General features: G+C 46.6%; 3 protein-coding genes across 3 annotated transcripts; all 3 read right to left on the bottom strand.

Moving 5' to 3' along the window:
- Positions 1–6,209: 6,209 nt before the first annotated feature.
- Positions 6,210–25,480, bottom strand: Reg4 (regenerating family member 4). The gene is made up of 6 exons (XM_042280274.2): positions 24,101–25,480; positions 21,432–21,594; positions 14,305–14,399; positions 12,877–13,014; positions 10,398–10,503; positions 6,210–6,610 (listed from the first exon to the last, which is right to left on the bottom strand). Exons 2-6 carry the CDS (start codon positions 21,496–21,498, stop codon positions 6,543–6,545), a joined length of 474 nt encoding a protein of 157 aa, XP_042136208.1. The 5' UTR covers positions 21,499–21,594; positions 24,101–25,480; the 3' UTR covers positions 6,210–6,542.
- A 64,264-nt stretch (positions 25,481–89,744) lies between these two features.
- On the bottom strand, positions 89,745–92,246 carry Adam30 (ADAM metallopeptidase domain 30). Its single transcript, XM_042279583.2, has one exon. It carries the CDS (start codon positions 92,108–92,110, stop codon positions 89,897–89,899), a length of 2,214 nt encoding a protein of 737 aa, XP_042135517.1. The 5' UTR covers positions 92,111–92,246; the 3' UTR covers positions 89,745–89,896.
- An 8,878-nt stretch (positions 92,247–101,124) lies between these two features.
- On the bottom strand, positions 101,125–245,455 carry Notch2 (notch receptor 2). The gene is made up of 34 exons (XM_076574653.1): positions 245,161–245,455; positions 204,677–204,758; positions 181,271–181,530; positions 179,347–179,685; positions 169,461–169,583; positions 153,929–154,162; positions 152,576–152,731; positions 151,684–151,872; positions 150,411–150,524; positions 149,564–149,677; positions 147,319–147,552; positions 144,290–144,400; positions 139,942–140,134; positions 138,386–138,531; positions 136,224–136,337; positions 134,752–134,871; positions 134,183–134,335; positions 130,381–130,609; positions 129,432–129,633; positions 127,478–127,631; positions 126,924–127,108; positions 125,412–125,544; positions 120,028–120,264; positions 117,281–117,393; positions 116,031–116,536; positions 114,254–114,601; positions 113,273–113,415; positions 112,945–113,155; positions 111,994–112,090; positions 109,927–110,092; positions 108,381–108,682; positions 107,035–107,182; positions 106,288–106,385; positions 101,125–105,513 (listed from the first exon to the last, which is right to left on the bottom strand). Exons 1-34 carry the CDS (start codon positions 245,231–245,233, stop codon positions 104,122–104,124), a joined length of 7,419 nt encoding a protein of 2,472 aa, XP_076430768.1. The 5' UTR covers positions 245,234–245,455; the 3' UTR covers positions 101,125–104,121.
- Positions 245,456–288,358: the final 42,903 nt, after the last annotated feature.

Below are 288,358 nucleotides of genomic sequence, written 5' to 3'. Positions count from 1 at the left end.
GCTCGGACTTAGTTGAAAGGCATGAATTTGAGGCTAAAGTCCTAATTGCCTTTCATGGAAGCACTTTACTTGTCCACATTAAACCAGACCTTGAAGTATTAGTTCAAGGCTCTCATCATATAGAGAAAATGAAGCCTGGAAGACAAACAGACATTGAGATAACACATATTTAAAATGGTAACGAGGCTTGGGCAGAGGCCACCACATGCTCCAGAAGCTAGGAGAAAAGGGTTAGCAGGCACAGAACAGGCCCCTGGGGGAAGGGTAGTCACCTCACTGGAACTCTTCTACAACAAGCGAGAGAGTTCTGGGGGGTGATGGAGAAAATGCTCAGCAGTTTAGAGCACACACTGCTCTTGCAGAGGACCCAAGTCCGCCTCCCAACACCCAAGTCAGGCTGCTTACAATGAACTACCTTCTACACTAGCTCCAGAGGATCTGACGCCCTCTGCTGGATTCTGCCAGAATTTGCAGCGACGTGTGCCCCGACACATACATACTCAGCATTAAAAATAAGAAATAAATCTTAAAAATGTTTTTCTAGGAATATGTGTTAGAAGCCATGATGAGTTTGAGGACAGGGGAGGTGATTGGTCTACTCACTTTATTTTGTGGAGGTCTGAAACACTGAAAAGGTTAAGTGCCCTCATAATTTATCTTAAAAAAAAAAAAGGATTTGTAATTATAAAAAAAAGAGTAGATGGTGATGGATAGGGTGGGAATGGGAAAACCTTCTGGCATAGTTAAAGGTGAGGGGTACTGAACACAAATGTAATCAGTTTGACATTCACATGTTTCCCCATTCTTCAGCATATCTTTTAGATTTTTTCAACAGTCTATTTTAAAAGCAAAGTATTAAATTTGATGGCAACAGCCCAGGCAGTAAAATGCCTACTGTGCAAATGTAAGAAGCTAAATTTGATCCTCAGCATCCACGTGAAGAAAAGGTGTGATGGCATAAACCTGTGAGGAGGCAGAGAGAGCTGGATGCCTGGGCCATGGTGGCCTGTCAACCCAGCCTAATCAGTGAGCTCCAGATTTCAGTGAGAAAGTCTGCCATAAAAACCGAGGCCTGGCATAGTGACACATCCTTTTAATCCTAGAACTTGGGAGACAAAGACAGGTGAATCTCTATGAGTTTAGGTCCAGCCTGGTCTACATAGTGAGTTTCAGGCCAGCCAAGGCTACACAGTGAGACACTGCCTCAAAAAACCAAGACAACAAAAACAGTAATAACAACATTATAAGGTGGACCTCTGGCCTCCACATCTGTGTATACATATGTATGTGTGTGTGTGAACATGCATAAATGTACATGCATACACATGAGTGTACACACCTACACACATACACACAAAAATATTAAAATTCGAAGCCAAATCAATCAATGTTTCTCTTAGATGGCATATGCCTTCTGAATCCTAAGAAATCTAACCTGAGATCACTGATATTCATTCACTTTTAACATGGATACACATGACTTCTGGGAGAGTCCTCAAGCTTATCTCAGTCTCCTTTGTACATACATATTAGCTCAGTGACTGCAAACGCCTCTCACATACTAAGTACACACTGATGTTTCTGAATGAACATTCAGCGTGCACCTGTTAGGATTTGAACCATACCCACAAGCAGTCACATAGTGGAAGCCTTAGTCCCTAGTGCAGCTGGGCTCTGAAAGGGGGCCTCTGGGCTGTGGGCCACGAGGGCTCTGACTTCATGAATGAACCAATCCACTTATGGATTTATAGGGTGTTAGTCCGTTTCCTGTTTTGTTTTTAAGTCACTATATATATATATGAAAGAAATCATCTTAAAAGGTTCCCTTCTGTTGCCTCACATGTGTGGTTGGTTGTCTGGCTCTCTGCTTCTGAGCTGAGATGGGGCAGAGCATCACGGTGGAAAGTGATGGGAAGCAGATTGCTCACTTCATGGTGGCGAGAAGCAGAGGTTGGGGACAAGGGACAAGACACTCCAAAGCATTCCTCCGGGCACTGACTTCCAGCTAATCCTCACTTCCCCATGTTGCTGTCAAATATCAAGGGATTACCCTTCAGGATCCAATTACCTCTCGGTTACTAAGTCTGCCAGCTGGGAGCCAGGCTTCTAGCACATGAGTCTTTGATGAGATGTTTTATATCAAAACCACTGAACAGAACATCTGGGTCTCAAGCCCTTTCCAGCCAGCATGTGGCAGCTTCATTTTGCCACATGCTCTGGACATGATGTCCTGCCTTGTGACAGGCCCACAGCCACAGGGCCAAGTGACCATAGACCAAAGCTGTAGCTGGAGAATTTCTCTCCAGCTCCTGCCAAGCCATGCCAGTCCCAGAGCCCACTTATAAAATAAACACACAGACTCATATTATTTAAACTGCTTGGCCATTAGCTCAGGCCTATTATTGTCTAGCTCTTACTCTTATACTAAGTCCATTTCTGTTAATCTATATGTTGCCATGTTTTCCGTGGCTTTACCTGTTGCCTCTACATAATGTTCCCTGAAGGGTAGCTGGTGTCTCCTCTCTCTGCCTTCCTCTCCTTTTCCTCTCTCCTCTGTTAGTCCCGCCTATTTACTTCCTGTCTGGCTACTGGCCAATCAGTGTTTTATTTATACAGAGCGATATCCACAGCACAAAGCCATGGTCCAATTAGATCTTTCTGTATTTTAAGTTGATTTTCTTAGGGATTTCTGTCACTGCAGTGAAACACTGGTGTACAGTATCTCCTTCATTGTCTTGTGTCTGGATTTTCTCCTACAAGCCAGGCAGGCTCACGCACAGAGCTCTCTATAGACCAAGACTCCTCTGCTTCTGTGTTCCCATGCTCCGTAGAGTCTGTGAGATGACAATTTGCCATGGTATTTGAGCGCCTAATTGTGACAACTAGTGGGACTTCCATAGATGACGATAGCATTTGTTAAGAATTGGCCGGCCCCCACTCCAAACACTTCATATCCCTTAACTTAATCCTCGAATCCCTGAGAAGAGATGACAGCTCTCTTGGACCAATCAGTCAGCTCCAGGGCCACGTGAGTCCATAGTCATTGTTCTCACTGTGATAAACTGCCGCAGCTATGGCTGAACTTGTAGACCAAGGGCATGTTTCACGAAATAATACCACGTTGAATGCTTTCTTTCTTGCATCGAGTACTTCTCCAGTCTCAGCTCAGACTCCTGACTCTGAGGCCTTCCGAGTGGGGCCTTAGGACAGAATTATTCCAAGGAAGCCTCTTGGCCACCTGGGTTGGGGAGCAATCTGCCCCTCTCGGCGCATGTAAGGCTACAGGGCAGGGCCCCGCAGTTTGTGGGCGGCAGAGGAGCACAGAGCTGAGGGGACAAACTAACATCCAGCCCACTCTGTTTCCAGGAGCCTTGAGGCCGTGTCTCCCATGATAAAGGAGCAACCTTGTGCTGTGGGACGGTCTGTATGTCAAATTGCTCTGATTGGTCAATAAATAAAACACTGGTTGGCCAGTGGCCAGGCAGGAAGTAGGTGGGACAAGGAGAGAGGAGAATTCTGGGAAGCGGAAGGCTGAGGCAGAGAGACACTGCAGCTGCCGCCGCCATGACCAGCAGCATGTGAAGATGCCGGTAAGCCACCAGCCACGTGGCAAGGTATAGATTTATGGAAATGGATTAATTTAAGCTATAAGAACAGTTAGCAAGAAGCCTGCCACGGCCATACAGTTTGTAAGCAATATAAGTCTCTGTGTTTACTTGGCTGGGTCTGAGCGGCTGTGGGACTGGCGGGTGACAAAGATTTGTCCTGACTGTGGGCAAGGCGGAAAACTCTAGCTACAGCCTTGTTTCAGTTTCGATGAAGGCACCATATATGGTAGCAAAGGTCCTCTCCGAGCCTCGCTCCCATCTCTAGGAGAACTACATGCAGTGTGACTTAGCCAAGCTAATCATCACATTCTGTCCCCTTGGCCCTACTGGCTGGTTGGAGCCCTGAGTACATAGCTCACGCCAGGCTATTTTGGGCCAGTCAGGCTTCATTTGGAAGCTTTTGTGTGTGGTCTGTGGACCTTTTTCTGGGTTGGTGAAAGCCGGAGTCGTTACTTCTATCTTATTAGATGAAGCCGAATAGTGAGGCTAAATTCCCAGCAAAACAGCCATAAAATGAAGAAGAGAGAAAACCCCATCCCAGGACTATCTTTAGCCATTGGTCCAGTTATACGTCAATCTAATTATTTTATGAATTGTTGCATATCATAAATCAATAAATTCTCATTTTTATTTGGGAGAGTCTGGCTATCAGTTGTAATGGATAAGAAATACACGATGCCCTGCACACGGAGGCATCCCCCTGCCTCTGCTCCTGATCAGTTTTGCCCTTCCCCCACAGCCTTTGTCCCCTCTTCATGCCTGTTGATTTCATTTGGTTTATTTTTCTGTCTTCTTCCACCCCCACCCCCAACCCCCAACCCCCCCATCCCCCACCCCCACCCCCCCGGGCCTTGCTAAAAGATACAATCCATGATGGCAAAGATGATCATCCACTTTGCTTATCAATGGCCTCCCAGACTCCAAGCATTGGCTCTTGGCACCCAGCACGGACTCCTGGAGATTTGCAAAATGCCACGCCCAGGTGAATTCCTAAGGATTACTGAAACTTTGTATGCATACGGGAAGGTCACACAGCTCTAGAGTTAACTGTGGGCCAGCCTCCCTTCGAACAAGATGGCGGAGCCATTTGTCTACGTGGAAGGGCGCCCACCATGTGCCCGTGAGGGTGGGCCGGTTCCCAGTGTTGCAGCAGTTTCAGGGAGGGCGCTTTGTCATCCGCAAAGACTGTCCCCAAATGGCAGTGATCCCCACACAGAACTACTTCCAACCCACTTTAGAGCTTCCCGAGTGTTTATGAAATATACTTCTATCAGTTACTGTCTGGGTTTTTATTTTCTCTCTCCTTTGCAGTCAATGAATGAGGAGGGAAGGTGGGCCCGGGGTTCTTTTCTTTCTCCTGCATCTTATTCCATAAACATCAAGGCCTTCTCTCTCCCGAGGGGATTTTCTCCCTGTGGCTTATGTTGCAATTCTCACTGCAGCGCTGCAGGCTCTGGTTTGGGTTCTACGTGGCTCCCATCGGCTGCACTCTCAATCTATTGATCGTCTCTACCCAGGAATCTGATGCTTTTACTTTCTGGGCAGTGATCTGTCCAGGTCCCTCTTGAGAGTGGGTGGCTGCCGTTTCAGTGAAAAGGACCCTTCTGTACCTGCCTGTCACCTCCTCTGAAATCTCACTGTTAGGATTTATTTAGGGGTCAACAGGCCCCATTTGGGGTAATACATTGCTGCTGATGCTTTCCTCTCCGACATCAAAAAGAAGGGTTCCATCCGTTACCCCTTTCCTCATTGACCATTTTCTTCAGTGGTCCTTCAGCCAGCCCTTGGATGGCTCTGGGGGCAAAGGAGAATACTTAGAACAGGGCGGCACACTGTGTTCACTGCTTGGCCATGTCAAAAGGATAAAGTGTGTGGCCTGGCCGTGTAGCCAGGTTAGATGGACACTTTCCTTCTAATGGACCTGGTCAGAAGCACCACACTTCCCAGCATCCAGTAAGTCCTACGTTGTTCTCCTACTGCCCTGCAGACTCCTGACCTAGGGTGTGGGGTGCATCTGTTTGACGCTTCGATTACTGCATTAGAGAGGCAAACAAGCTCTAAGGAAGCTCAAACTCTGAGCGCAGAGAAAGGAGCAAGGCCACACACAGAGCTTGACAGTGGCAGAGAAGAGGTGAGTCCCAGGGCCTCCCGGTCAGTCCACTGCACCACTTGTGACTGTCACCTCCCAGCCTAGGTCCAGAAGAACTCAGAATTAAGCACCACCTCCACTCAATCAACCTTGCTCCATTTACCTCTCTGCTCAAACCAAGTGCTGCTGGAGACCTAGGGGGCAGGGACGAGGAGGAGGGGGATGGACAGACATTCGGGAGTGTTTCTGGGTCTTACTTTGCCTTTCCCTTGCCATCAGTGCCACCCTGGCACTCAGCAGGCTCCTACACACACATACACCACTATCTAATGAAAGAATGTATGGTCCACTTCAGACTGGCAGGGACTCCACCGATGAACTTTCATTCCGTGGCAAGAGGATGAACAGCAGGGAAGTCGGGGGGTGGGGGTGGGGTGGCGTATGGGCAACAGAGGGAGGTCGCAGGTTGCAGGGGCCCAAGGGGACAGAAGCTCACTCTTGGCTATTTGTTTCTTGGCTCCAAAACTTTACTGGTATGACAAAGACCCAGTGGTCAGGAAGCACATTTCTACTTGTTGGAGACAGCCCAAGGGAAGAGGAATATTAGCAAGGATTGTAGAGTGAACACTGAGACCGGAAGTCACTGTCCCACCATGCTAAGATCTCTGAGACCAGAAGTCACTGTCCCACCATGTTAAACCCTCTGAGCCTGACAGTCAGTGCACTGGAGGCCTCATCAGTGTTCGCTGCTGCGTTTACTCTCGGGGATAATGATTATATCAGCCACCAGGTGAGAGGGAGGACGAAGGAGCTTGCGCAAGGCTGGCAGACGCTTGATTCCTGCTCTATGGCTTGTACTTGCATAGGAAGTGCTGTCGCTCGTCACATCTGTTTTTGTTCCACTTTGAAAATTCTGTAAGAAAATAAACAGACACTTAAACCAAGCAAGTTCAGTACTGAATTTACCAGAATTATCTGTGTTATTCTTGGAGTCTCGGACAAGGGCCGGCCGCGGTTATTTCAGGAGCCAACGTGGGTAGGATATGGTATTGTTTAGTCCAAACGGCCAGCAGTTGCTAGCTGCCTAGCTGCCTAGATGTTGCTCTGTGGGTATTTTGTAGATATTCTTGATACTCAGATCAAAAGATATTGAATAAAGCAGGCCAGATGAAGGGCTTCCTGCAGCAGAAGATTTTTCCCTTTAATTGCTTTGGACTCAGTCTTTCCACTGACTGCAGTAATTTCCAGCTCGCCCCCCGGCCCAACAAATCTCCACTTCCCATTACTGGTTCTCTGGGGATCTCTGACTAACGCACACACCCACTTTCTCAAATCACGGTAGATGGTACAAGCTCTGCCTCAGCACTCGGGAGGAAGCAGCATCTGACATAGACTGAGGGGAGGCTCCATTTGTGTGGTGCTTGGTTTATTTGTTGTTGTTTATTAAGATTTATTTTTCAGTTTTATTTATGTGTGTGTGCATGTGTGTGTGTGACACAAAAGGGCATCAGGTCCCCTGGAGCTGGAGTTACAAGAGGTTGTGAACTGCCCAATGTGAGTGCTGGACACCGAACTCCCACTCTGTATAAGAGCAGCGGTTGCTCATAACTGCTGAACTCACTCGTTTTATGTCAACATGACCCATGCTAGAGTCATCAGAGAAGAGGGAGCCTCAACTGAAAAAATGTCTCCATAAGATCAGGCTGTAGGCAAGCCTATAGGACATTCTCTTAATTAGTGATTCATGGGGAAGGGCCCAGCCCGTTGTAGATGGAGCCCATCCCTGGGCTGGTGGTCCTGGCTTCTGTAAGAGGACAGGCTAAGCAAGTTATGATGAGCAAGCCAGTAAGCAGCACCCCTCCATGGCCTCTGCATCAATTTCTACCTCCAGGTTTTTGCCCTGCTTGAGTTCCTGTCCTGACTTCCTTTGATGATGAACTGGGATATGGAAGCATAAGCTGGATAAACCCTTCCTTCCCCAACTTGCTATTGGTCATGGTGTTTCATCATAGCAGTAGAAACCCTAAGACAACTGCTGAGCCAGCCCTCCAGCTCATTCTTTGTGTTTGACATGGTTGCATCAAGGACCTGGGGGTGGCTTTCCTAGACTCCACAGGCAAGCTCTGAGATGCTCCAAGTTTCTGAGAAGCTCCTTCAAAGACCTGCAAGCCTTTGTAGCCAGTCATGTCCCAACAATGGGTTACTCACCTTAGAAAGAAGGACTGAGCCAGAAACCAGGGACCTTTGGGGGGACTGAAATATATATTTGTAGGAGATGTCCAACTATTTCTGTCCTCAAAATGGAATTCCTCAGTCCTTGTCATCCTGGAGAGGTTGTGGCAGAATGCTGAGTTTCCCCCTAGCTGGTGTCTGCTTGGGTCTTAGCCTGCAGGTCTGAGCCTGTCACCTGCTCTTATTCCCCATACTCCAGAGACACAAAGGGTAGTCGTGCATATGTCCTAATTCAAGGGGCCTGTAGTTGGAGCACCAGAACATGATGGATTGGGGACCATAGGCTTATTGAGCAATTCCTAGCATGGAACCAAGAGTGTGGCGCAAGCCTGCTATCCTGGAACCTGCCCTGCGGAACTCAGGTTGGCCGGCTGGACACGTGCTGTGTAGGGTCCTTTGGTACATCCACTGAGCCCAGAGAAGAGTTGGAAGAACAGCTTCAGGTGACCACGAGTGGCTTACCCCTGGGTGGCCACCTAGACGGGTACCCATTCTAATCTCCTCCTGCCTGCCTCCCTCCCACAACACTAAAGAGGGAAGTGTTGTGAATGGCGGGGGGCAGTGTGGGCACACCAAACCCAGGCAGTGAGCTCAGCCCATAGATGAAGGCACTGTGTAAACATTAAGGTGACAAGGGTTCTGTCTTCTCCCTCCCATAAGGAGACATCTGGGGCACAGAGAAGGAAGAAGTCTGCGCCAGGACAGGCAGTTCAGCAAGATGGAGATGCCGTATTTCTACAAGGTCACACAGAACACAGAGCGCCTGCCCTTGACCCCGAGCCAGACTGAACAGAGCTTGTCTTTTTTCCTTCTTTCTTTTTCCTTGCAGCACTGAAGATTGAACCCAGGCCCTCAAAGACACTCGGCAATTGCTCTACTGATGAGCTATAGCCTCCGCTCTCTTCTCGCTTTTTTTTTTTTTTTTTTTAAATTATAACGCAGGGTCTCATTACATTGCCCGGGCTAGCCTTGAACTCGCTCGGTAGTCCAGTCTGGCCTTGAACTTGATGAGGCTCCTGCCTCAACCTTCCAAGGACTGGGATTACAGGCCTGTGCTAGTGTGCAGTCCCCAAGTAAATAGTGGGTCACAAAACAGATGATGATACCGAGTGGAGAGCCCCAAGGGAATGACAAAGGGGCACAAGGGACGAAATACCCAGCAGTCCTTCCTAAATAGCAAGGAAACGGGAACGGGTCCTGTCACAGAGAGCAGAGTTCATGCATGACTGTGCATAGACAAAAATTCATTCTACCGATACAAGATAGCACTGGGGTGGGGCGGGGGTGTCTCATGAAGATTCTCTCTTTAAGCTCTACCCTTCTCCAGCTTTTCACTAGCTCTGTACCTTTCCCTGGGCTTTTAATTAATTACCTAATTTGATGTCCCCCCCCACACACACACACACGTGTGTGTGTGTGTGTGTGTGTGTGTGTGTGTGTGTGTGTGTGTGACCGACCTGTGAGCTTCCAGGGAATCTCCGCCTCCCATCTTCCGAGATCACACACGCACACTACCTTGTCCAGCCTTATGTGGGTTCTGGAGATTCAGTCTCATATCTTCGCGCCTGCGCAGCAAGCTTACTGCCCCTGAGCCACCTCCCCGACCCCCTGCTTTGGGTCTCCTTGTGTCTGAAGCCTGTGTTCTGATTGCCCGGAGCCGAAGCGAAGCCAAGCGAAGGGGAAGGGTGAGATAAAAAGACTCAGCCTCCCACTTCTCACGGTTGTGCCACAGGCTCCTTCAGGGTGGGATTCTGCTGACAGGACAGGACTTGAGGACTTCGTCCAGCGAGAAGCCCAGGACCATGGGGATGCCAGAGGCCTAGGGGAAATTGGTCAACTGCTTCCCCAAAACTGGTCTGGCTAAAAGGTAGATATGGAGGGCCTCACGCCATGGGTCGGAGCGTCCCTGGAAGGTGTTCTGTTGGAACGTTCTTCAGTTATCTTTGTGGCTTCCAGTCTCTTTTCTAACATAGTTTCTACTACAATGCAAACAAAATGTCCACCTTTTCCCCGGTTGACTCTGGTGGTAGTCTTCTCACTGCCTCCTGAGGCAGCTCACTGTGGTTTGCACGGTGCTAACTGTTCACAGCCGCCTTGTTTTAGTAGTTCAAACCTATGGCTTTGCCTGTGCTCTGCCTAACTTGCCTTTCAGAGCAGCAGTGTGGGCTCTGCTGGCCTGAGAGATTCCCCTCTCCAGCTGTTTGCCTCTGATGCCTCTGTCATAGTCTGGTGCCTCATGCCCCCTTCCATTGCTGTTAAAAAGTTCCTTCCATTGATTTGGCAAAGACTGCTGAATGGGTGCAGATGGATGAAGGTTCATAGACTGTGTGTCAAGGTCACCGTCCTGTAAGCAGTGTTGCTGAGTGAAAGCGGCGTTGGGAAGCAGGACAAGGATGCCCCTTTTGCTCTTAATGGGTTAAAGGACAGATCTGCAGCTTGGAGGGAGGGAAGGGGTACAGGGAACTTACTATTCTTGGGGTTCAGCTCAGCACAGTGCCTGGCTTCACTCTTCGTCGTGGGATTCCAGGCATTGTACAGCTGTGTAGACCCATCAATCCATTGCCAAAGCTGATTCTGCAATGACAGGAAACGGAGGGAATGTGCAACTCAGCCAGACCACCCTCCCACAGCCACATCAGGCCCGTAGTCCAGTGAAATGGGCTTTCATGGGGCAAAGCATATAATGTCTGAAGAATCAAAATTAGGAAAGTCACCCCACTCAGTGACAGAGGAAAACGTCACTAATGTTTTAGCATATTTACTTCTGATGGAACCACGATTGTCAATGTACTAAAAATACTGTACTCTTTAGAATACATATGTTCAAGTCTTTCATGTTGTTTTCTAAACCCTTATTTAACACAAGGATGTACCATAATCTGCTGTGGGGTGGTCTATATGTCAAATTACTCTGATTGGTCAATAAATAAAACACTGATTGGCCTGTGGCTAGGCAGGAGGTATAGGCAGGACTAACAGAGAGGAGAAAAGAAAGAACAGGAAGGCAGAGGGAATCACTGCCAGCTGCCGCTATGACAAGCAGCATGTGAAGATGCCGGTACCACATGGCAAGGTATAGATTTATGGAAATGGATTAATTTAAGTTGTAAGAACAGTTAGCAAGAAGCCTGCCATGGCCATACAGTTTGTAAGCAATATAAGTCTCTGTGTTTACTTGGTTGGGTCTGAGCGGCTGTGGGACTGGCGAGTGACAAAGATTTGTCCTGACTGTGGGCCAGGCAGGAAAACTCTAGTTACAATAGTCTATCTTAATAATCTTCTATTGACTATTTTGAGTATTTTGTTCCCAATTATCAATTACTATGAAAGACACTGCTGTGACTAATTTTGTTGAAAATCATTCTGTATTCTCAAAATTATCTCCTTTAATATATTCCAGAATCAGAATTGTGAGTCAAACAATGTGACTGTTTTGAGGTTATCAATATCCATTAACAAAGTACTTTCCAAAAACTGCCCACTTGTACAAATTTACATGCTCACTGACTAGGTACAAGGACCATTTTTCTACATCCTCAAGATATTATTCATGATATAAGGAAAAATGTTGATAATCTAGGTCAAATGATATCATTTTAGTTTGCATTTCCTTGATTATTAGCGATAGAGTACAGTTTTAGAATATCTGTTTGTCGTTTGTGTCTCCTAGTCACACATGTAAAAAAAAAAATCAAAGTATAAAAGCATCTCACAGAAATAGATGTAAATATATAGCATGTCTCTGAAAGCAGAGCTTTAATTGGCAACAAAGTAAATACATAAAAAAATGAAACAGTTGGCCAGATGTGGTTGGCACAGGCCTTTAATCCCAGCACTGGGGAGGCAGAGGCAGGAAGATCTCTGTGATTTCGAGGCCAGCCTGGTTCATGTAGGGAGTTCCAGGTCAGCCAAAGCTGTGACACTCTTGTCTCAAAAAGTAGAGGAGCTGGAGAGACGGCTCAGCTATTAAAAGTATTTGTTGCTTTTACTGAGGACCAGGCTTGGTTCCCAGCATCCACATGGCAGTTCACAACCATGTTACCCCAGTTCCAGGGTACCTGATTCCTTCTTGTAGCCTCCCCAGGTACCAGGCACACTCATACATGCGGGTGCATACTCATACATAGACAGTAAAAATATAAAAAATATTTTAAAAGTAAAAATTGTGCAAGTCAAATAAATACCACTTAAAACAGATAACTGAGTATCTGGTATATATTATATAGCGAAACAAAAACAAAAAGCAATCACTTGGTTTTCTGCAATATTCAAAAGACAAAGTGTGATTTGATTCCTAGGCAAGTGCTGAAGGGTGACTCCATGTTCATGGAATAAGATATCTAAGCTTTGGTGTCTCCAGCTACATCATCGGGATCAGAAAGCAGGCCTTTCCCTCCTGTGACCCCATTTCCGTTAGGTAGAGACACCCCACCCCAAATCCATAAATCCCGACGTGCCGTGGTACTTCTCATCGTCCAGTGCTGAGGGAGAGGACAGCAAGGATCCAGAGGAAAGAATTATGAACGATTTAAAAAAAAAGTGACAGAATCTCAGAAAAAGGTGAGCTGGAAGTTTTCATCTTCAATCAAGACCTAAAGGCAATAAAATCACTCTGAATCTTCTAGAAGACCACCTTGCATGCTTTCTCTCTCCCACTCTGTCTCTCTCTCCTTTTTGGGGAGGGTTCTAAAACATTGGTGATTTTTGTGTCTGAAGATCTAGGAGGACATTAACTCAAAGTTCCACAAAACAGAGCTGTTTAAATTATTTCTTCTACCGAGGGAAAGAATGGGGTCCCTGACCTTCAGGCCTTGGTTTTGATCATTGGAGGTGTTTGGCTGAAGGACTACTACTTTCGTCCTGTTTGTAGGCCAAGAGGCCACTTCTGAGGAAAGGGTTAGCATCTTGGGTTTTCCAAGAGGCTCTATGAGATAAACATGGGCTTACCTTCTTTGGGTCATGCAGGCCAATCCACACAGGCAGGTTTCTTTGATAGCCAAATATGAACCTTGCTATGACTTGGCCTTCCTTTTTATTCAAGACGGATGCCAGATGGGATCCATGTCCATATGACTGACACTTCAGCTGCAAGGAGAGGTCCCATTATTGATGCCATGAGTATACAGCTCTCTCCTTGAAGCCCTGGTGTGCCAAGCAGGATGGATTGTCTGCCCTCCGCCCCCCACCCCCCCAACAGGGATCTAAACCCCACAGTGTCAGGTCTCAGGAAGCAAACGCTCAAGGCCAGGGCAGGAGATTTAGGGCCAGAGGAAGTAGACGGAGTCCCAGGGACCTCCACAAGTCACTTCACCTCTCTGAGGCACAATTTCCTAGTAATTACAGAATCCGGGGTTATCTCGCTCCCTCCTCTCCCCCACCTCTCGTTCACTCCATCTTTCTTCTCGCTCTCTGTCTGACCCCAGTTATTCCGGTCTCCACTCAACAAGGCATTTCATTCCCTGAATTTTCTTGGCTACTTCTCTTGGTCTAATCAAAAGGAAATCACTTTTGCTTGCACTGAAATGAAATCTTCTGTTTAGCTGTTACAACCACACAGGTCTTCCATGTGTCACTTGTTTGTTGAGGGCAAGTATCCCCATGTTGCCAAGGCTGGCCTCAAACTAGTCATGACCTCCTATCTCAGCTCCCAAGAGATAGGGTTGCAGGAATAGTCCACCATGCCCCATTCTCACGGTTTTGGAAGTCAGGGAACACAGCCCGATACTCATTAGGTGTCACATGGTGAGTTCGCCACCCTCGTTCCTTCCCTTCCTTTGTGAGTAACACACAGGACACTTGAGACCACTCTAGGCTTGGATCATGCCACATTGCATCTCTATGCGCTAATCTGTCACAAGCTGGAGAGACAACATCAATTCTCCACTTACTTGGACTGGCTATTTAGATATTTGGAAATGTCCTACACATAGCTGGAAAGAATAAAATCCAGGCATGTGCATGTTGTGTCAAGCGAGGACACCTCCCATTTCTATTTCTTGGCTTTTTGCCTAGTGTTCCTGAGACCCATTTCAGGCATTTCCACGTCATGCTCTCTGGTAAGTCTCATAGGGGAATTCAGTTATTCTTTGTACAAGTCTCTCAACTCTTCATGCTCCTTTCATATGTGTATTTCTGGCTTTCTGAGGGCCATGGCTACTTCCTACTCCATGAAGCCCACTGAGAGTCTGAACTCACAGCATCTACATCATCAATGTTCACAAAATTGAAGGGGTCGAGCACATTCCCCCCTCCATTTTAACCACAAGGCTTCTTCTCCTTGGGTCCCAGGAAGAACCCTTGACTTTAAGTCAAATATGATCTGCAGCTCTAGCTGACCCCTTTCTCTTAAAGAAACCAACAGCTCCAACTTCTCACCTCAGCCTGAGACCAGCTTCTCAGCTTCCGGAAGTATCCATAGCAATGGGACTTGTAGAGAAACCATCCTGGACGACAGCTGGGTCTCAAGACAGCTGTACAGAAACAAAAGGCGGTTACAGATTGTGTTGTCACAAAACTCGATGTGATGATAAGACACATCATACTTGTTTTTAATTTAGAATACCTTAAAGCAAAGGAAGAGTCCATTTCAGAAGGACCTTGCTGCACTACTAAAAATATATATACTGTGTGGGGCTAGGGATCTAGGTAAATTGGTGGAATGCCTGTCTTGCACACACAAATCCCTGAGTTCGAGTCCCAGCACTGCGTACGACAGGTGTGGTGTGCATGTCTGTAATCCTAACACTCAGATGATGAAGTAGTAGAAGAATCAGGAATTCAAAGCCATCCTTGGCTATATAGTGAGTTTGAGGATAGCCAGGGTTATATGAGACTCATCTCAAAACACAGAGAGAGAGAGAGAGAGAGAGAGAGAGAGAGAGAAGACAGAGAAACAGAAAAACAGAAAGAGAGAACAAAATTAAACCCCAAATTTTTATTATTACTCTTCTCCCAGCCTTCATCAAAGGACCTTTTACCAGGGGACCATTTACTGGGACGGGGGAATCAAGCTTTCTGGGAGTACTGAGCACACACTCTGAACCAACAGTAATTCCAAGAAACCCAAATATGACCGTGGCCCAGCTGTCAGAGAAGGAATGAAGGAGCCCGTGGAGCCATTGGAGTTTTGGGTCACAATGTGTGTTCTGGAGGGTCAACGCCACTCAACCGTTCCATTCCCCTAGATCTGGGTGCGTAACTGCAGTAGACAAATTCAGCAACCGGCAGAAGGACACAGCAGGGCTTCGAGGAGTGGACAGATGTAGACTGGGAGTCGGGGGCATTGTTAGGAGAAAGAGCCTCTTTGGAAAAGAGTGGGATACACAGCAACCAGGCTGAAATGTGATCACGGGTGGGCTGTGCATGAGCAGCGAGGAGAGAGGACTATTAATATTTCAGAGAAAAGGAATGGGCTGGGCAGAGGCATGAAGGCGGGACTGTGCCTGGTGTGTGCAGAAATAGCAAGCCCCCAAGTTTGTCTTGAGTACAGGGGATCTGTAAGACAACATGGCCAACAGGAACGGGAGAGGCCTGCGGCAAAGGAGGCTGTGACTCAGGGAGGCTCGGGCTGGCTGCTGGCCAGCTGGCAAGTGCCTCTGTACGGGAGCTGGAAGCTGAGAAAGCAGAGATGAGTGGAAGAGCAGAGGGACTGGTGACCCGGGGGACGCCAGGCTAGCAGCCTGAGCCCTGGGACAATGTGGCTGCACACCTGCACTCTAGCCCAGTGCTAAGGTCTCTCCGGGGTCAGATGGCTGTGTGTCACTTATTTACTTCACTCCTTGTACTGTTTCATCTACTGCCTCTAACTCTCCAGAGCTTCCACACTGATTTCAGATAAGCTCCCTGCTCCTTAGTGGTCCCTCCCCCTCCCTTCCTCTTCCTTCCTCTGCCTCCCCCCCCCCTCCCCGAGACCTCATATATCCCAGACTGGCCTTAAACTCACTATGTAGGGAAGGATGACTGAGCTTCTGATTCTCCTGCCTCTGAGATCACAGGCACGCATGGCCATCATTCTTGGTTTTACAAAGCAGTGGGGGATCAAACCCAGAGTTTCATGCATGTTAGATGCACCCTCTGCCAACTGGGCCATGCTGCCAGCCCTTACGCCTTTCTCAGCTCCATCTCCTTGCCCCGTCTAGCCACATCCTCCCAGGCACCAGTCCCAGCTGATTTGGAACACAGTGCTTCTTACAGATCTAGATCTATTGCACGTATGATTGACTCTGTGAATGATGGTTAATCACTAACTGAGCTAAGAAATGGAAGGGAAACATATTAATTATTTTCCTTATTGTTGTGAAAAAAAAACCAACTGGAGGAGGAAAGGGTTTGCTCTGGCTTGTAGTTTGAGGGGATACAGTCCTTCAAAGCAGGAAAGGCCAGGCATCAGGAACACGATGTAAGTGGTTATGCTACATCTCCAAGCAGGAACCAGAGTGAGGTGGGCACTAGTACTCAGCTGATTTTCTTGTTTTGTATTCAGTCCAGGACCCCAGCTCACAGGATGGTGCTGTCCACGTTTAGGCTAAATCTCCCTTCTGAAGTTAACCCTCTCTGGATAAATCCAAAGGTGTGTCTCCTAGGTGACTCCAAGTTTAGTTGACAATGTAGAATAACCGTCACAAAAAGGCTCTGAGGATGACCTGAAACAGACTGATACCAAGCAGCAAAGATCCTCATTTATTTCTACTGTTAGAAGAAGAAACACACTTTTACATTAAGTAAAAGGAAAATGTTTATTCCACTGAGACCCTGGCTGTAGCCACCATTGCCAGCCTGGCCCGTGCTGGGCATCAGGCTAAGCAGTTTACTCGGCCTTTATTTTTATCAAAATAATTCAGGAAGATGAAACAGGATGAAATGGTTACCTGGCAAAAAGTCTCACACCGGAAAATAGAAAAGCTACACTTTAGATTCAGTTTTACGACCTAAAAAACCCATGTTTCTACCTTTCAGGAACCCTTCTGACCTTTGATTTATGAATATGCAAAAGTGAGAAATTAGAAACTTAGTAGCAAATGATTACAGAGTTAAAAAGCAAAGGAAATCTTAATTTTTGAATCTGACACTAAATATTTTTCTTTTCCTTTAAAAAAAAAAAGTTATTGAAAAAGTGTCTTGCTATGTAGCCCAGGCTGGATTCCAACAGATGTTCCCGATTCAACTTTCTGTGTGCTAAGATTATAGGAAGGCACTAAATCCTGAGAAACCAAAGCTTTGTTGTTGTTGTTTTGTTTTAGATCATAGAAATTGAATTGTGAACACGATGACTTTGGAAACCAAAGCTTTTTAAGGAGCTTTGTGCTTTGTGTTGGCTAGTTTTATGTCAACTTCCTAGTTTTATGTCAACTTTATGACACAAGCTAGAGTCATCAGAGAAGAAGGAGGGAGCCTCAGTTGAGAAACTGCCTCCATAAGATTAGGCTATAGGCAAACATTTTCTTTTCTCTCTTTCTTTCTTTTTTTCTTTTGGTTTTTCGAGACAGGGTTTCTCTGTAGCTTTGGAGGCTGTCCTGGACTAGCTCTGTAGACCAGTCTGGCCTCGAACTCACAGAGATCCGCCTGGCTCTGCCTCCCAAGTGCTGGGATTAAAGGTGTGCGCCACCACCGCCTGGCTTGCAAACGTTTTTCTTAATTAGTGATTGATGTGAGAGGACCCAGCCCATTATGGGTGGTGCCATCCCTGGGCTGATGATGGTCCTGGGTTCTGTTAGAAAGCAGGCTGAGAAAGTCATGTGGAGCAAGCCAGTGAGCAGCACCCCTCCATGGCCTCTGCATCAGCTCCTGCCTCCAGGATCCTGCCCTGCTTGAGTTCCTGCCCTGACCTCCTTCAGTGACGGACCACGATGTGAAAGTGTGAGCCAAATAAACCCTTTCCTCCCCATCTTGCCTTTGGTCATGGTGTTTTGTCACAGCAATAGTGAACCCCAACTAGGGCCAGGCTGATCATCAGTTACTGTTCTGAAAAAGCTGAGTAGTGAAATGGGCCCATATTGGGAAGGATCGTCAACACAGCATTGGGAAGGGGTATAGTTTCCAAACCAATGAAATGTCCCCGTAGGCTCCTGTGTCTGAGCGCTTGCTCCCCAGCTGGTGGCGTTGTTTTAAAAGCCTGTAGAACTTTTAGGAGGTGGCACTTCACTGGAGGAAGTGGATCCCTAGGGGCGGGCCTGGGGTGGCCCAGCCTCACGACTTGTCAACTCTCTTCTTCCTGGCCATCTGACCACTTCGCCCTCCTGCCACCACACCTTCCCCATGGCGGGGGACGGTATCTTTCAAACTGTATGCCCAAAGAAACGCTTCCTTCCCCCGAGCTGTGATGAGAAAAGTAACTAACACAGGTGGCATACCTTTTAACCCAATGCTGCTGCTGAGAATGTTCAGGAAGAGAGGCAGCAGAAGCCAAAAATCTCCAACCCTAAGTGTGAGGACCTGGGGGCTGGATACACCACTGGACACACCACTGGATAATCGTGTAAAGGCACCTGCAACTGAGTGTAAGTACCAGAGTCCTGAGGACACTGCTCCCGCACAATTCACTCGGTTCTCTCGTGTGACCTGTAGCGAATCGGCCTGATATTCTGTGGGCAAACACACGGGGAAGATTCTCTTCCACCACGGCATTCGCTTCCCCTGGCGTGAGGTCACAAAAACAGCCATCTTGGGGCACAAGAGAGGATCCAGTGGGGACAGAGTGTAGAGACCTAAGATCAGGATGCCTCCAGCCAGGCAGTCCACACTGCCTCTCCCACCAGGTTCTCTGCTCCTCCGCGTCTGCGTCTGCGTCGATCTCTCTGTCTTTCCGATTCCTCTTTCTCTCTTTTGCTTTTCTCCCTGCCTTTGTCTGCCACTCTTGGCCCCTCTGCCTCGCATTCTCCCCTCCCCTCCGCCCCTCCCCGTCCTTTCTCACCTTAGCCCAGGCTTCTCGCAGGTACCGACATGCGCCCCCTGGTGGCAACATCTCAGCCGCTGGAAATGCTTCTGAGGTCCTGAGCTGTAATGCTTTCTACCCCACATTTAGTCCTCACTCCTTGGTACCAGGTCCTGCTCCGGGCAGTTTTACTAATACCCTAGAACCCACCCCACCCCTCATTAAGTAGTTCCTGATATTACCACCACGTCACAGACGTGGGGGAAAAAAAGGCAGAAAGAAGTTTCTGTGCCTCACACTCCCACGGCAAACAAGAAAGAGCTAAGATGTGACCTAGACAGTGTGGCTCCAGCCATGTTAGCCATGGTCAAGTTACACTGAAAACAAACAAACACATAAATAAAAGCACCACCAACCACTCACATTTACTCATATTTAACAGCCAGACTCTCCCGGAGAGATGGGTATGGTCACTGGAGAGAAGAGAATGGTTACTAGCCAGGAGTGTAGTGGGACCTGGGGCAAGGCCCTGTTGTCTCGGCAGCCCAGAATCTTTCACATCTCTACCCAAAGTGCCAACATTCCTCATTGCTGCGCATGGGGTGGCAAGAAGGGACAGGTCCTAGCATCCAGCCTCCATGGCTCTCTAGTGGTCCCTCCCAATCTCTTCTAACTCTGGTTCCGTGTCTGCACAATGAACTAGCAGCACATACTTCCCCACAGGGTTGCTTGGAGGGTTAGTGGGATAACGAGTACATACTGCATACACAGTGGTGAGCACGCTGCCTACACATAGCAATGGTTGAATGGACTACAGTTTTCTTCTATGATACGGGGTTGGTATGTCGAGCTACACCCTAACTCGTGCCTTTTTTTCTTTTTTAAACCCAAGACAGGGTCTGTTTTATTGGTCAAATAAGCTTCTAAGACTGGCCTTGAACTCTGTGTTGGAGGCAGGTCAGGGCTCTGAGATCATTCTGCCCCGTTCTCCTGAGTAGCCAGGATTCCAGGCATGCATGCATCATCAGACTCAGGTAGAATTATAACTTCTAAAAACCATCGCCATTATTACGATAACGAGGTGGAATATCACTGAAAACACTAACCAGATGTAGTTCCCATTGTCTCTAAATGTTTCCCTGTTTCTCCTCATTGAGTCACAGGCAGCCACAGCCAGGGCAAGAAACCATTGAGGGGACAACAGAGTTATGATCTTGGCCATCAGCCTCTGTTGTAAGAGAAAATCAATTTCTAATTCTCTGAATCCCCTCTAAATTCAGGATTAGACTTTTTCCATAAGCTGTTGTGTAAAGAATATATGGGATCTGTCTTAAGCATGGTTCTCAGGAATGTAACAATCAACAGAAAGCTTTTCTACAGCTGGGAAGAAGATCTGTCTGGAAAAGAGCCATGGAAGGACCCATGGTATATGTTTTGGCTCTGTCTACTCCTGGGGAGAGAACCAAAGAGATTAGTGAAGTCCTGGGAAACAGTTGAAGAGTCTTATCTTATTCTTCAGAACATAGTCAGGGTAAATGCCAAGCCCTTAAGGGACACCAGAGGTCAGGGCAGCACCAAAGCTGCATATAGAACAGCTGGAAGGCAGCTCAGCAGGGGCTGGGGACAGCTCCTGGCATTCTGTACATTCTTGCAGGGTGCAGAAATGGTTGAATTCCTGGGTCCTGAGCAACCATAAATGGTGAGAGAACTGGTGGCTAGAGGCAGATGAGGAGTTGGGGGCAGTGAGTACCATACAAAGCCATGTCAAGAGCAGGCTATGGCCAGGACCACAGCCTTCAATGCATGACCCCAAAGCACTATTTCTCCTGACTCCTCACCTTGGCCAAGCCCATTCAAGAAGTTTTAGGCCTCAATGGATCTTTTGGTGGCCTCTTTTCTCAAGAGAGGTGATGCTCAAGCAAGCAATTCTTACACTGCCACCTCCACCTCCCAGTGAGGCTATGAAGGACTATGGGAGATGTCCAAGACTCGGAGCTGGCCAGAGCACCACATAGGCTGGCGGTGTGACATTTGGCAAATCTGTCTTTCTCTGCGCTCATTTTCCTCATTGATTCAACAGAGCAGTTATGTCAGAGGAGCCCACATTTCATCTCCTTCCAGTCCTAATATTCCACGGTATTTTTTTTCTCAGCATCCTTAATCTTTCCTTGTCCTGTTTCCTCTACTGTAGATCCTATACTGTCACTGGCCCGCTCCCTGTCCTTGGTGATTATTCTATGAGTGTGCAATGGCCATCTCTGCAACTAGGTTTGCAGGTCCCCGGTAAACTAGACCTTGTAATATGCTCAACTAAGAAAACAGTGCATAAATGTTTGGACATTATGATTATAGATCTCAGCTCCAGACAGTCTGATGCCTGTCAGGCTCTTTAAACAGTCTCTCCATCACTCACAACAAACTTGCAAAATGTATTCCACGATCCACAATTTAAGTATGGCTTACAACCATCTTGGGGTGGCTTTATTTGACCGTAGAGCCTTTGACAAGTCACAAGATTTTTCCTTCTTTGATATTTCCTTCCTGAAACGCCTGAGGGGGTGAGTGGGTGGGGTGATGTGTGCACTCCGTGTTTGTTGGCTGTGACTGCCTTCCCATAAGTGACTGAACTCACCACTCAGGACTTCAGGTCCAGTTACACAGCTCATCAGGAGGAACAGCCAAACACCTTTGGGAGCCATTTTGTCTTTCCCTGGAGATGACACTTCGATGCTTTAATTCCAAGGCCCTCAGAGCTCTTTCCAGTTTGCCCTTAAAGTCTCTGGTATCTTTTAGATCTGCAATTTGGACCAGAGAGAAGGATGCTGGAATTGAGATATCACAAATCTAAAGTAGATTTCCAAGTAGATGCAACTTTTACAATGAAGATAATCTCAAGGTTAACATAGAGATGTTGAGCATTTAATTTATGAGGTTTTATTCTAACCTTCAAGCTCCCCCCTGCCCCCCCAGAACCAATGTCAGAGCCCTCCCTAACTCAGCAGGCAGAAGTGCTTAGCAGTCTGAGTAGATAGTTTGGGAACCACGAAGATTTTCTGTTATCTCCAGGAGAGTCAGCAGAGGGCGACCTGGGCACATTTCCTCCCCGGTGATAACGGGCCTTCTGAAGTCCCAGAAATGTAACAAAGTGGTTCCAGTACTGAGATTTCTTTTAAGGTTGAAGGTAAAGTAAACAGATGGCCCACATACAGTTAGAGAGAAGAAGCCTGGGGTTTTCAAGGCCTGGGTCATTTGCTCTGTGTCACTGGCTGCAACTAGATCTGAGTCTTTAACCCTGCTGATATCACTTTAAATAAAAAGCTTTGCTAGTCTCCCCCTTCATTGTCGAAAAACCCACGAATCATTAAAATATCAACATAGACCAAGAACTAGGAAGTGAGCCCATGTCCCAGAGATAAGCCGTTCAGACCCCTTCCTAGGCCCCGAGTATAGTTTTACGTCAATTAAAGTCAATTAAATCACACTGCCTTGTAACCTGGCTGCTCCTCAGACACAGACCAGCCACAGAGGACGTTCTTGCAGTCACGGTTTTTTGTCCGTTTTCTCTTCTCTGTTTGGTATGAACTCACTCATTCTGCTAAGTCCGTCGTCATTTTGAACCCCCCGGCTGCTGAAAGGCTCGCCTACCCATCCTATTGGTAGAACTCAAGGCTGTTGCCCTTGTATCTCATGAAGATAAGTTTGTCAAAAAATACTGTTTACTAAGTTTGGTATTTCAAAAGAAATAGTTGCTCGTCCCTAAAGGCTGCCAATGAAGTGGGGCATCTTTTTATATATGATGTTTACAATTTCTTATGTGAATTATCAGTTTATAGCTTTGGACATTTTTCTATTTTGTTGTTCTCTTTTAATGACTGGTCAGACTGTTTGTGTGTATTTATGCCTCCCATTGGGGTACTAAAAGTACTTCTGAGTTCATATTTTTCTCTCATCTCTTTCTCTCTATTTTTTTAACCATTCTGAAGGACTTCAACTGTAGGGGCCAACATAACGCCCCAAAACTCCCCTTGTTTTTGCTTCCTCACAGGAATCCCTACCCCTCTGCCTACCACATTCAACAAGTGCTGAGCTTTGGGCCTCACTGGATCGATCTTTCAGTGGCCTCTTGACAGGAGTGATGTTCAAGTTTTAAAAACGCCTTTGTCGTGTGCAAGGTCGTCTCCTTTATAATCTTTGGAATGTCTACGACAAACAGTAGCCACCGCCATGGCATGAGGTTAAAACAGGCATCCACATGCATTTTCATTCTTACCTAAGCTTTATGGCAATTCTAAACCCTAGTAGCTTTTCGGAAATAACAGGAAAATGAAGGCCCTGCCTCCCGAGTGCTGGGATTAAAGGCGCGCGCCACCACTGCCCGGCATCATTGAATTCTTATTTAACCATGCTTTCTGATCAGAACACAAACAATGAAATCTCAAATAATCGATGGCCCAGGAGGGCTGATGCAATAGGATATCTACATTGGAGACTTCTGGAAACTCTAATTTGCAGCCCCCATGAGCACTTGGGTCTGGCATCATCCCTCCTGTTCTATTTGCTTTTATTTTTTTTAAATTATCGCACAAACCCTGCGCTTCTTTGCTGAATGTTCCTTTCAAAAAGAATGTCAAGGTCCTGAAACCCTTTGAAATGCAAATGGCTGACGCTCAACAGTCGGACTGACTGGCTGGAGGAGTGGAGGCCAGCATTTCTTTCCTTGCTCTAAATGGATTTGAGACGTCTGGTGAGGCCCTATCATCTCATTTGACTACCTCTCCATAACTACACTGCACTGCAAGTGTCAGTGACGTGTTTTGCTGATAAACTGACGCTCACTGTATTCTGTAACCTTCCCTAAGTTTCACGGCTACCAGTCCACAGAGCCACCACGGAACCCAGCACGCCTGGCTGCCGAAGCCAACTCTCTTTCAGCAAGAGCAGAGAGAAAACAACCCAGGGCTCAGGCGAGGGCTCGCTTGCTGTGCAAGCCTGTCGACCCGAGTTCCATCCCGGAGACCCATGTAAAGATGGAAGGCGAGAACTCCGCAGAGATGTTCCCTAACATCCGCTTGCCACGCACGCATGCGCTCATGCCACGCACGCATGCGCAAACACCCACACAGCAATTCATGTTGGCGATGAGGATGCTCAAAATAAACAATTTAAATCGAACGTCACTCCAACAAAGACCCCAGCCGAAGCAACAGAGCTGTGACTTGTAATTTCTGACCCACTGGGGAGCTGGCAGAGAATAACAGGTGTTCACAGAAAGCCCTCTGTCCCCGCCGCAGGGAGGATTACCTGGTTGGAACCAACACTCTGAGAACTCTGCCTTCTTCAGCCTGAGTGGTCCCAGGCTCCTGCGGCTTTATACCTTCTTGCCTCAGGATGTAATGACCTGTTGAAGTCACGAGTTATTTACCAAATAATCACGCTTATCTACAGTCAAAAAATGAGCTGGTCGAGTGATAGCTTTAGAATGGACACAGAGTGAGCTTTGTCTAGCCAAGAGCAGAACCTCTCCCTGTGTGCAAACAAAATCTTTTATGTCCACGTTATTAAAATTAACAGTATCCTGTAGTCTGAGAACTGCCCTTTTCCTCTCCCATCTCTTCACTTAGCTGTGCTCGGCTCTGTTTTGTAGTTTTCCTTTCCTTTCTGTCTCTTTGTGTTGTAGGTGACCTTTATCTACCTTCCGTTCTTTTTCTGGAAAGATGTTCTGCTTTGAAGAGTTAGATTTCTATCCTTGCAGAAAAGATTTGACTTTAGGTTCTGACTGAAGACCACATAGGCGCTTCTCCCCAAGTGCCTGTTTCCACCTCCCAGCATGCATCACGGTCCTTAGAAACATCCCCCCCTCCACCCTCCCCAATCCCTCCACCCCCTCCCACCCCTACTCCCACTCCCCACCCCCCACCCCTGTTTGCCTTTCTCCTGCGGAACGGAAGGCACTAAAATCTTGTTTTAATGCACACAAATTATGGAAAATAGCTTACACTGATAGAATATTTTATAGCAAATTCCTTCTCACATCACCAAATGCCCTATGGGCAGCTAGGACAGGCTTCTCCCATGCACAGTTAAGAAGCCCAGTTGTGGGGGCCCAGAGAGCTGGCTCAGTGGTTAAGAGCACTCGCTGTTTTTCCAGGGGCCTAGAACAGTTCTTTGCACCCATGTGAGGCAGCTCCCGACCATCTGAAACCACAGTGCCGGAGGATCTGAGGCCTCTGGTCTCCGCAGGCACCTGCACTCATGAGCACACACCCACATGCAGACACACATACCTACATGTAATTAAAAATAATAAAAATAAACCTTAGGGAAAAAAAATAAAAGAAACGTAATACCAAGAAAGCAGTGATCTGCCGGGTTCTCAAGGCTTATCTGTGGTGTGTGGAGAACTCTGGCTTCCTCACTCCAATCTAGATTTCTTTGCTAAATTCACAATTGTTTTTTGGGGAAAAAAAGAGCTATGTATAAATGACATTAGGTTTGTTTTTTTCTGTGAAGAGGATAAGGAATTGATTTGTGTTGTGGGTGCCAGAGATGGCTCACCTCAAATTACAGAGTCAGCTCTGTAAAGGCCCGTGGGTCTGCAAAGGGCCACAGTGATGCTCAACTCTTACTGCAGAGAAGGGCTGTGGCTAGTGTAGTTGAGTGGTAGTCGTAGGGAAGTCAGGGCTCTCTGCCCCAAGCCTAGGTTGCTTTCTAGATGCTGCTCTGCCTCTCATTGGGTTTCCCCAGCCTGTGTGTAAATCCACCAAGGTTTCCCCAGCTCACCTCCTCCAGTGACTGGTCCCCTCTGAGGGTGCTCAAGGGGAAGGGCATCGGGTCTGGCTGATTTGGGGTTTGAGTTCTGGTCCCCTCTCACTATAAGGCACTGGTCATTAGCCGGGCGGTGCTGGCCCACACCTTTAATCCCAGCACTCAGGAGGTAGAGCTCTGTGAGTTAGAGGCCAGCCTGGTCTACAGATCAAGTTCCAGGACAGCCAGGACTTCACAGAGAAACCTGCCTTGAAAAAAATTCAAAATAAATAAATAATAAAGTGCTGGTCATGTGTTGAACCTCTGGGAGCCATGCTCTCCTAATCCCAATATGAAGGGGTTATTACCAGGTGTGCTTACCTGTTTAATACACAATGCTTTGCCCCTTGAGAAAGCCGGATAGGAAAGGCGCTGCTACACTGTACAATGGGGAGCACAGATGCCAACTCCCAGCCTTTAAGTCCCAAAGGCCCGATACAGAAGGAACACATTGCAAAACAGTGTGTAGGTCTTCTCCACCCCAGACTCTGCCTGGACTCCTGCTCTGACGGGTATGCCACTGTTTTTAAGACTTCTGATGACAAAAGGAAGGTCAGAACATGTGAGTTACTGTGTCTGGACTGTGAGAGGTCTCTCACCGGAACCTCCGTTGGTCAGCGCCAAACCAAGGCACCAACAGAACGCACACACAACTGTGAGACGTAAGAGTAAAAGGGAACTTCATCTGACATGGAGGCTAGCACGCACTCAATCCCGGAACTCGGAGGCTGAGGCAGGACTCCATAATGAATTTGCAGATAGGCTGGGCTCCATAATGACTCCTAGGTCAACCTGAGCTACATGGCAGTGGGGTGAGGGATGAAGTTCAACGATAGAGTGCTTGGTTAGCATGCACCAAGGCCTGGATTTGATCGCCCAGAAACACATTAAAAAAAGAAGCAGTGTCATGGACTTGTGAGCCCTACAATCAGGAGACTGAGGCAGAAGAGTCAGAAGCTCAGGGCTATCCTTGACTACATGGCAGAGTTCTAGACTGGTTTGTGCTACATGAGACTCTGTTCCAAAAACAGAGACTATAAGGGGTCAGGAAGACATCTGAATTAAAAAGTTTCATTGGCCACGAAGGAGTGATTTAAAAGAAATTCTGCTTATAAATATACCATACATGAAATTTAGAAAGTGAGAAACCTAAAATGTTACAGCTCAGTCACAATTACTTACCAAGAATCAGGAATCAGAATGGAACACTAGAGAGATGGCTCGGCTATTAAAAGCACCGACTGCTCCTGCAGAGGACCTGGGTTCAATTCCCAGCACTCACACAGAGACCCACAGCTGCCTGCAACTTCAATTCAAGCGATCTGATACCTTCTAGTGACCGCTTTGTGCACTGCACACATGTAGTACATAGACATACATGCAGGCAGAACACCCATCTATAAAGCAAAATAATAAAAATTTAACGCTGAGAGAGGGAGAAACAGTCCTCCCCGGGGATGAGGCTGCCAATTGGTTACCCAATACCAAATAGTCAGTCGTGATTATCTGTACAAATACATACAAATAACACTAGATAGACTGAGCAGGTTTTGTACACACACACACACACACACACACACACACACACACACACGTGTGCACGCACTCATAATAGCAACCTCAGATAAAGGAAAAAGAAGCCATGATTTCCAGAGGGCATAAGGGGAGGCACATGGGAGTGGTTGGTGGATGGAAAGGGAAGGGGGGAAATGATGTAATTCTATTTTATTTAAAAGAAAAAACATACAAAAGAAAAGAAGATAAGAGTCAAAATGGCACCAAGATGGAGAAATAAAATGAAGACAGCTTTAGGAAGTGATTTTCAAAGTGTGAAGGGAATTGGCTTTCCATTTAGAACTCTGTGCCTGGCCAGGCAGTCATAGGGTGAGCACAAAATAGTGAAATTTAAATTATAACAACTTAAAAGTAATCAATTGAATCATCCAAATTACTGTTAAAGTGCGTCTTTGGGGGGAAGCTTCCAGAAGCAAAGAATTTGATATGCTAGAGGAATAAATGTAAGGAGTGTTGAGTGTGATGAGTAATTGTGATGTTTGGAAAGATTAGCAGCGCTTTCTTTTCAATGTGAATAGAAGCCAAAGTATCAGTCAGTATCCACCAGGGGCATAGAGAGCTGACAGAGGCTGAAGCTGCCAAGGCCTAGTGTTGATTAAAATTAGGCTTTATTAGAAAACAGTCATTTCGAGCTCGTGGCAATGGGTCAATGGGTAAAGTGTAGGCTGCACAGCATGAAAACCAAGCCCAGTTCACCCTAAAAGCAAGGTGTGGGGCCAGGTGTCTGTCATCCCAGAGGGAGGTGAGGACAGGTGGATCGCAGGGCCTCACTGGCCAGCAAGGGCTCAAAGAGGGAGCCCGTCTCAGGAAAATCAGGTAACGAGTCACTGAGAAGAACAGTTGACATGGATCTCTGGCCGCCACATCAGCATGTGCCCCACCCCCCAATCACAAACACACAAACATTTGAGTGTGGTGTATTCTCAGAATTCTTGACTCTGAAAACCTGTTGAACATTACAGCTGAGCTGGAGAGGTGGCTCAGCTGCTAAGAGCACTGGCTGCTCTTGTCGAGGACCTGAGTTGGATTCCCAGCACCCATATAGAGCTTCACTACTATCCGTGACTCCAGTCCTAGGGGACCTGACACCTCACTTCTGACCTCCACAAGCAACAGGCACACACATGGTGCACATACATACATACATATAAGCAGGCAAAAACACTCATATGTAAAATTAAAAATTTTAAATTAAAAAAATGTTTCAAGAAAAAGAAAATTGCCATTGAGCCCCATATTTACCCAGACTTTGTGCATGAGTGATCAAGTCCTCCATGTCTTAGCCCCTGGCACTCATGCTTCCTGCACTGGGACACTGCTCCATCAACACCACATGCCCGCTTGCCCACAAGCTGCCATGCCAGTTTTCAGGTCTTTCTTGTTTGCAGCATCCTTCTTCTCTCTCCTTATTTGGTCATGTTTAAACATGAACTACTTAGTTAATTCAATAAACATTGAATGTGACCAAGTGCAAGGATCTGGATGTGTAGATGTAGGTACCAGGTGAAAGGGGACAGGAAGATACTTCCGTGTGTGCACAAGTGCATGTACAGAGACCAGAGGTCAAACCCCTCCCCAAAACACCTTTATTTTTTTAAGCTCCACAGAGAAAAGTGTCACTTAATAATTTCTTTTGGAAACATTTACTTTCTAACAAGAGCTGTTTCTTTCCTCTGCTGGGAGATCTTACACTTGAAGCCCACTGGAAGCCTCTTACCCTTGTCAATGTCGTGATTCAATTTGGCTTCCCCAAAGTCTCCTCCAAATAGAAACACACTCATTGCTACATCACTATCATGATGGGCACGCTTCTGAAAAGAGGCAGCTGATTAATTGTGCTTATATAGGCTAGCTCAGTGGCAGAACAGGTGCTGAGCTGGTGAGAGAGAGCCTGGTTCAATCGCGACACCAAAAGAAGAAAAGGAAAAGGGATTAGATCAAAGTGCGTTTTTGATGAAACAATATAATCTTTCCCCCTTTGCCCCAAAGACTCGGTGACTCTCACCAGTTCATGTATCAGTCTGACCGTCAGACAGACTTTGCTATGCTCATGGGCACACTTCAATCTGTGCTGTCCACAAGGAGCCTCTACCACGGGCGCTTATCAGTCAAACTGGAAAGTGACTAGTGAGAATAAGAAATTGAATATTAAACTTTGAAATAGTGAAGGGTTTTGTTTTGTTTTGTTTTTTTTGAGCAGGAGCTCATGTATCCCAAGCTGGCCTCAAACTCATTTTGTAGCTGAGGATGACTTTGAACTTCTGGTTCTTCTGACTTCATCTCCCAAGTGCATTCTGGGATTGAACCCAGAGCCTCACGCACGCTAGGCAAGTACTCTACCAACTAAGCTACATGCCCAGCCCATGAAATTTCATTTTTAAAATCTATGTGTCTCTAGGGGCTACTATGCTAAACAGACCAAGAAGGTGGTAGGAAGTTTCCTATAGAACAAAAGAAAGTGTTTCTGTTCATGGCAAGATTGGAGACAGAGACACTATTCAAGTAAGTCCTGAGGAGTCACAGGAACCATGCAGAGGTTTGGGGCAAAGCGGTTGAACTTGGATTTGAGCTGAATTTACTTATATCTCCAAGCATCGGGGTCTCAGCTAACAGCTGCGGTACACTGTGGAAATAAGGCTGTCATCCAGGGGCTCTCTCATCATATCTACGGCATGATTTCCTGACTCCGTTTTTCCTGGCTGATGTTGGAACGGCGGTGACCTCCTCATCTTCCAACTTGCGTGACCAACAAACTCCCATTTTGAGACCAGTGGTGGCTCTTGCTTCTTCATTCGAAGTCAAGGACAAACTGTAGCCAGCTTTGGAGTGACAGGGACTCACTTGGTACCTACTTTAACTGCTGAAGCATTTCTGCTTCACTGCCTGCTCCGCTAGAAGCGTTTCGGGAGTGCTGTTGCCATTGTGGTTCATATGTAAAAATTACATCAGCAAGAACCTCAGCCAAGCAGAAGCGAGGGTGCAGGCAATACATAAGGAGCAACAAATGAGAGAAAACGATCAAAGAATGTTGCATTTTAAGAGAATGAAAAAATGAAACCGGGTGGAAAGATGGCAGGGCTGAAGTGGTCATATGAAGGGGGGGGGGGGGTGTCCTTGATTATTTTCCAGTTCTAAATCCTAAGAAAACAGCATGATTTTTTGTTTTGTTTTTCAAGACTGGTTTTTTTCTGTGTAGTCCTGGCTGTCCTGGAAGTCACTTTGTAGGGCAGGCTGGCCTCGAACTCAGAGATCCACCTGCCCCTGTCTCCCAAGTGCTGGGATTAAGGGCACCCACCCCCACCGCCCGACTTACTCATTACTTTTTGAACAGTGACCATACTGGAGATCTAGCTTTGTCTGTAGATGCTCGCCTAGTGTGCACGAAGTCCGGGGTTTAATCCTCAGCATGGTGTGGAGGTGTTAAGTGGTCACAGTGGTGCATGCTGAAAACTCCAGCACTGAGAGGTAGAAGCAGGGAGGTCAGAAGTTCAAGGTTAACTTTGGATACATAGAGAGTTTGAGGCCCACCTGGGCTACATGAGACCCTGTCTCAAACCAAAATAAAACAATCATTCCCTCCCACACACACCCACCTTTATAGGATGCAAATTTTTATGGTCTTAGACTTTGTTCTTTGTATTTGACAGAGATAGTGACCATGAACATTGATGCAAGCAAGATGTACAACATCCATCTATCAGCTGATATTAAAGCAAATCCTACCACCAGGAGAGAGGAAGTGAGTCACCATGAAAGAGTTCATTAACTTTTACAGCCAGCCTGAAGAAGCCTGGGGACCACAGGACTCCTACCCCCTCGCTGTGATCCCAAGTAAGGGTCAGGGGGCATAGTGACAGCCCTCTCCCCCTCCACTCACAGGCAATCTGCTGTCTATAGTCATGGAAAGCTCTACCTAGTCAGAAAGCATCAAGTGGCTTGTAGAAAGAGGCACAGCAGAAAACCCGTCACCATGATGGGAGCTGCAAGCCTTCATCAGCTCCCCTTCCTCTCCAATAACATTTCTCAGAGGGGAGGTGAATTATTTATAGGCCTGTGGCCATGAACAGGCTATCTCTTCTCAAGTACATCTTTATCTGTAGGTCTGTCTTTTAGGTGGTGCTCCATATGTGTCTGTTGGACCAGTCTCAATATATTGAGATGCCTGGGACAGTGCACAACACTTAGAGTGCCCACAAAACCCACTAGCTTCCAGTTTCTGTGTTTTTATCTAAATGACTTTTGTCTTACTAATGTACATTTACATTTGCATATAAACAGATGTAAAAGATTGTCAGAAAAGAAGGAATCATAATGCATTTCAAAGTGGTTTTTAAATGATGAAACTGGGGTAGAAAGGTCCTAAAACGGGAAAATGTAATGTAGTTAGATGTTTGCCTAAATTACTCTTTCTTAGCAGTACCCTTGAAACAGGTGGATAGGGAGGGAAAGGAAATGGGGGGGGGGGACTTTTGCATCACTTTCCCTCTTTTCCAAACTTCTCTGTGTTTTCAGAAGTGCTTTGTGAGTTCTGTCACAGCCCTAGAAGCCTGGTGAGGATGGGATGGGAGTATGAGTATTGCATTTTTAGATTATAATTTCACAGTATCATGTTGATCAGAAATCATAATGATATATAAAGAGTGCCATTCCTCTGTTATGAGAGAAAGTAATAACATCCAGATCTCTATGTGTGGCTGTTTATGTGCACGTTAAACATGTGAATCATATTCTTCCTGTGTGTGGCTGTTCAGTGCATATTAAACATGCAGATCATATTCACTATTCCCAGCCAGCTCAAGATGGGAAGAACTCCTACTCTTACATGTATATAAATCTATGTTCTTAGAAGATAGCCAATACTACATCTTACCTCAGTAATTAGGAAACAGATAATTTCATTTTGTTTATCCATTTCCTACTCATCTCACCAGGCTGCTTGGAAAATGTGCATGAATTGCAGGATAATGTATATGAATACCATCTTCAACTGTAAAATATTCTATAACTACTACATATATATAATAAATTATGATACTGAGCAAAATAAATCTTGACTTTGGCTTTTTATTTCTTTAGTTAAAATGGAGGAGTTTTGTTTTGCCTAAAGGTTCGGATCCTTCATGATTTGCTTCTGTCTCCAGTCTCTAAGCACTGGCACCAGTTCCGGGAATCTTATTCCTGGCTCTAGGTGTGGCCTCTGCAGCCCACCTGTTTTGCTGCATTGGTGCCTGTGAGCAATGGAGGATTATTTAGTCTGGGATCAAGCAGGGCTGTGCTCCAGCACTGCATGTACAGGATGTCTCTCCTGTTTGCTGGCCTCTCTGGGTTGCTGTACAGCTGGAGTACATGTCTATAAACATCTTTAGTGACCGAATTATATGAGAACCAGCCGGTATTCATATAATCCTTCTCGGAGAAGCCTGTTTGACCAGAGGCCATAACCTGTGACACTTCTTTCTCTCACTCCTCATTTTGTTTTCCTCTGGATTCTGATGGCCTTGAAATTCCTCACTGCCCCAAACCTTCATTCTCCCTCCTCAGTTTGCCCTTAAAAGTCATTTTCTTTATATTTCTAACACCCCCTTGTGTCTTATCTGTCCCTCAAAATGCCTAGATGAAGAAGATGTGTTTTCCCTGGCTTTTTTTTCTTTGCATTTAAAATATTTTTTTAGGTTTAATTTGTCTAGAAATGTATTCCTAGCTATATACTCTTTTCTTTTCTTTCTTTCTTTCTTTTTTCTTTTTCTTTTTTTTCTTTCTTTTCTTTTCTTTTTTTGGTTTTTTCGAGACAGGGTTTCTCTGTGTAGCTTTGCGCCTTTCCTGGAACTCACTTGGTAGACCAGACTGACCTTGAACTCACAGAGATCCGCCTGTGTCTGCCTCCCCAGTGCTGGGATTAAAGGCATGTGCCACCACCATCCTCCCAGCCTATATACTCATTTAATGATGAACTAGATCAGCATTTCTTAACCTGTGGATCGTGACCCCCTTAGGGTCACTTAAGACCATTGGAAAACATAGATATTTACACTATGATTTATAACAGTAGCAAAATTACAGTTATGGAGTAGCAATGAAAATAATTTTATGGTTGGGGTCACCACAAAACATGGAGCTGTATTAAAGGGCCACAACATTAGGAAGGTTGAGAACCACTGCTCTAGATCAAGATAGAGAGCATTTCCTTTGCCATGGAACATATTCCTTCCTGGTTCTTCCCTGTGTTACCATTATTTTATCCTTACCACTAGAAAGTAGTTTTTCTACTTTTTGTATTTTATATGAATGAAAAAATTTGCTTTATACCTGGATCACTCACTCAGTATGATTCATTTAGCTTGCACTGATACAGCAGTTTATTCTTTCATGTTGTGGAGTAGTATTTCATTACATGAATACAGTACAGGCTATTGGTTGTTATTATTAATTCTTACTTGATGGATGAATGAAGAAAAGAAGTGAAAAGGAGGACATGACTGCTCCTAAGTATGGGGGAGGAGGTTTATTGTAGACGAGAGGGAGACAACGGCCAGAGGCAGAGACGGAGACATCTAGGAGAGTCCAGAGTGAGCATGCCCAAACTGAGCTGGACTATGTGAGAAAAGAGGTGGAGGGAGCTGGGAGAACCAGGAGACCAAGAAGCCAGGAGGGAGACCAAAAGGGGCCAAAAAAAACCGAGAGGGTAAATAGGACCACGTAGCCAAAATGCTGGATTATATAGGGAAGAGCCTCTGGGGGAAGGGCAGCCCAGCCCCTGGCTGGAGAGTTCCGTGTGGGAAGTGGGATATGCCAGCCAGAAGGACCCTGTAATGGGTAGGGACTGAGGGATGCTGGGAGAACCTCATGGCCAGAGTCCCCTTAGATATGTTAATAGGCACCTGAGCTGCTTGTCCTGGGTTTGAGACCTAACAGTGGACACTTCAGCTATGTCCAGTTTCTGACTAAAACTGCTCTGAACTGTCTTTTACAAGCTTTTGGGGGGGAATGCTTTTCATTCAGGTATAGTGAGACTTTCTTTCCTATGGAATACAGGTATATTTAGATATTTTAGAAAATGACAAGTTTGTGTTCTAGAAATTTTAATCATTTTCCATACCCACTAGCGATGAAAGAGGGCTGAGAGTACCCCACACACACACACATTGGCTGTGTCAAGAGGGTTGAGAGTACACACACACACACACACACACATACACACACACATGCATACACACACACTCACACACACATACACACACACTCTCACACACACATACACACACACACTCTCACACACACACACACATACACACACACTCTCACACACACACATACATACACACACACACACACACACTCACACACACACATACACACACACACTCACACACTGGCTTTGTCAAGAGGGCTGAGAGTGCCCCCACCACACACACACACACACACACACACACACACTGGCTTTGTCAAAAAGGCTGAGAGTGCCCACCCCCACACACTGGCTGTGTCAAGAGGGCTGAGAGTGCCCACACACACACATTGGCTGTGTCAAGAGGGTTGTGAGTGTACACACACACACACTCACACATACACACACACACACACACACACACACACACACACACATTGGCTTTGTCAAAAAGGCTGAGAGTGCCCCCACACACACACTGGCTGTGTCAAGAGGGCTGAGAGTGTCCCTGCCTACACACACACACATACACACACACACACACACACACACACACACACACACACACACTGGCTGTGTCAAGAGGGCTGAGTGTCACACACACACACACACACATACACACACACACACACACACACACACACTGGCTGTGTCAAGAGGGCTGAGTGTCACACACACACACACACATACACACACACACACACACACACACACACACACACACACACACACACACTGGCTGTGTCAAGAGGGCTGAGACTGCCCCCCCACCACACACGCACACTGGCTGTGTCTGTCTCTAATGCTTCTTGTGGTGATTCAAAAGGAATATATTCATTTCATGAATACAGAGACTGAAAAGTGCCCAAGTTTCAACAGAGGTAACCCCTAAAATGGGATAAAATATTTGAAAACCATGGATCTGATGAGAGATTAACATCTGGCCACATAGCTAGATTAAGTCCTAAAACTCAACAATAAAACCCACCTGCCATGTGGAAGGGATCTCTCCATGGGAAGCGGTAACTCCATCTTTGGCCCCATTCACAGTAGATAAGACTCAGAGTCAAGCCAAGAGCCCATCCGTGAATGAAAAGATAAAGGAAATGTGGTATTTAATGAAAGAACTACAGTGTCCCTTGGGACCCACAGGGATTTCATTCCAGGGCTCCACCCCAAATCTTGTGCACCATTGACGGGACTGCAAAATGGCAGAGTCACTATGTAAAACAATATGACGGCTCCTCAGAGTTAAAAATAGAACTGCGGTATGTGTTGGTCAGCTCGAAACAATGTGACAAAATACTTAAGATAAAGAACTTAAAAAAAAAAAAAAAAAGGACATTTAGTTAGGCTCCCGTGAACAGGACTTTCAGCCGATGGTTACTTTGCCCAGACTCTCAGGTCTGTGGCAGCACAGCATGATGATGGGAACACATGTTAGAGGAGGTCTGTTCACCTCGTAAGAGGAAACACAGTCTCGGGATCCCCTCAAGGCCACACTCCCAATAACTTAACATCCTTCTAGTAACTGCTCCTCACGAAGGAGTCTACCTCCTAATCACGTAACAGGCAGGTGAACATGTCTGTAGATAGGGGTCTTTAGGGGAAATTAGTATCCAAACCATAACACCCTATAATCTAGCAGTTTACTTCTGGGTAGATATACAAATGAGTAGAAGTCAAGCATGGTGGATCATGTCCATCATCCCAGTACTTAGAAGGCTAAGCTGGAGGACTGATTGCCTTGGCGACATACTGAGTTCCAGCCAGAGTTAACTCGGAAGTAAGACCTCACAAATAAGCAAAATTAAAAGCAAGATATTCAAGAGATATTTGTTCATTCATAATAGCTGAAATTGCCTAGCAACAGATTCAAGTATCTACCAACAGATGACTAGATAAACACAATACAGTGTATCCATACACTGAGATACTATTTGGTCTTCAAAAGGAAAAACCTTCTGCAATACACAGCGTGGATGAGTGGGAGGGGGGGATAAATGTAAATGAAATAATCGACTCACAGACAAAACTGTGTAGTGTCACTTACTCAAGGCAACTTAGAAAATGAAGTTGATAGTTTGCAGTGGTGGACAGAGGGAGGAAAGGAATCCTAAAGGATTGTGTTTCTGTTTTACAGGATGAAGGATGTGTGGAGATAGATGGTTGCACATTTTACATATGTTTAATACCACCAAACTGCATGCTTTAAACAATTAAAGATGGTTCATTTTGTGCTTATAGATATAAGCACAAAATTATTTTTTCAATTTGGGGGAAATTACCCAAATCAAAATTCCCAGGCCTTCTTAGGAAACTAATTCATGTGCAGAGAACCAGCATCCTTTTCTGGGCCTCAGTTTCCTTACCTTTAGAAAAATGGGGCAGGAGTGTATGACTGCTGGGGTCATTTCTAACTCAGTGGACTTGGAAGGAAACAGATGAGTCCAGGAGATGGGTTCTTACCTATGCATCTGATGCGGGGGTCTCCAGTATTCACCTAATAAAATCAACACCAATTGTGTAACCCTAGACAGTTTCACCTCTCCTTCCATATACACATGCATGACTCCACATATACACTCGACGACTTCATGTATGTATAGAAAAATCGAGGAGCCACACATGAGAGATGACATACGATATTTGTCTTTCTGAGACTGGCTCAAGTCACTTAATGTGATTGTCTTTGGTTGTATTCGGTGGCAATGTCCCCACCAGTCGTGTATAAGGGCTCCTCTTGGTCCACATCCTTATCATCATTTGTTAATGCTTTCTTGATGACTGTCTAAATATTAGGTTTTTAAAAAAGTAGATGTTTTCGGAAGTATCAAGTTTCTTTCTGCACCCACACAAGCTGGGGACAGAGTGGAAAAGCTTCAGCTCCCTAGAGTCTAGTCAAAGCCCTGCTTGGGTGGAACAGGAAGACAATTTCGTGCAGAGGTTCTACGTGGAATAAGAGAAAGGCTTGGGTAAACTGTAAGCCTTCAGTGCCTCCACCTCCCTTTGATTTATGAGCAAGCCCTCCCCCAAAGTCCCCACCAAGCATACAGTTTGTTCTGCTTCCTAACTTCTTCAAGACGAACAGTAAAGATAAGAAAGAGATTGTTATCATTTGCCTTCAAGTCTGGGGGATATTTATGTCCTTCGATGCTCCTAGACCTTTTAATTTTGAAGTTCAAAACATGTCTTATCTCTTGAATAAATAGTAAGATAAATTTTCTTTTAAAATGGGAAATGAACATTAGCCATTTATTTTGAGAGATTGATTTATAGGATTTTTTTTCTTTGCTTTCATGTGTGTATAAATATTAAAAGGAAAGGTCAAGCCACGAGTAGACTTTTTTGGTTTGTCTGAGACAGGGTCTCATGTATCCCAGGCTGGTTTGGAACTCATTATATAGTGAATGATGACCTTGGACTCCTGGTCTTCCCTCCTCATCCCCCCACCCCCCAGTGCTGGCCCTACAGGCTAGTATCATTCATTCACCTGCTTTATGTGGTGCTGAGGGTGGAACCTGCATAGGGAAGGAGCGGGCCAGGCTGGAAGGAGGAGTTCCCGGGACATGACTTCCCAGCAGCAACAGCTGTGGTCCTTGATCAGAGGCTTCAGAAGGGTGGTCTTTGTGAGGAGGGTCCTATGTATCTGTCAGTCATCATAGCTCTCTTAGACTTAGGTTGTTCTAGAAGGTGTGCTTATGCAGAGCTCGAAAGTCAAACCCCAGGAAAGTCCTACATGAAGACGTGGCAGGAAGGATTAATTATGGGGTGCAGAAATGCTGGCATTGTGACCCAGTGACAGGGAGGCTCTTTGCTCAGTTCCAACACCTGCCATGTGGAAAAGGTTTGATCTATGTTTACTGAACACACCAGGGGAAAGTGATGAGGATCAGTGTGTTTACAAATTAGCTTCCCCAGAATCACTCGTGGCACCACACACACACAACCCCCCACACCCCAACACTCCAAGGCAGAGTCTTGCTGGGTAGTCCTGAAGGCTTCAGACTTTCAATTCTCCTACATTAGTCTCCAAAGCACTAAGATTAAAGACATGGCACCACCATGCCTAGTTCCAGAGATGCCCAGAAACACCCAGAACGTGGGTTAGAGCAATTTTATGTAAAAAATGGGCAACTGTGATTTGGGTAGCACAAGTGATGCTTTTGTCCTGCCCCACCCTGATGCCAAGAGAGATGGAGGCCAGAACTGGCTTTGGCAATTTATTTGCAAATGAATTACAAAGGATGGTTTTATCCTGGCTGAGTTGTTCCAGTGAAAAACCCTTGGTGTGGTTGATAGACGATGTAGATGGCAATGATGTAGGTTCTCCAGATGTTTTCAGGGTCTCATTGTTACCTGCCTTTTCCAACACAGAGCAAAACTGAAGACTTACAGCAGTGAGATGCTTTTACCTGCATCCCCAGACCCTGGATCTATTCTGAAGATTCCATCTCCTCGCTTATCAGAGTCTGAAGTGAGCCATCTGCCAATCCATCCAGGAATCCAATTCAGTTTCTTGATGTATTTCAAAAGTAAGTCACAGTCATACTAAGAACTGACGCAATGTTCCTTCTAAATACTCCAGCATTCCCACTCTCTGCCAAGCCAGTATTTCTAGGCTTTTTGAGGTAAACTCTGCACACAACGAGATGCATAAATCATCCATATTCACAAGTTGATACCTGACAAATGCACAAATGCCTGTGGGCGTGTGTTGTGAAGATACAGCACATCACTCTGAAAAGTGTCTCATCTCCGTCCCCTGGAGATCCCTACCCTATGTCCATAGCAACTGCCCTTCTGATTTTTCACTGTAATTTTTCTTCATTTAACCCAGGATTTCTGTCCATGTAAATAGAGTATGCTAAGGAGTAAGCACAGCTCATTTCACTTATGGGATCTTCCTGAGGGTCACCCAAAGCAAACAAAAATGGTTTGGGGTTTTTAAGAGCCGTGTGTGTGTGTGTGTGTGTGTGTGTGTGTGTGTGTGTGTGTGTGTGTGTGCAGGTGCCCTTAGACATGAGAAGAGGGCATTGGGTTCCACTGCAGCTTCCGCTACAGGTGGTGGACTGCCCAACATGGTGGGAAATACACTTGAGTTCTTTGCAAGAGCAATAGGTGCTTTGAACTGCTGAGCCATCTGTTCACTCCACTGTGAACTGTGGACCAGGAGCTGCGCCATCTCTTCATCCCAATGCCACTGGTGGACCAGGAGCTGCGCCATCTCCTTACCCCAGTGTTACCTTATGTACAGGTCTTGCTGCTTTCTACCCCACTGAACAAGTATATCATGGATTAGTAGCCCATTCTCCCACTGAGAGATACTTGAAGGCTTTCAGATTTTGTTCTTATGGATAAAACATTCTTGTACAAATTATTTTGTGGGCGTATGTTTTCATTTCTGTTGGAGTAATACTTTAAGGGGTCATACAAAGGATAGTAGTTTGTTTTATAGAAATCAGCCATGTATTTTTCCAAAGTATTCAAAGCATTGTATACTCCCACCATTACTGTATGAAGGAAGAGGGTGTTTTTGCTGTTTCCACAGGGCCTCTCCGCATGTGTGCATTTTTTTTTTTCTAACTGGAGATGTAGGTGAATTTAGAAGCATGGGCATGTGATACAGGGGACCCTCTACCTACCACCACTGCCACAACCTTGAGATTCTGAAAGGCTCTTAACTGTGTAAGGAATGAGTGAGATGCTGTGAGACCACAGGGTACTCAAGGCATGGCAAACCTTCGTGATCACCCATAGGGACAAAGGGATGTGCTTTGTCGGGTGGGGACAAACAAATCCTTCTGCCTTTACCTTTGAAGCTATGCATAGCCAAACCAAATGTCATCTCTGAAGAAACACAAGCCCTGGTCAGAGTTAATAGCTATAAATGGAGAGATAATGCTATAAAGAAGAAAGTTAGCATCAAATTTGGGGCCAAGGTGTAGAATCAAATATATTTTTTTGATGTCCACTTATCTCTTAGAATGATGTCTCTCATTCTCAGAAAGCAACCTTTTCCCCCTCTGAGTGTGTGTGTGTGTGTGTGTGTGTGTGTGTGTGTGTGTGTGTGTGAATGGATGCATGTATGTGAATCACATACATGTAAATGTCAGACACCTTACAGAAGTCACTTTTCTCTTTCCACAATCTGGACTGTGGGGATTGAACTCAGGCCATGGGGAATGAACTCAGGCCATCAAATTTGGCAGCAAGTGTCCTTACCTGAGAGGATCTCATCAACCTCACTATGTTGTTCAGGCTGGTCTCAAACTCCTGGGCTTAAGGGATTCTTCTGCCTTAGTCTTCTGATTAGCTAGAACTCCAGGCAAGTGCCACCACGCCAAGCTTTGAAGCAGCTTTAGATAAGGATTTATTGTCATCTTTTATTGGGTTAGGCTTAAAGCTAATCCATCTTATGGCGCTATTACAAAGTCTTGCGTCCTCTGTGTTCTCTTTATGACAATTTGGTTTATAAAACACACGCTTGTTGCCTGTGTCCTCCCTTTATGTACATACCACATGGGCAAACATTTGGCCAGGAAACAGATGGTCTTAGAATTGGTCCAGTGTTCATGTGTGTAGCAACCCAAGAGTCTCTTATCTGAAATAGCCCTAGGAATGCAGGAGATGGTAGGCAAAGGTCGGCCAGCCGGCTGCTTTAGGGTTTGTGCTTCCATAAGCACACTAGTTGAAAGGGAACCAGAGTTAGAGGATGTCCAAGCCAGAGAATTTGGAGGTAACCCAGTACCTTCTCCCAGAGAGACGGCAGAGCTGGATCCAGGGCAGGTGTGACTGTAGTATCCCCAGTTTCTGACAAGTTGTTGCAGTTAGAATTTTAGTTGTGAGGGAGAAATACACTTCAGCCAGCTCAAACTCAAGTGCCTTAACTGAGAAGAGGAAGAGTTGCTTTCGGTTCCCACAGACTCAATCCCCCAGCCTCATCCTAAGCGCTGCAACAGAACTCCAGCTGTAGCCACCCCCACACCCGGCTCTCCTGTGGATCCCACAGCCCACCCCCTCCTAACCTCCCTCCTCCCACTCATCACAGAATCCCAGCCTCCAAAACCAGCAGGGACTCCCTATGAGCACACAAGCTGAGCAGGCCAGTAAAAAACAGGCAACACACAACCTTCACACACATGCTCTGAAAATCCAGAGAGGAAACAGAAACCAAGGAACAATACACCCATCCAACAAAGACAAACACAGAAATCAGCACCTAGACCTAGAATCACCCCAAAGCCAGATGCCCAGGTACCAGCTGACATCGGAGCCCCATTGCCAGGAACAACATCCACACAACTCACTGGACATGGAGAAGTCGAGCTAGTGCCTACATGGAGCCTTTACCCTTATGTTCCAGTCTCCTTGTTTCAGGAAGGTACGCTGCACATTACCAAAATAGGAACATGGACATCAACCCAGCCACAAAACCTTTGACCTGCAATCTGTGCTGCCTGCAAAATATGCGAGGGCAACGGTGGCACAGAATGTGTGGGAGTGGCCAACCGATGTCTGCTTTGATTTAAGGCCCTCTCCACCAATAACCAGAGACTAGATATGCCAGAGACCTAAGGGGAAAAACTCTTAATGATATTCTGTTATACTCATAGATCAGTGCCTTACCCAGTCATCATCAGAGAGGCTTCCTCCCACAGCAGATGGGAACAGATGAAGAGACCCACAGCCAAACATTATGTAAAGAGAGAATCAAAATGGGAGGTCTCCATCAAATCCCACCCCTCAGAGCTCAGGGAATCCCATGGAAGAGGAGGCAGAAAGAGCCAGAGGGGGTGGAGGACACCAGGCGAACAAGGCCCTCTGAATCAACTAAGCAAAGCACATAGAAGCTCACAGAGAGAGAAGCAGCAAGTGCAGGGCCTGCATGGGTCTGCACCAGGTCCTGTATGTATAAATCATAGCTATTAGCTTAGTAATTTTCATGGGCCTCTGGACTGTGAGAATGAGCGGGTCTCTGACTCATGTGCTGCTCTTGGGACTCCTTTCCTCCTGTTGGGCTGCTGTGTCCAACTTCAATACGATGGTTTTTGCTTTGTGTTATTTTATTTTGTCATATTTGGTTGTTATCTCTTGGAAGCCTGTTCTTTTCTAATGAGAGAAAGAAAGGGAGTGGATCTGGAGAGGAGGTGGGGAGGAACTGGGAGGAGTGGAGGGAGGGGACACTATACTCAGGATATATTGTATTCTCAAAGACTCTATTTTCAATTAAAAGAAAAGCTTCCTTTATATCAACTTACAATGTTTGTCTTACAAATAAATATTGTTTGGGAGTTAGTGAGAAACAAACAACAACCTACAAATACCAAACCCTCGAGAGTCCATATAATCTGAAGGAAAACTTACTATCAGACGATAATTCAAGAAAAAGTCACAGTTGCCAAGGCCTTGTGGCCATCCTAGAAAAACTAAATAAGGCCAGCAATGCCAGGATCACCATCCGCCAGAGCTTTGGTAGGCTTCCTTGTTCAGACACGCAGCTGACCCAGTTTCTCCCGTGGCTGAGAAAGACTGCCTCAGGGTTTCATGTTCAGACTCCCCTCTACCAAAACAGAGACTGAGTGTTTATAATCTGTTTAAAAGAACTGCTCTGTACAGTTTCCATCAAAGGAGAATCGTTGTTGTCCAACCACAACAGAATTTTTATTACTGTGTTCAGTACAAGTTTCAGCGCTGTCTACTCAATACTTACATGCCAATCAAACCAGAAAATGTGAAAAGAAAAATCTCACGGAATATCAGAAGTCTGAAAAAGAACCGCCTCATCTATTAAAACAAGGTTTTATTTTATCTATGTAAAATAAAAATATGCTGTCTTAGCTTGTTCAGTGATTCTGTAACAAAATCACGAAATATGAGAGAGTAATAGAGATCGCCTTGCCTTACAACCTGTACAGACAACAAAGGTACTGATTTCTCTTGGCCCAATCCTTTTTTTCCTTTGCTTAACTTATTTTTTTAACTAATATACAAACTAATTTTTAAATGTACATACTAGTGGGGTATTCTATAATATAGTGGTTTGATATATTTGTGCATCATTAAAAGTCTGAGTCAATCAAGTTAAACATCTTTTTAAATAAAGATTTTATTCGTTTTAAAAAGAAGAAGAAGAAGCATCACCCTGTGGGAAGACAGTATGGCTGGGACTCGTGGGCTCTCGCTGGGGAAATGAGCAGCCATGTGTGGCTAATGCAGCCCGCCGTTCTGGGCCTCGTGCCTGTGGCTCCATTCAGACATTTCCTGTCTTGATTCTTCCCTTAGCTCAGCATTCTCCGGGCATTCAACACACACTTGAGCCTGACTGCTCTGCTCTCAATGCTACTTGACATGTCTAATCCATGTAATCCCTTCTGCCCCAGGATCCATCTTGTGACCTCCCCCAGCAGCTGAAACTTTCCATCTCTTCAGCAGCCCCTCTCCCACAGTCCCGGTTCTCATCAAGTCTCCTTATCGCCATTTCTGACTTTGTTTCTTTGGATCCAACTTAGGAAGGTCCAGAGACATTCCCTTCACCATAACACTAAGAAATACATAGCTGCTGAGTTGTGGAGCTCAGTCCCAGTGGATACATCCACAAAACATACCCCACCTAAGGCTTAGGGAATTGCCCAAGAGGGCTGGGGGAACATCAGGAAGAGTGGTTAGAAAGACTAAGTGCTGGAAGATGTGCTACACAAGGTCATCTTCTGGACAGGACATGGCCACTGCAGGCAGGGAATAACTGCAGCTCTGGTCACCCACGCAGGATCGCGCGCTATCAATATTTCCTCACTGATGGAGGAGGAACTCTTGAGGTTCCACACTCCCTGGGGCAATTAACAGTTGCTGGGAAAGAAGGTGTAATTTTCTTCAATCTGAGAACCACTGAAAAGTTGTTACTTATTCAGTAATTAAATCCCTACTCAGGCTTATGCTCAAAACCCCAACCAGACTCAGTGGGTCACAAACAAAAGTGACAGGGAAGGAGAGCCACTGCTTAGGAAGAAGTGTTTCCGTGGGAGTGGGTGCAGAGATGAGAGAGAGTAATGGGGTGAGAGCACTAACATTTAGTATATGTATGTACAATTGTCAAATGATAAATAGAAGAAAGGAAGTGAAGAAGGAAGAAATGGAAGGAGGGAGGGAGAAAAGAGAGAAGGAAGAAATGGAGGGAAGGAGGGAGAGAGGAAAGGAAGGAAGAAGGGAGGGAGGGAAGGAGAGAGGGGAAAGCATACTCCAAGGGAACATTAGGAAATGAAAGGTCTCTGCTGCTGGAGATGCTGTGAATGTGTTGCTCTGATTGACTGATAATTAAAATGCTGACTGGCCAGTTGCCAGGCAGGAAGTATAGTGTAGGTGGGATAAGGAGAGAGGAGAATGCTGGGAACAAGAAGGCTGAGTCAGGAGACACTGCCAGCTGCCACCATGAGGAGCAGGATGTAAAGGATTGGTAAGCCACAAGCCACGTGGCAAGGTATAGATTTATAGAAATGGGTTAATTTAAGACATAAGAACTAGATAGCAAGAAGCCTGAGCCACACAGCCATACAGTTTATAAATAATATAAGCATCTGTGTGTTTATTTGGGTCTGAGAAGCTGTGGGATTGGCGAGTGAGAGAGATTTGTCCTGACTGTGGGCCAGGCAGGGACAGGAGATCACCCCAGCAACAGTCTGCTGCGCCTGCCTGGTGTGGCTGGAAGCAATGGAGGGAGACTTGCATTCCCCATGGCAGTGAGAAAGAGGGGGTGCTGGAGGAGAGGGCAGACAATTACCCTTCAGAGTAGACAGAGGTGGGGTACTGACCTCGAGAAGGGACCCTGATGATGGGGATGAAATAGGAGAGAAGTGTAGTCATTACAAAGACCCTGGCTTTGTGACATTCCCTTCAGCTCTCTGAGTGGCTCTCTTAGTGGAGGCTGGGTTTCTGAGGAAGATGGAGCCCTACAAAACTATCATGTGTGCACCATGCATTTTCTTCCAGGCCTTTCCCAGAGGGATTTGGAGCCATGTACTAGGTGACCAAATATTTGAGAAACCCTCAGCCAGCCCTTCTGGGACTTGTGAGATTCTGGCTCTGGGTAATGCTGACCTACGGGTATCTGAGTAGCCATGGACACGCACCGCTGGCATCTCCCACCATAGGAAGTCGGACAAGCCAACGACTGCTCTGCTCGGGGTCCAGTATTCCCTGATATTTCCTCTAAGGGCTGGTGCTCAGCCGCGCACTGTTTGCTTAGTCTGCGCAGGGCCCTGAATTCCACCCCAGAACTGTTAGGAAAACAAAGCGGAATCAAACACAACCCGAAACTGCTCATCTGTCATTTTCCCAGGTTCTGTTCTGGCCCACGAGGAAAGCCTCATTAATTCCTCGCCACGGGACACCACACTGAGGATGTAGGGGCTGTCTTCCTGCCCTGGCTCTCTTTCTCCACAGTTTGTTTTCTTTTGGAATGCAAATATATTTATGCAAAAGAAGAGAATGAACCCTCCTGGTTCCAGGCATCTGTCTTTCCCTGAACCCTGTGGCATGTGATACAGAGACCACAAATTCAGTTTTCTGTTGCTGCAGGCCAAAGCACCACACACTGCAGAGGTCTAAAGCAAAACCCATTCACCCTCCTACAATTCCCAGAGACCAGAATGTCAGGCATGTGTTAGCCTGACCAAGGCATTACAAGCTGAATCAGGCATCAGCAAGCTGAGTTTCCTCCTGATGACTCTGGGAAAGAATTCACTCCCAGTCTGTTTAGGTGGTAGAGTGAATTCAGTCCTTTGTGATTGTGGGACTGAGATTGTTCTTGTCTGTCTATCTGTCTTTCTGTCTGTCTACTGGAGGCTCTTCTCAGCTCTTCCTGGTCTCTGACTCTTTGCTACATGCATACCTCCTCCTGTATCCCACAGAGGTGAATCCTTCCAGCATGGAAATCCTCTGTCTCATGTCTTTCTTCAGGAAAAACTCTGTCCCTCTTAAGAGGTACCTTTACTAGGTCCATTGACTTGGGATCCTAATCCCTCCATGAAATCTTAAGTTTTCTACAAAACTTAAAATAATACCAGCATGAGATCTCATCACTGAGTTTGTCCCCACTAAAAAACATTATCATTATATAAGGTTAAGGATCACTAAAGGTCATCTTAGGGTTCTATGTATCACAATGTCACGAAAACATATAGAGGCTGGAGAGATGTTTCTTTAGTTAATAGTACTTGCTGTTCTTCTAGAGGACCAAGATTCAAATCCCAGCACCCACATCTGGTGGCTCATAGCAGTCTATAACTCCAGTTCCAGAGGATCTGATTCTTCTGTCCTACACTCACATGCAGATACACATATCTACATATAATTAAAACTAATAAAAATCAATCTTTTTGCCAAAACCCTACTTCAAGTTTTTTTTTTTAAAGGATGACAGACCTCTGCTCTTTTAGAATAAATAATATCAAATTAATCCTCCTTCCATAAGCAATTATATCATTATTTTCAGGCATTGGAGGAAAACTCTACAAGGCTTCAGTTTGCTACGGCATAGAAAGCTATGACCCCCAGCTGCTCCAGTTCTTCTTGGGGACAGTTTCTTGTCAACTTCACAATGACCTGTAGTTCAGGTTGAATATAACCATTACATTTAACCAAGGAAGTAGGAATCTGTGCTCAAGATCACTGAAGCAATTGAATTATGCAGGGAAGATCCCCAGCACCAAAGAGCCAGCTCTGTAGATGGGTGGCCCCAGAAGTCCTTGTAAGAGTCTTGTATACCTAATCAATGACTGGTCTGCACCTGCATAAGAAAAAGGCTAGCAAACTGAACAGAGAGTATATACCAAAGGATTGAGTATGGGCAACAGATGCTTAAGATAGAGAAACATTGGAAAATAGATGATGGAGTTATCCAGGGTGGTAAACCTTGGAGATAATACATGAGCACCCACAGACCCAGCCAAGATACCAGAAGGCTGTCTTAGGGACCAGGGCCAGGTTTTATAATAAGAATGTCTCTAGACCAGCCCTGCTAAATTTTAAAAGCAACATTGGCAAATTCCACAGGGGAGCTGGATTGTGATTGAGTCCTAGCCAATCAGAGGGTCCTGAGAAATCCTGTGGACTTCTCCATTGATCACCCTATTGAAGCATACATAACTCCAAAGTGATTGGAAAGTAATCCAGTTGTCCACTAGACCAAAATCCGTTTATAGCTTGATGACAATGAATTAACCTTATAGTGGGTAGCCATTCCAGCTTTGACCTGGAAATTCCAACCCCCAATGAGGCTTCGGTAATGGTCACGCCTACAAGGCGGGGCTGAGAGAGGATGCTGAAGACCCGAGTTCCAGATGCAGGGGCTCTCTTGGTTCCTGGACCCTGGATGCTGGAGGTAAACTGAACAGAGTTCTCCAGAAAACACCGCCAGACTGGGATACACCTTTCCCAGACCCTGCAACCTACCTATCCCTTCACTTGTAAGTTACGCCATTAATAAACCTCCCTTTTAACTACGTGGAGTGGCCTTAATAATTTCACCAACATACAATCTAACTACAAAAAAACTAAGATGTTTTACTAGGACCTGTACAGTCTTCAAATAAATATAGAATATACATCAAGACAGACTACATTTGGTGAACCATAAAATAAGTCCCAATAAAATCTTTAATTACTAATTATATTTGTTGACCATAAACCTATATTAGAATTAATAATGGTAAGACATCTATGAAAACCAAATATTTGAAATTTAAATAATATCCTGTTAAATAACATGAGTCAAAATAGAAAAGATAAAAGCAAACCAACAAAAAACCTGGAAAGTGTTTGAAACATCAGGACAATCACAATACTGCACAGTGAAGTTGGCAGGCTGTACAGCTGAGCAGGCAATCGGAGGGAAAAACACAAGTTCATGACTGGACTAGAGTAGGGAATCTTAAAAATAACCATCTTGATTTCTTTTTTTAATATTTTAACATAATTTTTTATTGATTCTTTGGGACCATCACATCATGCACCCCAATTCTGATCACTGCTCAGTACCCCCACATCTGCTTCTCATCCTTGCAATGTCCCCCCAAAAGAAAAATTTTTAGAAGCTAAAAACGAAACAAACAAACAAAAATCCTCGCTCCTCTGTCTTTCCTGCCTCTCCGCCCATCTCGGATATACTGTGACTACCCCGAGTCATGGAGATCCTGCTGGTATCATTCCACAGGACCAGTCCCTTTACAGACTCTAGCAGGTCATAGATGGGGTAGATGTTAGAGTGAGCCAACCCAAGGCCCTGGATGTGGGCCTGGGTGGCAGCTGAGCTGATCCGGGCCACTGGGGCCACCTGCTCAGGCCAGGGGTAGGGCCAGCTCACCTACACTCATGCCATCAAGGCCAGCTCTCCCACACCTGTGGTGAGGGGTAGGGCCGTCTCTCCCAAGTGTGTGTGGGCAGAGGACTGTAGCACGAATCTTAACAGGTCTTATTAATAAAAACAAACCTGAGCCAGGTATTGGGGTAAACACTGAATGATCAGAGAAACAGAACAAGCCACAGCCACCTCACCTTGCCAGTTCCTCAGCTGATCCTGTTTCCTCAGACTGGAAGCCTCTGAGTCCTCATCCAAATGGATCTCAGCTGAACTGCTGATCAAAAACCTAAAAGCTTAACCAGGCTTTAGTTCCTGATTTTCATGCCTTATATATCTTTCTTCTTCTTGCCATCATTTCCTGGGATTAAAGGTGTGTGTTACCACACCTGGCTGTTTCCAGTGTGGCTTTGAACTCACAGAGGTCCAGATGGATCTCTGCCTCCAGAATGCTAGGATTAAAGGTATGAGTGCCACCATTTTCTGACCTCTATGTCTATCTAGTGGCTGTTCTGTTCTCTAACCCCAGATAAGTTTATTAAGGTGAACAATATATTGGAGGACACAGTATCACCACAGAGAACTTCCCTCATGAGGGTCTAGGGCCAGTGAAGGTCAGGGCTGGCTCATCATGGCCCTCTGATTTCATCACGAATGGTTCCTATGGCCCCCTGTGGTAACACGGCAACAGGCATCAACACAGACCTCAAATGCAGCAGGACCCATGGACCCAGATATGGCCGTTGGCAGCAGCTCTGGCCTAGATGACACCATGGCACCAGGTAGCAGTTCAGGTCACTCAGATCCGTATGGCCCCAGCTGCAGCACAGCCCTTGGACACCATCATGGCCTCAGATGGTTGACCAGACTCCAGGCATTTACACGGCCCTCGGTGGCAACAGGAGCCATGGATGTCAACTCAGACCCTGGCTGCTGTAGGGCTATGGACCCAGACATGGCCCTTAGCTTGCAGTTCTGGTCTGGTCATCACCATGGCACCGGGGAGCAGCACAGGTCACTCAGATTGGTATGGCCCCTGCAGCGGCAGAGCCCTCGGACACCTACATGGCCACAGGCGGCAGACCAGACACTGGGCATCCTTGTGGCCTTTGGTGTCATAGGTCATGGTTGTCAACACAGACCCTGGCTGTGATAGGACCATGGATCCAGACATGGCCCTTGGCAGCAGCCCAGGCCTCAATGTTACCGTGACCCCGGGTGGCAAGCAGGCTGCCAGCATCAGCCTACTCCCCGCCACATTCACTTCTTCCCTTCCGCCTCTTTCCACAGCGAGTGAGCCACGCTGCTTCTCTTTCTTTCCCATGATTCCACCACATAATTGTCCATCATCATGGTACCCAAGGCGCTGGGTGGGCCTGTGGGTGTCTTCTCGCCAGTCTGGGGGCCTTAAGGACCCAGGCTGGCCTGTGAGTGGCTAGCACGCATGCGAGCTGAGTGGCATCAGGTGGGTTGTGGATCCCATCTTAATTTCTAACCTAGACGAGCAACTTGAATCCGAAGGAACTAGAACAAAGGGAATCCCGAGGAGCAGAAGTCAGTACAATAATGGAAAATCCAAGCAAAAATCTGTTTTTAAAAAAATTAATAACATTGATTAGATATGTAGAAAGGCTAATAGAGAAGCGACAGAAAATATAAACATTCTAATTATGATCCGTTACATTGATTGAGACAGGGATGTGAGTGTGGGTGCACAAATGCCCTCATGCACACGTGGTGGTCAGAGGACCCTTCACAGAGCTGGTTCTCCCCTTTTACTCTTATGTGGGTACCTGTAGCCGGAGTTTTCTTGGTCCCGTCCGACCCACACAGCCGCTTGGTTCCAAATAAACACACAGAGGCTTATATTATTTTCAGCTATATGGCCTAATGGCTTAGGCTTCTTGCGAGCCAGCTCTTACATCTTAAATTAACCCATTTCTATAAATCTATGTTTTGCCGCCGATTCCGTGGCTTTGCCTGTCTGTGGGCATCTTGCTTCCCCTTTGACAACTGCTGGCGTCTGTTCCGCCTCTGCCTTTCCTCTTCCTGTCTATCTGCTTGGATTTCCTGCATGCCTCTAAGCTGCCATGCCATAGGCCAATACAGCTTTATTTATTAACCAACCAGAGCAACACATGTTCACAGCGCACAGAAAGACATCCCACAGCACTTACTTACTGAGCTATCTTCTTAATCAACATTAAAACATAACATCTGCAGATACTGAAGACATTGAAAACAATACAGTGAAAGTCTAATCAATGACTTCACACCCATAAATGGGATGTTAGGTGAGATGACCAAATCTCTTGGTGAGCTGGGCCCCAGCAGCCCAGTTTCTAAAGCCGGTCACGGTGGAGCATGTCTGTAACTCTAGCACTGTGCAGGGGATGGCAGAGGAATCCTCGCAGCTCTCTGAACAGCTAGTCTTGCTGAATCCGTGAGCTCCAGGTTAGTGACTCAAAAAACCAAGATGGCAAAAGACAGAGGAAGACATGAAAATATGCAATGCACACTTGTGCACACACACACATATACCACATGTGTGAACACACACACATGCACCTATTGCTAAGCTCATGATTAGTAATGAAACACAAAACATTCATACACATAAAACATTAAATTTTTTTTTAAAATGTGTGCATTAGAAAATCTCAAGGAATACTTTTAATATGTAATTTTGAGAGAGTCACAGTATTCAAAGTCAATGAACAAACCCAAAGTCTCAACACAGAAAGCCATGACATGCAGAAAAAATCACAGTTCTAATGCCATCAAATGCCAATTTTTTCTTAAATCTCTGCTGCTGTGGGATGTTCTGTATGTCCTGTGGGAGCCCTTCTTGGGTTCTTTGTGGCGTTACCCAGCAGGTCCGCATAGAGGATGATTAGGACCATGGGCCTGAGTGCAGGTGTCTGAGATGGTCTGCACTTGGCTGTGCTGGGGGATGGTCTGTATGTCAAGTTGTTCTGATTGATCAATAAATAAAACCTGATCGGCTGTGGCTAGGCAGGAAGGATAGGCGGGACTAACAGAGAGGAGAAATAAAAGGATAGGAAGGCAGAAGGACTGGCTGCAGCCGCCGCCATGACCAGCAGCATGTGAAGTCGCCGGGAAGCCACCAGCCACGTGGCAAGGTATAGATTTATGGAAATGGATTAATTTAAGATAAAAGAACAGTTAGCAAGAAGCCTGCCACGGCCATACAGTTTATAAGCAATATAAGTCTCTGTGTTTACTTGGTTGGGTCTGAGCGGCTGTGGGACTGGCGGGTGACAGAGATTTGTCCTGACTGTGGGCCAGGCAGGAAAACTCTAGCAACACTCTGCTGTAAGAAAACGTCCTCTTAACTACAGACCCATCTCTCCAGCCCTGCAATTATATTTTTATAAAACAAACTAGTAAACAAACATCTATTTAGAGACTGGGGAGGTGGCTCAGTGGATAAAGCACCTGCTGTGCAAATGTGAGGACCAGTGTTCGGACCTCCGGCACCCAGCTAAGGCCAGACACACTACTCCATGTCTGTAATTCCAGAGCTCCTATGGAGAGATGGGTGACTGAGACAAGAGAATCCTTGGAAGCTCACAGGCTAGCTAGCCTTATGGATGCAGCAGCAAGACAACAAAAATCCATCTCAGACAGGGTAAGGAGAGGACTGATACATGTGTCATGGCACTTGGGTGAATGCACATGCACTCGTGTGCATGAACGTGCATGCACACACACTTGCACATTCTATCTGTTCATGCATTATCTCTATTCTACTAATACCATAAAATTGTTCCTAATCAGTCTCGCATGACGTACCTTCCAAGTACATCATTTGATGCTCCTTGACAAACGCCTACACTAACATAATTATTACTTGGTCAAGAGCCAGACATTTACAAGATCCAGAAATTTCCCTCGGTCTTGGCAGGCGCTTCTTCACCTCACTCAGCTGGCTTCTGTAATTGTAGATTAACTTAACTTGTTCTTAATGTCACCTAAATTGGACCATTGGTCACACATTTTTGCTGTCTGGCTTCTTTTGCCCCACATGACATTAGAGTACTAGGAGATGCTGCTATATTATTAGTGATGCCAGATGTTTATTCTTCTTATTGCTGAGTGCTGTGGACAGATCTACCCTGGGCATTGCAGCTCTGAGTTCTTGTGTGTGTTCCGTTTCAGATCTGTTTTCCTGCCTCTTCAGTATCCCCAACGGGTCACACAACTTCGTATGCAACTTCCAGCCTGTTTTCTGAAGCAATTGCAGTACTTAGCCCTCTCCAACAACTGACGGAGATGTACCTGGTCTGAACTCTCTCAACACTTGGTGCTGTCAGCCATTTAAGTTTGGCCATTAATAGATGTGAACTGAGAATTCACTGTGCTGTTCACCTTCATCTTCCTGATAACTGATGATTTTGAGTATCTGTAATGCTGATACACCTTCTTTTGCATAGTATTGAAATATTTGCTGCATCTTGGAGTTACCGTACCTGTATGGTAACCTTCATGTTAAAAGACTCTGAATGGTCATAAGTCCTTTGTCATATATCTAGATTGTAAGTACTGTTGGTGGCTTCATTTTTGAGATAGAATATTGCAAACAGCAGAAACTGATTATTCTGCTGCTGCTTAACTTGTCCTTTTTTAGTTTTCCCTTAATAGTTTGTTTTGTATGTGAAACATAGGAAATCACCACCCAACTTAGGGTCATAAAGATTTTCTTCATAGCTTCTTTTCTAGAATTTAGAGCTTAGCTTTTTATATATGTTTGTGTGTGCACATGTGCATGTCAGAGTCAAGGTTGGGTGTCTTCCTCACTCGTACTCATCTTTTGTGACAGGGTCTGTCATAGAATCTGGACTGATTTGGCTGGCCAGCAAGCACCAGGGATCCATCTGTCCAAACCTCTACCAACCTCAGGTCCCCAAGGCAGACTGAACCATCTCCCCACCTGCAGTGTTTATATTTAATACAGAATAGAGTTGTAGCTAGAGAATTTTCTCCCCAGGTCCCACCAAGCTCTGGCAGTCTGACAGCCCACAGCATCTTCACATGCTGCTTGTCATGGCGGCGGCAGGCAGTGACTCCCTCCGCCTTCCTGTTCTCTCAGCTTTCCTCTCTGTTAGTCCCGCCTATACTTCCTGCCTGACCACTGGCCAACCAGTGTTTTATTTATGGACCAATCAGAGCAACACATTTGACAAACAGACCATCCCACAGCATTTCCCCTTTTCTTTTTTTCTTTTAAAGGAAGGTTTTAACTTTTCCACATCTCCAAAGCCAGCTTGGTATATTTGGGAATTTGGGCGTAGCTTCTCTTACTACTTCCTGCTGGAGGGGGGAGCTGTATCTTATGGGGATACAAAGAAAATTTTAGGATTATGGAGTAGTCCGTGAGGGTGTATCATCTGAGACAGTTGCCTGGAAACGGTTCTGGATGTTGGATCATCTGGGCCTTGGAGTCATCGGAGACCTTTCAGGGGGTCTTGGCTGGTCAAACCTGAAGTATATTAATCTGGAACAAATCTATAGCCTCTGGCTTTCTGTATAAACAAAAGCAGAGCCTCCTTTCCAAAGCAACATATCCTTATATCCAAATTTTGAAGTCAAGGTACCTTTAAAATATACATTTTGGCATAACTCAACAGCTTTTGCAATCAAATGTTTTTCTTCAGTTATGAATATCAAAGAGAACATAATCCAGATTCTCTGTGTGGTAGCCATCTTTATGTGGCTTATTTTTTATATTACCTTGAGCCTATTGCTTTAAACTGCAGCATTCTAAGACTGAAACAGCACTGTGGCTGCTGTTTCCACCCACTTCAGCTTCCCAACATGGCAGTGGTACATTTTCTGCCAGCTCTGGGAGCCATCAACTCTCAGAAATAGTGGGTCTATGCTTCTATCAAAGCAGCATGTAGCCCAGAAACCTCTTTTTTTTTTTTTTTTTTTTTTTGTGCTAACAAAGGCTAAATCCACGACGCAGCTTAATGTGCTACTTGCAGAGGCCTCATTCCCGCCATACTGCAGGTTGAGCATGCACACCAGGAACCCACCATAGTAGCTCAAATACACAGGCTGCCACTAACTTGAGAGAAACAACTAGGAACTATTTTTAGCTCCGTTTTAGAATCTTTTTTCTCAGGTTTCAGGTGGAAACTCTTGCTAACATGTTGGGCGCCATAGAGTGGGCCATTTAAAAGTTAGCTTAACTGTAGACAAAAGGTTTCTCCGGTCCCACCAGGCCCCTGCAGTCCCGTGGCCCACTTTTAAAATAATCACTCAGAAGCTTATATTAATTATAATTGCTTGGCCATTAGCTCAGGCTTATTACTGACTAGCTCTTACACTTGAATTAACCCATAATTCTTATTTATGTTTAGCCAGGTGTCTTGGTACCTTTTCTCAGTTCTGCCTTGTCATCTTGCTTCCTCTGTGTCTAGTTGGTGACTCCTGAATCTGCCCTTCCTCTTCCCAGAATTCTCCTCGTCTGCTTTCCCCACCTATACTTCCTGCCTGGCTACTGGCTAATCGGTGTCTTATTTGTCAACCAATCAGACAAACACATATTCACAGCTTACAGAATGACATCCCACAGCACTCAACTACTCTGTCCTTCTGGAGACTTAAGAAGTGACGCCACCGATCCAACAATAGGCTGCTGTGAAAAGAAACAATCAAGGGCAAAACGTGGTCATTAAAATAAAGTTCAGAGATGTCTGTAAAGTTCAGTGGTTGAGCGCGTCAGTAACATGCACAAGACCGTGGGTTTAGTCCTCAGCACTGTAAAAGTAAGGGAAGTTAAAAGAGCACCAGTAGTATGGAACGGTCAAGCACTAACAGAACATTGGCCGAATACCTACTACGTTCTGTTCCCAATGCTTGACAACTGTTGGCTCGTTTTCATTTCACAATCATCTTTGAAAAATGTATCGCTATCACCTGCGTTTGCAGATGACAAAACTGAGTCATGGAAATGCTGAAGAACTTCCCTAGGTCCCCAGATCGCCAGCCACGGTGAGACCTGGCTGGCAGAACAGGCCTGTCTGAACCACAGCCTGGGAGAGCAAGTGGACCTTTGTCTAAGCACAGTGGAAAAGACAACAGCTTCCACTCTGAGAAGATTAAGATGAAAGGGAAAGCTAGCAGAATGTGGTTCCTGCTGGGAGTTCTAGAAGAAAAGACAATGGAAGAACAGAAAATTTAAAAATTAACATAAACATTAGAAAGATGTTCTGGTTTGTCTACAGTTATAAAGAATTTATCAAAAACTTCACACACACACACCACACACTTGTGGAATATTAGTTAAAGATATGTTACATTCTTTTATGGTGCATTTGTTTAACTCTGTGAAGTTGTGTTACTTTGTCTGCCTAAAACACCTCATTGGTCTAATAAAGAGCTGAACAGCCAATAGTGAGGCAGGAGAAAGGATGGGCGGGGTTGGTATGCAGAGAGAATAAATAGGAGGAGAGAAGAAGAGGGAGGAGAAGAGGAGGAAATCAGGGGTCAGCCACCCAGCTACACAGTATGCCACAGAGTAGTGGGGAATATTATTTAAAGGTGTGTTACTTTTGTTTATGTTGCATTTGTTTAACTCTGTGAAACTGTGTTACTTTGCCTGTCTAAAATACCTGATGGTCTAATAAAGAACTGAATGGCCAATAGCAAGGCAGGAGAGAGAGATAGTCAGGGCCTGTGGTCAGAAAGAAGATATAGAAGGAAAAATCTGGAAGGAGGGAGAAGAAAAGAGATGGAGGAGTGAAAGGAAGTAGTAGCCAGAGAAGGAGGAGGATTCCAGGGGCCAGCCACCCAGCCACCCAGCCATCCAGCCACCCAGCCACCCAGCTACCTAGCCACCCAGCTACACAGCAAGCCATGGAGTTAGAGTAAGATTTACAGAAGTAAGAGAACAAGAAAAGCCCAGAGGTAAAAGGTAGATGAGATCATTTAAGTTAAGAAAAGCTGGCTAGAAACTAAGCCAAGCTAAGGCTGGGCACTCATAATTATGAATAAGCCTCCTTGGGGCTGGAGAGAAGGCTCAGAGGTTAAGAGCACTGACTGTTCTTCCAGAGGTCCTGAGTTCAATTCCCAGCACCCACATGGTGGCTCACAACCATCTGTAATGAGATCTGGTGCTCTCTTCTGGCCTGCAAGGATGCATGCAGGCAGAACACTGTATACATAATAAATAAATAAATCTTAAAAAAAAAAAGAAAGAAAGAAAGAATAAGCCTCCATGTATGATTTATTTGGGACCTGTGTGGCAGGGCTCCCGAAGATTGAAAAACAAACAACAATGGAGTGAGAAGTAAAGAAAGGTAAAAGCTCAGAGGCAAAAGATAGACAGGATAATTTAAGAAAAGCTGGCTAGAAATAAGCCAAGGCTGGGCATTCATAAATAAGAATAAGCCTTTGTGAATTTATTTGGGAACTGGGTGGCAGGCCCCCTAAAGAGAAATGAGTAAAAAAAAAAATAGCCAGCTACACACCCCTAGGCATATCTTGACAAAAATGTATAATTTTATACTATGAGGAGGGAGGGGAAGAGGACAGGAGGAAGAGCGGGGATTCTACCAGTGTAAATTGAAACAGGAATGAACAAGGGAAGCGAGATGAGGGCTGAGACGCAGAGAGCAGGAGCCTGCTCCTCTGAAGAGCTAACTGTGGCTCATCGCAGATTGACCGCGGTGGTTCAGAGTCGGGAAGTAAAAGAAGCACGGGGCAGAGTGTGTGGTTGGTCGTCACTTACAAAAGTCGCATGCAATGCCAAAAAAAAGTTGGAAGACTTTGGGGGAAATGTAAACAAAGAACAGACTGTGAGAGAGAGCTGCTCTGTCCCCAGGCAATTTCCGCAGCCCCCAGAGCATTCCAGAATCTTGTCGGAGGGGAGGCGGAGAGGGCCAAACTGAAGATCTTCGCTTTAGCTGGTTCCAATAGCTGAGAAATTATCCACTGAATTGTCACCATTTATTAATGTCATCGTCTTTAAGATCTGAGATGACATACGTAGACCACACACATACCTCGGGAAGATATGGGGGAACCCAGGGCTTTTCCTCTTCTCTCATAGGCAACACAGAATACCTTCAGTTTCTGAAATCGAATATGGGGCTTTGCCCCACATTAGCCCATCAGTTCTCTAGGGGACCCAGTTGCCGCCCTCTATTTTGACTCAGTTCTGACACTACCTGGAGACAGCATCGAGCTCAGAATTTGAAAACTTGGTGGGTGAAGCCACCCCCACTTCATACACCGAGGGCAAACGCAGGCTGTGAGCTCAGCTTCTGACCTATAGTTCCCCACCCACCCACCCACCCCCCACCCCCCACCCCCCACCCCCCCGGGAGTCCCACTGCCCTCTCCTCCACTTTGATTAAGTTGCTGGAGCAGAACTCAGGAGAACACTCTATCTTTATTAGTTTATTGGCCTATTAATTAATAAAGGATATGACAAAGGAACCAGATACAGAGCCAGATGAAAGTCAGCAGAGGAAAAGGCATGGGGAGGGCTGTGGGCTATGGCTTCTACACCTTCTTCTCTAGGTACACCACCCTCCAGATGCTCCATGTGTTCAACTACCTAAAAGTTCACACAAGCTCTGCCCTGTGGGCTTTTTTTTTTTTATGGTAGCTTCACTATGTAGTCATGACTGATTAAATAACTGACTATTAGTGATCAACTAACCCTTACATCACAATCATGTCTTTTATCAGGTATCTGTGCTGTAGGTGGGGCATAAGTCTTCTACTCATGCTTTGCTCTCTTTGGAGAACAGATTCTACTCTGAGGTTATTTTTTAGGACCTGGTTACCAATCACCTTAGCGCACACAAAAGATCCCCATCATTGTAGAGATTTGAAGGATTTTAGGAGCTGTTTTCTAAGAAAAGGAGCTGGGGCTACCGAGATGGCTCAGAGGTTAAGAGCACTGGCTGTTCTTCCTGAGTACCAGGGTTCCAGCACCCACACAGCAGCTCACAATGATCTCTAACTCCAGTCCCAGGGGGTCTGATGCTCACTTATGGCCTCCAGACATGCACTACCCATGATAAACAGACACACATGCAGGCAAAACACTCATGCACACAATCGAAAATAAAAAACTAAAAGGAGTGTACTGTCTGCAGAGGACCTGAGTTCAATTCCAAGCACCCACACCAAGTGTCTCCCAACCACTGGAACTTCAGATTTAATGTCTCTAGATCTCAGAGACACCGACACTCACATGAACTTATCTACCCGGAAACATACACACACACACAAAATTAAAAATAATAAAATGAATCTTTTAAACAAGAGAAGGGGATAAAGACCAAACTAACATCAGCCTAGCCTAACACTGCCTGGCACTGTCTGAAAGCACAGATATACTGGCTGCAACAGAGAGAGAGAGAGAGAGAGAGAGAGAGAGAGAGAGAGAGAGAGAGAGAGAGAGAGAGAGAGGAGAGAGAGAGAGAGAGAGAGAGAGAGAGGTGGGGGGAGAGAACACACATGAGGACCTCGAGGACCTGGGTTGGAACAATCTTATACTCAGCATGCCATTTTTTCTCACCACAGACTCAGACCTCTCCCGGGAACAGAAGAGGCAGAGGGAGGCAGTACAGTTGGTGGCAGTGCTCCCAGGAAAACACCGGCAAAGAAGAGCCACTGTGCTTGCTCAGAGTGATGTGGTTTGAACTAAGGCCCATATGTCGAAGGTTTGGCTCCCAGCTTGTGGCACTAGCTGTTAGGGAGTTGGGACACTTATAAGGGGTGGAGTCTAGCAGATGCTTTTCTGGCCCCTGGAGGGGTTACTGGGGCCTGTGTCTTCCACGTTCTGGCCATGAGTAGACTATTTCCATCATGTGCTCTCGCCATAATGTTCTGCCTCACCACAAGCCCAGAGCAGTGTGACCAGTGGATCCTGAGCTGAAACCTCTGAGCTCATGAGCCAAAATAGAACCTTCCCCTTTAAAGTTGATTTTCTCTGTTTGGGGTCTTTGTTTATATTTGCTTTCGTTTTTTTTTTTTTTTTTTTTTTTTTTTTGGTTTTTCGAGACAGGGTTTCTCTGTGTAGCTTTGTGCCTTTCCTGGAACTCACTTGGTAGCCCAGGCTGGCCTCGAACTCACAGAGATCCGCCTGCCTCTGCCTCCCGAGTGCTGGGATTAAAGGCGTGCGCCACCACCGCCCGGCTTGCTTTCGTTTTTTTAGAGCAACGGGAAGCTAACAGACAGGCAGAAATGCCCCGACTGAACTACAATGGATGTTTCTTTTTAAAAGAGCGATATAACTTGAGGGTCAGCTGCAAAAGATGATTATACACTCTCACAGGCCACTGAGCAGCTTATTCAAACAGAGAGCTTCTGGGAAAGGAATGATAAATACAGCATTTACAGGACCTTTAAAAGGTAATGCATCTAGGACCCCAAATTCTAGATAAAAACCTTAATCCTGGTTTTCAAAGAAGCAATACCAAAGTAGAACCTGACAGCACAGAGGGCAGACACCTCAGTGTGTTCCTCCACGCTTTCTGCTCCAAGCTCCTGGCCCTCTTGCTTCTCTCAATGATATACTGCAACCTGGAAGCACAAGGCAAATACGCCCTTTCCTCCCTTGGTTACTTTTGGTCAGAGTGTTGTGTCATAGCAACAGAAAGTAGGTATAGCCGTCTGATTCTAATAGAATTTAGCCATGGATTCATCTGGTCTTGGGAGTACAGAGGACCAGAGACCTTGGTTGTTGTCTTAATCAGGGTTAGTCTTGCCATAATGAAACACCATGAACAAAGCAAGTTGGGAAAGAAAGAGCTTGTTTGGCTTACTCTTCCACATCACTATTCATCCTTGAAGGGAGTCAGGGCAGGAACTCAAACAGGGCAGGAATCTGGAGGCAGGAGCTGATGCAGAGGCCATGGAGTAAGTACTCCTTACTGGCCTGCTGCTCATGCCTTGCTCAGCCTGTTTTCTTATAGAACCCAGAACCACCAGCCCAGGAATGGCCCCACCCACAATGGGCTGGGCCCTCCCCCATCAATCACTAATTAAGAAAATGCCCTACAGGCTTGCCTACAGCCCAGTCTTCTGGAGGCATTTTCTCACTTGAGGATCCCTCCTCTCTGATGACCCTAGCTTGTATCAAGTTGACATAAAACTAACCAGGACAGGTGTAAAACTCTATTATAGCTTCACTCTCACATTGTAAATATGCTCAATCTGTTCACATTTTCTTGATTTATCTTTTGTAGGTTATATGTATCTAAGAATCTATCCATTTCTTCTCACTCTGACCCTTAACTCTTTGCAGATCCAGGCCCATCTTCCTATCCCTCCCAGTTCTGTGTCTTCCTTTAAAATTTTTAAGATTTATTTAAAAAAATTATAGGGGGCTCAGCAGTTAAGAGGACTGGCTGCTCTTCAAGAGGACCTGAGTTCAATTCCCAGCACCCACATGGCAGCTTACAACTGTCTATAACTCCAGTTCCAAGGGATTAGACACCTTCACACCAATGCACATAAAATAAAGTTAAATAAATTATTTTAAATATACATATGTATATGTATATGTATGTGTGTATGAACATATGTATGTGGGTGCCTGAGGAGACTAAAGAAGACATCAGGTCCCCCAGAGCTGGAGTTATAGCCAGTTCCGAGCTGCACAACATGGTGCTGGAAACAAAACTCTGGTCCTCTGCAAAAGCAGAACATGCTCTTGACAACCGAGTCATCTCTCCAGCCCCGCTGAGTCCAATTTGTGCAGATCATATATTCCTGGAGATGGGGTCATCCACTAGAGTGTAGTTGATGTACCAGGGGCCACAGCCTCAAAGAAACCTGGCTCTCCTTCCTCTGGAAGTCATCAACTCTCAGTTACTCATCAGAGGTGGGAGCCCATGAGTATCTTCATCCTCCATGCCAGGGTGGTGACTGGCTTGATCTTGTGTAAGTCTTGCACAGATAACCACAGCTGCTGCAGCATGACCGTGAGTGCAGCTGTCCTGCCGTGTTTAGAAGACACTGCTTCACTCTGGTCCCCCCCTGACTTCTGGCTCTTATCTTTCTGTCCCTTCTTCTGGGATGGTCCATGAGCTTTGGGGGAAGGAGGTGATGCAGACGTCCCATTTGGAGCTGAGCACTGACACTCTGTGTACTTTCATCAATTGAGAGTTCTTGTGTCAGTCACCATCCACTGCACAATGAAACTTCTCTGATGAGGTCTGAGAGCTGCGCTAATCTAGAGGTAGAGGGATCTGAATTTAGAGAGCAGTTTGATACTGTATCAGTTTAGCAGAGTAACAGTAGCAATTTCACCCCTGTGGCCCGTGAGCTCCACAGCCATGGATTCTTGGCCATATTTACCGTACAAGACATGAATTTCCTCCCCTGGAGTGAGCCTCAAATCCGACAAGGAAGTGGTGGGCTACACCTACAACATTCATGGCACTATTGCACCCATGGGCGTATCTTGCCTTGCCAGTCATTATGGTAATTCACAGAGGTAATGGCTGAGTAAGACTGTTGATTACATTTTTTTCTCCCAGCAGCCACCAAAGTGCCTTCCAGTGCCATGAAAGCTAAACTCGTAGGGAGGAATCTCCCCAGTCAATAACAACTTGATTTCTCCATGTCCTGTGAAAAGGAAATGGGGACTAACAGGGATGAGGGTTTTTAAGTGTGGAGAGAGATGAGGGTAGGGCAAAAGAGAGCTGGAGGAATACCAATACCAAGAAAAATCCATATAAAAAAACCTATTATAATATACATGTATGTATAAATACACACACACATATATATAATCAGTGGTTTGAATGAGCATGTTCCCCATAGGCCCGTATGTTTAAATGCTTACTTCCCAGTTGGCGGAACTGTTTGGTAAGGATTAAGAGGTGTGGCTTAATTGGAGGAAGTGTATCACTGGGAGCAGGCTTTGAGGTTTCAACAGACCATGTCATTCCTAGTTCTCTCTCTCTCTCTCTCTCTCTCTCTCTCTCTCTCTCTCTCTCCCTCCCTCCTTTCTTCCCTCCCTCCCACCTGTGGATCAGATGTAAGCTCTTAGCTACTGCTCCAGTGCCATGCCTACCTGTCTGCTGTCCTGCTTCCTGCCATGATGGTCATGAACTCTAACACTCTGCAACCATAAGTCTCAAATTAAGTGTTTCCTTTCATAAATTACCTTGGTCATGGGGTCTCTTCACAGCAATATAAAAGTAACACACACACACACACACACACACACACACACACACACACACATATATATATATATATATATATATATATATATATATATATATATATGTTGAATTGGTGTTACCCTACAGGGGATAATATTTTTCCCAGAATCTTTAAATAAAAGCCCAGTGCCAGGTATGGAACACTGCTACCTTGAGTAACTGGTCAGAGGTATTTGGAGACTCCTAAAATAGTGCAAACCATTTGTACTGCCTTTGTATGACCCCAGAATTTGATAAGACTATTGCTGAAACCACCACACATTTTGGTCATAGGATTTGAATCTTCTTTTTTTCTTTTTCCCTAAGCTTTAAAAATTTGTATTTATTTAAAGTTATGTATGTATATTTTCCCTGCATGTATGTATGGGCACCATGTGTGTCCCTGGTGCCTGCAGGAGTCAGAAGAGGGCATTGGTTCCCCTGGGACTGGAGTTACAGAGGGTTGGGAGCTGCCATATGAGTGCTGGGAACCAAACCCGGGTCCTCTGCAAGAGCAGCAAACACATTTAACTGCTGAGCCATCTCTCTAGCTCCAGATCTCATTGTTTTGTTTGGTTTTTGTTTTGAATCTAAGCAGCTATACTGCATCTTTATGTTGTTGTTTATTTTTCAAGACATGGTTTCTTGGCTGTCCTGGAACTAGCTCTGTAGCCCAGGCTGGCCTCAAATTCCCAGAGATCCACCTGCCTCTGCCTCCCGAGTGCTGGGATCAAAGATGAGCGCTACGCCTTTTAACTGAAGAGTTAAGGGCATTTCTATCCAGGATTGTTGCTGAGATGCATTACTTTTTCTCACTGGTTTGAGTATTGTTTGCCCTTTGCTTTATTCATTGCGCTAAACTGGGTGTGTTTGCTTCTTTCTTAAATCTCATTCCCTCATCTCATTCTTTCGTGAGGTTTATCCTTTCCTGAGTTTTCATTTTTGTGACCTTCTACATCGCCAGTGTATAGGATGCCTTTGACTGTTTCACACAGTGCAGGCTGGGTAGCCATTCATTGCTCTCCTCCTTCCTACCTCAGAAGGCATTTGATTCCCCCGTTCATGTTCAAAGATAACCTTGCCATGCAGATTCATCTTAGTCACCAGACACGGACTCTCAGAACTTCCGATCTACCATTCTAGTCTTTGCCAGCTTTAAGAGTCTCTGCTGAGAAAGCTGATGTTATCCTGATGGGTTTGCCTTTGTGAGCTGGGTGATTTCAATGCTGTTTCTTTTCTTTGCGATGTTAACTTCTTAACTATAATGTGACATGGCAGGCCTTATTTCTGGGTATGTTTCTTTAAAGGTTCTAAATGACTTTCATTCTTGGACATCATGTTTCTCCCCTAGATTTGGGGAAATTTCACCTATAATTTCATGAAACCTTTAGTTTGTAGCCAGCTCCTTCCACCCCATGCATTCTTAGGATTTTGTCTCGGTCCTGTTTCAGAGACATTAAAGGTTGTGATCCTGTTGGTTTACTTTCCTTTACTAATGTACAGCATTTCCGCAGCATCCTTTTCAATCTGATAGTCTTTCTGCACCTTGTCTGTTCTTCTAGTGATGATTCCCACTGTGCTTTTTATCTATTGAGCTTTTCATTTCCAGCATTTCTGGGTTTTGTTTGTTTATTGTTTCAGAAGCTCAGCTTCCCTGCTGTATTTCCCATCTATGCTGCCAAGTTTCTTGTCCAGGTCCTGAACGGACTTCTTCACTTCATCCATCTGCTTGTTTGGATTCTCTTTGAAGTCAACGCTCATTTTCAAAGCAAGATTTTTAAATTCTTTGTCTGGAATTTCAGTATTTTTGGACCTGCTTGCTAATGAGTTGTGATCTTCTGTAGGACCCACTCGGCCTTGTTTTTTCATGTTTCTTGTGTTTCTCAGTTGCAATTTGGGCATCTGTCAGGATATCTTATTAATGAGTAGATTTCTTTTAAGGGTTCATTCAATCTAGTACCACTCAGAGAGGAGAAAACAAATGGATGAAATGGTAATAGCACCAAACCAAGCTAAAATAGAAGTACACTTAAAACCAATAAAAATGGATGAAATGGTAATAGCACCAAACCAAGCTAAAATAGAAGTACTCTTAAAACCAATAAAAACACTAAGGCCAAGTACCACACAACCAATGACCACAGAAAGGAAAATGGTGTACCATAAGATAGTTAAAACTAACTTTAGTAAAGCATAATAAATGGATGAAATCAAGGAAGGGGTCCTGAAGGGGGAGAAGGAAAGAAGAACCAAGGATAAAGTAGAGGAAGGAAAGAGAAAGAAGGCAAAAGATGTGAGGAGAAAAGAGAGAAAAGAGCAAAAGATTTAAGAAAAACAAATCACAAAGAGAAAAATATACAAACAAAAGCTAGAAAAGAAATAAAAAATAAGGAGCTTTAGAAATGAATAAAGCAAGCCAGTGGTGGTAGCACGTGCCTTTAATCCCAACACTCAAGAGGCAGAGGCAGGCAGATCTCTGAGTTTAAGGCCAGCCTGGTCTACAGAATGAGTTCCAGGACAGCCAGGGATACCCAGTGAAGCCCTGTCTCGAAAAACAAACAAACAAATGAAATTAAAAATTAAATGAGGCAAAACCGATATGAACATACAGTTCAAGAAGGGGAAGAAAGGTTTAAAGAATGGTAAAGCTTTGGAGCGGCAGTTTCCTGGGTCCCTAATGCTGGAATCTGTGGCCGGTCATCAGTCAAAGCTGGTCTCCCTGCCTCTCTAAACACTCAGGCTGGTGCCGGTCCCAGGCCAGGTGAGCAGCAGCTGTCCATCAGGGCTGGCTGGGCTCAGTGAAAAGCTCCCTTCTTTGCATGCCAGCAGCGGTTGCTGGCTGTTTTCAGCCCTGTAAAGCTAACCAGGTTCTAGGTCCCTCCAGACACAGCCCAAGTGTGCGGTCCACTGGGCCTGAGCTCTGAGCTCTCAGCTCTCCTGGCAGCAAACCACACAGGTCAGGGAGGCAGCTGCAGAGGTGAGCCATCTGGGGCCTGTCATGTTCTGCCATTATCCTTAGGAGATGGAGTTTGTCCTTCACAACCCGAGCCTCCTGCTAACTACACTCTGCACGTCCATGTCCATGCCTCCCCACCGTGGCTGCCTGACACCTCCCACACTAATAACTGTGGCAGGATGTCCCCGGGCTCCCTGATGAGTGGCTGTTTCTTGTGTTCAGATCCCCAGAGAAACCCAACCTCAGGCAATAGACCCCACCTCAAGGTGCCTGGCCACAGCACTGTGCCATGTGTGGGGTGCCCGCAGCGCAGGAAGAGTGACTGTCACCCCGAGCCCCCGCACTTGATTTAAGGCCTGTCGGAACCGTGAGCTTGTCCTGACTGTGAGCTTGTCCTGACTGTGAGCTTGTCCTGACTGTGAGCTTGTCCTGACTGTGAGCTTGTCCTAGCTGTGAGCTTGTCCTTTGTGGTTAGGCCTGTTTTAACCAAGGCCATCTGGTTTAGCACGTGGCCATGGCTTCTCTCCCTGCACTACAAGTCATGCTTCCCGCTTCTCATGGCCCAGCCTCTCTGCTCGGCTCCTCCGCTCCCTGTCAACCGCTGTGTGACTCCTGCTATTCCTCCTGATTTTCTCTTGGAAACAGAACCATAGAATCGTAAAGCCCCCCTCCCCCCTTCGTGTGTGTGTGTGTGTGTGTGTGTGTGTGTGTGTGTGTGTGTGTGTGTCTGTCTGTCTGTCTGTCTGTCTGTGTTTGTGTGTCCATGTGTGTATGCATGCACGTGTTGTACTGGGGATCAAACCCATGACCTCACCCATGCTAAGCCAACATTCTTCCGCTGAACTACACCCCACTCCCTTAGAAATACACTGTGGCCTTTGTTGTCCTCTTTCAGTCACACAGAGGCAACGTCTAATCTCAGAAGCCCCGCTTACCTGATGTTTGTACTGTTATTCTGTTCTTCCTTCGATTGTTATTAGAGAATATAGGGGCTTTTTATGCTTCCCTTATGGCCTGTATTTTTCTTTTAGTATATTTCTGGAAAATAACTTTTTGGCTAGCAGATAAATAAAATATGGCTTTCTTTGTTCTTTCCGTCTCTCTCCCCTTCTTGCTCACCCCTATTCCCCCCTTCTTTCATGACATCTAGATTCTGTTACCTTCTCTTACTCCCCACTCCCCTCCCTTTAGACCTCATTCTCCCCCTTCATGGTTGCCTTTCTAGTTTTGCTATTTTTCATGTCCTTTGTACATGTGTGTACATGTATGTACCTCCAGAGACACCACAGTTATGCACCAGAGTGTGACTAATATTCAAGCCGAAGGGTATCTAGATTCTGCACATAAGGGCAAACAGGCAATACACACTGCCTGTGACCATGGCAGGGGAGCAGCGGGCGACACTTGAGCTTTGGGAGTTTGGCCCACCAGAATGCAAGGCACTGATGGGTGAAACTCCGGTAGGCAAGGCCCCAAGGGCTTCGGCTCCAGAATGTCTCTTGCTACTGCTGTACCTTTACATGTTTGCCGTTGCCATTTTTCTCTGGCGTGGTGTGAACGGGGGTGGGGGTGGGGATCCTCACTGCCTTTAATGCAGTGTGATTATCTCATGGAAATATCCCATTCTACTAGACATTTTTACCTTGGATTATTTTGAAGACGATTTCCTCTTAAGCTGTACAGGCAATGATTTTATACAACAGTGTTAGTTTAAATAGAATTTTGATGATGAAGGGTTTTTAACAAATATAGTAAGGGATTATGACAGAGGTTAGTTTTGTGGGAAAACTAATAGAGGTGAAGGCAGGATATAGTGTTGCCCCCTTCCCTGATAGAGCAGAGGTTGCAGGGGGTAGAAAATAGGAACAAGGAAGCGTCAGGCAGCTAGGACTTACGAGCTTCTCTTAAGTCCCAGGTGTTAGGCTAGCTCAAGTTCTTCTTGATGTTGGGAAATGTATTCACAGGTTTTAGTGTGTCTCGTAGTTAAAGTTTTAAATAATGACTTCATGTACATGCAGCTAAAAAACAAAGAATTGGACAGTTAAGATAATTAGACAGGGCTCTAAAATATCAAAAGTGAAACTAGGAACCTGTTTTTCTGGCAATTATAAAAACTACTGTCTATGTAAATAGTTATGGCTGAAAGGCTCCTGATCTATGAGAAGTCTAAAAGATAAATGTTTAACTGTATGTGGGTTCTTGGGGATAATCTGTTTTTCACGTGTAATACGTAAAATATTTAACCATGTAAAGGAAATGAGAAACACGTTGTTTTTTACTTGTATGCATTGTAATCATTCACTTAAAAATACAGTGTAACCACACTGTGATTTTTATATTGCTTGAAAGACTTTGCAGGGGTGTATGAGCTGTGAGGGGGAAGGGAAGACATATTAAAAAGGGGGAAACGTCGGGGTAGAAGAAAAAGAACAGAATAAAACAAGCAACAGAAAGAATAATAAAAGAAGAACTAAGCTTTGGCCCTCGGGAAAGTCCATGTGTCTGTCTGTCTGTCTGTCTAGTAGTTGGCCTGCTCTGCATCTCCTCTGCATTTTCTCTGACCTGCTGAAGGCTTGCCATTCATCAGCACCCTAGGGGAGATTTGGACATGTTGGAGATTGTGTGTGTGTGTGTGTGTGTGTGTGTGTGTGTGTGTGTGTGTGTGTGTTTCCCTTTTTGGCAGGCCCTAGAGAATTGAGTTTCATTCCCTCAGATATTAAAGTCTGCCGACTCCGAGGCCCCCCTTCAGTTCCCGAGCTGCCGAGGGCTGGTCCTTCCAGCAGCAATATATCTTTTTAAGTCTGGCTTATTTTTGTTTATTTTTCCAATCCTACCCTTTTGACTGTGAATGTTGTCTTTTCATTTTTCTTTGCAGGTGAATACAGTTTCACAGTGTGTCTGTCACCCTTCCTTTATTCAGTCTTTGCTTGATGATCCCCTAGGCTGGTTCCATATCTTGGCTACGGTGACCCATGCAACAATAAGCGCAATGTGTAGGTATCTCTGCAGAACACTGGCTTAGGGTCCTTCGGGAGTATTCTCAGGAGTATATAGTGGGGTTCACATGGTGGTTAGCTCTTCAGGTTTTTAAGAACCTCCACATGGACATGCATGGTGGCTGCAACAGCTTAAATTTCTGGCAGTGAGTAAGGCTCTTTCCCCTCATAATTAGACAGGACTCTAAAATATCAAAAGTGAAACTAGGAACCTGTTTTTCTGGCAATTATAAAAACTTGGTGGCCTTTGTTGACACTGAGGGTCTGGATGACAGCCATTCTGACCAGGATGAGATGGAATATTGAAGCAGTTTTAGTGTGGTATTTCCTGGAAGCTAACAACACTGACCACTTTTTTTTTTTTTTTTTTGAAATATTTGTTGGCTGTTTGTATTTTTTCCCATGGAAGGAGTCTTTTCAATTCATTAGTCCACTTCCTAACTGGATGATCTGGGTTTGGGAATTTAATTGGAGGGGGGTTAGATGTTAATTTCCTGTCAAGACAGATCTGCCTCAGGCTGCAGACACTACCCACTCAACATGGCTGCAAACCAAGCACAAGCCAGTACAGCACAGAGCAGAAACGTTAAATCATAAAAACGCAACTTTTTGAGGATATTTATTTCTTCATCAGACAAGATGCTTCATCAATAAGATTATTAGTGGATCAATTGATTAGTGGATACATTTGATCTTATCACTAAAACAAAAAAAAATTACCGTTCCATCTGTCATTTCCCTGTCAGAATTTAATGGGCAGGGGGGACTGCCATAGTTCTAAGTCAGCCTGGATTGTATAGCAATTACCAGGTCAGCCAGGACGACATAAAACAATATATTAATGAACTCTAATAACCTGTGCGGGTGCGTACTTAAACCAGGTATGTTTTCTGGGCTCTGCCTCTCTTCCCACAGCCTCAGGCGAAGGCTCTCACACAGCTGTTGTCTTCTGGTCGCCACTTTCCCCCATTCATGTCGGTGGTTCAGAAATGCTCAGACTAACTGCCAGCTGCCTCCCCAAGTTTCTTGTTCCAATTCTTTTAAAGCGGTGGTAAGATCTCTGGGTCCAGGGCTATGTTAAGGCCAAAGGGCTTTTCAGGGCCTGGAAGAAGGTGATTAGAAGCCCGATTCAGGAATCTGCTCTTGGTGCCCAACACTTAATCATTCCGGAAGTGCCTCCTTCTCCTTGATAATGGGAGCAGCAGAGTCGAAGCTCTGAGGAAAATGAAGATACTTCAAATGCTCTTTTCACAAAGACTGCTTACTCCCAGAAACGTGTTGAGAGGACCATGAGATTTTACACAGGGCTAATTAGTCAAGTTCCCAAAGACAGCACAGGCAGACCTTTATTCTAGTGTTCAATTTTCAATAGAAAGACCATGAGGCACGCGAAGAAACAGGAAGAAATGCCCCATTTGAAGGACCCAAATCAAGCTGCAAAAAAAAATCAACCCTAAAGAAACACAGATTTCCCATTTACTTGTAAATGTAAGCTAAAAGACCGCGCAAAAAAATGAAATGCAATTAGAAAAACGGCATGCTAACAAAATGAGAACACAAATTCTTTGGTTTAAATACAGTGGCCCCCAAAGTCTGTGTATTGAAAGCTTGATCCCTAGGTTGGCGCTACAGTGAGGGGTGGAACCTCTGAGAGCGGGACCTGGTGCAAGGTGCTTAGGCCTTGGGAAGCTGTGCCTTTAAAGGGACATGCTGCTGAGCTTGCTGGCTCATGAGGTGAGTGGTTTGCTACTGAGTCCCTTTTCTGACGAGGCATAAAGGCGTCTTCTCGGAACAGCACGGACGCCTAAAAAAGGACTGCGGGAAGGAGTTTATTAGGAGTTACTCAGAAAGCAGTGAGCCACAGCGGCGTCGGGGAGGGCTGCTGCATTCACCCAGTCACCACCAACCCTGCCTACCTACCAAAAGCCTATTTGGTAAGGCTAGCTGCGGCAGAATTAATGAGAACTTGGGCTTACAGCGCCACCTATTGGTAACACGCCAGCAGCGACTAGGCTCGCCAAACTGGGTAAGTTGGTTCAGGCGCCCACCCATCCTTGCTCTTAACTGTGGTCAGCTGGTCTTGTCAGGACACGGAGAACGGCATGCCGAAGAGTGAACTGGAAGATCTTTGCCAGATGGATTATTCTGCTAGGATTCGGAGGCGAGGGGGTCTGACTCGCTCCCTTTGCTCTGAGACCAGACCCTAATGGTGCTGTTATGAAGCCTCAGTAGGGAGACCCAAAGGGGCGTTACTTCTTCATCCCGGACTGGAACGTACAGAAACACCAAAGCTGTCCATTTCTCTAAGTTGTGTCAGGCATTTCATTGTAAGAAAAAGCTGACTAACATACAAACACAGGCAAAGATTATGAATAAAGGAATGAGATGTAATTACTGAGCTGAGAATGTTTCCATTACCAGCACAAAAACTAACTAGATGGTTGTATTGATGTAGTTTACGTTACTATAACAAATACTTACACTTTTAGAGGCTGGAAGCCAAAACAGCGTGGAAGAGCTCCAGCGAGGGAACCCCCTGACTGCACCACATTACAGCAGATGGCATCACCGAGGATGTACAAAGAAAAAGAAAGCATCAGACCCTGAAACAGGAAGCCAGCATACAAAGGAGGCCCTAACATGACCTCCCCTAAGCTCCATCTCTTAAAGGTCTCCGTGCCTCTTCCACACCACACTGCAGAATCCCAGCACATTTGCCCTTCAAAGGACAAACCATGCCATAGTACGCGTCCTCTGACCCCTCAGGTCTATCTCTCAACGCAAATGCATCTATTTCATCCTCTTGAGCCCAGAGTTTTGCAGAACTGCTCAAAGGTTTCATCTGAGACATGATGCAAACTCAGCTGTAAAATAAAAACCAGAACACCTGCCTCCACGATGGAGGAATGGGACAGAGAGAGGGTGGATACTCATGTTTCAAAGGGGAGAAATAGGAAGGGAGAGGGGGGGCGGGGGGGGGGGATGACCAAGAGCAAGATGGAAACCCAACAGGAAGGGACTGAAATTTAAAGCTGGAAGGCCCATGTTCTGTGTACATGGGATGGAGAGAACCCTAGGTTATAGGTGACGCCGCCTTGAGGCCTCAATGTTCACACTGTTGCTCTTTTCGGCTGCATTCCAACATCGGTGGCTTTCCCAAGTACATACTGCTGGCCATTCTCCCTTTCTAGGCCTTCCAGTGAAGGTCCATTTTTTTTTTTAAGATTTATTTATTTATTTATTTATTTATTTATTTATTTATTTATTTATTTATTTATTATGTATACAGTGCTCTGTTTGCATGTTTGCTTGCAGGCCAGAAGAGGGCACCAGATCTCATTACAGGTGGTTGTGAGCCACCATATGGGTGCTGGGAATTGAATTCAGGACCTCTGGAAGAACAGCCAGTGTTCTTAACCTCTGAACCATCTCTCCAGCCCGAAGGTCCATTCTTAGAGCTTCCTTCAGCACTGAGAGATCTCTGCAGGGATTCTGACCCTGAAGCCCACTTCTTCCTGACTTTGAGTTGAAGCCCCAGTGGAAGCCACCATGAAGCCATAACTCGTGGACTCCGCACGCCTGCCTGGATTCCATCACTCTCTGCCCACATGCTGGCTGCCAGCATGAGCAGCCTGCTTGAACAATGGTGAGAATGAGCACAGAGCCCTTTCCTGCTGAAGATGGAGAGATGCGTGCCAAGGCAGCTCAGAGTAGAGAGTTCTAGGGCCTTATTGAAACAATGCCAGCCTACGAGAACTCTGAGCCTGTCACAGGAATGGTAGCCTCAAAGATTCTAAGATACCCTCAGATCGCCATCCTGCCGTCCTGGTACAAAGCAATGGGTTCCCTTTGTCCACGCCAATCTCCTTAGCAAGCAAGCTCTCTGCCACCTTGCTTGGTTTTCTAGCACACGCTCTTTTTCTGTTTTCCTTGGCTAGGCTGAGATTTTTCCAAAGCTTTCCTCTGTGCTTCTCTTTGCTCTTAAACTCATGCTAAATTCAGCCAAAACCATCCACACAGCCTATTGCATAACGGTGTTTTGCAATTTCTGCCAGAAGAAACTTTAGTTAGTCCATCACTTTAGTTCAGCCTTCTAACTAAAGGAGGTATAAGGAGACACAGATTCTTTGCCATGGTATAACAAGGGAGCCATTTTTCTCCAGTAGAAACCAGTTCCTTATTCTTCACAACTGAGTCCTCACTGGAACTACCTGCAGGGCTCTGTACTTGTGAGAGTGTACGTCTTTGCTAGTTTGTTCCACCACACTCCGCCAACATTTCCCAGTGACCAGTTCCAAAACCAATCACAGAGGGAACCAGGGAGCAGCTGGAACCAGAGAATACCGAGTACACAGGTCTCTGACTCCAAGAGCTGAGGCATTCCCAAGAAGAGTGAGGATGAGGGGCCAATGGCTCCCATTCTCTCTTCTGCTACGTACCACCACATGGAGCCTGTTAGAGCCAAAGTGATCTGGGGAGAATGTCACCTCTCAGCTTAGCCCCCCTGTGCTACGATCCAGTCCAAATGTGATCTTCTCAACTTAGCCCACCTGTGCTAGGATCCAGTCCATATGAAATCTTTTCATCTCTTATTTTCTACATTTTCCCATCTACGCTTACATATGTGTCTCATGATGGTGCTATTTGTGTTTGTATACTGCCCAGTTGGGTTTTCTGTTTCTCTCCCCAGTCCCCCCTGAGGCATTCTTCACCCTTCTCTTAGCCACGCCTCCCTCATGGATCCTCCCTCCCACATGTCTTTCCCTCTTTCTCTTACCCTTATCCCCTCCTCCTGTTACTTCTTAATCACAACCTCCCATCACTTTGACACTCGCTAAGATCTGCAGACCCCAACAGTATCCCACCTTTCTGCCTATAGCCACCTTACCTGCCTTGATTTTTAAATGTTTTTTTTCTTTTCTTAAGACTTACCTAGTACTTAATCCTTATCCTTTACCCACTCAACTCCCCACCCCACTGCCAATCTTACTAACTAAAATCCAAGTTTATTCCATACCATCCTTGGTTGTTTTTTACTCTCCTGCACACCCCTTAAAAACTATTAACCCTGCAGCAACGGCATCTAGCAAGAGGGAATGGAATCCGAGGGAACTCAGTGGTAGTGTGTTCAAAGACACAGACAGCTGAGTGAAGTAAGGAAGGCAATGGGTGATGCGAAAGAGGAATCCAACACAGAGAAATACTAGAGAAAAAAACAGTCTGCCAGCCCTGCCTACCCTTTCTCCTGCCTCACTATTGGCCATTCAGCTCTTTAGTAGACCATCAGGTGTTTTAAACAGGCACAGTAACACAGCTTCACGGAGTTCAACAAATGTAACATAAACAAAAGTAACATGCCTTAAAATAATATTCCCCAAAAGCTATCTTATTGGCTGATTCAAATGTAGACACTTTAGAAAAAAATCTTTGAAGAAATGAAGTTTTGTCCTGCTGGAGATTATGAATTGCTACTGAAAAAAATACAAAGAGGATATTCTATTAATTATTTAGAGTATAAAATAGGTCTACAAAGACATTCAACCCCAAAAAGTACAAATTAGGAAAGATCAATTGCAGACTCTTAATGACTTTCAAAGATTGCAGGAAGACATTATTCATCTATGGCACACTATTGAAGTAACAGCCTAAGAACTGAGTAATCTATATTTCAAACCTTAAGAGGTGACAAGGACTTAAATAGTCCCAGAGAATTATCAGAAGAAGCTGAGTGAGAATTGGCTTTGGTGGAAAAGAAATTACAGGATGCATATGTGGATCATTTAGCTCCAGAGCTTGCTTGCATTCTGGTTATATTACCCTCTATACATTCCCCTACAGGGATTTTAATGCAGAAGAAAGATATTATCATAGAACGGATATTTCTGCCACACAGACACAGTAAAAAAATTAAAGACATATGTGGAAAAGGTTTTTGAGTTGATTCTAAAAGGAAAATTAAGACTTTGTCAATTGACAGGGATGGACCCCAACCAAAATTGTAGTACCTTTTACTAATGCTGAAATTTCCTCTTTGTGGGCAGAAAATGAACATTGACAAAGAGCTTGCAGTAATTTTTGGGGAGAAGTTAACAACAGGTATCCCCCAAACAAGAGAGTTTTGTTTCCACAAGAGAAGAAAGGCTATGGATACCATCAAAATTAATAAAGATTCCATTCAAACAGGAGAGACCTCTTGATTAGGAGAAGTGATTGTTCATCAACCGATGTGGTGATTCATATTGAAAGGAAAAGCTTACCAAATTAGGGTCATGGCAGGGTTCTGTTTTTGTATTTACAGGAGAATAAAAATATCCATCTTAAGGATGACATGGACTTTTGGACAGACAGACATCTAAAGAGAGGAGAACTGTCTGGAAAAAGTTTACCAAGGAAAGAAAAAAACTGCCTTGATGGTATAATTACTTCTACAGAGTAAAATCTCTTTACTTCTCAAAATATTTACTGTCTTGACTCAATTAAAAACTAAAGCTGGCTCTGGAGTTGGAGTGTGGCTCTCTCCTCTAAACCCAATCATGTTGTTAAAAGAAAATCCAGAGTCTCTGTCTCATATCAGAAAAGCCACCTGGTATGGACAGAAGAAAACCAAAATCTAGGAACTATTGTCACAAATCTCTTTCTCCTCAAATTTAATTTGACTCTTTAAAGTTTTTCTTTAGGTATATTACTATCTTAAAAATTAAACTTTCCATTTTGATATTAATGATGTTTAAGTTCCCCACAGTGAACAATAAATTTTCCTAACAGTGATCTCTGAAGTCTCCAAAAGGATGATGGGGCCCCACAACAATGATTCTTCGTGGATCACTATAATGCCATTAAGGTGATAAACGCCATCCAAAGATCAGTTGTGTACTACAGACTGCTCAAGGCAATTCGAAGGTGGCTGGCTGAGATGGTCCACCCTCTTGCACCACTCCAGCCAGAACATCAGATAAGCTTTACCCATTACTCAGAGACTGGCTACCAATGTTACAGCCAGTTCTACTAAGACTTAAGCATTGTTTCAGTCCTTACAGGGTCCCATAGAGACACCGTTGTCCCCCCAGACAGCAGGAAGTAATTCTAAGAACATGATGCCCACTTTCCCTATAGATGGGGTGAGTGGTTTTGGGGTTTTCCTCAGGTTTATGGATAATTGTCATCTGCAGGGGGTTGGTAATAAGTTATTATAGGGTTGGAGGCAGAACAATAGAGATTAAACTCAGTGATCTCATTGAAAAAAAGGGGGATAGGCATGATAGGATTAAAAGGTAGACTATAAGTTTTAAATAATTTACATTGGTATGATTCTTGTATATTGATAAAAGTTCAAAGTTATTTTTGTTACACTGTATATATGTTTCTAAGATACTTTTGTATACAGATATAATTCAAAATTATTTTTGTTATAGTGTACATATGTTCCTTCTTCTGTTCAAGATATTTTTGTATATTGAGAAAAATGTAAAATTAAGTTTGTCATACTGTATATATGTTTCTACTTCTGTTTAGGATATTTTTGTATATTGATGTAAATTAAGGTTATTTTGTCATATTGCATTATACATTTCTATCTCTGGTTAAGATATTTTTGTATATTGTCACAATTTCTAGGTTATTGTCCTTATACTGTACATCTGTTTCTATTTTTACATAAAGTATTACCTCTATAGCTTGTTTATTTTTATACTGTGAAGCTTTAGTTCTTAAGCTACACAGGTTAATAAGAATTACACTTTAATAGTCACCCATGTTTGTCAAAATTATAGTCATATTAGTTAGGTTTTCAAGGTCATACAGAGATATATTTCAGATAGATAGGCTATCTTCAAACACTTCAAAGACCTACAAAATATGCCATTTAAAATGTTTTAATAACATAGAATCCTTTTGAAGTGAGATACATCTGCTCCTGGCAGCACTGATCTACTCCAGAGATGACAGGCATCGAAGAAACTCCTTATGGAGTTTGCTTTCAATGTGGCAAGGCTAACCATTTGGGCAAGAAACTGCTCTTGCCTGGATTTCTTGACAGTATGTTGTATAACTGCACATGCAGAACCCCATAGGAAAGTGACCGCTAACCTTTGCCAAAACAAGGAGGGATGGTCCTTCAGGTTCCTGCTTCACAGAAGAAACTGCCAGACATTCTGCAGGACATAGAGGAAGGCAAATGATAAGCTTTGCCAATATAGGCAGGACAGTCCTTCAAATTGCTTGCTTCACTAAGAAGTCTGCCAGATATCCTAGGCCTATAGGCTGAAGACGGATGCCCAACGTTACAGAAGAACTTTGGGACTGTCCAGGCAACCAGATGTCTCTGTCATTTCTAGAGTTTTGGAAGTTGCTTTCAATGCACTTTCTGTTTACTCAGGTAATATTATTTTCTTTCTCACATCTTTGATGGGGTTGAAGATCAGATAGTTATAATTACAGATTTCCTTAGTTATGGTAAAAGGTAAATTTGATCTGAAACCTTAGACTCAAAAAGATAGGATAGATGATAGAGTAAGAGTATTTTCTTTAATTTTGCCAAATACGAACAGACTAGATATTGTCATTGATTCTTACTTAATGACTGTTTTTGTTATATATTATTTTACTATGTTAAAGTTAAAACCTTCCTTTTTGATAAGACAGAAAGGGAGAAATGCTATGGGATCCTATACGCTGTGAATAGGTGTTGTTCTCATTGGTTGATAATGAAGCTGTTTGGCCAATGGCAAGGCAGAATAAGGTTAGATAGTACAATCAAACCGAAGACAGAGATGAAGAAGGGCGGAGTCAAGCAGATGCCAGTCAGCCACTGAGGAAGCAAAATGTGTAGAAAATGAGGTAAGAAGCCACTAACCTTGTGGAAAAGCACAGATAAGAAATCTGGGTTAATTTAAACATAAGCGCTCGCTAGGAACAAGCCTGAGCCATCAGCCACGCATTTATAATTAATATAAGCTGTTGAGTGATTATTTGGAAGTGGCTGCAGAATGGGGTGGGACAGAGAAAAGCCTTGGTTTACAGATGCCACAGATGAAACCAGAACAGTCGTAGTGGGTGACTTTAATACCACATTCTCACCAATTGACAGGTCATTCCCAATAAAAGTAATGTAGAAATAGCTGAATTAAGTAATATCACAGATCAAATGAACTTAACAGACATCTACAGAACATTCTATATAAACACTATAAGAACATACCTTCTTCTCAGCACAAGGGACTTTCTCCAAAATAGACATTTAAAGCCACAAGGCCAGTTGGTAGATAAAGAAATTAATATTAATGTAGGAATTGATGAGATAGAAATAAAAATTACAAATAATCAATAAAACTAAGAGTTATTTTTTTTATGAAAAGAAACCTTAATCGAACTACCTTGATCAACCCTTAATTGAACTACCTGAAAGGAAGAATAACCAAGTTAATAAAATTGGAGATGAAAAGGACCTTACAATAGATAACAATGAAATCCAAGCTATCATCAGGTCTTGTTTTAAAAATATTCCACTAAATTGAAAAGTATAAAAGAAATGGATTAATCTCTAGGTGTATATGACCTACCAAAAAAAGCCAAGAGGGGATAAATAGCTTAAACAGACTGATAACAAGCAGTAAGATTAAAACAGTAATTTAAAAACCTCCTGTTTAAAAATGTCCAGGCCTAGATGGAGTTAGTGTTGAATTTTACTAGACCCTCAAAGAAGAACGAGCATCAATGCTTCTCAAACTGTTCCACAAGCTAGGAAAGGAACACTGCCATTCTCTTTCTATGAAACTGGTATCATCAGTATACAGCCACCTGGGTTTTGACAAAGATGACCAAAAGCTGCATGGAGAAAAGAAAACATCTTCAACAAATAGTACTGTGAAAACTGGAAGTCAACATGCAGAAAAACAAAAATAAATCCTTGTCTTTTGTTCTGTACAAAAATCAACTCCAAATGGGTCAAGGACCCCAACATAGACCTGAGACTATGAAGCATCTAGAGGGAAAAGCAAAGAGCACACTTTGGCATAGGTAAGGACTTTCTTTCTTTCTTTCTTTCTTTTTTTTTTTTTTTTTTTTTTTTTTTTTTTTTTTGCAGGGGTATGGGTTTCGAGACAGGGTTTGGAGCCTTTCCTGATCTCACTCTGTAGACCAGGCTGGTCTCGAACTCACAAAGATCCACCTGCCTCTGCCTCCCAAGTGCTGGGATTAAAGGCATGCACCACCACCACCCAGCTAGGACTTTCTAAATAGGATTCTGATCATCAAGGAAATAAGGTCAATAATCAACAGATGGGATCTCATGAAACTTAAACATCAACAAGATAAAACATCTTTATACAGCAAAAGAAAGTGTCAGTCAAATTAAGAAACACACCCGACAAAATGGGAGAAAATCTTTGCCAGCTATAAATCTGACAGAGGATTAGTATCTCAAATACACAAAGAAGTCATGAAAAACATCACAAAAACAATAAGAAAAAAAGAATAAAAACAAATGACTAATAATCAGTTTTTAAAATTAAACTTAGGCTGGGTGTAGTGGTGTACACCTTTAATCCCAGGACATACATGGGAAAGAGAGGAAAGAGGATCTCTGTGAATGTGAGGCCAGCCTGAAAATAGAGAGTTCCAGGCCAGTCAGGACCACATAATTAAGATCCTGTCTCAAAAAAAAAAAAAAAAAAAAAAAAAAAAAAAAAAAAAAGTGGCTGGAGAGATGACTTACTGCTCTTCCAAAGGGCAGGTTCAATTCCCAGCCCAATATGATGGCTCACAACTCTCTGTAAGAACAGTTCCAGGAGATCTGACACCCTTACACAAGTGTGTGTGTGTGTGTGTGTGTGTGTGTGTGTGTGTGTGCAGGCAAAACACCAATGAATATGAAATAAAAATAAGTAATTTTTAGTCAGGCGGTGGTGGCGCATGCCTTTAATCCTAGCATTCAGGAGGCAGCAGCTGCTGAGTTTGAGGCCAACCTGGTCTACAGAGTGAGTTCCAGGACAGCCTCCAAAAGCTACACAGAAAAACCCTGTCTAAAAAAAAAATGTTTTAAAGAAAAGGGATATAAAGTTAGGAAGGATATCTTAAGAAGATGGAAATTTGATGGAGGAAATGGCAGCTTGATATGACCATATTACATTGTATACATGAATGAACTTACTTACCAAAGATAAAAATGTTCAACATAATCGACCATCAGGGAAACACAAATTAAAATGTGACATTCCATCTAACCTCAGTTATGGCTATTGTCAAGAAAATGAGACAACAGATTCTGGGAAGGATGTGGGAAAAGAGGAACTTATCCATTGTTGGTGGTGAAGTAAATTGGTGCAAAAACTAAGGAAGTCAATGTGGAAGTTTTTCAAAGAACTAGAAATAGAACTACTGTATGACCCAGCTATACCACTGCTGGGCGTACATCCAAAGGACTGTGTTTCCTATGACAGGGCTATCTGATTACTCCTGTTCATTGCTGCTCTACTCACAGTCTGTAGGAAATGGAATCAGCCTAGGTGTCCATCAGTTGTTGAAAGAATATTAAAGAAATGGTATCTGTACACAGTGGAATTTTATTCAGCTCCAAAGAAAAATGAAATTTGCAAGAAAATGGATATAACTGCAAAATACTACACTAAGTAAAGTTACCCAGGCCCAGAAAGACAAATGCTTCATGTTCTTTCTCACTTGTGGATCCTAGTATCGAATTTCTAGATTTAGAGTAGTGGTTCTCAATCTGTGGGTCACAATCCTTTGGGGGTCGCATATCAGATAGTCAGTATATCAGATATTTACATTAAAATTCATAATAGTAGCAAAATTACAGTTATGAAGTAGCAATGAAGTAATTGTGTGGTTGGGGTCAGCAAAGCATGAGGAACTGTATCAAAGGGTCTCAGCATTAGGGAGGCTGAGAACCATTGATTTAGAGTATCAGTAGCACCTATGAAGCTAGAAAGGGCCATGAGCTGCGGGGGGGGGGGGAGAGAAGAAACCTTAAGGTGTGAAAGATTAGCAGTGTACATGATATAAAGGTATAGGGACAGGAATGTACAATTAAACAGAATTGATTGGTACTGGGCCTGACCCGAGGTTACCTGTCCACTCAGTCCAGTTTTTATATCCTGGAACAAAACTTAGTGTTGGTTTTTGAAGGAGCCCAGGGCCACACAGAAGCATTAGAGCATCTGTTCTCTCCTTACATGGCCCCAGGATTCAATCATCAGCTCACACCAGGTTAGGACATTAACTGAGCCAGTGTTAGTTCCAAACATAAAGGTGTTCAGTCTGAGTCTTGACAGGATCCTCTGTTTTGAACATTTTAAACACTGTATTTGGGTAACTTCCAGTTGCCACCCCTTGTGATTTGTGACTTTTATAAGGGTATAGGAGGAAAAACATTACTTACTATATTGCCAAATGCTTTTAAAAAATATTGCACACTCTATAGGCAATAAGGTGGATTCAGGTTTAGAAAGTCATAATGCTGATACCTTTTGCTGGTACATCATCCTGTGCCATAACTGCACGTAGATCAAAAAAAAATACTGCACGCAATGCCTTGACACAATTAGAACTGTGCTCAGCACAGCCTAAGCACCATGGCCTTTGAAGACTTCATTGTCATTTATCCATCTTCAACATTGTATTTTAAGTAACAGTAGTAAATGAGAAGAAAAACAAACAATTCATAAAGAAGATAAACAATTATAAGCACTTATGTACCAAACAGACAGAATGAGAAGGAGAAATGGATTAGCTTTACAGCAATAATGATAAGTTCCGATGCTGTGCTTTCAACAATGGACATAATACCCAGATAGGATATCAAAACATAACACAGGACTTCAGCATCACTACAGACTTATTGGCCTCAACAAACGCACACAATATCCCATTCACTTATAAAGCTAAGTGAAGATGAATATTCTTTAGCACAAACTGTACATTCTGCCACAAAACAAGTCTTAACAGATTTTAAATGACTGAAATCACATGACATCTGTTTTAGGAATCTTAGCCCTTCTGACAGGTGTAAAATGAAATCTGAGTAGTTTTGATTTGCACTTCCATGGTGACTAAGGATGTTGACCATTTCTTTAAGTTTTTCTCAGCCATTTGAGATTCCTCTATTAAGAATTCTCTGTTTAGATATGTACCCTGTTTTTAATTGGGTTATTTGTTTTCTTGATAGCTAGGTTTTTGAGTTCTTTATACATTTTGGATATTAGTCCTCTGTCAAATGTGGAGTTGATAAAAATCTTTTCCCATTCTGCAGACTGCCATTTTGTCCAAATGAGTGTCCTTTGCTGTGCAGAAGCTTCTCAGTTTCATGATGTCCATTTATTAATGGTTGATCTTAGTGCCTGCACTATGAGTGTTCTGTTCAGAAAGCCAGAAGAGGCAGAGTCCCAGGTAGCTATCTCTTGCTAGCAAATGCAGCTTCCTGTACTGGGTTTGGGTTGCATCTAATTGAGTTATTGGCCAATGGGATCCCATTAGAATGCCCCAAACAACCCAGGCTGCTAATAAGACTGTAAGTTGCTCTCCACAAACAGACAGCACATCCCCATTGCTGAAGACAACACCCACACAACTGGTTGAACATGGGGCGGCTGAGCTGGTGTCTCCATAGAGTCTTCACCCCGGCTTGCTAGTATCTTTTGTACTCTGCACACTACCAAAAGAGAAATGTAAACACCAAGCCAGCCACAAACCCCTTCATCCACAGGGGTATTCTTCCTGCAAGATAGGCTAGAGTAAAATGCTGGCACAGAGCTTGTAAGAGTAAACAACCAATACCTGATTGACTTACGGCCCACTCCACAAGATGGAACCCATACCCAACAATGCTTGGGTACCAAGTGTTAGTTATTATTATGCAGTGCTGTCCTGTTCATTAAGTGCCACTGTTAACCGTGCGAGAAAAGCCACAAGGCACATAATACCCACTATGAGTTTATGAAGAGAAGGAACAGAGGGGAATGTGCTTAGACATGGAAGATTGTGCAGGAGAGAGAGGAAGAAGAGGGGGAAGGAGTCTGTGACCTGCTTTTTATGGATTCCCCCCCACATATGCATATGGACTTATGTAGCTATGCCACGCATGCACATAGACTATGTGATCATGCTGTGTGCAAATTATGTGACCACACAGTGCATAGATTATGTAGGACATCAGGCCCTGGGATGACTAAGCCTCTTGCTTGGCTACTGGACAGTTCATGTGTGGTCATGTAGCAACCCCAGGAACCAGAGACTAGATATCCCAGGGACCTGGGGTAAAACCAACTACTCCTGGTCAAAAATAAAAGTAACAATAAAATAAAAGGGATACTCTGCTATACTCATAGATCAGTATCTTGCTCAGCCATCATCAAGAGAAGCTTCCCCCTGCAGCAGATAGAAACTAATACAGAGACCTACAGCCATTATTATGCAGAGTGGGAGACCTTGGAATATTCACCCCTAACTGGCATGTCTCCATCAAATATCTCCCCCTCAGAGCTCAGGAAACCCCACAGAAGAGGAGGTGGGAAAGTGTAAGGGTGACAGGGGACGCAGGACACCAGAAAAACAAGGCCCTCTAAATCTACATGAAGAAAGCTCATATGAACTCACAGGACTAAAGCAGCATGCCCAGGGCCTGCATGGGTCTGCACCCGGTCTTCTGTATATATATTACGTCTTCCAGTTCAGTGTTTTTATGGGATTCCTGAGTGAACAATTTTATGGGATTCCTGAGTGGGTCTCTGATTCCTGTCTGTGGCTGCGCTCCCACTGGGCTACACCTGGCCTGGGCTCCAGAGAGCAGCACCTGGCCCCACCTAATCCATCTTCTGTTTAGCAGACACCTCTTGTTTCTCTTGTCTCCCTATGTGAATTGTCTCAGAGTCTCCCAAGGATACAAAAGCCTATGCAAGACTTGGGTCAGGAAACTGGGAAAACCGTGGTACCTGACAAATCGAGGAATTTGCACTTGGCATTGTAGTTTGGGGAGCTTCTTTCAGGTTGTTTCGACCATGTGGAAATCAACTGGCTGAAGTGTATTATATTGAGAAAAATAAAAATGCCGTGGGTGAAGGGTAAGTGTTGTAGTCCTGCAGCCGAGAAGGCTAGAGTCATTCTTAAGGTACCTCTGAGTCTTCTTTCCACAGATCCGTGTGAACCCACACACCTGTGCCTGGACAACTCACAGGACTAAAGCAGCATGCCCAGGACCTGCATGGATATGCACCCGGTCTTCTGTATATATGTCTTCCAGTTCAGTGTTTTTATGGGGTTCCTGGGTGTACAGCTTTATGGGATTCCTGAGTGGGTCTCTGATTCCTGTCTCTTCTCAGGCTCTTTTCCTTCTGTTGGCTTGTCTTGTCCAACCTTGATGTGGTGGTTTTTGTTTTATCTTATATTTTATTTTGTTAGATTTTATCATTATCTCTTAGATGCCTGTTCTTTTCTGATGAGACAGAAAGGGACTGGATCCAAATGGAAGGGGAGGTGGGGAAGAACTGGAAGGAGTAGAAGGAGGGAAAACTGTAATCAGGATATATTATGTGAGAAAAGAATCTATTCTCAATAAAAGGGAAAAAAAGAAATTCATATGACATGTCTTTTCCAATCACAATGTCATAAAACTAGAAATGAATAGCCGAATGGAAACTGGAAAATTCACAGGTCAATGGAAGTTAAGCAACCAATGTTCTAAGGGGTGAATTACTAGGACAATTAAAGTATCTTATAATAAATGGAAACGTAAATATCAGATGTCAAATTTATTAAGACAGGTACTTAGAGGGATGGCTTAGTGGTTAAAAGTACAAGATTGTCTTGCAGAAGACCAAGGTTCAATACCCAGCACCCACATAGCAGCTCACAACCATCTGTAACTCCAGTTCCAAGGGATCTGATGCCCTCCCTCTTCTGCCCACCCCCCCCCATGGGCACCAGGTAAGCATGTGGTTCACAGGCATATGTTCAGGCAGAACACCCATATACATAGCATTTTTTAAAACCCAACTTATTAATATACTATAAACAGTCTTAACAGGGAAATGTTAGTTCTAAACACACTAAATGAAATAAAATCTTAAATAAATCACATGGTAAGGTAATAGAAACAAGAACTAGATCAATAGTAGATGAAAGGACACAATAAAGATGTGAGCAGAGATATGTGAATAGTAGAAAATGGAAAAGCAATAGAGAGAAGTCAATGAAACCAGTAAGTGGTTCTTGGAAAACAGCAATTAAAAACCCAAACAAGCAATTAAAAAAAAATGAGCAAGAGATTTTTTTGTTGTATTTTTGGGTTTTTTTGTTTGTTTGTTTGTTTTTTTCTGAGACAGGGTTTCTCTGTGTAGTTTTGGAGCCTGTCCTGGAACTCACTTAGTAGCCCAGGCTGCCTCGAACTCCAGAGATCCACCTGCCTCTGACTCCCGAGTGCTGGGATAAAAGGCGAGCGCCACCGCCACCAACACCAGCACAAGAGATTTTAATACATATTCACCAGTGAAAATACACAAAGACCCAATAAATTATGAAAAGATGTTTAACATCTGTTAATCCTTAGGAGATATGAAAATCAAAACTGTAAGACAGTACCTCACATGCATAGAAAGACCATTGCTGAGGGCCAGAAATTCCCTGTGAAGGGGAGAATGGGCAGAAATTGGAATCCTTGGGGGAGATGCCTCAGTAGCTCAAGCATTTGCCATGCAAGCATCAGGACCTGAATTTAGATCCTTAGATACCACATTAAAGCTGGGCATGGTGGCACACACCTGCAATCCCAGCACTCCTGGGGCAAGACGGGAGACAAAGACAGGAGAACTCTGGAAACTCGCAGGTCAGCTAGCCTGGCACACGCAGCAGCGAAAAAGAGAGACGCTGTCTCAAACAAGGTGGAAGGTTAGGATCAACACCTAACATTGTCCTCTGACTTCCACATGTACGCCATGGCTCCACAGTCTGCGTGCGCGCGCGCGCTCGCGTGTGTGTGTGTGTGTGTGTGTGTGTGTGTGTGTGTGTGTGTGTGAGAGAGAGAGAGAGAGAGAGAGAGAGAGACAGAGACAGAGACAGAGACAGAGAGAGACAGAGACAGAGACAAAGACAGAGATGTGTGGTGTGTGAATGTGTAATATGGAAAGGGGATTTAAAAAAGAAACTGGAACTCTTGGGCAATGTTAATCAGGATGTGAAAAGCTACCCACATGTTGTGAGAATAGCAAGCCATCTAAAAAAAAATGTAATTACCAAAATATCTAACAATTACACTTTCAAACATATGCCCCAAAGAATTGGACACATAGAAAAATATTCCCCTGCCAAGGTGTTTAGTAGCGTCACTCAGACTAGAATAAAGGCAGAAACAACGTGAGTTGATGGTGGAAAGGAATACAGATCTTAACGATATGATCATGGAAACAAGACACCACCATTTGACATGCCAAAGTGAAGGGACCAATGTCACAGGGCCGCATCCACTAGATGAAGAGCTACAGCAAGCAATGGGTGCCGAGGGAAGGAGAATCAGCCTTCTCTGGGGATGAGCCCCCTGATAGGTTATCCATTCCTAAGTGATCAGCCCCAACACAAGGACATATGAGCAACACTAAATGAACTCAGTATGCTTAACTCAGAGGGTACAGGTTAGAAAGAAAACTGAGAAATGCAGGTGAGTTGGAGGGGCAAGAGGGAGGTGTGGACATGATGTAAGTACAGTACTTGTATGGGTATACAAATCTCAAAAGGAAATAAGACTTTAAATTTAAAAAAAAGCCTGTAAAGCATAACTGACAGCCAAATTTTTAAAAAGAAAATGTAGTACATAGTAACATTGAAATATTATCCAACCTTATGAAGGAAAAAATGTCTGACACAGAGTTGAATCAAAACTGTTGAGACTGAGCTAGCTCTGAAGGAAAAGGCTTTGTTGAACCACTACTGATGGTAGCCAGAAATGAACCAGGGCCCCGGGAGCATTTCTGTAACGTCCAGCAACTGAGCTACATAGCACCTGGAAAAAAAATGCCTTTCATGCCCATAAGGCAAGATCATTTTAATAGCAAATGTGTGGAGAAGGAACGCATAAGCTATTTATGTGGGAGCTATGTTGACTATAGATAGGAAGAACAGGATGACAAAAAAAAAGCATAGAAGTGTGGGAACAGGGTAGTTTTGTTGATTTGGCTTGGTTAAGATTGCAACAGGATGCAGGGGCACCTGTCAGTCAGCCATGTGGGAGGGTCTGAGTCATAGTTTTAGCACAGGTGGGAAAATGTGGACTGATCTGCTGCTGCGGCCCATAGCTGTTAACTAATCAGCTCTCCTTCCCTTCATCCTCCAGCCTTTGTAATTAGATGTTGGACATTTAAGGTCTCTCTCTTAACAACATACTACAATCAGATTAACTCTGAAGACACTGTGCTAAGAGAAGCCAGTCACAAAAAGAAAAGTACCACGTGAACGTGCTTCTGGGAGGGATTTAGCTTACTTATTCACAGAGACAGAAAGGGCACTATGAGGAGATGGGGTAGACAGAACGGTGCATGATTAAATGAATCTACAATATTAGTTTTGGAAGGTGAAGAGAGTCTTGCTGGGCACACCTTTAATCTCAACAGCCAGGAGACCAAGGCAGGTGGATTGCAGTGCGTTTGAGGCCAGCCCGGTCTACATAAAGAATATAAAGAGTCCCTGGCCAATGAGGGGTGAAGCAACATAGTAAGACCCTGTCTTAAAAAAAGAAGAGTTCTCTAGAACATCTGCCCAAAGTGAAATATATTAATTACCACCAAAATGGTTCCGATGGCAAATATTATATATGTATGTATGTGTATATATATATGTATATATATATATTCACTGAAATGTTAAAAACCTGTTTCCTAAATATGCTAATAACTTCAAGATTTCTCAATAAGTCATTGTCTCTAAACTTGACCTTTATTAATATATGAAGTTTTCCCCTCAAGTAATGTTGTTTTTATTGGTGTAGAAACCTATGTAGGTGTTTTAACATTTCTGTGACTTGTTTTCTATTGAAAAATAAGCACCATGACTAGAGAAGTGACTCAGAAGTTAAGAACCATTGCTTTTGCAGAGGACCTGAGTTCAGTTCTCAGCACCCATATGGTGGTTTGATTCATAACTATGCATAATCCCAGCAACAGGGTATCCAATGTCCTCTTCTGGGTACCAAAGCATGTAGCATACATATATACATACCTTAAAGCAAACACTCATATACATAAAATACAATTTAAAAATCTAAAAACACCTAGAGCAGAATCTAAAAACACCTAGGAATTTTAACAGTATATACAGCAACACACATGAAATTCTTTAGACCATGGCTTGGCACACAGTGAGCTCTCTGTAATGTTGTCCATCATTATCAGTACTCAGCTCTGACTCAGTGTCCTTATATTTCAGGACATTGCGTGGCCGGCAGGCTTAATAAATGTTTAGAATTATGATCATCACAAAACTAAAGTTGTTTACATTTTTTTCCTCTGAGTGAAAACAAACCCAAAGTAGTCTAGACAGGCCAGATTCTGAGCTGTGTCTGCCCTGTTTTTGGCTTTGATTATAACTTCGTGGCTAAGGCACAGCAAACTGGGATATGGTACAGAAGGCTGTCATGCTGTCTCAGTGGGAACATCAGGAAGATCTGGTCTTGAACAGGATGCAACAACTTGGGATGGCCCAAGTATGGAGAGGGACGAGCTTCTCCTTGGAGGTAGAAGTGGCAATGACGCCTTGTGGGAAATCCTTCAGCTTCCCTCCCCACACCATGCCAGCACTGTGCACAGGGAGAGATTTAGAGACATTTAGAGACAACATTGAAGGATGTTGGGAATAAAAGGCATTCTTCATGTTCTTCAGTTGTTCTTAGGGGTGCAATAAACCTGGAGCCACTCAAAAAGATCTCCCAGTGAATGCAGACACATCGCCCTGGTGTGCTTTCTACCGCTGTGATAAACACCAGGACCAAAAGCAACTTGGGAAGGAAAGGGTTTATTTCGGCTTACACTTTACAGTCCATCATGAAGGAAAGTCAGGACAGGAACTCAAACAAGGCAGGAACCTGGAGGCAGGAGCTGAAACAGAGGCCGTGGAGGGTGATGCTTACTGGCTTCCTCCTCATGACTTGCTCAGTCTGCTTTTTTTATGCCACCCAGGACCACCTGCCCAGGGGTGGCACCACCCACGGTGGGCTGGGTCCTTCCACAACAACTATGAATCAAGAAAATGCTCCACAGACTTGCCTACAGGCCAGTCTGATGGAGGCAGTTTCTCAATTGAGGCTCAAGTTAACCAACAAACAAAAAACACAGCAAACATTAAATTTTGTTAATAGCCATGCTCCCAACACTGCTAAGGACTGTCATCTTCTCTAGGCTGTACAGAAATGCAGGTGTCATGACAGTTCAGGATAGCGGTCCCACTGGAGATCACCTCAAACAGCAAGTCAGAAACCACACAGCAACAGACAGAGCTGTATCCACCAGAAGAAATATGACAGAAAGTCTCGCTGAAGAGATCAACCCTTGTAACACATGGGCTGTTTTTTTTTGTTTTTGTTTTTTTTTTCATTTATAAAATGTGATATCACCAAGTATCCTGCAGCAGGTGCCCAGATGCATGCAGCCCAGGTGCATGCAGCGGGTGCCCAGGTGCATGCAGCCCAGGTGCATGTGCACAGGTGTAGATGCTAGCCCTGAAGAAGCTGAAACACACAGGGGAGAAGTCAGCATACTTCACCAGGATGCTAAGACAGGACTATACTCTGAACATGAGTCGTTCCCTGACTGCATTCAGATAGGCCATTAATAGTCTTTTCAGGTAATCCAACGCCTGATCCCAAACTGAATTGAAAATGAATCCTAGGGGGAAAAAATGCACTGATTTGTTTCCAAACAAGAATATCATTTATTTTTGCTGATTTTAAAGGCATGGTAAATTTGTGTGAAATCATTCTAGGAAAAGAATGAAGAGTCATGTGAATAAATGATAAGCTTGTTAAGTAGCCAAATGTGTTAGGTGACAGGGCTGCCTGATTACATTTCTGACATGTCATCATCTGTTTCAGATTGAACCTGCTCTGGTTCTTTTTGCTGGTTTTTATGAAACAAATTTTTAACCAGCTGCTTAAAAACCACAAAGATCACTGAGATGACGAATAAAAAAACACGTATCAACATAATATACTTAACTCGAAATGATGGGAACATTTCCTCTGCCATGGGTCCAGGGGGTCCACTGTCAATGCTCCCACCAAATCCTACATCTTCACAGAACGGGGGTTCCCAGCCATACATGCAGTGGCAGTTCCTTCTGTTGTTGCAGACACCTCGGCTATTGCACTTGTTAGGAAAACAGTCAAACTTCAAGTTGACAACATCAACACAAGTTCTGTTAATACACACCTGGTCATGACCACAGGAGGTGCCATCATTAACATCACCTACATCAGGTATCCCATGGGGTATCATGGCTCCATGATAGCCTGTGCCCCAGCATAGGAGATTATCTGTCTTCAGATAGGTGGACAGTATAGTATAGTGATCTGGCAAATTGGAGATGGCTTTAACATTCATACACTGTAGCCTGCCACAGATTGCGTTGTCCCTATTACACCTTTGATATCGAGTAGCATTTAAGATGCCACAGTTACCATACTGATCGCCTATCATATTAACTGCATCATAACATTGGTGAGGAGCCTCCTTGGCAGTGGTTCCAAAAATGCCCTGGCATTGCATGTACCTGGATCTGCATCCCTTATTGAAACAAAGTCCTTCGTGTTTGCAGGGAGTTCCATCCTGCTTGTAAACGTCCTCTGGACAGACGGCCGAGAACCCGTCGCAGTACTCAGGAAGGTCACATTCGTTCTCTTCCCCCCTGCACACATGGCCTGCTGGAAGAAAGTCACACTTATGACAACAGAGCCCCGTGGAGCAGTTGACACCTTCTTTCCATTTACAGTCTGGCCTGCAGCACAGGTCTTCCTTGCAGTCTTCTGTGGAACCACAGTCACATTCCTCCTGGTCTTCAACAATTTTGTTTCCACATCTCTCAACCACATAGCCTCGTCCTGGGATGTCAGATAGACAATGCGACATTTTATAACCTACATGTTTAAAATACTGATGATAACTACAGTTACTAAACCCTGTACGTCCTGTACCCATGACGCAGCTCTTCCTACCTCTGCATTGACAGTACTCCTCGTCATGTCTCATTCCCACACAGTGGCCCACTTCATGAGCAGTCCAGGTAGCAGGTCCTAGGATATTTACATCAAGTAAGCTGCTTGCTGATCCAGCATGGTACTCTTCACATGCTCTTCCCCAGGACCATGCAACAGCATCTGAATAATGTATTCCAAGATACAGATGTGCCCAGTCTGAGGGAAGCCGGAAATGCAACGCTATTCTTTTGTACAGTACGAACTGACCTAACACTTCAGCCAGAGTGGGAAAGTGAGTAAAAATTTTGTCATTATTCGACCAAACTTCAAGTGCTTTTAGCTGGATCTTCATCCCGACGTCCTGAAAGTAGGTATCCACAATTGCAGCTAGAAGAATAGCATCATCAACGACTCTAGAAAAATTCTTTTGTAAAAACACAAATCTCTCCCAATTAAAGACCATGACCAGTTCCAAGATCTTTTGGTGATGGTAGGATTGATGAAAGCTTTCTATTCTAGCCATTTCCTCTTGCTGGGCGGTTTCCTCCTTGGTTTCTTCATCAACCACACCACAGCTCTGATTGCTAAATTCTTCCTTATTTAGGAGATACACAACGTGTTCAAAACTGGAAGATGCCCTGAGGGGCTCGATTTGGTAATAACTGGAGTCTATGTTCAAGATGCCTCGCAGACCCCCCATGCATGTATTCAGAGTAGCTCCAGATTCCTGAGAACCTTCCACGGAGCCCACGTAATTGCACTCGTTTGGTACATGTGGGTAATCCTCTACCAAACTGCCCTCTTGAGTGAAGGAGAAAACAGGCAAATGTCTGGGCAACAGTAACTTCTTGGGCCACAGGTGAATGACATGCTTCTTGCCTTGTATCTGTAAGAGGTACCACAAAGAACTGTCCATACCCTGCTCCCCTTTCCTAAACCTTAGCTCTTTGGGAACGGTGATTTCATACGAGTCAAACCCCCAGTCGGGGTCAAATAGTATGTCATAGCCCACAACCTCAAGAAAGAGCATCGCCAGAAGCAGCCAGCGGTGTTGGGGGAGGGAGGCCCACACTGACCTCATGATCTGTTCTGTTTCCCTGCTTGGTTTTCCTGGACTCTGGAGCTGGGGGAGTGACGCCAGCCCTGGCGAGCGCCTCAGACTTCCCTGAGACAGGCTCCACTAGAAGTGCAGAAGCCCCGAGCGCATAGCTCCCCTGGCAGGTTACCCATGGGAAGCCAGCCCTCTCAGGGCCTGGTTGGTCCGATTTCCCCAGGCGCACCCTCACCCAACGCTCCAGATCGGTTTCCAGTCCTCCCACCCCGCCCCCAGCGGTGAATTCAGCTCGAGCTTAAGAATGGAGGGGAAGGTGCGCGCGCGCGCACTGTGGAGAAAAGAGTGTGTCCCAAGCCTGTCCTGGGCATGTGGGATGGAGAGGGGTGGGTGTAGAGTCAGAAATGGAGACTAGGGAAGTAAAAGCGGAAGACAACTTTCTATGTAGTCTGTCCACAGGAGATCAGAAGAAATCGATGTTTTATCGCGCATCCCTCGCCTCACTGGTGAGTGCTCCCCATTTTCTGCTGGGTCTCTCCGAGAAGCTGAAGGCGGCACACTGCAGTCCCAGAAGAGCAGCCCAGATTCGTCATCCCCCACCTTCTGCACCTTCTGCACCAGCTGCTGGCTTTTCAGAGAGGCTCTGCACCCAAACCAGAAAGTTTCTGAGCACATATCTCCTCTTTTCCTGAATGTCAAGAATTCATATGATGGTGTCACCCGTATACAATAAGCACTTGCTGGGATGGGGAGTGGGTGGGTGGTGGAGTTCAGGAATATTCTGAGAAAGGTAAATGGTGGGTAATGACTGTAGTATGAATCATAGGTGAGAGGTAATGGAAGGACAGTTTAGGAAAAAAAAATGTCCCCAGCTCAGAGGACAGAGGGGCTTACCATCCAGGGACACCGCCAGAGTCATGATGTGAGGACTGGAGACAAGCATTTTCAGTTTTAATCTTCATTCAGTCAGGCTGCTTCTGACAAGGGAAAACCTATGCCAATCCAGTGTGAAGTGGGGGAGCGCAGTTAGGAAGCTCTTGACAGTCCAGACATGTTGTCTGTGGGCAGCAGTCATGGCCCTGGGCTGAGCCAGCACTTACAAGGAGATGCCCGCACCAGGGCACATCCCCCTAACTAAAAGCAGTGAGAGTTCAAAAGTGTGGAGGCTTGCCAGCCCCTCCTCCCTCCCTCCATGCTGGAATGTTAACCGGCTTGGTCTTGGCTGGGGCAACCACAGCAGCTGGGCGCTCTGAAGTCTGTGGCTGGGTCATGACTACAGAATGCTGGGTCACTTTGGGTCTCCTCCACCTCTGGTTCTTACAGTCCCCACCCTCTCTTCCTGGGATGGCCCTTGAGCCTTGTAGGGTGTAGGGGCATGACAGATGCCTCTCCGTGGCTGAGCACTCCACATACTCAGCCTCTGCACTTTGACCAGTAGTGAGGGCTTTTTTTTTTTTTTTTTTTTTGTGCTAGTCAGTGGAAGATGAGATTTCTAAATGTGGTCAAGTACATGGGCATCTTTGGGTAACATAACCTGGGCATCTTTGGGTAACATAACTTGGGTCCGAGTCATCAACATAGCACTCCATAGAACTGTGTGGAAAAGTAGACAGAGAGACCAACTCAGGAAACCTAGGATGTGTGGTCAGGCTAACAGAAGAGGTTTGTGGTGGTCGGAGGAGCAGGTTTGGTTATGAGGAAGGGCAAGCTAAGGGGGAGCCGGGGAGAGCCTCAGGAATAATGAAATAAGCCCAAGGAAAGTCATGGTAACAGTGCACACTGGTTCAAGAAATGGCTCATGAGGTAAGCCAGAAACCGGGATGTAGGTACACAAACTGGTGACTAGATGGGGGAGCTGGCAAAGCTAGCCCACATCAAGAAGCTGGACGCGGCAGAGGTGGGAAGGAAGCCGGTGGGGACCCCAGGACAGAAAGAAGGGGGCGTTGATAGAGGAGACGGTCCTGAGCGTTCTCATTTGCTGTTAGGAAGCCATGTAGAGGGGCAGCCAGCCTTCAAGGGTGGGGGTGCCCCAACAACTCCCCCTCAGGACCTCCCAACAGGAAGCTGGGGGCTGCTGAGGGAGGTCCAGGTGGCGCACACTTCTGTGAGGTGAGAAGACTGAGAGAGGCCCGGGCCAGGACTCTGTAAGCTCAGGCACTGAGATGGAGTGAGGAGGTGGCGAAGAGAACCCAGGAAGAGGAAGGAACCTGTGTCTTCTCTATTTTGAAAGTCCTGCTGAACATTGTAAGGCATGTAAATAACCCCAACAGATACAGAGGCAGCTGACATAAGCCTACATTATCTCTCAACCACTGGTCTCCACACTCCCTCCCCACATGGGGCTGTTAGGTGTCAGCTGCCTGCCCTCTGTCTTGAAATATAAAGAAAGTGCACATTTTAAGACATGATGTCTGTCTTTCTCTTTCAGAGACAGGGTCTTGCTATTACCTATGCCCAAACTGTAGTGAGACCTCGGATCTATGAGGCCCCTGGAGATTACGAACATGTTACCACAGCTGACAAGATATTGGAAGGCTTGAGAAATGGGGCCTAGTTGGAGGAAGTTGAACCACTCAGAGTGCGCCTGTCAAGGGGACATTGAGACCCTGGCTTCTTCCTCTTTTTGCTTCCTGGCCATGAGGTGACAGCTTCCCTGTGGCACACTCCTTGCTGTGATGTTGTCTTAGCACTGGCCTAAAAGATTCAGGCCAAGAGTTCAGAATTCAGAACTGCCAAAGCTGGAAGTCAAAATAAACATTTTTCTTTATGAGTTGATTATCTCGGGCATTTCCCCCACAACAGTGACCATAAAGGGGACAGAAAGAACTCTGGGGAGGCAATGGTATCTATGCTCATGGTCTCAGTGGTGTGACGGCTTTACAGACACACATCTATCTCAAACAGCTGTCTATGTACGTATTATAGACATGGGTCCATATATAGAGACATATATTAAATAGATGCAGCAATTTATATGTGGATCACATCTCAATAAAGTGACTGCCATTGATTTTTAAATTTGTAATATCTACTATCATATAAACGGTCTATAAATACAGTATCGAGGAAATAATGACAAAAATGTACCAGTTCAGTTCAGATGCCCTCCCCAACCCCACCGCCCTGGGCCAGTTCTGCTCTGTAACACGCTTCTGCTCCGAGTAACTCTTCCTTCCCCTTCATCTCGAGCATGCCATTGCCCTTCACCCCCTCTGAAGCCCCTTTTATAAAGTGACTCAAATCTAGAAGACAGTACATGTTGTTCATATTATTGCAACATCGGCTTTTCCCAATGAGTAACACACATCACCAATAATTTCCTGGAGGGACTTCGATGCCCGCAGCAGGTATGGGGCATTTGACGGCACGCACTAGTCACTGGCTCAACCATTTCCCTCCAGTGCAGTACCATAGGCGTGCTCTTCCAAAACGTTACATTCATCTTCTTTTAAAGTCTTTCTGTGATATGCTAGCAAATGTGAACAAATGCGTAGGTCTTACAACAATTCGTATGTCTATGTTTATATATGAATACACACACATCTTCTTTCCTCTTGAAACCACTGTGTTAGATTGGTAGAACTTAAACTAGTGAAAATGAGTTAAAGAAAATGAAGGTGTTCCTATCGATTAATGTTATTGGCTCACCCTTAAACATTGCGTTCTTTTTGAACTAAGAGCTACACTGCGCAGTTGGACTTTACGTACTAAAATTAAGAACATCTAACCAGCAGCATGTGCCCGTGGTAGCTGTCATATGAGAGAACACAGGCACTTGAGACCCATTGTATAATATGTAAGATTTTCAATAGCAAAAGAATGTAGCTCAGTATTTCATTTGCATTCTTAGACTGCCAGGGAGGCTGAGTATATTTAGTAACTGAAAGCAAATCTGCTTTGAATTGTCAAAAGCAGCAACCCTTCAGGGGGTTGGGAATCACCCAGTGGCTGAGCCTGCAAGGCTGCAAGGCCCTGAGTTTGAATCCCCAGCACCCATGTAGAAAGCTAGGCATAACTGTGTATTCCTGTAACCCCAAAATTGAGGGGTGGGGACAGGCAGGTTCCAAGAGTTTGCAGGCCAGCCAGCCTATCGGAAATGGTAAGTTTCCCCTTCAGTAAGAGACCCTGCCTTGAAACAACAAGGTGTCAGGGCAAGAGAAAGACCCCTGCTGTCCTGCCCTGTGTGTGTACTCACACACATAGACCACACACACAACACATTTACACACACACACACACATAGACCACACACACAACACATTTACACACACACACACAGACCACACACACAACACATTTACACACACACACACATAGACCACACACACAACACATTTACACACACACATACATAGACCACAAACACAACACATTCACACACTCACACACATAGACCACAAACACATTTACACTCACACACATAGACCACACACACAACACATTCACACACACACACAGACCACAAACACAACACATTTACACACACACACACACACACACACACACACACACACACACACACATTAAAAAAAAGTAACACCGAGAACCCAGTCCTCAGGAATCCACTTGAAATACTGCAGGAAGTCTGCTTATAGAACTACCAGAACCAAAAAGGGAAATGCCTTACTCCTGAAATTTTCTTCAGATCAGTCTACCGATAAAGCTTAGTAGAGTACCAGCAAAAAACACTAATAAATCTTTTAAGTATTTATTTGTATGTGTGTGTTTGTATATGTGTGTTTATAAATGTGCACGTATGTGAGCATGCCTGTGCACCTGTGCCTGTGTGTGCAAGGGCTAGAAGTTGGCATTGGGTATTCTCTCTCTCTCTCTCTCTCTCTCTCTCTCTCTCTCTCTCTCTCTCTCTCTCTCTCTCTCTCTCTCTCCATTTACTTCTTTGAAGCAGGGCCTCTCCCTGATCCCCAGGCTAGTGTTTTCTCAGGCAGACCCAGAAGGCTAGCAAGCCCTGAGCTCCTGTCTCTACCCTTTCAGTCTGAAGTTACAGGCATCTATCTGCTGGCATGTAGGTGCTTCGATCCAGATCTGAGCCTCATGATTGGGCAGCAACTGCTCTTAACCATTGAGCCATCTCTCCAACACCCCCCCAACTCGCTTTTGAAACAGGGTCTTGCTATGTAACCCAGAGTAGTCTCAGACTCATGCTTCCTGATCCTCAAAGTTCTCTAGCAGATTTACAGACAGCTCCAAATTTTTGCTCCTCCACAAGCCAGTTTTTGTGCCCCACAGAGTCCTGCATCCCACAACTATAATGTATCTTCACATTTGCTTGCAGTGGGGACAAATTTCAATAGTTGGGTGGGGCTTGATGATGATCTCTTATGTATCTAATCCAATTGTCTCCAGGTAACATCTATTCTTTTTGTTTTTGTGGACACAGGTACCACTTCGAGATCATGTTGAGTACAAGATACGAAGGAGAGCTGGTACCTGTGTGTAACCTCACTTTCAGATTTACACTGTCATCACTGAGCATGGCATTTGTTTTAGGTGGTAGAGGATATCTTACTAATCTTGTGAAGTTCCCTGGTATACTGTTGTACCTTGCAATTTTTTCATGAAGATAGAGTTTTATTAGCACATTCTTGATTTTACTGCAGAGGTTGAGTTTTATGTGGTGGCATCTATTGATATACACTTAGAGCATTTATTTTTATGTGTAAGGGTGCTTTTGCCTGCATGTATGTCTGTGCACAATGTGTGTGCAGTGTCCCCAGAGGCTGGAAGCAGGCAATGGATTTCTAGAACTGGAGTTTCAGACAGTTGTGAGCCACCCACCATGTGGATGCTCGGATTTGAATCCACATCCTCTGGAAGAGCAATCTTAACCACTGAACCATCTCTTCAGCCCTATTGAGATACTTCTTAGCAGTTGTTCCCTTGGGGGAAAATTCCTGGTCATGATGGAATTCTATAATGGCCATTTGTGCTGGTTGGTTTTTGTTCCCTGACACTAGCTACAGTCATCTGAGAAGAAACTTCAGATTGTCCTCTTGGCAAGTTTAGGGGTCATTTTCTTGGTTACTAATTGATGCAAGAGGACCCAGATCACTGTGGGTGGTGCCACCCTGGGCAGGTGGTCCTGGAATATTTAAGAAAGCAAACTGAGCAAGCCACCAAGATTAAGCCAGCCAGCAGCATTGGTCCATGTCCCCTGCCTCAGTTCCTGCTTCCAGGTGCCTGTCCTGACTGCCCTTCCCAAACTGAAGCAGAAATAAACCCTTTCCTCCAGGTGCTTTTGGTTGGTGTTTTACCACAGCAAAAGAAAGCAAAACAGAACACCACTGTACTTTCAGTTTGATAACAGCTGATTTAGATTTTTGCATCTATAAGACGAACCTCCAATTTTCTTCATGTTTCCCTCCATGGCACACAGGTGGAGGTGAGAGGACAACTTGTGGGAGTTGGTTCTCTTCCTCCACCATGTGGGTCCCTGACAACTCCAGTTATCAGTTGTGGGGGCAAGTACCTTTACCCACTAAGTAAAGTACCTTTACCCACTAAGTAAAGTACCTTTACCCACTAAGCCAACTCTTTTCTTTGTAGGATGTGAAGAATTACCATTACCCATCCTGCTGCTGGACTGTCTCCATGCTGGGTAATCAATGCCAAGGCTATGGTAAGGAAACCCTTGACCCGTTGGTGCTTCGGTTGGGCATTATTCAGTGCAGGGGAAGATGAATAGGACTCTCACTTACACAACTTCAGTAAAACATAGCTCTCTGAACAGATGAAGATAAGTTTCTTCTGTATCCCAGAATCTAATCAATATTTATATGTATAATTCAGCTATCATTTGGCTTAAAAGGACTTATTGGGAAATGTTATCATTTTTACTATTTTCTACAGAGAAAATATTTTCCAGTTTCAAATAACTCTGGACTTTGGAGTTATAACCTGCTTTTATGTTAAAATAAAAAAAGCATTTAAGTGGAAAATGCTGAAGAACCACTGAACTCAATGTAGTATTTACATATCTATAGCTGTATAAAATGATGATTAATAATGTTTGTTTAAAAAGGTGAAGTGCAAATGTGAATTTAACAAGAAGTTGTAGATTTTCAACACTGTACACAAACCCCTTTGTTACAAAGAAATAGTTATGCTTCTGGGGAAAAAAAAAAAAAAAAGGAAACCCAGTAGCAGGCCAGGTAAGGCAGTTTCGTCAGGATTATCAACACAATTCCTTTTACTCTGTTTCCTGCGCGGACACACCAGCAACAGGTCGGCAGTGGAAGTCTATCAGAATTGTGATTGGAGGACAATGACCGAGGAAGGACTCACACCTTCAGACCCACTTCTCCTCACCTCTCAGGCTTTGGCCAGACTCTGGACTTGCACTTGGATCAATCTCTCAGGGTGAGGTGGGAAGCGGAGTGAGATCTGGACATTAATTCGTTGGTTTCCTCTGAGAGGTATGTAAGGCTCCTTGTGTGCCTGACAGGACATCTGTGCTACGCATCTTTCCTTCTAGGTTCCAGTAACTCCTCTTGGCTTACAGTCCTCTGTACTCAAGAGGGCTGGTAGACTGGCCAATGCTACCAGGGGTCTCTGTGCTCGACACTGTACTTCTAACACTCACGCACGCACGCACACACGCACGCACACCTCCTCCCTTGTTGAGCCAGGGTCTTGTGTAAGCCTGGCTGGCCTGGAACTGGCTATCCAGGCAAGGATGATCTTAAAACTTGGAATCCTCCTGCCTTCATTTCCCAAGTGCTGGGAACAGTCATCTGTCACTCTGCCTAGTTCACGGCCTTCTTGTAAATAAACTTTAGATTACCCTAATTTGAATGTGCAGACACTTTAAAGTTGTTACCTATTCTATGCCAAAAGAAACATTGTATTCTGTTTCTCTCTATCCCTCTCCTCCCCATGGCAGAGGCATGCGCTGAAGGCAGAATCCCGCTCACAGATCTCTGACATCCCACATCCTGGACAGTGTGCTGGTATCACAGAGGCTATTCTGGTTCCTTCTTTGTTCTGATGTGAGTCAGGCCCCGGCTCTTGGGCTGCTTGTCTGAGGGAGACAATGGTCATGGGCCAGTATCCAGTCTTAGCTAGAGCCCTGCACCACTAAGGGCAAGGCTGCAAGGTTTACAGGTGCAGGGGTGGGATGAGATCAGTGACCTCTGGCCCAGATCCGTGGAAGGAAGGGTCCTCCGAGCAAGACTCAGCAGCACCAAAGTCTGCAAGAGGCAACCCCAGCTGAGATAAACACCCTGGGGGAGTCACGCTGAGGCGCTTGTTAATTGTCTCCGCACACCAATACAAACCCCACATGGAGGCCAATGTGTGTCATGTACAATTACAAAGCTTGGGGAGTAACTGTGAAGACCGGACACCTACTCAACCTGAGCACCTCTCAAGATTTTTAACCAAGTCATTGCACAGAAAGAACTTATTATCATTTATAAATACGCACACATGATCTAGAAGTGGGTGTAAAACAATAGACTATGGAAATAAGCTACAGGATAGGGCTGCTAGGCTGACATCCCAGCTACACCACCATGTACTCATGTGCATACGCCTCACTGATTGCCTCTAAAAAAAAGTACTTAACACATTTATGCTCAGACATTATGTGATATACATATATATATATATATATATATATATATATATATATATATATATCTCCTATGCAAAAGTCATACAAGCCATCGGTGTTCGGATAAATGTGTCAGTAGGTTTTCTTTCTATCCCAATTCTTGCTTCAGCAAACATTCTCCACTTTACCGGGAGACATTTGGTCTGGAGCAGCTGTCTGTCGGTCACTAGCTATGGTCAGGGTGCGGAGGAGTGACTCCATATTATGATGTTTCTGAATGGATGGAAACTTTCCCCTTAGAAGCATTTATTTGTGATCAAACTAGATGAAAAAATAAAAGAACTCTAGTACCAGGCTTTTTGAGATTCGTGAAGGAGAAAATTAAGTTTTTCTCACCGACTGTGACATCACGAGGCGATCACTTGTAGAACAAGGGGCACCAGAGTCAGAAAAGGGTGGAGTATGATTTCACTGAGCCTTGACAAGGAATCTTTTTTATTTTGTGATAAAAATGTTTTCATATAAATTTCATCTTAAGCTACTTTTAGAATGAAAAAATTTAAAGTAAAAACAGTGTGCACTTTCCTTCTGTTTAGTCAGGAACATGCAGTCATCTTCTGGTTACTGAGTTTCTCATACAAACAGATATAATGACACTTTTCAGGGAAATGTACACAAGCAAGTTGCCATAGTACCAAAACAGTTATAGGTGGGGGCCTCAGGACATAGACGCGTGTCCCTCCAAACAGTCCGCATACATTCAAGGCGCTGGTTGCAGTCTAGGTTCCGAAACCACACGCTAACGGTCGTCACACCTTTGGTTCTTCTCTAGGCGAGGCTCACGAACAACCACGGTCAACCAAGGGATGCCGGGCTTGTGCTGAAGCCGTTCGCTGCGATCTTGACTCAGTCTCTCTTTCCTTCAATCCCCCCACCACCATGTAAGTCAGAAAACGATGCTTAGAACAAAAGGAACATTAAAAAAAATCCTCAAAGGCATGTGGAGGTCAAAGAAAGGAAGAATTCATAAAAATAAAAATAAATCCAAAACAGGGATCTATGCATGGACTAAAGGATGTGTCCCCTAAGAACTGAGCCTCTGATTCAGATCCCATGAGAAAGGGATGACCTACCCCTCCCTTTCCTACACACTACATAGGCCGAGAGTTCTAACACCTAAGGGATGGACCAGAGGCTTCACTGGCAGTGCGGGCCTCATCTCTGCAGCCTGTTGTCTGCAATGGCAGCTTTCACATCCCTCCTCCTAAACCCAAAGGATCCACTGGGAGAGATCCTTGAAGGAGAAATGGCAAGTTTGTTCTCCATTGTGTCTGGGGAAGGACCAGTGTATCACAGACCCAGTGGCTGGATTAGAGGCTGTGGCTGTTCCCAGGCAGTGGTACTAGAGCTGGGGGGCAGAGAGGTCCACATACACAGGCTCTCCTGATTTGGGACTGACTGATGGGTCCACGGGGAGACAGTCACCATTTAGGGCAATAAAATGTCTATACACCATGAAAAGGGCTGGTAGGATGATGTCACCACGTGAGAATAAAAACCAAATGACCAGACTTAATCTGGCATAGACCAGGACGGAGCAAATTGTTTTTGTTGACTGAATGAACTTGGATGGGACTAAATAGTCCCCCTTGTTTATAGACCACCATGGTAACAGACACAGAGTTAATACAGGGGGTCACAAACTGACGAATAAGTGGGGGGACAATTATTTCAACTATCGCAGGAATAAAGACTATTATTATTATTATTATTAAAACAACAAAAAAATCCTAAAGCAAACAAACAACCCCCCCAGGTGATCCACCTACTAATATACACAAATGCTCCAGCAGAAGTCACCTTCCTTGTGTCATGGGCATCATGGCACCAGGAAGAAGTGATGGGGTGGCCACAGGGCCAATTCTGAACTGACTGAGGGGGAAGATGGAGAAAACTACCGTCCTGCTTTGACAACTGACAAAAATCCTTCTGCTCTTGAGAGTCCGGGAAGCCACTGAGACCCCCCCACACACAGGAAGCATGTTTGGATGAGGTACAATCTTAATATGAAGGACACAGGGACAATGCGGAGCGGGTCTCAGCCACCGTCAGCTGAAGGTGACTCTGGGGAAGGAAGAGAACGCAGCGAAGATGAGCAAAGGCCGCTCCGTCAGGTGTGCTCAGGAGACCGTCCGTTCTCCACTTCCGCAACAGGAACAGATTCCACGTCTTCACTGGGGACCTGCTGGGTGCACCAGCCACTCAGCTCACGCTGTGTGGAGGGAATCCAGTACACCAGCCTCGGACCTGAAAGGAAACTGGACAAGGCGACGGTCACTGGGTCCCCTGAGCCTCAGGCAAGTTCCGTCTCAATGGCAAGGTATCTGTGAGGAGCGAGGGCAGCAGCCAAGAGTACCTTCATCTGCTGGATCAACGAGTCCTAAGACCTGGGGGTAAATGTGCTTCACAGTGGCAGTCACCGGAGGGCCTGGAGGTGGGCAACTGCTTCTCGGGCGAGCTAGCTTATCTCTTGGTCATGCCAACCTTCCCCCACTTCCCCCGGTTTACAACAAGATGGGAATGTCATAGTACCTAGGCCTCCCAGAGTACACTTTTATACTGACAGGCCAGCAGACGGAAGAACAACTTAGATCCTCCCCCCTGGTGAGTGTATATGGGCCCCACACCCACCCGCTGGGGAGAGAATTAAGGTGCAGGTTCAGAGGGGGTCTCCTCTCCCCCGAGGATTTCGCTTTCTCCTTCCTTTTAGGAATGAAACATGAAGATTGCAGAGTGTGCGTCTCCCATAGAAGCATACTTCAAAGGCCAGGGCTGAGAACCATGACCAGAGTAAACCCTGTGAGGCTCCTCTGGGGTGCTGGGCACGTGGGAACAAGAGGCGGAAGTTGTTCTCCAGGGCAGGAATGATGAAAAGCACAGAAGTCTTGCCTATTACATGCTGATGGATCACCACGGACAGGTGCAGAGAGGTGAGCACCAGGTGAAGTCAAGGCCATTTCCGGGGAGGAGAAGATAAGACAGGCCGACCTGGGCAGAATCCCAGGCACAATTCCCAGTCTGTCTCTCGGGCAGAATCTTCTCCTGGATACAGAAGACCCCAGGGCTCAAAATGATGTTGAAGCTGCAAGAATGTCTGGGCTATAAAAGGCATCCATTGTATTCTCCAAAAAGAAGAGAGCGAGCCGCAAGGTCTGCATTCATCTTGCATTGCCATGAACTCGCCTGCTGGTCAAAGGTTAATAGGAGCTGAGTCCTCCCTCTAAAACTGCAGGTGTTCAGTGAAGATGAAAATAATGATTTTCTGGCTTGTCGGGAAGTCGGGAGGGTCTTCTCTCCTGCCTCCAAAAGCTCTTACAGAGGTTTCTTCATTTCTCGCCGGATAACCTGCCTTTGTTCCTCAGCAGCATGTGTGATAGGCACGTCCATCTCTACGCCTGAGGCAGACCCTTCACGCATAAACCTGCATGTTGCTGTGTGGTGGCTCAGACATGTGTGTTCCAGGTCCCCGCTGACCTCCTCCTCCACCTCCGGGTGTAGGGCTGGTGGTCACGTCTGACCAATCAGAAGCCGAGTGGGGTGAAGAGCTCGACCACTGGTCAGGAGACTCTGGGGATGGTGTCAGGTAGGGATGCTCACCCTGGAGGTGACCTCCGTGACTGGGGGTTCGCTCAGCAGCATTTGAGGAGGCGTAGCTGTGCTGGGAAGGGGGTGTGGGGTACTTCCCCACAGAGGCTGGGAATGGATGATAGGTTGGGACAATGGTCTGAGCTACCTGGCCCTCCTGCTGGGGCATCATGGTAGGTGGGAAAGCCACACTGGGCAAGCGGGCCATCTCTGGGATCTGATACATGGCGGGCAAGGGGCCTGCGACAGCTGGAGGGCAGTTGGACTGCGTCTGGGGAGCTCCGGCTGCCTGGGCAATGCTACCTTTTGGGATGAGCTGGAAAGTCACAATGGGAGGCAAGGGCTCCCGCTGGGTGGGGATGTGCTTCCCCTCTGGCGGTCTGCTCTGGGGAGCCAGGCCAGGGTGGGCTCCCTCAGCCGGAGCCAGGACCATGCCAAACATTTCGTTGTACTGGGTCTCATTCACCTCCACGCGGTTCATCCAGTCTGCTGGGACAGTAACTGGATGTAACCTGCCCAAGCTCCCGGCACTGCCGCTGCTGCCCGGGGGGACGATGTGGTGGTGGGACAGCAGCTGGCTGACGGAGGGGAGCACGGTGCTGGCCCCGGGAGCCAAAGGCTGCATTTCATGAAGGTTGGAGAAAGACAGTGCATGCTGGGCATGAACGGGGGCGGCTGGGGCAGCAGCGGCCAGCAGAGGCGTGGGCGAGGCCTGTAAGATTCCAGGGGATGTAATCATGGGAGAGGATGTGGCGTCGGAAACGTATGTGTGGGGAGACTCGAGAGAATCAACAGGGGACAAAGTCACCGAGCTCTCCGACAGCTGGACCTTCTCGCTCAGAGACTTCTTCCTCCTGTTCCCCTTGCCGTCCTTGGCCTCCTTGGCAAGGTTAGGCAGGCTCGTGGGCATGGCGCTCTTGGTGTTGGGCCGTCTAGCCTTCTTACCCATTGGGGTGTGCTTCAGACTGAGGAAAGACCTGTTGGGCCCGCAAAGGACAGGTGACAGAGCGGATGTCAGTACAGTCCCTGGAGGGCTTGGAGTCACGTTATACTCGTCCAGGAGGCGAACAATGTCATGGTGCATGCGATCCCGAGCCACATCCCGGGGAAGGCGGTCCATGTGGTCTGTGATGTCCCGATTGGCAAAATGGTCTAACAGGATCTTGGCTGCTTCATAACTTCCCTCCCGGGCGGCAAGGAACAATGGTGTCTCCTCCTGAAGAAACACCCAAGAACACATTTTAATATCCAGAGAACATGAGAGCGTTTCTACCTTTATTCTTTATCTCTTTATATGTGTTTTCTAAGTGCTTCCCCTAGGAAATTTTAATGCTGTGGCCATCTAGTACATCTTCCTAGGTACTGATTGTATATTGGTGATTTCCACAGAGATCTCATTTCTCCCAAAGGACCCACTGCGCTCTCAGGAGCACCCTCTTCTTACACAGGAATCCGTGAAATAAAGCAGGCCTCCAAGCCAGAGATTCATTTAAGAGGGACAAGCTTATCCACATGAAGTGCTGAGAGGAAATCGGGTTACAGATAAGAAAGAGAGGAGGAGAAACCGAAGCATGCAAGGAATTCAGAACACAGCGGCAGTGGTGGGGGATGGGAAAGAAAGGGAAAGAAGCAAATGAAAGAGGAATAAAGGAGGGATCCGGGCAGGCAGCTCACACAGGAGTGTGCCATGGCACCCAAGGACAGAAAAACACAGACCTGCCCGCGGAGAAAGGGAAGAAAGCGAGACATGGTGGTGAGCGTGAGCAAGAGTGTCCCAGAGCAGACCGAGGGTGGAAAGAGAAAGGAAGGAGGGTCACACTAAGTTATTTTCAGGACAGCGTGACGACTGAGCACTCCACAGGCAGGGGCTCCGTCCCAACAGGCCCCTTATTCTCCGTCAGGGTCTCTGGACCTGGCTTCGCCAAAAAGCTTCCCCAAGTGATCTCCTAAAGAGGACACTGCTAAGAGCATCGTCGGGCTCTGAGCTTACCTTATTGTCCTGCATGTCTCGGTTGGCTCCATTCTTCAACAGCAAAAGAGTCGCCTCCACATTATTGACAGCTGCTGCCCAGTGGAGGGCGGATTTTCCTGCAGGGGGAACAGTTTATAAGGACGCAGAAGGGCAGAATGGCACCACGCAAAGCACTGTGGTTTTTTTTTTTTTTTTTTTTTTTTTTAAGCAAAGCTTGAACTCCCTGGGGAGCAGCAGGAAGTCAGTGGCTGAGGGAGCCCACAGGACAGCACAGTTGTATTTTCCTTTCCTTGTGTTCTCAGAGTATTCCAGAACAGTCTGGGAACCCCTAGACAAAAGGATCCCTGGTGTGTAAAATGCACGTCTTCCACATGCACAACCTTCACGTACTGAGGACAGCAAACATTTTATGTTACGCCAAGTGCATATTTAGCCTATCTCACAACCACCCCCCTAGTGAATCCACTCCCATTTTAAAAGTGGTTATGGCAAGGAACCCATGCAGGTAAACTTTTCATGAACAATGAGGTTCAAAAACTCTCACACAAAACAAAACAACCCCAAACTTCTCCTCTCAATCTAGGGACTCCAACTGCCTCGGCTCTCTGAGCCCAAAATACTGAGGGAAGATTCTATGAACACTGGGGAAGAGAATGAGAGACACTCCAGTGGATTCAGATCTGAGGAAGTTCTCTCAGCGGCATGTGACAATTCTCTTGCTTAGGGACATGCTTTGCAGACAAGAAGCCAAAGCCCTGTTCCTACCATGATCGTCCACTGCATTCACATCTGCTTGGCAATTGATCAGTTCTGCGACCATTCCTTCCACAGCCAGGCGGGCGGCCAGGATCAGGGGCGTGGTCCCATCATTCATGCGGGCATCTAGGTCGGTTACTCGGTTGCGGATCAGAATCTAGAAGAGAGGCAGAGATAAAGGTCCCTTAGATGAAGAAAAAGAACGAAACAAACGCATTCCAACGGCAGCTACCCTGGGTGTTCCTAGAGGGCAGGAAAAATTGTACTATCTTCTTGCCCTAGATACTATAATGGCTAATCACTACATGGTTGCTGAATAAATGGATGAACCACTGACAGATGATCAGGACATACTGGCCCATGAGGATGATGTTCTGCTTTCTAAGGAAAGGGAAATGTGTGTGTTGTGGCGGAGAGGAGGGGGGTATCACAACTTTAATCATGTGTACAGCCTGAGGTCATCCAGAACATTTCCAATTTTTCCGTCAGGTTAAAATAATGGAGTATCAAGGAATACACTGTCCGCTGATGTCAGTGATCAGCTGTACGCCCACAGACAGGCAGAGCCATACAGAGAGTAAACACTAAAGGATCTGGACCAGTTGCTGCCCCTCATCTGACCTGTGCATCTGTGAGGCATCTTGGTCCATCAAAATCTTGCTGAAGAAGATTCAGAACCCTGCTGCTGACTGACTCACTCTCTGGCTATTCAGAGTGGGTCAGCTGGCTTTCCTCCCGCTTCTGTCAAGCAGAACTAATTCCTCAACGACTTCTGGGTGAATTCAGCGAGGCAGGGTTTTAGTAAAGCTGAAACTTTCCAGGCCCGTGAAAGTGATCTTACTTCGTGTGTGCGCAGGCATGTCTGTGCTATGGTCCCCATGTGGAGGTCGGGGGACAACCTGCAGGAATCAGGGCGGTTCTCTTCTTTTACTCTGTGGACCCTGGGGACTAAACTCAGGCTTTCAGGGCTGGTGGCAAAAGCTTTGTGGCGGTGTGAATGAGATGTCCCCAGTAAGTCTTGGGGAGGGGGCATTTGATGATTTGGACCCCAGCTGGATTAGGAGGTGTAGCCTCGCTGGAGGAGGTATGTCATGGGGGCAGGCTCTGAAAAAGACTTATGCCGTTCCCAATTGCTCTCCACCTCCTGTTTGCAGTTCAAGGTGTGAGCTCTCTGCTGTTCCCGGCACCATGGTGGACTCTAATCCTCTGGAAGCATAAGCCCCATTGAAGTCTTTCTATTATGAGTTGCCTTGGACATGGCACTCTATCACAGCATAGGGAAGGAGCCACGATGGGCCTTTACCCCCGGGGGCCGCCTCATCCTTCCCATTCAAACCAACTCTTAAGCTCTTCACCTGGAAGACGCCTTGGGCATCCGCTGCAACTGCCGCGTGAAGGGGGCAGCGGCCCATGTTGTCCTGGGCGTTGGCATCTGCACCAGCATCCAGGAGTCGCTTGGCGGCATCGGCCCTGGAGTAACGGGCCGCAAGGTGCAGGGCCATCTCACCGGTCCGGTCTGTCTGTGCCTGCAGGCTGGCACCCTGGTAGACCAGGTCCGTGATGATGTTGGCAGAAGAATCCTCTGCGTCTTCATCCTCATCGCTCAGATCTGAGCTGCCTCCCCGGAGAGATGCCAGCATCAAAGGGGTACACCCATCTGCAGGGAGGGAAAGTTCCAAACGTGTCCAGAGCAAAGGAAATGAACCCATGGCCGGAACCGTTCTGCTGAACACCATCACGCTGTGGGGCGTGAACTCCCTGTGCTTGCAGTAGCTATGGCGGGTTGTACATGGCAAAGCCGGTCATGTGAAGAGGGTGGGAAAACAGCTGCCTTCAGATGGGGGGGGGGGCCTCTTCCTTACCCTCAACAAGCTTTTTGCTTGAGTTCAAGTTGGATGACGATGTCTTAAACTAGACAACATTTTAAACAGATAGTATAAACCTCCATGGCTATGACAGGAACTAAATTAGTTCTCTGCGCTCTATTGTGGGGTACTGTGGTGGTTTGAATAGGAATGGCCCCCAGAGACTCATATATTTGAATGCTTAGTTACTGGGGGTGGCACTGTTTCAGAAGGACTAGGGGGCGTGCTCTTGTTGGAGGAGGTGTATCTCTGCTCTGTGTTTGTCTCTTGTCTCCCACCTTCCTGTCAGGATGTAGCTCTTTACTACTTTGCTTTGGTCACAGGGTCTCTTCACAGCAACAGACCAGTGACTAAGATGGATACTACTTTTCTATCCCCCTAAAATCTAACTCATTTAATTAGTCTGCTTGTTCTCAGTATGTTGTACATGAAGTATTGCAAAATCTTTCCCTTTCTTTGAAATTTACATTTTTAATTAAGAAAATTAAGGATTTATTTATTTAACACGTATGAGTGTCTTGCCTAAATGTATTTCTGCACCATGGTGTTGGATCCTCTGGAACTGGAGTTCCAGATGGCTGTGAACTGCCATATGGGTGCTGAGAACTGAATCCAGGTCCTCTGTAAGGCAAACAGTGCTCTAAACAACTGAGCCCAGGTTTCCAGCCCATAAATAAAAAATACTTAAATATTTATTTATCTTGTTGTATGTGTATGGTGTGCAACCATGTACATGTGCCATAGCACATAACTTACTGTATGAGAATGGTGTGTGTGTGTGTGTGTGTGTGTGTGTGTGTGTGTGTGCCATAACATGCATGTGGAGGCCAGAGAACAACCCTGTCAGACTTCTACATGGATTCCGAGTCCCACGGATTCATCCTCCCCAGGTTCAGAATTTCTCCACGGCTGTATTTCTCTCACGCACATTTCCTCAAGCTCATTTAGTGCGTGTGCAGTCGGCAGGCGCACCTGGCCAGGTGGAGAAATGCTGAACAACCATGCAGAACTAAAGAGGGTAAGGCCCGGTCCTGACCTGGGCCTCGGACATTCACATCCAGCACAGCCACCTCCTGCTCGGCCTGAGGAGGAGTGAGTGCCAGTGATGGAGTCCGGCGGATGTCTGCGGCTTCCAGGTGCTGCTGTGTCCACGGGCGTCGATCAATGGGGTCATCTTCTGAGAGCAAAGCCTCATCTTCAGTCTGGATAAGGAAGATAGTTGTCCCTCATTAACCTGAGCCCCCCAGAAGCTGCTGATGAGGGCTGAGGAGTGGTAGTCTCCCCCATCTCTTTTAACCTTCACTCTGTTTCCTGTCTTCCTGTTCTAACTGTCCCTGTCACTAACCACCGTGGCTTCCCACCACTCTCAGCTGTGGCCCAGTTACGTCTATGCATCTGGACAACTCTCCCCTGCTCCACCCCACCAGGGATGGCTCCAGGCTCTAGCCCTAACAAGCTGCTTTTAGATGCTCAAAGCATCATATTCTCATTTCAGGGTCTGTCTGCTGCTTCTCTCTGTCTACGATGGTCTCCTCCAACTTTCTGTCTGACCGACTTGTACTTGCTCTTCAAATGGAATTAGATCTTCATTCTTGTTGGCTCTAAAAAGCTGTTCCTCTTTACTTACTCAGCCGACCATGGGGCATGTGTTATATGGCACCGTAACATCAGCAGACTGTAAGTTATGTTGCTTTAAAAAAATTTAAATTTGGCCGGGCGGTGGTGGCACATGCCTTTAATCCCAGCACTCGGGAGGCAGAGGCAGGCGGATCTCTGTGAGTTCGAGGCCAGCCTGGTCTCCAAAGTGAGTTCCAGGAAAGGTGCAAAGCTACACAGAGAAACCCTGTCTCGAAACCTGCCCCCCCCCCAATTTAAATTTAGTGTGCAAAACAATGGGTTTTTACAAACGTACCTTTATAGCTTGCTGATACATTCACCCCGCCCCACCTTTCCTGCCCCCGAACAATCCCCCTTGTGTATATCTCCCGGCCTACCTATCTCTGTATTAGTTAAACATGGATTGCTCATGTGAGAGAAAGCATGTGATAGTTTGCTTTTCTTTCAACTGGAAGGTTTTTGGGAGGGAGAATAAACCTTGCTCAAGGTTGCCTGCCTGCACTAGCAAGCACTGAGGGAGACCAAGGAGAAACAACCATGTGAGTGTAAAACATCTCTGCTTTCCTGAATTCTCTGTAATAGGAAATAGGCAAGAGGCATTCTAGCAGCTGCTGTATTGATTCCTCACAACAACTCAGAAAGGAAAGAGCTAGTATTATTATTATTATTATTGCTATTTTATAAACAAGGAATATTAAATACAAAGAGGTTTTAAGTAACCACCATAAAGTAGCAGGCTTTTGGATCTGAATCCGGTTCTGACTGGCTAGAACAATGGTTTTTGTTGTTGTTACTTCTTTCATTGTTTTGAGATTATAATTTACATTATTAATAATTTATATTACATTACACTATTTTTCCCTTCTCCTTCCTCCCATATACCCCTCCTCGCTGTCTTTCAAACTCAGGCCTCTTTTTCATTAACTCTTGTTGAATGCATATATATCCCTAATGTAAACTCCTCAGTTTGTATAATGTTACTTGTACATGTTTTCAGGGTGACTAGAGCATTGTTTTCATTTGTTTATTTTCTTTAGTTTTGGAGGAAGCTCAGGCTGGCCTCAAACTTGAGATTCTCCTGCCTCAGCCTCTAGAATGCTGGGACCACAACACCTGGTTTAAGGCAATGTTCTTAACCATCATGCTCAGTCACCTGCCCGGAAGTTAATGGCCTTGGCTTTCCTTACTGTATAATCCCATATCTTCTTTCAGAAGTGTCAGAGATGTACCCATAAAGGGAACCGTGAGCACTCACATACCAGTCCTGACTCAAAAAACATGAGCATGACATGCAGGCCAGAAAGCAGGCTTGCTTTACAATTTTACAAGGTCTCCTTGAAGAATATACACAGGCAACCAACACTGTCAATACTCCAAAGGTCTCTGCTGTTCCTGAGGGTCTAGGAAAGCCACTGTCTGGGAAGAAGATAAACTTGGAATGTGGTTCCATGATGGCTAGCAGGAGGGCTTTGCTAGGACAGCTTACCTTGGCTTTCTTTGGCTGGGGTCCTTCATCATCAACCCAGTGTTCACTTGTCCCAGAGCCAATCAGGTTAGCCTCTGACACTTGCACTGAGAGATTTCTGATGATTATTCAGAGGGGAAAAAAAAAAGAGTAGAAGTTACAGCTGAACAAATATAGTAGCTTTCAACATTTTGCTAGCATACTCCCAGACTATCCCCTGACATGGCCCAACAGGATAGGATGCACAGTACTTTCTAAAAACCACATTACTATTTTTTTAAAATTATGTGTGTGTATATATATACATATATATACACATATATACACACACATATATACATATATATACATCTATATATATATATATATATATATATATATATATATATATATATATATCCGTGTGTGTATCTGAGCACGTGAGTTTGGGTGTTTGCAGAAGCCAAGGGGTCAGCTCCCCCTGAAGCTGGAGTTATGGGGTTTGTAAGCTACCCAACGTGGGTGCTGGGAACCGAACCCAGGTCAGTTCGTGTTCTTGACTCCTAAGGTATCTCTCCATCTCCTGTAGTCACATTACACACTCCGAGGACAACTTGAAGTCAGTTTTGTCCTTCTACCATGTGGGTTGTGGGGACCCACCACAGGCCATCAGGCTTGGTGGGGGGTACTTCGGCCTACTGAGCCATCCTAGCAGCCATGATGAGCAACAGTCAGTGTGACATTTCTGAGCACTCAGCCTTTCTTGGCTCACCAACAACCAAAGTGTTCTCCAACTCAGACTCTGAGCACCACGGGAACATGTATGCCCAGTATAGATACAGCTGTGCTAGAGACTCGGACAAGCCGTGAGGAGTCGTGGTCAGGGTGAGTAAAGGCAGAGTCTAGAGTTTGAAGTTGTGACTCGGTAAGATATGCCTATTTGCTCGCTGGGCTTATCCCTGTGAAGAGTGGCTCATTGGAAAACCCTCTTACTTCAGGCCCACAGCATCCTGCCCCACGGGTTCTCGGCGCTTGTGATTGCTGGAGTCTCGGCGAAGGGTGAAACCCTCAGGCAGCCAGAGGAAGCCGTGTTTGCGCTTTCGTTTGGCCATGATCACCCCCAGCAGGATGATGAAGAGGATAATGACAACAGCAACCGCAAGGAGGTAGAGAAGCTGGGCGCCCCTCGGAGTCTCGAGCTCACCTGAAATTTCCGAGACAGGGACAGTGCTGTAGAGAGGCCAACCTCTTAGTGTCAGCAAGGGTGAGCCCCAAGGAGGTCCTTTCCCAGTCTGTCCCCTTCAAAAGCAACGCTACTCACTGACGACAGACACCAGGGGGTAGGACAAGGCCCCCTGGATGGCATGGGAAGCCAGGAGAGCCGCGGCGGCGTCTGTGTTCTTGAAGCACTGGTCTGAGTCTTGGACGCACTGTCGGTTGTCAATTTCCAGAAACACCTTAGAGCTTTGGGGTGACAAGGAAGAGAGGGGGAGGGGAAGGACAGGAAGGAATGAAGGGTCAGGTCGGGCAGGCTCCGTTAGAAAGGCTCCTGTGGCCCCTCCCCACCCCTTCCGCGTCCGCCTTTCCACCCCTGGGAGAACGAACTCGGAAACGAGGACCCTTCAGATGCTGGACATGGGTTCCCACCTAGGCGGGTTCACATCCCAGCCTGGCTGACAGAAGCCTGCCGACGGGGTGACACAGGACAAGCAGCTGGGGAACAGCTGGCCTGCGGAGCCCCCCTCTCATGGGTTCTGGTGATCTCACCCTCCCCCGGCCCCACCTGCGCAGTGGCACTTAGCCTTCACTAAAAACACGCCTCTGTATGTCTGGGCCCACACTCTCCTAAGAGTCTGCACTCATCGCAAGCAGAAGGGCTAAACATCACTGAATGTCACCAACAGTGGGACATGAACGGCAGAACAACTGAGGATCACCACTTGTGTCGAGCACACAAACGGAGGGTCTTGAAGATGAGGCAATAATGAATTCGAATGGCGAATCATGAATAAAGGCCCTGAGCAACTCTAGAAAAAGATTTCGAATCCCAGCTCTTACGAAGTCCTTTCCAACACCTGCCTTCTACTTGCTCTAGCCTATCCTTTAGGATCCCTCAGTCAAGGCAGATCTTTATCCCTACACCTAAGTGGCTAGGGTGTTTGTCTTAAATGGAGGAGCATTTGATTTGGACCGTTTTGGTGGGCTGAGTATTTGTGCTATGAATCAAAGCGCTCAGCTTTATGAACCACTTGGAAAGAGCACCATCCTTTGGGTATTTCAAAGTTCAGAAACTCAAACCTACCCTACCATCTCCTGCTCCTGCTCCTCGGGAAGAGACCTGCGTGACATCCTCGGCTTCTTCAAGGCAGCTGGCTTGTCCCCATAGTAGGGGTACACCATGAGAGCACCCTGAGAGTCTCGTTTAATGCGTAAGTTGGTGTGGAGCAGGGTGCCCAGCGCCCTCAGGAAGCTGCGAGAATCCTGCAGCAGCTGTTCCGGGGGCAGCAGCACCACGATGACCAGGGTGCCCTCGGCCAGGTTCTCGGGCTGGTCCGCCGCGCAGTCCAGCCCGTCCCAGCCACACTCCTCCGTGTTGCACCCCTGGTCGCAGCGGTTGTCTCTGAAGTGGTCTGCGCAGTATTTGTCATACCTAGTCAGGGGAGAGAGGCCAGGACGAGGGGCTCAGAACACAGCAGGGCTTTCCACTGGGGCCGACTGCAGACGTTCCCACCCGCCTTTTCCAGCTCCTCTTCAGGACCCCGATACCCAGAGACACTTTCCATAAATCATCTATCCCAACACCGTGGGCTACACAGCTGTGTCACTCATCATCACCCTGTGCCCCCGGGAGGAGGACTAATACTGCACTCATCCCGTGTGTGTTTAGTCGGTCCTACTCAGCCAATAATAAATACCAGGAGCAGAATTTTCGCTGAGAATGGATATCTGAAGCCAAACTCAACTTGGCTCAGGCTTCCCTCTACTTCATGAACTCAGTAAGGCAGGGAAGGGTTCTAGAAGTTAAAGGTGTCCCAGCTTGCTCCAGACCCTGAACAATCTCAGGCTATACAGAGGAGTGTGCCAACACGGTCTGTTGGTTCTCATGCAGGAGTGAGAGAATTACAGACGGGAAGAGGCAGGGAGATGCTCATACAGGATATGAGATCTAGCTCATCTACCCCCCTTCAACTGTCAAGAGATGTGTGAGGTGGTGCAGGCTGTAATCTCAGCACCCGGAAGGCAGAACTAGGAGGATCAGGAGTTTAAGACTCAGAAATTTAAAGCCAGCCTGTGCTGCACGGGACCCTGCCTCAAACACACACACGTGCATGTGTGCGCACATACACACAACTGCCCCCGAAATATCAGGCAAAGGGACGAGAACTCCCAAGGTAAAAGAGGCATGCATAACTGGTCCTCCATTCTCCTCTCTTCACCCACCCTAGCCCCTTGCTGTTTGTACCACTTGGTAGAACTTGCCATCTGCTCGACAGAGTAGATATCTCCAACAGCTATGTGTGTTCTGACAAGCTCTCGAACCTTCCAGGGAAGATCTCTAACAATCCCTATGCCTCACAAAGCTGTGGGGGAGTCACTTGGGGTTAAGTGCAATGATTAATAGAAAGGTTACCACATAGACCACATGAGCCACACCGACGAGCAGGAGACCTAAGAGGCCTCAGCTTATGTCCCCTAGTCAGATGGGGAAACTAGTCCTAAGGAGAGGAGTGAGCAAAGAAAGGGGGGGTGGTACAGACCTGTCCATCCATCCTGCAGCAGGCTAGGCCGGAGGCTGCCTGAGAGGGTATTTCCCCCAGGAGGTCGCAAGAGCAGCAGGTGAGAAGGCAGAGAGAGGCAGAGAGAGGGGATGGTTAGGCAGTGAGCAGTCCCGGCCCTCTGTCAGCAAGGAGAAACAGGGCAGCAGCGTGCGATGGGGCGGGGCTGGCACCCTCCGAAAAGCAGAGGTGGCGGCTGGGGGCCGCAGCCCTGGAGTGGTTAGGAGCGAGGACAGGAGACTGAGTGGGTTAGTGACAGCCCGCTCCGCGCATGCGCGGAGGCCGAAGGCCCGGGGCTCGTACTTGCAGGTCTTGCTGGTCCTCTGGCACTCGAAGTTGTCGAAGAGGCACTCGGCGGTGTTGCACAGCTCGTCACACTGGTTGTTGATGTACTCCCAGCAGCGCAGCGAGGAGGTGCAGTTGGCCCAGGGGTCCTCCATGGTGAGGGAGCAGTCGCCCCCGTCCCACTGGCAGGCGTGGCTGTTGCAGGCCTCGTCACAGATGCCGTCCCGCGCCTTGTCGGCGCAGTACTGACTCAGGCAGGTGGCAGGCGGGGTGCTGGTGGGGACCGTGTAGAGCTCGCAGTGCCTGCCCCAGAACGGCGGGGGGCAGCGGCAAGCGTAGTAAGGAGGCTGGTGCTGAGGATGGCAGGAGCCTCCGTGCTGGCAGGGGTTCCTGGCGCAACCCGGCTCACAGTCCTTGGGGTTGGGGCAGAAGCAGCGGGGTCCCGAGGCCGTGTGCACACAGCGCTCCCCTCTCCGACACTTCACCTGCCCACAGCTGCTCTGGCATCGTGCCCCGGAGAAGCCCTGTGAGAAGTGGTAAAGGAAGGGGGATGGCGGATGGGTTTAAGAGCCCACCCCACTCTCCCCTATACTCCGGGGGAGGTAAAGACCGGGCACGTGATTAAGATGTTCTAGAAACAGGCCGGGCAGTGGTGGTGGCGGCCCAGCACTCGGGAGGCAGAGGCAGGCGGATCTCTGTGAGTTCAAGGCCAGCCTGGGCTACCAAGTGAGTTCCAGGAAAAGGCGCAAAGCTACACAGAGAAACCCTGTCTCAAAAAACCAAAAAAAAAAAAAGATGTTCTAGAAACAACCTCTTCAAATCAGCCAGCGGGTGAGGGCTGATAAAGTCGTTATGAGACAGGTGTGGTCACACAACCCTCTCTGTGCAGGGCAGCTTCCAGCCTTTGGCAGCAGCAAAGGTGTCTGCCCAGAGGGAGGTTGACATTATGCTTCCTTCTGGTCTGAGAAGGCGCTTACTCTCCAGGGGTCGCTGCTGAAGAACAGGAGCAGCGTAGTGCTCCGCCCAGCATGCCCCGGGGCGGCTGCAGCAAGCACAGGCTGGGCAGCAGGGTCATCACAGCATGGCGGTCTCCCCCCAACGCTCTGAAGGCTGACGGGCACCACGGGAACCACTGAATACAGGGAAGACCCAGACCTGGCACTAACACCCTAGCACCTTCTGGAGGGCTCGGAAATGTGGGCTTCGCCCCAGCTCCAGAGAGCGTATGGAAGAGGGGGCGTCCCTTACATCAGCGGCAGGCCACTTACTTGGGGGCAATGACAAATGAAGCCATCGGGCATGTTGGCAGCCACCGCACAAGTCCCTCCATTCAGGCAAGGCTTCTGGGGACACACATCCAGGAAGGTTTCACAGTGACGGCCTTAGGACAGAAAATAAGCGGCAGTTTTAAAAGGTACGAATACTAGCTTGGGGACACTAAAGGGATCCCTCCTGGGATGGAGAGCAGCCTCACACGCAGCAAAGAGGAGGGGCAGGCCAGTTCTAAGCCGATGGCACTTCGAGAGGACTCAGTGGACCTCATAGCAAAGGGCCCATCACTGCTCAGACCCGTCCCTTGACGGTCTTGCCAAGACACTCAAGCACACAAGGACTATCCACCCCAGATAGACCCCAAAGGGACAGACAGAAAAGTGACACAAATTCCAATAAAAACAAAAACTTAAGCCCCCTCAGACGAAGGGCAGGCACACTTCAGCCTCAGCGCACACTCACACTTAAGGTGAGGGATGTTGCTAAGGGCATTTTGTCCATGCCCACTTCACAGAAGCAGCGACATCCGGCCAAGGCACACACCTAGCAGGGAGGTGGCTTACAGGGAAGTCTCTCTTCTTGGCTACTTTGCCTTTCTGTGGCCCGACTGAACTGCTTGAAAATACACCTGAATTTGCTGGGAGCTCATCCCCTCTAGACGCGGCTCTGAGCCACAGGGCACCTGCGGGCTGTGAGCGCCCTGACAGACTAAACAGGGGTGGCTGGAATCGTGGAGGGGAGGTGGGGCGCAGCTGGGGTCTCTTGGCAAAGAGCAGGGAAAGAACCCCATCTGCTCTATGGTCTTTTGGAAGTTTAAAAAAAAAAAAAAAAAAAAAAGCTTAAATAGTAGTGCTTGTGTCTTTCCAAATGAGGAAACGGACAGAGATGAGGAGCTCCTTGCTGATCATTAGTGGGGACATCCCACACAGTGCAGCTCAATGGGTCACTTTCATCTATCCCCGTGACATGAGCACACAGACATGACCGTGGGATACCCACTCAGGTGTCCCCACGCCTCCCCCTCCCCCATCCCACTGCCTTTTTCTTCTTCTTTTTGAAGTCCTGGTCAGTGTTTGAGATACCAGCATGCTCAGCGGTGATGAAGAAACAGGAGCCCACACTGCCCCAAGAGCAATGATAGCCAGAACGAGCAGTTTCGGGTTTGGTATTATTCCGTATCGCAGAATCCCTCCCACTCTTTGTAAAATTCCAAACTTTTTAAAAGGTAGCATATACTTCAGATTGAGAAGGCCAGAAGAGAGGAAGAAAAGATGAAGGGAAGGCCTGCAAGCTGGACACAGGCTGAGTTTGGAGCAGCAGCCACATTGCAAGTTATCAATTAGTTATTAGACTTCTGGAACGTGAAGACACGCCCAGCATAAGAAATCCAAGCAGGTTCCAGAAGGATAAGGCAAATTTCAAAGCTGATGACCCTGCCACACCTACACACTGGCAACTACTTTCACCTCCAAAAGTCACCACACTGCCCTTCTCCAGAAGTGACTAATGGCCTGAGAGAGCGAGCTCCTTTCTGGGGCAGCACTTGACCTTCATTATGCCTTCTATGAAGAACAGGCTAGGCTTATAGCTAAGTCTTAGCTATGTAAGAGGACCTGACTACCGCGGCTTCCCATTGGTTCTCATCAGCTGCCCTTTGGACCAGTTCCTCCAAGTGTCCTAACAGACCCCAAGCTCCTCTGGGTCCCAGAGTCAGAAAGACGACAGACATAAACACTGCAAAGTAACTCCTCCTCACGTGTCAAAATGTGCAGGGTGGTACACCAGTGTCAGATGAAAGGATCTAAAAACAAATGTGTCACACTTTCATGTATGAGTCTGAGCATATACAGTGATCTGTGGCACTGCAGTGTGAGTGTGCTCAATGCCACTGTAGTCACCACAGTGTGAGTGTGCTCAATGCTACCACAGTCACTGAAGTGTGAGTGTGCTCAATGCTACCACAGTCACCACAGTGTGTTCAATGCTACTGCACTCACTGCAGTGTGAGTGTGCTCAATGCTACTGCAGTCACCACAGTGTGAGTGTGCTCAATGCTACTGCAGTGTGAGTGTGCTCAATGCTACCACAGTCACCACAGTGTGTTCAATGCTACTGCACTCACTGCAGTGTGAGTGTGCTCAATGCTACTGCAGTCACCACAGTGTGAGTGTGCTCAATGCTACTGCAGTCACCACAGTGTGAGTGTGCTCAATGCTACTGCAGTGTGAGTGTGCTCAATGCTACCACAGTCACCACAGTGTGAGTGTGCTCAATGCTACTGCAGTGTGAGTGTGCTCAATGCTACCACAGTAACCACAGTGTGAGTGTGCTCAATGCTACTGCAGTCACCACAGTGAGTGTGCTCAATGCTACTGCAGTCACCACAGTGTGAGTGTGCTCAATGCTACTGCAGTCACCACAGTGAGTGTGCTCAATGCTCCTTCACAGTAGGCTTTATATGGTGAAGACGGCATATTTTGTCTTGTTAATTTTATCTCAATTAAAAATGTTAATTTACCCAACCAATCCAACCCATTATTTTTCATATTCTTGCCATAGCATGATATAGTCCATGTACACCAAAGAGTCTCAGGAAAAGCAAAGGTAAAGATGAGCCCGGTCACAACGCCCATAGCAACTGGGGCCTGGGGCCTTGACCTAAGTTGGTTTTGGCTTTCTGAAGGAGGCACCTGCTCACCCAAGCCTCCTGAACATCAGACTTTGGGGGCTGAGAGGTTCTCACCAGTGAAGGCGCTTCGGCAGACACACAGGTAGTCGTTGGTGAGCTGAATGCAGTCCAGGCTGCCCTCTGAGCTGCAGGGATTGGACAGGCATTCATTGATGTCCCCCTCACACCGCTCCCCAGCAAAGCCAGGCAAACAGCGACAAGTGTAGCCCCCGATCCGGTCCACACACTGGCCACCATTAAGGCAGTGGGGGCCTCCGGCGCAGTCATCAATGTTCTCTTCACAAAGCAGACCTATGGGAGAAAAGAGGGACACAGAATTATGAAAACCTCTTGAACCCACCTTTAGCAGGGATAACTGCCCTTGTAGGGCTTTAAAAATTAACTAGATTATATTCCTCAATCCACAGTGGGACCTCCTAAGTTGGGCAAGGTAAAAAACACTCGTAGTCCGTGCCAGCTGCCCCTTCCTGTGAGCACCGTGAGACGTGCACACATTGAGGCTCCACGAGTTCTCTCTCCGCTTGACCCAGAGCAGGAGAATGACTGTCCCATCTCAAGGGCATGGCACTAAAGCTCAGGAGGCACCCTGTGAGGTTTTTAATCATTCATCAACTCCAATTAACACATGGGAACAGTTCAAAACAGAATGTCCCCTAGTTAACACATAGACGATATTGGAATTAGATTTTTGAGCAATAGTACTTTATGTTTTATAAACGTTGACTTTTTTCTAAGTGCACTAGTGGTTTTATTAAAAAAGAATGGAAACACCTTGCTAAGAATGTAAAGATTACTCTAGCTAAACAGTGTACTGAAGATATAAATAAGCCATCTAGTTAAGATATCTGTAAACATTTCTAGAAAGAACAAAATCAATGACTACTTCATAAAATAATTTGAAAAGGTTTAAAAAGGAAGTACTTCTATATCCTGGCCACTTACTTGCATTTTAGTATACTTTAAAGGAAGCAAGATGTCATAAAAGACGCCTCACTGTCATAAACAATTTCAAAAGGCAAAATGGCCATGAGCCATCTTAACAAGATGTGCTTATCCTGCAAGTTGTCTCAAGGACATACAGAAGAGACACAAATAAATGGAAAACATACATTATCTGATTATGTGACTCTTTATGATAGAGATGTATTTACTCTATTAATTCATAGATAAAATGTGACCTCAAAAAATATAAGCAATATTTTTAAATGACAAACTGATTCTTACAATTACGTGTGTGTGTGTGTGTGTGTGTGTATGTGTGAACATACACACACACACACACACACACACACACACACACAAAAAAAAAAAAAAAAAAAAAAAAAGCCAGGAAAGCATGAAGAAGATTCCTTCACAATTGAAACAAAGTTTCTCATGAATTAATGAATAGGACAACAACACCCAAATGCACATAGGAACTTAGAATTTGATAATAAATTCCACCTCAGCTGGGAGTTGGTGGCATATGCCTGTAATCCCAACACCTCAGAGGCAGAGGCAGGTGGATCTCTGCGAGTTTGAGGCCAGCCTGGTTTCTAGAGCGAGTTCCAGGACAGCCAGGGCTACAGAGAAACTTTGTCTCCAAAAACAAACAAACAAAAAAAGTCCTATCTCAAATCATTGTAGAGAATATCATATGGGAAAGGTACTTCAGGATTCTAGTACAGAATGAAAAGACAGCCGGGCGGTGGTGGCGCACACCTTTAATCCCAGCACTCGGGAGGGAGAGCCAGGCGGATCTCGGTGAGTTAGAGGCCAGCCTGGGCTACAGAGTGAGTTCCAGAAAAGGCGCATAAGCTACACAGAGAAACCGTGTTTTGGAAAAACAAAACAAAACAACAAAAAAAAAATGAAAAGACAGAAAAATGCCTTTATAAATCTTGGAGCCTCGAGGATAATACCAACTACCACTCAAATGCAAGCAACCATAAAAAAGATGGATAAATTCAATGTAATCAGAGATAATCTGTATGAAAAAAAATCACCACAAAAACATCTGAAAGATTAAGACCTAAGTATATTGGGAAAATATCTGTATCATATACCAAAGACAGACAATTTCTGCAAAATTTTAAAAAATATGTAATTCAACAGGGAAAGAGAGTGGGGGCCAATCCTAGAGAGAAAACAACTTCTGAATAGGAGACGCTGTTCCATTGCATGGAGAGGATGATGGCATGCCGAGAGGCCGCAAGCAGCACTGCCACGTAAATGACAGCTCCGTAATGACCCGGGCAGCAACTCTATTCCTGACAAAGTATTCTGTAAAGTGCACTTACAAGTATGCAAAAACCCCAGCGTCTGTCACTAGAAGACCAGTTAAACACGATATGAAATGTCATAACTGGGAATTCTGATTCTGTGAAAACCACTAAAGAAGCTCCCTATTTCGATATGAAAATATGCCAATGAAGGAAAGAGGTCAAGAGAAAAACAATGTCTCTAATACATCTTCAGAGTTAAAAGTAGAGGAAATAAAAACTATCTTTGTATTTGGCTCCTATACACTTAAAGCAGTTTTGAAGGATAACCTTTTAGAGAAGGAAAAACCTCTAGAGACACAAGAAACTATTGTGTGTGATTGCTTGTGTGTGGAAGAGGGGGAGCAGAGTGTTGGGGAGGATGAATAGGGTGGGAGTGTGTCTTTTACTGCATGCTTTTCTGTGCATGTGTGGATGTATTTATCCATGCCCACGTGCCTACATTACCTTATCTATCACAGATTAAACTGGAAACCGGAAAGTGGAAGCAAACAAAGCCAGTATGTGTTCCCGGTCTCACTGGATATTTGATATTTGGTACCATGAGTGAAATAAGCGTACAGCGCCCCTCCCATGTGGACAGAATTATCAATAATAAACAGATTCTCAAGTAAGAGTGACCTCATTCTTAGCCTGGTGCAAACAGTTAGGGATGACATAAGTGTTCCAGTTAGCCCATGCAATGGGGAAATTGAGGTGTGCACAGGCCAACATCCGACCCTCCGAGTATAGCGCTAAGAAAAAGCACTGTGGTAACTGTCACTATGGTGTGATAGAACTCCAGGGTCTCCTGCAACACTCACAGATGGCCAGATAGGTAAAGTCAGGGCAAATATACACTGTTCCAGGTACCTACGCAAGTACACAAGCTATAATCCAGCAAACAGTCAAGTAGGACACACTGAAAGAGACCCACACTCTTTAACAGACCATTAAAAGGCGATCTTGGAAACACTGCAAAGGAAAGGTATCTTGAGAGACCATCAATAAGATTAACAGTCAAGTTCTCAGTGAAGACCACAGCAGTAAAAATCAGTGAGATGACACATTGAGGAGCTGGGGTGGAAACAGTCACAATACACTAAATTATTATTCTAAGACGCCATTGAGAGGCATTTGGGAGCTAGGTGTGGTGGCACACACTTTTAATCCCAACACTCAGGAGGCAGAGGCCGGTGGACCTTTGAGTTTGAGGCCAGCCTGGTCTACAGAGTGAGTTCCAGGACAGCCAGGGCCACATAGAGAGACTGTCTCACAAAAAACTGAAGATGAGGAAGAGGAGGAAGAAAGAGAGAGAGAGAGAGAGAGAGAGAGAGAGAGAGAGAGAGAGAGAGAGAGAGAGAGAGAGAGAAAGAAAGAAAGAAAAAGGGAGGAAGAAGGAAGGATTTTAAAAAGATAAAAATCTTGTTGTCTTAGGAAATGTTCTAGCCTGTGACTGGATATGTCTAGCTCACAAAATCTGTGGTACAGTACAGAACCCACATCCTTTCCTAGGTTCCCAGCCTCCATGGACCATGGAAGAACACTAGTGAATGGTGCTGACACACACACACACCTCTAAGGACAGCGATGTGCGTGTCACTTCCAGACTGCGGGAAAACCTCCGCCCAGCCCTGTCCATCACTCCTACCTTTCCTGTGGCAGCCGGGGGGGCTACAGACCAAAAACACAGAGAAAAGTCAGTAACTCAACACCTACCAGAGTGTGAGTGCCAAACAGCAAACAAAGAAATCCCCCAACAAAACCACCATTGTGTTACCCGAGATATGATATCTATAATTAGCTACCACCAGAATTGTAGCGTGTCTGAACCAATGCTATTATTTAAAGGCGTTAACTACCCAGGCATGGTAGTGCATGCCTGTAGTGAATGAGGCTGCGGCTACCTGGGATTCTGGGGACAAAAAGGGGTGGGGGAGAGAGGAGAGGGAGGAGAGAGGAGAGTGAGAGGAACAAAAGCGGGGATGAAGGGGAAGGGGGAGGAGAGGGAGAGATGGGGAGGAGGAGAGGGGCTGGAGAGGGAAGGAGAGGGAGAGGGATTGGAGGGGAGAAGAGGAGATGGAAGGAAAAGGAGAGAAGGGCGGGGGAAGAGTGGGAGAGAAAGAGACAGAGAGGAAGAGGTTAAAGGAAGAGAAGGAACATGGATGCGAACCCCCAAAGAAGACAGAGAATCAGTTTGGTTCATACCTTACATATCTAGCTTTACTACTATTGGATAACCAAAAATATGACAAAATGCCCTGTCTCATGGATGGATGGATGGATGGATGGATGGGTGAGCGAGTGAATAAGAAGGGATGAACCAGTAGTGAACTGGAACTGACTCTAACTATTTCTAGACTAGGGAACAAGCCTCCTTTTCATGTAGCAAACTTGTACCAGCTACAGGCAGACTCCTGATTCCCTTCAGCCTCACTCTGCACTACCTACCCCTTAGGGGGTATTCTGTGTTAACTTAACCAAATTGGATCTCTACGAAGAAAAGTTATCCGAATCTAACAATACACAAGTCTATGATAACACAGAGCCTCTCTGGAGGTCTGTTGTGTTTGAGGCTGCCTGAACTTCGGGCTGCTGTGGGGGGCCTTTCCCACTTTTTCACACGCCTCTTCAAACAAGCGCTCCCCTTTCCAGGAGGAAGTGGCAGGACCCAGAGCAGATGGATGGGTCTAGCATCCACGGTCTAGGGGTGCACATCAAGGCCTTACTAGGAGTGTAGGAACACAGCCCTCTGCCATCTGCCTCCTTGGCACAGCAGCCAAACACTTTCATCTCATTGATTCCCTGGCCTTAGGAGACAAGACTTGGCTAGTTTAAAAACAAAACAAAACAAAACAAAACAAAAAGCAGGCCTATGTGGATTCGATTTTAAGAGGCTATGAGTTGTTTTCTCTTGAAGCACCAAGAAACCCTGTTAGCCAGGCTAATTTTGTTGCAATGTTATGTCGATTCTGCATTCTGTCTCCTGGAAGACGAGCAAAGCAACAACCATGCAGAACGGAAACACCAGAGCTGGCAGGAGTGAGAGCATGAGAGAGGAGGAGGAAGAGCTAAGTGGCTCTAAGTGGCTGGTTTGTTGATGTTTCACTGTCTCCGTCTTTAAACTGCGTCAGTACTAAGACCAGATTTAAAAGGCGGGAAGGGGCCTCGGTGGGAAGGGCAAGGCTGACGGCGTACCCCGAGTGCCTGGTGGGCACGAGCACTTGAAATGGTTCACCAGGTCGATGCAGGTGCCTCCGTTCTGGCACGGCTGGTTCTGGCACTCATCCACTTCATACTCGCAGTTGACACCCTGATATCCCGGAACACACTGCCAGGAGAAGAGGACATGAAGAAGGGGGTCAGTGCTGGAAACAGACCGCAGGACCAGCTGAAGGTCAGCGCTGCTAGGACTTAGCTCCCCACCCCAGAGCACTTGTGTAGCACTCTGCGATCAGCACACTCTCTGACACTTCCTTGCGCAGGGTCACAGTGACCGATCCCTCTTCCAGCCAAGGCGGGGGGAAAAGCCATTTTAAAGGAAGGCAAGGGCTGTGTGTACTGAGGGTTATTTCCATGACACTCTCTGGAGCAAGCTTCTGTGTAAGGGTTTCCTCGTCCACACACCGTGCATCCCTCCACACGGGATGAGCAGCCGCAGACTCAGGCAGTGTGTGTGGGGAAGGACACGGGACCCATTGCGTGTTTGTGTGATGGGGTAGTGGGGGGGGGCAGGAAAAGATGAGGCTGTGCATGATGGTGGGGATGGAAGAAACTCAGAACTGATGAGGAAAAAGACAACTGTGGCAAGTTTCATTTAGGCACACTATACCGACTCTGCATGCAGAGGAAGTCCCTCACAGCACAAGACTACTTCCCCCAAGTAAGGGGAAAAGAAGCAGATTTTCAAAGGGGGGGGGGCACCACAGAGGGAGCATAAGACTCTAGGTGGTGACACTCAGTGGCCCAGCAACACCAGTCTTCGGGTGAGGGAGCTCCCCAGGGCAGGGCTGGCTCCTTGAATTCCGGGGTTGATCTTATCTATGATACACAGTGTGTTATTTTAAAGGCTAGGCCAAGCAGGCAGCATTAAATGGCTAGAATCCTGCTCGTGTGGCTTATGTTTAAAAAAACAAAACAGATGTGTAAAAGTTTGAGTTCAGCCCTGACAGGCCTGCTGTGAGATACACGCTGAGGTAGCAGCAGAGGGAACTTTGTGTTGTTGCTTGGTGTTCTAAGGGGTATCAGGTTCCAGTTCCGGTGTTTAACATCTGACTCTTATCAGCCCACACACTGGAAAAAGACGCACACTTAAACATCACACACGGTGACATTGAGCGTGGTCCGTGGTGCTTTGGCACCGGAGGCGAGGCCATGCCTTTTTGTTTCAGAGAATTACGAACTGGCCAATGAACTGTACTGCTCTTCAGGAAGTACCAGGGACAACTGTACTGGGCAAGCCGGCGGGATGCCAACCAACACAGAGGGCAGGCCTGGTAAGGAGGGATGATGATGGTTCCAGGCCTCCCTGAAAACATCTTACCAGAGCTACGTGAAAGCAAGGCTGGGAACAAAAACAGCGGCTGGTGAACACTACAGTAGCGACGGGTAAAGGTGCATCATCTGTAGGACACGCACGGCTGAACTCAGCCGGGTTTTTACCGAGGGCCCGGTCTCCCGAGGGCCTCTCCCCTCGCCTCATCTTCTCACCTCACATCTGTATCCTCCTATGAAGTCACTGCAGGTGGCGCCGTGCTGGCAGGGGTTGGATGCACACTCGTCAAGCTGCTCCTCACAGTAGCTCCCCGTGTAGCCCAGTGGGCACTGGCAGTGGTGGGTGTTGCCGGCATTGATGCAGACGCCCGCGTGCTGGCACAAGTGTTCAACGGGCACTCCTGGGTAGTGAAAGGGGCATCCGAGAGTGTGACACACACCAGGTTCGAACCCTCAAGCGGGTGAGCCCCAGCTAGTGACTACTGGCTTAGATTTTCTTCACTACTGACTAGTTCTTCCCAACCCTCAAGCAATTGATTTGCACAATAAAATAATAATAATAATAATGATAATGATAATAATAATAATAATAAACTCGTTCTCAAAGTGGAATCTGTCTTAATCTCATGTCAGTCACCCTTCTCTTTGGGATCGATCTCTAAACGTTCCTCCAGCCTTTCTCCAGAGCCTTGCCCATTCAGTTCTCTCTGTCCTAAGATGCCTCTGGCCAGCACGGACATCAGTATCTGAGGCTTAGGTGTGGAACTCACCTTTCTGCAAGGCTGCCGCCTTACAGGACACGTTGAGCACATCACAGTATGCACCATCCCATCCAGGCGGACACAGGCAGCGGGGCCTTGCCTTTTCCTGAACACAAGTCCCCTTGTTTTTACATGGAGACCGGCTGCAGAGGTTCACCAGGGTCTAAAGCAGAGGCAAGGGGGCACAGGCATCAAAATCCGGACACCGGAAGTGAAGTCCCTCAGTCTCAGTGTGTTGAGAGATGTCAAAGAAAAGGACTGGTCTTAGGGACAGAGGAAGCCCTCACCCAGGCCTTGAACCTGGCCCACTGTGCTGGATGCACCTTGCCGTTTCTACAGTCTCATTTGTCTGCAAAAGCCCTGGGCCCAGAAACCTGACCACTCTAGAGGCTCGGGAAGTTGTCATCCTCAGAGCGTCCGACAGCATTATGTGAGCATATATGGCCACCCTGCGAGGCTGGGAAGAGCTCGAGCTGCTGTCTGGGCCCATGCTTCTTAGGTTAACCCTGCAGGAAATCCACATGCATCTTGACCAACCCTCCCTATGGGGAAGATGGGTAAAGTGATCTAACTCACAAGCCTAAACTGTCCAAAACCTTATTTTGAAAACCAGGTTTGTGACAAACATGAGACAGAGATGGGGTTTGCATTCCTGACACGGACTGCTGGCTGGAAGGTGGTCAGTGGAGGCCGGGGGGGAGGGGGGGGCAAGACCAGCTCTCGCCACCTGCATCTGCCAGAGAATGCTCTCTGGGCACAGCACCAAGCTGCTTGATGTGGAGGTGGCTGCTTCCCTGTCCAGTGTAACCAAACGCACGCTATGTATTTAGTCACGTGTTCCCGAGCTCTTTGAGTTCTGTTACTCTTAGTGTTGAAGAGGTAAAACTTCATAAATGCTGAAGAGATAACGCAGAATCAATTACCATTTGGTATGTGACCTGGGAAAGGTTATATACACTGTCCTTTGGGGGTCAGGGAGGGGGCTGTTTCTCCTCCATGAATTGAAAGTTAGTTTCCTGTGAGGACTCCTTCCATCCAAAGATTATGAAAATGAAAATTTACATTTATATATTTGAATTTTAAAGATTTATTAGTTTGGTTATGGCTATGTTATAACACTGCAAAGCATTACCCTGTTAGTTGTACCTGATATTTACTGGGTTTTTTGTTGTTGTTGTGGTTTTGTTTTGATTCTTCCGTCCTGTAAGTATTTGAATGTGAACCGACCCTTAGAGGTGCATGTATTGAGGGTTTGGTTCCCAATGGTGATAGTATTTTTGAACGATTCTGAAAACTAGAGGAAGTTCAAATCTGGAAAAGTGGGTCACTGGATACATGTTTGGGGGGGGGCTACATCTTGTTCTTGGCTTCCCCTGCCCCATCTGCCTCCCTCCTTCCCTCTCTGCCTTCCTCCTTCCCTCTCTCCCTCCCTCCTTCCCTCTGTCCTTCCTCCCTCCTTCCCATCCTCCTCTCCTTGTCTCTCTCTGCTTCATGGCCACCATGAGGTGAAAAGAGTCCTACACCAGCTGCTGTGACTATGACATTTAGCCTTGTCTCAGGCCCATAAGGAAAAGCAGCCAACTTGGCCTGAAATCTCTAAACCACAAGCCCAAAGCAAGCTCCTTTAGAGTTGTTTTTCTCAGGAATCTATAACAACGAGAAGCTACCACAGCGTTCTCCCTGTTCTTTTTCTGTAAAAGGTAGGTGGGTGCTCGCTGTCAGCCACATTTTTCTTTAGCTTTTGGTAAGCCTCTTCAAACAACCATAAGCTTGTTAACCCATATCATATTGCTGGTGTCACCAGTCTGGAATCTTCTAGCTACCAAGGTGGCCCAGATCCATTTCAGGAACCACCTGAGATCCACAGTCCTCTCTTTTTGAATGGTTCTTCCTGCCTAGAGACTGGATAGAGTCCCCAGCCACTGTGGGACTGAGCCGGGCGAGCGGGAGGGAAGCTGCTTACCTGACAGTTTTTGCCCGTGTAGCCCAAGGGGCAGGTGCAGCGGTAGGTACCCAGGCCGTCAACACACGTTCCCTCATTCAGGCACGGGTTAGAGTTGCACTCGTTGATATCATGGAGGCAGAAGGGACCAGTGAAACCCACAGGGCACAAGCAAGAGAAGGAGTTGATGCCATCAACACACGTGCCCCCGTTGAAACAGGAGCTGAGGAGCCAACGGGAGAGGACATTAGCCATGTCACCGGCAGCTCTGACCTGCTACTGGGAAGGATGGCTGCTGAAATCTGGAGTGTTAGGGGGCAGACACCTCCGAGACTCCGATACCTATGCCCTAACTAGAACAAGGGTCAGAGATTACAGTGAGTCCTAACTTCCTTTCCACCAGCCCTCTTAGGAGCATTTCAGTGACAAGCTGTCTAGAATCCTAAAGAGGGTGATGGTTTCCAGGTTCCACTCAGTTCTCCTGCAGTTTTCTACATAGCATATTTTATCATTACAGCAATCGGTTTTACATGAAAACTCCTAAATAGCTCTTCACTTCAGACTTCTTTTTGAAAGAGAAGAAAAGCATTGCTAAAATAATAAATAAAATAAAATAAGATAAAAATCAAATAAACCTTCCCAAAAATACTTAAACAGTGGAAACGGATCTCCAAAGAAAGAGAACTCTTTAGGTCAACTGTCAACTGGAACAAAGAGACCATGGGAGAACAGAACAGAACTGATAGTTCTTCTGCTCCATGGCAAGAAAAAAGTGATGGTCTATCCCACGCAGCTTTTCAACCTCTGACCTTTGACTTTCTGATCATATGTCTTTCAAAAACTGAGCAATGAGAGAGGACTGTGGAGCGGGTGGGTCCTGGCCCTACAATCCTGGCATTGTGCCGTGAAGGTTCCTCCCCATTCTCCCCTTCCCTGGAAACCGCTGGTGGCCTAGGTCCGTCCCGCTCACCTCTCAGTACACTCGTCGATGTTGTTTTCGCAGTGGACTCCATGGAATCCTGCAGGGCACTTGCACGTGTAACTGTTGACGTAGTCAGAGCAGGTGCCCCCATTCTTACAGGGTTCACTCAGACACTCGTTCATGTCCGTCTGGCACTTGTCCCCAATGAAGCCGGGAAGGCAGAGGCAGGAGAATGTGTTCACTCCGTCCAGACAGGAGCCTCCATTCTGGCAAGGGTCTGAGCCATGACAAAAGAGGAACTCAGAACAGCAGCATGGTTTCCCTGTAAACTTGTGAAGGCAAATGACCGAGGCCACACCATACCCTTAAGGAGCACAATTTCAACTTTCATATTTGGCCTCTTTGCATTTATTTTGACATGACTCCCTATTTATGAAAAATGAATTCAGTTAACTCTTGCCTAAGATTTTTATCTGTTCGATAATCAAGATCAATTTAATCTACATTAACACATTAATTTATAAAATTAATAGTCACAAAACTTGCACTGGTCCTCTACATATACGTAAATGAATTATGTGGCTTAACACATACATTATTGGGAATATTAACTAGTATTTTCAAACTGTGTTTATGGAGGCTGGGGGAGCAGAATTATGTATTCAGTCTGTTCTAAGAACACTGTATGAATCAATCACCTTCCTATGCCTGTCTCTATTTCTTCTTTTTTCTTTTTAACTTTTAAGTAGCTCCAGGACACAGAGTCGTTCTTAAATTATTTTTAAAATCACATACTTAACCTTACAACACTTCCATTCACAGTCAGGCCAATAGATTTTGAGTTATAATCGTGCCGGGGCCCTGTGCAACCTAATGACACAGAGACTGGAGCAAGACAGCCACGCTACAGCTGCCAGCACACAGGGCATCAAGTCACAACTGCAGGAGCCGTCACAAGTGTGAAGGAGAACTTAAGCAATGAACTGAAAGGTCAGGTTGGCCCTGCTTTACCGGAGGGACACTTAACACACCCCGTCATACGTTCAAGAAGAAAGGAAAACATGAGGCTTGGTGGGTCCCTGGGTCCCAGCACTTGAAAGAGGTGAGGCAGGAAAACTGGGGTGAGTTCGAGGCCAGCATGGGCTGCCCAGTGAGTTCCGGGTCAGCCTGAGCTACAAGTGAGACAAGAAGTCCAACCCAAACAGACATTCTTTCCCAAGGGAGAAGGAGTCAATGATCAGTCCCAGATAAAAGAAGCAAAGTTATCACGCATCTGACAGCTATGAAGAGTAAAATAAAGCTTATTATGAATGGATCTCTGCCAGAAAACTTAAAAACAGGTAAGTCAGATGATGTGCTAGTCAGTTTTGTTTGTTGTTATTGGGGTTTTGCTTGTTTGGTTTGGCTTTGGTTTTGTCAACTCCACACAAACCAGGGTCATCTGTGAAGAAGGCACCTCAATTAAGAAAATGCCTCCATCAGATTGGCCTGTAGCAAATCTGTGGTTGTGTTTTCTTTATTAATGATTAATGTGGGAGGCCTCAGCCCACTGTGGTTCCTGAGTTCTACAAGAAAGCAGGCTGAGCAAGCCATGGGGAACAAGCCAGTAAGCGGTGTTCTTCCACGGCCTCTGCTTCTGCTCCTGTGTCCAGGTTCCGGCCCTGACTTCCCTCAGTGACAGACTGACTGCAAGCGTAAGACGAAACAAACCCTTCCCTCTCCAAGGCGCTTTTGGTCATAGAGTTTTAGAGTGCTAGAAACCTAGGTAAGACAGATGGAATCTTTGAAAGACATTTTACCAAAGCTCAATCTAAACCAAACTAAAATAATTAAAAAGTTAAAAGTCTCAAAAAGACTTTTGAAAGGTTAAAAACTTGTCAAGAAAAAACAAAAAAGATTCCATGCCTCACTGTTTGGAAGAGGTACACACCAGTTACATACAACACAATGTCTTCAGGAAAGAGCAGAAAGTATGTTACTCTGAAGACCCATGGCTCACTGTTTGGAAGAGGTACACACCAGTTATACACAACACAACGTCTTCAGGAAAGAGCAGGAAGTATGTTACTCTGAAGACAGAGGAGGCAAACCTTAGGGGCTTTGGATATGTGAACCATAAACTACAAAAATGATCAAACACTGTGTCATCAATAGTAAAACCTTTCCCTTCAAAACAAAAAGAAAAACAATGTGTTTGAAGGAAATAGCTAGCTGCAAAGCAAAAGCCTGACAGTGAGTTAAACCTAGACTACAACGAACTAAGTAATAAGATAAGCAAGCCAACAAACCTGACCTTTCAGTTCATTTTCCCAATGGGTAAAGGACTTAAATGGAAATCCCTCCGAAGATTGTCTCACAGACAAAGAACATGGGCAAAGGTGGTCAGCTCCATCACCAGGAGGCTGTGCCAATGAGATGCCAGTGTAACACAGTGCCAAGGTGTTCAGCACCATCATTAGGAGGGCTGTGCCAATGAGATGCCCGTGCACACGGTGCCAAGGTGGTCAGCACCATCACCAGGAGGCTGTGCCAATGAGATGCCAGTGCACACACAGTGCCAAGGTGGTCAGCACCATCACCAGGAGGCTGTGCCAATGAGATGCCCGTGCACACACAGTGCCAAGGTGGTCAGCACCATCACCAGGAGGCTGTGCCAATGAGATGCCAGTGCTCACACGGTGCAGGAGCTAAAGCAGAAGCCACCGACTGCATCAAGTGTTCCCAGACATGGAGTCTAACCAGCACTTCCTACAGAATGAAAATGGGGCGAGTCCCTTGGAAAATACTGCTGTGATGTATCGCTAGGACATGCAGGTACCGCATGGCTCACTCTACGAACAGGGGTTTATTTCAGAGAATGAAACCACACATCTTCACTCTCATCATAATACATTTATCTACAATACCTAAAAACTGAAAAAAAAAAAATCAAACAAGTAAACAATAAAATAGCACAGATTAAAATAATCCAAAAGTCTACAACACAAAGTTCTCCAAAATCTGAAACCCTTTGAGGGTCAACCTCATGCCAAAAGTAGACAGAAAATACAGAGCAGTCAACCTGCAGGTGCACTGAAAGAATTCATATATAGCTTACATCAACACCTACAGGCTATGCATGTAAGATATGTACGGAAACATGAATGAACTCCATGCGTCCACTGGGGTCACATGCCCAAGATGTGAACACTTTAGAACCAAAAAGGCCCGGGATCTGTGAACTTCTGACGCCCAGCACTGAAGGCTGACAGGAGCAGGGAGACAATGCAGGAGAGGACACCAGGGGTGAAAACGCGAACCGGCTGAAGTACATTCTGACGGACAAGAGCCTCGTCCCCTCGCCTGCCTGACGAGAGCTGCATCTGTACAGAGGTTAACGGCACTCCGTTATCTGGAGAGACAGAAGCCGGTCTGTGGCTGACTGGGACAAGGAAGAGGAACGGAAGGTAAAGCAGCAGAGGGGCTTTCGTTGGAAGAAATTATGTTCTCCGTGGTTGATGGTTTGGGTTATCATTTTGCCCAAAGTGGAGGAACTGTACAATTAAAATACTTGTAGGTTCTTTCTTATGTTTACTGCCCTTCAAAAGTCTGTGTTCTCCCAAAGCCACACAGCGCTCTCCCTACTGTGTCAGGAATTAAAATGTAGAGAAATGCTTACAACAGATTCTATGACTTTAATTCCTAAAGACAGTAGCTTCAAAATGAAGACTCTAAACTACTAATGTCTGGTACACTGACGTCCGTGTGAGGGGCACAGTCTACACTGCACGCCTCCCTCCCTCTGAGTTTTCTCTCCCTGGGGGCAGGGGTTGGGGGTGGGCGTACGGTGCACAGGGACAGGTGTACTCACTGGCAAGGCAGTCATTGATGTCCTCCTCACAGTCCACACCACTGAAGCCTGGAGGGCACTCACACATGTAGCTGCCCTGAGTGTTATGGCAGAGGCCATGGTTCATACACGGCTTGGAGACACACTCGTCAATGTCAACTGTACATCTCTGACCTAGAAACATGGGACAATGAAGAGCCACTCTTTGGAACATGATTCCCACAAGAGTCGAGGCAGGGGGTGAGCTTAGGCAGGAATGAGTTTCAGGGCAGCATGAGCTGAGGGTGAGCTGGATACAACTGTTCAACAGGCACCTGACTTACGCAGGGGGTCCCTGAAAGGCGTCTATGTCCCTGAGAAATTCCTGCCAGCTGCTGTTCCTAACTTTAAACTCTTGGGTTGGGGTGTCTCAGCTGGCGGAGGACTGTGAAGATGAAAACTGGGAAGGTGTCGTGAGCTTTTCCAGCTAGCAACTCCTGTGCACAGATTACAGGCTTCACAAGCTTAGGGTCTCCCACGTCACCCCACATGTCATCCAAGGATCCGGTCGCCTTATTCAAAGTTCGGAATGTAGCGTTCGGCATCGTTACCTTGCCAGCCAGGCGCACACAAGCAGGTGAAGCTCTCGAAATTGGGTGCCGCTTTACAAACAGCACCGTTCTCACAGGGGTTTGGAGAACAGGGGGCCAACACTGTCTGACAGTTCTTGCCTGGAAAGCAAATGGCAGTCTGTGGTAAAGAGTCAACCAAGGAAAAGAGGGTGTCCTGAGACTGTAAACCCAGATTCCAGTCTATAGCAGAAGAGAAGAACTGGTCCTTTCAATCTTGGCCCAATGCAGCTAACCTGGTGACCTCAGGCAGATCATTTCTCTCTCTGAATCTTCTTCATAAATAATAAGAAAATTAGGGCAGCATGACTCACAGAGGATTTCTGTGGATTAAGTGCAGTGAAATAAGAAATGCACTGTCAATCCCTACTAGAACAGAGTGACCCCTCGGCCTTTGCTGGGCCACTACCTCTGCTCTTACCACTGGGGCTGGCTGTATAGATTTGGACCCCGGCACCAATCCAATAAGATTGGTTCTTCATCTCCCCAGAGGGCTCAGCTCAGTCTCAGAGGTGCTCTGACAGGAAGCAGCTGGTTGCCAGGCAACCTCTACTATCAATGGGATGCTGACATCTGCCCACCAATGAATGCTTCCTGCCTTGGTGTACTGAGTGCAAACTTAGAGGGAAATTAAAAGAAATAAAAATGATTTCATTAAAAGGGGATCAAGCTATGTCTTTAAATCATATTAGTTTTTAGAAGATGGATTGTAAACCCGATCTCTCCACCCTCATGGCGGGTAGCAAGTGCCTTTACCCACCGAGGCATCTCGCAGGTCCACTCACTTGTTTCCGAAGTCGTTACCACAAAATCCACTTTAACAGCCATCCCAAAATGTTGTGTGCAGAAAGAAAGACGGATTACCAGGAATTTTCTCCACAGCATCACGTCAAGTGTCAAAAAGATGGGCACCACTGAACCAACTAGGTGCCAGGCTCAAGACATATATAACTTAGAAGAACCAAACACTACAACACTGAGGATGTAGTAGAGCCCTTGCCTAGCAGGCATAAGGCCCGGGGATCAATCCCCACGTACTACCACCAAAAAAAAAAAAAAAAAAAAAAAGATTAAAACCCCACAAACACCAAAAAAGCATAAATAAAACAAGCTGTTTCGCTGCCACCATGCTTCCGCAAAGCTCAAGATGTGGCCCGTGAGACCACAAGCCACCAGACACTGGGTCCTCAAAGCAGCATCTCTGACCTGAGTGACTGAGACTCAGGTGCTTGCACTGCCTAGCACTGGGCCTGCATCCCCCCCTGGGCCTGCATCCCCCCCTGGGCCTGAATCCCCCTCCAGCCCTGCTGGTCTGCAGCACCCACCTGTGTGAGGCAATGCACAGGCCTGCTGGTCTGCAGCACCCCCCTGTGTAAGGCAATGCACAGGCCTGCTGGTCTGCAGCACCCCCCTGTGTGAGGCAATGCACAGGCCTGCTGGTCTGCAGTACCCACCTGTGTAAGGCAATGCACAGTGGCAAGTGTAGCCACTGATGTCATCAAAGCAGGTTCCTTGGTTCAGACAGGGGTTTGAGGCACATTCATTAATATTCACCTGGCAGTTGTAGCCTGTAGGGGAGAAGGGGGAAATGCGTACACCTTAAAACTGTCAGCCTCTTATTACCTCAAGTACCGACCAGTTCTCTAATGGTTGGTGGCAATCAGATGTCGCAGAAATGACAATGGTAAAAGAAAAGCCAGTCAGAACTGTGGAAGGTCAGAACTGTGAAGGGAAGGCCTGGAGGCCTAATGCCTCTCCAAACACAGTGAATTCTCCACAACGGACCAAGAACTCATTATGGCTGAAAAGCTTGCTGCTGTGTCTACACATGGGCCCTTTCTGGTCAGACTATGGGAAAACTCATTAGGAAAGCCTCTGAAAGGTGTCCACTCTTCCACCTGTGTGCAGTCTCTACAATCAGAAAGCTATGGCTCGGAGCCTTAGAAAGAGTTTTCTCCTAATTCAAGGAAGAACATTTATTCCCACTAAAAGATAGGGAGAGGAAAACAGTGTAACAATAAGAGGGAACGAGGCAGCACCAGATATCACCCACCTTTGCACCTTCAGCATGGCCCACACAGACCCTTAACAATAGAAATGCCAGAGCACCGTGAGAAAGGGAGACAGAGGCCTGGGCGAAATGGTGTCTACAGCTCACTGAACAAGTTTTGATTTTATATTCTCATTTCCCACTGGGTCACTGATAAGTAAGTTCCAATGAGATTTTTAAAAAAATGAAAGTGCTTTTGAACCTACAAGTTTCTTGGCAAATGTGATACAATATACCAGAACATTAATGTCTAAAGTAGAAGCTCATAAATTTGTTTGGTACTGCCTGAGAATCCTTTTTCAGAAATAGTTGGTATTTGTGCTGGGTAGTTTTATGTCAGCCTGACCCAAGCTGAAGTCATCTAAGAGATAGGAACCTCGACTGAGAAATGCCTTCATAAGACTGGGTTGTAGGCAAGCATTTTCTTAATTAGTGATTGATGGGGCAGGGCCCGGCCCATGGTGGGTGGGGCCATCCCTGGGCTGCTGGTTCTGCATATTATAAGAAAGCAGGCTGAGCAAGCCAGGGGAAGCAAGCCAGTAAGCAGCACCCCTCCATGGCCTCTGAATTATCTCCTGCATCCAGGTTCCAGCCCTGCTTGAGTTCCTGTCCTGACTTCCTTCAGTGATGAAGAGTGATGTGAAGTGTAGGCCAAACAAACCCCTTCCTTCCCAGCTTGCTCTTTGGTCATGGTGTTTCATCACAGCCACAGAAACTCTGAGACAACATCGGAAACATTTGGGATTTTTCAGGTGTTGGATAGAGAGAAGATTCTTACAAATAGATGATGAGCTACTTAGGGGATGTGATCATATTTCCAATGTACCTTTTACACACATTTAATACAATATGTTAGAGTAATATTGTACATGAAATAAAGTTTCCTGAACTTTTACTTCTTGTTGGTGTTCAAAAAGTTCCTGATTTTGAAACACTCCAATTCAGAGTTAGGGATAATCAGCCTGTAATCAAATCGAGTAGTTCTAAAACAGACTGAATGTCAAACAGCCCAACACAAAGACTAACAGTAAAATAAATTTGAGATTATTTTTCTGCTATAATTCCTCTGCTCTGTATTTTTCCAGAAGACCACAGGATACTGGCTATCCAGAATAGCTCATGTGTAGGAATTTGCTGGGAAGGTCCTGAGCCCACCAGAGAACCCAGCGACAGTAAGTACCATGTTTTCACTCCACTTCCAAGAAGCTATCTGACTTATGACAGAATCAAGTCTTGGCCAAGGAGCTTCAATCAGACACTCCAACTTAGGCTATCGGGCAGCATGCACCTTTCCCCACAGAGCCATCTTGCCGGCCCCTCAGTGGAGCCTTAACTGTTCATCTGAAGTATTCTTGTCCCTCCGGTCTACCTCTCTGGTGGGCTGAAGGCAGAATGATATCTATTCATGCTTTTACTCCCCGAGCGTCTCAGGAATCCTAATTGCTCGGTGTCTTCACTGTATGCGTAAACAGGAGTAACAAGAAGAACTGGCCACAAAGACAGGAGCGGAGCGGCGGGCAGCACAGTGAAGCCCGAAGCGGGTTTGGAGAGCCGAGCCTGGCTCACCTTTGAAGCCCTTCCGGCACGTGCATCTGTAGCCGTTCACCAGGTTGCTGCACGTTCCTCCGTTCTGGCAGGGGTTGGAAAGACACTCGTTTTTGTCCACTTCGCAGTTGATGCCGACCCAGCCTGCATCGCAGACACACTTGTAGCTGCAAGAGGACAAGCGTGCTTACTGTACGAGGACAGAGGTACAACTGAGTCACGAGAAACACATAAGAGATGGGTGAGACTAGGTAGTTCCATCAATTCTCTTTGTTGTGTCTGATATTCTGGGCACAGGGTCTTACTCTGTTGCCCAGGCTGGTCTGGAACTCACTATGTAACCAAGGCTCGCCTCAAACTCATGGTAATCCCCCTGCTTCAGCCTCCCGACTACAAAGATTACAGGAGTTACCTCATTTTCATTTTCCTATGGTCTGTACTCACATCACCGTTCACATGGAGAGAGTCACGAATCTATCTAGCGTGCTCAGTAGAGAGACCTACCTGGTGCTTCCCTGGCTCACTAGGACACTGGTGAATTGCAAATCTAAGCAATGGTTTGCCAAATATACCAGGCCAATCTGCCGGAAACACTAACACGAACGAAGCGCAGAATGTGCCATCTAGACATCGGAAAGAGGCCAGTAGCAGAGCCCACTCAGGCTTGCTGAGGGCTGACTGGAGTCTTACTGGCCAGTCAGGCTTCGTTCTGATCAAAAACCCTGCCTCAGAATGCACAGCATTGAGCAAGAAGAGGCAAAAAACTGAAGAGACCTAAAATACATACAATATCTGATTTGAACATCATTAGCACTTAAATGTGGTATCAGATCAGTTGGAGGAGGGGAAGGGGGGGTCAGCTGGGAAGAAGGGAGCTGGGGGTGGGGGAACTGGGGAAGGGTGTTTTGAAGGTTGTCATATTCTGGATCAGAAATCCGACTTAAGCCATTAAAAAAACAAACTTATCTCTAAGACATTCTCCTTTCTTTTAGCCGCTGAAGGTTTGGGAAGTGGCAATACCCATGCTGTTTTATGACAAGCATGTCTTACGACAGAGTTTATGGCAGCATCTCCTGACATCTAAGTCACTCCTGTCCTAAACCCATCAACAGGCCACACAGTTCCAACGGCAGGAAAGCTGCAAACACATTATGCCAACTATGTCTAAAGTCAGCTGAGCCACTTCTACCTCAGAGTGCACAGGTGCTACGTCAGAACGAGGAGAGGCTGTGCGGAGGTGTGTGTGTGTGTGGGGGGGTGTCAATCTAGAACATTCCTCAAATCCCAATCCTGTAATCTAAAACACAACTGCCAGATTCATGAACCACCTGGACCTTCCTGTAGGGTCCTCATTGATTACCATGTAAAGGAGACAGTCCTCCTTATTTCCCAAGAAAGTTGTCAGTCCGAGAAGACAGGCCGGCTTCCGTGGGCAAAAGCAGTGAGACGTGGAAGACTTCAAAAGACCATCAGAACCTTCACCTAAGTATCAGGTGAAGTTCCCTGTGTTGTGCTAGCGTTTCCTTCAGCGGGGTTTAGAAGCCAACAGGCTCAACCACAGCACGGGAGCTACTCACCCACTGAGGCCTCCAGTGCAGTTTCCATGGATACAGGGACTGCTCAAGCACTCGTTCACCTGTAAATAGCAGCTGGGATGATGGGGTCCCTCGGGGCATATGCAGCGGAAACCATTCACGTCATTGATGCATGTTGCCCCCTTGCGACAGGGATTGGAGGCACACTCATCGATGTCAATGTTGCATCTCTGCCCTGTGGGGGAGGGGCGGCGTTACTCAAATTTAAACCCTCAAGGAACAGGGTTAGAATGAGGAGACACACAGGCGGACACTCTTCACCAAGGCAGGCTGCAAGTGCCATAGGGCACTAGCGTTAAAGTTCAAGGAATAACACTGAAAAGCATTTCATGCCATGCAGGGAAGGCACGAGGATTGCGATTAATAAGGAGGCAAAGTTGTTAACACCACCAGAACCGCACTGCGACACTCTCAGGCAGACTGCTTCTACCCTGGGAACTCAGAACTTCACAAGCACTAAGGAGAACAAAGGTCACCAAAGACCGCTAACCCTCCTGGCGCTGCCGTGTGGGTATGCTGACTCAGCCTGACACGCATTCCGTCGTTTTTACTCAGTCAACTTCTTACATTTCTATCTACGGCGAATCACAATTAATTGGAAGATGAACGGACTGCTCAGTTTCATGTTAAACTGATGAAAAAGAATAGCTGTTTTGGTTTTATTCTTAAACTAAGGTTAACCCATTTTCTTCCTCTGTAAAGGAGTCTGTAAGCAAGCATTTACTACCCACCCCCCCCCACCCCCCCCCCCCGATGCTTGAGAAAACATGTCAGTGACTCCCAGTCTATACCAATGGTTTTCTGCAATGTACAAAAATCTCGTTAAAGCAGGATTTCTAAGGCTGGAGAAATGGCTCCGTGGTTAAGAATGCTTACTGCTTGTCCTGAGGACCAGAGTTCTAGCACCCATGTTAGAGAGCTCCCAAGTGCTTGTTACTCAGCTTTAGGGGATCCAATGTCCTCTTCTGGCTTCCATAAGAACCCACAAAAAAAAAACCCATAAAAAGAGGGAGGGATTTCTAGGCTCCACTGCCACAGACTGCGATGGTTTGGACCTAACAACCACATTTCCCATGGTTTGTGTGGTTCAAACCCTAGGGCCTCTAAAAACCCTGGTGCTGCGGTCCAGGAAATGCAAGCGGGCACGCTGAACTTGGAGAACTACCTGCTAGAGCCTCCCCACCCCGGCCTTAGGCAGCACAAAAACTGCGGACCAAGCACAGTGTCCTGTTACAGTCCCAACAGTTGAGGGTTAGCATTTTAAAATGTTAGGAAAGGAAACTGTCCCCTCTAATGCCATGAGTGAAATCTAGCAAGCCTTATGAAGGAATGAAGTATCAACTTCAAAGTACAGTGTTCTGAATCAGGTTGGAAAGGTTTTTAAAATTAATTTTAAAAAGAGTAACACGATATTTATTTAGTTCAGGAAGTTCCAAATGAAAGAGACACATTCTTTAAAGTAAGGCATTCGCAGGCTTCCGGCCTCCCATGCACTCTGAACCATTACTGGTGGTTCCTGTGGTAAAGCCCCACAGTCTGGGAGAGTCGCCATTTCCTCCACATGTCTTGCCTCAGTCTTCCAAGTGTTCAGATGAGCCACCTCACTTTTTAAATCTATTTGTGTGTGTGTGTGTGTGTGTGTGTGTGTGTGGTGCCGGGAATAAAACTTGGGATCTGCAAGCACTATACCACTAAGCTATATCCCCAGACCCTCACGTGCCTTTAAACAATTTCCAGAATAAAGCTTTAAGTCATCTTGATGTGAGTGAGCACAAGTACCTGCTTATGCATTCTATTACTGTACGTTTCTGTTTACACTAAGGGAACCAGTCTTTAGTGAATAACAGCATGCTGCATTACGGACTCCGCGGTCTAGGCTGGAGAGCAGGAGTACTCTACTCACTGGCCAATGTGTACTGAGAATTTCTTCTGTCCTAACGACTGCTGAAGGATGAGAAGGAGGGTCCCTGCCTGCTGGGGGGCGGGTGCTTTCTCTGTAGCTCACTGGTTCACCAAACTGAGGGCGGAACAGCTCCTTTAAGGATGATTAGGAGAACTTAGGAAGACAGTAGATTTGAGGGGGGGTGGGGGGGGTGGAGCTTTGTGTTTGTTTTCTGGAGAATAGTTTTGGGTTTGTTTTTCTTTTCTTTTTCTTTTTTTTTAAACTTGGAATTGAACCCCAAGCCTCACGTACACTAAGCAAGGACTCCACCCTGAACCGTGAGCTTCACGCACACTAGGCAAGGACTCCACTCTGAACCCCGAGCCTCATGCTCACTAGGCAAGGACTCCACCCTGAACTGTATCTTGAGCCCTGTTTTTTGTTTTGTTTTTGTTTGTCTGTTTCTTACTTTTCATTTTGAAACAAGGTCTTACTAAGTTGCCCAGCTGCCTTGAATTCAGTCTGTGGTCCAGGCAGGCATTGGACTTGTGACAACCAGAACAGCTGGGATTATGGGCATCTGCCGCCAGGCCTACAATCCAAACACCATGAGTGGCTTTGGAAAATGAAAAGGAGTTTATAGGATCACATGATGCCTGACCTTCTCCCAGCTAACCAGAGCACCAAGAGCTCCTGGGGGAACAAAGAACAGGCGAGAATCAGTCCTGGATTCCTTAAAAAGAAAAGAGGCGAAGGCCTCCCTGGATCTTTTAAAGCTTGTATGAAAGCGGTAGGGGAAATTATTAAAATAAAATAGAAGGAAAAAACCCAAATAACCTCAGAGTTATTGCTCATGAATCTTGGACATTTCCAGCAGCAGATTTACAAAACAATCTCTTGGACCAGAAAAGAGTTCCCAAGAAGAGGGCACCACCCAGTAACCAAAACATTCCACCTCTTAGTTATGTAGTTTCATGCTACACCTTGTGTTTATTTAAGAATATTTTTAGCCTATGTGCTCCCTCTTTGACCCTGTTGATTTGCTGAATGTTAAAAACAGAGAGAATATGATTCACTGACATTTAAAAAACTAAGTCCGGTGAGAAACCTTACATAAATCCCAAAGGAAACCACAACGAGCTCCTCCCTGGCCGTGCAGTGGGAATGAGCCTGGGCTCTGGGGTCAGATGCCTGGGGCAAAACCCTGGCTGCAGGGCACTGGGAACACCACTCCACCTCTCCACTCTGGCCTCTCAATACCAGACCAAGACAGTCAACCTGGTCCCTAGCTCGGAGTAATTCGTTCATATAGACTGAGCCTTCTCTTCCTGCTACAATTTCAACCACACTGCATTCCAACTGGCCTGTGCATTTTACTCAGCTCCCACTGGATCTGGGAGAACAGCCTTCAGGATGCCCAGGTTCACCAGGCTACCTCAGTGGGTGGGAGGCATGGGACCTTCACCACTCTGGCTTCTCAAGTGACCAGGAAGAACCGAGGTCTGCTGGAGCCACAAAACGTTCCTGTCAACTGTTGTGGTCATACCACTGGCATAGAGAAATTAGGTACCCAGCTAGTGAACGGCAGGCATTCTCTTCACCTGGCCCTGGATGTCCTTAGACTCTGCTAAAAGCCCTGAAGTGGGCTGCTCACCTGGGGAGCAGATGCCCATATGGCAATAACTGAAGGATAATATCATATATGCCTCCTTGTGTGTGGTACTGTCCAGAAAGAGGAGAATACAGAGTGCATCCTCATGATGGGATTTTTACCATACTTAGGTGTCGGTGAGGGCCCAGGCTTCCTCTGGAGCCTCAACAGCAATTTTACCAGAAAAGTAAATGACAGGGTTAACAATAACAAGGAAAAAGAAGAGAGAAATGTGTGGACTGCATTTCACCAATGGGCACAAGGGCAAATTCTCTACAGGTTCACACTTAAGGAAGAGTTACAATGCAATATTAATTTACTTTCTTTTCATGGGCAAAAAGATCTTGCTTATTCTAGCCAAATTCGGGTGGTCTCCTCAAATCATGCCCTCCCCAAACAGGCTCCCAGAAGAGGCAGGACCCCAGGGTAAGTAGTCAGTGTTCTCATGCACGTTTACCTCGGATGCAGCTTTACAGAAGCACTGGCCACTGCCTGGAGGGAGACAAAGGTGGCTTTGGAGGCATTAACTCAAGCACAGTGATGTTAAGTTACAGTCTACTAGGAATTCTCAAGTAGCAAGAAACATGTGGCCTGAAAACGCTAAAGGAAATTGGGTGTTTGCATTTGGGAAAGGTCTGGAAACAGAAAACTGGTTCAGAAGTACAGAAGCAGATCACAAACTTTTCAGAGATGCCGAGAAACAGGAGACAGGTGGAAAGGTGATTTTTCACTTAGGGGCCCCTTTCCCAACCCGATGGGGCTAAAAGGGGCCCCCCTCCAAACGCAAGGAGTATTACCTGTGAATCCTGGGGAGCAGACACAAGTGTAACGATTGATCCCGTCTACACAGGCTCCGTGCATACAAGGGTTGCTGGCACAGTCATCAAAATTAATTTCACAATTAAGACCTGTAAAAGAGCCCCAGAGAAATGATTCTGTATTACCACAGGAATGCCAGCACTTCCGTCCGTGGTGCTATGTGGTCAGAAGTCCGAAGGGGATCCAGACAGTCCTAACAGAACGAAGCAATGCTTTGCCAAGTACAGTCCACAGAATCCAGGACTGAGAAGCCAAGAGGTCTAGACTACTCATACTGAGCCATGATTTGTCCCTTCTAGTCTGTTGTCATGGTAACTGTACAAAGGCAACATAGGTAAAATTGAAAGCATCTTAGCCAAGATCCTGGCAGCAGGGCCCAACTGTAGACTCCTATCTACACATCCACAGCCAAACAAACATGTACCTGGTTCACCTAAGAATAGCTTCGGGGAAGAGGTTAAAATTTGTCACCTTATAACTTGTTAACTCTCAGCCCTCAGACTGAGAAAGCATCAGAGCCAGGAGGGGCAGCCACAGCTTCAACTGTGAGCTGAAACAGCAGCATTCTTCCCAGAATCCCATCTTCAGTTAAAAAACAAACAAACCCCAACACATAAATCAAGGCTAATTATTCTGGAATACTTAGCAAATATTAAGTGAAGGAAATAAACCCATCATATTTAGTAAAATAGCTGATAGTATTTTGCACCTAAAATAAAATTTGAGCTTTGAATTCAAATTTTAGAACTTGTATCTATCACCTTAAGCTTGGTGATTACTGTAGGTACTGAGATAAAACTCCAGATGCATCTTGTGATGCTTGGCTCCTGGTCTGCTCTGCAGATGAGTGACAGTTTGGCTACATTTACATGAGCTTGGTAGATATGAGTAACTAAACAGCAGGGATACATCGATCTTTATAGTTGCCATGGTTATGTAATGGTAAGATAAAACAATACTCCTATTACATTAGTTAACATGCATCTGAGAAAGCTCTGTGGGTACCATAGACTACCTTGTGGTATAGAAAGTCTAAAAATAAAAACTTATAGTAAGAATATAGGCAGGTGAAACTTCTAGACCTGATGTCACCATGCTGACTCACCCACAAACTGTATTATCTGTAGGTGGATCAAATATTTATCAATAATGACCACCTCTGTGCTAGTTCCAGAATGCCATGCAGTCTCTCTGTGCTGATGAGGCTAACCTCACTAACCATGACTGAGACACTAGCTAGCGTCTATGCTCCTGTACACAAGGAGATCCTTCTAGCCTTTAGCCCTCAATCTATGAAGACAGTCCCACGAAGCCCCGGCATGCCAATGCAGCTCTAGCCCTGGGCTCATGGCTCACTTGAGCACGAGCATCCCTACTCACACACCTGCCCTTTGAGACCGCAGCTCTGCAGCTGCCCTGCTCGGGCGGCCCTCTCCCGAGGTCTGTGATTCTATCGTTTCTTGCAGCCTGTAAGAGGCTCCTATGCCGTTGCTGAACTGTCTGCTTGGCTGTTCTTCCTTAACAATTCTTTATGCCAGAACAAGCCATTTTGGGTCACTTGAAACCCAAAGGAACTCATCACTTCAGCGGTTTATCATAAAAGCACAGACAAGAAAGGGCCCAATGGTGACTCTGAGCCTCTCTCCCTTTAAGCATCCAGATGGTGAAAACCACAGGGACGGATGCTGTGATGATCCCTCCCAGACATCAAGCTACCAACAGTGACTGCCTGACACCTGGATCAGACATTTCTCCTCGACAAGTCTACCAACAGCGTCTCCTAAATGGACTCTGCAGCCAGGTCCCCGGCACATGCCAGCTCCTCTCCACTAACTACAGACCAGCAACTCTGTATGCTGCCTGCAGCTCTTTGCTCTGTTTCTGCGAACAGCTGCAGCATGGGATCTGGACTTCCTCTGCATGCTGCCTGCTGCAGACCGTGAATAGCAACTTCTTGCCTCTGGCCCCCGGAGGAAAGTCTACCTGATACACTCTGGCACAAGGGTAGAAGCCCAGAGGAAAAGAAGTCCTTGCCAACCCACCACTCGCCAGGTTTCCAGTGATGTCTGTCACAATGAGGAAGACGGTGGCCTAAAACAGCCCCTCCATTCTACGGGCATCCATTCAGCTGCTTGTAAATCTCTCACATTTCTTTCGCACTGCAGTTTCTCATGTCTGGGGACCAGCCCGGAAGCAAATTGCTTTTGGAAGGTTTCACAAAGCTCTATTCAGGCCTTTGAGGGAGTTATCTAAATGTGGGGAGGGGGCCCACATTCTCAGCTGTGAAGGCATGGGATGTTTTTCGTATGCTTGAGCAATTCAAAAAGGACTTTGTTTTCAAACTTGGCATGTGTGAGGCCCTGGATGTAGACCAGGGCCTTTGACAAGTTTGAAGAAATGGATTTGAAGGGACACAATAAAATCAGGGCAGTTACCCACTCCTCTACCCCTGCCCCCTCCATAGGGCAACTTCCTTAAGTCCAGGATGACTCCCCAACAAATCACCCTGTGTACTGGCAGGTTCCCTGCTCAAAAAGGCTCACACTGGTTAATCTTCCACTAATACATTTTCCTTTGATCTTGGACACAGTGTTTCTCTGTCTAGCTACAGTTGTGTTCCTCATTCCTCTAAAAGGTAAAATGGGACCCAGGGAAACCTGCAAAATGCTGCTCCCTGACCAAATGACTCCAGAACTCCTGATTAAGGGAGAGCTGGCCCTCATCTAGCCAGCAGAACCCTTCCAGGTTCAGGTAGCCACCCAGGAGCCCTGGAAAAAGAGCTGGCACCTTGGCAACTACCAAGGTGTGAGGCTAAGTGTCCCCTTCCCTTAACTTGGCCTGAAATGCCCAAGGCCCCACCAGACACAGGGCTAGAAGAAAGCAGTCACATAAGACTGACGATGCCAGAGAAAAGACCCCAGAGCGCGGGAGGGAGGGAGGGAGGGAGGGAGGGAGGGAGGGAGGGAGGGAGGGAGGGAGGGAGGGAGGGAGGGAGGAACTTTCCTACCTGATGTACCCGGTTGGCAATTACACTGGTAGCCATTCACCAGGTCGATGCAGCGTCCTTCATTCAAGCAAGGGCTGCTGTAACACTCATCAATTTGGTCACTGCAGATGGCCCCCATGTACCCAGGGTTGCAGATGCAGGTATAGGAATCAATCCCGTCCTGACACTGGCCGTGGTGGCAAGGATCTGGGTCACAGTTGTTGATGTTCTCATCACACAGCACACCAGTGAAACCTGCAGAAGGAAGTTTCCTGAGGGGTCTTCAAAACCAGGAAACACGCTGTGTTGACCCCCAAAGGCAGTTGTGTCCATTTACCCTGTACATCTCACATCTAGAACGATTTCCACAGCTGGCCTTGGGCAGTGGGAACTGCCTGTTTGATTTAGAATTCAAGCTTGGGGACCCGCGCTCAAAGATTCTCGGATTCTCGGGAGTTTGCAGAACTGAAATGCCCTGTGCCTGAGCCCTGGGTCCAATGCCGTCTTCCCAGCCTCACGGGCCCTCGGCTTTGGGGGAAAGTGTTCCACACATCCTCCTCACATGTTTGTGTCTAAGTCTGAGCCCTGGGGTCCAATGCCATCTTCCCAGCCTCACGGGCCCTGGGCTTTGGGGAAAGTGCTCCACACACCCTCCTTGTATGTCTGTGTCTGAACATCGTTCCTCCCACACACAGGTGCTGACTATGGTTTCATGAATTCTATCTTCCAGTTCTGACTCTGGAGCACAGAGATGGAGTCTCCCAGGCCTCCTCCCAAGGGTACTATGCTACTAGTTTCTAAATAAACACTCGTTAAATAAAACGAATTACCCACTCGTGACCATTTGAAAGACAATGTATTAGGTTCCCACAATTGAGCTATAAACAGATCCATGTCCTGCCTCTTCCTAAAAGGCTCAGGACATCTCACTTCCCTTTTATTTTTTAATTTATTATTTTTAATCGGGTGCTGTGGGTGTGTACACGCCACAACACTTACGTGGAGGTAAGAAGACAACTTTTGGAGGTCAGTTTCCTCTGTGCTCCATCCATGGGGTCTGGGAGTCAAGTTCAAGGCTTGTGGGGAAGTGTCTTCACCACCCCGCCATCTCACCAGCCCTCCTATCCCTTTCGAACATGAGGTCTGCAGCTTAACCTCACTCCCGTGAAGTCACACTCCACGGAAGCCGGCTGGTGGAGACAAAGCCTGGCAATGGTTTCTAAGAAGAAAACGCAGCTCAGCGGGGCGTCCTCACCCATGGCAGAAGCATCAGCGCTCTGGATACCTGGGGGCTAAGTCTGCTTTCCTGATAGGAGAGAAATCCTGTGCACAAGGTTTCTACACTAGCCTGTTTTCTAACCTCTGTTGTGACTCTCTCTCCTCATGACTTTGTTTTTGTTTGTTTGCCTGCCTGCATGTATGTATGTATGCATGTGCACCATGTCTGTGTCTGATGCCCACAGAGGCCAGAAGAGGGCATCAGATCCCCTGCAACTGGAGTTACAGATGGTTGTGAGCCACTCTGTAAGTGCTAGGAACCAGACCCAGGTTCTCTGCAGGAGCAAATGTTCTCAACCACTGAGCCATCTCTCCAGCCCCTAGTCAGGATTTCTGCCTCAAATAATCAAAAGAGTAAGAAGCTTCCTTTTCTAAAACTTTCTAGACCTTCTCTACATTGATGTACACTTTTGTACAGCAAGTGTGATGTGGCCATGTGGCTTAATGAAACCCACTCCCAAGTGAGAAATATGGCCCAAGCCCGGAAATGTACATCTACTTGACCAAATCGTCTTGGGATATAGAATCAAATCATGAGTCGGTTGTTGTCAGTCACAGCCTACTCTCAAGGAAACCTGCATCCTGGACGCAGAAAACCTCTGCACTGCATAAAGGCCTTGCTCAGGAGACAAGAGCCAGGCCCTGCAGAGAGCCTCGGTGAGGGGCAGCTTTCTTCTAGAATTCTCCTCTTCCTAGAGAGTCAGTGAAGACAGCTAGAAGCTCGCCGCGGCCCAAATCCTCCCTATAAACACACAGACACCAGCTGGACATGTGGGCAGAGCCACTGTGACGTCAAAAAGGAGGCAGGTGCTGCAGGGGGCACTGTAAGGGCAGCAGGAAGTCTGCAGCAAAAGCTCTCTCTAGCACGAGCTACCCTAACTGTTAGGGTGGAACTCCTTTATGCTCTAACAATGAGCAGCGAGTGGAAAGACAGTCACTCCCCTGGCAGAGGGAGCTCCCAGGAGACGGAGAGTGGGCTGCTGCTTACCTGTGGCACACTGGCATTCATAGCCATTCGGATGGTCGATGCACTTGGCCCCATTCAGGCACGGAGTACTGGAGCAATCATCAATGTCAATCTGGCACACTGGTCCTGTGAAACCTTGAAGAGGCACACAAGTGACACAAATCAAGGACTCACCCACCTTCCTTTAATGAAAGAGTGGGTTCAACCACTGGCAGAGCGTCTACCAATGTGTCACCAAGCAGACGGCTCTCCCTGGCAGGTGACTGAATACCTGGGCAAAGTGTGGAGGTCAGAGGCCCTGGGGTTCCCACAGTCGCTTCTACAGAGCACAGAGATCATCTCCAGAAGCAAGAGGAACTGAGACACTATGGAAAGATAGAGTCTCAAGCTAGTAACAATGTCCCCAGACTAAAAGGATCTTAGCTCTGAAGAGGAAGTGGAAAACGCCTGGCCACAGCAGTCAGCTGGCATGCCTTCAGCATCAGCATCAGCAGAGGACCTTGGAAAAAATCTGATGCATGTTGCCTGCCTAGACTTTAATGGGATAAAATGTCTTGGGACTTAGGAATATGACTCACAAGGAAAAAATAAAATCTTGGGCTTCTGTGAGGTGTGAGCGCTCTGAAAATATAGACACAGACAGGGAGGTCAGGGGCCATTCAAGAACAGACTTGGACTTCAGGCCACGAAAGACTTGGAAGATGTACTGGCTAAAACAGTTTCCCACCTCGGCACACACAGTCTCTCCCCAAGCACTCACTTTAATGATTTCCTCATGCACAGCCCACACACATTCCCTCTCTCCCCTTCCTGTGGTCAGCTGGCTTGGCGCTCTGGAAGAACACAGGGGCAGGTGGCGGGCACTTACCGGGGGGACACAGACACTGGAAGCGATTGACTTTGTCCACACACTGCCCATTGTTTACACACGGGTTGCTCTGGCATTCATTCACCTCCAGTTCACAATGTACACCTTTGAAACCTGCACAAATGGACCACACATGTGGTTCAGACAGAAAGGAAGGGGCATTCCAGCCAAGAAAGCACAAATGTGCAGCGATGGCTACAACCCCCAGGAGCACAAGCACTTCTTCAAAGACAAAGGGACTTTGCTATGATTTAAAAAAAAAAAAAAAAAAAAAAGTCCCTGCAGTCAGCAAAGTATCTTTGCCAACGTGAAGGAGCAAGGATATTTCCCTCCAGATGTGAAATATCCTTCACAGGCTCACGTATTTGAACACCTGGTGGCCAGCTGCTGCTGTTTAAGGAGGCTATGAAAGCTTTGTGACATGAGGCCTAGCTGGTAGACTAGCAAAGGGAATTGAAGACAACAGTTTAGCTTTGCTTCTGGTCCTGTTATCTATCTCTGCTTCCCAATCCACCAAAATGTGAGGAGCCCTCCCCACACGCCCTCCCCACATCTTCTTCTTCCACGAAGGACTGACTTGCCTGTGAGCCGTTAATGGGTTCTGTCAGGTACTTAAGTGACTGATGCACGGGTTACCCCCAGGACACCAGTGAGACAGCATGCAAACAAAGACTCCCTACATTCTGTGACCGATTTCTAGTTCCTGGAAACTGCCCCCCAACTCTCTTCCTAAAGACCAGCTGAACTGGTGCTCTTGGGGTGCAGGTCAGGATTAGGAGGGCCTCCTTCCCAAGGCCAGAGTGCTGCCCGCCATCCCTTATTAGACAGGACAGCTCACCTCTGCTATCACCTCATCCTATCTGCGTCCTCTAAGGAGTCAAGAATGCACCCTGCAGGAGAGCCCCAGGACCCAACTAAGCCGGGGTCCCCGTTCCGGCTAAGTGACAAATGCCTGCACATGGGTGGCTAAAGTCTAATTCTGTGAATGAAATGCAACGGTGCATGTAATTGATCAGAGGATCAGGAAACTTGCTGTTTAGAGGACTCCAGTGGGAAAGTGCTTCTGAGGTTTTCCGGTGGGTGACGCTGGGGTTGGACATGGTGGTCTGGCTTGAGTCGGTCTGCTCTGCTCTAACTACCCCAGTCGTCTCTTCCTCGGCACTTAAAGAGCTTGCACGGCAGTCCTGACTCGGCTCAGTCAGCAAAGGGAATCACGAGCTGGCACAGGGCATGGAATCACCGAGTTCTCGGTCAGCACAGCTGCCCTATTTACCTGGCATGCACAGGCAGGTGAAGCCTCCGATCTTATCCAGGCAGGTGGCATCATTCTGGCAGGGGTCTGAATGACACTCGTTGATGTCCATCTCACAGCGAGGCCCTGCGTAGCCTTTCAGACACTCGCAGTGGAAGGCGCCATCTGTATTCACACACTTCCCTGCATGCTCACAAGGATTACTGTTGGCTGTAATACATAAGAACCAGTTACCAGGACGAAGGTCTTGCCAGTCTCCACAAATGTGAACGTTAGAGGACAGTCTGAAAGTTACAACACTTTAAGCAAGATCACTCTATTTGCAGGTTTATTCATTAATTTATAAAAAAGAAATTACTAGAGTGATCTCTTATCTTGTGATGGTCTTTTTTTTTTAGCCTCTTACCAAGGTAGGACTTTATGTTAATTTTATTTATATATTATTAGTTATGTACATGTATGTGTGTGTGAGGCCCGAAGATGAGGTCATATCCTCCAAAGCTAGAGTTGCAGGCAATTGTGAGCTGCCTGATGTGGGTGCTGGGTATTGAACTTGGATCCCCTGCAAGCACAGTACATGATTAACAGCAGAGCCATCACTCCAGCCCAGGAGCCTCTGCTAAGAATCAAGTCTAGATCTGCCCTATTATTTAATTCCCAGAAGGGAACTTATGGTCATTGCAGGAAAGGTTGGTTGTAAACTGTGTGTGTGGAACAGGAAAAAAAAAATCAAGGTTTAGGTGTGATACCTAAAGTACAATACACTTCCACTGAAACACTTGCTGAGCTGACATGACCTCCAAACCCAGAAAAGATGCCAGGCACTCACCCATGGCACACTCCAAACCCAGAAAAGATGCGAGGCACTCACCCATGGCACACTCCAAACCCAGAAAAGATGCCAGGCACTCACCCATGGCACACTCATCTACGTCCTCTGTACAGTCGGCCCCCTTGTAGCCCTGTGGGCAGGTGCAAATGTACTGCCCATTCAGGGGGTTGGTATCGCACAGCGCCCCCTTGTGGCAAGGGTTGCTAATGCAGGCATCATCCAGATGACACAGGAGACCTGTCTCAGGATAGAGCATAGAGAAGACACACAAACACACACACAAATCTCTTTAGAGAAAAGCTTTTTTCTTCATCAAAAGCAGAACCCAATTTTTAACATCACAATCTGGAGGCAATGTCCCCTTCATTTGCTCCTACATTAGGGACATGTCACGGCCCTCAGCTGCTGCACACAACCTGGGCTCAGACTGGAGCTCTCTGCTAGAGTGCTCCTCCAAGGGCAGGGCATGGATAGGCCAAAGCACCCGAGGAGGAACACAGGAAAATGAAACTATCCTGGAGAGAGTACCAGAATTAGCAAGCAAAAATAGCAGATGTCCAGTTAAATTTGAACTTCTGGTAAACATAAAAAATGTTCTTGTAAGTATGTGTCACATTTGAATTTCTAATAAACACAAAAAAATGTTTATGTGAGCATGTGTCAAACATTCCATGCTTCCCGTGTTTTATCTGGCATCCTCCATCTCCAATGTCACGGTACCTAATGAGCATGGGCTCACTGGCATCTTACAAGCCTCAGAACTGAACCTCATCTGTCTATTCTCTGGCACCCAGCCAATCACATCAGCATTCCTGGATCAGGTGCAGAGGGGGAGGGACGATCTGTCAAGAGCCCACACCTGTGGAAGTGGAGGAGGGAGGAGGCCATACTATTAGGCTTCCTGCTCTGCAAGGTTCTGGTGGGAACCGGATTTTCCAGTCTGCAATTGGCCAAGCCTTCTTCTACAGAGCTGGAGGTGTGGCTCTGGGAAAGGTCGGGCTGCAGGTTTTCTTGGCTGCCGGGTGATTTTCTTCTCATGAGTCTGCCTCCACAGTGCTCTGCTACTCCTAAAACTGTCAGCTGTCTAGAAAACGAGGCAACTCTGCAGTCTGAAGAGTTTTTCCTTAAGAGACTCTTCAGACGCACCGAGGTGGAAATGCGCTCGTCTCGGTAAATGGGTATTTCTTCTTAAAATGACTCTGAGCATCCGCGGATTAGTCATCTAATCTGGATTTCTGAGGTGCTTTTCAGGCTACGGTCTTGAGGCATTCTGCTGGAGCTGACTGCCTCAGGAACACCACTAGCCTCTGACTAGCAGACTGCATTACGGAACAGTGCCCTCAGACGGCAACACACAGGACACGCAGGTGCCACATGGACGCCACGCTTCCTCCACCCGCCCCTTCTCCAGCTCTGTCGTTCGGCTGGCCTTACCTGCCTTCCCCTCTGGACACAAGCAGGAAAAGGAGGCCACGCGGTCGATGCAGGTGGACCCCGGCGTGCAGGAGGCGAAGGCGCAATCGTCGATGTTCTCGCTGCAGTCGTCTCCACTCCAGCCGTTCACGCACACGCAGCCGTAGCCTCCGTTGCGGTTGGTGCAGGTGCCGCCGTTCTGGCAGGCGTTGGGTTGCAGCAGGCACTCGTCCACATCTTCCGTGCAGAACTGCCCTTTAGGGGAAGGACACTGGGTTAGGACCCTTGCGTCATAAATGACCTGTGCCATACCAGCCCCTGTGTGACCGGACCGGCCTGAAGCTGATGCGTCCTCTCACAAATTTTAAAGTGACCTTGAGTTATCCAAATGACACTTCTTAGAAAAGAAATGGCCCTTCTAGAAGCTCCGACAAAGTGAAAATTTGGCCAGCTGGCCAAATAAAGGACAAACTCTGTAGGTCTCTTGATTTAGCTAGATCCTTGGGCCAAGAAATAAAGAAGATGGGCAGGAGAGATGCTTAGCAATTAAGAGCGCTGGCTGTTCTTCCAGAGAACCAGGGTTTGATTCCCTGCACCCACAGAGAAACTTGACAACTGTTTTTAACCCCAGTTCCAGGGGATCTGATGCCTTCTTCTGGCCTCTGAGGGCTTGCATGTGGTACACAGACATGCATGCAAGCAAAAACACCTATACACATAAAAATAAACAGACAAACACATACTTTAAGAAAGCAATTCAACGGTGAAAAAAGCAAGGAGCGAAAGAGTGTAAACGATGAAGAAGGGGCATGATGAGCACCTGAGAAGGAGTTCCCACACCAAAGCATAAGGGCTCGTTTCCTGCCGAGACGCTGTCCATGTCAACACCCTGCCTGTGACACTGTGCAGCAATCTCACATGATGCTTCTACCATAAGACAGCTGGTAAAGGGTCCTGGCTGTCTCCCATTCATTCTCACAACCATGTGTGAAGCCACAGTTATCTCAAAACAGAGACAAATATATCTCAGTATCTTGATAAAACAAATGTATCTCAATATCAAGATATCTCACAATGGTAATTTTTTAAAAGTTAGGATGAGCAAAGATTTAAAACAGACCGCCCCAGTGAAGTGTAGATGTGAAAGGAAAAACCAAGAATAGTGAGAACGGAGCCAAGTGTCGCAGCCTGAGGGGAACAGTCCACCCAGGGCGAGAGGAGATGAACGAGGCCCACCATGCTCGGTCTGACAGCGTGCACGGAAGGGAGGTGGTGGGCATGCGCTCTTACAGATGTGCTAGGAGCCCAGCTGCCTCGAGGATGGAATGCTGGGAGGGTTCCTGAGCACAGAAAAAGACAAGGTCTTATATTCCTTACAGCACGGAGTTCATGATCCACCAAAGCAGTTTAGTGCCAGGCAATCTGGATTACAAAACAAATTAATAAATGGGTCTTATTGGAACTCTTTTAAAACCAGTTTTGCAGGCTGGGCGATGGTAGCACAGGCCTTTAATTTGAGAGGCAGAAACAGGTGGATCTCTGTGAGTTCGAGGCCAGCCTGGTCTACAGAGGGAGATCCAGGACAGTCAGGGCTACACGGGGAAACCTTGTTTTGAAAAACCACAAAGAAGAAAGGAAGAGAAAAAGGGAAGGGGTAGAGGAAGGAGAGGGTGGAGGAGGGAGGAGACAAGCAGTAGAGATGGAAGGTGTGCAGAATGAAGGGGAAGGAGAAGGAGAGTGTAGAGGAGAGAATCAAAGAGGAAGAGAGCGAAGGAGGAAGAGAGAGAGAGATCAGTGTGGCGAACATCCACCCCAGGACAGATGATATCATCCATTACAAAGCATTGGTTCCCTTATGCTGTGAGCAAAAACGCTACTTCAAAGAATGACAGCTGTGTTATTAGGATTCAGGCGGGGCTGAGAAATAAACACAGGACCCAGAAGAAGGTAAAGAGCTGCTGTAAACTGGGTAATTGCTGAGTCTAGCCTCTTACACTTACACTAACCCAGACAGCTGCGCTGCCCCTGAACCACGCTGACTTGTGGAATGCAAGCATGGTCCATGTCATCGTTCTTTAGTGAGGCCCTGAGATAAATCTGGGTGTGAGACACTGTATGTTTAAAAATATTTCACATGTATTTCTTACGTACTGTTGTTGTAAGAGAGACTGGGTAAAAAAAAAAAGACAAAAAGAAAAAGTAGGTAAAATAATATTTCCTTGGAAAAGAAACCCGACACTCCTGGGAAACTATACTAATAGCCAGTTTGTCTACAATGAAGCAGACAGTGTGAGCTGTCACAAGACCCATGTCGTTTCCAACAGAGCAACAGGCTCAGAGAGGTCGCTCTCAGCAGCGAGTCCAGGAGAGCTGAGGCTGCCATTGGTCCGCCATGCTCTAAACTCCACAGACCGATCTTAGGAATCACTTCTGCATGCTGCTTCTTCCCAAGTGCCCAGGCACGGGAGGTGGGAGAGAAAGATGAGGGGGAGGGTGGAGGAGGGGAAGACCAAGACTATGAGTCACTCTGCTGGATCAGGGGGAAACTTAGGGCTGGGAAGCGCTGCCTGAAATGGAAATGTGCTCCAGGGGTGGGCAGCTCCCTGCTTCTCCCATGAGCCTCTATCTATTCCCCTGATACACTCATTGGACATGCCATCTGACATCTAAGGGCACACCTGCCGAGAAATGATCTTCTGCAAAGGAGATCTTTTTTTTTTTCTCGAAGGTTCTAGAACAAGAGCCTCCCACTCATTTCTGACCGTTTTTCCCCTCCTTCATACAGTTCCGTCACCGGGCTCCATGATAAAGATGCGGGAAGCAGTAGCTGGGGTAGTTACCGCAACCCTTTGCTCTGAAATTTCCAAAGGAAATGTCTCTTAGGACGCTGTGCTTTATGTCTATACCTGCTTTGAGCTGGAGAAGACCCAGGCGGAAGCCTACCATGAGGGAAAGAGGGGCTCAGATGCGCAAGAGCCTTCCCAAGTCCCGTGAGCTCTGTCACGAAAACCTCTATCAGGCTAAGTCCAGACCTGACACCCTCAGCCCTGTCCCTTTTTTTTTATTTTTATTTTTTATATTTTTGGCAGTACTGGGGATTGAACCCAGGGCTTCGCACATGCTAAACAAATGCTCTACCAGTCAGCCACATCCCCAGGCCCTGATGCCCCTTACTGTGGCAGCCCTTAAAGTCCAGTGAGAAGGCCCAGCTGCCCAAGATGAAGAACATCACAGTGACTGCAGCGAGACAGAGGTCAGGAGAGATCAGGATGGGAACATTTTCGGCACTCACAGGAGCGCTGGGGTACGATCTCTGGTCATTTGGCCCTTCCCACTTCCCATAGCAGGAAAGCGCTTGCCTGTGTGGGAGGGAAGCTATGTACTTCAGAAGATGGCAAGTGAAGGCAGTGTCCTCTCCGGCTGGGGTTTAGAAGGGCTGGAGATGGTTTGAGGCTTTAAATCTGAATGTGAATTCTGGACCTGGTGTCCAGGCAAAGGACAGCTGGGGGAAAGCCACCAGGGGATACAGTGACAAGTCACTGGAGCAGGAAGAGGAAGAGCATAAGTTATGAGCTACCTAGCACATAAAAGTGTGCGGTGGAAAAAGGGACCTGTGTTGTCGCCGGGCCCCACCAAGCTACTAAACCATCAGTGCGGACCAGTCCTGGCCACATCGTCATCTGGGTCAACACAAACCACGCTGTGAACTCCCTGAACACAGTGCGCAGAGTTCAGGGAGGCAAGTCTTCAGAGGACAATAATCACCTCTTGGTCATCTTCACTTGGAGATGCTGCAGGCCGCTACCATTTAACCTGGGACCAAAGCAGCAGGCTAGCCAGACCCTCTCCACCTCCCTCAGGTAAAAGGAAAAGAGAATGGCTTGTCTTCGTAAGTCATCTTCTTGAAAGGGGTCAGGATCAGTCCGGTCTGAGTTGTCACACTCACCAGATGGCAGCTGGTGGATACTTTAGACTCTAACACCAGCTCAAACTACTGAAAACGTTCTGAATTGCTGCTTTGGCCTGGTAGATAGACTCCACAAGCCGGGCCCCGTCCTTCAGACACTTTCTCTAACCCACGGCAGCTTCTAACAGCACTTCAAATGCTGAGCATTTTCCTGTGCCAGGACTCTGCACATCTTATGCTCATTAAACCGTCCGAGTCCCAGGATTAACTACTCACCATCCCTCAGACCTCCAAATGCCCATCTCCCACAGTGACCCACCACTGCAGCTGCCCTGGCGCCTGGTAAAGCTTAACTTTATCCTACCGACTCTCTCTCCCTCCCTCCCCGCCCCCCCCCCCCATTAGATTACAGGCTTCGAGAGGACAAGGGCTGGCTCTACCATCACTCCAGAATGCATTCCAAATACACTTGGGGGCCGGGGACAATGGACATTACACAGCAACACATCCAATTATGCCCCTTCTCTAGGTGAGGCGGGTAGGACCAGAGAGGCATGCTAGCCTGTCCAACTGTGAGAGCTGGTTATAGAAGAATTAGAAACATAAATTCAAAGTGGAAATAGTGCTAAAAAGGTCAGACTGTCCAACAGAAGTCAATTTCCAAAATGGGAAAGGAATCCGAGTTGACTAGAGGGACAGGAAGAACCGAGAAACTCAGAAGAAGAAGAGCGCTAAAGACACCACCACCTGCCATTAGTAAATAAGATCCTATACTGGTTTTGCAGGAGTGAGGCCATCTTAATGCTCTAGGCAAATGAGCCAGGGCCCATTAAACACAGGCACCACTCAGCAGCTGTATCAGCCCAGGGTTCAAGGAGCTCATTATACTTCTCAAGGCACCACACACACCAATCTGACATGGAGTTACAAGTGACTGGGGTGAGGGGGCAGGAGGACAGCCAACCAAGCAGAGAACTGCCTGCTCAGCCCTGCACTCTGTGAAGATGTTTCCCCACTCACCTGTTCTGGGGTTTCTCTCTTCAGGCCACAGAAAACATTTCCCAAGCTCTGTCCTACATACTCATCCTACACAGACTCTAGTTCATTTCTCGTTTAATAGTGAAGAGAAGCCAGGCTGCCGTACAAGCTGTGACCGACGACGACTAACACTGGCCCAGGTAGTCCGTGTGAGCCCTTGTCTGCAGGACAATGAGTGTGTGCATCCCAGTGAAAGCAAAACACTGTCCCCTGGGAGGGTGGGCATGGTTATGGTAAGAAGGAAGAGGGGGGTGTGCACAGAGATAAATACAAAAATCTTGAGGAACTCCTACACTAATTCTACACTGTTGTCTTCTTGAGGACTCCTCATTTCTTGTATCATGACCAATGCTATTTTCTAACGTGCTTCCAGAATGATCTTTATAACTGGATCGTGCCCCCTCCTTCTTTAAACCCTTTATGACTTCTCTGGCAAGATAAAATTCTAGCACTTGCCATGTTTCCTGCTCTCACCTCAAAATACCACCAGTGCGCCGCTTCCGCCTTTGTCTGTGTCTCAAAGCGGTGGCGTTCCTTCTCTCTAACACTAGGACATGTGGTCCCCGTGCCTGGAGACATCCTTACCCCCTGCCCTCCCCACATAAACTCTTCCTCATAGTTTATATCTGAAATGCCAGCTTCCCCCAGAGACCCTGTCTGCCTAGACAAAATCGCTTTCTCCACTAATCCTGCAAGGCATTCACCACAGGTCAGATTGTACACATAATCGGATTATTTGTGTGTGTTTCTCACTACTGTTTACTTCAGGGCTATAAACTTCATGCAGAATTGATGGCAGCAGCTTTCTCCCTCATCTCTAAACCCCCACAGCTTAGCACAATGAGCTAGGGATACCCAGGAACGCTCAATGTTTAATTATTAAATAAGTGCTTGCCTCTTTCTGTCTTCTCTTATTAAATTGTCGTAATCTCAATAGAATAGGAACCTCACTTTTACAGCAGCGACAGAGCGCGTCTCTATTCAGTTCGTTTCCCACAGTCTCTTCACTCCCTTATCTACACCCACCAGTCAGCTCAGCAACTCCTCATCCCCAGCCTCACCCTACCTGCTGAACTGCACCTCACTGTCACACCACGTTCGCCTTGCTTCTGCCCTAACCCTTCTTCACTCTATGTGGCGGTGACAATTTCCTTCCATCTGAACTGAAGCCCGCCCTAGCCCTGAAGACATCCTCCAAGACAGCGCCCTCTAGCAGGGCTCCTGCAGCCTCCTGTGAACATTGCCATGTGCCTCCGAGTCTAGGGAGGGGAGGGCCAATCTCTCCACTTCAACTCTACTACTGACCTCCAACAGGAAAAATGGAGACATTATATTATTTCTAGGTGCCAGACATCTCTGTAAGTTCTTCCCATTTATTGTCAAACATCATCTTTACGAGTGATGAGCTCAATTTTACAAAAGTTTTCAAACCTAGTCCATAGTAGCGGGAAAGGCAACAGAGAATCTAGGGGAAAATGGCACCAGGAGCAACAAGAAAATCTAATGTCCCCTCTCACTCATTGCCACAAGACATACACAGGGACACACACACACACACACACACACACACACACACACACACACACGCATGAATGCTCCTACACTTGTGTGAGGCCTGGACTATTTGTACTGGGATTATCCATGAATAAAGCAGTCCTGGTTTCTACCCTGTAGCCTTTAAGCAAATAGTGGTTATGCCCAAACAAACAATGATAATACAAGGTGTCGAGTATTTTAATGAGTACCTGTTGCCTCAGGAGAACAGAGAGTTAGTGAACAAAACTGGCAAGTGAAAGCCAGGGCCACACCACATACGCAGGCAGAGCAGATTGTGTATGAGGATCTGGGTGGGTGGAAGGGAGGGGTGGAGAGCATTTCGGGCAGAAGGACATGATGTGTGCAGGTTTGAATGCAGAGCGAACACGGCTCATTTGAGGCCATGAAAGGAATGGGTGCAGCAGAATTGCAAGCCGTGCGTGGGTAGCGGAGAGTCGCAGCGATAGCTGGTTCCATGCAGCGCTCTGCAACCCCAACCCAAAACCAGGAGGCTCCACCGAAGCGTTTAAGCAAAGAGACGGCGCATCCGATCTGTGTCTCAGAAAGCCAGCTCTGCTCCAGGAAGAATGGTCTGAACTCCACCTCACCCCTCCAGGTCAACAGCAATTTAAAGCACAGAGGAGTCGCAGGCCGCCGTGGCCACTATAGCAACGAGCGAGTCTGCGGCGCATCTGGGGCAAACTCCGGATGCAGCGGCACCAAAGCACAGCCGGGCTCGGCCTCTGTGGAGAGCTGGGCCAGAGCTGGCATTCAGGAAGCTGACCCCTGGCACAGAGGCTTCTCCAGAGAGGAAGGTGGTGCCAAGCTTCAACTCCCCTGCTGCAGGCCCACACTCTGGCCTTCTCCCCACTTCTTTTGGCTCCTTACTGCTAAGCCAATTGACACAGAGAAGCCCTCACCTCACAGGGAGGTTCAGGGCGAGGGGATCCAAACGGCACAGGCTTTATTTACAGGCGAGCAGTGACTCGGCGCAGAATGAGTAATATGGAAAAATCCAACATGGGGGCTATTAAAAGGTCCTGCAATATAAAGTATGGATGTATGCCACATACGATTAGATAAAGAGCACACTGTAAAAAATATTCGCTGCCAAGAACTAGTACACTGAGAAAGAATTGGTTCTCTGCTCTCAAGACACCGACAAATTTAGGTTCTGAAAAGAAATGAGAAAACAATAAGAATGCCAGACTCTGGAAGGGGCTGAGAGCAGCAGAGGGAGACAGGATGGAGATAATTGTGTGTCACATGAAAACAGGAATGCAGTGCAAATAAAACCCAGGATCATAAGCTGCGAAGGACGGAGCAGAAGACAAGGAACTATAAATCAGGGTTCCAAGGGGAAAGTTTGAGATGTTCCCATAAAATGCAAAACCACCAGAGAGCGGATTGAAGTATCAAGGGAGAAGAGGGGAGTTCTGTGGGAGGCAAGGACGAAGACGGAGGGGTTACAGACAGCGAGGCCAGCAGCGCTGATCATCAAGGAAGAGGAAACACGTGTCTGACGCTGCACTCCCCACAGGACTCAGCACCAGAAGCGAAGGAGAAACGCCGAGAGACTCGACAGAAATCGGTGAGCCACGAATCTGATACTAGAAAAATGCCATTGTATCCGCAGACAACCGAACTGAAGGTCTCCGGCTCCCCATGGCTCCCAGGGTGCATTGCTGCATCTCCTGCAAAAGGGCAGCTACTTGACGGACTGGAAACGTCACCAAAAGGAAGACATCGCGGGTGGGGTGGCTGTGATAGGACAAGTTGTGCCGAAGCTGTCCACAGTCACTGCCCAAGATGTTGTTTAAGAAGATGCGGTAAGATTTCAAGATTCCTAACAATACTGTAAAGCGATTTTTAAAATCCAGATTGCATATGTAAAATCCACTGGGGAAAGGTATAGAAGAAAGGTAAATCAGAGCCAGGAGACCCTCTCTCAGCCCTGGAAGAGCTGCTCTTATCAAGAAGAATAGCAAATGCTGGCTAGAATGTGGAGAAAAGTGAAAAATGGGAATCCCTGCACCCTGCTGATGGGAATGTCCCTTAGTATGGAAACTACTCACAGTTTGGAAATAGAACTATGGCGGGGGGGGGGGAGGGCTGGAGAGAGGGCTCAGCATTTAAGAGCAGGAGCTGCTCTTCCAGAGGACCTGGCTTCAGTTCCCAACACCCACATGATGACTTACAACCATCAGTAACTCCAGTTTCAGGGTATCCAATGTCTTCTTCTGGCCTCCAATGGGCACTGCAGACATATGGTACATACACATACATGCAACGAAAACACCCATATACATAAAAAATATAGCTACCATGTGATTCTGCAATCCCACAAAGGAAAATGAAACCAGTATATATCATGGAGACATCTGCATTTCTAAGTTTTCTGAAGTACTGTTCACAACAAGAGAGAGAGAGAGACAACAGAAGTCTCTATTAACTGACAATGGGCACGAATGTGCTATGTGCACATCATGGACTACAATTCAGTCATATAAGGAATACATCTGATCAGGGCTAGAGAGATGTTAATTGTTAAGCTCACATATTGCTCTTCCAGAGGACCTGAGTTCAATTCCCAGCACCCACATTAGGCAGCTCACAAGCACCTGTAGCTCCAGCGACAGGGCACCCTACACCCTTGGCCTCTGTAGGCACCTACACTCATGTGCACGTACACACACACACAAGCTATGACATGCAAATAAAGATAATTTTTTAAATTTAACAAAAATGTGATCCTGTCATTCTTGAGTCTCCTGATTGTCACTCATTCAGTAGCTATCACTTATTAAAAATGGTCCTAGGAATGCTATCTACATACAGTAAGACCAGCAACCTACCAGGTAAGCTGAGCCTCTAAACCAGGAAGGGCAAGCAGAGTACTACAGATGCTCCCCCAGATGCTGCGGCAGAGGCAGGCAGAGTGGAGCAAGGGCAGGCTGGGGCCCCGTGGTGCCACTGGCAAAGCTCTCTTCAATCTCTCCTCCCTCACCCCTTCCTTAGCTTCCTTCTCTGCACCAACTTCCTCCCCACTTTCCTAAAAGTGAAGACTTGTCACAGTTTGGGCCCCAATCTTGCGTTTCTCACTGGACATAGTTCGCCTCATAAACCTAATAGATTCCCACGGGAAAGCAGGAGAAAAGAAAGACTTGCGACCTGAGGCTCCAGGTCCTACCTCTCTTCCTCTATCCTGGAGTCCTGCCAATGTTTTGCCGAAAACTTGCTGAAGTCAACATCATCTCTACGCTGGTCCGTCCCCGCCCGCCGTTCGTGAGCCCCACACTATCCTGTCAGAGTCAAAGCACAGGTCCGCTTTTCTCAACCCTCACTGCCTCTTTCTGGATCTCTCATTCATCATCTGCCTCTTCTTGGGATTATAGGTAGAATTTCTTCCTTCTTCTCGACAGATTATACAAGACAGGAATTACCTTTACTTTGTGCCCCGTAGACTCTCACAGTGTCCTGGACCTGTGAGTCGTTCAGCAGATATCTGCTACAGAGCCTTCTCACTGTCATTCCCTAGGAGCCATGGGGCGGGAAGAGCCTTCCTGGGCTAGTCCATGCCTTCATAGCTGTTTCCACCCACATGGCCTCCTAGCAGATTTTAAAGAGCCTCTAGGATGGGGATGCTTCAGGTGATCACCCTGATGATCTGTCCAAATGACAGGAAACTGAGGCTGGGTTGGGACGGCAGCATTCCAGATGAAAGGCTAAAGATCAAGTTCTAACAATTGATGGACAGCCGAGAAATGGAAATGAGAGGTGTGTTTTCCCATCTGTTCATAGAGAATACCTCAGCCCAAGACATGATTAGTTCCCACTCCATCCCTATAGACTTAAACACACACATACACACATGCACACACACACACACACACATACACACACACACACACACACACACTCATGCACACATATGCACGCACACACTCATGCACACACACTCACAAGGATGGGGAGGCGTGTCTTCTAGGACAACTGGTCACCTATCGGAGACCAAAGCGGAGCCACCTCCTTCACCATCCAAACCCCAGCATACCGACTCCACTCCCAAACCCAGGAGCTGTGGCCCACCTCTGGCACAAGCACTCATAAATTCGGGCCAGATGTCCTTTCCGAAGCCAGAGCAAGAGGCATCATAGCCCAGTCTCGAGGCTCCCAGCATTTAGGAGAGCTAACAGAAGATGTGGTCAGCTTCATCTTACTCAGATCTAACTTTGGTTGTCCGCCTCTACTTCCCGTCCCACAGCACTATTCCAAGCTGAAATTACATTTCTGGATTAATAACGAGAGCAGGAAAATCAATCACATCTGCCCTGGGAATGAACCCAAAACCCAAGCAGCCACACAGAGGAATTTGTGAGCTGAGCTTAGAGTCAACTTTAATTCTGAAGGAAATGAACCTTTAAGAAGAAAATTCAAATAACAATCTATGTAGACAAAACATTAATCTACACTGCCCTAATAAATTTGGGGGCCTTTTAAAGCTCTTCCCTCCCGTGGATATTTGCCAGAGCAGAGCTGCTCTGATAAGATGGCATGAAGCCAAAGGCTGTATAATGAAGGCATCTGCACTCAGCGGCACTTTCCCGCCTAAGGGAGAGCTGCATACTCACTCTCTCTACAAGCTTTCTACAAACAAGACGACCCACCTCCAGCACACCTGAGCAGAGCTGGCTAGTCCTGGAGGACTGTAGACTGAAAAATCTAGCTCGTGCCAGGGGTGAAAAAGCTCTGGACTGAGCTACAACAGTCCCACCCACACCCCGAGGAGGAACTACCACAGAAGGCAGCCAGAACAAGTCAACACGCTCGCTGTGCGTGGCTGCCCAGCGGGCCAATGCTCCGCACTATAGCAGTGCAGGTCTGCACACACCTCTGGAGCTCCAGCAGAGCCCCCCCCAAAGACGACAGAGGTATAGGTGTGATTCAAAAACTCCCAAGAACCACTTTAAAAAAGAAAAAAAGAAAAAAAAATGTGAAACTAACCCTTAGCATGTTTTCTTAAATTCAACATATCTAAAACATTGCCATTTTAATACTTAGTCAATCCCTAAACATTCCCAAATGGGACATTTTAACTTTTCCATACTAATATCCTCAAGCCCATGTGTTCTGCAGCAATTACGACACACCTGACTTCAGACTCGTCACATTCCAGATGCTCTCTGGCACATGACTAGCGGTCACCGTAACTGCTCCAGAGTGTCTATTAGGACAGTTGCTGAAGAAACACAAAGGCTACGAAACCTATGACTGGAACTGATTCTCAAGACCCCCACAGAGTAAATAACGTACATGGATTTTGCGGACCACAAATAATGCCCAAGGAAAAAAAAAAAAAACAACTGACTTCTTTACTGCAAATCAACCATGAACAGAGCTCGAGATATTTCTGTTCATCTTGAAGTCCAGAGCTGTGAAAGGCAGTGTTTCATGCATGTGCACTCACAGAACAAAACTGTACTGATCACGCTCGCCTCATTAAGAGGGGAGCAAACTCCCAATTCTCCGTGATATTTAAAAATCCATGCCTAGTTGCTTCTTCCGTATAATCTCACCCACTCTCTCTCTCTTTTTTTTTTTTTTGTTTTTGTTTTTGTTTTTGGTTTTTCGAGACAGGGTTTCTCTGTGTAGCTTTGCACCTTTCCTGGAGCTCACTTTGGTAGCCCAGGCTGGCCTCGAACTCACAGAGATCCGCCTGGCTCTGCCTCCCGAGTGCTGGTATTAAAGGCGTGCGCCACCACCGCCCGGCCCTCACCCACTCTCTTGAGGCAGTTAGAAGCCTTATTTCCCCTCCCGCTAGTCTGGTACAAGCTTCCCTTGACTGTCAGAAGCCAGCCGAGCAGCCCATGCTTCCACTCCACGGCTGGGAGCCCCAGAGGGGATCCAGAACACAGATGCAGCGGGCTCTTAGGTACAGGGAAGCGGCATGCTGCATGTAAGCCGTTCACACACCGCGAAGTCTAACCTCAGAGTCACCGGTGAGGTTCCCAAGAACGGGGCGGGGGAGTGGGGGGGACCAGCAAGTCACGAAACCCTAGGATAATGAAATTAGAAACTGAACTTTTGACCATTAAAGGGAATTTAATGGTCTTTATCCTGAAAAGGTAAAAAAAATAAAAGGCACCTCACAGAGCCAACTTGATACAGAAAAAAAGGCCACAGATTTGAAATTCAATAAGCCTAGATCAAAACACTAACTCAATCACTATCAATTTGCTAAGGATGAATGATTTAATTCTTTTAAGTATCATCATCTAGAACGAAGAATATTTAATAAGTTATACCTCTAATAGAAAAAGATATAAAACACTGTGATTAGCACAGTAAGATATGAACATATCGCCGGGCGGTGGTGGCGCACGCCTTTAATACCAGCACTCGGGAGGCAGAGCCAGGCGGATCTCTGTGAGTTCGAGGCCAGCCTGGGCTACCAAGTGAGTTCCAGGAAAGGCGCAAAGCTACACAGAGAAACCCTGTCTCGAAAAACCAAAAAAAAAAAAAAAAAAGATATGAACATATCTAACTCATTTCTGTCATTTATGTAGGAACCCAGAGCTCTAACGCATCAAAAACAGGACTCCTGGAGCACAAATCTACCTCTGGGCTCTCAGCATCGGCAGATTCAGAGGGTAAAGAGTGCAGCTACCCAAGTCTGTTAGGGCGCTAACCGCGGTCATCATGGCTCAGCCACCTGTAATTCCGTTTCTCCACCGCAGCAAGCACCTAACGGTGTCAGTATAGATGCGGAACGCATCATAGTGAAATGCAGCCTGAGGCGAGCATGGGCTCAGCCTGGAGCCACGGAGGGGAAGGCTTCCGGGGAGGTGAGCACCTGAGTGAGGCAGGGAGAGGAGCAGAGAGGAAGGGTGGGGGTGGGGGAGGTTGGTGGCTGAGGACAGGATGTGGACACACTTGTGCAAACAGGACTGTGAGCAGAACTGCTAGGATGAGAGGAGCTGATGGACACATGTGGAGAAGACCGGAAACCAGACAGACATGAGGCATGGCGACCTCACACAGCCAAGGAAAAGCTAAGGATGGACAAAGCCTTGTCACTGGAAATCAGAGAATCAATGTGAGCGAAGGAGGGGCAAACCAGAGGCTGGGGGGTCACGACGTGACAGTGACCAGAAGACATAAAAACTGCCTGAGGAAACTTCTCCATCACCTCTGCTGCCCCTTCCACAGGGGCGAGGTAACCCAGAAAATGGCACTCCCAACACAAGACTTCCATTGCAAGAGGGCACTGACTGGACGCGCTGGGGTGTCACACTGGTTCACTGAGAACATCTCCCGAACATCACGCTTCTAGAATCCGGGTGAGAGCAGGCAGCCTGGCGTGGTATCGGGGGGAGACTCAGTTACGAAGTTAAATACCGTTTAACGAGCACTGGCATCAGGAGCCCAATGCAGCATGAATCACGTTCCCACAGGACAGGGGAGATTAGAATAGGCCAGGTCCTAACACGTATTCACCCCAGCCTTGTGCCATGGCATCTTCAGAAAGACAAAGATTCCAATCTGAGCAGGAACGATTTCTCGAGTTATTAACTTTCTGATCATTTTTAAACAGCTTCTGAAAACTCTACCCGGGAAGGGTGAAAGCTAGAAGAGAGAATCTGATAGAAAGTATTCAGAATGAAGTCCCAGGACCAGCGCGTCATGAAGTCCAACTCTAGACCTGTGGGAAAGCACTGAAAAGCACGAGGATTAGAAGCAGAATTACGGGCTCTTCCAGAAAACAATCACACCACCAAGTTTTAAATCCTCTTTAGAGTTTTCTTATCCATGGTCTATAGCACTGGGGTACTCTAAATGATTACATACTTGAGATAGGGGAAAGCAATTCAGAGACCCAAAGAGCTGCCTGCTGCAGGAGACAGCCCTGTCTCCCCTCTGGTCACATTAACCCGTTCCTCCCCCTTCCAGAGTCACTCTCTCAAAAGGGCTCAGTTCAGACCAGTGAGATAGTGTAGAGCGGAAAGGCGCCTGATGCACAGACCTGCCAACCAGAGTTCAATCCCCAGGACCCACATGGTGGAGAGAGAGAAAGAAGAAACAACCTGGAGATGCCCTCCGACCTCCAGATACACCATGGCATCTGCATCTCCACATATACACACATACACGCACAAGTTCATGTACACAAACATATTTTAAAAATGTGATTTTTTTTTGCAGGGGGGGGCAGTAGGAGGGGCAGGTCAGAGTTTCATTGTGTAGCTCTGGATGCCCTGGGATATGCTAAGTAGACCAGGCTGGCCTCAGACTCATGCCTCTGCCTCCTAGGTGCTGGGATTAAGGTGTGCACCACTATGTCTGACATAATTAATATTTTAAAAGTTCTTCACTTCTTAGTGAGTTCCTAATTGTCTTTACATTCAGTCATAGATAAACAGGTCAACACGAACAGAATGTCAAATGTCTGTATAAGATCACTCGCCTCTCAAAAATGAGTTAAAACCCTAAGACAACACAAGAAACTTCAAAAAGGCTGCAGATTTAAGCAAAGCTCAACTACTGATGTCAGCGGTAGAAAAAAATTGCTTTAAATCTCTCTGTAGAAAGGAATACAAAGATAGTAGAAATGATATCACCAAGAGTCCCTGCCCATTGCCCCTGGCAATGAGAAGAGACAGATGTCTGTCCAGGACAAACCATAAGCTTTGGGTTCTAAAGGTATGCACAGTTTATGGTGCATTCAAGTGTGTTTTTTTTTTCTTTTTTTCCTGTCAAATACCTATTGAGCACGTTCTGTGTCCAGACCACACTCTGCCTGATGCTAAGCTCTGCTCTCCACAGGTACAGCACTTGTCCCAGCTCTGAGCTCAGAGCTGTGGCCCAGTGATGCCTGTGTAAACACACTTTAGAGGGGACACAGGAGAGTCAGAGGTGAGCACCACACCCAAAGGCCCGGCAGTGGGGGCCATGCGCCATTCACACTCTGGTGGCCAAGCACTCTGTGGTAACAGGTCCATGACACTCACTTCGCTAAGAGTTTAGTCTGCCACATGCCATACTCTACCCCGGTGGAGTCACCCCCGCACCTACCTGTCCACTGCGGGAGGCAGCGGCAGTTGTAAGTGTTGACTCCATCCACACAAACTCCTCCGTTCTGACACTTGTGGTTGGGGCAGTCGTCGATATTTCGCTCACAGGTGCTCCCTTCAAAACCTGGAGACAGAGGAAGAAAAGCACATGGGAATTCTGCTTTCACTCACCGGACACTGTCAAAGGACAGGCCTGCTTCGTGACTTGAGTACATCCCCCAGCAGCAGCGCCACAAAGACATACTGCACAGGGAACACCCCGGGCCTGAATTCCTTGATCTTAAACATAGCTAGATGATGAAATGATCTATGAAACTCAGTATGCCTCATGCCTTCACGGTTAACCTCACATGTATGTCTGTGAAATAAAATCGGAGGAGATAAATGTGTATTTGGGACAACCATTAACTGGTTCCAAAGTCCGGGGTACTAGATTTTTCCCCAGCTCCTGTCTGGATTCCTAGGAAGAACAGATCAATCAATCAATAATTCATTAAGTTTTGGGGGCTGTACATATGGCTTGATGGTAGAGCGCTTGTCTAGAATACAGAGGCCCTAGGTTCAAACCCCAGGATCGTAAGCACGGACAGAGAGTGGAGGGGAGGGAAGGAGGCTGCCTGAGACGAGAGGTAAGGCGGAAGGGAGAGGGGAGAGGGAGAGAGAGAAACCGGACATTTATGTGACGGTAGGAAGAGGTGTGCTGGGGCTGAAAGCATGTAAGTGAAGAGAGGAAAGCTGAGCGGGGGCCGAGGAGGAAGAGCGGCCAAAGGAAATATGAAAAGGAACCTGTCATCTCACATGCTCATTTTCAAAAAGGAATGAAAATATTACTATAACGACTTCAATTTTACCTGACTCAAAAATAAAATCTCTTATAATTAATAAATAATTTATTAATAATAAATAAATAAATAAATAAATAAATAAATAAATAAATAAATAAGAGAAAACAGAGTTGAAACAACTGGAATTTAAGTCTCTAATTTTTGTTTTTCTTGGACGACAGCTCAGAGAATTCCAAAACTGGGTGGGTGGGGTGACCCAGGAGAGACACTGAACTCGAGGTACGCAGAGCAGAGCTGAGTCACGGTGTCTCTGCCCGCAGCTGTTCAATGCACAGCATTACAAACTCTGAATCAGCTTTGGTAAATTGGTAAAGGAGGCAGAAGCCACCTGCCCAGCCTGCCTTTCTGGATCAGTAAGTGCCACATCATGAAGAAGGTCCTCCATGGACAGCACAAGCTTTGGAAGAGATGGCGCCGTGACCAACGAAAATGGCCAGCATTTCAAACTTTGCATGTCTTCTCCACACGAATGCTACGTTGCTTCTGTCTTCCAGACGGCTCCCTGTTCTGAAAAACAAGTCTAGGATTCTAAACCTCACCCCAACTGCCTGTGGGGTGGTGATCTCTGTAATTGTTACCCAGCTTCTGTCCTTCCTTGTGTGACCAAGCCTTCGGACTAAGGAAGAGAAGCCTTGTCAGCTCCAAGAAGAAAGAGTGTCCAGTGAGCATCTACTTGAAGCACAGTGTGACTGGACGTTTCGATTCCTCAAAGTATCTCTCAGAGCTTTCCTCATTCAGAACACTCCCCGTGTTTTACACTAGACACTGGGGGAATTGCAGCGTGAGAGGCAGGATCCCTGTTTGACTTCCGTCACACCTTGCTCTGTTCTTTCCTTACCACAAGCCACAATGGACTCTACACCGTTTTGCTGTGCTGAACCATGGCTGGTTACCTGACTACATGGCAGTCATGTAAATAAGTTCAAACTGCGTGGACAGAAACACTACCCAGAAATCACGTTATAGAAGAAAGAAAGACTTAAAAGCAAGTGTGGGAAAGACCGTGGAAACATACTTAGATTTTTAAAAATTATCAAATTACTCCTATTTCTGTGCGTCACATGAAAGTCTTCCAAACGGACTAGTGCACAGCATAGGTCAAATGGTTAGGTGCATGCCTAACTATGATGAAGCGGGGCTCCTGACTACAGCTCTGCCTTGCAGCAGCTGCTGAATGGGAGCCGAGGTCTGTGTACCTGACTTAGGGCTCTTCATAAAGCCACTCTTTAGAAACGCTCAAGTTAGGATTTTAATGGTAAGCAAGGGCTGCCTTACCACTACCAGAACTCGTGTGGCCTAGTGATGGTCACGGTCCTAGTTGGATTTTTTTTTTTTTTTTTGTCAATTTGACACAAGCTAGAGATATTTAGGAACAGAACTGTTAATTGAGAACATGTTTCCATAAGATTGGTATGTAAGCAAGTCTGTGGGGCATTTTCTTGATTAATGATTTGATGTGGGAGGGCCCAGCCCACTGTAGGGAGTGCCACACTTCTGTGGGTGGTCCTGGGCTGTCTGAGGAAGCAGGCAGAGCAAGCCAGTGAGCACTTTTCCTCCATGGCCTCTGCTCCAGTTCCTGTCTTCAGGTTCCTGCCCTGATTTCCTTTGATGATGAACTACAATGTACAAGTATAAGCCAATAAACCCCTTCCTCCCCAACCTGCTTTTGGTGATGTTTCATCACAGCAACAGAAACCTTAGTAAGTGTATCATCATCTCCCTGACTCAATCTCTCATGACTAAGACTAAATACTGTTGAATAAGGTAGCAGGCAAGTGGCAATGCCCTTGGAGCTCTGCTGAAAGGAACAGAAACTGGGACCTTGACACTGTACTAGCCAGGGTTACAACTAACTGAATTTACCAATCCTGTGCAAATTAATCAACAGCAACATGTCAACAAAACCAAAAGAGGCAGGAAGGACAATGTTTTCATAGCTGATTATTTTAAGGAACTTCTTCCTCGTCAATAAGAAAGCAGAGGAGAAGGAAAAGAGGGGAAGATCTTGAGGTCAGTTTGTTTTTTTTTTTTTTTTTTTTGGTTTTTCAAGACAGGGTTTCTCTGTGTAGCTTTGCGCCTTTCCTGGGACTCACTTGGTAGTCCAGGCTGGCCTCGAACTCACAGAGATCCGCCTGGCTCTGCCTCCCGAGTGCTGGTATTAAAGGCGTGCGCCACCACCGCCCGGCCGAGGTCAGTTTGTTAAAGCCTAGGCTCCAAGGTCAGACCACCCACACCCAGCTTTCGGCCTGGCTGCACAGTCACCGAGGAGACCCAGCACAGCACCTCCACCTTCACCCCTGCTGGAGGGACTCACAGGACCTAGCGCCAAACGTAAATGAGTGGGGTGTAAAGAGCCCTCAATCAACCGATTAAATGCCCACGAGGGTAAGGATGAACTTGGACCCGCACACACATAAAAATTAATTGAAAATACATAAGAGACCTAGATGAAGGTGCTAAAATTATTTTTAAAAAAAATACTGGGGAAAATAGGAATGGATCTTTCCAAGTTGAGCTATGTTTAGATATGGCCAAAAGCCCAGGCAGCAAAAGGAAAATAGATTTCCTCAGATCATCTGAGCAACAAGAGAAAGGGCAGCCCAGAAAACAGGAGAAAATATCTGTAGGTCATACATACAGCAAGACTTGTGTCTGGGATACATTGTTGAGAAGTTATACAGCTTAATAAAAAACACTCATAACCTGATCACCAAATGGCAAAGGCTCTCAGTGGGCATGCTCCAAATACACACATAAACAGTAAGTACAAGGACTACTTCTTGTCACCGCAAGCCATCGGGGAAGTACAAATCAAAACAAGGAGATGCCTAACTTCACATCCACTGGGCTGTTGTCACCAAAATGGCAGACACCAGATGCCGACAGGGATGTAGACACCGGAATCCTCATCTGCTGCTGTCAGGAGGGTAGAGCAGTGTAAAGGCTTTGCAATGAAGTGAGTCCGGCCATTCCTCAAAGGTTAGCATTCCCATGTGACTCAGCAACTCCACTCCCGGGTAGAGACGCACAGAAAGTGAAAACACAAACCTACACCAAACGTGCTCAAGAGCATTCACAACAAACAAGAGTCAAAACGCCACGTGCCTGAAAAATACATCGTGGCAAGACTGAGCAATGGAGTACTAGCCAGCACGGAAGAAAGGGAGGGCCAGTGCATTCTACCATGTGGTGGAACCGTAGAGCCACGCTGAGCGAATGAGGCCAGTTACAACTGCCCGCGTAGTGCACATTTCCATCTACATGAAAAGTCCACCACAGCTGAAGAGAGTCACAAAGTCCACCAGCAGTCGCCAAGCCTGGAGGGAGTCAGGAAGGATGGGTGGGAGATAACAGCTGGTACGTGGTTCTTCTGGAGCATGAGAACACGACAAAATTAACTGTGGAGATGGTGACACATATCTGTAAGTCTGCTAAGTAAGAGGCACTGAACTGCACATTGATAAGAGGAAATCGGATGGTGTGTAGATTATAGCTCGATAAGCCTGTTAGTCTAAAGGAAGGCTCCTAAACATATGAGCTCATACTATTTTGCACCAGGGAGATTCGAGCATCCACTAGAGATCATCTCCTTTAAGCCTCTTATTACGGACGCAGAAGCGGAGGCCCACCGGACTGCAGCCGGGAGGGGCACCTAGAGCTACCCAGTTTTAGTCGAAGTTTTATGAGACTCCAGAGTTCCTCTCCAACAACCTGAAAAACCAACCTCAGTTCCAAAGTGCCCAGATCTGGGCAGAACTCAAGCCACGTTCATGCCTCCCCCAACTACGACACGGTTCATGTTTTTAAACGGAGATGCAGAGGCAAATAATCACATCAAAGTAACTACAGATCCAGGACTCTTTCTGGAAAGGGCTAGCAGATTCTGGGAAGAAACTGTCTATCCCGAAGCGGGGGAGGGGCAGTAAGTTCCGACCATCCTTTCTTTAAAATGTTTCAAGTTTGTAGGGGAAGGAGTGACAGACTGATCGGATTGAAGAGTGGGTGGAGGGGTGTCGTAGCCACAGAAGAGCTCACATGGCCGGCCACACTAAAAAGAGTCCACTGCTGAAAGCCAACTCACATCCTTAAAAGGCCAAAAGGATAAAATTAAACTTGGAAGGGCCGTTTCAAGACTGTGCCTTTACCATACTGTGGCCACTCTGCTGAGGAACACTTGCAGTGAGGACCGGGCGGGCGGGCGGGAAGCCTTTGAAGTCCTCCCACACAGAGAGCAGCATCTCTCAGGAGAGCTGGTGTCTTCCCATCCTCAGGCCCTTTGTATGAGGGGAGAGAAAGCGAGTGAGATGGCACTCAGGCCAGACTGGGAGTCTTCAGGACTGGCGGAAAGCTGGGGGTGTGGAGCTCGACAAAAGCAAAAGAGACGCCATCTTTTTCCTGGAAAGAAAGCTGCCGGGCGTGATCAGAACAACACGAAGACAGCAGCTCGTGTTCCTGAAGGTGAAAATGCTAGAGAGTGGCTTAAGCCCTACAACAACAGAGCAGAGAAGCCACACAATGTGTTTAACCTTGACTTGATGTCAGGGGTATGACATAACCAGCCTGCACAGCATACGGGCCTTGTACCCTTACAAGGGGCTTTCACTGACAGCGGTGGACAGACCAGATGGAGTCCTGAAGAGTCACAGCACAGGGAGACGGAGGAAAGGAGGGAAAAGGGACAGTCCTTGGAGGGCTATTCGTCCCAACTGTGAACTCCGGACCGCCGCGCGCACACAGTGGCCCACGATGTTCTGACTGCTTGTGCCATTTGTAAAAATAGCTACACACACAAAACTGCCTAACTCATTTTCCACACTAGCTGGCTTGGACCCAAGCACTGGGAGCCGCCGTGTGTTTCACGCTGTATTTTGCTATCGTGTCGGAATGACCGCAGCTGGGTGCTCTACTTGGGGCTTCTGCTAAGAAGGTTGGGTGACGGAAGCTCATGAAATGTCTGGGTTATTGACAGCTGCTGATTCTGAGCCCATTCTCATAGCTTCCTGTTGCTATTCTTCTTTCTCCTCCCCCTGCAGAGGAACACCTCTCTTGACCCTGCACAAGCTGAATCACTTTTGTGGCATGAATTCCTCCTCACGGGTCCTGCAACACTTCAGTCATCACAGTAACGACAGTGCTCGTTGCAGGGAAAAAAAAAAAAACCAAAAAACCAAAACCCAACACCTTAGCCATACAAACATAATCACTAACTTATGTGCTATCTCCAACTGTCAGAGCTGAAATCACTCCAAAATTATTTTTATCCAGTATTCGTGTCCATGGACAAAAGCAGCCAAACCTGAGACACAGGATTCCAGACAGGAAATGAGATCAGCTACACTCACCATACTGACAGGATATTACACTCAGAGACAGTCAAGAAGTGTTTGTGGGCCTGTCTGTGGGCCCTGTTTTCAGGTGTTTGGGACAATGATCAGTGAACAAAAGCAAGGATCTTAGCCTTCACGGGGCGGGGGAACAGCAGTCGAGCTTGGAAACGACAGACAATAAACAATAGGCATAATGGAGTAAATGATATAGTACAAATTATACAGTATGAATCTAAGTGTCACAGAAAAAGAAAACAAAAATGTAGGCCAGGGCCAGTAATTAAGGGGTTGGAGGGGATGGTTACAATTTTAAATCGAGTGGTCAGGGTACGATTATTAGTGCAAAGATCTGAAGTGTGGCAGGAGATGGTCATTCGGGGGATTCGGGAGAGCTTGGCGAAGGGCTTTGTAAACAGCTGACTTGGTCTCCCCATCGTGACCACTGAAATAGCAATCTATTAAACTGAAGTTGCTAATCGCATGGAGACGGTGACGACTGTGTTTGGGGGTGGCTTCTCGATCTCTTGCACAGAGTAGGGGCCAGCACGGGAGGGTGAGAAGGGAACTCCATTAAGAGAGAACTCAAGAGAACACTTTGCAGACCTCACCTGGGGTGGAAGGGCATGAAGTCTCCGACACTCTGGCAATGCCTGCTTACTCACAGTGCTGGTCAGTGCCCACTCCTTCTACACATGTCCAAGCTGGTCATCTATCTCAGATCATGCAATCCCAAAAGGCAAGCACTAGTCTACTGAACTACGCTCTCCTCTCTGTTCACCACATACCTGGGCTAATGCGCAGCAAACAGTAATTGGCTATGATGGGAGTGTCTTCTTTTCCTCACAAAGTAAAACTTTTCACTTTAGTCCAAACTGCTCAGAGCATTTAACGAGATACCACTCACTCTAAAGCACCCTGGGAAGCAGATGAGCATTGCAGTGTGAGGGCCACCAGGGACACGGGGCTCTGGCTTTGGAAATGACCTGCCTGGGTTCGAGGCCCTGCTGCTACGGTATCAGCTGTGCAAGCCTTAGTAAATGACTTACCACGCCAGACTTCAGTGAACTTCACCCAAGAAAACCAAAAAATACCTATCTGCAAAGTGTTAGAGGTGTGTGCATGCACGCACACGCACACACACACACACACACACACACACACACACACACACACACATGCAGAAGCACACATACCCACCCATGATAAGCACAGCACGAACCACAGGCAAGCCTCCTCACACCACCACCCCAGCCCTGGCAGCCCGCTGCTGCGGAATCCCTGGTTATTTCCTTTCTCAAGGAGGGGCCGCTATTCTCACTTGATGAGCTTTTCCTGGACACTCTCAGAATTCCCTGAGGTTCTTAGGGAGCCGAGCGGATAACACTGCAGAACAATGGGGTGAATAATCACTCTCTCCCAGCTAAAGACTTCCTTTATTGACTTCTCTAACTTCCTGTCAATATCTTGCTGCCAAATCAGTCTCCTGTTCTAGGCAACTATTAAAAGCAATTTCTTGAAACTGAAAATGGTGTACAGCTATAAATCACACTAACTTCAATTATGAGCCACTTGGGCCATTACAACATTAGACTATTAGATGTTTGCATTATTAAAATATTTACCAAGGAAGTTGCTTCCATTTCTAGTTCTGTTTTTAGCTCTTAAAATGTAAACAAATGCAAGAGCAAAGAAAGCTATCTTAGTTATTCCTTCTACGAGATAGTGAAGGTGATAGCAAGTCTTAATAAACATTTATTTAGTATCTCGAACGATAGTGTTATCTATTCTTTATTGAAAGAGAAACTAAAGCGGTACAATTAAATGTACTTCCTTGTGTCCTGGTTAAGTGGTTAGTTTGATTTAGGGCTCTGACAGCGTCTCATGCTGCCATATGAAGGGCATGGAATGGTTTCTGGAACACAGCAGTTAGTCAATGAAGTTTTACCAAATAAAAACCAAATCAAAATGGGTCTAGAGCAGTGGTTCTTAACTGTGGGTCGTAACCCTTTTGGGGCCACAGATCAGATATCCTGCACATCAGATATTTACGATTCATAACAGTAGCAAAATTAGTTATGAAGTAGCAACGAACCAATTTTATGGTTGGGGTCACCACAGCATGAGGAACTGTATTAAAGGGTCACAGCATTGGGAAAGTCGAGAACCACTGCTCTAGAGAGATGGTTCAATAGTTAAGAGCACTTGCTGGTCTTGGAGAGGACCCAGGTTCAGTTCTCAGCACCCACATGGTGGCTCATAGCTACCTGTAACTCCAGTTCCAGGGGATACAATGCCCTCTTCTGACCTCCTTCGGTACCAGGCACACATGTGGTACACAGACACACATGTAGTCAAAATGCTCTTAAACATAATGTAAAATAAATAAATCAAAAAGTATGTTTTAAATAAATAAGTTACCATGGTTTTATACCAAGGACTGACCTATGACCTTTAACCTCCTCAAGATGAAACACACAAGCCCATTATATGTGAGCCATATTCTCAACACCAGAATCTGAGATTCCCACTCGAAGGGTGGTTGAACAGCATCTCTTTGAGGCGATCCTGCTTATTTAGCACATTACACACACACACACCCCACACACAGTTTTCCTTCTTTTGTTTTTGTACTAAGGGTATTTGTATAAAAACAGGATCTTTGTTGCTTAGTAATTCATCTGCTCCAGCTGCCTGTGCTCTGTTCCCAATCAAAATTCTTGGTTTTCAGCCTCCTCATCACTTTTATACTGAGCGAAGTGAACTGGCCAGGCTTGCTCCTTTCTCCCTCTCAGGAACACCAGGCTCTGGGCCCCCAGACGCGACTCCTCTGGGCTTCAAGCTCGGGTCGTGTGTGTGCTTAGGCGCCTTGACTAGCCAGGGGTATGGCAAAGTCCTGTGTCTTGATTAGTGTCTCCTGCGTCGCCAATCAGAGCTCATCCGAAAACACCACTGGTTAACAAAAGAGCTTCTTTCAAGTGTCCAGCTTGAAGGTGGGAAGGGTCACCCCCACCACATCAAGGGGAGAAAGGTCATGCCTCCATGTCAAGGTCTGAAAGGACACCCTCCATGTCAAGGTGGGGACACAGGAGAGGTAAATACTCAGTTGGGAACAGAAGCATAAAGAAGAGCTGATCCTCTAGTCTTGGTGTTGCTTTGGCTTACTAAACACTCTCTCTCTCTCTCTCTCTCTCTCTCTCTCTCTCTCTCTCTCTCTCTCTCTCTCTCACTCACTCACACGCTTTCATATGTACCCACCCTCTCACACTCAGTGACATACAGACACACACACCATTCACACATTCACACACACACACACACACACACACACACACACACACACACACACACACACACACACACACACTTCCCCGTGCGTGGGTGTCACAGTGTTCCCTACTCCAGATCTGCCTGGCCCTTTCCCAGAGCTGTCCCTCCAGTCTCTTCTCACTGTTTCTCCAAAAGGAACAATAAACAATTTCCTAAGCACTCATCATCATAAACTCTGACATGTTAAATTACCCCCTGCTCTATTTATAGACCACAGTGAGCCCATAAAACCCCTCCCTCACCAGCAACCCACCCCACACAACGCTCTCACTTCCCCTTTTCCCTAAAGGCGGATCCAAGCCACTCCACCTCCACCTCCATCCTGAGACCTCCCCCCCCCGCCCCCCCCCCCCCCGCCCCATTCCCAAAAGCCTGGGGAGCTCCTTACCTGGAAGACAGTTGCATTCAAAAGTGAAGTCACCAGTCTGACGGCAGGTGCCCCCGTTGACACACGGAGAGGGTGCACAGGGCACGTAGGGGCTGTCACAGTGTTGGCCTGTGAAGCCCTGAGGGCACTGGCATTGGTAGGAACCAGGGAGGTTGAGGCAGGTGCCACCATGTTGGCAGCGCGCTGGAACGTCAGCACACTCGTTGATATCGGTCTCACACTTCTGCCCCGTGATGCCGGCAGGACATTTGCAGGAGAACTGGTTGGCCGTGGAGGTACAGGTGCTCCCGTTTGCGCAGGGATGGGACAGACAGGCGTCTGTCCACTGGCACAGCTTCCCTAAAGGAAGGAAAACGGAGCCTGGTAGCGCTCGTGCTCCGCGGCTCCCTCTCCCACCCAACCTGACTTAAGCAGGGGCTTCCACGGAGACCCCTAGATTGTAGACCTCACAGACCACATTGGTGTCACCTCGAGATCTTCAGACACACAGTGTTTTCCAGAAGCTCCCTGAGGCCCTGAGGTGAGACTCAAGACTCCGTGGACAGGGCGCCCGAGGGGACTGAGTGCTGGCTACGTGAAGCCAACCCTGCAGGACCCCACCGGTCCTGCGGCATGGGTGCCCCTGCTCTCCTACCTCCCGGCCGTGGCTGAAGCTGGCCCTCGCCTGGGAATGGCCGCTGCCTCCTCACTCACCTGGGAGACTCTTCCTCCTATTGACAATGCTGCTCAGCAGCTGCCCACCGTCCTTAATGCCCGCCCCCAAGGGGACCGTCTCCCTCAACCATGCCAGCCACCGCAGCCCAAGGCTGGGGCCCCCAGCAGGCCCTCGACCTGGTCTGCCGAATGAAGGAAACAGAGTTTTCACACTATCTGGTTACTAAAATTGAGCTCCTCGGTGACAGGAACAAGACAACATTACATACGTTTTTCTTTCAACACAACAGATCCAGTCTCACTTTCCGAGTACATTTTTTTTTTTTTAATTTTGGCTTGTAGGTTTAGACCTGTTGCTTTAGTGTCTCTAGCAGGGGTCAAAATGACACACAATTCTTTTTTCACCAAGTTGAGGGGAGGAAGGGGAGTTTGGAGATTAGAAAAGCCAGTCCCTTAGTGTCAGGGGGAGATTTTTAGGAAGCAAAATACCAAACACTTCTGGGCATCTGACTCCTTTTCTTTCTCTTCCTCTGCCCCTTAGAAATTCTCAAAAGGTAGAGGATGTATTGACTGCACATCTTACAAATTAAGAAGTGAAATATAAAATGATTCTCAATGCCTCAATATGGACAAATTCTTGAATTATTTTATTTCTATACTTTATATAAAGTACCTCACATATTGTATGTTCTCTTAATCACATTTTATATCTTTTATTTGCTTAAAACAGCCAACATTTATCTATTAACGGATATTTTAATGTCCCTGGGCCTTTCCCCATACTCCTACCTGCATCATAATGCTAAAATGTACACTGGAGTTGGGGGACCCTGACGGGGTGGTTTTATGAGAAATGTCCCTCATAGGCTCAAGTACGTGAGTACCTGGTCCTCAGCTGGCAGCGCTCTTTGGGGGGGTTACGGTATCTTTAGGAGATGGAGCCCCTGCCGGAGGAAGTACGCAGATGAGGGGAGGCTGTGACAGTGTGCAGTCTCACCTCACTCCCACTCTGCTCTTTCCTATCTGTGGCTGGGAAGTGATCAGCCAGCTTCCGGGCCTGGCTGCCCGCTGCCATGCCTTCCTGGCGACTATGGATCCCCCACCCCTCTGGAACCACAGGCCGAAACAAACTCTCTCTTCCACGCGCTGCTTTGGGGGCGGTGTCTTATCACACCCGAGGAGCACGGCACTGAGATGGACCGCGCACAGGACAGGCTGCTGCGGAGGAGGAGGAGAACAGGAACGCACCGGCTCAGGCCGCATCCATTACCTGTGAAGCCAACTTGGCAGGTGCACTCGTAGGTGTCGTGGCTGAGCATGTGGCAGGTTCCTCCATTCAGACAGGGGCGAGAGACGAAGCAGGGGTGAGAGGTGGAGTACTGGCAGTCCTCTCCTGTGAATCCCGGAGGACACCGGCAGCTGGCTTTCCCCAGAATGGCCTGGGTCACACAAGTGCCGCCATTTTGACAGCGGTTTTTCTCACAGGGGTCTCGATGTTGACAGTATTCTCCCAAGAAGCCTTCTGGACATCTGCATTAAAAATGAATGAATGAGCCGGGCGGTGGTGGCGCATGCCTTTAATCCCAGCACTCGGGAGGCAGAGCCAGGAGGATCTCTGTGAGTTCGAGGCCAGCCTGGGCTACCAAGTGAGTCCCAGGAAAGGCGCAAAGCTACGCAGAGAAACCCTGTCTCGAAAAAACCAAAAAAAAAAAAAAAAAAAAAAAAAAGAATGAATGAATGAATGAATGAATGAATGAATGAATGAAAGAAAATTCTATGGAAAGCACCTGACTTCCTGTGAGTCCACAGACCAGAAAATGATGCTATACAAGCAAGAAAACATCCAAGTGTGAATAAAGACACTTGAAAGTACAGTCTGCAAACCCCCCTAACTTGAGGAGAAGAGGTGCTCAGAGAACTTATTCTATTCCCAGGCCCTTCTCCATCCTGGCAGGTAACAGAATACATACGAGGTGCATGACCCCTCCTCTGAGGTGGGTCCACACAGGCGCAGGCTGCACTGGTCTCTCTACAGAGCACTGTGCCCACCTGTCTCCTGTGTCATTAACTTTCTCATCCTGATGAGGCAGCTGACCAGATTAAGACAGCCTCATGACAACAAGTAGACACAACCCTCTAGACTTTCCAGTTTGACATATGCATGCCATCATGTGCCCCTTCTCAACAGAGTACTGAGGAACGGGAAGTCATTCTCTCTCGGGTCCACACATGGCTCTCTGGGTTACATTCCAGCAGCCGAGACTGAGAAAAAAGGAAAAGAGGGTTCGGGAAGGGTTCAAAAACACATTTTAAGTGCTGGTATATAAGCAAATGAAAAGACACGCAGTATAATTAAGAATACATAGAATGTCTGAAGCACCATATAAACAATTGTGTATAGCACAGGGAAATAATTCAAGAATAACACTCTAGCTGGGCATGGTGGTCCACACCTGCAATCCCAAGACTTGGGGGAAGAAAGCAGAGGGTCAGGGGTTCAAGGTCATCCTAGGCTACATACTGAAATCAAGGCCAGCTGGGACTACATGAGATCCTGCCTCAAAATAACTGTTTCCCATATTTTCCATGTTAGAACATGAGAAGTCATTTTATATACCACCAGTTAAGACACAAAACCACCCCAAATTGCGCACATCACTTATAACAATGTTCTCTAGACAGCACTGGCAAGGACGGGGACTCCCTTTCACTATGGAAAAGCTGTGTAACTGGGACCACTAACAACCATGTGAAGCGAACACAAAGACTTGGCTTCTAACGAGTTTGCTGTTTGGCTGCAGCCCCAGATACCTGACTCGTCCGATCTGTTCATTTTACTTTTTGGAGGACAAGGAAGTGATCTAGAAGCATGTTCCACTATTACCTAAAAGACAACACCTTTAAACAAACTGAACCTTCACCCTCACATCCAGCGCCTGTCATGTCTGGTGACCTGAAGCACTGAAGCCATGCTGAATTCCTTCCTATTTTTGTCAACCATAGCCACTGGTTGGCCAGGTGAGGTCTCGGGGTTCAAGGTTTTTGAGAAAATGAGGAGGGCAAAATGTAAGGGAACTAAGACAGCATGCTCAGAAGAACTGCGCAGCAGCTATAATGACTCGTGGAGAAACGGCTGGTAAACAGGGCGAGTGTGGTGATGTAATCAGCCACAGCTTCCTACCCCTTCCCAGAATCGTGCATGGGAAGTGTGGCCGGGGGTGGGGTGGGGTGGGGGACCAGACAGGATTCTTGAGCGTCTTCATCAGCAGTCCGTCACTCTCTAGACAGGAAGGGAGCAGAGTTCACAGTGACGAAACCAGTGAGCGGCTGAGGACAGTTGAGTGTATCTCAACAGGGCAGAGGGCTCGTCAAGAGTCCAGGTACCGGGGCTGGAGAGACGGCTCAGTGGTTAAGGGTATACTACTCTTGCAAAGGCCCCAAGTTTGGTTCCCAGGACCCATTTCAGGCAGCTCACAACTGCCTGTAACTACAGTTCTAGGAGGATCTGACACCTCTGGCTTCCCTGCATTAACATGCATATACCCACACACAGATACACACAGACATATAATGAAAGATAAATCAGTTCATTTCAAAAAAGAGTCCAGGTGCTGTAACCTTGGGCTGATTGCTTCTCTGACATCTTAAATAGTTAAGAAGGCTACTCACACTGTGGGATTGTGTGAGAACCAGGCAAACTCAAGTATGTGGGAAAAAAATATTGGGAGTATTAAAATGCTCAGCAAATGAAAACCATTTTTCTCTCCATGCTGGCTCAGGAAAATATGATGCATTATCCAAATCACAGCTTGATTTGACAATAGAATGTGGAGCTTTGCTGGGTTTCTTTTTTCTTAAATAGAGGCACAGAGAACACCAATGTGGCTCAGCTAAAATTAACCCTGAGAGGGGTTATTAAAAGCATTTGCAGCTTATTCAAGAAATGTGTTGTGGAAGATGCTAAGAAACTGCCTCCCACCTCCCACTCACAGCAACAGGCCTCTGGGCATTAGGCCTGGTTGATCCTCCCGGGTGGGAACCAGGCACCCTGTTAATAATGGCGTGCCCCTACACCCGGGTGGGCTCTGCCCAGCTCTGCTCCTCAACTGTGATGCCACCCCAGTGCTACCGTGTGGCCTCAGCTAAGAAAGTGCAAACCCATTTAAATGTCAGCATCATAAACATACAATGAAAACAAGGTTCCCAAGAAAACAAAAATGGACCAACAGGAAAGTTTGGGGACCTCAAAGATGCACTTCGGAATTCTCCATTTCTAGAGTTTAATCCAAATGGTTGTTCCCTACCAAGGATGGAAAGTAAATTTCCACGAAGTAGATCATGTTTAAGAAGACAGAAACAGTGGAGAAGAGCAAGGAATGGGTTAGGGGTCTGAGGTGGCCCATTTCTGTATGGCCTCTAAACCATGAATGGCTTTTACGTTTCCAGATGCTTGGAAAACTTAAAAAATAATGTTTTGTGGCACTTGGAAGATACATAAATTCAAATTTCCGCATCCATAAATAGGCACGTTGGAGCACAGCCATGCTTGCTCACTTGCAGATGGCCATGGCTGCCACAACAGAGCGGAATAGCTGCAGGAAGACCACATGGCCCACAAAAGTATTCAGTCCCTGGAACTCTGCAGAAGTTTGCCAACTCTTTAGTGGAGAAGACATGGAGCCTATTAATAGCATCCAATATGCTTATTAATCATGACATTAATGATGATGAAGAATATTCTACTAGTTTCCACAAAAAATATTAAACTCATTCATTAACTGTGAAAGCAAACTCTTAGCAAATGCTGACTATGCGCCAAGCATTTTTCTAGTAGTCATGGATACACACAGGTTCAGCATTCGAGGTCTCAACCAGCCAGCGGTCAAAAAATGTCCGGGTAGGGGCAGGATGGTGTCTACACTGGCCATGTTCAGTGGCTTTGCCATTCTCTAGATAGACATCACGACAGATCTTTACAGTGCACTAACATCATACTAAGCATTAAAGGTAATGTGCAGGTGGCTTAGTGTGTGAGAATACGCACAGGTTGCATAAAAATACCACATGACTTTATATAAAGGCTCCGTGGGGTTCCCAGAGTCAATCCCCAACTGATATCCAGGGACAACTATGTAAGGAAAACCTCTGAGCTCGGGAATGTAAATTTCAGCAGACAACAAAAACAAAGAAAGTAAAAAAAAAAATACATTAAGCAGAAGAAAACACAAAACAGGAAGGAACGGAGGGGCTGAAGAAACGGCTCGGCAGTCAAGAGCACAGGCTGGTCTTCAGAGGACCTGGGTTCTGTCCAAGTACCCACATGGTGGTTCATAATCACTGTACTCCAGGTTCAAGGACACAACACCCTCTTCTGACCTCCATGGGCACCAGGTATGCACATGATGCGCGCGTGCGCGCAAACACACACACACACACACACACACACACACACACACACGCACGCACGCACGCACGCACGCGCACGCACACGCATGCACATGCACACACACGTGCGCACACGCACACACACACACATGCAGACACACACACGCGCGCGCACATGCTCATGCACGCGTGCACACACACATACACACACACATGCAGACACACGCGCGCGCGCACTTACGCACATGTGCGCGCACACACACATGCACACACGCACGCGCACACGCACACGCATGCAAACATTCATACATATAAAATAAAAACAAATAAATCCTTTTAAAAAGTTTTTAAAGGAGGAATGGAGTTGGGGGAGGAGGAGGCCTGGGCTGGGGAAAGAGAGCCATTTTTACTGGGGGGAGGTTTGCAAGAAGAGGGACACAGAGCACAAAAACCCTAAGGTCGGAAGTAGCCCCAGCTTATTCAAGGATTTTACCTTTCACCCTAAGGAAGCCCCCATTCCCCCTGGAGGCTCTGCTGGCCACTTTCCTGCGCTGAGCATGTGACCTGGCTCTCACAAAGCCTGGCGAAGCTGGTCTACCTCTCCCGCCTCCATTATGGCCACTTTCATTCAATTCTGGCTGCACTGCTCTTCTCTGCCACCTGCATTTGGTGTTTGTCATTGTTACAATGACCCAAACATAACAGACTCCAAAAGACACCACTCTGTGCCACCAGATCAGGTTTCTAAGCCATTTACCTACCTCAATATGTTTTGCTTAAAAAGAAACACCAGGGATCATTTTCCCATAAAACTTTTAACACTTCCAGTTTCTTTTGTTTTGTTTTCTTTTTCTTTTTCTTTTTTTCTGGAGCTGAGGACCGAACCCAGGGCCTTGTGCTTGCTAGGCAAGCGCTCTACCACTGAGCTAAACCCCCAACCCCACACTTCCAGTTTCTTAAGGATCCTATTCATAATCTGAAGTCACCTTTACTTAATACCTTTAAGTTATACATAACTAATTACCATGTTCTGACAAGTCTTGTTAACTGAATTCCTGCAATGCTTATCATTCATGTTCACAGTTTCCTTCTTGATAGTAGTTCTGAATATCTTTAAAGCCTCAGGCCAGACATCTTGTTGCTGGCTGTTTCCCCAGCTCTGTGCATCCTTGAATAACAGGAGCTTAAAGCACCGTAAGGTAATGTCTACCGAATGGCATAAGCAGTTCTAAAATCTCCCTAAGACGCCATGGTCAGTCTCTGGTCCAACACCACATGCAGCTACAGCAGGAGACGTCGGCAAGGGTTCCTTTAGTGCCGCTCCCACTGCTAAGCCTACGCTCCAGCACCAGCCCGCCGCACTGAGCGCTGCTTCAGCATGCGGGCCCCATGCATTCCCAAGCAGAGCAGGAGCCCTCTTGGTTGTAAGACCAGTTCAATATGAGTGCCTGCCTTCACAGGGTCTTTACATCATCACAGCACCAAGAACACCATGCAACAAATGGTAACTGCTATCTATATATTTGTTAAGTAAAATTACTGGCTTGCTGCCTCAGTCATCTTTCCATTATGAGATATATCTTTCTTTAAAATGCTTACACACACACAACACACATACCCATCCTCACAAATACTTTACCACACACTCAATACATATCATACACACACAAATACACACACACACACACACACACACACACACACACGGATGCACACATATACACACATCCCACACACTCACACATATATACCACACACATACCACATACACACACATACACAATACATACACTCACACACATGTACCGTAACTGAAAGCGTATGTTCATACCAGCATCATTCATATAAAAATATGTTCATCTGTTCATACCAGCACGATTCAGAAAGCTGAAGGTAGAAAGCTGAAACATCCCAAATACCCATCATCTGATGGGCAGAGAAATAAAATGTATTATACTCATGTAATAAAATATTATTTGTGCATGTAAAGGAATGGAGTCCTGACGCATGCTACAACATAGGTGAGCCTTGGAAATATTTTTTTAACTTTCTTTTTATTTATCCTTTGTGTCTTTTACATCATGCATCTCCATCCCATTCATTTCCCGTCCCTTCGTATCCTCCTTCTGCCCATGAGCCTTGGAAATACTATGCCAGAACCAAACAGCCACAGGTGTGATTCTGTTCTTCTGAGATGCACACAACAGGCAAATCCACAGACACAATGCAGATGATTGCTGCCTGGTCCACACAGCTACGTCTGCTACCTGCTCCTTAAAAGTCCGCTGTTAATGACATGGAAGACTGTACTCATCACCTCACACACATATGGTAGTTAGTATAGGGTGAATGGCAGAGGGGAGGGGAGGGCAGGGAGAAAAGCAGTAGGAAAGATTCCATCCGAAAGATAAATGGACACCTTTACAGCACCCTGCTGAAATAGCCAGCCAGACCCTGCCTCTCACAGGCATAGCAGCCTGGACTCTTAGCATGGAGCAGGGACAGGAATGGCGATGCCCATCCATCTGCAATGGCTGCAGCTTAGGCGGTCTCTCCAGTAATACAGGGCAGGGACATGTCCCCTTTCACATTTCCTACGTCAACAGCCACCCGTCCAGAGAAAAGCCAAAGCAATGAGCAGCTTTGTCAGCTCCAAATGACTGGAGCCTGAGGAGGAGATACACCTCTTTTCCAACCAAACACCAGTGTTTGCTCACCCCGTTTCCCCCACCAAATGTTCCAGCAGCGGGGTGAGCCCGAATTGTAGCCAGGCTTTTCTGTAGCTCTTTGTGCTTTTGTTTTGAGGAGCTTTATTTTATTTTTTTGGGGAGGATTTGGTCATTAAAAGCTACAACAAAGCGAAACTGCGCACCACACACAAGAAAGAGGGGCGTGCTTCACACCACAGCAATTTCAAAATCATGAGTTTTCAAAAACTGCCCAGAATGTGGACTGGGGGGGGGGGGGGAGAATGTCTCCTGTGAGCTGCATCACAGTGCAGCTGCACCTCATTAAAGCTCCTCTTGACTCCCTCTGGGCTGGTTTCCAGCAGAAAATTCTTTAAACAGAACTCGGCTTTCAACCCACTTTCTTCTAGCTCTGGGCCTCTCAGGCTTCCACTCTGCAGTGGCGGCCTGCCTCTGCTCAGCTCAGGAGGGGGAACTGTCGTTAAGGTAGTTGGGGGGCGAAGGGAGGGGCTAACAGAACCCACAAACCAAATTAAGCATCGGCCAGTAACAAAGGTCTATGGTCTGAAGGGCCCCCAATCAGTCTGTTCTTTCCTGTGACCATGGTGCCAGCCAGGTTTCCTGCCACCACCCCCACCCCCCACCCCCCGCCCCTACCCTGTTCCCGTTCCCCCTGTTCAAATAGATAAAAAGTAATTGCTAACAGCCGAAGCTGGCAGTAGCCAGTGAAAGTTCTATTTAACTTTCAATTCCCAAAGCCAGGCTGAAAACATGTAGGTGCCCCCAGAGCACACAGACTCCAGTCTATGTCTCAGCTACATCAAGAGCCCAGGCCACTGGGTAGTCTCAATGTGTCCCTCATTTCAAGAACTTGGGCCCCATGTCTCACTAGATCATCAACCTCTCATTCTGTGACTCTGTGCAAAGGTAACTAACTGGGTTGCTCTCAGTGCTGACTTTTTTTTTAAAGCTTACTCTTAACTTCCTGGTTAAAAAGAAAAAGAAAAGGAGAAAATGGAAGTCACCTATCATGTTCAGTTCTTCCCGCCATCCCCACTCCCACTCATCCCTTGCTGCTACTCCCAAAACAGAAAGGGAAATGAAGAAAAAGGAAAGGAAACAATATACCTTACTCAGTAGGAAGGGGGAGTACTGGCGAGAGACTGGAGCCCCAAACAGACTGTTTGTGGTAAAACATGCTTTCTAGGGCCTTCCTAGTTTGATGGAAAGAAAACAAAGACGAGCACATAATCAACCCTACACACACACACACACACAGAGAGAGAGAGAGAGAGAGAGAGAGAGAGAGAGAGAGAGAGAGAGAGAGAGAGAGAGAGAGAGAGAGAGAGAGAGAGAGAATCACATCTAATACACAAAGCCGACCAAGCACTGTGGGACAGGCATTTTCCACTATGTAAATCTGCTTCCTGGACAGCACATTTCTGCCTTTCTTGTACAAGTATTTCAGAAAATGTTAATCTTGATTCCCACATTAGCTGAATGCTTCCAAATTAAAAAGTTTCCCACAGGAAAAAAAAAAACGGCAAGGGGGAGCTGGGAGGCTGGGGACTGACTTCTGGAGTCCCACCTCACTTGGTTCACACGTGTTCAGGTTTTTCCACCCCCTCATCTGAGTAAAGCAGTAAACACGCTGATTCTAATAAATCCACCCTGAAGAGGCTGAAGTGGAAGGGCCTCGGAGCTGTTCATGCACAGCACTGCGACCCTCCGACCCTCCGTCAGACTGAATCGGGAGCCCGGGCAATGGGAAGCCATGCTTCATTTAGGTAGGAGCTCTGTGAGTGCCCTTCTCGTCCCGCTGACAGTCTAAGCTCATTCAGCCGAGCTCTGGGGCTGAGCTGGGCGGTCTCCTCAACAGCCTTCTGCAACATGGGATGGGGACACTGAGGCAGGGCTGAGGTTTGTGTCGCTGCCGTAACTAACGAAAGGAGGCTTTTCCTTCGTCTTCCTGCACATACCAGTCCTTTGCCATACACCCTGGACCCCGAGAAAAGAGCCGTGTGTGATTAAACTCCGGCAGGCACACTCTAGTCACGAGTTTACAGAAAGCACCCTTCACCATAACAGACCATGAGAGAAGAGGGCTGCTCTGAGTTCTGGGCTGCAGAAGCATGCGAGGGTCTGTGATCCTGACACAGCATTCCTCACCACTAAGTCGTATCTCACTCACGCTTGAATGTATCCAAGTTGCCGTTATGATTAACATAACAGTCTATTTGGGTGATTTTTGTATTAGGGCTGATGGGGCCAGACTTGCTGGGCTATGCAAGCCTCCAAGGCTGTACACGGTTCCCAACCTCTAGGAACATTCCAGAACTCCTGGTGCATTGTCTTCAAACAACTGCCTCAAGATAGCCTCTCTACACACTGTACTTCCTTCTTGCAGCTCAAAGAGCATGCTACAGTCCACCGCTCCTCCCAGACCTGTGCACACACCATCCACAGAGCACCATTATCTCCACACTCATGGCAGCCATGCCCTAAAATTGCTTCAAGCCCCTGCTTAAATGTTATTTCCTGCGAGGCGGGGTGGCCTGTGCTGCCTTTAATTGCATTTGGGAGGCTTAGGCAATAAGACCCTGTCCCTACTCCCCAAAAGAAGAAAAAGAGGAAGAGGAGAAGGGAGAAGGAGATGCTACAGGAAGGGGAAGGAAGGGGAGAGGGGAGGGTGGGGAGGGACATCCCCAACTTGGTCTTCCCATAAATCTGACATATGGCATTAACCTTTACTACAATTATTTACCTTCCCTAATAGACAAGAAGTATTCTCTGCTATTACCCCATGTGCCAAGCACAGGGACCAGCATATGGAAGTCATTCAGCTGTTCAGTGTTCACATTCTTAACGGATGCCAAAGGGCAAAATGCAAGGGCCCACAGAACCTTTACAGCTTAAAGACTCTAGACTTCAATTACACTCAAAGTTTGGGAGCCACGAGGTTGAGCTAGTTACCGAAAGGATTTTTAAACTAGTTAAAATTCTTGATACACAGAGTACCTTAACCCTCCTACACCCAAGACTAGTCAAAGCCATCCGACCCCATATGGAGTAGATTTCTTTAAAGCATACTTTCCTCAAAAAATACGAAGTTGCCCAGCACTCGTAGGGAGATGTGGATATCTGCTGCACACGAACCCCACGTTCACACACAGCCGATACCAGCAGTACCTGTGTGAGAGGCTCACACTGCATCACTGTGCCGGAAGCAAGCACCAACCAGCGCCAGCTCTGCTTCTGGGGCTGGGCCTGGCTTACCTGTAAGCATCTCAAGACCCTATTAAGAGCAAATATGATTACTAAAATCATCCCTGTCACAACAGCCATCCACACAAAGGGTAACTTTTGTGGTGTTTACATCCACTGACATTGGTTACTTTGACGGTAATGGGAACAATTATTTGCCAAAGAAAAGTGTATGGTTTTCATTTCTTTGAATTATGTCCCTCACTATTTTATTAGTGTCTCTGCTTTGACCCTGGCCATAACCCAGCACAGACCATCGAGCTAGAAAATGGGCACCAACCAAAAGCTGGCACCAGAGGGGTCAACTGTGATTCACTGCTGTAATCTCAGCTCATCTGCTCCAAGGACTTCACCTGCACATTAGAACAACAGCCAAACATCAGAAACTTTTCTTGGGGAAACGGGAAGCTTAAGAATGGCTCTTATGCCCTAAGGGGGATTGGCACACACCTGTCCTCAGGGGAAATCTACCGTCTGTGTTTGTATCGTCAGCTCAGGAACTATCGTTGGTGGCATTTTAAATGGCCATTTAAAGTGACACAGAAGTGTCAGCCTGACTTTTGACCTAAAACATGTGCTATCTAGCACTTTAAGGAAGTCGGCTGACGTTTGCTCTGAGGGCAAGACGGCATTGACATCATAAAGGCAAGAAGGCTTACAGTTTAGGTTAACTCTTGGTTTCTACAAATAAGGCCATTTCTGCTAGAGATAAACTCAGTTGGTAGAGTTGATTCCTGTGTGTGAGGCCCTGGATTTAACTCCCAAGACCATAGCAAAAGGAGGAGAAGGTGAAAAATAGAACAGGGCTGTAGAAACCAGGCTAGTTGAGAAGCAGTTATTATGAAGTAGGTTTAATTTCTGAAAGACAGCCCAATGGTCTGAGGAGTACCACTGTCGGGTGCCACATCCTCTGCATAATAAAACCAAAGATGAAGGCCAGAGTGTAGCTCAGGGGTAGAGCACTTGACAAGGGCAAGATTCCAAATTGGATGCCAACACCAAAAAAAGGAAATACCTAAGAAAATAAAAATAATGAACACCTACAAAATAATTATGGTGCCTAACCCTAATGTGGCATCTATCTTCCACTACTTCTCTTAAAAACAGGACCGTGGCCGAATGGGGATGTGTATTCTTGTGAATAAAATTACCTGAGACTTTAAATGGTCTGTGGTCTTTCATACTACAGAAACCAAACACCCACCAAATCTGCTGAAAGCACCACTCAAGTTTACCCAAAGCAAAGGCAAAAGCATGTGGGAAAACATTTCCAGGGATGGTGGGAGCAAGCCCAGCAGACCCCAAAAGCCGGAGCGCCCAGGCTGAATCTGTAATTCCCCAAGTGTAAACAAGGCCCGTCTACGGCAGAAACCCCAACACGCTACAACTCGTGTCCCACACCATCTCTGGAAAGGTGCTTCTGTGACTAGGCCGAGCCAGAGCGGGCCACTACAGATCTACCGATATTCTCTCCAGTGCTCAACTGAAAACCCTGTCCGGCAGCATCAAGATAGTCCTAGGAGAGACAGTGAGGGCACGGGTGTGCGCACAAATTCGTGCACGTATACACACACAATCCAGGTCTTCCATACATACGGATATATGTGTGTCAATGTACATAACTGTGTGTCTAACAATTAGGAGTTTGTCCTCTCTATCTGAATGAATATTAAATTTTTAAATGTCCTGCCTTGGGCTTCTAGACGGCCACAGATCTCTCTGGCAAAGCTGCTGCGCACGGCCCTTTCCTCTAGAGCCGCCCGGCTCTGCAGGTAGACATGTAATCCTGAACAAATCACTTCACACCTTTGATCCTCAGCCTTCCTTTGCTTTAAAATAAAGTACCTGGTTCTGGACAGAGGGTCAACAGTGACAAGCACTAGCTGCTCTTGCAGAGGACAGAATTCAGTTCCCAGGACCCACATGGCAGCTCACAACGTCTGTAACTCTGGCTCCAGAGGACATGATGCCCTCTTCCGGCCTCCCAGCAGCCCCAAGCATGCATGTGGAGCACATACCCACATGGGGGAAAATACCCTGACACATAACGAAAAATTAAGAGATCTTTTTAGAGAATACGATTCTTGACCAAATCATCTCCAACAGTCTTGTTTTTGTTTTTTGTTTTTTGAGACAGGGTTTCTCTGTGTAGCTTTGCGCCTTTCCTGGGACTCACTTGGTCCAAAAGTCATTTTAAAGTTCCATGGTTCCCTAAGTTATGTTCACAGCCCTTGGAGCTACAGGACACTCACCTCACGAAGAACTACACATGATCTCCACACTGTTTGGATACACCAAACTTTAAAAAATTAAAATGTGCTAGAGTTAACGTTCTTACTCTTCCAAACTGCTCCACAAAAACCCTAATTTTTGTTTGTTTTTAAGTTCTGCTTTTCATGATAATGCAATGTCTGCCCACATCAGTTCTTTTTTTTTTTTTTTTTTTTTTTTGGTTTTTCGAGACAGGGTTTCTCTGTGTAGCTTTGCGCCTTTCCTGGAGCTCACTTGGTAGCCCAGGCTGGCCTCGAACTCACAGAGATCCGCCTGGCTCTGCCTCCTGAGTGCTGGGATTAAAGGTGTGCGCCACCACCGCCCGGCCCCACATCAGTTCTTAAAGGGTTGCTACCATGAAGAAAAAGAACAGGTTGGAGAAGCAGTTTGCCTAGTGGGGTCAGGAGAAACAGCTCAAGCCTGTCTATGTTCTAGTCAGGCCTGTAGTATGGAGTGATTCACTCAGCTATATTCTGCCTCAGGTCGTCACCTATCAAATACAGTGAGCGGGAAAGTAGGTGCACCCTAAGGTCCCTTTAACCTCCTCCTGAGCGTGATGACCTCAGTACTGACATCAACTCCTTCAGCATTTTACCCCCGGATGTAAGGATGCGGCCAGCTGTGTCAGCATGTAGGGGGAGTGGTGTGTAGGTCTTGGCTACTGCCCTACTATAACCAGGCCACTACAGTACTCCAAGCCCTACTCCCTGGGCAAGAATTAGGGCCATGTCCCTCTTTCTTCACACCCTTCACAGTACCTAACTGTCCCCCAATGGGCCCTGCATGCTTACGTAATGAACTTGTTGCTCAGGTCTCACTCTGATCTAAGCCTTCACAGGACACAGAAGGAGGCCAGGACCAAGCAAAAGAGAACTAACAATGTATTCAAACTCTATGGGCACCAGGAAGAACTCCAGAGCCCAAAGGACCTCTGTCCTTTCTAGGCCTTAAGCGTCTTCCCTGAAACCCCAGGCTAGTGCAGTAGACTGCTTTCTTCAGTACAGACGATGGTAGACATTTCAGGTACGGCCTTACAGGTAAGTTACACAGGGCATTTAAGTGACTGAGGTGTGTATGAGAGACAGTGGTATGGGAAGAGAATACTGTGTTTAACCTCATGGGGAATCAACCATTGGGTAAATTTGTGTAGGACCTTGCTCCAGAACTCATTTTCAGGCATCCGCATAACTCAGTATAAAGGCCTCTCCTGGCCCACTCCCCCAGTTCATGACACTGTCATTAACTCCTAGAAAATTTAGAAGGGACCAGGTGTGGTGGCGCATGCCTTCAATCCCAGGGAGGCAGAAGTAGGTGGATCTCTGAGTTCCAAGACAGCCAAGGCTATGTAGAGAGAGAGAGACCCTGCCTCAAAAACAAAACAACAACTTAGATGGAATATGTAAATCTCATCACCGAGCTGTGCAGTGGAGACATCTATGAACTCTGACCACCAGTACCAGCTTTGGCCTGGAAGGAAATGAGTCACTTTCTCATTAGTAATCAAGTGTTGTCCGTTTTTAAAGAGTGACCGAGACATTCATAGGCATGAGTTTCAGCAATATGAGACTGGGAGTCAGACACCACAAATATGATATACAAATAGGACCATGGCAGAAAAATTAAAGTCAAGGAGGCTCCTTGGGTAGCGCTCAGAATGACTAAGGTCTCAAAAGGGCAGGCCGCCCAGTGAAGAAATTCCTCAAGGAGATGAGTCTGACTTGCACAAGAACCAGGGTTTCAAAACCTTAAAGGGCCAGGAGGTCACATGACGAACGCATTGCCAAGGTCTAGGCAAGGAAATCATAACCACTGTCAAATGTTTTCCACACGGAGGAGCAGGCACCCTGGTTTATTCTGGATAATTGAGGGTTTGGATGTGTACTATATAATTAGAGGAAACAGGCAGTAAAGAACATGAGCTAATTTGGGGTAACCAAAGATTTGGCTAACAGATACCCGCTTACTCGGATCCCTAAAATGAACCGAGCCTGGCCAGTGGGGTGCTGGACAGAAGAGGTATGGCCGTGAGATACGTGGATTCTCAGCTAAAAGGATGACCTGCGCAGCTGTGGAAAACGCCCACCGTCCCTGTCTCTGGTTTTGAGTCGCTCCCTCTATCCAAACCCATTCTTTTTCTTGGCTTGTGAGATTCTTGGACTCAGAGTTTCTTGCATAATGTGGCCACAAGCCTACCTGGCTATTCTGTCTGGCAACGCGATGAGTCAACACAAAGCCAGAAAGTCCAAGGGAAGAAAAGTAATGGCTGCCAGCTGCCTTCTCTTCCCGTGCCTGGGCCCTTTCCCCAGCTTCTCATGCTAGGCATTCATTCCATCTCCACACGTTCGAGATAACATGTGCTAAGGGAGTGTTTGTCCAAACCACTGAGCTGTCGCTAGAAACCGGACTGATCCGCACACCCATTGGGTAAAACGTTACATGAACGAGAATGCAGACAGAAAAACAGCAGCCCAGATGAGGCAAAGTTGGGCTGTCTGGTCTATCCACAAGACCCAGCACAGCAGGCCTAAGAGGCCTCCACGGGATCTACCCCAGGGCATGTCTGCTGGCAGTCCTCTGAACCCTTGGTACCCCACGGGGGAGACAGAGATGCTGAGAAGCATGGACAGAGAGGCAGAGGAACCACCTCTGTGGAACAGGAGATGGACCTTTAGGGATTCGTGTACCACTTAGATTCCAAGCCAGACTATGCTCTCACGAACTCTCTCTCCACACAGGAGGGGAGATGGGCTGGAAAATTGTGATGCTGTATTCACTGAGCAATGCCGCCCATCACCACTGCCCTCCCTGGCCTTCTCTCCCCTTCCCTAAAGTCCTTTTCATAAAAACCGTGTGGTCTGTTTCTGAGAGGAGCATATTAAACAGAAGTACTGCATCAGAAGGGGAAGCCTGATGTTCCCATCCGAGGACCTTGGACCTAGATGACTGCATCTTCAGGAAGGTCACTAACAGTGAATAAATAAGATCTAGAAAATATAGGGAAACTGAAGAGAAATTTCAATTTACTTTGCATTGAGATGGATGTAAAACAGAACTCAAATATACAAATATGCGAAAAATACATTCTCCTCATACATGTGCATATGTATGTACACACACTCATACATGGAGATGCATGCGTGTAACAAGGGGGCAATGAGACACCCAGCTTGATTTCTGGGGATTCCAACTCCTGAGCACTGAGGAAAAGGCTCCACCGTGCCTGCACATTTCTGCTAATTTATCAAAGTAAGCTTGGAAACCTCTACATAATTATATTTTCATTGAATTTTGATTAAGGGCAGATATAGGCAAAACTAAAATGAAGAATTTAATTAAGCTTCTCTAGAAAGAGAAATATTTCTCATTCTGCTTCCAGGGAAAGGCAAGTGGGGAGGGAAAGAATTCCTCCACGAAACGATGGTGCTGACAAGCTACGAGTGAACAATGAGCAACTTCACACAGGATTAGGGTTAACCTGGAGACTGTGTTCAGAGAAGCTGAGCTCAACTGCAATCTCTTAATGCCAGCTTTGTCAGCCAAAATTAATTGATTTAATTTACTGGCAGCTATCCAAGACAGGCAGAGGGATTCAGGCGAGCCTACGAATGGCCTTCTACTTCATCAAACAACACGACATTTACGGTGCCAGCCTAAAGCATGAAGAGGATTTGGAAAGAGCATGGGGGACTCTGTTACCATGCACTGATAAGAAACTGGTGGTCATACACGACTCCCCTATGGAAGACTCTTCAGACACACACACAGAGGAAAGGAATCCGAAAGGGCTGTGTGACTGAGACTCATCCGGAATGGCACTAGGAGACCCGGTAAAGCCTCGACGGGCACACGCACATGGGGAAGTCACTACGCAGACACCAAGTGATTCTGTGCTGGCGGCAATGGCTCGGAAGCCTAGTGTCACAGCTGCATAAAATTAGGAAATGGGGAGGCTTCAGGTTCTAATTTTCTCTGCTGAAAAGCACATTCACAAACACTCTTTTCCCATCCCCCATTTCACTGCCTTCTTACATTCCATCTACATAATGGCAGAAAGGCTTTAGCCAAGGCTGACCCATGTAACCTCGGGTAGCTATAAGCCAGTAGTACATGGTTGAGATGCCCAAGGCCAACCTAATACCACTGTTTCAACTTTCAAAAGCTAAGGGGCCAGCAAAAAGGCACAGCAGGCAAAGTTACTTGCTGCCAAGCCTGGCCATCTGAGTTCAAGCCCTAGAATCCACATGATGGGGGAGAACTGACTTCTCCAAGCTGTCCTCTGACTGACATGGCACACATGTGCCCACACATAAAAATAAGTAAATAAATGAGTTTTAATTCATTTCTAGTAGTCACATACCTTCAAATGTTTTTCATTTCCTTTCTGGGAGGTCCTGTTTGATCTTTCATTTTAATATGCAACTTGCTCCATTTTATTGATAGGTAAACTGAGTCACAAAATAGCAGCACATTTTCCAAGAGCTCATCTTGAGTCAGTATTTAAAAAAAAAGTTTTAAGATCTTGGGCAAATTATTTAAACTGAGTGTCCACATACTGACTGATAAAGCAAATACATTATGTATTTCGCATAAACCGCTTAACTGAGGTCAGAACCTGGTCTAGAACAAGAGTCGGCTATCACTGTAGTCACTGCATTGCCAAAGATCTGATTGCTAGCAGGAAGTAGGCTCAAACTTGAGTCTATCTGGCACAGAAATCTATGTTCACAGCATGTTACCAGGGAGGACTCTTCCAAGACTTAATCCACTCACAAGTGCCAGGCTGAACCACACTGGAGCCCGAGGCAACATAATAATCAACATTGCTAATCTCTTGATTTAGAATTTTGAGATTTTTCACCATTTTGCATTCATTTTGATACTCTGAAATAGGACATCAAGTCGTCACGAATCTTGACAACTGAGTTTCCAGACAGTGCTCTAAATTCCACACCTGAGTTGTACCTCACTCCTGTCACCCCAGCCCCAGCTCTGCTGGTCACTGCTAGGCTCTGAACAGACCACAGTGCAATTAGTTATTCCCTTGACTTTACAACGGCCTTGTCGGGCTCACTCGCAACTGCTTTAAGTCATCCAGCCCAGTGACTGGTAACAGCTGGAGGACTTTCCAAGGAAGTATGAAGTAATGGAACAGTATCAATTAATTGCAGCTACTACTGCAGACTTGAGTGGTATATGTTGTGCTACCTATGGTATGCACAAGCAGATTGCAGTAAGTCCCTCTTTCTTAAAGATTTGTTTATTTTCACTTTATGTGTATGGGTGTGCTGCCTCTATGCATGTCTGTGCACCACCTGCATGCCTGGTGGCCTCAGAGGCCAGAAAAGGCTTCAGATCCCCTAGAACTGGGGTGACAGATGGTTGTGAGCCACCATGTGGGTGCTGGGAACCAAACCTGGGTCCTCTGCAAGAGCAGCAAGTGTTCTTAACCACTGAGCCATCTCTGCAGCTCCAACAATAAGTAACTCTTGAGTTAATCATTCCTAAGTACCACACTGAGAAAAAGAAAAAAACAAAAAACCTGCCCTGTGAAAGGATTTTCATAAGCCAAGGACACCACTCTTCATTTAAGGTTTAAAAGATGCGAAAGAGGCTGTAGAAGAAATGAAAAGCCTACAGAGGTATGGCTGGCTCTGCTACCACCTTCCAGAGAATGTATACATATGCGATGCTCTGCTAACTAGGGCAACCAGCGTGAAGGAACCAGGCTGGCAGGGCCCACTTGGCAGGAAAGCAAGCCAACGGCTGGCCAGTGGACAGTCCTGTTCCCTGGCTCTGATCTCCAGCTCCCCTTCACAGCAGCGAAGGCACTAAGGAGGGTGATGAAAGGGACCAATGCTGAGTCAGCTAGCACTTCAGAACCCACCCTTCGGAGACCACGGCCACCGCACAGGCGCAAGCTCTGGGGATACAGCCTCCATCACGAGCCGAGTTCTGAGGGAGTCCAGTGCCTCTGATCTCCGCTATGATACCTAAATTTGTGAAGAGGACAATGAAGGCAACCGGCCCAGCTTTCTTGGATGGATTTCAGATGCCTGGACCACCAACATTACTCTAATCCTGGCAAAGAATATACTTAGTTGCTAATGTTTATTACAGCGAGCAGACAAGGTTTGGATAAAATGTGACACAAGCTTGTATTTTATAACATTTTGTATCCATCACAATGAACTTTAAAATGTAATTTTTAGATACAGACTAGAGGTTCCCAGGAGAAAGCACCCATGCACAGAACGTCTGCAACTGTGTGGCTTTACATGTGGGGTTTCCTCCTTTCTATAACACTGTGCTAGGCACCTTCCTCCAAGACAGGGGATGGTGAAGGGCGCTTTACAACTCCAATTTGCATTCTTAGGAATAACAGCAGTCATCACATCAGAGGAACTATCCTGTCCATGACAATTAGAGATGAACTAGAAAAAGCTCTAGAAAACAACAACAAGGGAAGTAGACCTTGCGAGGGGAAGGAAGCAAGCTTCTCGCCAGTTCAGGTAGCACTACAAAAAAAAGCAAGCAGGCAGTGAATTTCTTTCCAGTGGCGGGAGAGGGGCATCAGAGCTATGGAGGTAAAACCCTGGCAAAAATGGACTCCTCCAAAGGCAAACCCTGGAAAAGATGGACTCCTCCAAAGGCAAACCCTGGAAAAGATGGGCACCTGCAAAGGCAAAATTCTGGAAGAGATGGACTCCTGCAAAGGCAAACCCTGGAAAAGACGGACTCCTGGGAGGTGGAGGTCAAAGTCTGAACAAAGCTGTGCAAATCCTTCCATGGTTTCTGACTGTACAGAAGGAAGATGAGAATACAAGACGCAAGAGAGCTGGATGGCTGCAAAAACTGGGCGAGCCGTTCCTCCTCAGAATTCAAGCCTCGCCAGAGCAGAGTGGCTAGAGAAACACAGCCCAGGCTTGGTCAGTCCTTGCACTTCCCAGTGGTCCTCAAAGGGTCGCATATTCGAAACATGGGCCATATCCCAGCACTAAGGGTGAAACAGAAACAGATCCACCTAACAAAGCCTGAGACCAAGCCTGAATAGGATCAACGTACCCACTACCACAAAACCTACGGGATCAACAACATTCCAAATGCACCATCCATGGTATCCAGCGAGTCCTTTAAAAGCAAAGTGTGAGGGGAAGCAAAACTGAACCCACAGTCAAGCCACAGAGCAACAGACAGAAGCATAACCAATGGCAACCCAGACAGCAAAATCAACAGATGAGGACTTTAATTCCGATAAATATGTCCTCACGGTAAACAGTTGTGGACTGGGTAACTCATAACCTCACCTACACCCGGCATCCTAGGAAACATGAGCTGTCCATGATTTTTAATCAAAATAGGATTTGAGGTGGTTTCTACTTGAAAGCCTGGGACAAACAACTGGAAAGTGATTAATTACATCCAAACTTAATTATATATTTACACCTCCCAGTAGGACAGGGAGAGAATAAAATGTCTCAGCGTCCGTAGCGAGAGGACTTTATTAAGAGCTGACAGCAACTACTTAGCAGCAGTAATTGAGTTTTATGCAAGATTGCACAGGTTCCTCTTGCCTGGCCTCACAATCTGACAGGGTCCGTGGGCTCCTAACAGTGAGAAGGGGGCGCGGGGAACAGCTGAGCTGTGCACAAAACCCATCTTTGAAAGTACTTATCCTCATCTGTCAATGTGATCTTATCACGGGCTTCTGTCATTTCTATAAACAATCATTAGGGTTTAGATGAAGCAGCAGCATAATGCCACCTTACCAGGTTCTGGGATACCTTCCACTTTAAAACATTCTTCTCCCAATTCCCACCCTACCCCCCACAAAAGGAACTTGGCTTCGACTTTGTTTTCTTAATCCACTAAGCAACCTCAGGAATTAAAGACAATCACATGCCCTGCATGCCTGGTGTAATTTTCATAACCCTTTAAGTGTTCGAATACTCACTATTTGGGGGAAATAGTTAGGGGACACACCGGAATGCCGTGTTTTCCAGGCGGAGAGGGGCTGGAGGGATGCTGAGAAGTGTGAGTACACACCAGTTTTACTTACGATGATGCTTCAGAGTCCAGAGAGCAAAGTGTGCGGCCTCCTTGCTACTGTTCTCACTCTCGTGTGTTCACTCACTTCACCCAGCCCCTCCTCAGGACACTAATGGACACCTTTAGTGAGCCAAGCACTCTTAACAATCCAGTCGGATTGTTCCTGCCGGTCCCCCCAAAAGATGGCTCTGCCAAGTTTCTCCCTTACTCCTCCTCACCGGAGCGTATTCCCTTCGCAGCAGGACTGAATGATTATCTGAGGGACACCCCCAGAACAATACCCACAAGTCCATCCTACACGTTTTCGGGGACAGAAATGAGACTGTTTTTTCAGACAGGGTCTCGTTATGTATCCCTGGCTGGCCTGAATTTCACTCTGTACACCAAGCTGCTCCTGAACCCACAAAGACCAGCCTGCCTCTGCCTCCCACGTGTTGGGCACACCTAGCTCCAGGCTGCTCCACTTCTGCTGTGCGCATCACCATGCAGGGTTTCTTTCTGCGGCTGGGGACAACCAAGCCTCTTGGGTGATGCTTCACGGCTGAGGCTGGCCATCATCGAAACGGCCTCTCCCTACAAGCGAGCCTTTTATTTAGTGTCCTCTCCAGTACTCAGAGTCTGTTCTCCCTGACGCCTCCTCTCTCACAGGAGACCACATACAGGCCAGCATTTATAACCTATGTGAAATTCCCCTGCGTAAGTCACCAAGTCCAATTACATCCAACTAGCTGGCCTCTCTACCAGGCCAGTGTTACACAAAACAAATAAAATTCCCAGAGGGGAAATCAATCTTGTTAAGATAAACAGATAAGGGCCATGGAAATGACGGTATGTACTGAACTCTGTATGTATGGACCTCTTTTAACTCAAGGAGCGTGTGTGGCTGTGTCCTTCCAATCGAAACACTTCCTCCCAAAGGCAGGATGGAGCTGGTAAGAAGCAGTTAATGAAACTTACAGGGCAGAAGGAAAAGCATAAAGGCTATGAGATTGCAAAGCCCCGCTCCAGGGTCACAAAAATAACAATCAGCTGCTGGGGAGAACAGGTTCGCCTCAGTAGAGCTGCCCGCGAGTTGTGTGAACTGTGTGGAAAGGGCCAGGAAGGCAGCTTTCAGGAGTTGGTCACCCCCACACCCCCGACCCCCCACCCCCGTGTGGGCTTTTCCCTGGGGTGGCCTTTGAGTCACCTGTGCTCCGATAAGGACACCAATGAACTCACTGATGCACTGAGCTGGACTCAGGAGGCATCAGCTCTTGGTTCTACCTGCAGTGCCCTACCTGAGGTAAACAGATGTCTGTTTACAACCCCCCCCCCCCAGAACATCGGTTCTCAACCTGGGGGTTGAATGACCCTTTCAAAGGGTCATTCATTCCCACCCAAGACCATCAGAAAACCCACATATTTACATTACGGTTCATAACAGCGGCAAAGTGGCAGTTATGAAGTAGCAATGAAAAGTAATGTTACGGCTGGGGTCACCACAGCATGAGGAACTGTATTAAAGGGTCGCGATGTTAGGAAGGCTGGGAACCACTGCCCTGGAAGAAGGCAGACGACAGAACTCACTGCTTTACAGTCGCTGCATACCAGGCACCATACTAGGTATTAGCTATGCAAAAACGCCCAGAGCCAGGGCTTCACGATCTACTGAGAAAGGGCTCAACATGTGACCACACTGCTCCTCCGGTTAACACCATCGGAGAGCCGGCCATTAGAACAGCACAAGCCACCACACAGCGGACTGCCACCCGCAAAGAGACAGACAAGGCTGTGGTGGCCAATCCGAGGTGTTGAACCCCCTCCCTTATTATCTTCCATGTGGAGGAGAATGCACCACAGGAGTTTTGTTTTTCCGGCTGAAAACCAAGTTAGTAGCCATAATCAGTTACATAAAACCTTTCATTTCCAATGTTATCTTAATCCCAATCCAAACAAACTATTGTTAAATTCTACTGTCGTCACGGCTTAAAATATTTTCACTTTGTGGAAGAAAAATTGATTCTGACTCGGGGAAAAAAACAGCCTTATGACATTAAAGAATTTAGATCCCAGGGTCAGATTCAACTCTATTTGGGGTGGAAAATGTCACAATGAAAGAAGAAAAAGTAACAGCAATTTCCTATCACCCGATCTTATTCTCTCTGGTATAAAGAGAATGGATATACCTTACTACCAAAACTTCTGAGGAAAAAAATTAAGAAAATATATAATCAGCAAGAAATGTAGCTTGGTTTGGTGGTACACACCTTTAATCTGAGGACTGTGGGAAGCAGAGGCAGGCATAGCTTAGTGAGTTCAAGGCCAGCCTGGTCTACATAGGGAGTTCTAGGCCAGCCAAGGCTACATAGTGGGACCTTGTCTCAAAAATAAGAAAACAAATACATAAAAGAAACTATTTAGGAAATTATCTCGTGGCTTTTCTCAAACAAAAAGGTCAGGCTAGAACAGATAATTGGAAAAACAGAAAAGAAATGCTCTTGAATCAAGGCTACCAAGTTTCCAGGTCCAATCGGCTCCCCATCCACGTAACCTGCCCGCAGACCTGCCCCTCCTCCACCCCACAAGCTCCCATACATCTCTCTCCACAGCCTCACCTTCAGAACTGGACCTTTAAACAAGGAAATCAAAGTTTCAAATGACTATTTTACATTCACTTATAGCGGGCAGAATTAAATATCTACTTGGTGTGACTCAAAAAGATGATTATATCTAGTATTTGAGGGAAAAAAGATTCTAAAGCTGTGTCGAAATGAAAAATAAAAGAGAGTACTCGGTAGATATTAACTAGCCACTCCCTGAAACTCTTTCATAACGATGAAGGTAAAGGAAGACTAGTAAGATGTCCTCACCACCATTTACCTAACACCCATGTCCTTCCATCCTCACCACCCACAGAAACTACCCCAGAAGAGTGAGGACCAGGAACACTTCACAGAAGCATCAGACATGTAAAAACAGCCCGAGCGCACCTCACGCAGGGCCTGCTGTCGGAGAGAGGGCGGACACACAGAGGGAGAACTCACCTGCAGTACCCTGTGCCATTGTGGTAGGTAACACAAGTCCCTTCATTCACACAGGGCTCTTGACCGCCTCGACACTGCAAAGCTGAAATAAAAGACAGACTGGAATCAGAATCAGGCACCAATCATGACCCTCAGGCCCCAAAGTGGGGTCCCTGCATCACCTCTGCTCTGCATCTCCCTTTAGGCTTTTAACCGACTTGCCCTTGTTTGCTCCCCCCAGTCACAGAAGCACAGACGCTCATCCCACAGCCTCCTACTTCTCTGGGCTCAGTATGTCTGGCAGTCACATGCCCCAGTGACAGGAAGGTTCATTAAAGCCGTACCAACCATAAGAGACCACGATCCTTTCGGGATTTAGACACTTCACAAGTGTGTAAGAATCCATCGCTGACTACTCAAGGTTTAGTGGACAGTGGCTGACCATGCTAAGGAGCTGCTTGGCGTCAGGTGACATTTGCAGAGAACAGGGCACTTCAGTAAGGAGTCAGAAGCATCAACTGCCACCATCAAAATCCGGAAGAAAAAAAAAAAAGAGGAACTAATCTATGGAGCACGGAAAACATCACCATCTCTCATTTTAAAGATTCACAAAAGGCAAGGGGAGAGGAACTGAAGTCAACACAGTAGAAAGTAACTTTACATTCACAGAGAAGCTCAAGCTCTCACATTCTTGTTTCCCCTAAGCCTCCTGAGAGACTGCAAAGACTTGACCACCCAGGGCTCCCCAAAGACTCAGTGGAGGAAAGGCACACCCCACAAACCTTCACTGAGTCTACCTGGCTCCACACTTACAGCACCTGGAGGTTTAGCGTCTATGGTTGGAATTTTCATCGCCAAAATATACATCAAGACTCCTAAGGACAACTAGGAAGGCAAGACAGAACCCACTCTAACAATCAAGAGGATCATAAGCCTCTCGGGAGTACTTATCAAACACTGTGCGTAGATGAACTAATGCAGCCTTGACAACAAGCCTGAGAGGTCTGTCTCAGCACACCTATTCCACAGCTGAGGAAACAGAGTGGGCAAGTGGCCTGTCCATCATCACACCAGCAAGGCAGAGCCAGACACAAAACTGCCTTAGGGTGACCAGACCCAGAGGCTGTGCTCTGAACTACAGACCGGCTACTTCCCACAACCATGGGCGGGTGTTGTTATGACCGTGTTCTGCAGAGTGAGGGCCAGAGAGGGTAAGTGGCTTCCTCATGAGGTATCAGATGTTATCAGACGTTATCTGGTGCAGCACTGAGCCTGAGATCCTCTCGCTAAGTCCAGCCCCTCTCCGAAACAGCTGTTGGCATCGAGGAGGCGATCACTGGGCTGCACACTGAACAGGCGGACACAGGAAGAGGGATCTTCTCAGCCTGTCGCTTCCCTGTAAGACTCCAGAGCTCCCTCTTCCCACACTGATAAGCTCGATGTGACTACTATAATTAAAACAGTTAATGTCAGGTTATTTCCTCCACGCTGCAGTTCTCAAACTGATTTTTTCATTCTCTTTAGACACTTTTATTATTTTCAGTGAGGACTTTCAGGCTTTTCTCTCTTTGCTTTTTCCTCTTTCCTTTTAAAGAAAAAGAAAAACGTCTCTGGACAGGAGGACTACCCTGAAGGCATAGATCAAGTTTCAGCTGTGTACCCTGCAAGAACCCTAACCAGTAAAAGCCACCATGAACTTCAAATCCTTCCCCATCTGACTGTACAGCTGCAGAGTCCCGAATCCTCTTGTGTCTGACTGTACAGCTGCAGAGTCCCGAATCCTCTTGTGTCTGACTGTACAGCTGCAGAGTCCCGAATCCTCCCATGTCTGACTGTACAGCTGCAGAGTCCTGAATCCTCCTGTCTGACTGTACAGCTGCAGAGTCCCGAATCCCCATGTGTCTGACTGTACAGCTGCAGAGAGTCCCGAATCCCCATGTGTCTGACTGTACAGCTGCAGAGTCCCGAATCCTCCTGTGTCTGACTGTACAGCTGCAGAGTCCCGAATCCCCATGTGTCTGACTGTACAGCTGCAGAGTCCCGAATCCTCCCGTGTCTGACTGTACAGCTGCACAGAGTCCCGAATCCTCCCGTGTCTGACTGTACAGCTGCACAGAGTCCCGAATCCTCCCGTGTCTGACTGTACAGCTGCACAGAGTCCCGAATCCCCGTGTCTGACTGTACAGCTGCAGAGTCCCGAATCCTCCTGTCTGACTGTACAGCTGCAGAGTCCTGAATCCTCCCGTGTCTGACTGTACAGCTGCAGAGTCCTGAATCCTCCTGTCTGACTGTACAGCTGCAGAGTCCCGAATCCTCCTGTGTCTGACTGTACAGCTGCAGAGTCCCGAATCCTCCCGTGTCTGACTGTACAGCTGCAGAGTCCCGAATCCTCCCGTGTCTGACTGTACAGCTGCAGAGTCCCGAATCCTCCCGTGTCTGACTGTACAGCTGCACAGAGTCCCGAATCCTCCCGTGTCTGACTGTACAGCTGCACAGAGTCCCGAATCCCCGTGTCTGACTGTACAGCTGCAGAGTCCCGAATCCTCCCGTGTCTGACTGTACAGCTGCAGAGTCCCGAATCCTCCCGTGTCTGACTGTACAGCTGCACAGAGTCCCGAATCCTCCCGTGTCTGACTGTACAGCTGCACAGAGTCCCGAATCCCCGTGTCTGACTGTACAGCTGCAGAGTCCCGAATCCTCCTGTCTGACTGTACAGCTGCAGAGTCCTGAATCCTCCCGTGTCTGACTGTACAGCTGCAGAGTCCCGAATCCCCGTGTCTGACTGTACAGCTGCAGAGAGTCCCGAATCCTCCCGTGTCTGACTGTACAGCTGCAGAGTCCCGAATCCTCCCGTGTCTGACTGTACAGCTGCAGAGTCCCGAATCCTCCCGTGTCTGACTGTACAGCTGCACAGAGTCCCGAATCCTCCCGTGTCTGACTGTACAGCTGCACAGAGTCCCGAATCCCCGTGTCTGACTGTACAGCTGCAGAGTCCCGAATCCTCCTGTCTGACTGTACAGCTGCAGAGTCCTGAATCCTCCCGTGTCTGACTGTACAGCTGCAGAGTCCTGAATCCTCCTGTCTGACTGTACAGCTGCAGAGTCCCGAATCCTCCTGTCTGACTGTACAGCTGCAGAGTCCCGAATCCTCCCATGTCTGACTGTACAGCTGCAGAGTCCCGAATCCTCCTGTCTGACTGTACAGCTGCAGAGTCCTGAATCCTCCCGTGTCTGACTGTACAGCTGCAGAGTCCTGAATCCCCCTGTGTCTGACTGTACAGCTGCAGAGAGTCCCGAATCCTCCTGTGTCTGACTGTACAGCTGCAGAGTCCTGAATCCTCCTGTCTGACTGTACAGCTGCAGAGAGTCCCGAATCCTCCTGTGTCTGACTGTACAGCTGCAGGCAAGGCACAGCCTCCTAGGGCTCAATTCCCTACCCGTGACCCAATCCTGGGCAGACTAAATGCCCCAAGTGTCTCCTGTAAGCGGCACTACGTGAAAGGGGCTGGGGAGGGGCTCAGGTGGTAACAGTGCTTGCTGGGCAGACATGAGGACCCATGCAAAAAGCCAGACATGGCTGTGCATGCCTGGGATCTCACCTTGGAGAGGGGCACACACAGGCAGAGCCCAAGAGCTTACTGTATGGCCAGGCTAAGCCCCCAAAGAAAGTTTCTAGTCTCAAGACAGTGAAAGAAAAAGAAATAGAGGAAGACACCAGCAGTCCTCTGGCCCTGACATGTGCACACAGGGTCACTCACCATCCCACTCATATGCATGTACCACACACAAACCCATAAACATTACACCATGCACACACACGGTAATAATATATAAGAAATACACCAAGTTTTAAGATGTACATGGGAAATATGCAGTATACGTGGAGAAATTAATCCAGGAAAGCATTAAGGACCCAGCCACCCATGACTCAGCCACGGTCAGGGAAAAAAAAAATCACAGCCCGTTCCTATTAAGTGTCCTGGCAAATCATTACAGTGACAGGTTCATAGAATACAAACAACCCCAAGTCAATATGTGGCAATCAATCTAGCAAATAACTTCACAGCCCTGCCTTCGAGAACCAATCCAACTCACGGACCAAAAGAAGGTGGGCTCCCCAGGCTAATAATTAATGCCCCTTGGCTGGTTTGTGGGGTTCTGCTACCTTGAACCTTTAACGTTTACTAAGCCATGAGTTTCAAGCTTTAGTGTGCATCAGAAGCCCCTATTTCAGCAGCACTGGGCTGACTCTTCGGCCTGAATGAGTTCCCAGGTCTGAGGAACCCCACACTTGAGAACAGAACAAATGCACTGAGCCCCGAGTGCCCAACGTAAGAAGTCTCCTGACTTACTTAAGTCAACCACCGAAGAACTCAGATCATCTGGGTGGGAGCAGTTTGAGTAAACAAAAGAAAAACTAAAATTGGAGATTCATGACTTTATTCTAGGGCTATTTCTAAGTGAATACTGTAATTATGTGTCATATAAAAAATTAAAACTTCAGTAAACAAGATCGATACAGGAGAGATGGGAAAAGACCACATCTCAAGAGCCAATGGTCTTACTTTCCAGGCAAAAAGTTTCAGTTTAGCAACTTAAATGCAAATCTGAAGGCAGCTCACATGTGTCAGAGAGTGAAGAGTTCAATCAAATGAAGAGCTGATGGAGCCCTGGACTCCAGCCCAGCTTTTCTTCATCAACTGCACATGGTAGCAGAGTATGGTCAGTCTTTCACATTGTTGAACTTCTGTACATGCACACCACACACACACACACACACACACACACACACACACACACACAGGCACTGGGTGGTGGTGGCACACGCCTTTAAATCCCAGCACTCGAGAGGCACAGGCCGGCAGATCTCTGTGAGTCAGAGGCCAGCCTGGTCTACAGGGTGAGTTCCAGGACAGCCAGAACTGTTACACAGAAAAACTCTTGTCTCAAAAAACAAACAAACAAACAAAAAGGTAGACTTCTGTCCCATCACTCAGTCACTTGGCAGTGTGACACAAAATTTAGAAGCCAGCTTCCAGTATCACGCATTCTCAGTGCAGAGCTTAGGGATCAGCTCCTCCTCACCCCTGCCCTCCCCCTGGTTTTCTCCCCACCCCTTCCCAGTTTTTTGATACAGGGTCTCATTATAGCCCTGCCTGTCCTGGAACTCACTCTGTAGCCCAGGCTGGCCTCGAACTCACAGAGATCCACCTACCTCTGCCTCCTGAGTGCTGGGATCAAAGAGGTGCCCACCACGCCCTGGCTGAGGCAGGCTTTCTAATACTCAGAGCACAGCGCATCTACTAGGTATGCAGATACAGGCCCCAATGTCAGGGCTACTGTGGTCAACGACTAAGAGTTCCTGTCTCACAAACACGGCTTCTTTTAGGGGAAAACAGATAACAAAAAGCCACTTTAGACAGTGTACATTCTAGAAGAAACAAAACCCAGAAATGAGGCACAGTCACAAAGTCTTCAGATAGACTAAGAAAGGCCCACCCGAGCAGGCAGGGCACCCGGGCAGAGGGAACTAACATACATTTTGACCTTGAGATGGGAATTAAAGAATGGCCACAGGAGAAAGGCCACAGAGGCCAGGATGGGCCAGATCGCCAAGGTCTGGTCAGGGTCACAGCTGCTGCTTCAAGTGGGTTCAGGCACAGGAACTTCAAAGGAAAATGACACAATTTAATGCAGTGTGATATCAATAAATGGGGTAAATTCCTCCCAGGTGCCATCACTAGCCCTCTAATAAAACCAACAAGCCACGCAGAGCCGACTGCTCTCCTTTGAAAAAGACAATAAAGAGAAATGATTCACTAAATGTACAACTAGCAGGACACATGAGCGAAAGGGCCACACCACCTATGGGCACAGCCCTTAACCAGCACCCTGTGGCGATCAGCCATGAACCACACAGTCTCTGGCCACACTGTACTCAGCCTACAGGGAAGGGAGGGATGAACAGACAGAAAGTGGCATAGCCAGATGCTTTAGGAAAAATACAAATACAGTAAACGTAGCTTTTTTTTAAATTAGATGCCTACAGTCTACCCTCTGATACCCAATATCAGAATCTCCCTACAAAGAACTAAGAAACAGCACAGACCCGAGTCGCCATTCAGTCCAGATGGGGCTCCAAGTTTATTAGCCTCCACTGCATACAAACACTGCAAACAACAAGATAAGTGATGCTGATTTTTACCGGGTCCAACGCACCAGGGGTTCATTTTTTTAAAGACAGACTAAAGGTGGTATCCAGACTTGGTGGATTCCTCATCACAATTTTCTAGGCTTTCCAGCGCTTTCGGGCCATGCCAGCTATGTATCCCGGGCCTAAAAGCCTCCCTTTGTTTGAAGAATCTCTAACATGAGTAATTAAGTCTGGTACCCCAGACGGTGTAATCTGAGCGGCCTTCAATGTGTTTCACTTGTTGCTCTGACAAGTGATGTTTTAAACTGGCATTACTTGTTGCTCTGTAGCCTCTTCAAATAAGCCTCTGTCTGTTGTCTGCCTCACATGATTCTTCTCACAGCCTGCTCGCTCCCTTCGCCTGCAGCATGCACACCCACTGCTCCCTCAGATAACATTCTAACGCCCTGAATGGCTGCAGATCCTAAAATATGTGAAGCACAGTGACACAGGGCGCTTCTCTTCTTCTCCCTTCAACGTTTATGCAAATTTCAAGTAGCAGAACTTGAGAGCCCGAGTCTGGGCTGCTGGCTGGAACTTGGCCGTGTCCCTCTGTTGCTTCTGGCACAAGGCCTCTGAAAGGGGTGCCGTCAAGTGAACTCAGCGATGTTTTCTAAAATGACTGCTTGCATTATTACCCAAAATAGGAGAATGGAGGGCAGACAGGGAGACACCAGGGATTTGCAATGATTTTCACAGCACCCTTCCATTTCAAACAACAAAGCTTCCACTACATTTTTTTTTATCCCATTTTTTATTTTTTGGCGGGGGGTGGGGGGGGGGTGGGGAGAATCAGCCATGAAAAGAAAAAAAAAAAAGGCCCAACAAACAGAAGCTTCCAGTCCCAAGTGTCACATTTAAACAGAAGCAAAGTGGTTTGTATTTGTCTTCCTCCTGGAATCAGTCTTGATTAAAAGGAAAGGAGGAACGCAGCGAGGGAGACATTGATTTTTACTTTCCCAATAATGTGTCAAGGATCTCTGCATTCTTCACTGAGATTACCCAATAGAAAATGTTTCCTACCTAAAATATGCTGACTCCAGAGCCACACAGGACAGCTAGAGGGTTCACAGTCCTGGCTGCTTTCCCTGAACTGAAACCTGCTGTGGTTTAGAACAAAGAAGCAGCAGTGTTTCAATCTAGCCCAGGCTGGCCCGGAACGGACTATGTAATCTGGGCTAGCCTTGAACTCCTGGACAATCCTCTTGCCTGTCTGTCTGTCTGTCTGTCTGTCTGTCTGTCTCTCTCTCTCTGGTGTTGGAATTACAGAGGCTGAGACACCATGCACAGCATCTAGAATTTTTATTTAATTAAAAAAAAAAACCCTCTTCCCTATAAACTAACAAGCCTACATTAATTCTTGAGTCTAAACACTGAAATTTCGCCTTCACTCATAATAACGACTCCTTTGGTGGGGGAGGGGGAGGGGGAGGGGGTGGGGAGTGAAGTTCATCAATATGCTGTGTCACACTGGACTTGACCATGCAATGTGTTTTTTCCTTCCCCTTTGCTTTTCTCTCATCGGGTCTATAGGGAGAAAAAAAAAATTCAACTTCAACTGTGAGCCAAATCGAATGAGTTCAACTGGCTAATTTCCAGCTCTGTGTCTTGAAGACTACACTATATAGGATTCATGGTTTGAAAACCCACACGAGAACCAGAACATGGCCAGTCTATTAACAGCATCTCTGCATCGTCCTCCCTCCGGCCGTCACTCACTACAGCTTCCTCCTCCAGTTTGCTAATTCCTACTTGCAATCTGAAGAAGGAAGCATAGCCTTCCTTACCGAGGCAGCACATCCTCCTGTCTGCCTTGATGTTGCTTCTTCAACCGCAGCTTGGGCAGATGTATCATCCTCTCACCCTCACGTCTTTAAAAGTTAGTGAAAGGCAGTGGCCTTGACTAGCAAAGAAGATGTCTCCATGTGCCTGGACCATGGAAGGTGTGTGGTATTCACTATGACATTATATCTAAGATAAAAACCTATTAAGAGACCCAATAATCAGCTTATGTGTTTAAAATGTCCAAAGGCTTCCGTTTTCCTGAGCATGGGAATAGCCAAATGAGACTCTGATACAGATTTTACTTTTGTCGGAATAAGAAGTAAAATAAAAGGAAGGAGATGGCATAAATGCCCTGGCCTTTAACAAGATAAAAGGTGAGAAAGTATCATCATACATTTCTAATCTCAGCAAAACTCAAACACCTTTCAAAGTTCCTGTCTTCAAATGCGCATGAGTAGGGGCTAGAGAGACGTCATGGTGTCTGAGAGTACACCTGCTCGCCCTAGCACCCACATCAAAAGGCTCACTGCTACCTGTAAAGGGCATAGGGGACCCGATGACGCCCTCTTCTGGCTTTGGTGAGCACATGCACTCATGTGCGCGTGCACACCCACATGCATATATGCATAACTAAAATAAGTCTTTAAAAAAGTAAAATTTGCACAGGTGACAATTTTCCCTCTGACCAGTCCCTGTGCACTGTTAGCCATGTGTACCAAGGAGACACTGCCTGAAGAAGTCGGGCAGAAGCAAAATAATCTACAACTAGCTGGCATTAATCAAGGATTAATGTAGGTTTGTTAGTTTATAGGGAAGAGGTTTTTTTTTTTAATAAGATGAAAATTGTAGACACTGGGCACGGTGACTCAGCCTCTATAATTCCAACACCTGAGAGAGAGAGAAAGAGAGAGAGACAGACAGACAGACAGGCAAGAGGATTGTCTAGGAGTTCAAGGCTAGCCTGGATTACAAATACACACCTCAACAGTAAAAACTGCAGGAAATCCAAGTGAAGACACCTGTTCTCCTCATACAGTGGTGAGTGCTTTGGCTCCCGACACAGCCATTGATCAGTAAGCCCCAGCACCGGCCCCAGAAGCCCTGGTAGATTTCCTCAGCCTACACACCCACCTGGGGAGAAGCCACTAACCAAAACAGACACAGGGTTCACAAGCCCACAGGCTCAAGGCTGCACTAAAGCCTCACCGAGAGGAAGACGCGCCATGCCCAGAGGCTAAACACAAAGAGCTCAAGAGGCCGGTCTGAGCCGGAACTGAGACCTTCCATCTGATCTGTTCCACTATCTCTATCTGTCCTCTGATCAAGACAAATTTTGCCTGCCACCAATTTCCTGCACATTTAGTAGCCGCCTCCCCCTCCCCCATTATAAAGGTTAAAACAAAACAAAACAAAAACCTATTTTGTTAAGTACAACTTAATATTTTTAAAAACCCATAATTTTAAACAGAAGTTTTTAAGTATCCTTACTAGGAAAAAAAATTATAAATACATATAATTTTCTTGCTACCCTCCCCCAAAAAGCAGCAAAATGTCTTTTTAGCTTAAATTGCTCAGAGTGCTTTTAAATGGAGAAGACAATGTCTAGTGTTTGTTCATCCAGAGGTAGAAAAGAAAAAGTTAAAAAGAGGCTAAGACACAAAGTTATAATAAAAAGGAAAAAAACCTGTGATTGTTAAATGCTATTGAAAAACATCGTGGCAACTTCCCAAAACCAAGCAGGGAAAATCCAGAGATGAGTCTCAGATTTCCTCACCAGCGTCCATCCTCGTGGTCTTTTTCAAAAATACCCGTGTGTGTGTGTGTGTGTGTGTGTGTGTGTGTGTGTGTGTGTGTGTGGTGGGAATGGAGGCTGTTCACAGAACCAGGGCTGGGCAGGAGTCACCAGCATGCCATAACTGATGTGCAGATGGTGAGAAGAGGATCAGGGGGTGGCATAGGGTCCAACCTTGTGTTCTGAAGTGTACAAGTCTGCAGAGGGCGGCTTCTAGGGGATTATCTGGGTCACAGACGCTCTATACCACAGCCCCAAACCAACCCCACTCCCCCGTGCATGGTATTCAACCCCAGCATTCCTGCGCACGTCACTGAGAATTGTCTAAATCCAGGAGCCTCAAAAGGTCCTAAATCCCTGGCCTATATCTGATACTCCGAATCAGCACAGAAACACGCTGTGAGAGAAGTAAATCTGGAGACTGGAGCTGGTGGATGTACATCACACCCAGAGTCCAAATCCTGGGACCGGAGGGAGCCAGCAGGATGTACAGCCCCACTGTAGTACACGTGAGGACACAAAACACACAGTCCCACACTTCTGTTTCTCCCTTCATTTAATTTATTTCTTCGCACAGAAATTTAAGTTCACTCGTATCAGCGTGAAAACAACGGAAAAGGGGTAGCCGCTGCAGAAGCTGAGCTGACGACAGCCGTGGATCCCCACAGCCAAGGAATGCCTCTGCCAAACCCCAGTTCCCCTACTAAGTCAACTGAGAAGCCCCCGGGGTTACGGTGCCCTTGATAAAGTTCTCCTTGGGTCTAGAGAGGCCAAGAGATGGCTCCATGCCACCTTCAGTCTGGTGGTCGCAGAAAGGCCACCAGTGACAATGTAAACTCCAAAATATTAAAGTTGGAGGGTAATTTCTGTACAAGGTGCTGCCCCTCCACCCGCCATTCATCATGCCCAAGTCACAAGCTCCCTGAAGGATCTAGAAGAGTGAATGGCCTACTGCCTACCTCATCTTCCGTTCTGTCCTTCCTCCTGTCTGCCTAAGAGAGTTCCAGAAGCAAATGTGGGTGCTGGAACTAAGGCAATGCCACCCCCTTCTGCTCCACCTAGGTCAACCCAGCTGTGAGGACAGGCCCTCGGTCAATGCTTGGGAAATGACTGCCAAGCTGAACTGCCCAAGGGATGGAGAGAGCAGTAATTTTCTATCTCCCACCAAGAGAATGATAAACAAGACCTTAATTTCCCACGAAGCACACAGAAAACCTGCAAAACAACCGTTTATTATAGCCTCTTAAGGACACAGAGACCTGGTAGAGGAGGTACCTCAATCCCTTTTGTTTATCACTCTTAAAATTCTCTCCTCAATAACAATCCATGCCCCTTCGGGGACATGGGAGTGAGAGGCCTGCTGAACAAGAGGGATTTACAGAGGGAGTTCACCAGTTACACCACTCCATGCCCAGTGGGACCGGCCTTCCCACCATCACCTCATCACATTACCAGGGTTAAATCCTTCTGAAAAACCGGTATTGACGTAAGCCCGGGTTCAAGCAAAGGGACAAAGGAGTCAGTGACAGGGTTGACTGTGTAGTCCAGCGAGTAACACCCACCCCCTCCCCCAACCCACGATTACCTCACTGAAGACATTAAAACCAGGACATTGTAATCACTTTGGCTATAGGCCCAAATATGTCTCCGTGGAAAGGCTCAAATACTCTAGGTTTTACAGTTTAAATTTTAAAAAAAAAACAAAAACAACTCAAGCAAACCAAGTATCCAGCTCCTGCCTGCCCCTGCAACACAAGCTGGCTTTCAAGCTGTTAAATTTATAATTTAGGCAAGATTATGATTTTGAGCACAGTGAGCTTCTGCACAGTTCACATGTCTGCGCAGAAAACAACCCCAAACCTGCTACTGGTGACCTCACGGAGGAACTCTGAGGACATGAATTTCAGAAATGAGCTAGCCACATCCCAAGCCATATAGCTAGTGAGTCAAAGGCGCCCACTCCAACCACAGATGAAGCTGGTGTTGACTGAGCACCAAAGACCACAGACAGCACTCTACAGGATGTATTTAAGACTGAGAGCCCAGTCCCTAGTGGACAGAGACTCTCACCTGATTTCTGCCTCCACCCCTCCACCCAAGTCTATAAATATTTGGTGACCAAGAAGTAAACCAGAGAGCTGGTTAGCACTTTCCTGACAACTGTACACAGACCAACTGTCCAAAGACAATTCGAGAATAAACTATGCTCACAGGTCAGCCACGTATTTTCAGACAAATGCTCTCCAGTATCCCACGACCCTACGAGGCATGCAATTGGACATTAGCACCATTTTGCAAAAGAGGAAACTGCATTTCAAAAAGTAAAAAACTTGCCTATAGCCATACAGATGAAGGATCCAAGCCAGAGCTAGAATGCACAGGTTTTTCTGTGTGTTTGTTTGTTTGTTTGTTTTGTTTTTGTTTTTGTTTTGTTTTGAGACAGGGTTTCTCTCTGTAATGTAGCCCTGGCTGTCCTGGAACTCACTCTGTAGACCAGGCTGGCCTTGAACTCACAGAGACCCTCCTGCCTCTGCCTTCCAAGTGCTGGGATTAAAGGCGTGTGCCACAACCGCCGCCGCCGCCGCCGCCGCCACCACCACCACCACCACCCCCCCGCAAATGCAGTTTCGGTTTTTGCTGTTGTTGTTTATCTACTGATCCTACATTAGGTACAAAAAAAAATCCTGCAAACTTGCATAATTCACATCTGTGACTAAAACAGTCTCATCAAATAGACAGCCAAGTACATATTAGCCATGCATATGAAAAACATTTATGCCAAAGACCAAAGACCACACGCTTGTGGAAGCCTGCTAGTACAAGAGAGGCTGCCAGTGTTGTATTCCAGACCCACCCTTGACAGCCAAGCCCTAAGGGGTGACACGCATTCATTACTATCACCCATCCCCTACACAGGAGAATCCCACTTTGGAAAGCAGATAGATCAACCCTGGGAAACAAAACGAAACAAGTTACCTTGTGGGGCTAAAAGGGGCAGAGGAGAGGCTGAAACTGCTGAGAGTTCTTCCTTTAAAACAAAACAAAACCCTGCAACTAAACACCTTTTCTTCTCAATAACAAAATGGCATTAAGGGAGGAAGAGAACATTCAGGAGTTAAGAGCTAGACCCAGAACCCAGGAATCACTCTACCTCATCCTGACAGGATTTTACTCTTACAAATGACGAACGTAGTATCAGTAAGTAGTCACCATCACTGGATCAAATAATCAGTAATTCAGTTAGCTATAAATACCTCCAAAATAAAACACACATCTGCAAACTGAGCTCATAAAAACTGAACCACTGAACAGGAAAAGCGTGGCCTGCTACTCAGAGAAGGCTGGTACTGACTAATGTGGTAAACCAAAAATGCCATAGGAGACTGAGGATTTTCTCATCTGGACAACTTCTGTCCAATTAAGAGAATCAACAAAGACAGAAAGAGACAAGTCTACCTTCCCAAAACAAGAATTAAACTACCCTGACACACGCCCTTAATGTTGCTGGATCCCAGGAAATCTTAGTTCATTTTCTCCACAAGGCCCAGACCCCCAGACTCCTGTTTTCCAAAGACAAAATATAAATTTCATTACTACAGTTTGGCACATTGTCCCAAAAGTGGCACCTTGCTTCATGTCTGCACTACTTAAACACTGTACAAAATAAGAACTGGGGAGACGTCTCAGTGATTACGAGCACTGGCTGCTCTTCCAGAGGACCCGAGTTTGATTCCCAGCACCCACAGGGTGGCTCCCAACCACCTGTAACTCCAGTATAACACCTTTTTTGAGCCTCCTTAAGCACAGCATGCATGTGACGCACAGGCATGCATGCAAGCAAAACACCCATACGCATAAAAAAAAAGTAATTTTAAAAACCATAATGTTGAGGGGCTGGAGAGATGTCCCAGAGGTTCAGAGCACTGGTTTGTCTTCCTATGGACACAGGTTCAATTCCCAGCACCCACATGGCAGCTCATAACCATCTCTAACTCCAGTCCTAGGAGACCTTGAGGGCTCTGTGGGCACTGCATTGCATACACATGGGGCATAGATATGCATGCAGGCAAAACAGCAATACACATAAAGTTTATTTAGTGAAAAAAAAAAAAGATGTTTAAAAATAGATCGCTTTCCTGCTGTCCTAATGGCATTTTTTAAAGATTTTTCACTCCTGTGTATATGTGTTTGAGTGAAGGTTTGGACGCATGAGTCATGGTGCCCACAGAGGCCAGAAAAGGGCATCAGATCCCCTGGAGCTGGAGTGACAGGCGGTTGTGAGAGTCAGAGGTGAGACCTGAAACTGTGGTCTCCACAGGAGGAGTACATGCTCACGGCCACTGAGTCACCTCTCCTGCCCATCTCCGTGACACTTTTAGGGCTATCAGACACCAGGTAGCAACCCAGGACTTTGGATTGTTAGATAAATTAAAAGGTAGTTTTAGACTACAGTACCTTTGTTTTTAGAAAACAAAAACAACAACAAAAAAAAAAAACACTATGTAATTACTCTACCAAATTCAAGAAATCGAATGACAAAAATCTGAAGGAAATAAAAACAGACAGTTTTGAAAAGTATCAGAGCACAAGAAGGAAGGGGAGGGGCTACCATCCGAAGAAAAGCAAGCGGGCAACTTCTCACTGTGCATCCAAGCCCCGTGGGGAGCCACAGCTGTCTTTGCTCAGCTGGAGGAAAAACCGCAGGACTGGGAATACCTCACTCAATGTACTGTCCTGGGCTAGAACGGACGACGCTGCTGACTCACCCTGGGCAGGACACTCGGTGTAACTCGTTTTTCCAGTGACGGTAATGAGCTAAACGGCTCCAGCACTGAAATGACTGGCAGGTCCACAGCTGAAGAACTGTCTGGAAATGTCTACACATACAGCACCCATGAGTCCATCTGCTACGCTGCAGCTACCCAGTTCTGTTCTGCTTTTTACAACTCAAATGGCAGCCAGTATTCCTCCTGTTTTTACCACAGAAATGGAAATTCTTCCCATAAGCAAACTCATCTTTCGCTGCATCTGCTCGGGGGTCCCACGGCCTCAACTAATCCCCACGGTGCTGAGGTTCCAGACTCTGAAATGCAATTTGATGTCTATTTTTCGCATGTGTGGCTCTATGTCCTGCTCAACTCTGGCCCTGCAAAACCCTTACCCAATGCTAGTCTCCTTCAGTGGGATCCCCACGCATGACGTATCACCCATGGTATTACTCTGCCACTTCTTAGCTTACTCTCAAGTAGGCTGATTTTTTTTTTTAAGTAAACATTTACCAAGCCCTAACTCTGGATTCTGAACCAGACCAGTCACCATAATGATGAGAAGGGAAGACTTAATCGCATCAAATGCCAGCCAGGATGTTCGAGGGAAGGTTGCTACTTCTCCTTTTTCAAAATAAAAAACCGGATTCTCTCAATGACAGATTCAACTTAATTCACATACACATTCCATCATCATCTTTTCCAGCCCAGAATCACAGCCTTCTAATCTCAACACTAATTCACAAAAGCTTGCAGAGGGGCATTAGAAGTGCTGGGAGTAAAAGATCATCTATTTAATGAAAGAGCCAATAGCTTTGGCATTAAACTCTTCAATTTACATTCTGGATCAGTGGTCTGCAAAATGAGGTCTGTGTGTCCTAGAGGTGGGGGAGGTGCGAGACCCTCCACCAGGGCGCTGGAGGGAACTTTAAAACAGTCTAAAGACACATGATTAAGCTTTACTAAGAGTGTATATATACAAGAGTGGGGGCAGGCTACTGGCTGTACATTTGTATAATTTATAAATATTTACGAAAGAAAAGCCTATGCTCCAAACAGCGTTTTTTCTTGGGGCACACTATTTTACGTCTGAAGGTGCTTGCTTTACCCCCACACTCCACACAATGGGGTGCGCATGCCTTCCGAGTACACAGTAGGACAGGAAAATGTAGACTGGACACACTGGGCTCACCTTACTGGCATCTCATTCTCACAGACATGGGGCTTAGAGGTACCTGGAGGACTGGCATTCACTCTTCCCTGTAATCAGATGCTCTGTTAAAATGACTCTGGTCAGAAATGTGAAGTTTAGGAAAGGTGATGACTTGGGTCCCGTGCTTGGCTCTGCCGCCAACGACCAAGAGCTTCATTCTTACTTTTCTCTTAGTTTTCTACCTCCGGTATCACGTTCCTGTTTCTTCTCCTCCTTCCTCACTTCATACCAAAGCACATGTTACTGTAACCAATGCACTAGCTATATATACCTCAGCACCCGTTACAGCTGCCAGCTACCCTCCCCGGTGAGGCCATGACTGCATCCCTCAGCATCCAAAGACTGCAAGAAAGGTTTCTAAGTACCCTCAAGTAACTGTCAAGGTCCTCGTTACTTCTGGACAGACCGTGAGTGCGTCTGTCTCCAATGGGGTAGACTCTATATGGATAACCAATACAGCCGTCACCCAATCTAGACAATGGACCACAGCTCTGCTCCTGATCCAGATCACCAACAACTAACTTAGGGAGGAGAGTAACAGGAACCCAAACTACCTAGCTAATGAAGTGGTATATAACGCAGCAAAAGAAAAATAAGACTGCGCGCATGCCCGGAAGCCAGGCTATGAGGAAAATGCTCTGAACTCAGCAGAAGGAACTGAAGACGACAGACAGAAATGCAGACTTGCTGGTAGGCCACCCTTCTCACTCAAAACAGCTATGGCCACTCTGCCAAAATAATTAGCAATTACGTGAGTCAACATAGAAACATTCTGTACAACCTGCGCTGTTCATTAATGCTATCATGTTCGTTCCACCGCACATGCCAGAATCCCCTGGAGAAATGTTCTGTCTTTATCTGCAACAATGGGGCTCCATGGCCGAATTTTCACCTTCTCAGAGCAGGCTGAGGTTCAACTTCCCTTTTCAGGCTCTGTCAACATCTCTAAAGCTTCCACAACACATTTCCCATCACGTGGAAGATAAGACTCCATTCCCAGGCATTCCCAGCACTGTTAGGGGAGCGGCTGGGTGAAGGGAGCGGGTGGCTGGGTGTTGTGTGGTCACTGTTTTCATGCTCTTGAGGAGTCAGTTTCTCCAAGGTCTAAATTTCACAATCTGTTAAAACAAATCCTCACAGCCTGTGAGTCCACAGCCGATGAAGCCACAGCTTGCAAACATTTTAGAGTTGCCTTGGGTAGGAAACACATTTTACTTGGGAACTCAACATCCACATATATGTGCACATGCCCCAAACACCACCCACTCTTATCGTGATGCTTTCTACTTATTTCACCGTTCCCTACAGCGTGCTGTTGGATACCTTCCAAACTGGCCCCACACAACCCACAGGTCAAAACCACTGGGCTGACCCTGAGAGGAAAGAGTGTGACCCTGCAGTCTAGAGCAGCAGAGCCAGTAACTAGCCATATAATCTTGGGCAAGTTACCCGCTTTTCTTTTTCTTTTAAAAAAAATATATATATTTTATGTGTATAATACATGTTTTACCTGCATGCATGCCTATGTACTACAAGCGTGCAATGACCATGGAGGCCAGAAGGGGGTGTCGGATTCCTTCAAACTGGAGTTACAGTCAGTTGTGAACTGCCATTTGGGTGCTGGGAATTGAACTTGGGTCCTCTGGAAGAACAGCCAGTGCTCTTAACTGCTGAGCCATCTCTCCAGTCCCATGCTACCAACCTTTTTGAAGTTCATCATCTTTTAAATTCTGATGAAAACACTGAGGTTTCTCTAAGGAGTAAATGCATCCGCCCAGACTGTGTCTAGTGGAGAGCACACACTCAATAACGCTGTGCTGACGACCTTGTTACTAACCGCATGGGGAAAAGAGCAGGCTTACCTGTTCGCATCACTAGCCAGCAGGAACAAGTCAATGCCGGCCTATGTTCACTGCAGCCCCACACCTGAAGAAAGTTTTTAACATTTTCTTCAAAAATCCCCAGCAAGTCTAACAGTGCCCAGCACCTGACAGGCACCTGACTATTTCTTGAATGAATGCATGTAGGAATGAATGAAGTGGATGGCTATGAAGAGGCATGAGTCACCTACTCCATTATTCAACATAGGAAGAAACTCCTCGATCAAATACCAAATACACTTGTTAAGTCAGTTTTTATCCAGCACATGCCCTGGGCTCACCCTGTCCTTACCTGGATTTCTGGAAACTGCACTCAGGGTGCTTCTTCACCCTCTCCAGCACTTCTCAAACACCAACAAGTCCCCACCCACTGCCTGTGTGACACGCTTAGTCCCAGCTACAATGGTACCTCTCTGCTCCAATCACCTGTGCTGTACAAAGACACGGACGGGTCCAAAAACAAGGCACCCGGACCTTACAACCCCAAAGTGACAGCTGGCAACATGTGAATAAATCAGAGACGCATACTACATCGACCCTCCCCTCACAGAAAGCTATGGAGAAGCTCAATAATTTCTATGAAACTCCAAATTTCCCACCTTAGTCAGAAGCCCCTCAGTCCACCAGACTCCAATCAGAACCGTGATTCACAGGCAATAGGATGGCTTTATGAAAAAGCACAGAGAGCACCCTCTTTCCACAGAGGGAAGGAATTCTAACATACTTTCCTAAAGTAGATGGGACATCTTTTAAGACAAGAAGATTCCACACTTCTGCTCATAAAGTAACAATCCAGTTCTACAAGGAGGAACAGACGGAGGACCAAGTTTTGCTGTCCCTAATTCACCCTGGCACCTGCAGAGCAAGTTGGCCCGAGATCGCACAGGTGCCTGCCTCGGTATCCACAAATCATGGCCTGGTCTCCATAAAAGGCATGGACGCTCCTGGAAGTGCTGACAAACTAGTGCAGGTTATGTTCTCAACATGCAAATTATCCCTGTGGACTCCTTCCTTCCCGCCTACTCACGGTGACCCAAATGCATTGCATTAGAAAGTGCCCATGGGTGACTTAATGGCAGCTGTGATAAAACCATAAACCAGAAAGAGTGCTGAGTATCTTCACACAAACAGAGCAAGGAGCTCGAAGACAACAAAGAAATTCATTTTTAGAAAATGCCCTACAATACACTGGCCCTTCCTGTTGGGTTACGAAGGCCCATCATTTAAAAATAAAAATAAATCAATAAAAACAAGAAACAAAATGAATTCTTTCAAAACCTCGCAAAAGAGAATGTTTAAAGAGAAATTTGGGGAGAAGGGGGTGGGAAAGGCGTATTTGTTGGGGCTGACTTAGCCTCTGATGGAGCGACTGTCTTCATGTGGCCCCGAAGAAGCAGCTGATCCATAGTCACTGCTGATAATGGCCAGCAGATTCGGATGAGATTATTGCACATCGCCAGTTCTCAGACTCTGGGCTTGTGTAACTGGGTGTGTCAACCTATGTCACTCGACAGATGGTTATTAAGCTAGCTACAACTTCCCTAAATCTATCTTTCAGGAGGCCTGAGCAGGGCTCTGGATAGCTATTCTCTGCCAACTGAGAAGAGATGCAGAGATAAACATCTTTTCTGAAAAAAAAAAAAAAAAAAACAGTTCCAAAGTCTATTGTTCCTCCCTGCACACACACACACACACACACACACACACACACACACACACACACACACACACATACACACACACCCCTATCTTCCTATTAGGCATGTCTAATTTCTAATTAGATATCCAAATTCTCAAATTTAAAACTTCTCGCCTGTGTAGAATGTAACAAGGCTACTAATTTACCACCCCTCCCCCACTTTGAGTCCTGTTACCTAGCCTACGTCGGTCGGCCTTGAACTCGCAATCCTCCTGCCTCGGCTTCCTGAGTACCAGAATTGTGCACAACCACATCCAGAGTTCCCCAGTTTCCTATAAAAGGTTGTGCGAATGTTGGAGAGCCTTCTTGCTTCCCTCCAGAGCAACCCTGCTGTCAGGGTTCTAGAGATGACAGCGCAGGAGACTGAGCAGTCTGTGTCGCCTTCTTCCTAGAGAGCAGAGCGCAGCACCACCCTGGTACAGCTGGGTGACAGCAGCCTTCCCAGAGCCGCCGCCGCCGCCGCCGACCGCGCACAATGTCCAGCTGGACACTGCAGGAGTCACACTGATGTCCTTCGGTGGTCTGTGGGTGTCAGACTTTAACTAGCCCCTCATACATGGGACAGCTAGAGCATTTTAGGAGAGTTTCCTTGAATAAAAAGCACGCACACATGCTATGGATGTAGACCAGGGCTTTCATATCACCCAGAAACACAGCATGAGTGTGGGGGTCTTCCTCTCTCCAGAATATCTAGCAGCTAACATTTTAGCCACCGTGCATTTTCTTCCCTGAACTGTATCACTTAGCACGCCCACAGAGCTTACACGCACACTTCCTTGTGGGTGTACGTGAAAACTACCATTAAGAAAGCATGTGCTATTTCCTCGTCTCGATGAAAAGAAATCTGAAGTGCACTTGCATAAGTGACAGTGCAACATGGCCACACCCAGGCACACATGCAATATGTGTTCTATTTAAAATAATGTTATAATGACTAAGGAAAGAAACGCCACCAGCTAGGGCTTCAAATCACATTAAGGAGTGGCTCCCACTCTGCATTCCTGACAAACCTTAAGTAACTTGGGGGGGAAGGTACAGTGTGTGTGTGTGTGTGTGTGTGTGTGTGTGTGTGTGTGTGTGTGTATGTGTGTATGTACATGCCCATGACGCATGTACAATAGCACACATGTGGAGGTCAGAAAGCAACTTTCAGAAATTGATTCTTTCCTTCTGCCACATGGGTTCCAGAGATCAAATAAGCTCGGGCTGCCAGGCTTGGGAGCAAGCACCTTCCTCTACGGAGCCAGCTCAGTGGCCTTCGGTTTGGGTTTTTGAAACAGGGTCTCCCTGTAGCCCAGGCTGACTTGGAACTCACTATGTGGTCCAGGCTGGCCTTAAACTAGCCAAGATCATCCTGCCTCAGCCTACTGAGTGCTGGGAGCGCTGATGGGAACAACCACGTCCCGTTTAACCTTGGGGAACTTTAAGGAACAGTCGATCTGGCCCACGTGAAAGAAACAAAGCTTGACATACAGAGAATGGATGGATGATAAACAAGAAGAGCGTGAGAAAAAACAAAACAAAACCAAGTGAAGGTGAGTGAGCGGGCATACGGAGCCCAATGTGGAGGCTTCAGCTACATCAGTGACACTGTCTGCCAGCTCTACTGTGGATCCCCATCCCAGTTAGGTGGGGTAGCGACAAGTGGTTAGAAGAACACCCGGACAGGACCGCTTTGAGGATGGCTAACAGAGCTGAATCACTGAATTCTAACCAACAGAGAGAATCAAACAGAGGAAAAGCCATCCATATCCTGGGGAACAGAACCCAGATTGAGGGGTGCTAGGAAGGAAGCATGTGCTATAAGGAAATTATAAGCATGAGCTATCTAGGCCTGCCTCTGCCAGATACTAACCACGTGGTTTCGAAGAATCCCCTGAAGCTGCTTGAGATTCGCTATTCTCATCTATAAAACTGGTATTATTCGCCTTCTTTCCCTGGCAAGTTGATCTGAGGCCCAAATAAGATAGGGGTTGAGTATAAACTGGGAAATATTATTTAATATAATTGTTTCCTAAGACCAAAATTCCCAGCCTAAAGTTCTATGCAAACAAGTCCTAATTCATCTCAGGACAGAAATGACAAATGGCAGCATGGTTTAAATTAGGAAAGCCCCTTCCCCAGCCCACAGGGCAGGGAAAGTGTACAGCGTGGCGTGCGTGACACAGCATCAACACTTCTGAAAGCAGCTGCCCCACTCTTCCCGTGCGCGCTCTCAACCTCACACTCAGGAGTCGGAGGCAGGAGCAGGGGCCCACCAAACCCCACCGGCCCTCCCCAGGCCCCGCTGGCCCTCCCCGGGGCTCCGCTGGCCCTCTCCGGCCCCCGCTGGCCCTCCCGGGGGCTCCGCTGGCCCTCTCCGGCCCCCGCTGGCCCTCCCGGGGGCTCCGCTGGCCCTCTCCGGCCCCCGCTGGCCCTCCCGGGGGCTCCGCTGGCCCTCCCCGGCACACACTGGCCCTCCCCGGCCCCCGCTGGCCTTCCCGGGGGCTCCGCTGGCCCTCCCCTGGCACATGCTGGCCCTCCCCGGCCCCCGCTGGCCCTCCCGGGGGCCCCGCTGGCCCTCCCCGGCACACACTGGCCCTTCCCCGGCCCCGCTGGCCCTCCCCGGCACACACTGGCCCTTCCCCGGCCCCCGCTGGCCCTCCCGGGGGCCCCGCTGGCCCTCCCCGGCACACACTGGCCCTCCCCGGCATACACTGGCCCTTCCCCAGCACACACTGGCCCTCCCCGGCACACACCGCAGTGGAGGCAACTTCACACCTGTTCATCAAGCCCTCCAAAGTGGAACCAGTGGCTTTCTAGCACCTCACACCTGATTTCCGTGGGCTTGGGGGTTCAAGACAGAAGCAATTCCACCAAGCAGCTTCACACTGAGCTCTTCGGCTTCGCTTTGAAATCCCGAACAGCATTTCTCTATGAATCAACTGCTTTCCAAGGAGACAGGTGCAAGAGGCTGCAAACTGAGGGGAAAATAACTAGAAATGGGCGTGAAGCCACGCTCAACCGACCCACAAGGAGAGAGAGCACTGACCAGGAGTGCTTCCTGCCTGCATTGCAGGTCGTCCATGCCTCGCCTGGGTAGTGGAGCAGAACTTCAGGGTGTCGCTGAAACAAGCAGGCCCAGGGGAGAAGACGCCCAGGGTGGAATGACCACCAGAGTATTGACTTTTAAAGTTCAGGGACCCCCACCTTTAGGTTCTTACTTTGTGCCCACAGCCAGGCAGGCATAATTAAAGGTTGTCTGTAGTCTTTATAAGCACTCTGCAGGTTAGTTATTACTATTATTCCCATTACACAGATGAGAGGACTGGGGCCTGAAGATTTTAAGGGCTTGCCTGATGTTCTCAGCTGATAAGAACCAAAGGCAAGTCTGTCTAGCTCCAAACTCACCAGCGAAGCCGCAGAGACAACAACCTGAATGCTCTGGAAAGGGTATCTAAAGTCATTCTGATGGGTGCTGGGAAATAACCAGTGTTGACTGCCATCTGCTCTCATTATGGCATTCTCCCCCTTACCGTTCAACTGGTGGTAAACACAGGAAAATCCTTGCAAGAAGGTATATTTGAAAGGACCCCCATGTCTGCATGCTCAGGACAGCCTGCCCTGCAGAGCAAAAAGGATGCTCTGGGTTCCCTTCTGCTGTCAAACGTCCTTCTCCTAAACACTAGTGCAGAGGACCCCCAGTTCCCAGAATGGGCAGAAGGGGAAAGTTCTTGGAAAAGGCAAATCATTCTCGTTTTTGTCCTGGAGTAACAGATACGGATGCCATACACAACTCCAAAGTTCCTGGTCAGGCAGGTTAGGACTGGGTAGTTTTAGTATCTGGCCAGGTGGGTTAGAACTGGGTAGTTTAATACCTGGTCAGGATGGTTAGAACTGGGTAGTTTAGTACCTGGTCAGGTGAGTAAGAACTGGGTAGTTTAGTTTCTGGTCAGGTGAGTTAGAACTGGGTAGTTTAGTACCTGGTCAGGTGGGTTAGAACTGGGTAGTTTAGTTTCTGGTCAGGTGGGTTAGAACTGGGTAGTTTAGTTTCTGATCAGGTGGGTTAGAACTGGGTAGTTTAGTTTCTGGTCAGGTGGGTTAGAACTGGGTAGTTTAGTTTCTGGTCAGGTGGGTTAGAACTGGGTAGTTTAGTTTCTGGTCAGGTGGGTTAGAACTGGGTAGTTTAGTTTCTGGTCAGGTGGGTTAGAACTGGGTAGTTTTAATAGCAGGCTGTGTCCACTGAGAGACTGAAGCATTCCGATCATTTTACACTGGGACTCGCGTCTCTTTTTGAAGGACACAGTAAGAATGCAACCGCGCAGTCCAGAGGAAGCTATCTGGAACCAAACAGCCGCCAGGAAACATTGCTGAGCACAAACAGGACTCTACGCTACCATTTTCAATCTCTCTAAACTTTTTCTTATTACAAAAAAAAAAAGCTATACATATTCATTCCTAATCTCAATCTACTGAAGAATTTCTTTGGGAGGGGTCAAGAAATAACACAGGAAAGACCACTAGACAACTTTTTTTTGTAGTAGTATCTATATAAATATATTCTTCCTAGTTGGAAAAAGATTTTAGAAGGAAACTAGAATTCTTCCAAATGGAAGTGGGCAGTTTTAATAATTTCCATAATATTATGCAGATATTCATTCCGAATTAAGATATTGCGAAGAAGAAAAAAGCGTCAATTCAGTATACAAATTATTAAACTCAAAGCTATGTCATCAGTGGGAGCACAGGATCCCACCAGCTGCCCTGCAGTTGGGAGTCAGCTTTGGAGTCAGGTTAGCGGGGCTCAGTTGCTGCTCTGATCCACAGGCTAGGAGGGTCCCATGCATGGCCATTCCCTGGCCTTTCTGTGACCAGGAATCATAATGCTTACTCTAAGGACCGAAAGAAATGAGTGTTGTCTTCCCAAGCATCTGTCACCTCATAAACCCTCAGAACATGGAAGCTACTGCAAGTCACACAAGCTCTGTGAGGACAGAGGTTTCTGTCTGTTTGGTTTTCTTTATTAACAAGGGGACGTGTATTGAATCAGTTTTCACACAGGCACTGCAGTTTCTCCAGAGTGGCGTTCGTATGTACCTAGGCTACGTCCAATGCTCCTCCCCTGTGTTCATATGTATCTACACTGCATCCAATGCTCCTCCCATGTTCATATGTATCTACGCTACATCCAATGCTCCTCCCATGTTCATATGTATCTACGCTACATCCAATGCTCCTCCCATGTTCATATGTATCTACGCTACATCCAATGCTCCTCCCATGTTCATATGTATCTACACTACATCCAATGCTCCTCCCATGTTCATATGTATCTACGCTACATCCAATGCTCCTTCCCTATGATCATGTGTCTACACTACATCCAATGCTCCTCCCCATGTTCATATGTATCTACACTACAACCAATGTTCCTCCCCTATGATCATGTGTCTACACTACATCCAATGCTCCTCCCATGTTCATATGTATCTACATTACATCCAATGCTCCTCCCCGTGTTCATATGTGTCTACACTACATCCAATGCTCCTCCCCATGTTCATATGTGTCTACACTACATCCAATGCTCCTCCCCGTGTTCATATGTGTCTACACTACATCCAATGCTCCTCCCCATGTTCATATGTGTCTACACTACATCCAATGCTCCTCCCCATGTTCATATGTGTCTACACTACATCCAATGCTCCTCCCCGTGTTCATATGTGTCTACACTACATCCAATGCTCCTCCCCATGTTCATATGTGTCTACACTACATCCAATGCTCCTCCCTGTGTTCATGTGTCTACACTACATCCAATGCTCCTCCCCATGTTCATATGTGTCTACACTACATCCAATGCTCCTCCCCTGTGTTCATATGTATCTACACTACATCCAATGCTCCTCCCCTATGATCATGTGTCTACACTATGTCCAATGCTCCTCCCCTATGTTCATATGTATCTACACTACATCCAATGCTACTCCCATGTTCATATGTATCTACACTACATCCAATGCTCCTCCCCTATGTTCATATGTATCTACACTGCATCCAATGCTCCTCCCCTGTGTTCATATGTATCTGCACTACGTCCAATGCTCCTCCCCTATGTTCATATGTATCTATACTACATCCAATGCTCCTCCCCTTAGTACAGTCCTTCTCAATAAGTAGCTTCAACTGCTGTTTTAGAAAGATCCAAATTATAGGAAACGTATTTTAAGTGTTTTAAGGACATCTAAGTTAACACGAACACACGTAACATTGTCTGCCAGCTGTGTGCTTACCAATAATTACAAATACCTCAGACTATAAAAGAAAACCTTTCACGGCACTCCCACAATGGAAAAACAAAAGTCTTAAAAATAATTATAGAGGGAGCAGAAGGGAGTGGTAGCTAGAAGGTGGCTTACAAAATCTGCCAAGCAGAATTTGGAATTTTGTCTTAAAACAAAACAAAACAAAAAACCTGACAACCATTTGTCCAAGGCTGCCAAGACTTGAGATAAGCAAGCTGTCATGGGAACCACATGTGAAAGTACATCAGAAGCAGTAGCTCCCCGGTCCTGGCTGATCCGACTCCGGAATCACCAGTGACACCAGACCCAGAAGTCCAAAGGGACAGGCAGGGGTCCTCAGGACATGTGTTCTCTATTTCAGAGGCAGCTTCAAAATGGCTACACCTCTGCCCTCCCCACACCCATCATACTCCTTCACTGCTGCGGGCTCTGAAATTAACCTTCAGACCTCAAAGCCCAGAGAGTCAACACAATGACACACCTCCGAGGAGCAGTGAGCTCAGACAAGAAACAAAACAACAAAACAAACCACCTGACCAAGAATCAGGAGCATGAATTCCGGACCTGACCCTAGCCTGTCTCCCATCCCTTTCACAGTCACTCTGCCTCTCTAGGATTCAGTTTCTCCATCTTTAAACTGGGTTCGGAGCAGGTGGGTAGCTCCCAGCCTGAGATTTCTAAGCCTCCAGTAGCCTCTGAGGTTGCAATGAGAGATGTGAGGATATTTGTATTGTTTTGTAATGTCTACCAAAGATAGTGAATTGAGTATCCTGGCCTTCGTGATATTCCTCGCAGGAACATTTCTCCCATCAAAGGAAGTCTAGAGTAAGCATGAGCCATGGAGCTGGAGAGATGACCCAGTGCTTACGAGCATTTACTGCTCTTTCAGAAGGAGCAGGTTCAGCTCCCAGCATGCATTTCAGGTAGCTCATAACCACATGTAACTCCAAGGGGACCTGACATCCTCTTCTGACCTCTGAGGATACCCACCTGCAGATACACACACACACACACACACACACACACACACACACACACACACACACACAGCATAAAAATTAAACTTAAAAAAAATAAAAAAGAGTTTTGAACCTAAAGCTATTCTCAGATCCATGCCTTGGGGAAAAAAAATCACAGTACATAGAACCATGATGCTTGGCTTAAAAGTAATGGCAAAATAATTTACCACCGACCAAGCAGTACACAAAACTTCTCCAAGTTGGAATTATACCCCATGAAGGGAACAGACTTGAACGTGACGCTTTCGACAGTTCCCAAGTCAGAAGGACAAGGGAACAGCCCCCCCACTCCCCCCACAAAGCTGAAGACGGTCCTGGTGTGTCTGTCACCCAGGACTGCAGTCGCTCATTCACACTTGATTGCATCAGATGGATGGAGCATTCCATTCCACAGCAGTGAACGGGCAGACCACACTGTGACCTGAAGGAACAGCCCTGCCTGGTCCTTACCACACTCACTGTGTTCCAGATGCTGCCCTGTGAACCTAACGCAGACTTAGTAAACATCGCCAACAAACCCCAGCGCCACACACTGCCACTGTCCTCACTGCAGACAAAAGTCGAAGGCTGAGACTATCAGCTGATGCCCATCCGATTCTTACTGAACGGAAGGCACAATGGGTTCCCGGCTGGCTCTTCCAAAAAGGTATTTATTCTGTGACTTAATGTTTAGTTGTTTGTATCATAAAATGTCTGTGCAATATCTTTGGACATGGAAGAATACTGGGATCCGACCCATTTCTGAATCTAAACTAAGCCAATTACTAATTGCAGTACCCTGAGCCTCAGTTTCCCCATCCGTCCCTCTATCTTCCATGGAAGCTATGAAGTGTGCATCAAGGGCCCTCCCTGACTGACTCTCAATAACATTCTGAGCTCCAAACACCTTACCCTACAATGCAAGGAAACACTGTCTACCCCAAGGACAGTCATTTGAGTGCAAGGAGGAAATGCGGACACCCCCTCCAGGGTGACACTAACAGAGTCAGAGTTCAACGGCCCTTTTTGAGAAAGAAAACGACCATTAAAAAAAACAATCAAGATGTGAGTTTCACTGCCTGCCTGCCCGGCCCTCCATCGGCTAGGAACAAACAACAGGACGCCAGGGCAAGCCACCTGACCCCTAGGAGGCTCAGCTCCAGCAAAGGTTTGTGGGGATTAGAGGGGCAGCCGCTGGGAGACATTCTTTGAACCCCCTGGGGCTGTACTGATGTTGGAGGTTGTTTTACTTTATACAAATAATGTTTGTGTTAATTGTATTTGCTGGTCATCCCCTCGCGAGCTCATGTTTTAAATGGAAAAACTGAGGCAGAGCAATGGTAAGCCACAGCAGGAAGGCTGATGGTTCCAGACACAGGGCGGAGGAGACATGGGCTAGGCCAAAATAAATTCAGGCCGGGACAAAGCTGCACACTAGCACATCTTAAAGGAGAAGAGCGGGGACGCATGTTCACCGGCCTATTCAAGCCACAGCCTCCTCACCTGCTGGCTGAGCCTTCGGGGAGGAATCAGGCGTGATAATTCTCTGCTTCCTCCCAAAGAGAGAACTGAACTTCAGGGTGATTAAGAATTGCACTATCAAATCTCTTTGCCCATCCATAAATCAATTATATGGAAGGGCACAAAAACAAAGACCAGTTGTGACAAATTACAGTCCCAGCCTGGCTGGCCTTCTCCTAAACATCTCATTAAGAGAGAGAGAGAGAGAGAGAGAGAGAGAGAGAGAGAGAGAGAGAGAGAGAGAGAGAGAGAGAGAGAGAGAGACAGAGAGAGACAGAGAGAGACAGAGAGAGAGAGAGAAGTGGAAAAGAGAAGGAAAGGAAAGAAAAAGAAAAAAGTTGCAGCCCTTCAGTTTCCCCGTTCAGTTGGTCAGAAATGTCCTCTTTCCCCAGGTCTCCTCTCGCTAAATATGGTAATTAAATTCCAGTGGTACTTAAGCATTCATACAGCCTGGAATGACTCCGAAGCAAACACTTGAGACCGGCAAGGCTTCAGCACAGGGCTGTGCAACTGGAGCACTGCGTGTCAAAAGCAGTGGGGTGTCCTAAGAACACACAAGCTTGCAAAAAGCAATCTACTCCTCTTTATTGCAACATTCTTCAGCGACAACACTGATGGCTTCCCCGCTGCGCACACAGCTCAGGCACCGGGGCAGTGGGAGGCTGGAGGGAGGGATGGAAGAAACAGGTGGCGTCCGCAGGGAGCCAAAACAACAGGTTGCTTCAGTCAATTCCGGCCCACAACTAATCAATTTGCTGAGGGGAGAGGGGAGGGAACCTTAGTCATCCTGTTGTCTGGCTGAACTAACTGCCCTGACCACTGTCCAGGCTTACCAGTTAGGTCAAAGTGTCAGGATTAGCAGTGAGTGGCAGACAGGATGCTAGTTCAGAGCATTATATGCTTCAATTTTTTTTTTTTTTTTTTTTTTTTTTTGGTTTTTCGAGGCAGGGTTTCTCTGTGTAGCTTTGCGCCTTTCTTGGAACTCGCTTTGGAGACCAGGCTGGCCTCGAACTCACAGAGATCCGCCTGGCTCTGCCTCCCGAGTGCTGGGATTTTATAAAGGCGTGCGCCACCACCGCCCGGCTTGCTTCAAATTTTTGGATAGCAGGAGAGACAGCACAGTAGTAGAGTAACATACCATTTTCCTCCAAGATCTTTTTTTCATAACGTATTACAGGAAATGTATGTTTCCTTGGTGCATATAATTAGCAACATGTTATTATATGATAAAGTCAGATCCTCATTTTAAAACACCAACCAGGCAATGGTAATCCATGTTTATAAATCCACCTCTAAGGAGACGGTGGCAGGAGGATCCAGAGTTCAAAACTAGCCTCCACTACCTAGTGAGTTTGAGGTCAGCCTAGCTGCACAAAACTGTTTCAAAAATCAGAACTAAACACCACCACCAAAATGAACTTTAAAGTAGTTATAGAAGCCAGGTGTAGTGGAACAGGCCTTTAATCCCAGCACTGGGGGAGTGGGGGGGGGGTGCGGTGGACACAGAGGCAGGCGGATCCTGTGAGGCCAGTCTGGTCTACAAAGCAAGTTCCAGGACAGCTAAGGCTGTTACACAAAGAAACCCTGTCTCGAAAAAACAAAAACACAAAACAAAACAAAAGTGGCTATAAAATACTACTTCATGTACATATTTTTAGAATTGGCCAAAACCACAAACACACCTTTAATCCCCGCAGAGCCAAAGAGGATCTCTGAATTCCAGTCCAGCCTGGACTACACAGTAAGAAAGTTGATCAAGACCTTTAGAATCACAAAAATGAAAAAAAAAAACAAAAACAAAAAAAAAAAAAACTTATCAAAGGAAAATAACTTACACCAGATTTGATACTGTGTACTTTTTTGTTTGCTTTGCTTCTTAGCTGGGTCTTACGTTGCATTCGGAGGAGCAGAAAGAGAGGTTTGGATCTGCGGGTCTACTGTGGTGCTGGCCATTGAAGCCAGGGCCCCACGCATGCTAAGCATGGGCCCCACTCCACTGCATCCCAGCCCTTATGTGGGGTAAATTGATAGGCATACTGAAGGATGAACACCCTTAATACTTAAAGAACTTTTTCAGATCAGACATATTGAAACATTCATGGGTAAAAGACACAGTTGGGTAAACTAACAAACAGAAAGGGAAAAAAAAAAGGCATTATAAATGTTCACCAAGATGCTTTTTAAAATTATATTACTCCAACAAGAGATGAGGCAGGATTCACATTTACCAGGTAATAAAGAGTTATTTAATGAAACCGAGTATTGGCAATGGCTGGGAACACTGGCAGCTTCATATTCTGCTGAGGCAAGTATAACTGGGTCAAACTCTATGAAAATCAACATAGCAGTGTGTCTTAAAAACTTCGGGATTCCAGTAGAAGACAAATGGCTGCTTTCTACGATTTGTTTTTTATGTGCACGCGTGTTGTACCTCCATGTACATCTATACAGCATGTGTATGCTGGGCCCCCAGAGGTCAGAAGAAGGTACTGGACCCCTTGGGACTAGAGCTACAGGTGGTTGTGAACCACCTGATGTTAGGCGCTGGGAATTGAACCCAGGTCCTCTGGAAGAGCAGCCAGCACTCTTAACCCCAAGCCATCTCTCCAGTCCCTTCAAGAATGTTCATCACAGCATTCTTGATAATTATGCTACCTAGAAACTAAGGATGGATTTCCACAAAAATGAAGGATAGTAGACCCTTAAGACAGGACAGCATGTAGCCTTTGAAGCCATATTCTTAAAGGAGACATAGAAACATGGGGGAAATGTTCACATTAATTTTATTGGTACAGGAGATGATAAAACTATATGTATGTGAAAATCCCAATCCAAGTTTTATAATAGACATTGAATATGAGAAAAGCACCTGTAAGCCATCAAAATGTTAACCACAAGTTTAGCTGAGAATGATGGGATTCCTGGATGTGTTCATGTCCCCATTGTTTAAAGACCTCCTCCCTTACTTTTTAGATGCCACTCTCTTAGATATAAGATTCCCAAAGAGCCTCCTCCTGCATGCAGATGACTCTTATCTGTACATGGGATAGGAGAGGAGAGGTTGGACCCAACCAAATTTGCAGCCAAAAGAGGGATGTCAAAGCACATGAACCTATTCTTTAGAGTATTATTTAATCACCAGAATCAAATTTATGAAAACACTTTAAACAGGAAACTGCTTGTATAGTGAATGCATATATCTCTGAAAATGTATAGTATAGTAACTTTTAAATGCATAGTAGCTTTTGAAATCTAAGGGTAACAAAATACATGTATGCATGCCAAAAAAAGGCTGTGATGACGGCATTTTTCTGATTGCTCAAACATACCTAAAGAGTTCTCGATGTGACTACTTTTAAAATCACATATACACACAAAATCTTGTAAAGGTGCCAGGGAAAATCAACACAGTATAAATATGAGTTAATTATGTGTAAACATAAGGAATAATTCTGTTGCTATGTAAACCTACCTGAGTGGAACTGTTACAATGTTTGTTTTTAGTTACAACCATTTTCCTCACTAGTTAGGAAGTGTGTCCCAAGGAAGGACTTGAAGTGGTTACTCGCTTTATTTGGGAGGACAGGGAGTGAGATGGGGTCTTCCTATGTGGCCCATGCTACCCTGTCCTCATGGCGGCTCTTCTGCCTCGGCCTCCAGAGTGTTGGGATTTGGTAAGCAACAGCATACTCAACTGCTGCTTGCTTTAAATAGAAACATGATGACCAAAACTTGGGTTGGGCATACAATATGGTCTTTTTCCTTCAAATCTTCATAAAGATTTGGAAGTGTTTTAAATGTTGCAAGAAAGTAAATCTCTTTCATGTGTCCCACTTAAAGAAGAGCCAGCGAATGAACAGCCATTGTTCATTGCAAAGAAAAATATATAAAAATTAATAAGCAAGACAGCATGTCCTGAAACCTCAATGAGATTTGGCATTTTCCAAACAAATGTATCTGAGAGCAGAGAAAAACCCAAGGCTCCCCGCAGCACCATCCCCTTGGAGGAGTTAACCCATCAACACCTCCCAAGTACAGAACATTCAATAAGGGGACACCAAGTCTGCCACCAGTCAAGAATTCTCCTGCTAGGGAGACCCTGGAAATGCTTGTGACCGAAACGCTATCCCGAATCTTCTCACAGAGAGAAAGGGGAGGAGGAGGAGGAGGACACAGAATGAAAGGAAGCAAAACCACACAATCTAAAGATACACCTGCCTCTGAAAAAGGCCTTATGCTTGAGAAGACAACCACAGCTGTGTGTTCAACACCTTATCTGGCAAGCAAAACTGTATTTAAAGGGGGTGCTATTTGTTAAACGAAGACGTATTATTAAGGAGACAATATCTCCTTAATATCTGACTCCCATCAAGATCTGCTCGGCGTGTTTTCCTTACCTCACAAAACACACATACTTTCTTCATGTGAACGAACACGGCGTGAGTGGGAGAGTTACTCTTACCCCAGAAACAGGTTCTGCAACACCACACACCCAACCTGTCTTTGTGTGGCAACCAGTCCATCCTGGCATGATGTGCGTCTGATATATTCAAAGAACCCAGAGTTACTGCTCGGTTGCCAACAACCTGTGGAAGGAACTGACTTTGAGACCAGAAGCCTCTCTAGACAGGTCTCCAGGGAACTAACAGTACTTCAATCCACTGGAAGATGGGCCCCCCCAGCCCTCCGTGCCTGGCTGAAAGACCAAAGGCATCCACTCAGCCGAGGTCACCGCTCCACAGTTCCGGAGGCCAGAGGCCAGTGAGACCACCACCTGCAACGACCAAGACCTCGTTCAGTCTCTCCTGCCACCACAGGAGGGTTTGCGGAGCTGGAAGAACAGGGTTTCGCCAAGACAAGTAAAACAGGGTGAGGGCCATGTCAGCGTGATTAATCAATGCCACCTGCAGCGGCGGCGACTCGGGGTGTGTCCACACCACACACTCCCTGTGATGAGAAGCTCTTTCAGCCACTGCCACCGAGAACTGGATCTTCTTCCATGGGAGACAGTTTCCACCCTCATGTGTCCCGTGGCAAGCCTGCCATGCCAGGCTGAGGACACAGGGCTTTCTCACCGCAAACCCACTAGCAGCCACCACAACATGTGCCAGTTTTATATCCACACCCCCCACCAGACAAGAGGGTCTTTGTCTTCTCCCCACTTTTTTTCCCCTATCTTACAACACAGAAAGGCAGCTAGCAGACGGTACAAAATAGCAGAGTCGCCTCCCCCTCAACCCCCTGGGGCGGGGGGAGCTGGGGCTGCTGTTCTCTAGTTAAATATCAGGTCCTGGGGTGTACCCCCCCACCCCACTGCTCTCTGTCACCCCGACTGCAAAAAAACCTGCTTTCAGGGAGGGCGGGTAAATGGCTGGATGGCTTTCATACTATCACGTACCCATCTGTCTTATCCCCACGATGGTGTCAGACCTGGGGGGACGACCCTAACTTCCACTCTGGATGCCGTTGCCACACACCTGAAGACAAAATCCCCTGCACTGCTTGCTCCAGGGTGCCAAGGGAAACACAAATTAAGCCCGACGACACACCCCAAACTCTAACAGAGCACCCATCTTAGAGCCCACAGTCTTCAGAGAACTGTAGACAACCGTCCCCCGGTCCCCTAGAACTGCAGGCCGATTACAACGGCTGAACTGATGATCCCTTCGGTCTTCCGGCCAGGCGATGAGGGCCTGGGTCCCTCTTGCAGTGCACGGGAGTCCAGCTCCCTGGAGGCCTGCCTAGGGCAGTTTCTGGTCTCAAGTCAGTTCCTTCTACAGGTTGTTGGCAACTGAGCAGTAACTCTGAGTTCTTGGACGACGGCGGCCAAACACAGTGATTGAAAATGGACACAATCACTGCCTTGCTCACTCGAGCTCTCAAAGCCCCTCTGTGTTTCCTCACTCTTCCTTTGAAGGCCACGACGGTCAATGCCACACAGGTAATAATCCCTTCAAAAGGGGAAGGAAGGGAAGGGGCGGTTGACAGCAAGCCGGCCTCCAGTGCCAGGAACAGTGTGCAGCCTGATCTATCAGAGCCAAAGGACAACCTTCTACTCCCAAAGCCGCTTCCTTCTTTCCATCAAAGGCGGGAGGTAACGTGAAGTGCCATGGGAAAAGAACAATCCTGGCCCTTCTTGCAGAATGTTCTGTTCAAGGGGCTTTGATTCTTCCGTTATTCTCCTTGTTCCCTCCATGTGTCAGAACATCCCAACCTGCCCCAAATCAGTACTGTCAGCAGAATGACCGGTCAGTGGCTTGTTCCTCTAACCCAACACTTAGGAAACGAAGCCCAAGGAACTGTAAGTTCAAGGCCAGCCTGGAATACACAGTGAGTTCCAGGCCGACCTGGGCTACAGAATAAGACTCTCTCTCAAAAAAACACAGGACTGCCTGAAATGAGTGTCTTTGTCTTTCTTTACGCTGATGTCCCTCGAGGGACATCAGCTATGCGTTCACAGGTTAACCAAACAGATATCCTCCAAGGAAGCATTAATCACACAGGCTAAAGGCAGTACTGACTGTGAAACCCCTGTGCATTCTGGTATCTGAGTAACACTAAAGGAGGGGAGACCGCCATCTAACACATATGTTATACATACATCAGCCCTAAGACATACGATACTTCACAGATTGGCTTTTAAAAAACAAGGCAACTTTATTAGCCTTTTAGTGATAACAGAGTATTACCTTCTCTTTCAGGCCATCACTGAGGAACATATAGGCATGTTTATGGGTATGTTTGTGTGACTGTGGGTCATGTGTGCCTCAGTGCCCCTGGCAAATGGCATCAGGTCCCCCTGGAGCTGGAGTTACAGGCAGTCATGAGCCACCTGACAGGTGCTGGGGACCAAACTTGTGTCCTGTGGAAGAGCACTCTCAACCCCTGCCCCATCTCTCCACCCTCATCTACCTTACTCATTGAGAAAGGACCTCTCACTAAACCTGGAGTTCACTGTTTCAGCCGGACTGGTTGGCCAGCGAACTCCCAGGATCCTCCTGTCTCTGCCCCCCCAACCCCGGCTCTGGAATTACAAATATACATCACCGAGGCTGCTTAGTATGTGAATGCTAGGGATCCAAACTCAGGTCCCTTTGCTTGTACAGCAGGGCCTCTACCCACTGAGCCATCTCCCAGGCCCTAGTCCGACAATGACTTGAACATACAAATTCCCAGTGGTAACTCTAGACCCATGGAGTCAGACTACCCAAGACAATCATGGGGGTTTTTGTTTTGTTGTTTTCATAAGAGGGGTCAGGGAGATTGCTGGACAAATTCTTTCCTCCCCCAAAGGTCTATCTTGGAAGGGAGGTATGAACGCATAGGGCTAAGGCAGTTCACCTGAACGGCCATCCTCGACAAGATCCTACTCATGTTTTTCACAGGTTCCACTCCTTTTATGGACAAGTGAGTGTCAGTGAAGGGTACACAGCCACCCCTTTTAGACCCCCTGTCACCCATACAGAGCTCAGGGCTGTGAGGGACAAATTCCAGAGATGATAGCAATGAGTGGAAATCAAAAAAGGGCAGCAACCTGTTGAGTAAGAATTAGAGGAGGTCCAAGAATGACCGCCCTACCTCTTGACAGCAGACACAAGCGTGCTGCCCCTTTGCCAGGATGCCAGAAGAGACCAGATCAACACAGGATAAACAGAAACACCAGGGAGCTTTCACATCCCCATCAGCACAGACAACAAAGAGGAAAACTTGACCCACCCCGTAAGTAAAAACAGGGCTTAGCACAATGCCAGGTATGACGTGATGGTACAGACTGTAACCCAGCCCTCCAGAGGCTGACACAGGACGACCAAGAGTTCAAAGCTAGCCCTGGCTTAGAAGGCAGCAAACAGTGTAAGCTGTAGACCCAATGATCTTCCAACGGATACTCAGTCTTCAAGGGAGAAGGTGTGGAGACACCGGACTCGTCAGCTGCTCTCCCACAAAAAGCCCCAGAGAAGCCAAGCAAGACACAAGTGCCCAACCAGACCTTCTGCTCAAGTGGATCTGCACTCTGGGCACACGCTGTCAAAGTCCCATAGGACAGAAAAGGATTGTGTGGGGGGCAGGGCACCTCCCTCGAGCAGCAGGATCTGCGTCAGAGACCAACAACACGTGGTTGTCTCAAATACTCACTCATCGTGTCTTATCCTTTGAGGGGTGGGTTATTTTGTTGTTATTGTTTGTTTGATTCAGTTTGGCAGTGACATTCCATAAATAGATTGTATATATATATATATATATATATATATATATATATATATATATACATATATATATATATATATATACATATATATATATATACACACATACATACATATCACTAAAAGTACAATATTATTAAGATGGTACGAAAAGTTTAGGATGAAAAGCCTCAAAACTATCAAAACAAACCTAACTTCAAAGGAAAATATACTATTCCAAAAATGAACCCAAGCTGTCCCCCAAATGGATGGCTTCCATAGTAGGGTAAATCTGAACAAAGCCACAGCAACCAGAGTGCTGGTTGGTGGCCGCAATGCAGGGACCAGGAGAGGTTGAGGCAAGAGTGGATGCCACAGCCTCCAAGTGAGATTCCAAACTCAAAATAACCTTTTCAACAGCAGAAATGATCAGAAAAGAACACACACACACACACACACACACACACACACACACACACACACACAGTCAAAAGGAAGGCTAAATAGAACATCTGGGAAAGTGAAAATCTTGGTTTTTCCCCAGATGTAAGGTAACCAAAGACTTTTGCAAATACCATTTAAAAGCCATCCAGGAAGACTAGAGTGGTCTACAATAAAAAAGAGACTGAAAGTTACTTGTTCAAATGAGCAAGTCTTTACTAGGTGCCAATGAGATGCCAAGGCACCATGCCAGGTAAAGGATAGGGGTATGGGCATCAGAACAGAGACTCAAATGCAAGGGCACAATGCGATCCCTCCAGCATACGCTAACAGTAAGTACTTGGGGATGCATCTCTGTGTGTGTAAGTTCATGTGTGCAGGAGATGCAAGCAGTATGGAGGAGGGTGAACCCTGGAGAAAGGAATTATAGTCACAGCTCTGTAACCCGCCTTGTGATCGGTGACAAAGTCCACGAGAGTAGATGACCAAAACAGGGGCTCCCCTGCAAGGTCACCGCATCAATTAATAACAGGCCTGGAGGAGCCTTTAGGTCTTCTGGCTCCCAGCTTAGTGGCCTGACTAAAATGGACACATCCAGGGGATGGTGCAGAGGACGGTGCAAGATGGAGGGAATTTTTGGTCTCAAGCCATTTGGAAAGAAAGAGAAGACAGGAGCGAAAGCATCTAGAAAGTTCAGGAGAGGGGACAGAGCTATGAAGAAAGGAAACAGTTACATATGGACTGTAACTACAACGTAAGAATACATTCTCATCCAAATCATGCCCTAGAGAGGGTGTGTGTGTGTGTGTGTGTGTGTGCGCGCGCATGTATTTCTGGAAAAATCTACAAGGAATTCAAAAACAGTATGTATATTTGAAGAGGACTCTGTGACAGAGAGGGGCAGAGTGTGATATCATCCAAACACATAAAGCCCTTTTAAAAAGGCAGTTGTGCCCAAGAAGGAATGAAATACAGTCTACGGCTCTCATGCTAGGAATTTCTGAATTCCTTGAGAGTCAGAAGGGTTAATCGCTGGAATGGCTGGCTAAAACTAGGTTCAATGTGGAAATTATTAAAATCTAGGAGGCACGATCCCATATACATCCTGAAGGCAGATAAAGTGGAATTAATCCGTGATTGCCCCACCAGGTCACGATGCCAGAAATCAATTGTATTTTTTTTTTTTTTTTTTTTTTTTGATTACAGATTCTCAGATCTACTGTGTCAGAATCCCAGGGCACTGAGGGTAAAAACCACTCCAGTGGGTCTGCTACAGCCAGGACAAGGAGCTCTGTCCCACCACAATGGAAGGGGCATGGAGGAGGGTCACTAGGAATGGCAGAGAGTGGGAACCAGATGAATGCAAATTTTGTGGGCAAAATAAAATTTCTGTGGGTGTGCTATTTTTAAGATGTATTGTAAGGCTGCTCTCAGGCGTCCAAGCATATCCCACTGCACTCAGAAATTCTTTCAAGGTCCTGAGGTCAGTGACAACCCAGGTGAGCCAAGGCTGCTTCTCTGAACAATAACAAAGCCACAGAGAAGGCAGAAAGAAAGACACCACCAAGACACCGGTATTTTTTTTAACATCATAAAACAAGAGATCCTGCCACCAATCCACCTCCCCTCCCCTCAAGGGGGAAAAATGGGAAATAGTTATGGGGTAAATTTCATCTCCACCCTAAAGGGGGAAACGCTCATGGTAGGGATTCACCTGAGAAGACATCTAGATGACAGTAAAACCAGGGGGTCACACCCACAGAAGAGCAAAAAGAAAACCAGAAGGGGTGGTCCAGGATAGCTGTCCAGACCATCAGACAGATGAGCTGACAGTTCCTTGCTGTAGGAACCAGTGATGATTAAATTAACAACTGGCCACAAGCCAAACACGGGAGCACCCAAAAGTCAGGGAGGGAGAGTTATAATTGGTACCTTGGCAAAACAGACCATAATAGATCGGGAAGATTCACTGCTAGACTCTGGGAAGATTTAAGATTGGTGCCAACGATGGGCTCTTTAATCTCTTCTATGACAATAGTTTAGCATCTAAAGAACATCTAAAATTCAAAATGCCTAAATCCTGTCGCTGGAGCCAACTGGACTCACACTCAACCTGAGCCCCAGAAAAGATAATCAGTAACAGCAGTGGCTCACAGGAGCAGAAGTGGGGGACCACATGAGTCCAACACGCTGGGGCTCAAAAGGAAGGCAAGCCCATGTCACAGTGTCACCCATTTCTGTCATCAGTCTTAGCATGCATGTTTGCAAATCACTTTACAGTCCTATTTATTAGTCCCTGCAATAATCTATTTTTTAAAAAAAAAAAAAGTTATGCTTTTAATCCTGTTTCATAAGGGAAGAGACACAGGTCATGAAGACTAAAGTTACTATTTTACTAAGTAAAACCCAAGTCATGGTGGACCAAGGATTGTAATCCTCAGAAAAATCACACTAATTATACACCTCTGGACCCTAATTCTACACTTAGGGCCAACAGCTTCACTCAAAGAAAAGGGCAAGGCGAAAATGCCACCACTGGTGAGTTTTTAGTAAAAGTTTCAGAAACTGTTCATCCTCACAAAGCCTCCCGGCTCGCTTCTGAAAACCTAGGGACCCAGCAATGTAAGACACTTGAACTTCCCAAAAAGTATCTGGTTGTTGCTGAACAACCCAGCACTGTTTGCAGGTGATAAATAATCAAGTCCTGCTCAGAACATCTGCGATTGGCATGTCAGCTGCCTGTTACAATGAACAAAGACCGTATTTTTCTGAAACTCACCCTTTCTCTGAAAAGATGTACCAGGGTGTTTTTTCTGAAAGTTAACTCTTCTTGAGCAAAGGGAGGCCCCTTCCAGTTCAACAGACATGTTGTACAAGGTAAACTCCACTGGAAGCGCAGACTTCATTCAGAAAGACTAACACGCTACGCTGAAAGGACTTTCTGAACATCTTTTAAGCGCTACAGGTTTAATATACATTCTTTTAATTAATCCTATTAGCTGGGTAATTTCATCCCCATTTTATTGGTGAGTTAATACAGTAGATTTGAATCCAGGATTACAGAGCTAGGCTCCAAAGCCCAAGTTCTTTCCATACAACATTCCAAAGAAATGTAAAAAAATCTAAAGATGTGGGTGGGGTAGGTAAAGTATGATTCGATTTCCTTTCCTGGCTCACACCGTGTTAGCGAGGCTGCACGGAATATCCAACCATACATAACCAGCCTTTCTAAGCAGGCACTCTGGATCAACGTCTCCACTTTTCCTCGCCTACCCCTGCCCCACCCCCAACGGTGCCAAAAGAGCAACAAGCTGCTGCCAGGTTGGAGGAGTTGGGGATTGTCACACCACATTCCTGGGGCTGGACGCACACTGGAACCGCAGCAAGAGCTCCGCGCCTCGGAAAGAATAACAGCAGTTGAGATTTTCAATCATGTGGCTCAGCACGCTGCCACACCAGTTCCCCCACTGCTGCCTCCACCTCTCCAAGACCTGAGCCCCACGCCCAACTCCTCCCTGGGACAGACCGATCGATCCGGGTGTCAAAAGCCGGGCGCGCCGCAAGCCCTTGCCGCCCTCCCGGCCACACTAGCACCTCGGGCCGCTCGCTGCTCGCCCGGGACCCCGCAAACGCGGAACCGGAGACGCTACGCGACGCCAAGATTCGAGGCCCGAACCGGGCAGCTTAGCGGGCGCAGCCCGCGGAGCGCAGAGACAGAGGGATGGTCTCCCGGGTGCCCGGTACTCACCGCGCGCGGGGCCCGCGCCGCACAGCCAGAGCCACAGCAGCGCCCGCAACGCGGCGGGACGCAGAGAGGGCATCTTCGCGGCCGCCGCCCGCGCAGATCCGCATGGGGAGCGGGTCCCGACCAGGAGCCCCGCTCTCGCGTGCGCTACCCTGTCCCCGCGGCTCGCCAAGTCCCCGAGCTCCCGCTGCGTCGCCCCGGCACTCCGCGCAGTCAGGCCGCCGCCCGAAGTTTGGCTGAAAGTTTCTGGCTGCGCGGCGCGGTGCGGCAGGGCGGCTCGCGTGTCCTTCCGCCTCGGCCTCCTCCCACCACGAGGCTCCGCCCCCGCCGCCGCGGCCGCGCGCCCAGGGGTTTCCCGCAGAAAGAAGCGCCGGCCGGCCGCGCGCGGAGGGATCTGCGCGAGCAGCACACGGCAGTCGGCCCTCCCGGCCCGCCCGGCTGAGCTCCGAGCAGGGGGTGGCTGAAGCGCCCAACATCAAACGCTGCTGGTGTTTGCCGGGATCCTGAACTTGTAGGGAGAGGCAGACCTCATGCTCCGTACACCTACACACTCCTTGGTTGGTTAGAGGAATGAGGGAGAGCAGAGGCAGGGCTGTCAAAGGAGGGCGGGGGGGGGCAAAGGCGCCAAAGTCCACTTAAGAGGACATTATTCCTTGAGATGCTCTGTAGGGCTCGTTCGTTCGTTCGTCTGTCCGTCCATCCACCTACCCGTCTTTAGTTCGTTTAATGAACTTCGTGTAGCAAAGGGCACTTTGCTACACGAAGAGAATTTGGGGGGGGGGGCTTCCATGGGACAGGTATCATGACAGCGGGAGCTCGAAACGCGAGTCAAAGGTGTAGAAAATGTTAAGAAGAGCCAAGTATACGCTCTGTAACCTATCAATACCTGAGAGTTGAGAGCAACCTAAATGCCCCACCCTTGGGGACCAGATGAATAATGCATAATTATACGTGAAGTGCATACAACAGTTGAAAACACCATCCTCATATACGTCAACCTTAAAACCAAAATGACGATGAAAACACAAATTGCAGAGGGACGCTCTAAGAATACCATTATATGTAAAATTTTCAAAATAATGCTGTTCATTTCTTATGGATGTTTGGGTACATCGTTTTAAAAAGAAGAAAAAGCCATCACCCAAAGTGAGAGTAGAGGGTGTGATCTGGCCTGGTTATAAATGTGTTTGTAGAATAGATGAAATTAACAACTACACTGAATCGCATGAGCCACACAGGAGTGTTCGTATTTCTGTCTTCTTAACTACCTTGGAAAGTATTTACGGCCAAGGACCATGACCTTCATCACCAGTGTCTACCACACAGTAGATGGTGAACTAAAATGCAGAATACCTCTCAGCAATTGCAAGTTGGTGTGAACATGAAAACTGCGTTTTAAGTACTATAGAGCTAGGCGTGGTGGCACAGGCCTTTAATACCAGCACTCAGGAGGTAGAGGCAGGCAGATCTCTGTGAGTTCGAGGCCAGCCTGGTCTACAAATCAAGAGTTCGAGGCCAGCCTGGTCTACAAATCAAGTTCCAGGACAGTGAGGGCTGTTATACAGGGAAACCCTGTCTTGAAAAAAAAAAATAAAAAACAAACAAACAAAAAACCTAGGGACTGGAGAAATGGCTCAGCAGGGTCTGAGTTCAAATTCCCAACACTCACATTAAAAGTCAGGTTTGACTATGTACATGCCGGAAACAGCTTTAGGGGGTGGAGTTAGGATCTCTGGGGCTTGCAGGCTGGCAACCTAGTTCCAGGTTCAGTAAGAAAACCCCTTCTCAAGGGAATAAGGTGGAGAGTGAGAGAGCAGACTACCTGACGTCCTCTGGCCTCCACACACAATGTCTATACACCATACACGCATACATCATCTATCACACATACCATATACTACACACATATAGTACACCATATACACATATGCCATATGGCACATAAATACATTCATATACACATGCATATTACTTTAGGAGAGATAAGCAAGTATTTACTATTACTGCAGTCACATCAGGATCCTAGAACCCCCCTTTTAAAAATGGCATAATTGAGGGCTAGAGAGAGGGCTCAGGGGTTAAGAGCACTTGCTGCTCTTGCAGAAGACCAGGGCTCAATTCCTAGCACCCACATAATGGTTCACAACTGTCTGTAACTCCAGTTCCTTCTCCTGTGTCCACAGGCACCAGCCATGCACATGTTGTACAGAAATACACGTCGGCAAAGCACCCATACGCATAAAATTAAATTTAAACAGCATAGTTAGTAAAAAAAAAATCACTTTGCAATTTCTGCTCGTGAAGTGTGTTTAAAGAAAAATAGTAACACTAACTTTCATTTGTTGACGCACAGTTTTACCAGTCTGATCATCCACTTTACTCACTAAGAGAGTAAACAGTGAGTTGTTGCATATAAATTTTAAATTGACCTGCAAAGATCGGATTTGTCACAGCTAGAGTATATACAAAAGAAATAAAAGATACTCATCTTTGAATGGCAGCTCCAGAAATGACTGTAGCTATGACAATTATTAAAATAGATGTGTTCCTCATGGTAACAGCTTTAAAGAAAGTAACTATCAGGGCTGGGGATACAGCTCAGCAGGTAAAGCGATTGCCTCACAAGCACGGGGACCTGGGTTTGACCTCCCTTGCCTTAAAAGGGGGGGGGGTTGCAGAAAATGGTTTATTGGTTAAGAGCTCTGCTCTTCCTGACGACCAAAGTTTGGTTCCCAGCCCCCATGTCAAGTGACTCACAACCTCATATAGCTCCAGTTCTAGGGGTTCAAAGACTTCTGGCCTCATGGGTACCCAAACATATGTACATAATCCCCATCGTGTAATATATTAAAAACTAAATCTTAAAACAAAACCAAGCATGGTGGCATGTGCTTCTAATCCCAGCGTGAGGGAGGCAGAGACGGGAAGGTCCCAGCAGCTTGCTAACCAGCCAATAGAGCATAATTGATGAGCTCTAGGCCAATGAGAGACCCTGTCTCAAAATAAAGTGGATGGCATTCCTGATAACAACATCCAAGATTATCTTCTGATCTCTATACACATGTATATACATATGCTTGCATACCTGCAGATACATGCACACCCATTTGCATGCATGCACACACACACACACACACACACACACACACACACACACACACACACATACACATACACACAAAGAAAATACATGACTTCTGTTGAATTGTTGGAATGTTAAACTTATTGCATATGTTCCAGTAAGCAATAAGTTTAACATAATGTGTAAATATTATAAATGGAAGAAGGAATGAAAAGGGACAAGTAAAAAAGATTATAATCCTATTAAGTATGCTATGAGTTCAGCCCAGAAGTAGTCACGGAAAGTTTCGGGAAGAAGCCAATAATAAGTAAACTAAGAATCAGAGGATCAAATGATCAATCAGATGAAGAAATAACCAATCAGGTGAGCAGGTACGTCTCACATTTAGAGGCTTACATCTGTCCCAGGGACAGTCTGTGAAAGCAGGTAAGCAAGGGAGATGGGAGTTTGTACCTGAACTGGGGAGACAAGACTCTAAGCAGGAGCTGTGGGGACTCGGAAAGATGGGCTTGGTCTCCGGGATTAGCACAAGTGAGAGAGCAAGAGTAACATCAAGGAATTGCCATGACCTCGCTACCTTGGGACAGGAAGACTCCATTTCCAGATAAAGGCTAGCAAAAGGAAGAGAATGGAAGTTTGACAGAGGAGATAAGTAGGCAAGAGATCAGCGTAGCTGGAAGGGGATGCTGTGTTCAGGAGTTACAGCGGTTGTCTGCCTTTCTGGAAGGGGATGCTGTGTTCAGGAGTTACAGCGGTTGTCTGCCTTTGGGAGAGCTGGAGGTAGCCTGGCACTCTTGCAGTCGGCCTCTTCTCTGGGGGAAGTCTAAATGTCCCTGTATGCATCTGTTTTCCCGCTGCCTAGCAGAAGCCAGGGTGGCCGGTAGTAGCATCCCAAAGCCTGAGCCATAGCCTGAAAATGTGAAAGGCCTGAACCTGCCTGCAAAGCTCAGTCCCAAATATGCTGAGCAGTGTAGCTAGACTGGGGATCACTCTTCTCCTGAGGACAAAGCTCCTAATTCAAAGCAAATCCTCCTCATAGGAGAGATTGGCAGGGACACCTTGGGGGAGTCCTGTAGCCAATCAGAGCAGCTGCAAGTCTTTGCTGATCCATAGCTTCACTGGTGCGAAGAAAAATGGGATCCCACAAACTTTCATCTGAAAACATACTCTGCCTCCAGAGCCCTGTCAAAATTCCTAGTCAGTTAGTACAGAAATATGAACAAGGGCTGCCAATGACTTTGGTTTTACTCAAAACTTCAAATAGACAGATAAGCCCCTATTATTTAAAACCCACACATAATAGTTCTTCCCGCAGTAAGAACAGAAGTGAGGGCTTGTCTGCTCTCCAGTCTGGCCTCTCAGAACCAACAGGTCCTGACACACTCAAGGGCAGAGACCTCACTTGTCTAGCCTGTCCCAGTCCTTAGGGCGTTTATATGCAGAAATGCTCAATAATATATGATAGCAAGGTTGTCGTGTTTTGACTTCAGTTTTGTTTTGTTTGGGTTTGATTGGGGTTTCTCTTCTGAGACAGGCTAGTCATAAACATGCTATGTCACCAAGGATGAAGATTTCTGGTCCTCCTTCCCTTCTCTGCCTTCTAAGTGCTGGGATTACAAGTGTGCCATCTCAGCCAGCTGAACACATTCATTTTCTTTCCTCCAGAAGCCACTGAGAAGCCACTGAGCCCGGGTGTGTGTTCGTGTATGAGTGTGCATGTATATGTGTGTTTGTGTATGAGTGTGTGTGTATGTTTGTATGTGTTTGTGTATGAGTGTGTGAGTATGTGTGTGTTTATATGAGTGTGTGTATATGTGTTTGTATGTGTGTATGAGTGTGTGTGTATGTGCGTTTATATATGAGTATGTGTGTATGTGTGTGTATGTGTTTGTGTATGAGTGTGTGTGTATGTGTGTGTATGAGTGTGTGAGTATGTGTGTGTTTATATGAGTGTGTGTATATGTGTTTGTATGTGTGTATGAGTGTGTGTGTATGTGTGTTTATATATGAGTTTGTGTGTATGTGTGTGTTTGTGTATGAGTGTGTGTGTATGTGTGTGTTTGTGTGTGAGTGTGTGTGTATGTGTGTGTGTCCCCTATATGTTGAAATGAATGTGTGGGAAGTGAACATATGTGTCCACATGAATTGAGAGCAGGTGTGAGACTGTGTCTTGGAGAATTCCAGACACGATCGGCCAGATATTATAGAAACTGAAGTAGGGAGTCTCAACAGGGCTCAAACCCGAGCTGACCTGCACTACATATCTCACCACCTAACTCAGGAATCGAAGGATATGGGATGAGATGTTAGTGGAGGCAGGAATTACACGTGAGGTTTCTTTTTAAAATGCCTTCGTTTTGGATGGTGCTTTCTACTTTCCCCACGCACTTTCAGGTGTATTATCTCTGTCACTCCTCAAAGCAGCCGTGGGAAATAGACAGACCAGTCATTATTATCTTCATCTCACAGATGGAAAAAAAAAAATGAAGATAAAGTGTCTTGCCCGAAGTGAAATAAGCAATGAACGACAGAGCTAAGACACAAATCCCTTGGCTTCACACTTTTCCGTCTCATTGCATAGGGCACAACAGCACAAGCATTCTCAAGGTGCCAGTGAGGGCACAGGGGCCTGCAGCCACAGGGCACCAGCTTCCGGCCACCTTTGTACTGGCACAGGGCAAGCTGAGCCCCCACAACTGGGAAATCTGACCAAGCACGTGCACTTTCCTCTTTTAAAGCCATTTTCAGAGCTTGCCTTCTGCAGAGCGTGTCCTTGAGTCTGCGGCAATACAAATAAAAATGAGTTGCAGCTCCCTCCCGCTCTGTGGAGAACACAGAGTAACACCACAGCTACAGCAGAGATAAACTACAGGGCCCTGAGAACACAGACCGCACTGAGATTAATTTCAAGGCCACTTGTATCAAGTCCTTATCCTGAATGATGGGACCAAGGTAGCTGGCATAACTAATTGAGAACAGTTTGAAGACAGGGGCCATCTCTTACTTATCTCTTCAGGTTTGCAGCCCCCCAGAAATGGTTTGTTTTTTCCCTCAACAAAGTTCTCAGTAAAGACCCTCATTCTCCAGGCCTGTAATCCCAGCATTCAGTAAGTGGAAGCAAAGAGAATCAAGGTTCAAAGGAAGTTCAGTTTTGGCATGGACTATGAGGCAAAACCTTGTCTTAAAAACAAACGTGAGAGTTGGAGAGATGGCTCAGCGGTTAAGAGCACCAGCTGCTCTCCCAGAGGACCCGGGTTCAAATCCCAGCACCTACATGGTAGCTCACAACCATCTGTTTCCAGTTCCAGGGGATCCGACACCCTCACACAGACATACATGCAAGCAAAACACCCATGCACATAAAAAAATTATAAATTATTTTTAAAAAACCAAACATGAAGCAAAACAAAACCAAAGCACTCTACCCTCTGAATGCTCTGTGCAGTTTAGCTAAACAGATGACAAGTTTCAGTAGGCAAGAATTAACCTCAAGATTCCAATTGGCTGTCAATCAGACCAGCCAATCAGCCAATCAGATCCACTCTGAATATAGACCCAACTGCCCTGCTTTAATGAAGCATATAAGTAATATAAGATACTATAATTTGGGTGTCTTGATGTATTGTTCCCTTTTACAAACATGTTTCTCATTCAATATTAAAGAAAGGAAATTCGGAGTCGTCTTTAAGACAGTGGTTCTCAACCCTCCTAATGCTGGGACCCTTTCACGCAACTCCCCATGTTGTGGTGATCCCCCAACCATAAAATTAGTTTTGTTGCTACTTCATACCTGTAATTTTGCTACTGTCAGGAATTGTAACGTATATATCTGTGTTTTCCGACAGTCTTAGGCGACCCCTAGGGAACCCCCTCCAAAGGGGTCACGACCCACAGGTTGAGAGCCACTGCTTTAAGGGACCCTCTCCCTCACAGGCATGTGCTGCATGACAAACAAATGGGACCTTTGAATTTTTAAGTAGGGATGCTGTGCTCTTCAAAAGGTGAGGAAAGCTAACATGTTAGCATAGGAGAATCACTTGACTTTTAAACTTCTCTTCCATATTTTACACGAGAAATATTACACTTCGCTTCCTAAGTAGGTGCACACATTTCATAAATACAAAACACGCATGCACATAAATGGCTGACCTGTATGTGCCAAGGCAGCTCCCCGACTCCAGAGCATCATCAACCCACAACTATGCAATTATCAAACCCACAGTATTATTGGCTGAGTCTCATTGCTTCAGTCACTAACATGGTGATGCAACTCCAGACCTTTATGGAATGTTATGGCATTTGTTCACAGAAACGATCCCATTGTCTCTACCCATCGTCTTGCCTTTCGCCTTCATGAGTAGCCAAGAAATTCTTGCAGAGTGAGGTCCAGACTCTCAGATAGTTTCTACCTCGAATGTAGAACATCGTTGTACAACAGAAGGGCAGGTCCACATAGACAACCTCTGAAACAAAAGGGACATTTGCATACTATGCAGAATCCCAAGATGATTAATGGAGGATGACTGTGGAGGCACCAGGAGTAATGAAGGGGAATCCCTTTTTATAAAAGTGAGCATTAACCATCTCCTTCTGAGTAAGTAATTCATCAGGAGGTAATTATTGGCTGGCAACAGATATTTATAACAGAAGCGAACACAACCTTAACCATAGGGGTGCCTCTGAAAACACCCTAATTAAAAAGGGAAAGAGTAATTTTATAGGAAAGTACAAATCAGTGGTGTGTATGGCTGCTAATGTATGCAAAGAGACGGGTGGTAATTGCTGGGCCCAGATAGGTATCTGCCGCTGAAGATAATGGGCTTATAAACATGCAAATGGGGTTTTGGATGAAACCATGGGTGCCCCAGTAGTTTTGGTGAACACGGGGTGAAGTATGCGACTGGATATTGGCAGGCGAGGTGTGTTTGCACTCAAATATCCCGGATATCAGCTTGCTTTTGCTTTTCATCGTTTTGCTGTGTTGGCGATGTTGAGCTGTGACCCCTCTCATCTTGCTGAGGTCCCTGACATGACCCTGTTGCCTTCAAGCCTGTGTGTGTCTTTCCCTCTCAGAACAGTTGCTGGAAATTGAAGCAGAAATCAAAGAGCAAATGGTGGCAAGCCAGAGACTGTTTCTCGCATTAAGATCTGTGTCTGAGTCTGGGAAGGGGCAACCAGTGTGCAGAAGAGCTCTGAGGGTGAACCACACCTCTGTGCAGGACAGGGCTACCTGAAGTGACTCCATCCTTGTCTGTTCTGATGGCTGTCACTGTCGTCATTTGTGAGATTTTCTGAAAACAAATGGTTGGGTGAATAGACATTCTTTTTGTTGTTGTTATTGTTCTGGTTTTTTGTTTTCGAGACAGGGTTTCTCTGTGTATCCCTGGCTGTCCTGGAACTTGCTCCATAGACCAGGCTGGTCTCGAACTCACAACCATCTGCCTGCCTGGTTTTTTGTTTTCGAGACAGGGTTTCTCTGTGTATCCCTGGCTGTCCTGGAACTTGCTCCATAGACCAGGCTGGCCTCGAACTCACAACCATCTGCCTGCCTCTGCCTCCCGAGTGCTGGGATTAAAGGCGTGCGGCGCCGCCGCCGCCGCCGCCGCCGCCGCCGCCGCCGCCGCCGCCGCCGCCACCACCACCCTGGTGAGAATAGACATTCTTATCATATGTCATTGATTTGCTTATTTAGTTGTGTGTGTGTGTGTGTGTGTGTGTGTGTGTGTGTGTGTGTGTGTGAATGTGGATGTCAGAGAACAACCTTCAAGAGTCCATGTGGGTCCTAGGGATCGAACTCCGGTCTTCACACCTGGCAGCAGCACCTTTACCCATAGAGCCTTCTCTCCAGCTAGAGAACAGGCATCAATAAAAGAAGAACTAGTAAGATGGATATGGATGTACTTAGGCAAACTCCAAGTGCTGGCATTAAGAAACCAACTTTTACTTTTCAGTTTCAAAAAAAGCGCAAACACGAAGAAGATAGTATTGTTCCTTAGTCACCTATCCTCTTTGGGTTTTGAGGAGAAAAGGGAAGTAAGAAAACTTGAAGAAAAGAAACACAGAACAGAAGAACAGGAAGGTGAAAGGGTGTCCTGGGGCAGCGATGCACCTGCTCAGATACAGGGAAGTAGCATGAACAGGAGCAAAAGAAGAACCAATATGGAGTTCCCCCTTGCACATCCCCATTCCCCTCCCAAAGGAGACCACAGCAACATCCCAGAAGCAAAAGAAGCAGGCCTCGGGTCACCTCCCTGAGTTCAAAGCATCCACAGTCCAAATTGGTCCCCCTACATTGTGAATATTCATAGATTTTGGCAATAACAACACTAATGACCTGGGCAGCCAGTGTTGATGCCATGCCTGCACCTGTCCAATGCCACACTTAGTACTTTGGTTGTCATGTGCAGCTTCCAAGTGTGCATTGTTCTCACTTTACAGAGAAGTGATCGAAGACCATTAATCTTCTATACGACACAGGCTTAAGCCCGGGCCCACCGGCATGGCCACGGATCTCTGCCTCGGAGAGCCAAAGCAGCCTGTTTTAGTGTGTGTTCCATTGCTATGAGGAGACACCACGAGCGTGGCAACTCAGCCTAAGACGCTATCCCTGCTCATAGGACTCATTGGAGCCCTAAGTGTGTTGTCTTCCGCTTATCAAAAGCCAGGTCTTCCACCGTCCTTACGAGACCACAGACCTCTGCACTCCCCTAAAGCATGGCAACCAAATTTCTGTTCATCAGCCTCCACTGCCGAACGAAGCAAGGCTTGGCCGTCTTCCCACTGTGCCTGCCCCGGGGAAGCCCAGACAACTTCGGTGATTGGTTCTATGCTGCAACTTTTAATTTTGAAAGAGTCTCTTCTATATTCTCTGCCTAGCAGGAGATAAATCCAATGAAGAATCAATTCTATTTCTTGCCCATAACTTTAATTATAGACATAAAAATGTCAATTTTAAAATATTTTATGATAATATTACCACTGATAGTTTTGGGGTATTTATTCAGATGTTCTTCATAGGCATTCCCCCCTGCCTCGTGTGTGTGTGTGTGTGTGTGTGTGTGTGATCAGAATGATGTCAAGTGTGTTTCTCAGTCACTCTCCATCTTATTTTAATCACTCTCCATCTTATTTTTGGAGATACAGTCTCTCACTGGGCCCAGAGCTCACTGAGTCAGGTGGGCTGGCTGGCCAGAAGTCCCAAGGCTCCCCCTACCAGCACTGGATGATAGGCGTGCACAACCACTCCACCTGGCTTTTCACAGGAGTGCTGGCAATTCGAACTCAGAGCCTCAGGCTTGTACAGCAAGTACTTTATCAACTGAGTCACCTCTGCACCCCACTCAGATGTGCATTTCTATGGAGTGGTAATCCAGACACTTCCTAGTCTTGATCCTGCTTTCCTTGGGTAGCCCATAGATTCTGTTTTCCCTTGTGGCTACATAGATGCCATGTGCAGCATTGTTACCATCTACAGAATACTCTGGTGTTAGTTGATACGTGAATGTCAAATACTTTCTCTGTAGTTTGGGATCGGTGTTCAGAAGTCGTCTACCTTACTGAAGGCACACGCCCTGGGGACGGTGTCTATCCTACCCTCTGCTTTCATGGCCGACGTCAGCAGGACGAAGCAGTGGGCCCCACCTCGTCTCCAGTCAGTGAGGACAGTCACCTGAAAGGATCCCCCGCTGCCCTTTCCCCCAGTGCACTCTGCCCCCTCCACGGTGCAGATGAGCCTTTGCCACACTGCTCTTTCCTTCTTTCTGTTCCTCGTTTCCTTCCCAGCAAAAGGCTTCACTTCCTACTTCATCAAAGACGTGTCCCAGCTCCACCATCACCTCCTGTGTCAGGTCGGCTCTCGCCCTCACGTCTATGCGAGCCGGCCATCTAAGAATTCCCAGGCCCTCCCCTCAGACTTGAACTCTGCTCAACCCTCTTGAGGGGGCACTTTACCCCTTGCCACCCCTTGCTACAGTTTACTCCTGACAGCTTTACCTTCCTACATGTAGAGAGCATCTACCATGTAAAAGTAATTTTGAACTAGAAATAGGCAAGGCAGTTCCTATTCCTGAGAAGCTTCCAGTTACTTGGGAGGATGGATAGCACATCAAAATCAGCCCAACAAAATGAGGTGTCATAATAGAAATATATGCAGGAAACAAATCCAAAGGAGAGTGCATGGAGTCCTGTGGAGATGACTTCACATGATCTCAGTGTTTACAGGTATACTGAATCAGAGGGCACCCAGCTAAAGAGGGAAAAACTTATTATGTGAAAATTTCTCACGAGATTGAAACATTCCATTCTGTGGGGAAGTTCACTATGCAGGAAGGTAAACTTAAAATAGTGTCAGGAAGTCCCTGAAACTGACCAGATTCACTAGGGTTTTGCTGATGTTGCTGGTCAGAACCTTTGGTTTTCTCCACTCTGTTGAAATGGTTTTAATGAAATTACTTCTATGTGTCACCAGACTTCCAACTGCCAAATGTAACAGACAGATTCTCAGTCCTTATCCTTCTTGACCTGTTTGTGACATCACCACGTAACAGCACCAACAACCTCACTGAACCTCGTAGTCTCCCTTCTCACACTTGGTCAGTCTCTCGATGACATTAATCCCACAGGACTTTCCAAAGCACAAGAGCATTTTATGACTCCAAACTTAAAGCCCACCCCTCCCAACTGGTTCATGCCTCAACTCTGTAGACTGACATAGCGATCCCTTGACCGCTGGTCACATTCACTCCTTTCCTGCTGCTGTCCAGCACAAACTGTGTTCTGGGGCCATCAAATTACTGGGCACTCCCAGTCAGGCTGTGGACTGGCCTTCTGACCTTTCTATATGTACTTTCTTTGCCCAGAATGCTTTTTTTCCTTCTCCCTGCCCATTGTTTTATCACCTGTGGAGTCCTGTTTCAAAGCCTTGTCTAATCTCTGAAGCCTCCTTAGACTAGTGGTTCCCTTCCTGAGCTCCTCCAAATCTGACTTCTATACCTTTTAACAATAATTGAACAAGTAGCTGCTGAAGAAGTGTTGTGGAATATTCCTTTACACCATATGAAGATACGTCTCTGTGATCGGTTTAATGAAAAGCTAAATGGTCAATAGCTAGGCAGGAGGTATAGCAGGACTTCTGGGCAGCAAGAGCTCTGGGAAGAAGAAAGTCAGAGTTGCCATCCAGATGCTGAATAACCAGGATGGGCATAATGGTATGAGGTAACGAGTGCGTGGAAGAGCATAGATTAAAAAATAACCAGTTAATTTAAGTTATAAGAGCTAGTTAGAAATAAGCCTAAGCTAAGGCCGAACTTTCATAATTAATAAAAAGTCTCCATGTCATTTTTTTGTGAGCTGGTGGTCCCCAAAGAAAAATCTGCCTACATAGCACTCTACCTTCTTGCCGTTGTTACTCTTATAGAAGACTTTCTATATCGGTCTATTGAATAAATGTTAAGACCTAGCACATACGCAATACAGGATGATTTGAGCAGGTACTCCCTGCCCAACCACTGGAACCCAGCAGTAGGCAGACAAAGAGAGGAAGGCTGTAAAGGGAAACTTGGCTATGAGCAAGAGTCAGTCTGCCACCTCATAGCCATGGACTCCCTGACTGAAAGGTGGAACCCCAGCCTTTTGCTTCTCAGGACTCTCTCTTTCTTTGATGACACAGTGGCTTGCCAGCTCTGTGGACTGAACAGTGGGTAATACAGCTCCCTTTTGCAAAATACTTACAGGAGCAGTTATCCAGAATTAATGATCAACTTTGGTAGCATGGCTTGGTTTCTACACTCCAGCAGGCAGCCATCATACTCTACCACTAAAGGAGTGCCAGGAAATTCTCTGCCCAGAGAAAGGGCAGAACCAGTCCACTGCTTTTCTCCATATTCTCCTTCTCTCTCACCTCCCTCCCTGCCCTCCATGCCTATGCTGACTTCTGTATTGGCCAGATACTACAGAGACCAAAGGAACTTACTTTGTGGTGAGTTACTATGTGGCTGGCCTGTATTTCATTCTCTAGTGATACCATGAGGTTAGGAAGCATGGTTAGCCAATGAGCTCGCCTCATGTTTTCTGACTTTCCTACAGAGCAGACGTGTACGTAACGACTCCTAAGTGATATTTCAAACACATAATCTCATCCCGTTCTTTCAGATTTTCCAAAAGAGAGATACCTTTTCTTTCAACAAATAAAGGCACAAGGATTTAGAGAAGTTAAACAGCTTGTTCAAGGTCCACACACTGACACAGTAGAGGAGAGGCTTGAACTTACATTGCAATAATTCTACAGCTAGCTTGTCTGCTTTCTATTATTCAAAACATCCTGGAGAAGTAGACAGACTAAAGGTTACAAAAATCAACCAATGAGTTAGCAAGGATTAAAATCCGCATGTGCTGCTTTCCAGGGCATCCCATAAATACCCAATATATTGAAAGAGTATGATTGAGTTGAATGGACATGTTTAATGTTGTAATAATCTATAAGACTTTAAAATGATGTCATAATGTGCAAATGGCCTGGAGTTGGAAGAGCTGTCTGATGACTCACTAGCTGTCCTTGTCTCTACACTACTTCAGTCATGGCCCCCTTTCAATTGGATCTTTCTGGGTGGAGATAATTCCCTGATCCCTAAAGTCAAACATTCACACGAGATTTGGACCTTTCCTATGAATGGTGCTTTTAAAATCTTCCCTCTTCCTCCTCTCTCTCTAGAGAGCATAAGTATGGCCAGAAAGGAAGAATGAAGTTGTGTCTACATGTCTGACTATTTTTAGCAAGATATAAATGTTGTTCATTTCTAAAACAATACCAGATTCACTAAAACAACTATTTTTTTTCCTAGTTGACATGACACATAAAAGTAGATTTTCTTGAGTATTTCTTTGTTCAGCTTCTAGCCTTGGCATTATGAGTACACAGAGGTCGAGATAACATCCATCATAGAGTTAAGCACACAAGAGTGGGTGATAAAGTCAACATAAAGCTGAAAGCAAGCAAGATTTACCACGGATAAGTTGCCAAGACTTGGCTGTAGTTTCTAAGTAGACACTGTGGCTCGTTCATCTTTCCTCTTCAGTTTTCCAACTCAGCATCATCCCAACTTCAGCACTCAGGATGGGGGTGCAGGAGACTAAGAGAGAAGGAAATGACAGGATTCAAGTGCTGAAGATGAACCCCCACCATGGATGAGTTGTCTGAACTGACAGGCAAGGATTTGAAAGTCAAAGAAGTCAAAGATTAGAAGAATGAGTAGACACAGAAGATTGCTGGGCTCCCCTTGAACTGTCTGTTATGTTGTCCTAGCTTGAGCGAAGGAACTTCTAGCATCTGTCATTCAAAGATAGCCTGTTCCTCTCAGATTATTCCCACTTCTATAATTTTCTTGCCTCTCTTTTCAAAAGTAGGTTAAGGATGTTCAGGTTTCCCTCAAGCGTGGTAATGAGTTAGTCACGATGACGACTGCATCATTTAAATTGCCCAACCCGTTGAAAGGATGCCATGAAAGAGGCTTCCACAAACACAATCTGGGCAGTGTTTTTCTTGTCTTGTGTTGCAAAACGTGGGGGAGGAGTTAGCTACAGGTGGGTAATCAGCATAAAAGCTGCTGAAGCAGGAGAGAAAAGTGGGCAGCTGCCTGGACGGAAAAAATGTAGCTATGGTGGTTCCATGCTACCCAACGCTTGGGAGCCTGAGGCAAGGAGATTGCCAAAGATCAGAAGCCAGCCTGGGTTAAGGCTGCCAAAACCAGAAGAAAAAAGAAAGGAGGAGGAGGAGGAGGAGGAGGAGGAGGAGGAGGAGGAGGAGGAGGAGGAGGAAACACTGGTATACTTTCTACAGCAAACATAAACACTGAGGCTAAACTAAGGAGCAGCTCACTGTCACTTGCTGAGTTGGGAGTCTCTCCCCAAGCTGCTTTCACTCTTCTAATGGACCATGGCTGCCCCTTTCCTCCCTAAGTGCTCTCCTATGCTCCTCTATGCTCGCCCTGGTGCTTGAGGTGCAGCCTCCTCCCTTACAGTGTCTGTCTTTTTTTATTGCTCTTCTGAGGAAGCTTCTTAGATTTGTTTATTTTTCTCTCACTCCTGAAATGTTAATACTACCTTATGGTGTTTGATTTTGTACGTCAATGGTACTAGGCTAAGAATCACCCAGAAAGCTGGTAGCACACTGATTTAGGGTGTGTCTGTTTCTGGAACAGGATAGCAATGGCATTGGTGCTCTCAGAGCACACCCACCAGTGTGGGTGAGCATCATTAGACCCAGTGAAGACTCCAGTAAAACACAAAGGTGGGGGAAGGGCAGATATTCTCTTCTAGAGCCGGGACACATGTCTTCCCCCATCTGGTGGCAGTGTTCTTGGTTCTTGGACCTCTGAGGCAGACTGGAACAGGTGGCAGCCTGTGTGACTGTATGTATATATGAACTTTATACAATTTTTAATTAATTATTTTATTCCTCAAGAACCATCCTGACTCCTGTTGGGAACATCTCACATATCTGATGTCTGTCAACTGATCTAGGGAACTACACGTACAGATAGTAAAAATAGATGATAGGCAAAATTCTTTCGGGCAAAAATCCAAGAGAGTGGCAGACACAGGAGTTTATCTAGGTAAGACTTTGTGGGGGGTCATGACAGACCTCTGGCTACACAGTTTGGCCAGGCAGATCATGGGTTAAAGATGTGGCTAAAGACACTGTTAATGGAAGACAAAAGAGCCAAGCTCAAGGCAGGCAGAGGAGACCTGCCTTACCCAAAGAAATACTATATCCCAAAAAAGTCCCATGGAAGAGAAACTGCTCTGAGTTCTGAAGCCAGACTTTGGCCCTTTACTTTTGATACTAAAGAGCCAGGACAGCCAGATTGTGCTCCATATTGAAAGTCTCTGCTTACTAAAGGGAGAGCATGCCGTGTTGGACACTGCTTTCCCTGAGAGCCGTTCCTACCTCCCAGTACTTGGAACCCCTCTGTACCACACACCAAAAACGAGACTCCCACCCCAAGATAGAACTGATTAGGGTCATGGTCGCCAGACACTCAGGCAGCATGATCCCAGGTAAGCTCTGGTTTTCCTTTTATTTGCATGATTCATTTAAAAACAGGAGTAGACCCAAGGCTCAGAGGGGACCCTCCCAAAGCCATGCTTCCTGCAGTGTCTAGGTTTGCTTAATGGTCAGACGCAGTGGCCTTTCTTGTTGATTACTCAGGTCCAGAGCTCAGTGTGTTTGGAACCATTCACTCTCTGATCAGAAGGTAACTACTAGCTGCAGCCAGCATCACACCGTGTCCTAGAGTCTTGTAAACACCCTGCAAGTGTCCCCTCAGTCTCTCCCTTCCTCCTTACTGGTCCTCAACGGTGCCCTTTCCATCTTGGGCTTCTTTCTGCTGCCCTCCACGCTCTTCTGCTTATGCACTCAGGGTCATTTAGTAAACAGTGTTGAACACTTGCCGTTCGCCTGGCACTGGCATACACAAGCTAAGAACAAATACAATGCAACAAAGTAAAACACAACATAAAGCGTGTCAAGTAGACAGATACGTGCTACCTTTGTGACTCAAATGAGGAAGTGATTTATTCTGCCTTGAGAAGATCACAGAAGATATGTAAGAGGGAAAAACGTTCTTATCTGTAGCTCTCATATATTTTGTTTGTGTGTTGAGGCAGGGTCTCACTGTGTAGCCTTGATTGGCCTAGAACTCCCTATGTAGACCAGGCTGGCCTTGATCTCACAGAGATGCACCTGCCTCTGCCACTTCATGCTTCATTAAAGGCCTGCACTACCACATAAAGTCATAGTACAGCTTTAGTCATTAACTAAATCTTCAAGCCCAAGTAACACGAAAATGAGTCATCACAGTGCCTGGAACTTTGGCTTTTGATAAATAAAGTTAGCTCATACTTAGTGTGTGCCCTGTAGTGAACTAGGCCTGGGTGGGGGTGGGGGGGATGAAGATAAATAAGTTGCCCCCCAGGAAGCCAAGGCACAACAGGGAAACAAGATATGCTTTAAAAGCAAACAGCATGTCAAGCCGACCATGGTGGTATTATGCACGTGACGGCTTGGTGAGGAGGCTCCACAGAGCATTCTACAGCGTTGGATGCTTCCCAAACGTGTCCTCACTCTAAATCTGTAAATGTGAGCTTACCTGGCAGTGGGGACATTTCCTGCACATGACAAATTCAAGGGAGACGAGAAACTTAGATGACTCATGTGGGCCTCGTGGGGTCTTCTACTTAAAAAAAAAAAAAAGAGGCAGGAATGTGAGAGGAAGAGATCTAAAGTGGAAGCAGGGTAGAGTTATACAACCATTGAAAAAAAGGGGGGGGGGTGTTGGCCATCTCTCGCTAGAACGAGAAAACGGCAAACAGTAGATTTTCTGAGTCCTGCAAGGTAAGTAGTCCTGCTGACGTCAGGACTTCAGCCTGGTCAATCTCATTTCATGCTCCTACTCACCAAAGAATAAGATGTGCAATTGCCTTTGAACCACTGAGGTGGTGGCAATCCATAATAGCAGCAATAAAAATTTCATGCAGATGGCCAGGCCAGCCAGGTGTGGGAGTGGAGGACATTGTGGGCACAAAGAACGGCAGAAGCCAAGGCACAGAGGCATGGCATAGCATGGCACAACCCTGGGGTGACTTCAGAAGTACCACAGTGTTGCCGAATTCAAGGGTCACCAAGCCAGGAGCAAACTAGTCTGGAAGCAAACCCTTGACCATACAGGAGCTGTGTGCGGGGCCGTGTACGGGACTGTGTACCGGGCTATGTGCGGGGCTGTGTGCGGGGCTGTGTACGGAGCTGTGTACGGAGCTGTGTGCGGGGCTGTGTGCGGGGCTGTGTGCGGGGCTGTGTGCGGGGCTGTGTGTGGGGCTGTGTGTGGAGCTGTGTGCGGAGCTGTGTACGGAGCTGCCAGGAGCGGCCACAGCACATGCACAGCTAAGGTATTGCTTCGGTTTAGAAGTGAAACTGAGAGCCATTTCATGGTCTCAAACAAAAGAGCAAGGCTACTAGCTTTTCAGTTTTGAAAGACAGAGAATGGGGAAGAGCCTGGGGTGGGGTGACTACTTAGGAAGCTATTGCAAAAGTCCTGTGAAAGGGAGACAACATGAGCAAAAGAAAGGTCAGAATGAGGAGACCCGGGACCCAGAGTGGCAGAGTATTGGGGGCAAGGAAAGAAGAAAAGAGTCAAATGTGACCCCAGATTTCTAGTTGGGCCTTTGGATGGCCTTGCTGTCCAACTGAATGGAGAAAAGTAGAGATCCCTCCAAATACATCTCGGACTCATTTGTTTGCTTGTTTGTGACAAAGACCTTGCTGTGTTAGCTTAGACTGGCCCAGGACTTATGCCCACGCTGTGTCAGGCTCCCGAGGGCTGGGATTACTGGTGAACACCACTATTATCAGCAGGATGCTTATTTTCTCTATTTCTCTATTCACTAGGTAGAGCAATCCCACCAGTCTTTGACTAGACATCTTCTAAATCCCCTAGCCATCTAAAAATGCTCATCTTTCCCACCCTCAATGCAGTCTCTACCTCGTAGCTAGAACAACTCACTCAGTACTCACGGGTATTATTTAGTGCTTACAGTTTTGTGAGATGTCAGTGACTCGGAAGCCATTGCAAAGACCAAAACATTGACAAAAATACACAAGCTGAAATTTAATCCGGACTGTGCAGGGTAACTTGAGGCTGCTCCATCTTGCAGGCACATCTTCTTCTGCAATGACATCCAGTTTCTTTTCACTATGTATGTACATCTTTGGGTGTGTCCTCTGCCTCCCTGTCAACTTCCTCATCCCAGATTAGCAGTATGAACTCTCAAGCTACAAATGTGAACTAAAGCAACATTGCTCACACTCTCTACGAGGGCTTACGCTTACAACATGTGTATCTTTTTTAATATTTTCAAACTCAGCAAGCGCCCTCCTGCACAGGACTTGTGCGCAGGTCACACCACACATGACTCATGCATGAATTTCACAATACTCAAACTAGCCCACACCCAGTTCGGTGACATAAGCCCCCAGTGTTTGTCTGACACAGTATCTTGGTTTATGCCCTGAAGTTTCTGAATTTTCCTCTCAATTTAAGCATCTTTGGCCGGTCACATTTTGAGTACCACACTTACTCTCTCGCCGGGATCGTCTTTAGAAAATGGAGGCTGTACCAGCGGCACCTAGTTATATGCGAGTTTGGGTTTTAAGGTTTGGTTTTGTTTTTGCTAGCCTGCTAGAGTCTATATTGGCCCTGGTAGTGGATGCTGTCCCAGTAAAGAACCCTTGGGCTATGTGCAGGCAGAAGGGTGCTTGACAACTCATCTGTTTTTAAAGAATGAATACTTCCTGTTCTTCCGAGTCTTTCATCGGCTACTTCCTTACCCTCATCTCAGCTCACACAAAGGAGGATTAAGATTAATGTGAGACTCTCAGTTCTTCTTCTTCTTCTTTTTTTTTAAAGATGCTCAATTCTTTATCAAATTCTTTCAAAAGAGCTGGTCCGGCCGTCAGTTGTGCCAGCCCTAATTAGATGAAGCTACTGAGCATAAATCATAGTTTCAATTCGACCTCAGGCTGTGTGCTGGATGGATGAGGAGAGAAAAGGAGCCATTGTCTCTGGATCACTGGCTAACTCCAGGGCTGCCCTGCGCTGGACTTTCTCCAGGCCCCAATGACTACCATCACAGCCTTCTATTACAGCTCTTCTAGGACATTAGTTCAGCCCTCGCCACCAGTATCCAGCTCTCCTCTGTGAACAAACCCTTTCCTGTGGCTTCCACAACTCCACATGGAATTTTCCTCATGCATTCCATATCAGGACAACACTATTTATGTAAACATCCAAGATAAACTCTTGGAGTCACTCTTGACCCCTCGTTTCCCACCACGTCTCATCTTCAGCCGGTTGCCACTCACTGCCCCACCCCTCTGTGCTTGTTTCTCCGACTGTGTCTCTCTGTGTCTCCACGGCCTCTACCCAGGCCTGCACCCTTTCTCCCCTGGACCATCCTCAGTTCTCTGGTCCTTCCTACAGCAATGTCTTCCCTGGATTCAGCTACCTGTCTCCCAGACTCCAGAACCCAGGTACCCCAGCGCCCACTGCCTAATAGACTTCGCTAGCGTTCCGAGACAACGCTACTGACCTTCAAAACACCTCTTTCTCTCTACCTCTCATTCTCCAATCAGGCTTCATTTTGTTTGTTTCTTTGTTTGTTTTGTTTTTTGTTTTTGTTTTCGCACAGGGCCTGACCAGTATCTGTGACCACTCCCAGTTTAACAAAAGCAACAGTAAAAATCACCAAAACACATCCTCTTGGGTACCTCAACATTTCCGAAACATGCCATCATTTCTCAGCCCACCCCCTGCAAAGCTTTGTGACACCCCTTTCTTGCAATCAATCTCTACCCTCTACCACTGTTCACTACCTTGATGCTCGTGCATCAAGGGCTCCTGGGATGACTTCTGCACTCCAAGCACAGACCACAGCTTCATCCAGAGTATTTCTACAAACTTCCGGGGCCTCCGATGCATGATGCATTCATCAGAGATTCTGTAAGCCGGATCCTAGGGGTACAGAATAATCAGAGGTCTTACACTCAGCTGGTAGAGAAAGATGGAAGTATAAATAGCAGAGCCGCTTACGTATTCAGAACCAGTGTTACAAAAGCTCTACCATGGCTGGCTCCAGAAGTGTGGACAGAATACAGGTGTAGAATAAAGCAAGTGAGAGAACGTCAATTCCGCTTTCAAGAGGGGCCAGGGGGATGCAAGGCAGTCTATTCCAAAGGGTACAACCTTCCTAGAGGGTGGCAGAGAAGGCCATAACAGGCAGAGGACAGTGTGAGCAAAGGCCCCAGGGGAACGACAGCGTGCTATGCCAGGAGAAAGCAACTCATGGCTAGGTCTTGGGCCTCAGCACAGACAAGTAGTTGGTGGGGAGGTTTGCTTTATAGGCTTCCTGGGGCCACTGATGGGTTTTAGGCCAGGGCTGATAAACGGTGATCGGTGTTTTTAGGGAAATCATTTCACCAACGCGGCACAGAGACCAGCAGCAGCTTGAAGGGTGGTGTTCACATCCACTTTCTCTTCTGGATTCGGAGTTCTTCGGTGTCAAGTGTTGTGTGACTTTCATTTCTGGCTCTCCAGCGCCTCACACACTCCTTCACCAGCGAGAAGCAGACCTTGCGCTGTTGATACTGAGCGTGGGGCTGAGGGAGGAGAGAGAGAGCACTCCAGGCCGCTCGGCCCCTGCTCCATGAGACGTCAGGGCGTTACTCTGAGCTTCTGTTTCTTCATCTATAAAATGGTGGCCCATACAAAGTCATCTTTCAGTTCTCTTTTGCTCTGACATTCTGTGATTGTATAAGGGAGGTTCCCTATTTTTTTTTAAGTTTGCAGTCAATATTTGGCAATACAAATGACCGTTGAGAGAGGTGTCAAGAAATTAGTGTACCATGAAACACAGGTTGACAAAAAAAACATTGCATAAACCAATGGTTCTCAACCTGTGGATCTCGACCCCTTCCAGGGGTCATTCACCCAAGACCATCGGAGAACACAGATATTTACATTACGAGTCATAACAGTAGCAAAATTACAGTTATGAAGTAGCAACAAAAATAATTTTATGGTTGGGGGGTCATCACCACATGAGAAATTGTATTGAAGGGTCGCAGCATTAGGAAGGTTGAGAACCACGGCCCTGAATGGTGGGCAACAACCCTAACTAATCAGACAGCAAAGGATGGGCTCTTTCTGCTGCTGGATAAAGAGCTGTGTCCTCTGAGACTTCTTCCTTCTTAAAGGAAACAAATAGAACTTTGGTTACTGTTGCCGTGAGGTTGCACGTTGTAAAGCTGATACATTTTGAGAACACCCAGGGTTTAGTAAGGGGCTTGAGAGAAAGCCAGGGGTTGTGTTCACCTGAGCTTACTTCTGTCTTTACCAGCTCTCCCAGTACATAAACTTCAGGCTCATAGATTTTTCCCCTTTAATTGATTTAGTAGAATATGCGCTTACATTTCTATATCATCAGTGTATTACTGGCCTGGCTACTACAATATAAAAATCTCACTTCAGAGCTACCACTGTGGCCAATAAGAGGCAAATATTTCTCTTAACTTCTGAGGTATTTGGCTTTTATATTAATGACACACACACACACACCCCGCAGGAAATCATCATTTGTGGGTAGGGTGGCCCACTTGGTAGAATGCTTGCCCAGCCCTGGCTTCAAACCTTCACACCATGCAAGCCAGGTATGACTGCACACACCTGTAATCACAGCACTCAGAGAGAAGGCAGGAGGTTCGGAAAGTTAAGGCCATCCTCAGTTATGTAGTGAGTTCAAGGACAGCTTAGGCTATGTGAGACTTGTCCCAAAAATAAACAAGGGACTGGAGCGCTGGCTTAGTGTTTAAGAGCCATCGCCGCTCTTGTAGGGGACCAGAATTTACTTCCTGGTACCTCTACTGGGCAGCACGTAGACGCCTGTAACACCGGCACCAAGGAAACTGGCACTCTTTTCTGGTTTTCATAGCCACATGCATGCGTGCACGCGCACAGACACACATGCGTGTGCGCACACACACACACACACACACACACACACACACAGCACAAGCACAAAAGTAAGGAAAAAATTTTCCCCCTTTTTTTGCCGGAGGTGAGCAGTCTCATTACGTAGCCTTGGCTGTCCTGGAACTCACTCTGTAGCCCAGGCTGGCCTCGAACTCACAAAAATCCAACTGCCTCTGCCTCCGGAGTGTTGGGATTAAAGGCGTGCCTTGCCCCCACCACCACGCGACCTTTTTAACTTTTAAAATGTCATAATTTGGGCTGGAGAGATGGCTCAGCGGTTAAGAGCACTGACTGCTCTTCCAGAGGTCCTGAGTTCAATTCCCAGCAACCACATGGTGGCTCACAACCATCTGTAATGAGATCTGGCGCCCTCTTCTGGCCTGCAGACAAACATGCTGTATACATAATAAATAAATCTTTAAAAAAAAAGTCATAATTTATTTGCTTTTTCTTAAGAAATACCATTCACTCTCCATTACTGAATTTACATGGCTAATCGTCTAGTTTCTTAATATGAGTTCTATATTTACTCAAAAAAAAAAAAAAAGAAAGAAAGAAAGAAAGAAAGAAAAGTCTCACTTGGACCATAGTTTCATAATAAACTATGCTGCTGGGTTTCTTTTTACTGAAAAACAAAGCTGCTAATTTTGTGCCAGGGTATAATTCTCCAGAATGGCTTGTAAAGCAGCCACAGCGATCTGGAGACAATTCAACTGGGATGAACTTCCTTGAAATCAAGAGGGAGGGAGGCCTGTTCACGTCTGTGGAGGAGGTGACCCCCACCCACTCCACTTCACACCCCTCCCTCTCCTCCTGCCTACTCTCTCAGGCCCCTTTGATTTAGCAGGGCCTCATCTCCGTGTCAGAGGTGGCTCTCACTTTGCAGAGTGTAGAATATCACCTAAATAAACAGAGTAGTGTAGGGGTCCTTCTTACGGAGACAGCTCCCTTCACCTTTTCAGCATCCTGGACTGGAGAAAAGGGTGAGTCATGGCTGTTACATGTTCGGTTACCTCTAATCCCATTCAGAGCACCTAGTGCTCACTTACTAAACTGCATGTTCAAGAAATGTGGGACTGGGCCTGAAGGCCACAAGCCTGTAGTCACAGATCTTGGGGAAGAATTCAAGGTTATCCTTGGGTACACCATGAATTTGAGGCCTGAGTAACATATGACTCTCAAAACAAAATAATAGAAAAGAAAGAAATACTGGGTATAAGGTCACTGATTCTGGGGGTGGGGGCTGGATCAGTGGGGAAAGACCCCTGCTGCCAAGCCTGACCACTTGAGTTCTATTCCAGGAACCCACATGGTGGAAGGAGAGAACCCACTCCCACAAGTTGTCCTCTGACCCCTACACATAGACACAGACAGACAGACAGACAGACAGACAGACACACACACACACACACACACACACACACACACATAAATGTAATGGAATATATTTTAAAAGATCAATAATTAAGGATCAAGAGTTTCCTAACTAGGACACTATGGTACAATAGTATGTTCTAAAACTCACAACAAAATTCTAACCAGGCACAGCTGTCTGAAACTTAACACAATGTCATTCCAGCTTCTCTGTGATCTCGTAAGGAAAACCAAAATAATATTCCCGGTAAAATTCTCCACCTGTAGGCTGGCACCTAGTGCTTCTTTCCTCGTTGCTGAAAGCTAAAGATTACAAGAAAGTGTTCATGAGCTCTGTTGATGGGGTGCTTGCCTAGCAGGCAAGAAAGCCCAGGTGTGATCACCAGCCTCACAGAAATGGAGCACGGAGGCAAAATAATAACAATGAATGAGTTTCTCTTTCCGCTTTTAGACCGAGCAGAAGTGGGGTCCAATGGCCAAAGAGTCACTAAAGGAAGGGTGGTAAAGCATCACAAATTAATGAGATGTGTGTGTGTGTGTGTGTGTGTGTATGTGTGTGTGTGCATGTGTGTGTGTGAGTTCCCACATGTTTAAGGCAAGGTATCATGTAACCTAGGCTAGTCCCAAACCCACTTTACAGAGAAACTGGCCTTGAATTTCTCATTCTTCCTCCTCCCTCCCTAGTGCTGGGATTAGAAGCGTGTCCACCATGTCCTGTTGCTGTCTTAATGTTCTCCTACCCACTTCTTTAGTCTGATTCCGCCTAGTGATATTGATTGTGAAAGGGCCGCTGTTTCATCAGTCCTTGGGGGAATAAAGGGAACTGTGTATCGAATTTAAAAACAACAGGAAAGGAAAAAGAAAGATACGTTTTTGATATTTTCTGCATCAGTGTGATCTACTCATGGCAGAGACTGTGTGCTGCCTTTGCACTACGGCAATTCACACTTGCTACATACGAGTTCTGGGCACTGGAGAGAAGGCTCTGTTGTGGATGACTATTTTAAGGTGTGTCACATTTGTTTATGCTGTGGAGTATTTGTTTAATGATGCAAAGATGTGTTGCATTCCTTTATGCTGCATTTGTTTAACTCTGTGAAGCTGTGTTACTATGCCTGTCTAAAACACCAGATTGGTCTAATAAAGACCTGAATGGCCAATAGCAAGGCAGGAGAAAGGATAGGTGGGGCCGGTGGGCAGAGAGAATAAATAGAAGGAGAAAAAGAAGAGGATCAAGGAATGAGAGAGGAAGGAAGAGGATGCCAGGGGCCAGCCACCCAGCCACCCAGCCACCCAGCCACCCAGCCACACAGTCACACAGCCACACAGCCAGCCAGCCAACCACACAGCCACATAGCCACACAGCCAGCCACAGAGCCACACAGTCACACAGCCAGCCACACAGCCACACAGCCACACAGCCAGCCACACAGCCACTCAGCCAGCCACACAGCCACACAGCCACACACCCAGCCATGGAGTAAGAGTGGAAGTAATATATATAGAAGTAAGAGAAAAAGCAAAAGCCCAGAGGCAAATGGTAGACAGGGTAAATTAAGAAAAGCTGGCTAGAAATAAGCCACGTTAAGGCCGGGCATTCATAAGTAATAATAAACCTCCACGTGTGGTTTATTTGGGAGCTGAGTGCCCCCAAAAGGGTAAAAGAGTAAAAACAACCAACAACATGACTCAGTAGCTAAGAGCACTCGTGGCTCATGAAGAGGACCCAAGTTTTCACACCAGTACCCATGTCAGACACCACACAACTGCTTGCAGCCCCAGCAGCAGGGGATCTGGGATTCTCATCTGGGCTCAGCTGGCATCTGTACAAAGATGTCCATGGATATACACACATGTGCAGATACACACACATCACTATTTTTAATTAAAAGAAAAAAGCCAAGTTCTTGAATGATGAGCTGCCTACCAGCGCGTCTTACAAATGGAGCTCTGCTTCCCTTTTGCTCCGAAGAGGGTACTGTCCAAACAATTGCAGCTGGTGGGAACAAGGAGCAGAGAGAGACGAATCATTTTTAAAACTAAGCTTGTCAGTTTCAGAAACAAACCTAACAACTTCCAGTGGCAATACATAATCATCCAATAGAGGGGTGCCAAACACGTAAACAGACCTAAGTGCTGTTTTAGTAAACCATTTGCTCCGAGAATGTGAACCAAGATCACCACGCCAGGGGATAGCCTGCAGCGAGTGCCTGCAAGCCCGAGCTCTGGAGTCTCGGCGCCTGGGTGTGAATCCTGATGGTCATTTGTTACCTCTAAGTCTTTAGACAACCTGTGGTCTCAGTGTCCGCCCCTGTGAAATGGAGACGGTGATAACAGCTGCTTCATAGACTTGGTTGAATGTGGAGGGGTTAACGCACATAAAGGGATTACAAAATGTCTTGCGTACAGGAAGCAGTTCTTAAGTGTTGACACTGGCTCACACGGGTACTGTGTTGAGATTCTCTGAATTCTCAATGGGTGTAGGACTGAGACTGAATGGAGGGAACAGATTGGGAAAGTTTTTAAATGGTTCCGAAAAGCTTCCATCTCCTGGAATCCACATAGTTGATGTTAAGGCAGAGGTTGACGTTTTCCTAACTAGAAACAGTCTTTGTCATCATAAAGGCAAACTTAGTTGTGTTTAAAGGTGAATTTTTCTTCTTCTTCCGGGTACCATTCATTCTCCTGTTCTTTCTGCTGGTGTAACATTGTTTGAATCAGAATAACTGGAGTTGCATTGGAAGGTTCTGAAGAGACTGCATGTGATTGACTCTTACCTACTGCAAGCTGTTGCTAAGAAAAACAATTTCCTGGTGGCAAAGGCTCCTTAGAGGATTCATTGCAGCTCCATGTAGTAAGTCAAGGGCCCGGGACTGTTGATGACATCAGCTCTGCTTCCTAGATTCACCTCCAGTAACGGAGAGGAGCCTTTTGCCAGGGAGAGCAGGGGTGATTCCATAGCCTGCAAGTGGCCTTGACCAGTGGGGCATGCACCCTGACCCAGAAAGGAAATGCACTTTTGATTTAGATGGCTGCTAAGCATTGCACCTTAGAGGGTCAGGGATGGGATCCTCCCTGCAGACTCTGCTGCCTCCTGACCCCTCCCTGGCAATAGTGCAGAGTCCTCCTGCTGCAGAGCGGCTTCCCACTGTGACTATGGGACAATGTGGCAGTGGCCTATCTCTTCCTTCACCCACTTGCCGCTTCTCCTGAGTGGCTTGAAAGGCACTTCTTAAATCCAGCCATCTGGACACACTGTTACTTTGAGGGCCGCAAATCAGGTTTCTACATCACCCCATGTCATAATTGCATTCCTAGGAAATATTTATAAAAAAGTCACAAACAGATAAACTTATCAACTATAAATGATACTAAGTTGAGAATAGAAAATAAACACCATAGCCGGGGAGATGGCTTAGTTGCCAAAGCGGTTACTGTGCAAATATGAGGGCCGCAGTTTGATGCCCAGAACCCCAGGACGAAACTGAGCTGGGATGCCACCTGAAATCCTAGCCCTGGAGAAGAAGAGGCAGGGATTTCTCCGGGCTTACAAGCCAGTCAATCTAGCTGAATCAGCACGCTTCCGAGTCAGTGAGACACTCTACCTTAAAGAATACAGTGGTAAGCAATTGAGGAAGACTCCTGGCCTCCAGAGGTGTACACATGTGTACACACACACACACACACACACACACACACACACACACACACACACGAAACACAAATATCACAAGTATTTGTTAAGGTTGCCTAAGCCTTTCGGTCCCCAACCTAACCCTACTGTCCAAGCAGAAGCCCGCCTTTCACAGACACAGCGCTGGTCAGGCCTGGGCCAATGAAAGCCACATCTCTAATTCCTTCTCTAGGGGAGAAATCAGGAAACAGTTTGTTATTTTCATTGCCAGCACCTAGCTCAAAGCCTGGCACACTGCCTGGGGTATAAAGAGCATTCAGTAAATATTGATTGAATGGACAGTTACATTGCCACACATCCCTGTAGTCTGTAGGACTCAGGGTGGACGAGCCTCCGGAGGCTCTTGGCACACACCTGTCCTGTTTCCTTCCCTACCTCTCACTGCATCTGCATGACCCCCCCCCCAGCTGGTCCTCTGATCTAGGTCATCATCTGTCCACTCTCCCAGTGACCCTGAGAAGGCTGCAGCACTGCCTGCCCCGGCAGCTGATGGACAGTGATGGACACAGGGGAGCCAAATTTCCTTGCAGGACCCAACAATTCCTTTCCCCTCAGCATAGGCCTGATTCCAGGATCTTTATATCGCCCAGAAACACGCTCATCAACAGCCTCGAGGCCTAGGGTTGACACTCCCCTTCCCCGGGCTTTGCATGCCTCCTCTACTTGTTCTTCAAACTCCGTGCTCAGAATCCTCTCCGTATTACGATTCACCATTGGCCCTTTTTTGCCACAAGACCTTTTATTATCCTGTTTTGCAGTTAAGATCAAATCATGAATTCAATATTGGCATAAATGTATTATGCATGTGGTAGTTTAAATGTAATTGACTCCTATGATCTCACAGAGAGTGGCACTATTAGAAGATATGCCTTTGTGGGAGTGGTTGGAGGAAGTGTGTCTCTGAGGGAGCAAGTTTTGAGGTTTCCTATGCCCAGGATATTGTCCAGTGCCTCAGTTGACTTCCTGTTGCCTGCAAGATGTAGGACTCTCAGCTACTACTTCAGCACCACGTCTGCCCGCATGCAGTCACGCTCCCCGCCATGATGATAAGGGACTGAACCTCTGAACTGTAAGTGAGCCCCCTCAGTTGTAATGAGTCTTTCTCTGTCCCATCAACTAGCTCCCAAATAATGACACACAAACTTCTTATTAATTATGAAAGCTCAGCTTTAGCCTAGTCTGGTTTCTAGCTAGCTCTTATAACTTAACCCATTTCTATTAATCTATGTGCTGCCACATGGCTGGTGGCTTTTACTTCTCCTCCTGCATGCCCTGCTTCCTCTGCATCAGGCTGGCAGCTCCTCTTTCTTCTTCCCAGAGCTCTCTCTGTTCAGAAGCCCCACCTATATCTCTTTTTTAGCTATTGGCCATTTAGCTTTTACTAAAACAATCACAGTGACACATCTCTGCACAGTGTAATCAAATATCTCAAAACACTCAATTAAATGTTTCCTTTATAAGAGTTGCCATGGTCTCTTCACAGCATTAAAAACCCTAACTAAAACAGAAGTTGGTACCAAGGACTGGGATATTGCTGTCAAAAGGCTGACTATGTTTTTGTTTGGAGGAATTTGGACTTTGGTACTTTGGATTTGGAAAGCAGTGGAATGATTTAAGCACTGCTTAATGGGCCATACTAGTAGGAGCATGGAAGACAGTGGTGCTGAGGGTGATTTGAACTATGGGGGGCGGCTAACCCAAGAGGTTGCAGAGAAGAATTCCAGTATGTTGCCTAGAGATTGTTCTTGTGATATTTTAGTGAAGAAAGTGGCTGCTTTTTGCCCTTCTTCTAAGAGTCTGCTTGAGACTAAAAAGAAGAGTTTTGGGTTAATTCCATTGGCAGAAGAAATCTCAAAACAGTCTAGTATAGACTCTGTTATGTGGTTTAGTGTTAACCCTGATGAAGATTTATAATGAAAAGGAGCAAGTGGAGCAAGGAAACTATTTGAGAACAAGAGTACCAGAAAGTGGAGTGGAGCTAAGTTCTGTGTTCAAGGAGATAAACAGATTAAGAAATGGAATAAAGGGAGTTGTAGCATGAATCTTAAAAGTTCTTATTAATAAAATCAAACCTGAGGCCAGTTATTGCGGTGAACACTGGAAGATCAGCGAGCCAGAACAAGCCACAGCTACCTCACCTCACTGGATCCTCAGCTGGTCTTGCTTCCTCAGACTGGAGGCCTCTGAGTCCTCATCCAGAATGGGTCTCAGCTGAACTGCTGCTCAAAAGCCTGAATGCTTAACCAGGCCAAATGCTTAACCAGCCAAATGCTTCCAGTTTCTGGTCCTCATGCCTTATATACCTTTCTGCTTTCTACCACCACTCCCTGGGATTAAAGGTTTGCTTTCTGGGATTAAAGGCGTGATGAGTCACCATGCCTGGCTGTATCCTTGAACACATGGATTTCTGCCTCTGGAATGCTGGGATTAAAGGCATGTGCTACCACTGCCTATCCTCTATGTTTAATATTGTGGCTGCTCTGTCTCTGACCTCAGATAAGTTTATTAACATGCACAATATTTTGGGGAACACAATACCACAGGGAGTGGTGACCTCAGGGCAAGATCTCACCCACTAAGTTTCCAACTTGTGAAAAGGAATTAAAGAAAAGCTTAGAGCTGGGTGTTGGGGGGGGGGGCACACTTTAATACCAGCACTAGGAAGGCCGAGGCTGGTGGTCTCTGAGTTGAGGCCAGTCTGATCTACAGAGCAAGTTTCAAGACAGCCAAGTTTAGGCAGTGAAGGACAGAAAGCTAGTGAAGATGTAATTGAATGAGGGGCCATGTTCCAGCCCCAGTAAGCAGCAGAACCTGTCAGCTTCAGCCACATAGTTCTGGCTTTAGAGTTAAGGATAGAAAAAAGGGTTTATGGAATTTGCCTCTGAGCCTAAAGAAAGCCACTAAAGCCAGGCATGTGTCAGGATGTCCCTAAATGGAGGCCAAATAGAGGCCACTGCGTGAAGCTGTGAAGTTAAAGCCTGGACTGCCGTGGAGAACCCAAGATGTTAGCAATGTCAGAGTCATGGGATACTTGCTGAGGAGAGCTGCTAAAGGAGTGGAACCAGACCAAGAGAAAGACGTGTGCTGAGAACAACAAAGCTGAACAAAGTTGGAGAGCTGAACAGCGTTTTGACATCAGACATGGAGATGCGGAGTTTGAAGTTTGCTCAGTTGGTTTTTGGTCTTGCTTTGGTCCAGTATTTCCTTCTGTTCTCTCCTCCCTGCACTTGGAATGGCAATGTATATCCTGTGTTATTATATATTGGAAATATGTGATCTGCTTTTTATTTTACAGGGGATTACAGTTAAGAGATTGCATGAATCTCAGAAGAGACTTTGAACTTTGGACTTTTAAGCATTGTTGTGGCTGTGATAGACAATTGGGTGTTGCCAAATATTTAAGTGTATAAAGATGTGTTACATTTGTTTAATTATGTAAAGATATGTTGCTGTTTTACCTTGCCTACCTAAGGCACCTAATTGGTCTAATAAAAAGCTGAATGGCCAATAGCTAGGCAGAGGAGGCATGGGCAGAACTTGCAGGCAGGGAGAATAAGTAGGAGGAAGAATTTAGGCTTGAAAAGGAAGGAAGAAAGAAAAGGAGACAACAGGGAGATATCAGGGGCCAGACAGACAGACACAGAGGAAGCAAGAAAGTAGGACATACAGAACGAAAGAAAGATAAAAAAGCCCTGACACAAAATGTAGATGAATAGAAACAGGTTAAATTAGATTAAAAGAGCTAGTGGGACAAGCCTAAGCTAAGGCTGAGCATTCGTAATTAATAATAAAAGTCTCCGTGTCTTTATTTGGGAGCTGGTTGGTGGCCCAAAGAAAATTTCAACTACAATGGGACTTTTGAAGTTGGACTAAATGCATTTTGCGTTATGATATTCTTACAAGCTTATGGGGGCCAGGGAGTAGAACATGGTGATTTGAATGTAATTGGCCCCCATAATCTCACAGAGAGAGGCACCATTAGAAGGTATGCCTTTGTTGGAGTGGGTATGGCCTAGTTGGAGGAAGTGTGTCACTGTGGGGGTGGGTTTTGAGGTTTCCTGTGCTCAGGATACTGTCCAGTGTCTCAGTCGACTTCCTGTCGCCTATAAGATGTAAGATTCTCAGCTACTCCACCACCATGTCTGCCTGCATGCCGCATGCTCTTTAGCGTGATGATGATGGACTGAACCTCTGAAACTATAAGCATACCCCCTCAGTTAAATGTGTCCTTTATAAGAGTTGCCATGGTCTCCTCACAGCAATAGAAACTCTAACTAAGACAACAGATTTGCTAAAAGCTGCAAGGATTTGCCTATTTTGCCTTGGTTTTCAACAAGCCAGCCTTCTGTTTACCTAGTTTCCTGTGTTTGAGAACTCTCTTTGTTTCTCATTTGATTATATGGACTTCTTCTCTTAAAAGGTTCAATATTTTTAGTTCTAGGTCTCACAATTTTCGTCAGTGTTCATGGTTATTTATTTTTCTTTTGTGTGTGTTTGCATGATGTGTGCGTATGTCTACATGTGTATAATGTGCATATGTGTGTGAGTGTGGGTGCATATTGACAGCGTGTATGTGCAGAGTTCTTAGGACAGCACCCAGCATTGGTCCTTGCCTTCCAACTTATTTTGGGAGAGGCAGGGTTTCTTTGTTTGCTGTTGTAGGAGCGCTAGGATTACAGGTATATGCTCAGTGCTACAGTGCTGTAACACTGTACAGTACAGGTATATGCTCAGTCCTACAGTGATGTGACACTGTACAGTACAGGTATATGCTCAGTCCTGCAGTGCTGTAACACTGTACAGTACAGGTATATGCTCAGTCCTGCAGTGCTGTAACACTGTACAGTACAGGTATATGCTCAGTGCTACAGCGCTGTAACACTGTACAGTACAGGTATATGCTCAGTCCTACAGTGATGTGACACTGTACAGTACAGGTATATGCTCAGTGCTACAGTGCTGTGACACTGTACAGTACAGGTATATGCTCAGTGCCCAGTTTATGTAGGCCCTGGGTATTTGAACTCAGTTCCTCGTGCTTACAAGGCAAGTACTTTACCTGATGAGCCATTTCCCCAGCCCCATCTTCTTTTCTTTTTATATTTGTCTTGTTATATTTCTCTACCATCATAGTCCTCTCTCTCTCTCTCTCTCTCTCTCTCTCTCTCTCTCTCTCTCTCTCTCTCTCTCTCTCTCCACAAGTCCTGATCATTTATTTGTTACTCGTCCCTCTAGACAGGGTTTCCCTGTGTAGCCCTGGCTATCTTGGAACTCACTCTGTAGACCAGGCTGGCCTCAAACTCAGTGTCTGTCTCCTGAGTGCTGGGATTAAAGGTGTGTGCCACCACCGCCTGGCTTTATTTGTTACTCCTAAAAGCCTCTCCCCTAACCTCCCACCCCCTGCACCCCCCACCCCCACCCCCTACTCAGAAGTGGAAGCTCTCAGAAAGGACAGGCTACATCTCTCCACAATCTGTTCCTGGCATTTTTCTTTGGCTTCCTTATTCTCTTGGCTAAGTGTTTAGCACATTCTGCAGCCTCCTCCTTTTTCTTGGTGTGTTGTTTCTTCAGAGTAGTATGCCTGCAATTGTGTTGCAGGACACACAGAGCAACAGGACGCTGAATCTTAGGTGCTTTGGTCCTGGGCTTCTGACCTCTGTTTAGGGGCTTTCTGACAACATATTGGTGGACATCATCTTCTCTAGAGAGACTGAAAAACCTTCAGATTCTGCTAGCTCTCTTGGTCCCCAACTGTGGAGGCACACAGTAGTATCTGTCAGTTCAGGACTATCCTTCTCTCCTTGTTGTACTATAACCAAGTTGAGGGCACTTGGGCTGACATTCACAATGCATCCATAAACACAGTCTTACACTTCCTTTCTCCAGTTCTCCTTGGTTTATAACAAGAATGCCCCTGATTCGACAGCAGGTGAGTATTCAGCCATGAGTCGAGACACTTGCTTCGTGGGAAAACCTTGTTTGTTATTCCCACCACTGATTGGACCACATGACCCTTCCACCCTTCACCCAAAGCATCAGCGGCTACTTCTGTGGCCATTTGATTCTCAGATAAAAATAAAACATTTGTGTTCATCACCCACTCCAGTGAGTTTCTGACAGCCAGTGCATGGGAAGGAGAGATTCTGCTTCATCTCGACATGGTAGACTGCCTGGAAGGCACCATAAACAGAGCTCTTCTTTTGTTTTCTGAAACGAGATCTCACTATGTTGCCCAGGCTGGCCTCAAGTTCACGATCTTCAGGTCTCAGCATCCCAAACGCCGAGGTTGCAGTGTGTGCACCATTGTGCTTTGCTATCTCCCCCCTGTTTTAACCATGCTAGTTAAGGCTTCCCCTGGCTCCTGCCTCCACTGTAAAAATACACTCTACAGTTTCTTACATCAGTTTTACTAGTGGTCTCTTTAATATCTATAGGGCCAGGGACAAGTTGCTTTTACTCTAACCCCTCAGTTTCCTTGTGTAAAAAATAAGCATATCAGAGTCCTTCCGTTTTAGGGTTACTACAACACAAAGAAAAATCCTAGGTTTCCCTAGTCTGTAATTAAAATTTTTGATAGTTTTTATCTTTCCCCAAATGCTTCTGGGAAACCCACAGAGTGGATTAACTTAATGTATATCAAACAATTCTGTACCAGCTACTGATCCAGGGCACACAGAGATAAACAGGCCAGGATAGTCCTCCTATAATGTTTATATTGTAAGATAAGGAAAAGAACAACAGCAGCGTCCTGGCTAGTTTTAATGTCAACTTGACACAGGCTAGAGTCTTCAGAGAGGAGGGAGCCTCAACGGAGAAAATGCCTCTGTACGAATGGCCTGTAGGCAAGCCTGTAGGGCATTTTCTTAATTAGTGATGGATAGGGGAGGGCCCAGCCCACTGTGGATGGGGCCATCCCTGGGCTGGCAGTCCTGGGTTCTATAAGAAAGCAGGCTGAGCAAGCCATGGGAAGCAAGCCAGTAAGCAGCACCCCTCCATGGCCTCTGCATCAGCTCCTGCCTCCAGGATCCTGCCCTGTTTGAGTTCCCGTCCTGACTTCCTTCAGTGATGACTGTGATGTGGAAGCATAAGCTGAATAAACCCTTTCCTCCCCAGGTTTCTTTGGTCATGATGTTTCATCATTGCAATAGTGACCCTGACTAAGACAAATGGCCTGGTGAGATAGCTTAGTGGTAAAAATGCCTGCCTCCAAGCCCGACAATCTGAGTTCCATCCCTGGGCCCCATATGGTAGAAGGAGAGAAGGGATTCCTGAAGGTTTTCCTCTGACCACCTCAAAAGTGTACCTTGGCATGCACATGCACACATGTACAAAAAAATAAAAACAACAAAAATGTAAAAGAAAAAGAATAAAAACCACGATATCAGAAGGGCTGAAGAACACAAGATGGCTGCGAGTGCTATGGAAAGCTAAGGTGGGAGGTACGAGGGTGACAGGGGGGTCCCCTTGAGAATACCTGCGTGTTGTGTGGCCAGCCCTGTGTTCTAAACCCATTGCCATCACCTTCACGGTTGGTGGGCCTGGCTGGACCCACGATGACAGCTCTGCTATGAGTTAGAAACCCAGATCAGTGCATGAGTGGGGAGCCCTGTGTGGCTACCCCTGTCAACGATGCTTGTGAAAAACAGGAAGTAAGACAGTCCATGCGTTCAGCATGGATGCTCACGGTGAAGTGTTACTACAAAACTAAATGAAACAATTGCTAGGACCTTGCTGCAAGTTGTAAGAAAGCTCTTCCTGCCGTCATAGCTGGCCCATGGTATTGGTTCTATAGGGTACCAAGGGCCATGGCAGCCTGTGGGATGCCTGCCAGCATCCTCTTTCAAAGCAGGTAGTGGAAAGCTCTCTTCCTCATGTCATGTTCAGGTACTCTTTGGGTGGCTGGCCCTACAGTATTACAGACTTGCAGAAAAATGGTTCATATTATATAGAGGTATGTTTTTCTTTCTCTCTGAGAAGATACATACTAGGCCAGGGCTTACTTATGACATGAACTGGCTAAATGGTCTAAGGCTAAAGACCAACCTTGCCATTGAGATTCTATTCTCCAGACTGTGCCTTCTCTGGGGCCCCTCTATCTGCCAGCCATCTGTCTGTCTTGGACATCTCACACGTTTCTGTTCGTCTATTCCTGACTAAAACCCTAGTGAAGCAAAGATCTTGAATTTTCCCCCAGCAAAATTCCCAGTCCCTTGTAAACCAATGAGTACCCATGGATGGCCAAGGAAAAGGGACATTGACCTTCTCTGCATGACGAATATATTAGTTAAGATTCTGCTCAGCTAGAACTTACTATTGCATAAGAAGTAGAAATTTTACAAAGTTCTTAGCATAGATCTTCTATTTGATAGGTGCTCAAAGATTAGAAACTATCATGATCATTTAGCTAGTACCTTAATGAGACATTATAAATTTGCTGTAAATAAATAAATAAACAAACATTGGGTTGCAGAGTTTGCTCAGTGGTTAAGAGCACTGCCTGCTCTTTCCAAGGACCCAAGGTCCATTACCAGCACCACATCAGTGGGCTCACAGCCATCTGTAACTCCTCTTCGGAGGAATCTAATGTCTTCTTCTGGCCTTGGCATGCACCCACATATAAGTGGCATATTCTCACACAGACACGTGCACATACATACAATTTAAGAAAATAAAAATAAATCTTTAGAGACTGGAGAGATGGATCAGCATGTAAGATAACTTACTGCTCTTGCAGGGTACCTGAGTTTGGTTCCCAGCACCCATATCAGGTGGTACACATCTGTCTGTAACTCCAGCTTCAGGGAATCTGATGCCCTCTTCTGGTCTCCACAGAAACCTTCACTCATGTGCATAAACCCCCACACAGACGCACACAAGTACACATAAGTAAAAATAAAATAAATCTTTAAAAAATGAATTTGTCATTCATATTTTTCTTTGAAACAGTGTATAAAATCATGTATTAAATAATCAGAAGCAAAATTACTTAACTAAACAACAAAATTCTTGACTATAGCTGTTTTAGAAGTCTTTCACTTACTATAGCCACTACCTCAAGTGGGTTCTGTCTGGTCACAGCCCCAACCATTCCTCTAAAATTGCTCTTCCTGAAGTCACTACTTCTTAATGCCACTCCCTAAGAAGAAGATTGGAGGGCCTGGGAAGGGAAGGTGTTCTGAGGTGGATGACAACCTGGAGCAGAGTGGATGAAAGTAGATGGGAAGGGGCAGGGGGTGAGGTCATTGGCTTCCAAGGTGAAAGAATGACCCAGAACTAAGTTTGAATCCAAGCACTCCCTTTTCCCCAAGAGTCAGGCAGTCCAGTTAGCAGCCAACTCACCTAAACAGAAGAGAGACTCCACACAGGTACAGATTGAAGAATCAGAGCAGGCCCAGGAGGAACACTACAAGGAACTGATGATGGAGAATCCAAACTCACAAAGCTCAGAGTGCATCCGGCTGTGCTTTCTCTGGGAATGTCTGGTGAGAGGTTCAAACCCACAGTTATCTCTGTCAGAGATGAGAGATGGGCTCCCAGGGGCACTCCTATATTGGATATGTCAACAAAGTACCCGCCACACCCAACTTCCTCTTTGAGGTGAAACCGCCCCACCCACAGCCCCCTGCTCTGAGCAGCTGAGCTAGGTTGATCTTTACCCAGGGATGGCTCTTGACTGGACCAGGAATTGGACTGTAACCTGAGGGCTGCCTCTCCAAAAACCAACCCCAGATGGAAAAGATGAGCTTCATCTTTGATTCTGTCCTTCCAGGACATAGGTCAGGAGACAAGATATACAGCAGCACTCGTCTGTGGAAGGGGAGCTGAAAGGATGCCGTGCAGCTGAGTAGGGCCTTAGAGGGTGGAAGCAAATCAAATCTGTGAGAAAGCAGAACAATATGGTAAGAACAGGTTTATGAAGAAGCAGCAATTGTGAGGTAGAGAAAAGTCAACAGAGTTGGAAAAAGTAGGAAGGAAGAAGACCTGTGAAAAGGAACTGAACAGTGGTTTACCTCTATCCTGAAGATCTTGTCATCTGGTTCCATAAGAGCCACGTTCCTGTCACCTGCCTTAATAAACCCTGTCCCTTCATGAGGCCACCTCTAAACGTGCAGTCTTCTCATGTGTTGAGCAGCGACCATGAACTAGACATGGTTACAGGTAGTTGGGATCCGTCAGTGAAGACATAGATAAGAAATGCTTGCAGAAGAACACCTTGTTGCTTGAGGTATGGTCTCTGTTTCAAAGGACCAAATTAAAAGCACTCCTAGCTGGGTGTCATGGCTTGTACCTACAACCTCTGCACTCAAGAGGCCAAGGAAGGAGGGTTGCTGTGAATTTGAGACCAACCAAGGCTACAAAGAGTGTTTGAGGACAGCTACAGAGTAAGACACTGCCAAGAAAGAAAGAAAGAGAGAGAGAGAGAAAGAAAGAAAGAAAGAAAGAAAGAAGGAAGAAAGAGAGAAAGAAAGAAAGAAAGAAAGAAAGAAAGAAGGAAGAGAGAGAGAGAGAAAGAAAGAAAGAAAGAAAGAAAGAAAGAAAGAAAGAAAGAAAGAAAGAAAGAAAGAAAGAAAGAAAGGGAAATCATCATGGAGAAAAACTCTCTGCCCTCAGCTTTCCCATGATCCATCACGATATCATTATGATTCTACCTCCTCTTTGGAGCCCAATTCATGTTCCTCTGCTCCCATGGCTGGCGGCTGGAGAATTAGAAACAAACAGTGCTTGGTAGCACAGTGGTCAAATGCCCACTTTAAAACCTGCCTTTATCATTTCCTCCTTTGGCCTTTGGCATAGTCCCTCAGCTGCGAGCAGAAGATAAAACAGCTCCCTCATGACAGCATTTGTGTGTGTGTGTGTGTGTGTGTGTGTGTGTGTGAGAGAGAGAGAGAGAGAGAGAGAGAGAGAGAGAGACAGAGACAGAGACAGAGAGAGAGACAGAGAGAGATAGAAAGACAGAGAGAATTATGTGGCATCCTATACCCAAATCTTCTCTCTGAAGGCCAGTGCCAGCCAGAATCTGAAACACAAAACTTCCTTCTGCTTGGTTGCATACCTTCCCAGGCACTGTCTGCCTACAGGAGTGCAAACGGGGAGAAGGAGCGAGAACATGGCTAGGGAGAAAACCCACGGTCACAGAGAAAAGCTGTTCTGGAAGGAAGGAAGAAGCACAGTGTGCCCTCTGCATCCTGTTCTTACCTGTCTAGGTGTGGTGGGCAGGTGGGATACACCTCTCAGGCCCAGCTCAGTCCCAGGAGGAATCAGAGATGGAAATGCCACAGGTGGGGCTCTGGAGGCGTTAGGGTCGGAAATCATGAGTGCTCTGCAGGAAGCCTGGCTTACCGTGCTTTGGGTGCTGAATGTTCTGTGGTAGTGCCTCAGGACACAGCCCTTGTGTGCTGGTGCACAGGTAGGTGGCTGAGCTGAGACTCTGGCCTTCCTGACGTCAGTGAGCACTGCCCTTCCCTTTACACTGCTCCCTGTTGCCTCCAGAGAAGCAGTGGCTCTGAGCTAGCACCATGTGGAAATGCAGAGATCTATCATCTGAAAGAACAGTGGAGAAATACTCAAGCGACTCTTCCAGGGCGACTCTGCTGCTTCCAGAGTAGCGTATTAACTGGGTAATTCACGTTGCTGGTTGCGTAGCTGACAGCTGACATCTATCTTGCAGAACAGAGGCTGACTTTCATTTCATCTGCTAGAGCCCCCTGGGGCTGTGTCTGCTTTCTGTCACTGTAACAAAGTATCTGAGGTAAATCAACTTCAAGGAGGAAAAGGGTTATTTTGTCTCATGACGTCAGTCCTTGGTTACCTGAATATGGCTGCTGTGAGGCCTGTGGTGAGAGATTTCCTCTTGATAGAAGCTCCTGGCAGAAGGAAACTGCTCAGCTGTGGTGTCCAAGACGCCAAGAGGAGAGAAAAGAGGAGCCAGAGTCCTAATGACTCAAGTACAACCCTCCAATAACTACCTTCTTTCCTTCCATTTGGCCTCATCACTCAAAGGCTGCACCACGGCCAGAGCTGATGACTAACCCTTTAACTTACAGCCTTTGGAGAATGTTTCACACCCAAACTGCAAGAAGGGTTTGATGACATCCTGGCAGAAAACCCTTCTTGATTTTCTTTTATATTTTTATTATTTATTTACTTACTTATTTATGTATGTATTTTGAGATAGGCTCTCACCATGATGGCCAGGAACTCAGAGATCCCCCTGCCTCTGTGTCCCAAGTGCTGAGATAAAAGGTGTGTGCTATCATGCCCTACTCTTCTCTATGTTCATTTATGAATAATGGAGGGCTCTATAGAGCTCCTTCTGGGTCAGGACTGCCCTCTTTACATGTGGGCAGCACCAGTCTGTCTCGACAGGTGCAGACTAAACAATCTGAGTTTGGTCGTTATGGAATTGGCGCACCGGTGAACAGGACAGGGTGGAACTGCCTGGATGCAGCCCTCAACTTCTATCCCTTGCAAGTTTTAAAATCTGTGTTACCTGACTGAGAAGCTAACATGCAGCTCTGTTTTGAGACTCCTTGCCTGTAAAACCGCAGTAATAACACTGTATGCCTTTTACACGAGCATAAGTTTGAATTGGTTTCAACAGCCACATTCTGAGAGCAGTGTCCAGTTTGCAGCTCTTGTACTGGAGCAGAGGTGAGGGGAATCTTGAGTTGCATAAACAGAGTGCCAACCTCAGCACATCACGGCCAGTTTCCTTCTCTGTTTTAGGAGGTCATTATTAGGACAGCTACACACACACACACACACACACACACACACACACACACACACACACACGCTGTTTAGCATCTCTTAGATCATCCATTCTGACCAGGGATACTTGGGTACAATGAACTTTAAAAACACATGTTTAAACACTGTTTAAGAGGTCCTGATGCCTTGGGTACCTCAGACAGTTAGTACTGCAGTAGTGTCCTAGTGAGGGTTTCTATCGCTGTGAAAAGACACACACAGCAACTCTTCTAAAGGAAACATTTGATTGGATGGCTCATTCACAGTTCAGAGATTCAGTCCGTTATCATCATGGTGGGACATGGTGGCAGCAGGCACACGAGGTGCTGGGGAAGGAGCTGAGAGTCCTACATCTTGCAAGCAACAAGAAGTGGTCTGAGACACTGGGTGATATCCTGAGCATCTATGAGACCTCAAAGCCCACCTCCACAATGACACACTTTCTCCACCAAGACCACACCTGCTCCAACAAGGCCACACCTCTTTTTTTTTTTTTTTGGTTTTTCGAGACAGGGTTTCTCTGCGTAGCTTTGCGCCTTTCCTGGAACTCACTTGGTAGCCCAGGCTGGCCTCGAACTCACGGAGATCCACCTGGCTCTGCCTCCCGAGTGCTGGGATTAAAGGCGTGCGCCACCACCGCCCGGCCCAAGGCCACACCTCTTAATAGTGCCACTCCCTTTGGGAGGCATTTTCTTTCAAACCACCACGAGTAGTGTGTAAGCAGAGTTAGGCTGGGTGGGTGTGAAGGTGTTCAATGGAATATTAGGACATGGCTTAAGAAGAGCAAAGGCCATTCCCTAGAGAGTCATGTAGGATAATGGTCACGTGGTACTGCGCCGGAGGCCAGGCATCATCACGGTTCCTGCAAACTGATGCCTCGAAGCCATTTGTTCATTATTTGTTTTCCACATGAAGTTGATTGAAAGCAAACAAAATTATGGGCACACAGGTCAGATTTAGTAGATAAATTAGCAGATGCTCGGTTGCCATGGAGAAACGCAGTTCTGGAAAGAGGGAAGCAATGCAGGTGTTCTTTACCAAGGCGTCTAGAGGTGGAAGGCAAATGAAAGGTATTTTCCTTCGCATAATTCTCCAGTGTTTTCTTGGGGAAAGTGGGAGACCCATAAATCACAAGGACCATTGATTCCTACCAAGTCTAAAGTTATGGGTGCTGTGGAGACAAAGGGTTTCTAGATAAAATTCAGAATAACCGTCTCTGACTTTCACATAAATAATTAACGATGTCTTATTAAGCATGCCTCAAGTACGGTGTAGCATATACTTTGTTAGTGGCATACACACTAACGAAGTGTTGGTTATCTGGATTTAAATTTAACTGGTGTCTTGTATTTTTATTTTCTCTAAGTTTCCTCACTGTGGGTGTGGCTACAAGAGACTGATGGATGGGTGTAAGACCCAACTGAACTCGCAGAGATGCTAGAAAGATCTGGTGCCCTCACTTCATAGGCATCCCATAATACTATTTCATTCAGTTCAAGTCAAAGTAGATCTGTTTCTCTCTCTCTCTCTCTCTCTCTCTCTCTCTCTCTCTCTCTCTCTCTCTCTCTGTGTGTGTGTGCATCCGTGGGTGAGGGTGTGCATGTGTGTGCACATGCACATGGAAACCAGAGGATTGATTACCTTGGATGTCACTCTTCCTCGTTTTTAAAAATGCAGCTTGCTGATTAGGCTAAAGGTTCGCCAGAGTGCTCCAAAGAGCTACCAGTCTTAGCCTCCAAGCCTTGAGATGACAAGTGTGTGCCATTACACCCAGCCTTTTATGTGGGTGCTGGGGCTTGAACTTGGGTCCCCCTGCTTATGCAGCAAGCCCTTGACCAACTGAGCCATCATCTCCCCAGCCCAGGAGACCTTCTCTAATGTAAAGTTGGCTACTTTACATACTTCAACAGCTCTTGCCAGTTGGCTGTGAGAAAGGTCGAGTGCGGCACACACTACTGGCTTCCAGCCTAAGGGTGGACCACGGCCCAGCATCCCACTCTTCCAGCTGAAAGGAGACGTCTTGGTGACAAAGGTGTCCTCTCACCCCATGTATAAATGTTGTGCACCAAGTGCCACCACCAGACAGAGAGCTTGCCCCAACAGCAAGGCACTGCTCGGTTTGGCAAGGTGTGACCAACATCTTGGGGATGTGAAGCCAGCGATCCCTTTGTCAGTAATTTGCCTCCTCTACAGAACAGTTACAGCATCCACCACCTGAAACCATAATTCCTCTTTTCAGGGTTTCAGAGAATCAACTGGAGATAGAGCTGTGTGGACGAAGATATAGCTGTGTGGACGAAGATATAGCTGTGTGGACGAAGATATAGCTGTGTGGACGAAGAGACAGGGGCAACCTTACGGAATTCCTCAAGGCAGAAGCAGGTATTAACCTACGTATCAGGGTGGGGTGTGTGCGTGTCTGTGTTTTCTAAGCTGAACGAGGACTCTAGAACTGCAAATGGGTAGACGAAGGTCAAGAGCTCAGAAGCAGGTCATCAGGACTGAATAGCAAATACCCACTCAAATATGTCAAAATCAAGGCAGAGTTCAAAGGGTATGGGCTAGCAACAGGTTGACATTTCCAAAGAGGTCCATGTATTTATAGAGCTCGGGTCAGGTATGTGGAGAGCTACAGATCTTTCCTTGAGATTAGAGACACGGGCAAGGACTGGACCTAACACCCGCGGATGCTTCTCAGCTCTGCCTTTGGAGCACCCTGCTCTC

Source organism: Peromyscus maniculatus, chromosome 6, assembly GCF_049852395.1.
Source record: "Peromyscus maniculatus bairdii isolate BWxNUB_F1_BW_parent chromosome 6, HU_Pman_BW_mat_3.1, whole genome shotgun sequence".
Classification (NCBI taxonomy): Eukaryota; Metazoa; Chordata; class Mammalia; order Rodentia; family Cricetidae; genus Peromyscus; species Peromyscus maniculatus.
This window is presented reverse-complemented; position numbering and strand designations above follow the sequence as displayed.

Coding starts and splice junctions, on each gene's coding strand:
- Reg4 (XM_042280274.2), bottom strand. CDS start 21,498: ATGGCTCCCAAAGGTGTTTGGCTGTTCCTCCTGATGAGCTGTGTAACT. Junction 14,400..21,431: donor TGGACCTGAAGTCCTGAGTG/GTGAGTTCAGTC, acceptor GTTTCTGTACAG/CTGTCTTGAGACCCAGCTGT. Junction 10,504..12,876: donor GCCTGCATGACCCAAAGAAG/GTAAGCCCATGT, acceptor CTGTCATTGCAG/AATCAGCTTTGGCAATGGAT.
- Adam30 (XM_042279583.2), bottom strand. CDS start 92,110: ATGAGGTCAGTGTGGGCCTCCCTCCCCCAACACCGCTGGCTGCTTCTG.
- Notch2 (XM_076574653.1), bottom strand. CDS start 245,233: ATGCCCTCTCTGCGTCCCGCCGCGTTGCGGGCGCTGCTGTGGCTCTGG. Junction 154,163..169,460: donor CTGCCTCCCGCAGTGGACAG/GTAGGTGCGGGG, acceptor CTTCCCCTAAAG/GGCAGTTCTGCACGGAAGAT. Junction 150,525..151,683: donor CACCTGCCTGTGCATGCCAG/GTAAATAGGGCA, acceptor CCATTTGTGCAG/GTTTCAAAGGTGTACATTGT.